Source organism: Balaenoptera physalus, assembly GCF_965194825.1.
Source record: "Balaenoptera physalus genome assembly, chromosome: 21".
NCBI lineage: Eukaryota > Metazoa > Chordata > Mammalia > Artiodactyla > Balaenopteridae > Balaenoptera > Balaenoptera physalus.
Genome location: NC_138902.1, coordinates 32,090,661 through 32,363,132, shown reverse-complemented (window position 1 = coordinate 32,363,132; position 272,472 = coordinate 32,090,661). Strand labels below are relative to the sequence as shown.

The 272,472-nt window shown below is 42.2% G+C and overlaps 1 protein-coding gene and 2 long non-coding RNA genes across 12 annotated transcripts; 1 reads left to right on the top strand and 2 right to left on the bottom strand.

The window, feature by feature from the left end:
• Positions 1-3,654: 3,654 nt before the first annotated feature.
• On the bottom strand, positions 3,655-12,901 carry LOC309651808. Its single transcript, XR_014258414.1, has 4 exons — positions 8,903-12,901; positions 7,307-8,287; positions 5,720-6,635; positions 3,655-4,197 (listed from the first exon to the last, which is right to left on the bottom strand). It is a non-coding gene; the product is annotated as an uncharacterized lncRNA (long non-coding RNA).
• Positions 12,902-43,263: 30,362 nt separating this feature from the next.
• STOX2 (storkhead box 2) lies at positions 43,264-252,832 on the top strand (the record flags this gene model as incomplete). 10 transcript variants are annotated; one of them, XM_082444786.1, is made up of 5 exons in its annotated part: positions 43,264-45,021; positions 45,214-45,652; positions 230,341-230,493; positions 239,061-241,326; positions 246,368-252,832. In XM_082444786.1, the coding sequence occupies exons 2-5, from the start codon at positions 45,289-45,291 to the stop codon at positions 246,561-246,563; spliced, it is 2,979 nt and encodes a 992-aa protein (XP_082300912.1). In that variant the 5' UTR covers positions 43,264-45,021; positions 45,214-45,288. The 10 variants fall into 10 exon arrangements, with proteins under 10 accessions (XP_082300912.1, XP_082300914.1, XP_082300913.1 ...); XM_082444788.1 differs by adding an exon at positions 241,490-241,538 and having other exon boundaries at positions 43,264-45,652; positions 246,368-246,506; XM_082444793.1 differs by lacking the exons at positions 43,264-45,021; positions 45,214-45,652 and adding exons at positions 46,024-46,087; positions 46,271-46,416.
• On the bottom strand, positions 54,606-83,167 carry LOC309651814. The gene is made up of 2 exons (XR_014258420.1): positions 81,505-83,167; positions 54,606-81,408 (listed from the first exon to the last, which is right to left on the bottom strand). It is a non-coding gene; the product is annotated as an uncharacterized lncRNA (long non-coding RNA).
• Positions 252,833-272,472: the final 19,640 nt, after the last annotated feature.

Sequence of the window (272,472 nt, the reverse complement as noted above, 5' to 3'; positions counted from 1 at the left end):
AAATTTTTATATAAAGCGTTTAAAATTTGGAATTTGGGGGAGCTATGGATTAAAGTTTGACTCCTGATTCTTGATGGTAAGAGCTGGTGGATAATCAATGTTGCATGTTACCAAGAGGATGAGGATGGTATTGTCTTTGGCATAAAAATAATTTCCAATTTGCTTAATTTTATATATCTATGATCCTAAAAGTGCAACTTCAACTCAGTTTTCCTCAGAAAGCCTTAGATTCTTTATCCTTGAATTCTTCTTTTTATTAAGAGGCTTTCCAGAGCATGGCTCTTACATTGAATTTTTAAAAATGTCTTCACATTACTTGAAAAAAAAAGATTCTTTTTTTTTTTTAATTAATTAATTAATTTATTTATTTTTGGCTGTATTGGGTCTTCGTTTCCGTGCGAGGGCTTTCTCTAGTTGCGGCAAGCGGGGGCCACTCTTCATCGCGGTGCGCGGGCCTCTCACTATCGCGGCCTCTCTTGTTGCGGAGCACAGGCTCCAGACGCGCAGGCTCAGTAGTTGTGCCTCACGGACCCAGTTGCTCCGCGGCATGTGGGATCTTCCCAGACCAGGGCTCGAACCCGTGTCCCCTTCATTGGCAGGCAGATTCTCAACCACTGCGCCACCAGGGAAGCCCAAAAAAAAAAAAGATTCTTTACGTTCATTTTCATTCAGTCATTTCTTTCATGGTCCATTAATAACTCCACCCAGAATATTAAAAGCCTCTCTCTTGATACTGTTCTTAAGAATAGGTGTTAAGAAATCTGAGCTGTAGGGCTTCCCTGGTGGCACAGTGGTTAAGAATCCACCTGGCAGTCGGAGCCTTTGGTGTGGGACCAAGCTTTGCTCCTTTCCAGTTGCCAGGGCCATGGGAGGGACGTCATGGCCTGTTACCCCTGCTCTCTCCTTTGTGCCGGCACAAATGCCATGCCACGGCCTTGGCACCGGGGCTGCAAGGGATTGGGTTTGGTGCCCTAACGGGGCCCATGGCTTCAGGACGGGGGTCCCCACCCTCAGAAGAGGGAGTGAGACAGGTGGGCTATAAAATGTCAGCAGAGGCAGTAACACGCGGTGGTTAACGCTGATTGTCCAGACCCCAGACTTTCTGGTTTTTCATCTTGCCTCTCATTCACTCCGTGAACACGGACTGTTTATTTAACCTTCCCCCTGTAAAGCAAGGATGCAGATATCCACAGCACTGTGTTAGTTATCTATTGCTGAAGAGCGATGCTACTACACGCACAGTGGCTTGAAACAACACATATTTATTGTCTGCAGTTTCCCTGGGTCAGGAATCCAGGCACAGCTCAGCCAGGTCCTCAGCAAGACTGAAGTCAAAGGGTCTGGCTGGGCTGAGGTCTCATCTGAGACTTGACTGGGGGAGGATCCACTCCCAAGCTCACCGAAGGTGTTGGCAAAATGTGTGACCTTGTGGTCGTAGGACCAAGGGACTCATTTTCTTGTTGGCTGGTGACCAAAGGCCACTTGCTTTCTCAAAACCAGCCAGGGGGAGAGAGGCTCCAGCAAGCCAGGCACTATAATCACACACATGTTCTCATGTCCCCTCTGCTGTATTCTAGTGAGTAAAAGCAAGTCCCAGGTCCCACCCACCACTCACTCAAAGGTATGGGTGGGGTGATTACACAAAGGTATGAACACAGAAGATGGGGATTGTGGGGTCACCTTTAGAGTCTGTCCACCACAGTGCCTCATAGGGTTATCGTGAGGAGGCAGTGAGTCAATACACATCAGGCTCTTAGGAGAGGACCCTTTCTCAGGAAGCGCAGTGAGTTGGTTGTGGTGGAGGTGGTGGTGTTACCACCATCAGAAGAAGATGCCTCTGACGTGTACTTGCTCTTGGAAAGTCTGAACAGTCTTCAGGGAATCTGGGACGCCAGGATTCAGTTTAAACAAACACCTGCAATAGTTAATAAGTGAAATAATTCCAATAACCACTCCCATTTAATTTCATTTTCTTAGTTGGAGATTGCATGGCGAGTGGGAAATATGCAAGGTTTGGAGTTTGAAAATCAGTGAATTCATAGGCAGCTTTCTCTGGACTACACAAATGTTGGCTGTCATCTTCACTTCTTAAACTAGATTTTACAAATTATTGTTTTTTTTTGTAATTACGAGGTTTAAATATTAAAGAAGTATGTAAGGTAGTATAATTGCCACTGTTTTGTTTTATTTATTTTTTTATTGAGGAGGTATAATTGGCATACAACATTATATTAGTTTTCAGGTGTACAGCATAATGATACAATATTTGTATGTATTGCAAAATGATCACCACAATAAATCTAGTTAACATCCATCACTAAAAAAAAAAAGAAAAAAAAAAAGAATCCGCCTGCCAATGCAGGGGACACGGGTTCGAGCCCTGGTCCGGGAAGATCCCACATGCCGTGGAGGAACTTACCCGTGCACCACAACTACTGACCCTGCGCTCTAGAGCTTGTGAGCCACAACTACTGAAGCCCGTGTGCCTAGAGCCCGTGCTCCACAGCAAGAGAAGCCACCGCAATAAGAAGCCCACGCACCACAACAAAGAGTAGACCCCGTTCACAACTAGAGAAAGCCCACACATAGCAACAAAGACACAACGCAGCCAAAAAAAAAAAAAAAAAAAAAAATTCTGAGCTGTGATTTCCACATTGGCATTGCAGTGAAAGAGGGGGTGCTTTCAAGGACAAAACAAGTGGAAAAGTTAAGCTTACTCTTGTAATGGGGAGGGTCTATGTAGTCCCAGCACACACCTTTCCTCTTGATCTAAAATCCCAGAACAGTCACAAAGTGTCTCAACTCCTAGTGTAAAAAAATACTTGAGATGGGTTGTGTTATTTAATGGTTGAGTGAATAAATAGTAATGACTATAATTGTCAAGAAGCAGTTAGGTGCAGCATTAGTGATTAGAGATTGTTGAATGAACACATGATACCGAATAGAAATGTGCATTTTCTCTTGCTTGTGGATTTGTTCTGAAACATTTCTACCAAGGGCTCCTCAAGCCGTCCTGTGGTGAGCCCCATCACCCTCTTCCTTTTATTTTAGCCAACGATGCCATTCTCAGACACAGCTACTAAAGAACTGCATACAATTCACCAAATGAGTATGAAATCCCATGTTTTCATGCATGAGAAAAGAAATTTGTAGTTTAAGTATATTCAGGTTCTCTTCAAAGGTCAAATTTATGAGAAAATTTCCCTTCCACTCAATTGACTTGTGCCTGAGAACAAAAGAGAAAGTGATCACCGGGCCTTTTGTGTCTGCTTTCTGAAGCGTGTTTTACCAGAGGGGAACATGTAACCAAAGTCAACCCTGCCAGGCACACCTGCATTTCAGGTGACATATACCATGCAAGTGACAGGTCGAGCCATGTTTTAAATTCTATTTTCTCCCCAGTCGTTGAGAGAATGCAAAACTCACAGCCATCTTGAAGTAGTTTTTCATTTATAGAATACACCTTTACCCAGAATGTATCAGCCTGCCTGGCATATGAGAACTGGCAAATAATATCTTTATTAGGTTGATCAGGATTTCTAAACCATGTATATTTCCCAAATGATAATTACTGATATTATTGAGGGCGACAGTGTGCCGGGCAACTTTGTTCTTACCTCATTTAATACTCATAAAAGCCCACCGTGGTGTAGGTACTGTTATCCCCATTTTAAAGATGTGGAAACTGAGGCACAGAGAAGTTAAGTAACTTGCCCAGTGTTCTGGTTATCACTGCAAAACAAATCATCCCAGTACTTGATGGCTTAACACAACACTTATTTTTTACGGTTTCAGTGGGTCAGGAATTCAGGAAGGGCTTGGCCAGGTAGTTCTGGTTTGCCGTCACTCAGGCAGTTGCTCATCTGACAGTAGCTGGAGTTAGGATAGTGGGGATTGTGAGAACGAGGGAGCTGGAGCAGCATGGGGCTAGCCAGGCATCTCTCCATTTAGTCTCAGGACCCTCCCATGTGTTCTTTGGGCTTCCTCACAGCATGGCGGTCTCAGGGTAGTTGGATGCTTACATGGCAGCACAGAGCTCCAGTGTGGGTGGTCTAGCCAGCAAGGTGAAAGATGCATTGCCTTCTATGACCTGGCCTTGTATATCACATAACATCGCTTCAACTATGGTCACAGGCCCATTCACATTTAAGAGGAGGGAATATAAACCCTACCTCCTGACGGGGAAATGGCCACATCCTAGAAGAACAGGGGGGGGACAGGAGAGATCACTGCAGCCTTCTTTGGAAAATACAGTCTGTCCTACCCAATGACACGGCAACTGGTGGAAGAGCTGGGATTCAATTCAAGGCACTCTGCCTGCAGAGCCCACGTGCTTAACCACTATGCTACACAGCCACCACTCTAATGCTGCCAGTGTTTGCTCCTAAATAAATGAGTTTGGGCTAAATATGGATTTGATGACTGAGGCATTATGCATTCTGTGAATTAAGACCTGTTCTTGGGACTTCCCTGGTGGTCCAGTGGTTAAGACTTCATATTTCCAGTGCAGGGGACGTGGGTTTGATCCCTGGTCAGGGAACTAAGATCCCGCAAGCTGCGCGGCGCGGCAAAAATAAAAAAGAGGAAAAAAAGACCTTAAGTCTATGGCAATAAAGCTGTTGACCTTAATTACACGTTGAATTCCAAGTGTTTATCGAGCGCCTGCCATGGGCCAGTTTCTGTGCTGGTTGCTAAAGCATAAAGGAATCCTCTTCCTGAAGATCTGTGGTCCAGCAGGAGACACTGGCATGCAAGCACATTCTACTGCCATGCGATTACTGCAATAGAAGTGGGTACAAGACTGGTGAACTGATGGGATGTGTGGGAATTGCTTTAAAATGCTCCAGAAGACAAAAAACCAGGTTGGGGAGAAGTGGATGAAACCAGATTCTTTTTTTTTTTTAAGATTTATTTATTGATTGACTGATCGATTGCTATGTTGGGTCTTCGTTTCTGTGCGAGGGCTTTCTCTAGCTGCGGCAAGTGGGGGCCACTCTTCATCGCGGTGCGCGGGCCTCTCACTATCGCGGCCTCTCTTGTTGCGGAGCACAGGCTCCAGACGCGCAGGCTCAGTAGTTGTGGCTCACGGGCCCAGTCGCTCCGCGGCATGTGGGATCTTCCCAGACCAGGGCTCGAACCCGTGTCCCCTGCATTGGCAGGCAGATTCTCAACCACTGCACCACCAGGGAAGCCCCCAAAACCAGATTTTTAAAATGTTAATAATTGTTAAAAGTGGGTAAAGGGTGCCTGGGGGCTCTACTTTTGGATATGTCTGTAACTTTCCATGATAAAAATAAATAAAAGATACAAGGTAGAAAGGAACCCCAGTGGAGGTGATTTTTAGGGATCGAGTGATGAAGCAGCAGACAGGCATGGCTTCCTCCAGAAGTGACCCTGGAGTTGTTTTCATGATCCTCACGAAATTACCCTGTGTTTTTCTTGTATGGGAATGTGTTTCCATCATCCTTGAACAGATCCTGTTATGCGAGCTGGGTTTTGAGGGCACATAAAAGTTCGTAAAGTAAACATATCAGGGAAGAGCTTTGCAGGTGATGAAGCGGTGCTGGCTGGCGTCCACAGCAGACGGCCCCCAGGCTCACCAAGCGTTCATAGTGTAGACAGACCTGTCCGGCGCTGAGTAAAGCTGGCTTTGCTTTTCCTACCCGATAGGTTCCTATTCAGTGATAAGAGAATTAGGGGAGGCCTGAAACTCACTTACAACCGAAACAATGCTTGCTGCTGTCAGCACCGCTGCTTCTGGAGGACAGGGCTTTTTCTGTTGGAATTCGAGGATTTTTGAACGAAGCGTGTCTTCTTGTTAGTTGTATAATGCTCATTAGAGTATTGAAGAATTGTAGCTTGAGGAATCTTTGACCCTGGGTGATAATCAAAAACCACTGTCTCAGCAAAGGACTGAATCCCAAATGCCAAATTTAACAGGAAACAATAAGAAGCCCTGCGTTCAAGACGTGTTTAAATATTGAATCGTTTAAACACAGGGTGGGAGGAGCTCTGTGGTAGTTCACGCGTTTATCAGAGGTGTTAGTGCTTACCAGTTGCTCAGACTACATTTGCAATATTTTCTCTACTTCTAATCGCGACCCTTTATTTTATTTCATTTTTATAGTGAAAATTTTCAAACATACACAAAAGTAGAGACAATAACACACTTCCATGCTTGTACTCAGCTCTGTAGCCATTCATACTTTGCCATCTACCATCTACATGATATTGCACCCACATCTATTCCCCTCTTACGTAATTTCACCCATAAATAAAAGGACTTTTTAAAAACATAACCACAATACCTTATTACATCTCATAATTACCAGTAATTCCTTAAAGGTTGCCTGATACCCAATATATGTTCAATTTTCCCTGATTGACGAAGCAGTCTTTTTACAGTTGGTTGGTTTGAATCAGCATCCAAACAAGGTCCATCATTATATTTAATTATGTCTCAAGTCTGTTTTGAGTTTCATTTAATGTAGAACAGTCCCTTCCTCCTTTCTATCCCTTATCATTGACCTGTTGAAGACATGCAGTCAACGTCTTGTAAAATATTCCACATCCTGGTGTTGGCTGACTGCTTCCCCAGGGTGTCATTTGGCTTGTTTCTCTGTCCCCTGGATTTCCTGTGGATGGGGAGTTAGACTTCAAAGCTTGTCTGAGTCCCTTTCTGCCTGCCTCCCCCCTGCTTTTTTTCTGTAATAATATCTCATAGATGACATGCTACACATCCTATTGCCACACAGGTCTGATTGCCTCACTTTTAGTCATGCGAAGGTGGATCAATGGGTTTAGAGAATGACAGCCTAATCCCTTTATTATAAGGTTCAGCTGAACATCCATCACTGGCAATTGTCTGAATCAGTTACTTAATTAGAAGTTGCAAAATGTAATTTTAATATACTGTCCTGCATTTATTGGCTGGAATTATGCTATATAGAAGCTTTTTTCCCCCTCATCTACTAGGTCCATTTAATTACCCTAAAATATAGTTCCTATAGGAAAGAGAGAATTTTTAATAACTTGATTCTTTCTCTTTATAATTTTCAGGATAATGAGTGGTAACTTCACTAACTCTCGTGTTATTCAAGAGCTTTGGTTTTCGTTTTGGTTTGTTGGTCCTCTCCTTTTCTCCCCTCTTCTTATGAAATAATCATGTAAATGAAAGGCTGCAGAACAGGGAGGTTGGTGTGATGGCCTTCTGACATCTTGGTGGCAGCTGTCACCTTCTCTAAAGGACACCCAGCGCCCTCCATCTGGCTTCTTCCGAACGGAGGGATCCTATGCCTGTACTCACCTGCTTAGAGCTTCTGCTTTGAAAAGTAAAGTTGACAAGGAATCTTCAGCTGTAAGGATAAGACCAACAAGAAAACTTCTACAAACTGGTGTCAGACATCCACTCCTGCAGACCTCTGCCAACCACACACTTCAAATCAATACTATAGATGTTCCAAGTGATTCCCTTGGGGAATTAGTGCAAGAGCCTGACATGAAGGAGTGATTAAATGATGTTTAATAAATGGATTTTATACGAATTCTTTGAAAACCGGTGATCCCTGCATGATGGATCTTTCAACACAGACACAGATACTGTTAAAAAAATTATTCAGGACACCTGTTAAAGACAGTTAACCAGACTTATTCAAGAGGGGCCATTGCAATGCGGTTTTGCAGGGGAGAGAGATTGATTCAACTCCAACTCCGACAGGGACAAATGTGGATTTGTAGGCAAGGAGCAGGCGGGGGTCAGCGGATGGGAAATTACTGAGATGGGAATGGGATGGGGAAACCTAAGGGGTAAGGGGGCTCTTGCTAGACCAGCTCAACAGAATTCTGGCTGAAGGCAGCCCAGGGTGGTCGGGTACCAAGGTGGGGATTTCCATGAAACTGATTTAGCAGGATTCTTGCCCAAACAGGATTCTCCAAGGACTGGGAGAGAAGCCCAGTTCGGGCCTGGTCGAGCAGAGGTGCTCAGAGGAGCCTGATTAAAGTCTGGTCAAAGGAGAGAGCATGTGTCCTTACCCACCCACAACCATTAACCGCAATGTTTTATTTTGCAGGTTAATCATTCCTCCTCCTCTATCAGGTAGTAGAATGTTTACTGTTCTCAAAGTCAAGTGTGTCTGAGCGCGCTGGGCAAGCTGAACCTTTCAAGTGTTGCTTCCCCCTCCCTCACAGAAAACGAAAACCAGGGCTGCTCCTTCCGAGGCTCGAGGCTCGGTGCATGAATAACTCCGGCTCACTACCCAGGACGACGTCGGATGATTGACTCCGGGTTCTGCGAAGCAGAAAGAAATTTCCAAAGTGGTTAGACAGGCTGGGTGACTTCAGGACAAGGAGCCTTTATGTTTTAAAATCGGAACCCAGCTGTGACGAGCGAGCAAGCGAAAAGGTTTTCTTGCACCTGCTGGAATGACCTGCAGAAACCCTGGCTGGGCGGGTGAGCACGGGCTCTGCACGCACGCTCCCTGCCACGCATCCCCGCATCCCGGCATCCCCGCATCCCCGCATCCCCGCATCCCGGCATCCCCGCATCCCCGCATCCCCGCATCCCCGCATCCCCGCATCCCGGCATCCCCGCATCCCCGCATCCCCGCATCCCCGCATCACTGCATCCCCCCCAGGCTCGCGCTGCATTCATGCGGGGACCCGGCTCCCGGCTGGAGCTGCAGTGGGCTGAGCCTGAAGGAGTTCACAGGCCCCCGGCGCCTCTGAGATGGGCGTTCACCCCGCTGCGATCACCCCTGGCTTAAACGTGGTGCAGCCACTTCCAGAAAGCGGGCAGGATGCCACGCTCAGAGAGGCCTGCACAGCGAGTTTCTAAAGCTAATGCAAAACGCCTTCTAAGGATTTTGCAAAGCCCACCTAGGAGGTGAAGCGGTATCAGTTCTACCTTTTCTTTGCAGGAGGAATGATAGTCCAGATAGACAGAGGATGTGTCTAGCTCAGAACCTCCAGGCCACTTGCAGGTGTCTGGGGTCTGCGGGGGCCGTTCCACCCGGGGTCCTAACACCCTGGCATCCCCAAGCCCCCCTCACCCCCACCCTCCTCGGATGCCGAAGAGAAGAGTGGAGAAGCTCCGTGTCCAAAAGAAGGTGGCTGGTATCTGAAGGGGAGGCCGGGGGATGAGAGCATCGGACTCAGGTGCCTCTGGAATGTCCTCGCCCGGAAGGGAGAGTGGCCCGCACTGCAGATGCCGGCGCTGCCAGACCCAGGTCCCTCCTTCATTCTTTCTTTTCTGTTTGGTTTGCCAGAGCTCAGAGCTCTCAAGTGGGGCCCGAACCCCAACAGACAAATCTTTCTTTGTAAGAAGGGCCCTCCTCCCTGGTGAAATCACCTTTAAAAATGGTCGCTCTGTATTGTTGCAGAAAAAAGCAAGTTACAAAACAGTGTGTGTGATACGATCTTGCTTTGTAAGACAAAACAAAACAAACACTACAAAAACACAAATACATACTCAAAAAAGACCAGAAGTATATGCACCAAATTCTATTTTTGGATTATTGGATTATAGATGATTTTAATTTTCTTCATTTTACTTATCTGTTCTAAAGTGTTTTCAACAGTAAATGGGTTTTTTTCTAACAAGAAAAAAATGACCAAAAAAAGTTATTAAAAAAAAAAAGAAAACACAGTATCACAGCACCAGTGGGAAGAGAGTCCATGGATGGGCACACCTGGTGATACGATACCAATATACCCACCGGCAGCACCCGTGTGGATTCCTGGAGAGATTCTGAAGATAAAGATGTGCTCCTGTTTTGCGGCCACTCAAGGAAGAAGCAGATGAGCCCCCACTGTAGTTATAGCCAGGATGCTTTTCTCTTACCCAGAAGGTTCCTCAGGATGTTGGTGACTCTGATCTGTTGCTTGACGACATGTTCATTGAGCTGGTTCTCTTCCAATTGCCAGTCCTCTGGGGCTGGGGGAATTCTCTGCCGTGTCTCAGCTTTTGGATTGTAGGAAGCAGATCTCGATTTAGATCTCTGACTAGGGGATGATGTCAAAGGGACCCGAAGAGCTTCAAAGTCTTAACTAAACAAGACCTAATAGCTTCCTTCTTGCCACAGAATCCTAAATGGGCCTTCCAGTGGAACCACGAGATTGTAAGTGCTCCAAAGACATGTTTTCTTCGCTGATCTGTCTCTAGCTCCTAGAACCATTCCTGACACATTAGAAGGGACTGGTAAATATTTATGGCATATATTGATAAACTACAGACTTACGCTTTGGAAATCTCCCAGTTTTTGAGATTTCTCTTTCCTGTTCTTTCTTACTTCTTGCCCTCTCTCCCTCTTCTTCTTCTTTTTTGTTTTTTTTTTTTTTCTCACTTTTACATCTAAACAGGAGAATGCCTTCCTCACCCACCCCATGCCCATTTGTCATTTGCCCACTACGGATCCAGTCATTCACTAAAAAAATGGGCCCATCTGAATGACAACGAAACCCACAGGCCACAGCCATGCGTGATCCCTAGAAGCTACCAAGTCCCATCCCAACAAAGTCTTGAGGCATGGAAGAGCCGAAACCAAAACCCAGATGAGTCCAACTGTGCCCATTATTCTCATTTCCAGCTCCCTGTAAATGTGAGAGTGACTGAAACATCGGTAACCCACACTAAGGATGCCAACGATCCTTGTCAAAAAGGCCAAGGGACCAAGGTAATTTGTGTAATTCAGACACCAGAGGCACCGGCCTCTGCTTCCCTTTGCAAAATCCTCTTGTCTTTCCGCAAGCTCTGTTTCTGTGTCCCGTGCCCCAGTGAAAGCTCTAGACAGTAGAAAATGCTATCTTTGGGGAAGGGGGGACTCTTCTAGAAAGGTAAAATATGATGCAGATTGTAATGCTATTTTGTTTTTTGGATGTTTCTTCCAAAACTCTGTATGGCATTTTCATCATCACAAAATTAAGAATGGAGTCGCCAGCCCAAGGCCTCAGTAAAGCAGGACAGTCCTAGGAGGAGCTGGACAGAAGCCCTTGCAGACGTCACTCTCCCTCCCGCTTCCTGTTTTTCTTTTTCTTGTGTCTTCGGGACCCCAATTTGTAAGAAAATTGTACTTCCTGAATTTGGAGTCCCGGTCGCCTCCCTATGGATATAAGGAAGGGGAAGAGGCGTTGTCGGACTGCCATGTTGCCCAGCTCCATCCACATTGAAATTTGTGACTGGTGGTCCCTAGAGCCGTGTGCTGCGAATGCCCTAGAAGGAGAGATGCTGGGACCAGTGAATCTGAGCATTATCCTGAGACATCCAGCTGGGCAGTGTCATTTCCGTATCTCAGTGAAAGTTCCCTGCAAGATTTTGCTATCTTGTTTTCTCTGCAGTAAAAAAGAGGGTGATTTAAAATTTTTTCTCATCAAAATCAAGGCATCAGGATGTGAGTCACGGATACATAGAACCTAGAACTTTTCCCTCTCTGATGTTTCCCCCTTGAAGGCCCAAAGAGGTACCGTTGTGGACAGCCTCTTCTGGGTGCCCTGCGTGAGGCACTGGCCTGTGTTCTCTGACCCCTAACCAGCCTGCCTTCCCAGACAGGAAGCTCCATCTTTTCTGGAGGCAGCTTGTCTAGCTCTGCCACCATCTCGTGCTGACAGCAATGGCAAGTGGGCGTCTACCTGCTCACTGGGCCAGGGCGCCATGGTGATGCTCTGGGGGGTCCTGTTGCTCCCCGGCCTCCTGCCGCAGAGCCGGGGGACCCCTGGGAACCTCATGGAGCCCGCACTCACTGTCCCCCTGAACAGGCCCCTGAGGCTGATGGCTGCAGATGGCGGGGGAGGGGCTTGGTGGGAAGAGTCCGCCACCGCTGTCTTGGGGTCTGCTTTCCCACTGGCTGCTTGGAGATACCGCCCCCCGCTCCCCCAGGAGATGAGGAGTTAACATCCTGCAGGGTACACTTTGGCAGGTGAGAGATGGCAGTTGATGAATAAATTCTTCTCTCTTCCTCCCCCCATGGACTGTTTCAAGACATCTGTTAGTTTATTGAGCCCCTCTGAAGACCTCCCGTAAGATGGAGAATCAGCTGTGCTTCTGAACAGCTCAGTACTGTTCTTATAATATTTGTTCTCTCTCCTTCCCGGGATCGCTCTCCCCGATGCAATGTTAGCACAAATGCATTGTCCTTCATTCGGATTTCTAGACAACCTGGGCTAAGATAGGTTTATACCAGAATATCATTATTTTTTTAATTAAAAAATTTGTAAAATTTTTACCTAGACTACTCATTTTCTTATTTTTACTACATTATTTTTAAGAGTAATATACATGCAGAGCAGAAAACTTGAAAAATGCAGAAAAACAAAAAAAACTCATAATCTCATTACCTAATGATAAAGACTTTGCACATCTTGGAGAATTTACTTCCAGTGTTTATTCTTTACATCAGGGGAGTTTGTTTCCTAAATAGTCTTTCCCCGAAGCAGCCAGACCTATTATTTTCAAACTATTTCTCATGCCTGACAGCGGATCCATTCACATATTTTTATGTGGGCAGCTTAAATTGGAATAAGATAAATTCAGAAGGTGATTCCTAAGTGTATTCTCAGAAATTAGTGGAAATTACTAAAGTATCTAACATGCTTTAAAAAAATGCTCTAGGGGCTTCCCTGGTGGCGCAGTGGTTGAGAATCTGCCTGCCAATGCAGGGCACATGGGTTTGAGCCCTGGTCTGGGAAGATCCCACATGCCGCGGAGCGACTAGGCCCGTGAGCCACAACTACTGAGCCTGCGCGTCTGGAGCCTGTGCTCCGCAACAAGAGAGGCTGTGATAGTGAGAGGCCCGCGCACCACGATGAAGAGTGGCCCCCACTTGCCGCAACTAGAGAAAGCCCCCGCACAGAAACGAAGACCCAACACAGCCAAAAATAAATAAATAAATAAATAAATAAAAATTAAAAAAAAAAATGCTCTAGTCATTGGTAGATTTTCTGAACACGCGTAAACTAGTCTCCTTTTCCCTTCACACGCAGTGGCACTAATTATAATGTCTCACAAGGATGCTCAGAGAACAAGGAGACGGGGGGACGGCTGAGGATGCATCACTGTAAATAAGAATAGTCATGAGATTCAGCAGAGAGATGCCAGGCAGTTAAAGTGGTGATACCAAAATGAAGAGCATTCATGTTGGTTTATTGAAGTTACACTAGCGTTTTGCGAGACTGACGTCGTTATTAATATCGGACTTTGTGATCAGCCGATCCTAACTTTTCTCTCTATAAGTTGTGTGACATTTGGGTATTACTTAACCTTTTTAAGTCCCAGCTTTCTTATCTGAAGCATGAGAATAATAATAGGTATCTTGCAGAATTGTTCGTTTATTCAACCAGTATTTGCTCAATACCAGCTATTCAACAAATATTTATTCAATACTGTGCTAGTCTTTGGGGTGCAGTGGCGACTAAGAGGAAGCCTCGGTTCTCTTGGAACCTGCAGTGACAGCTCAGTAAATGGGAATTAGTATCATAATCACCACTATCACCATGACTACCATCAACCTCGTCATCGAAATTTCCTCTATGTTGACTGATTTTGAAACATTGGTTAGCTCAGAGCAGTGCACTTTTTAAATTAAACTTTTTATTTTGAGATCATTATAGATTCACATGCATTTGTAAGAAATAATACAGAAAGATCTTGTGTATCCTTTACCAGTGTCCCCAAAGGTAACATCTTATAAAGCTAGAGTACAATGTCACACCAGGATTTTGACATTGGTTCAATCTACCAATCTCATTCAGATTTCCCCAGTTTTAACTGTGTTTTGCATATATATATGTGTGTGTGTATTCAGTTCTATGCAATTTTCTCGTATCTTCACCGCCACACTCAAGACACATCTCCACAAGGATTCCTCATGTTGACTTTTTATAACCTTGTCTACCTCCTACCCACCATGTGGTTCCTAAACTCTGGCAACAACCAATCTGTTCTCCATTTCTATAATTTCATCATTTCAAGAATGTTATATGAATGAAGCCATAGATTTTGTAACCACTGGGGACTGGCATTTCTCACTCACAATAATTCTCCGGAAATTCTCTGGAAACTCATCCAAGCTATTGCCTGTATCAATAGTTCATATCTTTTTATCCTTGAGTAGATTTCCATGGTACAGATGTACCAGGTTGTTTAACCACTCACTGTTGAAGGGCATTTAGTTGTTTCCAGTTTTGACTACTGTGAATGAAATCTTTATGAACATTCTTGTGCAGGTTTTTGTATGAACAGAGTTTCATTTCAAATTTGTCCTTTTTTCCATCAAAAAATTGATATTTGGTGGTGGTGGGTTGTGTCTGGAGACCGAAACGAATTTATCTTTCAATTCCAGTAGTTTAATTAGAATGTGTCTCACTGTGGATGATGCTGGTTGAGTTTCCCAGGTACATACTGACCCCATTCAATATATAGACTCAAGTGTCTTTTTATCTCATCACAGATTTCTTAAGTTAGTATTTACTCTGATCTATTGATTTGGTTTCCTTCTTCAGGAACTCCAGTTGTACGCTGTTGGATTTTTCTTTGCCTATTTTCTACATCTACCTTTATAAACAATCTTTTTCTTTATTTCTGTTTAATTTCCTCCTTTATAACCTCACTCTCCCTTGTTATGCTTTCTGTGACATCTGATTTTTCTTGTGTAACTTCTAGCTTAGGCTTAGTTCATAAAATATTATTTTTTAAATTTTTCCTGAGCTTGCTCGACTCTTTTTTTTTTTTTTAATTTTTAATTTATTTATTTATTTTTATTTTTGGCTGTGTTGGGTCTTCGTTTCTGTGCGAGGGCTTTCTCTAGTTGTGGCAAGCGGGGGCCACTCTTCATCGCGGTGCGCGGGCCTCTCACCGTCGCGGCCTCTCTTGTTGCGGAGCACAGGCTCCAGACGCGCAGGCTCAGTAGTTGTGGCTCACGGGCCCAGTTGCTCCGCGGCATGTGGGATCTTCCCAGACCAGGGTTCGAACCTGTGTGCCCTGCATTGGCAGGCAGATTCACAACCACTGCGCCACCAGGGAAGCCCTGCTTTGTGTATTTTGAAGCTCTGTTGTTAGATGCATATTCATTTATTGTTGTGTGTGAGCTATGACTTGAAATATAAGATGCGATTTAAAATATGCCAGGGCTTCCCTGGTGGCGCAGTGGTTGAGAATCTGCTTGCCAATGCAGGGGACACGGGTTCGAGCCCTGGTCTGGGATGATCCCACATGCTGCGGAGCAACTGGGCCCGTGAGCCACAACTACTGAGCCTGCGCGTCTGGAGCCTGTGCTCCGCAGCAAGAGAGGCCGCGATAGTGAGAGGCCCGCGCACCGCGATGAAGAGTGGCCCCCGCTTGCCGCAACTAGAGGAAGCCCTCGCACAGAAACGAAGACCCAACACAGCCATAAATAAATAAATTAAATTAAATTAAAAAAAATACTCTTCATTTTAAAATAAATAAATAAATAAAATATGCCAAAGCCAGGAAGAACATTCCAGGAAATAGGACTAACTATTGCAAAGGCACCAGTGCATAGCATGGCATGGTCAGTGAATAAATGACAAGCACCATATTGATAGAGTAGAAGATGGGTGGCAGATATCACCAGTGAGCCAGAAAATTCACTGTATTTTATTTTGCCAACTTTTGACCTGAATTGACCACAGTGAAGCTAAGTGAATTATCTGGATCATTTACTCTATGAAAACAATTGATTTGGATGGTTTAGCCTCCAAAGTGTGTCATATGGGCGGTAGAGCATGATTTTGGAGCCAGTCTGCCTGAGTGCAATTTCTTATTTCAACATTCACTAGCTGAGTGGACTTGAGCAAGTCCTCTGATGTTTCTTCTACCTCATTTTCTCATCTGTAACAACAGAGCTTCAAAATACACACAATTTTCTTATCTTATAATAACAGTATCCACTTTAGAGGTTTATTGTAAAGATCAAGTGCAAGATGCTTAGAATGGTGTCTGGAAAATGGTAATCACTCAAAAAAATGACATTTATGTATTTCAAAAGCAACTGTCTCAATTAATGGAATGAACCAGGGAGAATAAGATCCTGTTTTAGTTTCCTGGGGCTGCCAAAACTAAGTGCCACAAACTGGGTGGCTTTAAACAACAGAAATTTATTCTCCCACGGCTCTGGAAGCTACAGCTGTGTGATCAAGTTGTTGGCAGGGTCATGCCCTCTCTGAAGGCTCTAAGGGAGAATCCTGCCTTGCCGCCCGAGCTTCCGCTGGTTGCTGGCAATTCTTGGGGCTCCTTGGCTTGTGATAGCATAACTCCAATCTCAGCCTTTGTCTTCATGTGGTCTTCTCTCCTCCATGCCTTTGTTTCCAAATGCCCCCCCTTCTTATAAGGATGGCAGTCATTGAGCCACCCTAATCCAGCAGGATCTCATCTTAACCTGGGTACATCTGTGAATACCCTATTTCAAAATAAGGTCATGTTTACAGATTCTGGGTGATACACATTTCAGGGAGACATTATTTAACCCAGTGTAGATCTCAACTTGTCCACATCTCTTGACAACTTGCTCTAGGTAGCCAAGTTTCTGTTTTTCTATAACCCCTTTGGACAAAATATTGCCAAACTTCCTTGCTTACTTTTCGACATTTAAAAATCAAATATACTAATTCCAATTGTACTGTTTTGGTAGACTTAGGCCGTTAACCGTCTGTCACAAAGATGTGTGATGGGGTTTGAAGTGTTGTGGCACTCTCTGATACTTGGGTTGGCAGTTTAGAGTTTATCTGTTTTCTTTCTCTTTATTGTTATTACCTGTCACTTCTCGCTGATGTTAGCGTTTATGTTTGTGTAAACCCTCTTTCACTTCTATTTCTGTGACTTGGAAAGCCCGAACTCCAAGTTTGCTATAAGTGTAAAATTTAGACTTACAGTCTTAAGAACAGACCAAGGGGCTTCTCTTGAAATTATGTTGCATACAAGGCACATAGAAGTAAGCCAATATTCTAAAAGTTTACTGACTTTGAACTTGTTGAGAAAGCTTGAACATAATGAGACAACATCATACCTTATTTGGATAGGGATATAAACAATTCTGGGTATTGATATTGGTTTCCTATTCCTTGTAATTAGGGATCAGCTAATAGCACTTCAGCCCTAGCTCAGGGCATGGTCCATGTCCCAGCCATCCAGAGCGCCTGACATTTTTGCGCTGTCCCTGTGTTGCTGGCTCTTCTTTTCTGCAGCAAATTCTTCCTTTTTCTTTAAGGCTTGTATCACTAATCACAGCTCTGTGTACTTGTTCAAATCAAGGCCTTGAAGCATACAAGTTTTATTAATTGATTTCTTTAGAGGACTTTGCTTCCCTCCAATATACTCTACAAAATGTGGGCTGCCTGCTTTGTGGGTTAACAGGAATGGCTACACAATGCTCTGTCTGTCTGTCTTTCTCTCTGTCCTTCTCTCTTTAACCCAAGCACTGTCTTTCCAATGCCTGAAATCTCCACCCCATCACAAAGCCCCTCTTCTGCTTTCCTGATTCCCACTTATGCATTTGCCATAGAGTTGGATGGTAGATGAGTGAGGTTTTGCTGCTTTTATTTAGTCTGATAATGTGTAGGAGCTTAAGTGACAATGGAATGTACAGTTCTTATATTACTGAGCCTTGGATTCTCAAGTCCATTAACCTCCGGCCCCTTTTTTGCCAGGATTCAACAAAGGAGAAGTCAAAAGTTTCACTCCGGAGTAGGAGGAAATTGACTGTGTAAATGCAGATTCTTCTAGGCATTAAAACGAAGGCTCATCATCAAAAAATCTACAAACAATAAATGCTGGAGAGGGTGTGGTGAAAAGGGAACCCTCTTGCACTGTTGGTGGGAATGTAAATTGATACAGTCACTATGGAGAGCAGTATGGCGGTTCCTTAAAAAACTAAAAATAGAACTACCATATGACCCAGCAATCCCACTACTGGGCATATACCCAGAGAAAACCATAATTCAAAAAGAGTCATGTACCCCAATGTTCACTGCAGTTCTATTTACAATAGCCAGGACATGGAAGCAACCTAAGTGTCCATTGACAGATGAATGAATAAAGAAGATGTGGCACATATATACAATGGAATATTACTCAGCCATAAACAGAAGCGAAATTGAGTTATTTGTAGTGAGGTGGATAGACTTAGAGTCTGTCATACAGAGTGAAGTAAGTCAGAAAGAGAAAAACAAATACCGTATGCTAACACATATGTATGGAATCTAAAAAAAAAAAAAAGGTTCTGAAAAACCTAGGGGCAGGACAGGAATAAAGACGCAGATGTAGAGAATGGACTTGAGGACACAGGGAGGGGGAAGGGTAAGCTGGGACGAAGTGAGAGAGTGGCATGGACATATATACACTACCAAATGTAAAATAGATGGCTAGTGGGAAGCAGCCGCATAGCGCAGGGAGATCAGCTCGTGCTTTGTGACCACCTAGAGGGGTGGGATAGGGAGGGTGGGAGGGAGACGCAAGAGGAAGGAGATATGGGGATATATGTTTATGTATAGCTGATTCACTTTGTTGTAAAGCAGAAACTAACACACCATTGTAAAGCAATTATACTCCAATAAAGATGTTAAAAAAAACCAAAACAAACAAAGGCTCAGATGCTGACTGACCCCATTGTGTCCTGCAGTCATTTCTTCTGAGAAGGTCAGTAGACTGTTTTCACTGAGCGTATTTTTAGGCACTTTGCCATTAAATCCAGTTTTGCAGGTGTAGGTGTAGCTCTGGGTAAAACTATGATCATGGCCAAGTTTTACTTCGCTGCCAGCACAGCTCGCATCTGACTCCTCCACCTATTTGACGGTCTCTTCTCTGCCCTGGGACCCCCACTGGCTCTCGCTCCCTCCGCCAGCACCTCCTGCTCCATATCCCCCCATTTCTCAAAGCATAGGGCTGGCCTGGGTTCTGTTCCCTCAGGTCTGAGCTAGACGCTGACACAACACAGAATCCAGGAAATTTCAAGCTGAAAGAACTCTAGAGATAAATTAGATGGATTAATTTTAGTTAAGCGTAGGATAGGGGATAGACAAGTGTATCTCATTTTATTGTGTTTCACTTTATTGTGCTTTGCAGATACTGGTTTTTTTCCTTTTTTTACAATTGAAGGTTTGTGGCAACCCCTCACTAAGCAAGTCTATCGGCACCATTTTCCCAGCAGCATTTGCTCACGTCATGTCCCTGTGTCACGTTTTGGTAATTCTCGAAATATTTCAAATGTTTCATTATTAATATTTGTTATTGTAATCTGTGATCAGTGATCTTTGATGTTGCTACTGCAAAAACATTATGCCTTGCTAAAGGCTCAGATGATGGTTAGCACTTTTTAGCTATACAGTATTCTTTAGTTAAGGGAGTGCATTGTTTTTTTTAGACATAATGCTATTGCACAATGAATAGACTGGAACGTAGTGTAAACATAACTTTTATATGTACTTGGAAACCAAAAGAATTTGTGTGACTTGCTGTATTGCAATATTCACTTTACTGCAGTGGTCTGGAATCGAACCCACAATATCTCTGAAGTATGCCTGTGTGTGTGTGTATAATACACACACACTCACACACACACACACAGATACAATATAGGTATAAAGTAGTACAGGGGTGCTATGGGACAAGTCCTCCCAATTACTCCTTATCAAAGGTTTACTCCCTCAAAAGACCTGTCCAGTAAATGATGCACAGCTGAAATTATCTCTTTGGTTCAATGAGCCAAACCCAAGATATTATACCAGCCAGGAGGGATTAGTGAACCATTATCTTCCTAAGGAATTTTTGCTGTGAGGGTTCACTCATTGTTTACAAGGCCACAGTTTCTATAAAATCTTGGAATTCAGAATTTTTTTGTAATTAGAATTTTTATTCTGAAATAATGAGATAATCCCATGTATTTGAAAGAAATGCATTTAGTACTTTAAATTCAGGTAATCATTTCATAGTGCCTTACACACTGTGGGGTATGTTCAATGTATAGTACTTGATGGATAGATTGATAAAATAACTATCATTCGTGCCTTACAAATGGTCTCTTGAGGGAAGTAGGTTTGAAAATTACTAGGCCCAGGGATAGGATGTCAATTTCCTGGGTTATTCAGTGGCTTTGTGAGTGTTTGTTTCTTATGCATTTCTCATTTTTAGGGTATTCTTATTTAGTTTTTACGCATACAATATGCACTTGGTCGCATTATGTCTTGCTGTTGTTAATTAGTGAACATGAGGACATCTGATTTGGGAAATGCTAGTACTTTCCTCACTGACCTGGTCAGGAGTGAGGGGTGAGCAGAGGGGCGCAGGGGCTGCGTGGAGCTGAGGGCTGGGCGGAGCTGAGGGCTGGGCGGCTGCACTTTCTTGAGGTTTTGAGGCGTCTCTGGTCCTGGATGCCCCGTGGCTCCCAGATACCGTTCCCACAGCACGGAAGGAACGGCACTTCTTTAGACCAAACTCACCCACAGTGAATTCTGTATCATTCTTTTGTCTCCCTCTAGAATCCTGGCAGGGAAAAATGCTGCCTCAGGTTTGCAGTGCTGCAAAGTACAGTGGCCCACTCTCAGGGAACCATAAATATTTGGAATTTGAAGTGGATTGGGAAATTAAAAAAAAAAAAACTTAAAAAACGAACTAAAGTTTGGGAACAAGTTAGCCAAGCCCTAGATTCCTTGAAATGGAGCTGATATGCATTGCCTTAAAGCTGACTTTTTGTAAGAGTTTCTCTAGAACCGAGAAATCGGATGTGAAATCAAGATCTTCTGACTGGTACAGCAAAATTGTTTTTGTTTCTTTAAATCACATCCTCTACCTGAGGACCACTGTCACAGACAAGGCTAGCCCAAACTTTAGGTCATGGGTGAACCCCACTGTGTGATTTCTAACATTTCATAGAGGGAAAATCTGGTGACAACCAACATCATCAAGAGGAGATCTCAAGGGAAAGAGAAAAGCCCCGGGGGGGTGTGGAATGCAGACATCCAGCTCTGACCACCCCCGCCTTGTATTTGTGTGTTCTGTGTATTTCAGGTTATTTCAGGTCCTTTTTACTACCAACTGGGGCACCAGCTCCTTCTCCATCCTTTACCTCTGACTCCAGGCAACTTCTCCACTAACTGCCCCAATCCTGTTGCCTTGAGGGTAGTTCTGATCCCAGGTCTCCAAATGCAGAAGGACAAATTCTGAGAGTACATACAAAGGAATTTGAAAGAATATCTCCAGGGACCAGTTCGGATCTGAGTCTGGTAGTAAAGGACAGTTGTTGGCCTTACACCAGGCAAAGTGGTTTTATTTTATGTTGCCGTATGATTAGCGTTGCCCGATTTAGCAAACAAAAACACATTCACTGATACACACAACGTGGATAAACCTTGAAACCATGCTAAGTGAAAGAAACCAGTCACAAAAGACCACATATTATATGAATCCTTACATGTGAAATGTCCAAAATGGGCAAATCTATAAAGACAGAAAGTAAATCAGTGGTTGCCTAGGTCTGTGGAGTAAGGGGGTAGGGAGGGGAGTGACTGAAAATGGCTACAGCATTTCTTTTTAGGTGATAAAATGTTTTAAAAGTAGATTATGATTGTGGTTGTACAACTCTGTGAAAAACTAAAAACCATTGAATTGTACACAAAGTAGTGGAATTTTATGATACATGAATATCTTAATAAAGTTGCTTGAAAAAATATAGGATGCCAAGTTAAATTTGAATTTCCGATAAACCGTGAAAAAATTTAGTATATCCTACACAATATTTGGGAAGTATAATAAAAATATTTTCACTGTTTAAAATTTAACTGTAGGTCTTATATTTTATTTGGCAACCCTACTTACATTTTAATTCAATGTCTCAGAAACCACTAATCCACAGCAAAAGTAAGAAGAAATAGTTCATGAGATGTCATTTAAATGAGATTTAAGGGGACCCCTACATACTTTGGGCATCAAAATGTTTAGCAATTAACTAAGATCAAGAACTTCTTGATTTAATGATAATCTTTTTTTTTTTTTTAAATCTAACTGTAGCTGCCAAAGCAGAGAGATCCAGGAAGAGAAGAAATAACTTTAAATTGTGTTAGTAAAAATTTCCCCATATTATAGAAAATGTTTAGAAGAGAGAAGAATTGGATATTTTATAAGAGCCTTCTAATCTTTACATTTTATAAATCTTGCCATTTGAGTTAGAAACATTCTGGGGGAAGTTCATGAGTGCGGAGCTTAAAAATTTTGACTTGTTCAAGTAGATGAGAAATTATTATAAAATATTTACTACATAACGATTGTTACACAATGAGATTTACCATAAAGCAAAGATTGTAAGATTGTTATACAATTGTCATGCTTTATGGAAGAAAATGAAGGCTGCTTCAAGTAAAGGTCTTGTATTTGTTTTTTGTTTTGTTTTGTTTTGTTAAAGGTTTCACTTTATTTACTTATTTATTTATGGCTGTGTTGGGTCTTCGTTTCTGTGCGAGGGCTTTCTCTAGTTGCTGCGAGCGGGGGCCACTCTTCATCGCGGTGCGCGGGCCTCTCATCATCACGGCCTCTCTTGTTGCAGAGCACAGGCTCCAGACGCGCAGGCTCAGTAGTTGTGGCTCACGGGCCTAGTTGCTCCGTGGCATGTGGGATCTTCCCAGACCAGGGCTCGAACCCGTGTCCCCTGCATTAGCAGGCAGATTCTCAACCGCTGCGCCACCAGGGAAGCCCCTCGTATTTGTTTTAAGGCGATGTCTCAGTTTGCAAATTCTGTTGAGCAGAATTTTTTTTTTTTCACACACACACACTGTATTTTATTTTTACAAGAGATAAATAGACTGACACCAAGCATTGTACATGGATGACCACAACAAAAGCAACAATGATTGCAATTACCAAACACAAAACACACTCATACTATGTCATAATATTGACATTCAGTCCAGTAATCCTCCACGAGCAGAATTCTTTATGTTTGCTCTTGCATAATGCTCATCTTTACAGAGCGACCACACCCCTGTTTTGATACTGGAAAATCCAGCATGAAACTGCTACAGTGGCATAAATCAGTGCAGGATTATTAAGCAATTTTTAGCAAGTGGTGCCTGCAAAGCTCTGTTCATGCTCTCTTAGTACAGTGTTAATAGCAGTCAATATTTTTCTTATCTTACAATTGGGAAAACATAAAACTGCAATAAATTGTTCTGAATTTAATAATTTGATAAATTGGAATTAGAATATGTTAGGGGTTACATGGCACAGCACTTAACCAAACCATAGATTTTTTTTTTAACTAACTATTTCTAATAAATAATAGATGTTGAATTAATCTCTCACACTGTGATGGCTCAACTTTTCATTATGATATTGGTATGATAAAGGATAAAATTTCCTAAATAAAAATAAAAATAATAGATGAAAAGAAGTTAAAATGAAATTAAATCAGCAAGTTCCATATAAGTTCGGAGAAAGAGACCAAATATTGCCCCTTGAATAATTTCAAGGAACATAAGTGAGGTTAACGTAAGTGATAGATGCTATGCATGATTTCAACAATGGGCAATGAGTTTCAGAACACTTTCTTCTTTCTGTTTACTCCAGAGTTTTTTTAAAAGAAATATTCACCTAGGTCACACATTAAGATTTCTATTCTTAAGAGGCCATTGCAAAATTGCCCTCCATTTAAAAAGACTTTTTTTTAAGGGCTAAGTAAGATCTTTATAGAAGAAAGAGTTGTCAAAACCATGAAGTATGTACCTTTTTTCAAACTAAGAAACAGAATTTAAGTGTACAAAGAGCATTTGGGAACTGAATCTGCTTAAAAGACAAATTCAGGCAGCTAACTTTATTCCTTAGACCCATGAGGGCTTTTTCTGCTGAAATTCATGAGGACTGGAGTGTTTCTGGGGACAGGAGCCGGGAGAGTGCTGAAACCCCCAGAGCTGGCACTGAATTCAGGCTCCTCTATTTTCCTCCTTGGTTAGAGATGGCTCATACGGTCTGTTGGATTCTGACCCAGACATATTAATTAAAGCCAACAAAGACATGAAGAAGCTCACATTTCCCTAACACACAGTGAGGAAATTTGGGGTCATAACTGAAAGTCACAAAACTGGTGGAATCCGTAGCTCTTAGGGCTGGGAGAATGCTTACTGGACTCAACAAAAGGACTAATTCCATGGGAGAAAGAACAACAGAAAAGAGAGGAAGGGTTTTGTGCTTGAATGGCTAAATGGTTTAATTAGAACCTCTCATTAAAATTAACCACATCTCCCAGACTTTAGCTTGCAAGAATATTTGCAAATTGCAAATGGTACACCAGGCTGGGCAAAAATGACCCATGATGTTCAGACTTGGAATTAGTGTAAAAAGCAGAGACTAACTTCACAAGGGTTGAATCTCTTAGACATGGTGAAGATGATACCCGTTTCTTTTCATTCATTCTTAACGACTAAATGTGTCTGAAACTGGTATTACTTTTTCCCCTCTTCCATTCATTCTGTACCAGAAGCTTCTGTTTGCTATTTCTTTAAAGTCTTAGTGTCATTACCTTTGGGTCCAGGCATTAGTCAATCAGATAAGGGAACTGTCAGGGTCACTCCCAGCCACTTGAGCTAACACATTGAATCAAGAACACTTGGATCTCTGTTTTAATTTATCTAACATAACACACATTTTAATGTATTGTTATTAAAAAATTCCATCCAGTTCAATATTGTACTCCTTCCGCTATGATCCAACACCGTTATTGGATTCCCACACATGTCCCCCAAATTTTTATTGCTATAAATTGGTAAAATCTTGCAGTCTGTCTGGTGTGCATTGCAACCTCATAGGTCATATTTTGTATCTGTTGGGACTTGCTGGAATTTGAGTCTGGTCTAGAATCAATGAGTTCACCCTGCAGAGGGTCACCAGTCTTTTGTAAGGCCTTGGAAGAGACCATTGCATGATCTTCTGGCATAAGGACAATCACTTCCTTAGACATGGGAGAAAGAATTTCTTCTACTGGCATGGAAGACTTGACAGAATCTGGGAACTCGAGGTCCCCAGCCATACTGACTATGCCTATATGTCTCCTTCTCAAATTTTAGGGTCCCACTCCTTTCCAATCATTGCCTTAACTTTAGCAAAAGAGATAAGATTGGGAATTCAATTGAATCGGACTTTGGGTTTGGTTTCCAGAAATCTTGGCCTTGTAACTACAGAAAAAAGTTGTTTGTTTTTAGGGCAATCACAGAATATTTCTCATCCTTTACCCAGACCTTCAGCTGGGGATTTAAAGCCCTGAGCTCATCATTTTCTTTCCCCAACTTCTTCATTGTCTATAAAGTGTTTTTTTATTGAAGAAACTACTTAGTCACCCAAAGTCTTGCTTTCTATGGACATTTGATTGCAGGTAATAATTAAAGTAATTTTTGCCACTGCATCTCATGGACTACCATTATTTGTTATTATTAATAATTCTGGACCATTAATACCTTTAAATTGAATCAGATCAGAGGGCTAATTTCAGATAGCCTAGAACTGGATCCGAGAACACATTCTCTGGAACCATTTCTGGTATTAATTTCCATATAATCTGGGTTCGGTTAGAGAAGCAGGATCACTTTAAGTGATGCAGAATAATGGATTTGTTTTAGGAATTAGAGCTTCCCCAAGCTGCTGGAGAGTCCATGCAAGGCTGTTGCCTCTGCATCTAGTGATGAGCCTGAAGTCTGTACAGGTTACCTAGGTAACCTAGGTTACCAACAGGGGGTCAGGAAAGCTAGACAGGAAATGGGATCAGCACAGGCGGATTGTGACCCACGAGAACAAACCAGAATCTGTGTATCTCTACCGCCCCCAACCCTGCTAGCACAGGTAACCTGCTGGAGAAGCGGGTGGTCTTCACCACGGAGCCGCGCACATGCCTGGCCCGGGACTCAGAGAAGCTGAGCAGAGAGGTCTGTGGGGAAATGGACAAGCACGAGGCTGGCTACTGCCCCCGGCACCAGGCGTGCCAGTGACAACACGTGCGAGCTGACTTGATGCCTGGGCCCTGCACCTGACCTTCAGAGCCTGATAATATGGCAGAGGATTCATTTTTGACTTCCAAATATCATGCAAATTTCTCTTGTAGTCAAACCCACCCCAGAAACATGCGGAGAAGAGAATGCTGGGAAAGCCATTCCAGCTTAGCTAAGCTGACATGGTACAGTCACCCAAGCAACAAATGATCAGTACTCCCTGTTGTCATGGAGCTTACATTCTAGTAAGAAAACAGATTTAAAAATAAATATATATACAGGGCTTCCCTGGTGGCGCAGTGGTTGAGAATCTGCCTGCCAATGCAGGAGACACGGGTTCGAGCCCTGGTCTGGGAAGATCCCACATGCCACGGAGCAACTAGGCCCGTGAGCCACAACTACTGAGCCTGCGTGTCTGGAGCCTGTGCTCCGCAACAAGAGAGGCCGCGATAGTGAGAGGCCCGCGCACCGCGATGAAGAGTGGCCCCCGCTTGCCACAACTAGAGAAAGCCCTCGCACAGAAACAAACACCCAACACAGCCATAAATAAATAAATAAATAAAATTAAAAAAAATATATATATATACACATAGATAGTATAAATATGTGTGTGCATTATTTATTACAACCTTCTGAGAAAAGTACTTTATTATCTCCATTTTACAGATGAAGAAACTAAGGTAGAAAGAGGTGAAGTATTTTTCCCTGGGTCTCACAGCTAGTAAGTACCAAACCCAAGCTCCTGAGAAGCCCACAGCATTAACTGCTCCTCTGCTTCGTTTATTTTGCATAAAGCCTTCCCCAAACACTCACCTCAAACCGAACGCCCCTTTTGGGTGATATCACAGATTTTAGCAGTTCATGGCATTCACACTCTTTTAACTGTGTCATTCTTATTGATAATTATCTCCTCCCGTTGAATATAAAACTCTCTGATAGCTGATACGCATTTTCTCTTGGCAGGCTTGCCTCCACTGTTAATAGTGCCCACTCAGCTGGCCCCTTGGAACCTCTCGTTGTACTGACTTAACGCCTCTGTCAGAGCAAGGTGTGTGGACCCGGGGCCCAAGTTGCACTCAGTCGGAAAGAAAGCTTCTCTAAATTGCTTGTGTCCTTTCTTGGAAATGTGCTGAAGCAAAGAGAAAGCAGTCAGGGTGCCTTCAAAGATTCCCCGGGGGGCTGGTCTCATGATAATCACATAATCCAGACAAGTCAGGGCAGGGGAACAGTCAGGGAAGAAAGAGGGGTCAGAGCTGGAGCTGATCGAATGGTGCCCGGCATTTACATCTGCTCTGAAGAAGGATCATTGCAAAGGATTATTACACGGATTCCTGTAGTTCATTCAGCCGATGGAAGAGACAAAAACTCCAGGTCTAAATCCTGCGTTTTCCTTTGTCCCCAGAATGAAAAGGACCTTTGTTGTTTCTCATTTAGATTTATTTAACATTCAGCCCAAAGAAAACCGAAGGGGGGGGGTTTGACCTGGAGGGGAAAGAGGCTGCCACCCATCTCCCATCATTTTGGCTTTAACTGTTATAGGCTCCCATGAAAATGCTGGAAAGGGATTTGTTTTGTGGTTGGGTTTCCTTTTTTTAAAAAAAAAAACAAAACAAAACATCATGACTAGATCTGCAGTATTTCCTCAAATATGTGAGGGGAAGGGAGCGGTGACTTCCTAAAGGAAAGTATTTATATTTTTAGACTGAAATGTGCTTTGACAAAGCTTTTCTCAAAAAATACATAAAAAAGAGAGTTCTGAACAAAGGAAAATACCTCTTAAACCACAGTTAAGGCAGTTTGGCTTATAAAGTATATTTTAATGTCATGAGAGAGAGAGATGAGCAATTTTGTTTTATTTTCAAGGATGACCAAAAAAAAAAAAAAAATGCTTCTGGATTTTAGACCCTCTGCCTTGATTCCACTTTTCTTCTGAACTTCCTTGCTTTAGGCTCACACATCAGCGGGGTCCAGGAGAGCCATCCCTTTGGGATGATAGGATCAGGATTGCGTCCACACTGTGAATAATGAACTGGGGATGAGGGAGTGGGGTGGGGGGAGAAGGGGGAGCAGGCCTGGGAAAGATGCTCCTACGAGGACACAACCCACTCTGCTTTGTCAGGAACTTACGGTGTATCACGGGTCAAGGGAGTGCTGGAGGTCACCCAGTCCGGTGTTTCTGACCTCGCAGACCATGTGCACCAGGGCGTGGGGCGCAGGAATCCACATGCTTAATATGCAGCCCCGGAGGGTGAGCCCCGTCCGCAGCTGGTGTAATGGCCTTACTTCCCAAAGGAGCGGTGGGTGGTGCAGAGAGGTGACGGGGCTCAGAACAGCAGCCAGTTTAAAGCAGAACCCACTTTGAGACACGTGGCTGAAGCAGGGACGCTGCTGTGCCAACCTGGGTGTAGACAGGTGGACCTGGCCTCTGTGATATGCTTTCCGGGCTCCGGGAAGACACCCCCTTTCCTCTCTCACGTGCTCATCCTGAAATCCATGAAGGAAGTCACAAAACCTTTCCGTCACAGTGGGAGATAAAACATGAATGCTCTTTGAAAAGGTAAGAAGGTAGCATAAACATGTCGACAGTGAAGGCAACATGGAAATGGGCAGATGGTCACATGGGAGGAAGAGGTGGTGTGAAAATACACAGGACCCGAAAGGGAGGCTTGAACAAAGGGAAGGCCACAGATCAGAGATTAAAGGCCGGCTAGAAGATTAAATGTTTTCAAATTTTGCATTATCAAAGTTTGCAAACATTCAGGACAATTAAAAGGATAGTATACTGATTACCTAGACAATGACCATTTATATTTTAAAAGTTTTTTAACATACCTCCACATTTGCATCGGCTATCTGTATATATATCTGTGTGTGTGTGTGTGTGTGTGTGTGTGTGTGTGTGTGTGTGTAGTCAGGGATGAACGTTTCCTTAAGAATACAGAGTGCGAGACAGGGAAAAATGACAGGGTGCACTGCAGAGAGGTTGTCGAATTTACTTCAGGTCACAGAAGTCAGAGAAGAGGGGCTACACCCAAGATTTTACACTCTGCTCCTTCCACTGGGCAACGTAGCCTATTATTAATTGTGACTATTCATCCTTCACCCTTGGGTCATACCTCTGAGTGTTCAAGTTGCTTTCACATAATGCATATTATTTTCAGTGTCGTTCTACCCAGTGTGAAGGAAAGAAGAAAATCACAGGGAAAGGGAGAAGACATCCGGTATCAGTGTCCTGAAAGCAGAGTATCTTCCAGGAGTTAAGCTCAAAAGATGAGGTGTGGTCTTTCTCATGCTGATATTTAAGGTTCTTTTGAAATTTTGAACAGGGAAAGCTGGAAAAATTAATTTGGGGCTGTCATCTCCTAAGGAAGGGCCATACCACTTCATAGGGAAGCCAAAGAAGCAGTTCTATCCAGAAGCTGCATTTCCTATTCTGCACACCGACTCTAGAATCTTGAGGAATACTTACCTGCTGACACCCCCTGTTTTAGCCGCCTCCTGCTGCTCTAGGCTACTCACGTGCTGTTCCCTCTTTCCAAAATACCTTTCTTCCCATCTTTTCAGCTGGGTTGTGTGCCCCTCACCCCACCCAGTGCTTACCCCTCTGGTTGCATTTTTACTCTGGTTGTAATTTCCTGTTCATTTATTTGTTTCCTCCGCTGGACCACAGACTTCACAAGGACTGAAATCGTGTCTTAATTGCTTTTACAGTCTCAGTGCTAAACTCAATCCCTGCCACTAGCAGACATGCAGTAAGATTTGTTGAATGAAACCATGAACTCACAAAGATTTGAACTTTAACTTGGTGTAGTAAGGTTTCAACGCAAGTGGAATAAAGTGTAGCAGGGTTTGTTTTTATTTTATTTTGTGGTTTGTTTTCAAGGGCGAGAGGCAAGTGAGGGATTTGCCAAGTGTCTGAGGAAAGGAGGAAACAGACTTCAATACAATTAAGACAGAGGCTTAAGCAGGTTGGACGGTAGGTGCAAGAGAATACTTGCAGAGCTAATGACCCAGTCTTGGGGGCAGAAAATATGGAGGTTTTCAAACAAAGAGTTTCTTGAGCTCTGTGCTATAGTCAGCTTGGGTGGAGGGTATAAGAGAGTAGGTGGATGAAAGCACCAGGGGCAAGAGGAGAATCTGGGCATGGCCACAGCACTTCCCGGGGAGCCACTGCCTTGCTGGGTTTTAACAAAGGGCAAATGGGATTCGTTCAAAATAAGCTGAAACTCTATGGATAGCCTGAGCAGGACCTTTCCAGTTTCCAAAGGAAGAGACTTAAGTTTCCAAAAATTTTTTTAAATGTATATTTTAATTAAAAATGTACATAACATAAAATTCACCATTTTAAGCAATTTAAAAGTACATAGCCTAGTGGCTTTAGTACATTCACATTGTTGTGCAACCACCATTGCCATCTGTCTTCAGAACTTTTTCATCTTCCCAAACTCTGTACATATTGAACAATCACCACCATTCTGTTTTCTGTCTCTGTGAATAAGTTCTATATTAGGTTAGCAGTATTATAATGGTCACATTAAAGGAATTGATGTATAACTATATTGTGGTCAACAAGGTCAGCACCAAAATGATTAGAAAAATGTAGGTATGTTTGTAATAAATAAGGATTTTTTTAAAGTCAAAATAATCAGTTCTTTTCTCCAAAAGAAGATTCATATTAGGTGAATGTTCTGGTAACTCTGAACATAGGCAGCTACTCACTTCTGCTCAGTCCAGCAGGAGAATATTGATCTGAGGATTTTACAACACTAACGTGCAAGTGTGTGACAATTTTTGTTTTGGCTCTTCTGGCCACTGTCTAGACTGGACTTCTTGCTCCTTCCTTTATATGATCCAAGGAAGGTCTTTCCAGAACCAGTTTCTTTTGTAATGACACGTACTTGAGACTCTCCTGGTCCCTTGTCGGTCTTGTGGTTGCGTGTTATGGACTGACTTTCCCCAAAGAGCATTTTGTAGTTACAGAACACCATCCGTCCCCAGTTAAGACATTTATTTAGTCATTTCCTTTAGAATCAGGTCCAAATTCCACTACCTGGTTTTCAAGAAGGTCTGTAGTATAGCACCCAATGCAATTCCCGGTCTTGAGTTACATTTTGGAAAACATTAGCCAAGACCTGTAAACTGCCAGGTGCTGGTGGATGGTGGGTGGATGGATATATAGGTCGTAGAGATGCAGAGAAGATGCACTACTCTCCAAGATCAACTGGGCTCACCTCCTCACCGATCCAGCTGCAAGCTGTGGTCTTATCACGTTTCTTTCACCAGAAATATCTTGCCCTGTCCACGCAAGGCTAGCCATGTTCCTTAGGACCTAGCAAATGTTCCTTTTCTTCACAAAACTTTCTCTGACCATTTTTATCCTCACTGATCTCTTGTTCTGAAATTTCAAAGCAACCATACTCTCTTCCATACAATTAGGCAAGGTAATATCATCATCTTTAATGTTTGCTTTTTTCAGATATATTGGTCTTCTATCTCCAATATAGTGTAAAGCTCTTTTTCCAACAGTGCTGCAACCTCATTAAATATTTGTTTGGTGAGTGATAATGAAAGACTCCTCCTTAAAATGAACAAATAAACAAACAAGAACAATGCTTTCTCCCCTGTGTAAAAAGAGTATTGATTCTTCTTCTTTACCGAAGTTTAGTGGGATTTGGGGAAGATGTGTTCAGTCAGCTATCTTTGTCCCTAAGTCCAGGTAACTTTTCCAACATCACCAGCTCTTAAGTGGTGGAGCCAGGACCCAACCTTAGATATTCTGACTCCAAGTTCAGTGTTCTTTCCAACACAGCAGAGCCCTTTGGCAAGAGAACAGAAATCCAGTTGCCCACAGCCAGTGGTAGTTACTGAGGACATAAATGGGAATCCAGAAAGGATGACATTATTTTTTCCGGAGGGTAGGAGTTTGCCAACTGTCCAGTATTCTTCTCAAAGGGATGGAGACATTCAAATATCTATCCTAGAAGATCTGTGACTGGACAAAGGAGGAGAGTAACCAACGGCTTGTCTAGAGATAGAGACAGAGCTGTGAGCTAAGCAGGGCAGCATCTGTTTCAGCATTTCCTAATCCTGGGGCCAACATCTGGCTTCTTCAGAGTCACAGGAGGCTGTGATGTTAGGAGCAGAGACTATGGCGTCTAACCACCTTGATTTGGATCCCAGTGTCTTCTACAAGCTTTGTGACCTTGTGCAAGTAACTCAACCTCTCTGGGCCTCAATTTCCTCATTTGTAGGAAATCTGTAATATTAGAGCCTCCCTGGTGGGGCTGCTCTGAAAAACAAATGAGTAAATATTTGTCAAGTGCTTAACATAGTGCCTGGCTCACAATAAATAATAAATAGGTGTTTTCTGAAAAACAAAACAAAGTACACAGTGTTGTTTGTGGATTTTGTTTTTCAGAAATGGCACAATAAGCCATTATGGAATTTGCTTTCTTCATTCAACATGTGTTTTGAGATGCGTTCACTATGATACACATAGATCTAGTTTTCTATTTATTATGAGTGAGAAAGAACATTAACTGGGAAAGTATTGCTATATCACTTTCAAAATATAGACATATTTTATAGCACAGGGAGTTCAGCTCAGGGCTTTGTGACCATCTAGAGGGGGTGGGATAGGGAGGGTGGGAGGGAGACGCAAGAGGAAGGAGATATGGGGATATATGTATATGTATAGCTGATTCACTTTGTTATAAAGCAGAAACTAACACACCATTGTAAAGCAATTATACTCCAATAAATATGTTAAAAAAAATCGTTTTGGGGAGAATATCTCATTTAGCTGCACCTGAATATCAATGCTTCACTAATACCCTAGCAAATGCATCTTTCTGGATTTTTTTCAATTTTTCAAGGTAAATTTTTTAAGAGTAAATAGTATGATATTACATCATTTAAATGCAATGTTGTGATTCTTTGTTCCTCAACAGCTATTTTAAAGTTTTCCCTTTGCTCATGAGTCCATACTTGGTGATGAATTCCATTTTTTAGAGACTTAAAAAAACAGATTTTTATCGATATAACACAACGACACACACGTATAGGCAAATCTTGACATCATTTAGAACAAACCTACTGTATATATCTTTGAACTTCTTCCCATAGTGACAAGAAATAGGTACAAATCCTATGTGTTTTCTGTTATGAATAATATTATTTATTTAATTTTAGCTTAGTTTTCCCTTTTTTTTTGAGAGTGTGTGTTTAATTATCAAAGTAACACCTACTCATTTTTTTGCACCCCTTTCCCATCAGTCCCCTCATTTTTAAATACAAAAAACAAATACAGAGCAGGATAAAATAAAATGTTAAACCCTTTATCACTTCTTCCCAGTTCCACTCACCAATGGTAACTCCTTGGATCTTGGAAAGAAATGGATGGCATTCTCAAAAGGGGTAAGTGAAGAAAGTTTTATGCAGGAGTATTTGCAAAGGAGGGGGCAGGGTTAAGAGAATCTAACAAGGCGTAGTGAAGCATCCCGGGGGTAGCAGCTGCAGAGAGTCCTGTACTACCCTCTGAAGCATCAAGGAGCAAGGGAAGGGAGTGGTCACCAACCCAGCAAGACCTGCCATTGTAGAAAAGGGCCCTGGAGGGGGGCCCGTGGCCTTGGGGAGAGGAACACACTACTGCCCACCCCGAAGCCTGACTGGGAATCGTTGGGGGAATAAATACCCCATTCTCTCTCTCCTCCTGGCCTCCCCTGTCTTGCCAATTTCTGGCCCAGATCTAACTGGAAGCAAGAGGGCAAGTCAGCTGTTGGTGCAGCCCATGGCAGTCAGGCTCCTGGGTGGAGAGCAGGATAGAGGAGGATGGAGAAGGAGTTTGGGGGAGAAATGGAGACAATCCATCAGGTCGCCTACCCACAGCCTCAGTGACCCCCAGTCTCTGAGAATCTCTCCGTGGCCTGTGCATTTGCAGGTTTCCCTGCGTGTCCTTTTAGGGCAGAGGCAACCTCTGTGAAGGATAATCCCTTAAAGAGGAGGGCTGACAGGGTGGATAGGAGCCTGGGGATCTGAGTCTCCCAAATGGTTCAACTCTCTAGCCACAGAAGGGCAGATCTGAGAAACAGATGTTGCCTGCGGGGACATTTTTAATATTTAGAGTCTGACTCATCAAATCCAGGTGGTAATCACTTAGATCCCTGGGCCACCAAGCAAAACTCTGAAAGAGCACTTAGCTTTTAATTAATGCATGATAAAGCATAGAAGCATTTTCCCTTTCTGAGACTACAATGCTTGGACTGGTCTGACCATATTCAGAACCACAGCATTGTTTTGTTTAGCTGCAATACTTTCCCCAACTTGAACCATGTAGTAATATTAGTATAGGTATTAGGTGATTTGTAAAGATGCTGAATTACACCAAAATCACGACCAAGTAAGTTTATTTTTATTTTCAATATACTGTTCTTTAATTTTACCCATGGAATTGATTAGGACAGACTTAAAGGGGTTAGTGATTTAGAGAATGGACGATAAATCTCTGTTGTTGAGTTCTCCGAGTTAGGAGGAAAACAGAGCACCAACAGAGAAATCGGATTTTCGTAGAAAGCATTAATTCTAGCTATGGCTGGAGTAACACTTGTCTGTGATCTTCACTGAAAAAGTAAGTCAAAGCCTGGGGTATGAGAGGATTAGGGATAGTGATGGGAATATTCTGGAGGAAATGTGGAAGTAGATTAATTGTAATATGTTCTGAGCTTGGAGTCTATACGCTCAGCTGTGCAGAACTCCTAAGGAAAAGGCAACCCTAAGCCCTTCGTGATAGTAGGTGTAACACAGTGTCAATCAGTATGATTAGAACTTTCCAAACCCTGTGTATTTTCCTCTCTTTCCTTGTCACGGTTCTCAAGCCAATCACCCACTTCTCGGTGCTTGGTTCCTAATGTGAACCTAGTAATCTGTGTGTGGTCCCACCAGTGACAATGACAGACACGCTGTCCCTAATACAAATGGAGATCCACATACCACATGTTTACATATTCCACAGTTGTAAATCACACGAACAAACTATTAAAATATACTCTGAGAACATACTTTACTGGATTATTTGATCATTTTTATTTGGTTTTAACTTTTTTAACTGCATTATTGAGATATAATTTATACAGCATAACATTCACCTCTGTTAAGTATACAATTCAAAGAATTTTAGTGTGTCTACAGAGTTGTGCAACAGAATTTTAGTGTGTCTACAGAGTTGTGCAATCATAACCACAATCTAATTTTAGAAAATTTCCTTCATTCTGAAAAGAAACCTCTTCTCTGTTAGCAATCACCCCCATTTCCACCCCAGCCCTCGGCAACCACTAATCCTCCTTTTTGTCTCTATAAATTTGCCTTTTCTGGACATTTCATACAATCAAAAACATTTTTGATCTGTGGTTGGTTGAATCCACAAATGTGGAATCGGCAAATACGGAGGATCCACTATACTACAGAATCTGGAACCCATCCCCCGTGGGTATTGAGGGTTGACTTCATTCCATGGCATGGATGTTCAACATTTTGTGTTCCACTCATCAGTTCATGAACATTTTGGTTGTTTCCACTTTTTGGCTATTGTGAATAATGCTGCTATGACCATTTTGGACAAGTGTTTGTGGGGATATACATTTTCATTTCATTTCTGTCTGGTAGATTACTAGAAGTGGAATTGCTGGGTTTTATGTGGGTCTGTTTCGTTTTCTGAGAACTGCTAAACTGTGTTCCAAAGTGGCCACGCCATTTGAGAGTCCCACCAGCACTGTATGAGGGCTCCAGTTTTTCCATCCTCAACAACCCTTGTTATCTTTTTTATTATAACCACGCTAGTAGGTAAAAAATGGTATATTGTCTGGGCATAGGCTCACGTACTGAGTTCTAATTTTAAAGATTTTACTTTCCGTTTTTAAAAAATATTTCCGTTCTCTGCTAAAATTCTCTATTGTTTTTCTGCATCTTTTCCTCTATTTTCTTTAAACATATTATAATTATGTTGAAATTCTTGTCTGCTATGGGTTTGTTTATAGTATATTTTTTCCTCCAGGACTCAACAGACTCAAAATAGTCCTTTTCCTTGGCATGCCTTGGAATTTTTTAACTGAATGCTGGACATTGTATATAAAATATTGTAGAGGCTCCAGGTAATACTATCTTCTCCAGAGAAAGTTCACTCTTTTCCTTGTTAAGCAGATAGAGTGGGAGCTGATCATTTTCGTTCAATAGGGGACTGAGCAGACTCTATTTTGGATTGCAGTGTACCTTCGTCTCATCCATCTTCATGCTGATGCTTTCAACTGAGAGCCTGGTGTACATCCTGGAACTCCACCCGGCATATCGTGAGCTCCAATCCTTGTCTCATCATTACTGAAGCCGACAAAAGCTTTGTTCTAGTTTTCTGAGGGTTTCAGCTCGGCTTTTTATCCTCCCGTCCTCTGCAGCTATTTTCAACAGAAAACTGCCATGTTTGAGGCCTTGCAATTATATCACTCCAACTGCATAAAACTGCCAGAAAGTCTACTGGTTTCTCTGTCTATAGGAAGCAGCTCTCTACTACTCAGAAGTCTACTCAGGGAAAGAGGGGATTGGGGGGACTTCTCTGCTGGTCCAGTGGTTAAGGCTCTGCGCTTCCACTGCGGCAAGCACGGGTTCGATTCCTGGTAGGGGGACTAAAATAAATAAATAAAAGACTGGATTTCTGGCCTCTTGTTCATAGCCAGGAATTGGATTAACCCATTTCCTTAGGGAAAATTGTCTGCAGAAGGTCAGATCACCGCTTCACGGGCCTCCCTCAGAAATTTTTTTTTTTTTTTTAACTTTTGGGTTTATTTATTTATTTATTTTTGGCTGTGTTGGGTCTTCGTTTCTGTGCGAGGGCTTTCTCTAGTTGTGGCAAGTGGGGGCCACTCTTCATTGCGGTGCGCGGGCCTCTCACTGTCTCGGCCTCTCTTGTTGCGGAGCACAGGCTCCAGACGCGCAGGCTCAGTAGTTGTGGCTCACGGGCCTAGTTGCTCCGCGGCATGTGGGATCTTCCCAGACCAGGGCTCGAACCCGTGTCCCCTGCATTGGCAGGCAGATTCTCAATCACTGCACCACCAGGGAAGCCCCTTCAGAAATTTTATTACTGTTTTTTTCCTTGCTGCTTCAGCAACCATGTGATGCCTTTAAGCGGACAATGTTTATATGTTATCCAGCTTTTCTAGCTGTTCCCGGCAGAATCACTGGTCTGACATAAGCGACTCCATCCTACCTGAAAGCATAAGGTGAGTGCAAGAGGTGTTATTATATATATGTATCATTTTTAAGGGCTTGTACTGAGAAATTTTTAGGCTATCTAGTGGGCTCTATTGCCAGAAATGGAAGACCTAAATGTACTTTTTTCTTGATAATATGTTTTCTAATAAAATATGTTGTCTTTACTGTATGTATATATTTAATTCTAATACGAAATATAATTTTTAGACATGGAGTGCTTATCTAATTACTTGTTCAATTTACATTTACACCCTTTAAAATATTTAAGTAGGATAAAAAGAACAAAGTAAAAGTGGTGTGCTGAAAAGATACTAAGATTCACAATAACTGTCACAGATGGTAGACAAGTCTTGTTGATTTGCCACTTATTTTGCATTTCTAAATTATCAGGACAATCCCCATTAATAGTATAAAGGAAATATGAACAAATTACAAATAAAACTACTTCAACTTTTTTTTGGAAACAGAGTACATTTATTCATCTAGAATAAATGGGATAAATCCTTAGAAGGTAATGACTTTATCTTGAATCACCAAGAATGACTAACTATGTATAATATGTTTTCTAAACTCTGGTGAGTCATATTGCTGAAGTAACTAAGTGGAAAACACCATAGGAATCGAATTCCATTTATAACTGAATGCCCAATACAGATGATTTTGAAGTTCCACTTTAACAAATACAACATGAATAAGATCATTAAGCTTTCTCTTGTGAATGACTGTGTTTCTGTCTTTTAAAATGCTTTGGTATCTGCTTGTTTCAGATAGCAGTTATCTGATTAACCAGAGCATTTTCCTAAAACTGTCTATTTTTAGTTGGCCCTTCTCTTGCCTTTGGAGATCTGCCATCTGCAGTGATCTCAGAGAAGGGAGGGTCTGTTTACTGGAGAATGCGTACTTTGGGCAAGATGGCAGGGTCCTGGCAGGTTATAATTTCCACTGTTGGAGATCTCAGACTCTGAGCATTCACTTCCTTATTTGGAGGAGACAAAATCAGGGGTAGAACTTGGCAATTAGATTTTTTAAAAAAAATCAACAGATAATGAACTGATTCTATTCCAGTTAGTAGGAGAAAATATATAAAAATTGTGTGTATCATGTTTCTTTGTTATTAATATCGGCGATTGTTATTTCACATGAAATAGTAACAAGGTGTTATATATGCTCATCCACATACTTAGGAAATTAATGACAGTACAGTACGCATTACGGCAGCAGTTTGCCATGTCTTCTTTCCCCACCACAGCCTACACGGAAGATGCCATTTACATGAGGGACCCAACCTCATGGGAACACTAGTGAAATGCACAAACCCAGGCAGGGTAGTTGTAACTCCAGCCCTTTTCTTTCGTATCTAAGAAAGCTCAGCAGTATGCAAAGGATTGAGTAAACTTACTTCTAGAGGAAATTTGAATCTACCTTAATTTAAAAATAAATCAAAAGGAATCAATCCCAAACGGGTACTCTATTGCTAATAACCGTTTTCTTGGACACACTGCCCAGTGACAGAGACTCGCCAGTGGCTCACGTCCCTTAGGTTGGAAAGAGCTGCATGTAAGACGTCAACCTCGTATAATAAGTACTTATCTTTCAAGTCTTAGTTCAATATTACCCAGCGTATGAAGTCTTATCTCATTCTCAATGTCACCTATTTAAGGAACCTCTCCTTCCTTTTATCTCCCTCCCCCTTTTGTACTCCCATATAGTATGTACATGCTTCTACTACTGCACTAAGAAGGCCTAATTCCATTTTGGGGGGATTATTTGTCTGTCTCCTCTTGCAAACTGTAAGCTCCCCCCCAAAATAAGGATTATGTCTTATTTATTTCTCTATGTGTCATACTCAGAACACTGCCTAGAGTACAACAGTTGTTTGATATATGATTCTTAATGAACAGCAGCAAGATTTAGTAACTTCCAGTCATTCAGAATTAAAGCCTGAGGCATGCATTCTAAGGACATGGACATCCAATATTTAAAACATTTCATTAAAAAATGCACGATAACTTGATGTGGCCAATGAAATTTTTGTTCAAATAAAACGGAATTTTGGCATAAAATTTGGGGTATGTGGAGTTGGGTTTACCATTACAGGCAGGAAAATTGTAAACTATTTTCATAGGGAAAAGTAGACTGGTTTCTCCCCTTAACTGCTCCCATGCACAGCTATAGGAATCCCACAAGAACAAACCATGAATAGAAACAGAAGACAAAGAAAAATATACTTTGCACACTGGGATAGGCTCCTGCCTTTGTAATGAGATGCCAGGGCTGGTGCCATATGAAGGCCAGCGTTCAGAAGGGTCCTGGCTGTGTTATTGTCAACAGAAGCATTATGCAGAAGTATCCAAGAACCAGCCAGAGTTCATTTTTAGGCTACGTGAAGCTCTCAATTATGGTGGCAATATTAAATTTTGTCTTAGAAGAGATTCATTCTTTGGGGGGAAAACGAGTGAGGAATCAGGGTAGCATTTAGGAGCACTTTGAGCTATTTTGAGAAAGTGTCTCAGGCCATCAAAAAGTCTTCCCTGTAAGGAAGATCGATATAGGTCTTGACTAAGGTAAGTGTCTTTGGTATGCTGTGGGGAGAAGTGAGGCATGTGATGTACTTTTGCAGTCTTTTCAGTATCAAATTCATTCTCAACCACTGCATCGAGCCAATATCCTCAAGTAAGTGATTCATACATGTGTGGCTGTGTTAACAAGACCATCACAAACTCTTTGAAGAAGAGTGGAGGGGGCCTTCAGTGTGGTTGGAACCAGACTGCCTGGATTAGAATCCTGGCTTGAGGACTTTATACCAAGTCACCAAGACCCTGAGCATGTGGCTTAAGGTCTCTGTGGATCAGTTTCTCATCTATAAAGTCAGGATGGCAATAGTAACTACCCCATAGGGTTTCCGCGTGGATCAAATGAATGAGTATACATCAAGTGCTTACCATGGTACATGACACGTAGGAAGCACCATATAAATGTTAGCTATTTTTATTATTAACCTGGTATAAACAGTGATAGACATTTAATTGAGAGCATCTTTCCAGCTAGTAGGTGAGCACGTAGTCATAAGCAGCAAACAAAATCAATAATACTGCGTAAATTGTGTGCTACAATGAAGGGTGTTGGTGGATTACCCTTGAAGGAATCCTTTAGGGGGCTTTTAATTAGAACAAGCGGTAACCCCATGGTTATAGGAGCTCTGTGGAAACTCTGGACTTCTACTGCAGTGAGGCTTTATCGAGTGGTTTGTGCAGATGTCATTCTTTCTGACAGATTAATCAATTGGTGCCTTGAATTATGGACTTAGGAGTCTAAATCCACCTATCACACTTGTGAGATAAAAATAACGTAGGAGGACTTCCTTTTTGCTTTAGAAAAGTTGACTTTCCAGAGATGCCACAATCAGGACGTCACTGAAATCTCGTTTCCTGCAGGGATTCTTATCCATTAGACGTCCCCAAGATGCATGCAAACAATACGAGAGCAACAGCGGTCCAATTATCTATTGTTTTGTAACCAAGCACCTCAAAACTCGGTGATGAAAAACGGCTGCCACTTTATTACGCTCATAGCTGTGTGGGTCAAGAATTGAGACGAGACACAGTGGGGATGGCTCACCTCGGTTATACAAAGTTGGAAGCTTTAGTTGGGTTGACTTGAATGCCCAGAGGTGCCTGGGACAGCTCGATTGGGGGTTACTAGTACGGGGTCTCGGGTCTTCCACACTTGGTGTCTGCTGGGGCTAGAATGTCTCCTTCACTCACATGTCGGTGCCTGAGCTGGGCTGGTGAGAACGGCTGGGAGTTGGCCAGCACTGCTCTCTCTCCACACCCTCTCCTTGTGGCTAGCTTGGGCTTCCTCACAACATGACGATCTCAGCGTAGCTGTACTTGTTACATAGTGGCTGCTTCCAAGAAGCAGAAGTGAGAACGAAGAAGCTAATCAGTCTTTTCCCAGAACTGGCACAGCATCAATTCAGCTCTACTCTATTGGTCAAAGCAACCACGGGGCCTGACCAGAGTCAAGGGGGTGGAGAGAGAGACGCTACCTCCTGATGGGGGAGTCACACTACTGAAATGGGCCACATTACGGAAATACACAAACGTGGGAAGTGTTGTGGCAGCCATCTTTCAAAAACACAATCTGCCACAAACAGAAATTCCAAACTGACGGCCCTTAGGCTGGAATGCGCCTCCCTGAGTGATGACTGTCTGAGAGTCTGTTATATCCTGGTGGACAACCAGTAACTGATAAGCTTGGACCAGAGTAGGTTTAGCAAAGCCCTCTTTCCCTGCAGGGATGGCAGGCAGCTGACGGCAGGCAGTGGGGAGAAGGGCTGATAAAGCATTTCATTCACAGTGCTCTTTCATTCTGCACAACATCCCACTTGATCTTGAACTTCACTATGGGGAAAACTGAGGCAAGCGTTCTCCCCAGGGGGTTTGAGGGTTTCTTATTTGATGAGCTACCCAAGCAGTTCTTCCTGGACATTTTCAAGTAAATTGGTGCAATAATTCCTTCTGAATGAAGTAATACTAGTTTATCTTGCAGGTTCTTAGTTCCTTTGGAGGCTGTAGTGTAGGCTGAGGAAACTTGGGTTCTGGAGTCATAAGTCTGGTTCAAATTTTCGGTTTATCAACTAGTAGTTGTGTGACCTTGGCCAAATTCCTTAACATCTGTGAACTTTGTTTTCTCATTGGAAAAATTAGAATAATAATTGTTCCTCCACATTGAGTTTTGCAAAAATAAGGCATTTGATAAATGTTAAATACTTTTCCTTGGAAAATAACCAGGAAATCTTACCACTACTTGGGTCAATATAAAGGTCTTGGATACTGAACGTAGGGAAGGAAGTAGTTCCTTGCCAAGAAACATTTGCACCTTCTTTCTTGATGATACACGCAAGTGCCTCTCTGAAGGGGATAAAAGACAGGGTACAACTTTTCCAGTGACATCAGCAGTGTGGCCTATGCAGCCTTGGCAAGTTAGGCTACTTCTCATCCTTTGGGCAGGAGTAAATGCCCATCTCCTCCTAGAGACCTCAGTATCCTATCTAATGTAGGTCCTCCTGTTTCTTTCTGGCACTTCTCTGTTTGACACTTTCAAGGCATGCATCTCATGCTATAATTATACTTATGGTTGTTTCCTTGGTTATTGCTCCCGCTGTATCTTTTTATTTTTCCTTGACTGGTTTTTATTATTTAGCATTTGAAGGAATGCCCAATGCATCCCTGTCCTAGCTTCCTGCTGCTGTAGCCGCTGGAGACTGGGGGCTGCAAGAAGAGAGACTGTGGACGGGTGGGGAAGCAAAGAGAGGAAAAGATTGAGGAAGAAAAGAAAGCTATATTTACAGGCAAATTTTGGTGAAACTGACATGGAGTAGAAACGTGCGTGACCCTGAGTCCATGCATGGAGGGTACTGTGGGCCAACTGGGAACTGAGGGTTATTGAAAATGAAAATATGTTGGGTTATGTATCTCAAAAATATTATTGCCATCATATCTATCTTGTGAAAAAAATCATAATGATTTCACCATATGTGAAAAGTTCTTAACACACTGCCTGGCATTTCGCAAACAATCATTAAGGGGCAATGATGATGATAGTGAGGTTGATAAGACAGGTGATGACAGTGGTAAGAATCGATAAAGTAGCTCCTCATCTTCATTCCACTGAGTTCTGATGGTATATACTCTAAATGGCCCTTCCGGTTCAGAGGATCAAATAGTTTTTCTGACATCTTGTGTGTGTGTGTGTGTGTGTCTGTGAAGAGCTTGCTATCTCTATGTGAGAGAGAGCTCTTATATTAGAAGTTGCTCTTTTAATTTGTCGCTTTATTGCAAACATCTAAAAATGGGACCTTTTCATGGTTCATTATAAAAACTGTAGTAGGTAGCCTGTAAGATGACCCCTAAAGATCCCTACTTCCTGATCCTCATACCTTTGAGGATAACAGGATACTTTCATAGTCTCAGAGTATCTCTCAAAAAGAGATTTATTAATTACAAAGGATAAAATAGTAACTTTATAGTGGAGAGAGTTAAATAGTTTAGAAATGTGTAAATATCATGTATACTTCTATATACACTTTATGGGGGGGGTATGTAGAAAGAGATAAAGGAACAAACCAAGTGTAGTAAAATGCTAACACTTGGGGAATCTGGGTGAAGATATTCAATACATGGGTATTCTTTGCACTATTCTTGCAACTCTTCACAAAGTCTGAAATTATGTCATAATACAAAAATTTTAAAAATTGCAAAGTAAAAAAAAAAAAAATGTCACAAGTATAATATCTTTCCTTCTTCCATTTTTCCAGCCACTACCACTTCCTCTCTTCCTGAGGCCCAGGCACTGAGAAGGGAGGGTGAAGAATGTTGCATCACTGGTGCCAAATTGAGGCTTAGTGCCAAAGCACTAAAAGCCCAGCAAGAAATGATCAGGTCTCACCACTCCGTGCGTGCCTGGGAAATTCCAAGGGCAGGATGCATTCATACGACCACGGCTGCCTCCCTCATGTCAAACCCAGTCCTTGGCTCTCTAAGGCCTGAGGAGCCCCTGCCTTCTGTGACTAGTGGCAACACGCATTCTCATGCTGACTGCAAATTTTATCATCTGAGGCGACTTCTCAAACATTTCCTTCCTTGATGCTCTCTCCGGTCCAGAGACGTGGGCTGAGTGGGGCTTTATCAACTCCCATTTTGCAAATGCGAGGAACTGGGGTTCAGTGACTTGTCCACGGTCACCTTCAGTAAGATTAAAACCCAGGTCTTCGGACTTGGGTTTAGTAACTTTTTCATGGTAATAGAATCCCAGGATGCCAGCAGCAAACACTTCAGCGATCCCTCCCCCCACGTAACATTTTTTCTAGTTCAAGGGTTTTCAAAGTATGGTCCAGCACCAGCAGCAGCTGCAGCAGAGAATTTGTTCGAAAGAAAAAATATTAGGTTCCACAGCAGGCCTACGGAATCAGAGACCCACATCCAGATACCTGTGTTTTGACAAAAGCTGCAGGTGACTCTGTGAAACACCGAAGTCTGAGAAACGCTCTTCTAGGGAAATGTAGCATGAAGCCTTGGCGTTAATTAATTAGGGCTCTAAATATACAACTAACCTTTCTCAATGAAAAATAAGCCAAACAGAGTTTGTACAGAAAGAAGCTTAACGAAATGGGTTTTTTTGGTTGGTTTGTTTCTTGTTTTCTTTTTTTAAAAAGCATAATCATTACCTTTCCAGGTAAATTTCCGTATCCTCTTCCTAAACGGAGGGTTGGGTAGGTAACGCTGGGAATGACTAGGTTTCTTCTATCTCAGGCCCACAGTACGTGATGGAGATACGGGAGGAGAGTTCCACGAGAGCGTGGGAGGAGGGACGGACGACAATTTTCCGTGGTTGACTAAGTTTTTTAAAAAGCCACTTCCAAGGGCACATCAACCAGTCAGCGAAGCCACTTGTTCCAGCAGGAGGTGGGAGGTGAGGGCGGAGTGGAGCGTGGGGAGGAGCAACACTCACCGCTCCGGACTCGGTGTCTTCCATGTGTCGCCGTGCGTCCCTGGCCCCGCCACCTAAACGCCCCCCCCCCCCCCGCCCCGGCCATCCGCAGCCCGTCGACCACCTCCCGCAGCGGACTCTCGGGGATTCCTCTGGCCGAGTCCAGCCAGGAGGGTTCCCCGGACTCGGCGCGAACTGCCCGCCCCCTCCGGCGTCTCCGCCCCGCGCCGGGGCCGCCGGGCGCCGAGGGAGGCGAGGGTGCAGCGGCTGGAAAATGAGCGGTGCAGGGAGGGTGGCGCGGAGCTGCAGGTAACGCGCGCCAGCCCTCGGCCCGAGCGGGCTCCGCACCCCCTCCCCTTCCCCGCGTGGTGACCCGCTGCGCCTGCCGGCAGGCAGCGCGCAGGGGCTGCGCGGGGCGTCCCCGGCATCGGGGCGCGGGATGTCGGGGGAAGCGGCCGGCCCGGGTGGGGGGGGCACTAACGCTCTTCGTTTGTCGCGCAGCGCCCTTCGCGCTGCTGTTCCCGGGAGCGGCGGGAGGTGGCGGCTGCGGTGAGCGGGGTCGCGCGCGGACGCCGGATGCCTCCGAAGATGGAGAAGTTTCTGCAGATCGCGCCTCACTCTCTGGCCATCGTCCTGGGCCCCGCCGAGGGGCCGGCGGGTGAGAGGTCCGAGGCCGCCCGACCCGCGTCCCCGGCCCAGCCCCGGCAGCTCGCCCGGCACCACATCGGCTACGAGATCTTCGCCGACTTCAAAGCCGAGAACATGCAGCACTTCTGGAACAAGAAGGTCACGGCCGCGGTGGCCGAGACGTTCTTCCTGGGCTGGATCGACGAGCAGGTCCTGCTGATCCAGGGCAAGGAGGAGCATCTGGAGGCGCTGCGCGAGGGCTGGTCGCGCCGGGCGCTGCGGCCGCCCTCGGGCTTCCACATCCGCTGCCTGGGTGAGTCCGGCCGCCCCCCGCCGTGTCCCGTCTTGTCGCGCCGCGGGAACCCCCCCACCCCCACCCCCACCCCCATCCCCCGCTGCCCCGCCCGAGCCGGCGCGCCGGCCCCGCTCCCCCCGGGCGCCCGCGCCTCTCTCCACCCCCGCGCCGCGCCCGGGGAGGGGCCGGCAGCCTGGGTGAGTGCGGGACTGGGGAGCTTCCTGGCACCTAAACCGCGGATCCGCACCTTGGCGAGCACGCCGCCCCCGGCCAGCCGGCGGGAGCCTCCCTGGCGGCCCCGGCGGGGCGGTGCCTGGGGCCTGCCGGGTGGGCGGCGGCGCGGGAGGCTCGGCGGGGCCGCGGCCGCTCCGGTCTGCGGGTCTCACCTTCTGCGCTCGGCTGGGGCCGGGGGCGCGTGTGAAGACGCGGGAGAAGTGGAGAGACAGCGCTCAGGTAGCTTCGGGTGGCGGCGGGCTCGGCCGCGGGGGGCGGCGGCGAGCGGGCCAGGTGCGCGGGCGCCCCCGGCGCGTCCTTTCCGGGGACGGCGACCCGGCCCGGCCGCGTTTGCCTCGGGCGACGCGTCCCTCCGCCCCCTCCGTGTGGGTTGACTTTTAAGCGCCGGTGTGTCCTTGCAAGACTGAGCTGTTGGTGTCGTTGCCTCCGGTACATGTTTCTTCAAGTCATTTTGTGAGTTTGAAGGAAGGAAGGGACACGAGGAGGACAGAGGAAAGCCTGATCCTCAACAAAAGAGAAAACCGTGTCCGCGGAAGAGAGCCCGAAAGGTGATATTCGCTGCCGCACTTCAGTGCTGTCTCGACCTGTTGTTGTTGTTGTTTTTTTTAATTGCATTACTTCATATGTATTTTTCTTAGTCCAGTTTGCATCTCTTTTAGACTTTACTTTTTAGTTTTGTACTTTGGGCCCGGTGGGCTCAAGGCGTATATAGTAAATAGTAATGTTTTGTGAAACGATTCGAGGAAAGAAAGCGTTCTTTCTAGTCCCACGGTTTAGAAATTCTTTCGTGACATTTTGGGAAGAGGTCAAAAGTTCAAACGCTAAAAGACTGTAGAGCCGCCTTTTTCGTTCGCCAGGGTTGCTACTCTACCTTCCGCCGCCGAAGGAATAGCTTTTACCTGCTAAAGTGCCCTCCTCTATGCATATGGCAAATTTATAGCATCTTTTTTGTTTTGTGGTGTTTTGTCTATTTTCACATAGCAGAAATCCTTATAAAGCTTCCTTTAAATCGAGTAGATAAAAAACTAGTAAAGCTTGCATCTTGTATGTTTTATACCCTGTGCTGAATCTCAGGTGTCTTAACTTTCTTTTTTGACGTTAGCAAAACCCTCAGTGGAGTCTCTGTAATTAAGCTGCCTTAGTAAAGGGCGAAAATCTGATCTCCTACTGTAGAACTGCAACACACTAGGAAGTAAGAATGTATGTCATCACTTGTATGCACGGTAGAGATTGCATTTTAATAGTTTTAAACTTGACTTCATGCTTATTTTTTACTTTTTATTTTGGAAAATTTCAAGCAATTTGCAAAACTCGTACGGGGGTTCCCCTCCCCACCCTTGTGTGCGAGGTTAAGAGGTTAGGATTCCAAGACCCGGAGTGGATGCCTGAAACCCCGGATGAACCCTTGTCTATACTATGTTTTTTTCCTATACCTCCACACTTATGATGAAATTTAATGTTAAAATTAGGCACAGTAAGAGAATATCTGAATTGCTAGCGTCATTTCTCTTGCGCTTTGGAGCCATTGTTAAGTAAAGTAATGGTTACTTGAACACAAACACTGCGATACCACCCCTGTTGAAGTGATGCTGGCGGGAGTGGCTGCAAAGTGACTAATGGGCAGGCAGGTAACCTACACGGCATGGATTCGCTCGAGAAAGGGACGATTCACACCCCAGGACGGGGTAGAGAGGATGGGGAGAGAGTTCATGAAGCTACTCAGAATGGCACCCAATTTAAAATGTATGAATTGTTTATTTCTGGAATTTTCCATTTAATATTTTGGGACCTCAGTGGACTGCGGGTAGCTGAAACTGCAACTGCGGAAGCAAAACCACAGATAAGTGGGGTGTCCTGTATAATCAAAAATACTATATTGAATCCCCACGAATCCATCATCTAACTTCAAAATTTATCAGCACGTGGACAGTCTTATTCCATCTATAAATCTCCCCCACCATTTGAAATCCCAGACATTGTATCAATAGCATTTGATTTGTAAATATTTCAGTTGTTCATATATTGTTTTCATTTTAGCAGAATGTGTGAACTTATAGGAATTGGTGATCTGTCATATTAAGCAAAGAGAACTGTTTTGGCAATTTTAAAGGTTCGAGATTGCTGTAGTTGATTGACTATTGCCTGTTCCCTTGGCAGCTTGAACTGTCTCAAGCTGACTGGCAGCTGGTGGGTTTAGCAGCTGCACTGGCTCAGCCCTTAACTCAGTACCGTGATGACAAGCAAGGGGGCTACCTCCCGAAACCAGCATCAGATAAAGGGGCATGGGTGATGCCTTCTGGGATCCAAGTGGTTAACTTTTCTGAACTGTCTTGGGGGTTCAGAATTCCTCAGAATTCCGGTTTTGCTTCAGTAATGATGGTAAAATGCTGAATTGTGTGCGACAGTTTATCTCCTATAAAAATTCTCTTACGGAACCTCAGTGTCTGCTGCAAAGCTTCCTAAGTTTTTGTTGCAAGATCTTTTATGGAGCTTTGAAACTCTGAAGTCTGGGAGCCCCTGATGACTGGCTCACAACCTTTTATTCCAAGTCACAATATATGTGTGGACAAGTTCGTGCGCTCAAAAATACAAGAAACAAAATCCAAACCACGAAGGTGTACTTAGAGGGAGCCTAGCTGTAAATCTGTAAAGACTGAGTGCCATTATCATAGGAATCCCTTGACTGCATCTAATTTATACACAAAAGCAGGAGCTGGTCACTATCTGTGGGACTTTATCATTAGTAATGCATTTCTTGCAGGGTAACTTTCAACTGATCCCTCAGACTGTGGTACCTATATTATCAGTTACTTTCATGTGGTTTTGTGATTTTCCCTAATTATTTCACGGGTGTAAAACAGCCACAAAACCAGACACATAGATGAGCATTACAGAAGGCATTATAGTTCCTCTTGTTGAACCTGAATTAAATTCATCAATCACAAGTAGTCCTCTTAAATAACTGGTAGGCAAATGCTAGTTTACATTTTATTATATTTATGGTAAATAATTATTCATGAAATTTGCTTGTTTTCCAGGGGGTCTCTGAGAGCCCATCTTAGAGCGTGGTAATAAAATTGTTCTGTTAGATCCTCCCAGTGAGGAAAAGGGAGGAATGGCTTTGCTCCATCTTGAGTTCGCATTCTCCTGTGTGTGCGTGTGCGTGTGTGTGTGTGTGTGTGTGTACTAACCCACCCCGGAGTGGAGAGAGAGGGATGGACAAGAGGTTTGCCCAGACCCCCTTTTCTGGCTGTGCCCCAGCGCAGTTGAGGCAAGCCTACACTTTCACAGCAGGATTGAAAACAAGTTAGTGTTTTGCTTTGTAACTTGAAACATGCGTCTTGAAGTTGCCAGCAATCCGGATTACTTTTGCCCGTAATTCCAAAAGTATGTGGTTCTAACCACACACATTTCAGGTGGGGATTGGACAAGGAGGAGATGACTGTGGATCCAACAAGAATCAGGGAATTAAGCAACTCAAAGGAAAAATGGTTTTGACTTGGGATATTCAAATCCACTGCTTAGAAATGACCTGCTAGCATATTTAAATCCACTACTTAGAAATAACCTACTCTGGGCATGTAGAAAAAAAAGTTCAGGCATTTTCTTTCCAGGACCCTCAAAAGGGATGTGTGTGTGCAGGAAACTAGGAATGTTTTAAAATTATGCTGCGTATTCTGATCAAACACTAAATTAAATCCCATACGTGTTCATTGAGTGCCCGCTAGTGCCAGGCTCTGTGCCCCTCCCGAGATTATAAGGATTGATGAGGCACGCAGTCTTTTCGGAGATGCTGACGCAAGAGCTGAGAGTGTGGGGAGGGCTCTGAGGACAGGGAGTAAGGAGCAGTTACTTCTGCCTGGTGGGCTGGGAGAGGGGTTCCCAGCAGAGAGGATTGTGCTAAGCCTTGTGCAGATGCCGGCCGCCAGGGCCTCCTCCAGAACAGGAGTGCTTTCCCACCTGGGCAGGAGCACGAGCATTCACGGCGTTGGGGAGGTCCTGACACGTTTGGGAACTGGCTGGCTGGGGCTGGGGGCGGGCAGTGGTGTGATAAGACAGTAGGAAGGGAAGCTTGGGCCACAGGTGATGACTGGGAAGCCCCTGGTAGCTTTTGAGCAGGGGGAGGGGTGACACGGTTTGATCTTAGGTAGAATGAGAATTCTAGGGCCGGTGAGGGCGTTGGATGGGACTGGGAGGGGGTTGGACACAGGTGTACCAGCTAAAGGTCTATTGAAAGCGTTGTGGGGAGAGACGGTGGGTGCTGTGTGAGTGCATTTGTTCTCTTATGGTACCTTCCCATGGTCAAGGCTCTACGTGCTACGGAAGGTATCGCGTTAGCCTGCTTGAGTCTAGAGGGCCTTCAAGTCCCAGCCCCAGACCCAGAGGCCCTTGAGCAGAGGCTAGATGCTCCTCCCTCCTGGGCCTTCTGGGGTTTCCCCACCCGCCAGCCTTATTCGGATCCGTCAATCTCCATAGATTCTCCTAATTTCAGACCTCAGGGAGCGTGGCTCAGTGTCTCTGTCTGCTCCAGTGACTCTTTATACTTTCCCCATTTATCCTTAGATATTAACATAGCACCAAACATGCTTTTTAGGCTTCAAATCAGGACTTAAATTAAAAATATTAAAAATTAAATTATAAAAATTTGTAGCTGGAGTATCCCTGAAACTCACATAATATTATATGTCAGCTATATGTCAATAAAAAGAAAATTGTTTAGAACATATGGGCATCAAGCCTTTATTCTATTCCAACATCTTTATTGGTTTTCTCAAAAAGTTGCTCTCTTAAAGTGGTTTCTCCAAGTAGTAAATTTTTAAGACAATTGTTTTAAAAATGTATACTCCAAAAGAATTTGTATATATCCCAACCAAAAGTTGACTTATTTAAAATGTCAACTTAAAATTGAATAAGTGTCCTAAGCTCATGGCTAGGATTGCCTAATGAGTGTTGTAAAGATTTTGGAATTGGAGATACTGAGTCATTCAACAATTGGAGAACCTTCTGTCTTCTAGGATTTGTTCTGGGAACTGAAGTGGAGAACAAGTGAGACACAGCCCTTGTACTTTTGCAGATTCCGTTCTAGGAGGTGCAACAGACATCTCAGAAATTAAACAAAGAAATTAGAATTTCAGAGAGTTTTAAGTGCTTATAAATTGAGCAGGTGATAGAGAGTGACGAGAAGACATGAGATGATAGCTAACACTTATTGATCGTTTACTATTTCCTAAGTGCTATCTTTTTGTTAACCAACCTTTAAAACTATTTAGGTATCATTATTTTACCCATTTTGCAAATGAAGACATTGAGAAACAGAGTGACAAGTACTTCTTCAAAGGTACCTAGTTAGTAAGCAAGAGAGAGGGGTCTGGACCCAGGCAGCGTTATTTTTGTTTGCTTGTTTCTTTTTTGTCATACAGATAGGATTCAAGTTCAGGTTGTCCTGGCCAAAATTTCCTTCCCAGCCCCCAGTACATACAACCTCCCAACAGTTTAGTGTGCCAGGTAGCCCAATGGCAGCCGGTTTGCTTGGAGGTGGCTAGGTTCTTCTTTTCCATTAGATAACACAAGGGAAAAGGGAAACCAGTGCTGGGTCCAGGATCAGCACGCCTGAGACCATCGTGCTTGAGCTTCCTTTAGGCCAAACAGGTCAGTCCATTGCTTTGTGTGGCTTAATAATCTTTCTGCAGGGCTTACTCACAGGAGGGCGGGTTCTTCATTTTCTGCCCCAAAGCCACATTCCCTGCCAGTGCTTTGAGTGGCAGCTCTATAATGCCCCTTGTTTCGCGTAGCACCTGACTGATGGTGAGCTGTCGGCCAACAGTGGAGGAGCAGATGGAAATCAGCTTGAACGCTGGAGGAACAGAAAGGAAAGCCCATGAGGCTGGGGCTTGTTAAGCCTGCCAGAGAATGGAAGGTGTGACAGGATGTGAGGTCAGAGGGGCTGGCCAACTCCAGGCCATGTGGAGCCTCCTGGAGTTTTATTCTGTGCTGACAAGGCATTAAGCATCCAATAAACATAGAGCATTGGGTTGGGGTCTGTAGAATATCCAGAAAAGTGTCAGACGTGGGCCTCCCTCTTAGAGAAGCTTACCTCTCATATTAAAATATCAGGGTTAAGTTTAAACAGTGAACAGCGATGCATTTCAAGTTTTATTAATTTCTAGCTAGTCATAAAGATTTTTTTTTTAAACAACTGTTAGGTGATAGATGTGTTAATTAGCTTTATTGTGGTAATCTTTTCACAATGTATGCATATATCAAACCATCACATGTACATCTTTAATATATACAATTTTAAATTTATTAATTAATTAATTTATTTTTGGCTGTGTTGGGTCTTCGTTTCTGTGCGAGGGCTTTCTCCAGTTGCGGCAAGCGGGGGCCACTCTTCATCGCGGTGCGCGGGCCTCTCACTATCGTGGCCTCTCTTGTTGCGGAGCACAGGCTCCAGACGCGCAGGCTCAGTAGTTGTGGCTCACGGGCCTAGTCGCTCCGCGGCATGTGGTATCTTCCCAGATCAGGGCTCGAACCCGTGTCCCCTGCGTTGGCAGGCAGATTCTCAACCACTGCGCCACCAGGGAAGCCCCATAAAGATATTTTTATGAATTACCTCACTCTGGCTCAAAGAAATTTTCAGTAAAAGTGTGTCAGTTTCATCGTAATAAAGCATTTAGAATGAACTTCTGAGACTCAAGGCCTTGTTGTGATAACTGAGAGGCTTTTCAAAAATTTATCCATTTCACCTCTTACTGCTGAATGCTGGTCTTGAGCATATATATTTCCCTCTTGCGTTAAGAGGTGAATTTACAGGTTATCCCAAGTTCTTTCCAAAGGGGCATGAAACTGAAAGGCACACCTGTGTTTCTTGTGCTGGAGTGAAGGCACTCGGGTGCTTTTCGTTCCTGAGGTCACCACAGATTTGGGGGTAAAAAACCCAGAAAGGTTTGTTGTATCCAAAGTACTTGCTACAAATAATTTCAAACGTTTCATTCTGCTTAAAATATCCCACACAAAGATGTGTGCTCACCTTAAAAATAGAATTTTCAGTGTATGGGGTGGGTTTTAACATAGTCACTTGGATTGTACTTGTATCATTATTCTACTCATTATACATGGGTAAGAACACGTTTTGAACTCCTCCATTCTGTATTACAGCTGTAGACTTAATATAGTCACAGGTATTACTTAATTGGTGGGAACTAATTATCTGATGTATAGTTTATCTCAATGAGGAGGTTAAATAGATGTATTGATAAAGTACAAGCTATCAATACAAGAATATAGTCTATTAGTATATGTTATATATGCACACACATTTATCCTTGAGAAGGTCCAATGCCAAGAGCTTTGTATTAAACTTAAGTCACACTGGCATTGGAGGACGCAGCTCTTGATATTTTGATATCAGTCTCTCTTGATAGAGAAAAGTAAACTTGGACACTGTCAAGGGTCAGGTATCTCTTTAAAGAATTTGACAAATGACTTGGATAAAGAGGTAAAGAGGATTCATCAGAGTCTTCGGGGGTGAAGGTCTCCTAGGGGGGCAGACCCAAGTAATGTGAAAGTCCACAGGATGGTGGTGGACACCACGTGGAACGGCCCCCAGGGCTTGAGATGTTCTTGTGCTGTTAACGCCATGAAAGCATACCTCCGTGCTGGCGATTCTACTCTTGAGGCTCAAACACACACAGTAAAATTCCTCCATTTTCTCAATTTCTTGTGAAGACCCTATAATAGAATTTTCTATAACGAGAGCCCATCTGTCGATGTAAAATGACGTGTCTCTGAAACCGGGATGTCACCTCCTCCTTCCCAATACCAAACACGTGGGGAGCCTCTAAAGCCCCCCGGTCTGCATGGATGCTGGCTGATTAATAGTACATCCAAAATAACCTTCTTATGAATCTGTGGGTCCCCGGCGGTCCCCAAAGGCATCCCAGCGTCTCTAAGCGGTGGGCTCAGTCTGGCGGGGTTGCACCTTATTACCACCTGAGATCGCTGCGGACTCTGTCTTTAAGATGAGCCCGCCGGTGCTCAGAGGATGCAGCTGGAAGATGGCCGTGGCTGCATCCTCTCTTAGCATTTCCTTCCATCGCTGCCACCCTTCCCCCAGTGCTGTGTCAGACACCCTCCTCCCCATGTCGTCTACTTTCCCTCTCGGGTTTGGGCAATTTTTCCTTTTAAATCTTGCAACAAAAGATGATGATTTCATCTCTGCCCTTCTGCTTCTAAGTAAAGTCTTCCCCGCCCTGAATTTTTTAGAAACTGAAGTTCTCCTTATGTGTCCAATTCCAGGACACTGGAGCTCAGCACCTGCTCTTCTAAGGAACATTATCTTCGGAGATTCCAGGCTCCGCACACCTTTGGAAGTGACCTTCATGAGTCCAAGATAGTGTCCAATGACACTTTCATTCTGAAAAAGAGGGGAGAACCTTCTACATGTTTAATGCCTTAGAGGGGATTGATTTTTAAAACAAAATTTTATTTATTTACAGATATTCCCAAACCTGTGGCTCTTGCCCCTTTAGGCTGCTTTCTGCTCCTGGGAAGGTCCTGCAGCTCCCAGCCACCTGTCAGCCGAGGCTGCCCGCAGCCTGGCCTGAAGCTGGAAGTGTTTGCAGCCTCTCCTGCGTGAGTCCCATTTCCTCCCCTCTTTGAATTCTCTCTTTCTCTCTTTATTTTAATAGAATAGCTGGGCAAGTGCCCATATCTTTATTATTATTATTATTTTTAGTATTTATTTTTATTTTTAGGCTGCACCAGGTCTTACTTGCGGCATGCGGGCTTCTTAATTGTGGCATGTGGACTCTTAGTTGTACCATGCATATGGGATCTAGTTCCCTGACCACGGATCGAACCTGGGCCCCCTGCATTGGGAGCGCAGTCTTACCTACTGGACCACCAGGGAGGTGGTCTCTTTGAATTCCCTCTTTGAATTCTTATAATGACTTAAAATGACACCTTCTCAAGGCGGCAGTTGTGCTTTATCCACACGGTCACAGACCCACCAACCCTCCAGCTCAATTTCTTAATACTTCTGCTTGTCTGGCCGGGGCCCCTGTGGGTGGGTTGAGCCGGGAGGCTATGCCTGGGCGAGTTGGGATGGACCCTGTGGGAAACGGAAGGGGAAACGACAGGAGGGTGGGCAGGATACAAGTCCATGACTGCACGTGACAAATGGCAACTGGATACAGAAGAAGAGAAATAAAGGGTGCAGGGACCACATGGAAACCGCCTGCTTTATGTGAGGTGCAGGACGATTTCAAGTTGGAAAGAGTCTTGCCAGGAATCAGGTCCTCTTCTCGGCAGTTTGATGTACCTGTCAGGGCTGGGGGTCGGGGCTGAGCGCTCTGCATTTTTTCTGCCCGTCCTGCCAAGGCTAGGAGGAGCGTTACAGGCTCTGATCTGTGGTCCTGCAGGAGAGGGGTTTCTCCCTGCTGTGTGGAAAGATCTGTCCAGTCTGGACAGTTCACGTTAGCTTCTTTATCTCTGCTTCTGGCCAAAAACCAGACACTTCTGGACTCCTCCAGAGGAGAGGAAAGGATGACACAGTTCAGTGAACACTGCCATCCTTCTGGAAAGAAATTCCAACTCTTTTTCTCATTGATTATAGTCATGTTAATGCCATAATCTCATTCTGTTGTCACCGTTTACCCAGATCCTCAAACCATCTTCTTCCAAGACCACCTCTTGCCCTCTAGGTTCTTATGGCTAGGCCTTCCCCCCTTGGTTCATTCTGTTTGGGTCTTGATAATATCAGCTTGGGAAGACTTGGAAAGCCTGCTGACTTTGCAGTTAATACAGAATCGCAGGAGCCATGAATGCTTCTTTTTGTTGTTGTTGTTATGGGGGACTTTCTAACCAGCATAATTTGTCTAGGTTGATCGCTTTCCTTTCATCAGAGTCTGGTTATTAATTTGTAAAAAAAAAAAAAAAAAAAAGGCTTTAAGTTAGTAGACTGAAGCCCTAACGTAGAAAAATGAAAGCAGTACTTTAGAACCCACATCTCTGAATGCGCCAGATGATGGTGGTTACTCTAGCATCTTTCTTCTACTCTTCCCTGTATTTTTAACATTTCCCCTTATAGTAAAGAAGGAACATTCTAGAGGGCAATCTTTATGCCATTTGCTCCTTCATTTTATTAAATGTTTACTGACTCTATTTCAGATTTGGGGGAAGGGGTGAGTGGGGTAGGGAGAGGAGGAAGAAGAAGAATGAACTTTTATTAATGTTCACTGTGGGTCAGGAATTGTTCTAAGCACTTTCATATATTGTCTCAGTTAATCCTTACAGAGGTCATGCTAACATTCTATAGAAGAGGAAACTGAGGTTCAGAGAGTAACCTTACACGAGTAAGAGATCTCATATTTCAGTCCAGCAATCTGACTCCAGAGTCGGAGCTGTTAGCCCTTTTAAAACTGCTTGTCATTTCCGCTGGACGAAGATTTTGGCTTTGATCACGATCACTGATAATTTTTTCTTCTTGTACTGTAATTTCTTCTGAATGTTAAACACAGTAGACTGATTTATATTATGATTTATGAAACTTGCTTAAAACACACAGCTTTATGTCACCAAATAAATGAAGCAGAGTTTTAAAGACAGTACTGTGGTCTTGATATTTAAAATGCAGAATCAGCAGGTGGTTGCAGGATAGTGGCTGTGCCGGATGTTTATTCAAATGTTGCCAAACAGGAGCCTTAGAAAGTAATTAATGATACAATTTTTGCTACCAACTGAAGTATTCCTTTTTATATAAATAAAGGGGCAGTGTAAAGTATACTGAGAAAATTGTTTTAATGAGAAAATGGGATATGGTGCTATAAGGCAAATTCATCACATTGTGCTTCACTGTTTAATTTTTCTTTTTTGAGGTTTCAGGATTAAATGTCATTTATGTTTTTACATTCTATGAGTAAGCAAATGATCAGCTCTATTTTACTGAATCTAATTTAAAGTCTTTGCTGCTCTTAGTAAGGTGTTCCTATTTTCCTAGCCAGGTATTTTTATTTTCTGCATTAAAAGTTACATTAAGAATGTTAATGTAACTCTTGAATTGTCCTCACTTAAAAAAAATTAATTTGGTGTGATTAAGTGTATTTCAATTACTTTTGGTTATGATGCTAGAAGAAGTTTTTCTTTTTTTTAAAAATTAACAAAGATGTAGATTTGGGGGATGAAGTATTGGGTAATATGATTTACAGAGTCCCCGTGTGATTGTTAAAATATAAAGTCATGAAGGCTATAAAATTGCTTTTGAATACAGCTTTGGCTATATCCCATAAGTTTAATATATAATATTCTCATTGCTGTGATCATTTCAACAGTCTATAATTAGTATTTTGATTTCTCTTTGGCCTAGTAACTATTTTCGAGAAGTTTCTTTCTCTCGTTTTCCCCATAGAAATTGTGAATTTTTAAAAAAAAGTTGTCATTGATTTCTTAAGCTATTTTGCAACTGTCAGAGTGTCAACTCTGTAATACGTATTTTTTTCAAATTTACTGATATTTTTTTACCTAATATAGAACAAGATCTATTTTTCATAGAAATTTGAAACAAGGAATTTTAAAAAATAACTTCTGTTATTAAATTTATATTATATTGTTTAACTCTTCTATGTTCTCATTTTTTGGTATGCTTTATTTGTCAAAGACTGTGATAAGTGTGCTAATGTCATCTTTCCAAAATTATGTGATTTCTTTCACTGTATTACAATAGCTTTAACTTTATGTATTTTGATATTTTGATATCCAACACTTATCTTTACTATTGATTTTTGTCTTTTATATACATATAAATATACATAGTTGTATATCTGTGTAAATTATACATATTCATATAAATGTATGTACATTTATATAACATATAAGTACACACTAAACACAATCCTCTCTCATCCCTTTTACCTTGAAATCTTCTTCCAAAATTAATATTGCCATCTCTGCTCTTTGCTTGGTATATCACTGCCACCTTTTTCTTTTTAATCTTTTGTATCTTTTTGTTTCAGTATGTGTTTTATAAGCAGGATATAGAGTTTGCATTTTAACCCAATATGAAGAGTATTTGTCTTTTTAGGACTGTTGAACCACTAAGTGTATTATAATAACTGATATGTTTGCTCTTGTTTGAAACGTTTATATTTCACATGGAAGGCCCTACAATATCAGCTTTTTACAAATAATTTACGTTGAACTGAAGTAGCGTACTATTTTTACAAAGGAGTTAAGTACCTTCTTTGGTGCTTTGCTTTTGACCTTGTAACTAGAGCAATAGTTTGCAACCTGGTTATTCTATAGATAAGTGAACCCCAAATTGTCTACCACCGATCCTAAGGAAGTGAAGCAGAGAGAGAGACAACCACAGCTGCTAACTTGCAGTTCCAGGAAGGAGCCAGCGTAGACCTAAGTTAGTAAAACATCCACTTCCTGGCCTAGAAACCCCCTTTGGACAGTGTTGGGCTAGAGGCTTGGAGGGTGCTTCTGCTTGACCAGGCCTCCAAGGACAGGGAGGGTGCATGGGCATGGCACCCAGTTAGCACTTGGTCCTGTCCAAAACGTCCATAAGACATTTGGTCCATGCCCAAAGGTCCTTGATATTTGGTCCTGTCCAAAACCATTTGTCATGGACCAAATATGCTCATGAAAGTTTTGGACAGGACCAAATGTCCTGCAAGGGTGGAGGCTACATCAATGTCATTTGGAAACTGGATTTATTCTAAGGAGGCTACATCAATGTCATTTGGAAACTGGATTTTTTGTTTTGTTTTATTTTTGCCTGTCAGTGTATACTGTGCAAGAGTCTTAGATCCAGGATCAAAAGCAGAAAGGTGAGGGATGTTGGCATTGCTGCTGAGTTAAGCTGGCTCACAAAGCAAGCAGCATTCTCAGGCAGTTCTAGAAAGAAGTTTTCAGATAGTACAAGCACCAGACTGTCCCTTTGGGTGACAGTTTTGGAAATTGTCACTCTCCCCTTGTGTTAAATCTTCCATCTCTTCCATGTGGAGGAGATTCATTTATGTTGGAAACTACTTATACCAAATCAAGGAATAAATAAAGACAAGAAAGAGAATAGAAGCTTCTTGTAACAGGGGCACGTCTTCAGTTTGAGGAAGTCCGTGAAGACAGAATCAGATGGAAATTGCTGATGGCAATAACTCAGCAACATGTGACTAATTACTGTAGGAAAAAGGTTTAATTTGATGAATTTTTTCCCCTCCTCTTTCTTGTTTTAAAAATGAACACTTTATGGGAATTCCCTGGCAGTCCAGTGGTTAGGACTTGGCACTTTCACTGCCAGGGCCCGGGTTCAATCCCTGGTCGGAGAACTAGGATCCTGCAAGCCATGTGGTGCAGCCAAAAAAAAAAAAAGACCAAAAAATGAACAAATAAAAAACAGCAACAAAAAAACACTTTATATGTCTCTTTGGCACTATGGAAGAAACAAGGCTCAGAAAACTCCGAAGTTTCTTTGTTTTCTTTTCTTTTCATTGTTTTTAATTGAAGTATAGCTGATTTACAATGTAGTGTGTTTTCTTAAAATAGTATCAGTTTCTTTTGTTCTCAAGTATGTGACTACTCCTTATAACATGACCAAAAGTAAGAAGCCTGGATTCCATAAAATCCAGCAGTATGTAGGTATATTTGTAGTGAAAATGTAAAAGCAAATTTAGTCAGCAAATTTTACATGTAATTTACATGTAACTAAATGGGATTTTGAATTTATATGTACTCAAACTGTTGATTAGTTGGTAAAGTCTTATTGTGCATAATACCTTTTAATGTGCCTAAACTATTTAAGTGACCTTAGATTTGTTTAAAAAAAAATAAAGTGCTGTGCTGAAATAAGTATTACTTAAAAAAATTTTTTTTTCTCTCCTCCTCTCCTATTAAAAATTCTGGAACTTTATTAGTAGGAGAGGGAAGGATCGGTTAAATCCTAACAGAATGTAAGTTATTTCTGAAGGGCATGTGAATTGGTGAGTTCACATCATTTCAGTGACCGTTTGTAAGATCGGCTGTAAGAATGTAAATCTGGACTGGCCAATCTGAGGGTCAAGAGTGTAATCTATTCAACAAATGCTTTTACTTTCAAGGAGAGGGATTTCGAGTATGCACAACTGTGCAAAGAGAGGGAATGTGGGTAATTTTCTCTGAGCCCTGACCCTGTGTACTCAGAACTTCCGAGGACTTAAGCATGTGGACTTGAATGAGTGAATGTAGTCCTTTGTAATATTGCCAACATGTTTAATTTTCCAAGTAGGTAGGTCATTGTGTCGACTTTGTCCTCATGCCAAAGCGATTATCCAGGCATTTCAGTTAAGCTATTGCCTTCTCAAGTCACAGAAGTTGAAAACGATTACCAGTTATATGCTCACCTATTTTAAAATAACTGGCATTTATATTCTACTTGCTTATATTAGCAGTTCACATTGAATGTGTCTTTCCCATTAGACTGTAAGTTTTTTGAGGATGGAGACTGTAAACTCCAGTTTATATGTCCTAGTCCAATTCTCTATGTGGTGTGGATTTATAAGTATAGCATAAGTATACTTGCAAGTATAGTTAATGCTAACTGGCTGCTGGTGGTAATTTCTAAACTACCTTTTGTTAAAGTAGTTAGACAAGGAGGCCATTAGACTAGGGTAGCCCTAGCGTCTTTGGTAGCTTATGTAAGCAAATTGAATCCAGAGTCAACTAGATTTTTCTCGAATCTGAGAATATGAAACTGAAGCACAGCTATTCATAAATATTATAGTTGTCTAGATTTTCTTGAAGCTGAGAAAATGAAACTCAAGAACAACTACTCATAACAGCTGAATGACCAAAGTTTCTCACATAAGGCAAACATTAGGTTATAGCCAAATAAATAATTGCTTTGCTTCCCTCTCTTCTCCTTAAACACCTCTGCCCTAGCCCCCCACCAGGGAGCCTCCTAAACACCTTTTGGTTTTGGCAGTGCCTGGTTGGAATCGTTGTTTGCTCAAATAAACAATTAACGTGCCACAGTTTACCATTTTACACATTTTAACATGGGGGCAGGAAAACTACTCAGTGCTGGTGGTGTTGTGGTAAATCTGGTGATTTACTTATTTATTTGGTTTTGCTGAGTCTTAGTTGCAGCAGGCGTGCTCCTTCGTTGCGGCTTGCCAGCTCTTTAGTTGTGGCATGCGAACTCTTAGTTGTGGCATGCATGTGGGATCTAGTTCCCTGACCAGGGATCGAACCCTGGCCCCCTGCATTGGGAGCGTGGAGTCTTAACCACTGCACCACCAGGGAAGTCCCAAATCTGATATCTTCATACATTGCCAGTGGTATTGTAAATTGAAAAAAAATTTTTTTGGAAAGCATCTTGGCAATATTTATCAAAAAGCCATCTAAATACTCACGTAGTTTCATGTAGTAATTCTAGCTTTAGGACTATAGCTAGGATAGTAATCCACAATTACAGAGCACTATATATAGGAAGCTACTCATTACACAGTTGTTAAGAAAGACTGCAAGTAACCTAAAAAGCATGAGTAGAAAATAATTAGGTAAATATGGTTTTATATACTAGATGGAATGCTATACAGCCATTAAGATGTCTATAAAGGGTAGGAAGCAACATGGAAAAATGCTTATGATATATAATGTTACTTGAAAGCATATGTAGTATTTCACAGCAATCCAAATCAGAAGAAAATCTCACACCAGGTGCATAGAGAAAAATGGGAAAGAATAACTTATCATTATTCTTGGTACATGGTAATTATTTTATGTAAAATAATTTTATGTAAAATAATTACAATGTACTGAATAACTACTATATTTTGGGCACTGTGCCAAGTACATTTTTTCAGTTAATTTTTTTTTTTTATACCATTTTTAAAGTCTTTGTTGAATTTGTTACAGTATTGCTTCTGTTTTACATTTTGGCTTTTTGGCCATGAGGCATGTGGGATCTTAGCTCCCTGACCATGGATCGAACCTGCACCCCACTGGACCGCCAGGGAAGCCCCTCTCGCTTAATTTTTATAAATGGCTCTCGGTGTGCCCATTTTGTGGATGAAGAAACTGAGCTCATAGAGGTTGGATAACCTTGTTCAACCATATTAAGTGATAGGACCAGGTCTGGACCCAGGTCTGTGGGATTCAAAATCTGTGCTTGAAACTGGTGATTCACAAAGTTGACTGTGCATCAGAATAACCTGTGGAACTTTCAATAAATTAATTAATTAATAAGTGAATAAATACTATATGGCTTACCCCAGATCTCCTGAGTCAGAATCGCTAGTGAGACAGTCAGGAGCCTGGGTTTTTAACACATAAGGCAGGTTCTGTGGTGAGTCTGTGACTAGTATTTAGGACCCTCTGCAAATTCCATTTGTTGTATTAAAAAAACACTAAATATTAATATTGTGAATATTAATAGTGGTTGTATTTGGGTAATAAGATTATGGGTGATTTTATTTTTTTCCTTCCAAAAATGTTTCAGATTTTCTTCAGTGAGAAGTGATGTTACTTTGAGTGTAAAAATTTAATGAAGAGAAAAGTTGAATAAAATATTCTATTTAAAGAGTCTCCCTTTTGGGGAGGGAGTTATTATGTGCTACTTCTTTTAAAAAGTCCATTCTGAAGGGCATAAGTGGGAGAGATGTAATTATATCCAAAAGAGGCATAATTTTAGCAAAATTCACAAAATATGTCAGTCTAATGGTGATTACAGTTAACAGCCTATATTAAATTTGTTTGAGTTACAACACTGCTTTAGGAAATAAGACTTGGGATATAGATTTTACAAAATAGGTTAGATGGCATGTTAATTATATTTCAGTTAAAAAGAAAATAAATAAATTGGATAATTGAGAAAAACCACAGAGAAACTGGTCTCTTCAGCTCTTTGAAAAGCAAGAGGGGAAACCACAATCACCGAATATTTTTGTTTTCAAGGAAGGGGAAAAGAGTTCTTTTTCTCATAGTTTGAGAGGAAAGGGTGTGAAATGAGATCATAATTGGAAATAATGGACTTTATTGTTAATGTGCAGCCATGTGACCCCCGTGTGGGGAGGTAAACACAGGAACTTTCAAATCAGGTCACTGCAAGTTACCATGTTGGGTCACCCAGCAGGAGCAACAGTTCAGAACCTGAAATAAATTAAAAGCTTTTGCACAGCAAAGGAAACCATAAACAAGGTGAAAAGACAACCCTCAGAATGGGAGAAAATATTTGCAAACGAAGCAACTGAAAAAGGATTAATCTCCAAAATATACAAGCAGCTCAATATCAAAAAAACAAAAACCCAATCCAAAAATGGGCAGAAGACCTAAATAGACATTTCTCCAAAGAAGACATACAGATGGCCAAGAGGCACATGAAAGGATGCTCAACATCACTAATCATTAGAGAAATGCAAATCAAAACTACAATGAGGTATCACCTCACACCAGTCAGAATGGCCATCATCCAAAAAATCTACAAACAATAAATGCTGGAGAGGGTGTGGAGAAACGGGAACCCTCTTGCACTGTTGGTGGGAATGTAAATTGATACAGCCACTATGGAGAACAGTACGGAGGTTCCTTAAAAAGCTAAAAATAGAACTACCATATGACCCAGCAACTCCACTACTGGGCATATACCCTGAGAAAACCATAATTCAAAAAGAGTCATGTACCAAAATGTTCATTGCAGCTCTATTTACAATAGCCAGGACATGGAAGCAACCTAAGTGTCCATCGACAGATGAATGGATAAAGAAGATGTGGCATATATATACAATGGAATATTACTCAGCCATAAAAAGAAACGAAATTGAGTTATTTGCAGTGAGGTGGATGGACCTAGAGACTGTCATACAGAGTGAAGTAAGTCGGAAAGAGAAAAACAAATACCATATGCTAACACATATATATGGAATCTAAAAACAAAAATGGTTCTGAAGAACCTAGGGGCAGGACAGGAATAAAGATGCAGGTGTAGGGAATGGACTTGAGGACACAGGGAGGGGGAAGGGTAAGCTGGGACGAAGTGAGAGAGTGGCATGGACATATATACACTACCAAATGTAAAATAGATAGCTAGTGGGAAGCAGCCGCGTAGCACAGGGAGATCAGCTCGGTGCTTTGTGACCACCTAGAGGGGTGGGATAGGGAGGGTGGGAGGGAGAAGCAAGAGGGAGGGGATATGGGGATATAAGTATATGTATAGCTGATTCACTTTGTTATACAGCAGAAACTAACACACCATTGTAAAGCAATTATACTCCAATAAGGATGTTAAAAAAAGAAAGAGTGTTGCGAAGTTCCTGTTTTTTAGGAGGACAGAGGAAATTGTCCAATTTAAACCAGTTGTATGTGCATAAAAATGTTGAAAAAGTTGTATTTATATTTTTGTACATAATAGGCTGCACGAAATTATCAAAAAGTTTGCTTCCATGATCGGATGCCTGGGCAGCCTTAGCCTCCAGTGTTCAACTTCAACATCTTTTTCACTTTGTAGGCCTGACCGAACAATCTTCCCAATTCCTGGGTGAATTCGGAAGATAATAAATAATTTCATGAGGCGTTAGTCACGTATGGATTCACGAGTGTATGTTTTAAAGAATAGAACACGTATTGTATAGCTTTTAAAAGCTGAGTAATGATGTCATTTAGCCTTAGTTATGAAAACCTTATTTAGAAAATGGTGAAGTTTTTTTTTCCCTCCAGAAAACTCACTTTTCTCCAACACACGAGTCGGATGAAACTGGAACATGTTATCAGGAATCCAATAAAGCTGTGAAAGGTTTAAATTAGGTAATCTCTTAGTTGAAAAGAAAAAAGTTTTCATGAAAGATATTCTCTTGAAAACTGGGTTTTTACAGCCGTCAAGATTTCTTTGGAGAGGAAGTGGAGAAGAATTCCAGATGGTGTCTTTGTCCAACTCTAAGACAAGTCTGACTTGCAGTTGAAGCTACTGAATTTCCAGTGTAGCCCTAGATCACTTTTGCTGTCTGCTGTGATCATTGAAATTGGGTTCCTGGTCTGGGTGCCATATATACCTGAAGTCATGACAGAAGGAAAAAAGGACTGCTATCTTCTTAAGGGAGGAGACCACCGACCACTACAGCTTCGAAATGGTGTCAACATCCTTGGAAGCCTGTGAGCTGAGTCAAAACAAAGAAAACCCTCTGGCTATTTTGGGTCCGACTTAGAAAACACTGGCTTCCAAAACTGCTCAGTAATCTAAGAGAAGACCTCAGTCCTTACTAACTTGGTCGTTAATCGTGTCCAGAAGAGTGTGCTAAACACCAGTGATGTACCTGGCTTGGTAAACCTTTGAATGCTGATTATAGGGTCCATCCTTTGATGGGTTGTCACAGGGAAATATACTTGCCAGGTTCGTGAGTAAAAAGACACAATACCTCTATTTTGGGAACTCCAGGGAAAAGACCAACTTCTTTGCGCCTATGAACAGTTTTCATCTGGAGCATTGTGTATTTTGTAGAAAAAAATTGAAACTCTGAACACACAGAAACTGATGCTTCAAGGGGTAAAGACCAACATTATACTTCACAGATTTATAGCTAATTTAAAAAATTAAAACCACCTCTTTATTTTTTAAATTTGGTAACACTCTGAAGGCTTCCTGTAAGTAATTTTTAGGAAGTTACATCTTATACACATACACACACACATATGTATTTTTTCAGATTATTTTCCATTATAAGTTATTATAAGATATTGCATATAGTTCCCTGTGCTATACAGTAAATCATTGTTGCTTATCTATTTTATATATAGTAGTGTGTATATGTTAATCCCATACTCCTAATTTATCTCTCCCGCCCCCTTTCCCCTTTGGTAACCATATGTTTGCTTTCTGTCTGTGAGTCTGTTTCTGTTTTGTAGATGAATTCATTTGTATTATTTTTTAGATTCCACATATAAGTGATATCATATAATAATTTGTCTTTCTCTGTCTGGCTTACTTCACTTAGTATGATATTCTCTAGGTCCATCCATGTTGCTGCAAATGGCAATATTTCATTCTTTTTTTATGGCTGAGTAATATTCCATTATATATATATATATATATATATATACACATATATATACATACATATATATATATGTATATATATATATGTATATACCACATCTTCTTAAACCAATTGTCCACTGATGGACACTTGGGTTGTTTCATGTCTTGGCTATTGTAAACAGTGCTACTATGAACGTTGGGGTACATGTATCTTTTTGAATTAAAGTTTTTGTCTTTTCCGGATATATGCCCAGGAGTGAGATTGCTGGATCATATGGTAGCTCTATTTTTAGTTTTTTAAGGAACCTCCAAACTGTTCTCCACAGTGGCTGTATCAATTTACATTCCCACCAACAGTGTAGGAGGGTTCTCTTTTCTCCATCCCCTCTCCAACATTCAGGCAATCTACTCTTGACACTGGTGGAAAGTTGCATTTGTGAGCTTACTGGGGAGAGATTTTTTTCTCCCTGATGTTCCTGAAAAGAGAACTCCAAGAGGAGATTTGGAGAAGGGATTTGATTCAGGAGTCAGACATACTTTTCAGATGACTGTGGTGATCTTCTTATTTGCATTTTAAAAACAAGCAAACATGCTTTTCCTGGTATCACCTTATTTCTTTCATTCACATGCATCAGCTAGCCTGTTTTTTTCCCTTTGCCTCTGACAATGAAAAGAAGCAGCAGTACACTTGATGAAGAAATGACTCATCCTTTTGGCGAGCACACAGCCTCAGTATTCTTTAAAAATAGTATGTGATGAAGGAAAAAGATTTATATTTCAAGGTTACTGTAAATATTTTTCTTTGAAAATATCATCCCTCTGATATTTTTCATGGATATATTTCATTGATATATTTAATTTTGAAACTTAAAGTAAAACTAAAGGAAAGCAAGTAATTTTTATGTTTACCAAAACGAGGCATGGTTGAGGAAGCCTGAAAAATACTGCCACAGTAAATCACGAGTGGGAAGATACATTTCTTCCTCCATTTGACTTGCTAGCTTTAGGACTGCAGATTTTCCCCTGCGAACGGCTCCTGGAAGAGAAGCCAGGGTGATGCTCTTAAAAAGGATGAACGAATGTTCTAGAAAATACTTTTATAACACGGTTGAGTTTGGGAGGGCTTAGGGAATACGACTTACGGCATGATCGGTATCAGAATTAAAGTAAAACCCTAATGGATATTAGTGGTTATAAAATGATTTTGCATAGTTCCCTCATTATTCTGTTCTTGAGGTGTGTTCTAGTTGCACAGTGAGGAAAATCTGAAAACTCCAGATTATTTTCATTTCCATAATAAAATGTTCTGTGTCCATGATAACCTGCTTGTGTTTATGCCTCTCACTTTCTGTTTCTCTCTTTTTTTTTTCCCACTGTTTGTCCTCATCATGAGGGTCTTACCCATAAGGAGGTCCATTACTTAGCACCCTTTCTGCCCTCTGTGGAAGGCTTCGGGATACCTGAGCGGTAGCTCGCTGGGCTGGTGGACATAAGCCTTTGTCAGACGATTAGCCGGGTTGTGGTGTCAGGAGCTCTGGATGGATTAGCGTTCTCATTTCTGCTCTGAATTTAACAGCTGCGGGACTCAGACCAGTCCCTGTTCTATTGGACCAAAAAAATACATGAAGTAAAAAAAAAAAAATACAAATATAGCCACTTAGCCTGTTTTATGTATTTTTTTTTTTTTTGGTCTGTCTGCTTACTTATACATAACAATATATTATTAGTTTATATTGTATCTTGTATCTTGCAAAGGACTGAATTTTTCATACTTGGTCTCCAAGTAGGCTGATTGAATACCAAGCTGTTGCGCGAGTGAAATTTGGCTGATTCCAGTTGTGGTTTTTGAGATGTTCAGAGTAACCTTGAAACGAGACGTGAAAACAAGCCGAAGAGTTTTTCCTGCTCACAGCTCTGTTGCCCCGGCCCTCCTTCCCTGATGCTAATCCAATACGCTAATCCAATGTAGCGTAACGACATTATTTTGCTTTTGAACTGTACACAGAGTCTTGGATAGAGCCCTGCCTTGGCCGGGTGCCGTCGTGTAGCCATATGGTGCTTCACGGAATGCAGATAATGGCCTCATTTTCCTCTGAATAGGTGGGAACCTGTGCTAGCAGGTAGGAGAGCATTTATGTAAAGCACAAGTGAAAGCATGACACCGGGGTTACTCATGCCAGAGCATCGAGGACTGTTCATCTGTTTAGAGGACTGTAATTCTCTCCCCGCTACTTTCTGGGTGTTTTCAGCTGTGACTCTGAAGAGAATTGAGGGTGATCCAGACCCTGGCTTTAAAGCTTCACGCGTTTCTGTGTTCTCTGCTTTGATGTCACAGGTGTCGGCCAGGGGCCTCTCGGGGAGGCTGGTAGGCAGGCGGGTCACCAGGGTGAGGCTGGCAGTGCCGCCCCGTCGGAGCTGCCAGGCCCTGGGCTCCTCTCAGGCCCTGCCTGGCGGGAAGGGAGGGCCCAGCTCTCTCAGGCAGCCTGCCCCCAGCACCCCCGTCCTGTCCCTGTCAAGTTGGACCCCAACTCTAGCCTCAGGGGTCTGTTAGTGAGTAGCGGGGGGGCCTGGGTCTCAGAGTTGGAGGTTAGGAAATTGGACCCTAGGACTCCGTGTGCGTCCTGCAGTGGCCCTTCACTCAGCGGGAACTGAAGCGGAGAGAGGTGATGGGATTTGTGTCAAGTCTCACAACCAGGGCGTCCCAGAACCAAGGCCAGTGCCCAGGGCCACCCCGGCTTCTGCTTTGCTCTCCTCACACCCCCTGCCTTCCGAGTCCTGTCAGCCTTTCAGGCTCTGGCCTGGAGTGTCTGTCACCTGCACCCCACACACCTGCGTGCTGGTAGTGAAATGGCCCGGCAGGGTCAACGCATCACTGTGAGCCTGGACGGGACTCCTGTGCCCTTCCAGAGGTGGCAGGCCCCTTTGCTGTTTAGGCGTGACCTTGAAAAAAGCTATTATTTACTGGACCCTAGCTATATGGTAGATTCTGAGGTGGCCCATGTGTATCCATTAACACATTTAATCTTCACAGAAACTCAGTGAGTTTCTTCTTATCTCCATTTTACAAGAGGCTGAAGTTCAGAGAGGGTACATGTCTCACCTGATGTCAGATAGGTAGAGGGGGCAGTGCTGAGGCTTCTGCCCAGACGTGCCAGCCTCCACAGGGCCTCCCCGGGGCCTCCTGCTTCCCACACACTCCCCTGCCTCTGCCCAGCCCACTGTGGTTCCCCTGGAAATTTAATTACGATAATCCAATAGGGGTCCCCTTTCTTGTTAAAATGATCGTCAGGAAGCCACGGCTGTCCAGAAGGAGACTGTCAAAGGCAGACTGTGCAATGAAAGGCTTTCCTTCCCACCAGCCTCTGCTATTCCTCTTTCCTGCCCAATCATGTTGTCACATGTTTGGCCCACAAGAGCTTACAGCAAAGCATATGGTCATAGTTCTCAACCCAATGCCCACAGGTATCTTATGCTCCCGAGTCCATCTGGTGGATGGTTTCAGCAGGTCTGAAAACTTGCCTGATGAGCAGGACTTCAATGCCTGTGATTACTAGGGCTTTCCTACAGTTTTACTGGGCTCTTTCCATCTGTGCCCCTAGACTGTAAATGACCCCCAGGCGACGGTTTTGTTCTTTGGCACATTTGAAATATTGTAAAGGGTGGTGTACACCGTACATTAAAAAAGGTATAACAACAATACAACTTTGTCCTTCACATGCAGCCTCGGGCCTCCATCTTTTCCCCAGATCTGCAGACGTGTATAGCCCTGTATTTTGTAAACCCGGCTGCCACGCTTTCCAGGAGAAGTGGGTTTTAGCTGTGAGGAGACATAAAGCGTTCAAGTAATTTGACGGTTTTAAGTTACAGTTTCATTGAGCTTCATCCCATAAACTGTCACCTACTTGAAAATTATTTGGGGTTAAAATAATCCTATAATAAATTCAGACTGGCCAGAATGGGAGAATTTAAGCAGGGATACCCCCCTATTAAGCTTTACTTTTTTTTTCTGGGTCATAAAGCTAATAAAATATTCTCACCACCTCCCGATGTTCCCCACGTTTTAATATAAATTATTTCTCACCTACATTCTACTTTCCTTTAAGCCAATTTTATTTTCCTAGGCCACGGGCCTTGGGTAATTTCCTTAGATAAATGTCATTACCTCTGATATGAAAAAGCGTACTAGAGAGAGTTAAACAGAGCAGCCAGCCATCTCAGTAAACTTGCACAGCTCTCAAATAAACAACCACAAAAATATTATTGTGCGATCGTTTAAAAAAAAAAAAGACAACCCAAAAAACAAAAAAAAACTTACTTCTTGACAAACTGGTTAAGAAAAGCTCTATTTATTTGACTTGTGGGATAAACTCCAGAGGGAAGCAAAGAGAAAAATGTACATTTCATGAAAATAACAGTATGTTAACTGATGGAGCATTTCGTGCTTATTATGTGATGCATGGATACCAGGCACCGTAGGAGAAACAAAGACATCATGCGTTTGACCCCAGCTCCCCTGGGGTTTCTGGCTTCACTGGGAACATGTGGAAGAGTAGACTGCCGGGTGGTGAAGGGTTAAAGCTTATGCAAGCTCCCTGGGTTCCTCGACAGGGATAGGTCCGTGCAGCCAGTCTGTGTTCCTACCCTGGACCAAGTGTGGAGCCCCGAGTTGGCTTTCTTCCTGGCCTGCGCGAGCGGAGTGCCCTCCATCTCCCCTCCCTCCCACATGGCCTTGAGCCTGGGGACGGGGGAGAAACATGGTGGATAATCCTTGGCTCTTAGAGACCAAGCAGGCTGCCCATCTAAGACACTTGCTAAAAAGGGGCCAACTTAGAACTGAGAGTCCGGGCTCACTCCCCTGTGTCGGGAGGTCAGTGGTGGATATCTGTCTGATGTAGCTGAGACACTCTTTGCCACCTGCTGATGCTTTGAAGATCTTGAGCTAATTTTTCATGGAGGAGATGGAATGGGTCCTGCAGGGTTTGGTGAGATAATTCACAGGAAGGGACTTAGCTTAGTGCTTAGTACATAGAACGTGTTTATTCCAAAGTTCTCTCTCCTTCTTTTTCTTATGAGTCACGAATCCCCAGCTGGACCGAAAAACCCTCAAGAGATAAAGAATGTGCTTTACGTTCCCCTCTATTCTCAGCATCGAGCTTAGTTGGCTCGATAGGTAATAATAATACAAAAAGTCGTCATAGTAGCAGTGATAGTGATGGTAACAGTAATAGCAAATATATAAAGTATTTGTAATATGCCAGACATTACATATAGCATTACTCATTTCATCTTCTCAACAAAGCTTTGAGGTAGGTGCTGTTGTTGACACAAGATGAGGAAACTGAAGCACAGAGTGATTAAGTGACTTGCCAAAGGTCACCCAGATGCTATGTAGCAGAGCCAGAATTTGAACTCGGAAAGTCTGGCTACAGCCTCTGTACTCTTATAGCACTTGAATAAGAAAAAAGCCCATTTTATTAATGTGAAAAATGTTGATCATATGCAGAAATAGAGGGAACCATATAATGAATTCCTATTTAGGCATCTTCAATGATTATCAGTACATTTCTTGTCCTGTCTCATCTGTATCCCCACCTCCTCCTCCATCTCCACTTTGGATTATTTTGAAGAAAATCCCAGACATATAACCTCCATGTAAATACTTATGTATATATCTCTGAATGATGGATTTTCAGTATAATCACAATGCCATTATCACACTTAAAAATGCTACCGGTTTTTCGTAATCTCAACTATCCAGTTTGTCTTTAAATTTCTTTGATGGTTGCATTAACATTTTTTTTTACAGTTCATTGGTTCAAATCAGGACCCAAACAAAAGATAGCCTATTTTTCATAATGGTTTTTAAAGCAGAATACCTGAAAATATCTACTTATTGAACTTAATTCAGCAAATATTTATCACGTGTCTGCATTTTGCAAGGCACAGTGTGAGGATGATGAAAGGTATGTCCCAGGAGCTGTCAACTGGCTGTGGTGACTGACTGGATTCAGAAAATGGCAGAGGGCATTGGCTTGTTTTGCCTCCAAGGTTACAAGCTTGGGGTGAATGATGCAGGAGTAGAGGACTTGATGGAGAAAGGGAAGGTGGAAGGAAGAAACAGCCCCTGGAAAGTGTGATGGGTGTGGCTTGTGGTTTGTATTTAGAATCTGGAATCATATTCTGTCCTACATGTATATTTTCTGCATTCCATTCTTCATCTCTGCCTTTCCACTTGATTCTTCTTTCAGTGGCAACTGGGAAGTCATGATGTTGGCTTTTTTTTCCTTGAAAAAATCTTGATAGAAATTTGGGAGTAAGCTTAATGATGATCCTGTCTTTGAGTAAAGGAAATAAATGTGTTTGGGGGGAGGAGGGTAAATCCGTGGCATAATGCCAGTGGTGACAGATTTAAGTTTTTAGGTATATGCTTTTATTGTTCAGTCTGGCTCTAATGGACTGGAAAATGTCTTCATCTAACGAGAAAGCATTCAAAGAATGGGAAAAATGAAATTCTGTGAAATATTTCTGTTTGCTTTGAAATTACTCATCCCTTTGTTTTGAGGGCCTTCCTAACTTCAAAGTAAAGTATTGTGATTTACCTTGAGTTTGATGGAATTGGACTTTAAAACTAGACTGAGAATCATGTGTATGCTATAAAATCTACTGCTGAAACTTGCTGCTGCAGACATATGAGTTTCATCAAGTAGGTTTAAGTTGGAACAGGCATAAGAAAGAAAACAATTTGGTTTGGGTGCCAACCGGGAGATTAGAACAGCAATTTGCTTATTTCAGCTGTTTTATTCAGTAGCATTTATAAAGTTGACTAATTTCCTCCACAGATATTTTGCCAACTAGCATTAAGAAACAAGAGATTTTAGGAATAAACTTTTACTCTTTTCCTATCCAAAGAGGTGGTTTTCAGTGTTTTTAAGAATCTATCATTTTTTTCTTTGGTTAGAGAAATTGTATTTGTTTTATGTCCCAATCATTTTTCATACTCATTAAAAGTTATTCTTAAAACTGAATCATGAAACTACTGGATTTTTGGTGAGACATTTAATCTGCTGTGGTTTTTTTTGAATATAAGTATAGCTGATTTGCAGTTTGCATTAGTTTCAGGTGTACAGCAAAATGATTCAGTTACATATATGTTTATATATATATATATATTTCAGATTATTTTCCATTATAGGTTATTACAAGATATTGAATATAGTTCCCTGTGTTATACAGTAAGTCGTTATTGATTATCAATTTTATGTATGGTAGTTTGTATCTGATACTCCCAATTTATGCACCCCCTGCTTCTCCTTTGGTAACCATAAGTTTGTTTTCTATGTCTGTGAGTCTGTTTCTGTTTTGTACATAGATTCATTTGTATTATTATTTAGATTCCACATGTAAGAGATATCATATAATATTTGTCTTTCTTTGCCTGACTTACCTAGTATGATATTCTCTAGGTCCACCCATGTTGCAGCAAATGGTAATATTTCATTCTTTTTTATGGCTGAGCAATATTCCACATTCCCACACCACGTCTTCTTAAACCAATCGCCTGTTGATGGACACTTGGGTTGTTTCCATGTCTTGGCTATTGTAAATAGTGCTGCTGTGAACATTGGGGTACATGCATCTTTTTAAGTTAGAATTTTGGTCTTTTCTGGATATATGCCCAGGAATGGAATTGCTGGATCATATGGTAGTTCTGTTTTTAGTCTTTTAAGGACCCTCCATACTGTTTTCCATAGTGACTGCGCCAATTTACCTTCCCACCAATACTGTAGGAGGGTTCCCTTTCTCCACACCCTCTCCTAATCTGCTGTGAGTTGAACTTAACTTCAGGTCCACAAGTTCTTATTTTTGAAATATTAAAAATATTAATGTCTATATTCAGTATTCTCTAAGACTGCTGTGGGATTGAGTTATAGAAGTATCAGAGAGGAAAAAGAGAAAACATGGAAAAAGCCTGTTTCTGTACCCTTTCTATTAAAACTCTTAGTCTGTTGTCATTTTGTTGCCTATCTTTCTCTTTGTTGTAGCTCTTTCCAACCTCAAGAACCCACCAGTACTTATACAACTAGAAAATTATACATAATTAGAAAATTTCTGTAATCAGGAAGACTATTTATTGTTCCTTATTTTCTTGTGTTTTTTTAAAAACTGCAAGTCACTAGGATAAGTAGTAACACAACACCTTCTAAATTTCGTATGGAAATCGGTCTCTGGTCCTTGTCTGAGCCCCTGGGCCATGCCCTTCCTGATTCCAGCCCTTTCTCTGGAGTTTGCAGTCATGTGAGCCAATATATATCCTCTGCAATTTTTAGCCAGCTTGACTTGGGGTTTCTGTTACTTACAGCCCAAAGCACCTAACTAACCCTAATTTCATGCACTTTATAAACAGATCTGTTTCCTGTCGGAAGTGAAACCGAGTAATTCTCTTCTCTGGGTCAATGAATTTATGCTCCCAAAGAGACATGAAGAAAAGGGAACAATTATTGAACACCTGCTATGTGTCAGGCCCAAATGTGAGGTGTCTTCACAGATATTTTCTAAGTTCGTCCTGAAGATGGGCATTATTGTGCCTCTGTAGCTGTTCATGCAGTGATGAGGCATGTGGGTGCTATTAGTGAGCCCTGTGGACCACTTCTCCGCGGCTGCTGGAGTTAGGCTGATTGGCCTGTTTCCAGGCTGTCCCTGGGTTTTTACCCGGCTCTGGGCACAGTGCCTCAGGGGGCGGTGCTGTTTCCAGTGTCTGTTTGACAAGAACTGATCTCACTTCTGCCCCTAATAAAGCCGTGTCAGATCACCCGGTGCCCTCTCATTTGCTTTATGCTAACTTGTTGTCTTTGCACGTGGTAGAAAATTGGGCCACGTGTAACTTAATGTTCTGACTATAATTAAAAGATTTCCCTCCCAGTGGCCAAATGCAAGCAGAAGTGGTTTATTAAATTCTCAACTGGCTGGAGGACGTTCCAGATGCACTGAGAGATGACATTATGGGTCATGATATTGTTTTCTAAATTCCGCAGAGCAATGAAATGAAGCTGCGGTTGAATACATCTTCCTCTGGGAGAAAAGAAGATGTCGAATGAAGGCCTAAGTGCTGGGTCGGGAGAGGTGGTTGTGACCGTCTTTGTACCCTGACCTGGGAACGGGCTTCACCTTTGACCCTGCCGTCTCAGTGTGCGCCGGGCTGCTCTGGCCTGGCTGCTTGTCGTGGCTCATGTGGAGGTTAGATGAAGTATTTGAGGGTGATAGGGGGCATATCTGTTGGTTGAAATTAGCCGCGGTGGGAAAACGTTATCTTTTCATCATAGGCCAGTGGCTCATTGACAAGAAATGAGTCATGTGCTTCGCTCACAACTGAAGGGCAATAGTTAAGGACCCTCTTCCAAGAATAGGAAATTCGTTATGGCTTCAGTGTCACCTTCCACCATCAACACATTTGGGAAAGTCACGGTAATAGAGGACTGTTGAATGAGAGTGCTATGTGCGATGTTTAAAAGGTCCTTGTAACAGGCAGGTCTGCATTCTTAGAAAATAAATATTTTTTTGTTAGCTGCCTGTAATTAAATCATTAATGAAGTAAAGTTGTTCTCAGTTCAAACGTACCCTCTCAGGTTTAGATCATTCCTGGACGGGCCTTAGGAGGTATGGGATTCTGGGTCAGCCCCTCTCAGTGGAGAGGCCCCCGAAACTAGGCTGATCTTCAGGCCTGAGTAGCCTGAGGTTGCTGGAGGGCATGGGGTTCTTTCTCCTGGTGGGGCTGAGGGGTGGCAGATTTCAGTGGAAGTTGCTAGAGGCCTACAGGAGAGGAGGAGCTACGAGAGGCAGGGTACACACAGTAAGAAGGTTGCCCGTGAAAACACACGCACAGAAAACTGGACACATGTAGGGAAAAGCTGGGCGGGAAGGAAGCTCGGCTCTTTGGCCTGTCCTCGGTTCTGCCCCCGGCTCTGCCTTGAACTTGGACTCTCTTTTTACTGGTGCTGCCACGCTGCAGCTCCTGTCAGGAAACAGGGTTAGAGCGTCCCTGAAAGCGCCAATAATTATGTCATAGTGAAAATTAGTTTTGGATGACCCTGATGGAAAACTGAGAAATGTGTAAATGTTTGGTGACTATCAGACCTCAATTATGGGGGAAAGGATGGTCTAGAAATATTTTGTTAGATGTTGGAATTTTGTGGTGAAGCGTTGATTGACCGTCACATAAAAACTCTACTGTGCTGTAAAAAAACAAAACTTTTAATCAATTTTGTTAATCCAGTTTTTGTCGCTTTCTCTCTCTGTGGCCCCAAGCACACTGTTCCCACTTCTGAGTCTTTGCCTGATTTTTTTTCACTACTCTCCCCCAATCCTCCCGATTCCCCAAGTTTAACCACCTTCTCATTACCTCCCTGAGGTCAACTCTAGCAATTCTAGAGCCTATTACTAGTTTCTTACCTTACCGTCATTATAGTTTTTGTCTGAATCTTTCCTTGATTAAAATGAAGAGGAGGTAAACTTCAGACATAGTACCCTTATATATATTTAAGGGGTAATACTGAGTGTCTTTTTAACTTCACCTCTGCAGACCAAACACTGCAGTTTCAGTTACTTTAAAACTCCCTGCTACGCCATGCTGCCTTCTTCCAATCTTACATGACTTTGGAAGACTAGTCCATTATTAAGAATATTTTGCAAAAAAAAAAGAATATTTTGCTGCTTTGTTACCAGATTTAGATGATCCAGGGTGATGGTGTACCTAAACTTCCTTCCCTGAGATAGATATGGTTCAGTAAGTTTTAACATGGATAAGTTTAATTCTTAATAATATTTCTAATTTAACTTATTTTTGGTGCATCTAATAACTGCCTGCAAAAAGTCAGGTCCAGACTAAAGGGCCAAAATCTCCTTCTGCTTTTATGGGAGCTTTTGGTGTTTTGCAACGGATCCGTGTTTATAATGTGACGTAGCAGAACTCTCTTCGTGGTTCCTCGTCAGAGGACTCAGGACTGGAATCATCAAAAATTGTCAAACTCATCAGTTTCGGTGATGAAGCTGCTGGGGTTAGTTGAGATGCTCCTTAAAAAGTTGTTTCCGCAGCTAAGTTCACAGCATGGGTATTTCTTCCACAGAATAAGACTATTCGTCAAATGTTCCTTTAGCTCTGTAATCCACCCTGCAAGACCTTCAGGTTACGTAGGGAATATCCTGAAGAAATCTAACTTGAGGCCATGGTACATGAGAAACAATTGTTACAGGTTGCCACAGCAGAGAAGTAGCCAGTGGACAAAGAACCAATGAAAACATTGTAGGCAGAAGAGAACCTTGGAATGTCTTTCTTTCTTTCTTTCTTTTTTTTTAAATTGGGGTATGGTTGTTTTACAATGTTGTGTTAGTTTCTGCTGTACAGCAAAGTGAAGTAGAGCTCCCTGTGCTATACAGCAGGGAGAACCTTGGAATTTCTACAGTATTTTTTTCATTCCAGGCTGACAGCAGTTTGGCCGAAGCAGATAGAAAGAACGTGAGAGTGTGTTGTTGTCACAAGGTCCAGGCATGAATGTACTTCCTCTGCTTATAACCAGCTGAGCCTCCTGGGGCAAACCATGTGATGGCTTCAGGTCTCAGTGTTCCCATCTGTAGAATGGCTTCAATAGCGTTATTTATTTCATAGGAGAGTAGCATTTCGTAAGCAGTAAAGCATTCACTAGCCTGTGTTTTATTTCCCTGTCACAGCCTAGTATGATACCAAAATATTGTCGTCCTCAATGGGTATGGAACCAATGCGTTTCTGAATACTTTGCATGTTTCCCGTGAACCGTTTTGAGCTCCGAAGTTTAATACAGGGAAAGCTGTTGGGTGGCTGATCAGCTTGTGACTACCTTGTCTGTGGTTTATTCCCTCTGAGCTGGGAGCAGGCTGGGTGTACTGGTGATCTCTGGGGTGAGAGGTTGGCTTCCTACAGTCTGCAGGGTGGAGCCGGGAGCATGGCTGGGCTGCTGTCTCGGCCCGTGTGAATTAGCTGCATGGGACGTCCAGGTCCTGTGCACTCACACAAGTGAACGAAGCCAGCGGCTGTAGAATTCCTTACATTCCCCATCGTCTCTCAAATCATAGTGAAGATCCTGCCTGTATCCCACGTTCTTTTCATCTTCCGATGATATTCGTATAAGGCAAGGAGATACAAAGTCTCTCCTTGAGCATTAGCTGCTTGCTTTGAATTTCTCTTCATTATTATTATTATTATTATTATTATTATTTTAATTTTTGGCTGCGTGGGTCTTAGTTGAGGTACGTGGGATCTTTAGTTGCAGCATGAGGGATCTAGTTCCCCGACCAAGGATGGAACTCCGGCCCCCTGCATTGGGAGCGTGGAGTCTTATCCGCTGGACCACCAGGGAAGTCCCTGCTTGCTTTGAATTTCAGTTTGAGACATTCATTCAACAAACCATAGTTCGCTCTAGGGGTGAGGGCCCTGCCTCAAGGAGCTTTGGGTATGTGGTGGAAGAGACAAGCGGTCTTTACGATCCAGGGCTCCAGGGGCGGTGGAGAGCCCAGGGATGAACCGGTGCTGGGCCTGGGGTGGGCAGGCAGCACACACAGAGCAAGCGACCTTTAGAGTCTGGTGCCCACGGTGGCGTGGAGGGAAACGTGCATCTTGAAGTAGAGAATCTCGGAGCTTGAATTCCAGTTTCTCCTCTTAACTGTGTGACATTCAGGCAAGTTAGTTTGTTTTGAACCTTAGCCTTTTCATCTGGAAATGGGCAAAGAAGGTAATAATGTCCAAAGACCTTAACGCAGGGTTGGCGACCAATAGGTTTTAATATATTAAAAATTATTAATCAGCATCTATTTGCTCTCACTCCTTTCCTCTTACTGCCCTTTGTGTCATTCGTTACTGGAGGAAAATTACTGTAGTAAAAACAGCACTGGCATTGGTAGATTTGGTAGTCCTGGCTCTGCTACCAAACTACTGTGTGACCCGAGGGGTATAGAGCTGGTCTGCAGACCTCTGTGGTTCCTGTGAGGGAAAGGAGCTGCTTTGTTTCCTCTTTTTCACTATAATGAGTAACGCCGTTATGAACATTTACGTGAGCTTGTGTGGACATACGTTTTCATGTCTCTGGGCTGTATCCCTAGGAGTGGAACTGCTGGGTCCTATAGTAAGTATGTTTACTATGGTTCCATCTTGAGGAACTGCCAGACTGTTTGCCAGCGTGGTTGCCCCATTTTACAATCTCATCAGTAGTATTTAAGGGTTCTGATCTCTCCACATACTCACCAACGCTTATTATTGTCCGTCCTTTTAATTTTAGCCATCTTAGCAGGTGTGAAGTGCTACCTCTTTGTGGTTTTGATTTGCGTTTCCCTGATACCTGATGATACTGAGCATCTTTTCATGTGCCTGTTGGCCATGTGTGTGTCATCCTTGGAGAAATGTCTGTTCAGATCCTTGGCCCATTTTGAGAGTCAGTGACTTTTCATATTTGTTGTCTGGACTGCTCTTAGCTTGTTGGGATTGGCTTGTATCCTCTGAAGAGGCACAGCAGATCCTGCTCTGCTGGTTGGTTGGATCTGGTAGCTGAACAGGGCATCCCAGGAGCAGCAATACCCGAGGACCACCAGAAATCAGAGTCTCTGTGCCGGTCAATAGGCTATTTTATGCTGAAGTGACAAGCAATCCCAACATCTCAGTGGCTGAACACCTTTAGCATTATTTCATCCTCATACAAAGTCTGTGACCCAGGCTGCTTCAATCTTATGGTGCAACTCTGGGAACAACCAGAAAGTTGATCAGGGACTGTTCATTCCCTCATCCCGGAAGTGATCTACATCTGTTCTGTTCACAAGCCCTTGGCGAGACCTCCCCACACGGCTCCATCCCGTGGAGAGGGCCCTTGGAGGTGTGGTCCTCGTGTCCTGGGGAGGGGAGACCTGACATCAGTGAGCACCAGTGATGTCTATCCCAGTCACTAACTCTTTCTATGCAGGAGTCTGTGACCTCTTGTGACAGCCTCATGAAGTTGGAAAAGGGGGAATGATTTTATATTCTAAAGCTTTCTGAAGCTATTCTAGTTGGCTCCATGAAAGTGTGAAGCTTTACTTGGGGACATTACAGTTGATCTGGAATGTGTGCTTCTAATTTGATTAATGGTAAGGAGGTTCAGTAAATCGTTTGAATGGGCTGTCTTTTCTGTCTTTCATATAATCATTTCTGGCAAATGTTTCTTCGTGCACCTACTACGTGCCAGTTACCCTGCTGTGTGCAGGAGGTACAGGGATTAACTGGAGTCCATCCCTGTCTGTTAGGACTCATAGTGAAAAAGTGGAGACAACTATATAGATAAGTAATTACGCCGTTGGGTGAAGGTATATGTACTTCAGTAGCAGGAGTAAAGGACTCTGAGAGCAGAGAAGAAGGAATCCCTGGAGTTGCCTCAGGGAGCAGGAAAAAGCATCCCAGGGCATTCCCTTTTTGTTTATTGTGGTAAAATATACCTAATATAATATTCATCGTTTAATACATTCACAATGTCGTGTAACCGTCACCACAATGTCTACCTAAAACTTGTTACCATTCCCTGCAAAAAACTGTACCTGTTAGACACTAACTTCCCAGCCCAGCCCAGCCCAGCCCCTGTAATCCTTATTCTACTTTCTATTAATTTGCCTCTTCTTGGTACCTCACATACGTGGAATCATAGGTATTTATCCTTCTGTGTCTGTCTGATTTCACTAAGCATACTGTTGTCAAGGTTCATCCATGTTGTAGCAAGTATTAGAATTTCATTCCTTTATGAGGCTGAATAGTGTTCCATTATATGAATAAATACCACGGTTTGTTCATCCATTCATCTGTTGATGAACACCTGGGTTGCTTCCACCTTTTGGCTACTGTGAATAATGCTGCTATGAGCATGGGTGTACAAATATCTGTTCAAGCACCATTCACTGTATAAAAACATTTTATTTTAAATTATTAGATAACACATTCACTGTGGATCATTTAGAAAATACAGGAAATTAAAATCACATATAATGCCACTACTCAGAAATATATTTAGTGACATTTAGTGATATTTTTTACATTAAAAAACTAATTATTAAATTTCATACCCTGCTTTTTTTCTCTGAACACAATTTTGTGATCATTAGAATTATATAAAATATTTTTAATGACTGAAAGATAATTTTGTGGGTGTGTCATAGTTCATTTTTCTTACAGATCATTTTGAGATTTAATGTGACTTACATTGAGATGAACATATCTGTACAAATCTTGACTAACTCTGTTATTTACTGAGACATGAAATGACTGCATCAAAAGATACCAAGACTTCAAGGAGCTTCTCATAAATGGCCAGATTGCTTTGTCCGAAGTTTTCCATGGCGACAGCAGTGTGTGAAGAGACCCTGTCTCTTCAAGGCCAGCACAGGGATACTCTTACTTAAAATTGTGCTACGGTTTTCAGAGAGTTTGGTCTCTTTCTGTGCTGCCCTCACTTGGGGCAGCTCATTGTTCACGGTGTTGGATGATGGGACCTGCTTGCTTGTAGACAGAGTAGCTCTCACCACTTTGCCCCACCCCCTCACATGAGTCACAGACTCTCACCACCACCACGTCTCAACTTGCAGAAATTTTCACTTTGGAGACAGAAGTACACGCGCATTTTCTGGGAAGTGCCTAAGGATCACTGATAGTATCAGTCACGGTTCTCCAGAGAATCCACCAATAGGGTGTGTGGGTATGTCTCTGTGTATATACGTGTTTATAAATATATGGCGAGTGGTTGATTGAGATTTAATTTTAGAAATTGGCTCGCACTGTGAGGGGCTGGCGAGTTGGGATTTTGCAGGGTGGGCTGGCAGGCTGGAGACCCAGAGAAGAGTGGATGTTGCAGTCTTGAGTCCAAAGGCAGTCTGGAAATTCCTCCTTCCTTGGGCGGCCTCAGTCATTTTCTCTTGAGGCTTCTAGTGATTGGATGAGGCCCACCCACATTATGGAGGGACATCTTCTTAAAATCTATGGACAAAATGTTAATCACATCTAAAAAGTGCCATCACAACATTTAGACTGGCGTTTGACCACATATCTGGGTACCATGGCGTAGCCAAGCTGACATATAAAATTAACCGTCACACCTATCCAAAAAAGTTGGTGCACCGCGGGATTTAGCACTCTCCTATATATATGCAAAAAATAGTTTTAAAATGATGTAATTTTTCCTGATAGCCACTAGAGGGCACTCTGATCAAGGGAAATGGAAGATGTGGCTCATCTGCTGTTTCCTTCCAGAACAACCAACGTCAACACTGCAGAGACCCTAGGGGACTTCTCCACTCAAGGCCCTAATTTTACAGTTGAGAAACTTACTTTCACTGCCCGGAAGTTTACACTGTAAGATGACAGAGTAAATTAATGATAGAGGCTAGAGTTAGAACTGTGGCTTTTTGACTTTACGTTTCATATTTTTTCCATTTTAGGGCATTCTAGTAATTTATATTAATTGTCTGATAATTAATATAAATTAATAGGTAATGATCATTAATAATTTAAGGGAAGTAAGTTGAATATGAGTTATTTTGGTTCTTATAAGTTACCTGTGGTGATGAAATGGCACACATATATTTTGTGTATTGCTGAACTAAGAATACATATAACTTGTAAGTATGAATTATGAAGTTATTAACTTTCAAAATACCCAAATTAGTTGATACTGGGTCCATAGCTAGTTTTGGTGAACATTCTAAGGGTTTTGTTTGTTTTTCTTTTTATAAAATACTCCCTTTGAAGGACACAGAGGAGGCTTGTGGCCCATGAAGACTCAGCCTGCAAAGCTTCCTTTCTTTTTCCTGTGTGTGTGTGTGTGTGTGTGTGTGTGTGTGTGTGTGTGTGTGTTGGGAGTGGAGTGATTAGGGGAGAGGGGATGCAAGTCATGACTTTACTTTTTGGAATCAAGTTTTTTGGACCTAGATTGGAATGTTTGAATACCTTATTGTTAGCAGTAGGCAGTGGGCATGAAAGGCTGAGTTTTTGGAGGATGGATGGGTGACAGAAAATAATGATTCCTAGCTTATTTGGAAAATTCTGTGTTTGTTTCAAGTGTCTTTTCTTTGTCCTTGTACTTTTACAGCCGAACTCTTGTTATCTGAAGGATGAATTCTTTTGACTCTTTTTGCCTCCTTTTCATTCGAGTGGATTACAGTTATCTCCCCACCAGGGGGCAAGCGAAGAAAAGCAAAATCAGTCTGACATTGACTTTGTCGCTGCAAATCCACTGCAGTGATGCTTTCTTATAGCATATATATATATAGCAAGAGGGATTTTACATGTGTGGGGGCCGTGTGTGTGTGTGTGTGTGTATTTGCTATATTTGACTGTATAGAATTGCCACAATTCAACTTTGCCTCTTAGAAATCCTTTCTAAATGATTGTAGCACAAGTAACAGCTTCACTGGGAGTTCTAATACTTTGGGGCTTGTCCCACATGCATATTTCAGACTTGCCAGATCCCCTCTTCCATGCCTGAGATTTGGTCTTAGTCTATTTATTTGGCTACAGAAGTGCTCAGGAATGTGGTTACAATATGTTCTTAGAGACACTGCAGGCTGTAGGTCTGAGGGAGAGCATTTTCAACCTACTGTTATTAAAGAATCAGAACCCTCCTTAGCATGCGGGTAGGTCCCGTCCCTGCCTCTTACTGCCCAGACCGCTTCTTATTTTAAAGTGAGGTTCATTTGGAAGTTGTCTCACTTGCTATTTTAGAATATTTAGAACAACTTAAAATATATATTTTTTCAGTTTTATTGAGATGTAATTGACATACAGCACTGTACAAGTTTGGGGTATACGGTGTGATGACTGGATACCCATGTAGCGCAAAATATAGGACAACTTTTTAGGATAGGTAAGAAGTTCAGAAAACAGAGGCAGGAAAAATAAGCAACTCATTAAGGATTTGCTATTGGACGAACAATGAAAACAAATACAGAATTGACCTTGCCTGAATCAAGATATTGAAAAATAGCAGGTAAGAGAAATATTTACGTTGGGAGTTTGATTTTCCAATGGATGCACACGATTTTGGGGAGTCATTTGTATGGAAAAAGATTTGACTTTGGGATGATGAGTCCTGGCCTGGCTTTCAGCAAGTGCTCTGTTCTTGCCGGTGAGTGGCTTATGTAATTAATTTCCTCGTTTAATCCCTGTAAAAAAAATTTGGTGGATAATGAAGGCACTTGATCTTTTTATGCTCATTACAACACATATTTATTAAAATATAACACACAGATGATTCCTCATTTCCCTAGTAGTTCTTACTGCCTTTCTTGATTTGAGTATTTAAGAAGTATTGACTGCCCCAGGCGTTCTGCAAGACTCAGTCTTAATATATATGTACCAGGGATTTCCCTGCTGGTTCAGTGGTTAAGACTCCACGCTCCCAAAGCAGGGGGCCCGGGTTCGATCCCTGGTTGGGGAACTAAACCCCGCATGCATGCCGCAACTGAAAGGAGCCCGCATGCGGCAAAGAAGATCCTGCGTGCTGCCGCTAAGACTCGGCACAGCCAAATAAATAAATATTTTTTTAAAAATAAACAAATAAATTAATATGTACCAGAGCTGCTTTTTTATTTTTATTTTTTAAATTTATTTTTTAAAATTAATTAATTTGTTTATTTTTGTGGTGCAGTGTCTGCTGTATTTCGAGTGTGAGACTATTAGGACACAAGTGTTCCCATATTATCATACACAACCACAGTCACATACACGTGGCCAGTTACATATTTACACCAAGCTGTGGTCATTGCAGACCCACACATTCAAGTTCAGACAGTCACACACACGATCACATACAGTCCCATAAGCATATCAAGTTACGAAGTCAGTTACCTCTCCCTCATTCACCCAGGCACCTGGACAGATCCAGCTAATAAATACAGTGCCACCCTCAGCAGCACTCATGTGCTGGGGCATGTGGCTGACTTACCATGTTGGACCTCCTAGGCCCAAAACCACCCTTTCGCCAAGGTTAGGAAGGAGAATCCACGCCAACGTTCACACTGGAAACCTTGCTAGGTTCGAGTTCGGGAGATCTGGAATACTCCCTTCAGCCAGAAACACTATCAAATCATAAGCTCTCAGGCCTGAAAGTCTCCTGGGAACATCCTATCCCACCCTCAAGGCAGGAAGCCTCTTGCAATCTCCCCAACAGATCATTCAGCTCCTGCTTGCACATCTAGTGACACGGCACAGCTGCGTTTTCAGACGGAGCCTAGCGTGTATCAGTTTACTAGTTCCATACTACACGACTAAACTAATTTTTCAGACTTTAAATGGCATAAAGAAGACCATGGCTTTACTAACAAAGCAAACAGGAAAACTCCAAGCCTTACAGTCTGCTGCTATTAGTTTTCCTTTAATTACCTCCCGAAGTACCTGTTAATGACTCATTACTTATAAAAATAAGTTATAGGTGCTCTGCAACACTGTTTGTAGTTTCTTTAAGGTTTTTGATTGGGCTGCCACGAGGAAAATGGGCGTGTGACCCTCATACAGGCTTGTGAATCAAATTGCTTTGTGATTTTATATACTTAATGAAGGATGCTCCAGGGCTGTGTGCGGAGTGGGTTAAGCCGAGGTGGAAGGAAGTGCCTTATGACAAAGATCATGTCTTCTTAGAACCTACCACGTTGGCTGCCTACGTTCTGTTCTTAGCAAATTGAGCCGGTTGCGTTTTAGTCCTGGTTTGTGTGGTTTTCCATGCATAATGGTCCCTTTTCATTCACTGCCTTTGAAGCGTGCTTGAGTTTGCAATCATCTCTCCTAGATAAAATAAGTCACAGCGAGTTTCAAACTTCTTTATTTGTTTTGGAAAGAAAACCCTTTTTTCAAATAAAATTACACATGGCATCCCAATATATAAGGATGAAAGCAGGAGGACTCTTTTGGGGAGGAGGGATGCACTGCTCAGAACCTTGCCCAGATTTCTCCCAGGGGGACCTCGCCCCGGCTTCTAGAACTCCTCAGAACTCAGTGACGTAGAAGATGAAATTGCTTTTGTACCCTATGTTTTCCACTTACTTTTTATACTTGCTCGGCCATGTCTGTGTACAGAAGCTTTTGTCTACCTTCATGGGAACTGAACTTTAGATCAGGGATTGGCAGACTTCTTTAAAGGGCAAGGTAGTAAATATCTTCAGCTTTATGGGCCATATGGTCTCTGTCATAACTAGCCAGCTCTGCCTTTGTCACACAGAAGCAGCCTAGACATATGTGAAAGGATGAGCATGGCTGGGTCCCAATAAAACTCTATTTACAGACACTGAAATTTGAATTTCCTGTAATTTTCACATGCGATGAAGTACTATCTTTTTTTCAACCATTTAAAAATGGACAAACAGTTCTTAGCTCACGGGCCATAGAACTGCAAGCTGGATTTGGTGTGTGGGTCCTAGTTCGCTGATTCCCGCTTTCGTTATTCTATGGGGATTACTTAAAAGAGATTGTGTGTGTTTAGCTGAAGTTCACATTGAGGCATCCGTAGCTTAGTTCAGCTTCTCTGACAACCTCTTTTCTCCTTCTGAGGCTGCCACCACATATGCCCGCTTTGTGCCGCGCAGGCTGCTATTTCCTGACGCAAAGGTTCTCTCGAATACTCTGTGCTCAGATGCAGTGAAATACCTTCACACCGGGGGTCAGGGCACCAACTTGTGCACTTTGAGGGTGACGGGAGGGACACAAACGTTCAGTCCCTCTCACTCTCCAGTTTCCTTATTTCCCTTTTCATCAGAAGAGCAAAATGGAAATGAATGCTCTCAGAGGGCTAGTGAGTTCCCGTATTTGCTATTGCCAAGACCACACATCCTCGGCACCAAAAAGTCACATCCCAATTTGTGACTGAGCTGAGCAGCAGGTTTTAAAGACTGGAAGGGAGTAGGGGTTGAAAAGAAGAAGACACAGAAACCAGGAGAAAAGCTCAGTTGATTGACATGCAGGCTGAAATGTACTTCTTCCAGTAAATACCCATGCGGAACTTTGCATCTTATGACTTGTCCTATATTCCTCCTACCCGGCCACCGTGCTAGATTCCCGTAATGGTGCAGTTGTGTAATGTGTGTGTGTGTGTGTGTGTGTGTGTGTGTGTGTGTTATAATTGCTATGTTATTTGCTATTCATAACAACCCTGTCAAGTCAATTGGCCAGTGTTGTTATGGTGTGACCCCGCTGGCTGTAGAGATCAAGACCAGAAGTGTGGGGAGTTGGACAGACTTGCCCAAGAGCACATCACAAGTTAGTGACAGAGCTGAGATTGAAACTAGGCCTGAAACTCATGTCCTGTGTAACTGTCACATCATGCTACTTCCTACAACCTCCTGGTGGTTGAAAAATGCTTGTCTAAACCTTATCTTTGAGGCTGGATACAGGGTTTCCTGTTTCAGCTTCAGGTGTCCTGCCAGCTCTGTCATCTTTGATTGTCTTGCTATTTTGTGTCTCAAATTAAGTGTTGGAGAAATTAAGGGGGTGGTAAAGCCTTTTTCCTACTAGGATATAGTCACCATTCTGTTGCAGTCATTTAAGGCTCAGTCCCCTAGGACATTACAGATAAGCACAAATTGGTTAGGAAATTAAAACTGATTCTTTATTGCACTGGCCAGATTTGTCTAAAATAAAGCATTTTAAAATTTAAATTTTGCTTTTTTGAAATGCTGTTTGAAGCAGAAACTTATGTTCAAGAGAAAAAAAAAACAAAACAAAACACAACATGGCTGATAGAAACACAATTTTTAAAAAAGCAAGACATGAAGAAGTCATTTTCTGATGATAGCAAATATTCAGGATGAGTATCCAGTTCTCTCAGGACTCGTATCTCAAGGATATCTTCCCATTTAGGAACCAGAATGATTTTACTAGGCTAGGACTTCTTACAGTGTTTGGAGTTTGGGAATTGCATCTGTAGAACTGCTTCCTTCGGGTTGAGTGTGTTTATCTCATCAAGGCTTGGAATGGAGGTGTCTGAACCTTGGGATGGCCAGCTGGTTCCTGAAGCTCGCGTCGTTGTGGGGAAAGACAGAGGGACATGCTGGTCTCCTTGATTTTCATGAGCTGTGCAGCAGGGCTGTGTGCAGCCTTCCATTCTCCTAGATGTTCTGGGTCCGTAAAAAGGGTTGACAGGGGTCCCCGAGAGTTGCTTGAACATCTGGAAGGAGAAACTCTTGGGGCAGCCCCAGTCCTGGTCCCCAGACCTGGATTTCAGTCTCAGCCTTGTCACTCATAGCTATTTATCGTCTGTCACCTTCACTTTCCTTATACATGAAATGAGGATGACAGAATCAGACAAAAGTCTGAGGGTTTGTGGGAAGAATTGACACATTGTTTAGTGCGATAACTGGCACAGAGTCGGTGTTCAGTGAAAGGTAATTCACTTTCCCCCTCCTTCGCATCCTCCTGTTTCAGGGGGCACCAGGAGAAAGGGACCGTTAAGGACAAAGGAGGCCCAAAAGCCCCAGAACTGGCTGGTGAGCCAGGAGTGAGGGACCAAGGGACCCTGGGCAGCTGAGTCCATCCTTGCCCTTCTGAAGGGGTGCTGCTTTTTTGCTGGATCCAGATGGAGTCACCAGGTGGGCAGGGAACTGAGTGACTGCCTGTACCTGAATCTGGGCTTCTCCATTTACATTGTGAAAACTTGCATTTAAATGTCTACACATCATATTTGATGCTGGCATGACTGTACAGGTTTAGTGCATGTTTATCCTTCTTGACTACAATTGCTTATTTAATTGTTTATCCTCCTCACATGACTTTAAACTCTGTGAGGGTAAAGACCATGTTATCTCATAGTGTACAGTCACAGGTGAATGAATGTGGAACGCAGTACCTTGCCCAGAGCCAGGAATATAATAGGGACTCAATTCATGCTTGTTGAGCAAATGCATTTTTTCTTACTTTTTAATTGTGTGTATTTATTTAAAAATTGAGGGCTAACCTAATACCGTAAAGCACATAAAAAGTGCACTAACTTTAAGTGTACAGTTCAATGATATTGTATATATAAAATATATATATATATACACATAGATACATATCCCTATAACAACCAACCACACTGAGATATAGAAATTCCTGGTACCCCATAAAGTTCATCTCTAGAGGAGGGGTGTCTGTATGATATATTCTAATTTTAACGTTAAAATTCATTTACTCAGCTATATTTTCTAGAACACTTACCATGTTACATAGCATTATACTACATACCAAGGGTGATACCTACAAAAAATAAGATACATTCTGCCCTTCAAAAGCCTCTTGATTTGGTTTGCAAGATAGGGCTAAACCTTAAATAATCCAGTAACCAATTGTTTACCAAAATTAGCACTGCAAATCAATGGTTTCTGGATTTTATTTTTATTTTATTTTCTTAGTGACAGAATTCTTTATTCAACTAATACTTACCTGGAGCCTTATATGTAAAACAAACAAGCAAGGGAATGTTTTGGTTGAAGCTGAAATAAGCACTCACCACTCCCACCCAGGGGCATTTTGCTGCCACTGTTAAGGAAGCTCAGAGAGGGAAAAGATTAGGGTGTCTGGAGCAGCTAGGGTCAAGCCTAGACCTGATATTGGATGTGAATGGTGTATATACCCCAGGGTGGGAAGGTGAGGGTAGTTAGAGGGCCTTCCAGCCTGGGAGAGATGCTTGAGGAAAAGGAGCCTGCGGTCTGAATGGTCATGGGGGCACGTGCACGGGCAGGGGGTTAGTGAGGACCAAGGGGGACACGCCTGGAACAGCCAGTGCGAAAGGGTAAAGGGTCTCCAGGAAGAGAGTTCTTCCTCTCCCAACATGACATTAGATTTCCTCATGCCTTTTGTTTAAATTTTACTCCAAACAAAGAGACATCATCTATTTCCCTTTAGATAGCCAGATCACCCCTAGAAAATACCTAAGGAAGGGGAGTTATATTTGTGGACCACTGGGGTCATGGGTGGAGAATCTACAATGCCAGGTGATACCATTTCTGTGAGCCATTTGAAGACATAGGACTCTGAACAGACATCTTAGGACTGTTCGATATGGAAGTTGCATAGGAAGAGTGCAGAGACCAAAAAGAAAGAAGCACTAGAGATGCATTTATATTTATAGAATCTAATGACACAAGTGACGGCGTGAGTACTGAGAGTACTCCTAATTATAAATAGGGAGGCTGTTAAAAGGCTCAAATGTACTGAGTCTATTTCTTCCAAGGCAAAGAGAGCTATTTGTTCACCTCTCGGAGAGGCAGCTGCTCCCACAGGTGAATAGGTTGTCGCTAAGTGTAGTTAAATGACAGCTTACTAAATGGATCCTACTACCTAAAGCAGTTCTGCTTTGCAACGACCCTGTGTGTCAGCAAGGTGAGCTGTCCCACACTGATTAAATGATGCTCTATCTGGTTCTATAAAAGAACCTCAGAGTTCAAGAGATTGAACTTTAAAAAGTAATCATGAAAAATAACTTTGTTGTTTTTGACAGCAAAACTGTTCATCGCAAAGAATATTTGCAATTCTTTGACTACTGAATTCAATTTTTTTGTGATTTAGTTCTACAAATTCAACAAATGTGGGACAAACATTTATTGAGAGCCAACTGTGTACCAGGTACTATATGGTGATGAAGAGAAACAGTCAGTGAACAGAACTGTGGAAGTTCTTGCCCTCATGGAGCTTATATTCTCATGTAGTAATTCCAAACTGCTTCCACATTCTCACTGACAAGATGAAATAACTACTAAAAAAGTGTAAGCAATTCATTTGGCTGAAGTATCAGTGGATTTTCAAGTACATAAAATTGGGGGAAGGTAAAGATTTTAAGAAAGAAGTGTATATAAAAGTGAATTCTAGCTCATCATATTCATACACATGTCCACTATTAAATAGCATTATAGAACTTTTTCTCTGCCTTAATATTTCAGGAGAATTCTTTCAGAATTATTAACAGATAGTTTTAAATATCTCATTTCATCTGGAGACTAAATAGAATTTGACAGCCAATAGCCAAAGTCAAGTTAAATGGACAAAGTGTATAAATATCAATGATGTAAAAGTGTGTAATCCATAGACTAAGAAGGTCTTGGGTAGCTTTCAGATTAAAAAAAAAAATGTATCTGTAAACACTTTAGCCATTTCTTTTATGTTTAGCTATTAGAGTAAAGAGGTATCTGAAACCACTGAACATTAAGTGACACAAAGAAATATTGCAGGGTAATAATGCTGTGGTCCAGTGGCTAAAATATTCTTACTTTTTCTGATTTCTTGTGGATTGTAAGGGAGCGGAAGCCGAGAAGCAAATGAGAAGGAAGAGATTAGGGAGTGTTTTGTGAGGATTGCCTACCTGAAAATCAAACAAAGCAAACGTGTTAAAAATAATCAGCACACATGCTCCTCTCTTATTTATAAGAAGTAAATGCTGCTTAGAGAGGGTTTTTTTTAAATTATAATATTTTCCTTAAATAGAAAAGCACCAATATTAAAAAAAGAGAAAAGATTAATTACCCAGCGTTTTGTTTGGAGTTTTACTTTCAAACCCACGAATTCTTGCTTGTTTCCAAACTTGGTGCTAAGGAATTTTTCTGTTCCAAATTCAAAAATACAGAACATGATTTGTCAGTTATTTTCACATTTCTTAAATTTAAAATTTAAAGACAATTTAGCGAATAACGGTGCAAAGAAACTGGATACTGTTCTTACAGTATATAAGAAACAGGGATGACTCTCTGACAATCTAAAAGGGACAGTAAGAAATGTCCACCACAGCTAAATACAAAATAGAAAGTAACACTTACAGAGAAGTACAGCAAAAGTGATACAGGAGTCCAGAAGAGGGAGAGACGGCTTCCGGGAGGGAGAATGGACAAAGGAATATTACTGGAATTTGGCTGGATGGACTTTACACCTACAAAGCTGGGGAAGGTCATTCCATCCAGTCCTGGAAAAGCTTCAGTAAAGCTTAAACCGGGTAGGGAATGGGTTTAGGGAGATTGGAAATAGGAAGAGTCAACAGTTCAATTTTTCTGGATTGTTGAATGTGCCACACAGAATTCTTAGAAATGAGGCCAAAAAGATGGGAAAGAGACACATTCCAGGTCTTTGATGCGAGACCAAGTAGATTGAATTTTATTTGCTAGGAAATCAACAACCGTTTGGGGTTTCTAAGCAGAAGCATGATTAATCGGGAAGCATTTTTAAACAGAGGAGTTGCAAAGTCAAATGCCTGTAAAGATCAAGCAGGTAACTAGCAAAGTGGAGAGGATGTGGCAGGGAGGCTGTCTTTTCTAGGGGGTTGTGGCTGTTCAGTGCTTTAGGAGTGCAGCCTCTCACTGTTTACTGTTCTCTTGTGCATATGTGCTTTGTTGTCCCAAATTACATTTTGATACCATGTGTGCCCATTGACATAGATTTGTAATTATTGTTTTATATAGTTGCCTTTTAAATCACATAAAAAAGGAAATAAGTAAATATACGTGGATATTGACTTTTATATTTACCTATGTAGTTACCTTTGCTAGTGTTTTAATTTCTTCTTGTGGATCAAGCTATTGCTGGTGTTCTTTCATTTCCGCATGAAGAGCTCCTTGTAGCATTTCTTGTAGGGCAGTGCCTGCCCTACTAGGGACAGACTCTCCCAGTTTTTTAAATAGGGGAGTGTCTTAATTTCTCTTTCATTTTTGAAGGATAGTTTTGCTGAATATAGAATTCTTAGTTGATAGTTGTTTTTAAGCATTTAGAATGTCATCACATTGCCTGCCCTCCATGATTCCTGACAAGAAATCAACTGTTAAGCTTATGGTGACTCCCTTGTATGTGACAAGTCTCTTATTTCTTGCTATTTTTGGGATTCTCTCTTCATTTTTCAATACTTTGATTACAGTGTGTCTCAATGTGGATCTCTTTGAATTTATCGTACTTGGAGTTTGTTGAGGTTCTTGGATATACAGATTAAATGTTTTGGTCACTATTTCTTCATGTGTTCTTTCTGCCTTTTTCCTCTCCTCTCTTTTGGGGACTCCCGTTATGTGTATGTTGGTATTCTTGATGATATCCCATAGATCTCTTAGGTTATGTTCATTTTTTTTTTTTTGTATTCTTATTTTTAGTCTGCTAAGACTGGGTAATCTCAATTAATTTATCTTCAAGTTCCCTGATTCTTCTCTCTGCTCAAATCTGATGTTGAACTCTTCAGTTCAATTATTGTACTTCTCAACTCCAGAATTTCTATTTGGTTTCATTTTACAAAGTATCTGTTTATTGATATTCTCTGTTTGATGAGACATTATTTTTATGGTTTCCTTTGGTTCTGTGTATATGGTTTCCTTTAGCTTTTTGAGCATATTTAAAATGATAGATTTAAAGTCTGTCTAGTTTAATATTGGGCTTAATATTAAGTTTAATGTTTGCGCTTCTTCAGAAACCATTTCTATTATTTTCTTTTTTCCCCCGTATATGGCCATACTTTCTTGTGTCTTTACACGCCTTGTAATTTTGTTTTGGTTGAAGACTGGATGTTTTGAATACTGTAATGTGGCTACACTGGAAATCAGATTCCCCCTCCTTCTCAGGCCTTGTTACTCTTGATTTTTGTGGTTGCTGATCTTTGTTTAGTGATTTTTCTGAAACAATTTTGTGAAGCCTATATTCTTTGTCATATAAAGCCATTGATGTCTTTGGTTAGTGTAGTGTTCAGTTAGCAATTTTGACAGAGATTTCCTTAAACTTCTCAAACCAAAAAGAAAAAAAAGAAAGAAAGGAAAAGAAAAGAAAAGAAAAAAGGAGGGGGAGGAGGAGGAGGAAGAAGAGGGGAGAGAGAGAAAAAAGAAAAAATTAAATAGCTAATAGCTAGTAGGCTGTGTGTGTTTGGAGCATGCCTTCAATACTCAGCCATGCCGTTTACAACTCTGCCCTAGTCTTCACTTCCTGCTTGCACAGAGCCTGAAAGTCAGTTTGAAATGCAACATTAGGACCTTCTCTGATCTTTTCTGCAGGTATACCATGCATATGAACTTTTAGATTCCCAGGAACATGTAGGAGCTTTCAAAATTTTTATTTCCCAAAGTATCTCACTCTTACCAGGCTTTTTGGTACGTCTGTTGTTTGTCCCAAACAGTATCCTTTGCCCCAAGTGACAGCAGATAATTCATTTGCCTTTAAACATTTTTGACAAATGCCTCTTGGGTACTCACCTCTTCACTCAGGGGGAGTTCTGAATTAGATGAAATAAACGTAAGACCTTTGCATCTGTCCTTCAGGGAGTCACCAGGCAGGTCAAACATAACCATAATTATTTGAAAACAACGTCTGCTCTGATCCTTCCAGCACCAGTAACCCACACCAGGGAAGTGGGTTGTGTCTTCAAAACCACCATTGAGCTGGGTAAGGGGGCATGGGGCTAGGGAAGTTAAAATGCCACAAATCCCTCTTACTGATATTTAGCCACTTTTTTCTTGATTATGTGTTCCCCTGGTTGCTGTAAAGCTTTAGAGCAGATAAAGTTGATTCTGACAGTTTTTATTAGCTGTTTTGTGGAGGAACTGGCCCATGGAATTCCCTCCTCCACTGTTTTCACTGTTGTCACTCATGTACTTTAAAAATATTATATATATAAAACAAAACATGTGTGTGAGCTAAGTGCCAATACCTTTGGTATAGAGCAAATTGGAGAGGAGAAAGATTGAATGAGAAGAAGGGAAAAGGAAACTGGGGGGATATTGACCAACCCAACCTCAGGCACCAAACACAGCACAGTCTTCCTAGAAAGTTATGCAGTCCATGTGTCTGTTCTATTAGAGGAACAGAGTTTGGTTGCCTGTAATAGAAACTTGGCTAATACTGGGTCAAACAGATAGGAATTTATTTGAATCACATAACGAGAAACCTGGGATGGATAGGCAAGGGCTAGGGAAGTAACCCAGTGATGCTGTCAAGAACACAGGCCCTCTTGGTCTTTCTCTTCACTGTCATTAGAATATTGGCTTGCACATCCTCTGTTGTTGCCTTTTGATCTCAAGATGGCTGCTGCAGCTCCAGATATCTCCTGTGCATTCAAGGCAGAGAATTGGCACGAGCCCTTTTCCTGGTGTTTTTGTTTGTTTGTTTGGTTGGTTGGTTTTAAGTTGGGACAGAAAGCTGTCCTCAGAAGACGTCTTATGTTTAATTAGCCATGAATAGGTCACATGCATATTCCTTTCAGTCACTGGCCAAATTGCCATGACAAGGTATGATTCTTTCCTTAGGGCTGAGGAAAGGCCTGTGCTTCAAGAGATCAAAGGATCAGGGTTCTGTAAGCCAGCAAGAAAGAGGGAGGGTAGCTGTCAGGTAGGCAATGGACAGTGGTGGCCATGGGCAGAAACTAGGAGGGGTGGCAGATAATGGTGGGAGGTGGCTGCTTGGAAGGTCCATACTGGAGCAAGCTGTCATCTTTACTGGGGGAGCAAGGGGGCTAGAAATGAAGATCAGGAAAACAAAATGTCCAAATAGTTATTTAATGGGGGTAAAACCAGAAGGGTCGACTCAGCCGAAGAAAGCCGAAGCCCGTGGCATTTCCAAAGCTGGAACAGGGGCCCGGAGCCCGCGTCAGGGCCCAGATGGAGCAAATAGAATTCTGTTGAGTGCCTTGTTTCTGGCTCTGGTTTTCGCCTGGTGGGAGTTTACGTTACATTTAGAGCTGGCAAGCAGTTTCTGGCAGGTGTGGCAATCTCCGGGCCCTTAGACAACCAGTCAACTCTGGGTATAAACACAGTGTGCCGGGGCTAGCAGATTCCAGCATTGAACTGGAGATTGGGGAAGGGTTTTTCGGGGCCAACTTGGGAAACTGGCAAGAGTCCCAAACTCAGGAGGAGCCAGACTTACTGGGCACTTACCAGGACGAGAGCTTGGGAGCAAAGCTTAGGGGTGAAGCCCTGTTATTTGAGGGAGTGGAGGCAGGCTGCGGTTAGGGAACTAGGAGCCCTTTGATTAAAGCTGGGACTTTAGGGAGGGACTGGCAACTAGCGCTACCTGATGTAAGACCCCAGGGTGGAGCTGGCTCGGGTTAAATGCAAGGTCTCACATCTCAGGGTGCGATTGGGGTGGGAATTGAAGATTTGGCTGAGGCTACTGCAGACAGGGATCAAGTGGTCCCACTTGGGGAGGGAGAAGAAAAGATGTAGCTTCATAGAGGATAGATACAAGAATATTTTGGAGATAGCACTTATGGGACTTGGCAAGAGGAAGACACGTTGGCGTTTGAGCCTTGGTGGCTGGCTTTATCAAAAATATGGAATGTCAAAGCAGCAATCATTTTTGATGCTAAAACCCCTTGAGGTGGGGACATTAGAAATTGATTATGTGAGACTGGGCTTGGGAGAGAGAGTACATCTGAAATAAAGGCTGGAGTCATCCACATCAAGGTAGTGATGGAATTGAGACAGGATAGGAGAGGGCATGGAGAAGGAGTTCAGCTTCTATGACATGAGAAGAAATCATTTCCTCAAATGGTTGTCTTTGTTTCCTATTTATTTGATTTCCCCATGAATTCTTTTTCCAGATCTCTCGTATTTCCGGTTGATTCTTCTTTCTTAATTTTTTCAGTTATACCCAATTTTCCCAGATATCTACATTTTCTTATGCCTAAAAGGCTTATTTAAATTCTTCAAGGATTAAAAAAAAAAATCAGATATCAACTTTCCCATCCCTCAGACAAGGATTTGTGTTTATTCTTTATGATTTCCCTTAATAGTAATTGTTATTTATGGATAACTCCCAAGATTCTTTAATGATAGTTCTTTAAAAAATGGCCAAAGAAGAATGTGTTGCTGCTTTCTCCTTCATTCTGTAATCATGCAGCAAATGGGAGGAAGGGAGATGCAGTCTTATCACACCCATATCAAAATACTTCTATAGCTTCAACCTTCTGACCACACCCTCTAGCTTGGAAGGAGTGTTCCTTTAAGCCATGAAGGATTCTTTTTTCTGTACTAAGTTAGAGGTGGGATTTTCAAGATTTATATTAATAAGGAAAAAGAAAAATAATTAAAATCAATATCATAAAATAGATGGTTTCATAAGTTGGTGTAAGAGTGCCTAAGTACAAGCAATACATAGGAGAAAGGTGTATGGTCTCAACAGTCAGAATGGCTAAATCTTTATTTGAACCTGTGATTTTGGGGGTAGAGGTGTCCACTGGTTTTTTCAAACACACACGGCAAATGTAAAGAACTTTCCAGAACTGAAGTCAAAGCTATGGGTAAGGTAACCAAGTGTTGATGAGATCAGGACACTTTTGAGAGCAAAAGTCAGTGTTGGGAATAATTACACACCGGAACTGTTCGGCACAAAAAATAGGACTTATGGTCACCTGAGTTCTAGACCTCAATAGTTTGTTCACAGGTCACATAATTTAAGGTGCAATGAAATGAAAGTCAGGCATTTCCTCCTGTTCTGGCCTCTAAGTTGAAGTGCTGTTTCGTTATGTAAAATACAGGTGGTTCAAGGGCCTGGAAATGCCAAAATGAGATTGTCGTAGTCGTTAGGCTTTTCCTGTTGCTTTTCAAGTCAAGGTGACGGTGTTTGGAGACCATGCTGAGTGGATTCAGGGCCCAGCCCTGTAGGTACTTAATGACTTCAGTGTGGGCTTTTAATCTCCTGCGCAAGTGTTATCTTACTTGCCCAGACAAGCCTTCCCCATTCTAGGAGAGTGTGGGAAAATTAACACTGCCAGAGTGACCGGGGAAAGAAAGAAATGTCTGAAGCTAGTTATGAATTGCATTAGTATTTATTTTAATGCGGTCTGGAAACGTACAGCTTGAAATCTCTGTGCTGCTTAAGGAGAGACCAGCACCCTTCCATGGAGGTAAAAAAAGAAAAAGAGGACTGAAAAATATACAGAGCATGGCAATCTTTACTGCTGGAGCTAGCTCTCAGGAAACCTGAAGTGCTGAATGTAATAAAATGTTGACAGCAGTTTCACTTAACATGCGGGAACTCTGGACCAGAACGACATCTTTGGCACCAAAGGAAATCAGGAGAATAAAAGCAGTCGTCAGGATTTGAAGTAAAGCCACAGATTATTACCATCTGTACATTTTCCAGACCCCGTGCAAAACCAGAAAGCCAGGACCCAGACCGGAGAGTAAGTATATTGAACTCTGGGGTATGTTGTTACAGGGAAGGAACTCAGAAATTGGTCTGAATTTTAAGTACAATGCTTCATAAAACCTGACAAATTTTTTTTTGTCTGGTGACCGTGTCCTAATAATTCATTTGTGGAAAATCTGGAACATCAGGAGGAGTTATTTGTGTGTTTCTTGTGGGAGCTACCATTGTTATAAACCTTTATTATACCAGGCCTTCGTACTTTCATGGTTTCTCTGTAAATGTAGCGTTATTTGTAAATTGCTCTCCAATTTCAGATTGTTCTTATACAGTGTGTTTTCGTGTTCTTTCCAGAAACTTGTGGAAAGATCATCATGGGACACATTTCAGTGTTTGGATAAATGATTGGTTCATCACTGTCACATATCACTTAGCTAGTATTTTTCTGTTTTTTATCCAAAAGAAGGTACTTTCAGATGAGCCTGCATTAAACGTCTTTAGATTAATTTTCTGCCTCATGTTGACTGACATTATAACTTGAGCCAACAGCTACCTTCCCTACAGTTGAGACTTGTATAGAGACTAAGCATAAAACACAGAACTTTTAGACTGTGTGTGCTTTAATCAGGGCTGATGTTTGTTCAGAGATCTTAGACCTCAACTTGTAAACGCTAGCCCTTGAAAAGCTAGATTCACTGAGCGGGGCTGGGGATGGGAGTGGGAAGAGGGGAGATGAGCTTATTCTTTTTCTATAAAAAGAGAATGTATATTTTAAAATAACAAGTAGTGAATAAGACAGGCCAGTGTATCTAAAATGTTTACATAAAAGAGTTAAATCCTATGGCAATGGGACCATTAGGTAAACTATTTGACATCTCATTGAGAAATAGAAACTTTCTTATAAATGGGTTTGATATAAAGCTCTGAGAATAAAATTTAATGGGATGGTTTTAACTTGGAAATAGCAATTAATGACAGATTGCAGAAGTCAGCCAATTAATTGTCACTTAGTGCTTTTCTATCCAACACATATGAAAGATTGTTTATAAACAGGGAATATTTTTTTTAATGTGCATACGAATTTCGTATAATACTTGGCAGCTCTTGGCTAGTTTGGCAGCATTAAAATCTTAGCTCTTAGACTAGTCTTCTGGATATGAAATGTTCCATGGATAGATTTGTTCTTTCCTTGCAAGCCTGTAAATCTTAATGTTTAGCAAGACATTCTTCTCTGCAATGTTTTTCTTCAGTCAACTTAAATTCTCAGCATAATTTAATATGAAGTGTTTGGCCAAATTAAAATGAGGGAAGGGTCCCACACCTGTTGAACCCTAGGTTAGCAACTACGTTGAATCACACACATTGTGCTTAATTCTGAAAACTACTCTTCCCAATGTTCATTTTGCAATTAAGGTGTGTATATGAGTCTCTCTTACCGCAGGGTGTGCTTTCGTGTTAGGACAGCCCAATCCATTTCTTTAATTAATGATGCAGATTCTTAGTTCATAGACCAGTCTCAGGGGAGTAATTTAACATATGTGAAAGGGCTCATGAAGCTTTCTGGACTCTTGGGTCCTATTTGATAGATTATTGCTTCAATATATTAAATGGACCCCAGTGTTCTAAAAACAGTCATATAATTTCCACATGTTCATTTTTTCTTGCTGGAAGGTGTAACTTACAGCAAGAGTAGCTTAGAAATCCAAGCTTATTCTTGAAGAAAAAGTAATAGGCATGTTTAGCAAACTTTTTAAGATATCTCAGTGTGCGAAAATCTTCAGTGAAGTTTATGAATATGTTTCTAACATGTTTTTAAATGTCTGTGTAAGCATCTTAAAGCTTAAGAGAAGAAGTGCTAAATTGGCATAGTTGATTTCCCCTCTTGCAAAATACTTGTGAGCAGCAAGGTCATATTCAGCAGAAGATATAGTTGGAATGACGGGTTGAGGAATGTTAATGATTTGTCTGGAGGTGTGCGAGTGTGTGCGAGCCCTTCTCGTCCATCCTGGCTTCTTCTTTTTTCTTTTAATATTTATTTATTTATTTGGCTGCGTCAGGAATTAGTTGCGGCATGCGGGCTCTTCCATGTGGCGTGCGGGCTTAGTTGCCCGGTGGCATGTGGGATCTTAGTTCCCCGACCAGGCATCGAACCTGCGTTCCCTGCATTGGAAGGTGTATTCTTAACCACTGGACCACCAGGGAAGTCCCCATCCTGCCTTCTTTTTGAAGTGACAGTTGGCATTTTAGCTGCTTAGTGATGCCAGCTCGATAGGAATCTTGAGTTCATCACGCAAATTCTGGGACCGCTCGGGTCCCAGCTGCTCCAATGTGGGTCAGGAGCAGGGCAAGCCTCGCCGAAGCTGGCAGCTGCCTTGGCAGGTCTGTTCTGAGTCAGCTTCCCGTCTAGAGTTTCATTCCTGGCCTGGCTGGGGGCTCCCTGATTGGTTTGCGTGGAGTCTTGCTGCAGGGTTGTACCTCTCACGGAAACGTGCTAGGTGTGCACCCTGGGACCCAAGCAGGCCAGCCCTAGGAGATCCGTCTCCAACCAAACCAAGGGGCCACCCAGGGATCTGCCTCCCTGGAAGCCGCCGCGGCTCTCAGCCACTTGTCCCCGGCTGACTCGCAGCGAATGGCAGGGTGGTCCAGAATCATAAAAATGTCATCTTGCGAGTAGCTGGCAAGGACCCTGGGGCATGGTAACGCCCTTGCCTAAGATAATGGGGGTGTTTTGCTCTTAGGGAAAAAGGGGATGAAGGTGTCACGTTGCTACTTTAAAAATAGTTTTTTTTTGCAGTGGTGTCTGTTGAAAAGTTACCGCATATGTATTCATGTCGGTAGCTCTCTTCTCTTTGGCACTTATCCTATGGGATTTAAGCCGTCGACTACCAACTCTCATCGAGAATTTGCTATGGAAAGTCCTGAAGGTTTGGTCCGTGCCATCTAAATGAGGAGAGAAGGCACATGAACAGCAGCGAATAATATGAGTGTATAATCAGAGCCAAGTTGTGTGGTGCCGGCCCGAGTGCTGCAGGGGCTCAGAGGACAGAGATGCAGCCAGCCTTCCTCGTCCGTCTCAGCGGTAATCCTCCTGCCTCCTGCGAGGTCGTCCCAGCCCAGCCACCTCCCGCTGCAGCCTAGACCCTTTGCTTCCCGCGTACTAACATGTCAGGATCCGGCCTCTGTGAGTTTGAAGTCCTGCCCTGACTCAGCTGCTCCTCGAGCTCTGTTCTTTTACCTCTGCACCACGCTACCTAAAAGACTGTGGTGCTTTCGTTCATTCTTTTGTCTTTGTGAAATTATCCTCCCCCGAATCACCAGTAACCTTGGGATGGATGAACTTTTTTCCAGCCCTGCTCCTCTAGCTCTCAGCCACGGCGGTTGTTGTTGGTCTCCTTTTCTCTTTTGCTCGTCTTGCTTTCTGGAAAGTCGCTTTGTTTCTGTTTGGCATCCATTCTGCATCTGTTTGATTGGCAGAACTGCTCCCGCCCACACTTAGGTGAGAATTTCCCAAGTTTCAGGCCCACCTGTCTCCCTGTTTTCGCCGTCGGATTTGTCCACTCACCTCCTTGAGCTGTCACCGTAGAGGACTCGCTCATCCACTTCTCCAACATGTATTAAGTGCCTCGGCACCAGGCGTGCATCTAGGCATTGAGGGCGGCACGGTGACACGACAGGTGGGAGCCCGCCTCCTGGAGCCTGTGGTCCAGGGAGGAGGAGAGACAGGTACCTAGCTCACGTCAGTACAGTCGGGAAGCCAGCCCGTGGGGAGGCATACTGGTCCTATGAGAACCCCTGGGGGCACCTGACCTGACCCGGAGCCCTAACCTCTCTCTTGAACTGCAGGCTCTCCTGGGTGACCTGTCGCCACCTCAAGCACACCGTGTCTAAGAGGAAAGGATCTTTTCCTCCAAGTTATGTACCCCCCATACTGTTCTGTTTCTGGCAAGGGAACCAGCTCGTCCCTCACCTACTTAGGCTGGAAACCTGGGCGTCACACAGATTTCTGATTGCCCTTCAGTTCCTCACCCAGTCTCTCACCCGCTTCTGTCAGCAACTCCTCCGTAATTGCTCTCAATTCTGCTCCCTGCTTTCTATTCCCATTGCCACTGCCAGCGGCCAAATCCTCACCACTGCCTTTCTGCCCTCTTTAATATTTATAAATGGGCCATTTACTGATTCAGAGGAGGTTTACCAAAATTACCCAAGTAGTTCATGTTCATGGTGGAAACATTTTAGAAAATACAGAAAAACAAAGAGAACGAAGGAAAGAAAGAAGGAAAAGTCACGTTTCACCACTCAGATAACATTCCTATTAAAGCTCTGATATTTAACCTCCTAAACTTTTCTCCACGGTATCCACATATCAAAATATTCTCATATGTAAAACTGTGAAAAATATCTTACAAACTGTGATTCTATTCTCTGTATTGTTTTGGAGCCTACGTTTTTTTTGGTATTTATATATGTTCGTTTTCCGACGTCTGTAAATATAATTATTTGTAATAATTTTTCATGGCTGAAATAATTTGTACTTTAATCTGTACACCATTTCAATCATTGGTACACCACTGCTAGGTCATCTTCTTAAAACATTTTTCAGTCTTGCTATTCTTCCGTGCAGAAAACCATCAGTGGCTTCCTATTGCCTGCACACACACACACAAACACACACACACACACACCTTCCTCTTTATATAGGGCGGTTTTTCTGACTTTCTTCGTCTTCAGTATTCCTTCCCTCATCCGGAATAAGATTAAACCACATTTTGGTGGTTATCATACAAGAACCCCTTATATGGTACATCTTGCAGGATGGAGGGACCTCCAGAATGACGGAGGGACGGTCATTGGCATGTCCCCAGCACTCGCTCAGCACCTTGCTTCTCCCCCCGTCCATTCTCTCTTTTCCTTCACTGCTGTCCAGTGTCCTGGGGCTACCGATGTGACCAAGGCCCCTCCGAGCCCCGGCTCCTGTGCAGTGAGAGTGGGAGACAGCTGTGTCAACACACGGATGCAATAGGGCAGGACCATGGTGCCACGGCGGCAAAGGGCTCTGATGGGGTGACTTCGGAGCTAGTCTTGAAGTGCGCCAGGAACTTACCAAGTTAAGCTGGTGATCAAAGAGGATGGGGCAGAGAAGTCTGCAAAATGGGGCGCCATGGGCAGTCCTTGGAAGGAAGGTGGGGAGCCGGAGTACGGGTGTGGGTATGGCCCTGGTGAAAAAGAGATGGCAGGTCCGGGCGGGGAAGGGCCTCTGCAGGGAGCTCTCAATCCACCCAGACAGTCTTCATCAGGCCAATTAAATGGTGAAGCACAGAGAAGCAGCCTGGCCCTTGCTCCCCAGGAAGTCATGATAGAAACCAAGATCAAGTTCTGTGTTTTTATGATTTTGATATTATAAGTCAAATCTGGAAACCCAGATGTTACTGGGCAATCCAGCTTATTTTATTGAACTGACTGGATTTGTTTTTTTCTGGGCTAGCAAGAGACTAGAAAGCCTTTATGATGTCTTAGACTTCCTTTTCTTCGTCTCAATATTTCTTTTATTAGGATTAGTTCATGTCAGTTTTATTCACTCATATAAAGGCAGTTTAGAGTGTGTGTGTGTGTGTGTGTGTGTGTGTGTTTACACATTTGTCAACACATTAAAGCTAGGCAAAACTATAACTATACCTCTTTGGGGAAGAAGCGAAAACCCTTTTTGCTGTTCAAAGGTAACACATAATTCTACAATTAGATATCTGTGTTTTTAAAATCACATCCCTTTTTGCTGATGTCTGTACCCATTTTGTATTTAGTTCACTGTGAATTTTTAACTCAAAGAAAATAACTCACTCCAGCTTTTGAATAAGGAGACAAGGAGTTATTCAAGCTTCACAAATAGAATCACAGTGTTTTAAATTGTGAGGGATTTTCCATTTGGTCCAACCTCTTCATTTTACAGAAAAGGAAATTGAGGCTGTCATAGGTGAAGCAATTTGCCCAATGTGATGCAGCTAATCAGCAGCTCAGCCAAAATCAGAATCCAGGATTTCTGACTTCCAAGTCCTATGACCTTTCCTTTGCCCAATGCCTCCATCCTACTTAAAAAAACAAAAGGAAAGGAAAAAAAAAAAAAAAAAGAAGTGGAGAATTGAGCTGACACATTGCTTTAATTCTCCTGCCTCTTTACAGAGTGTGAAAAATCCTGATGTACTTTAAAAGAAACATTTAAAAATGTATCCGGACTTGTAAAGAAGATCAGGAATATTTGTGATATGCTAATTAGAACGTATCTCATTATGCAGGAAACAGGAAACTTGGCAGAGGGGGATGCTTTTCAGAGTAACTTAAGAAAACTTCAAAGGTAGGACAAAAGAGTGTTCTTTTTATTTATTTGATAATGTGTGGCTGCCATCAAATTTCTGATAGGGTCTGACACCTTTATAATAAGCCCCATAGAAACTGGGGGATCTGTCAGACACATGGAAGGAAAAGTAAACAATTTCATTTCCATGTGAGTTTCCTCAGATGTAAGTGAGGGCCTTTCCCGCAGGGCTCACCTGCCAGGCTTCTTCCTGTAGAGACTTGTCTGTGCTACCATTAGTCATTTGCCGAGGGATTATATTTTGGCAGCCACGCTAATCACTCCAAGGTGACCCACTAGTTGGAGAAACAGATCCTTCTCCGTTGTTACGGAACACAAATCCAATGATGCGAGTCGTTATTTGGGGGAAAAAACGACCAAAGCGTATTTTCTCCCCAGGCTGCCAGTTTCCCCAGATCTCTCCTAACTAGAAGCACCGTTTCTTCCAAAGAAGTTCTAAGTGCCATGAGGAGAAACACCAGAACTTGGTCAGATTTCAAGTTCAGGAGTAGACCTGAGCTCCCGGATGAGAGAAGAAGCTGCCCCCTGCCCCTGGGGAGTCCAGAGAACCACCCCGCCCCCATAGGAGTGGGTCATCCTGTCACCTTGGCAGGGCCTCACCCTGCTGCTCTGGGGCAAACAGTGCCCCTCCTGCCCACTGTCTGCCGCTGCACCCGACTAGACCATTTCTGGTGTGTTTGATGCAAAGGTGAAGTTGGCCTGGCTGTGAAGTTCATAGGTACCCGAGAAGGTGAGGGGGAAGGCACCTGCACCACCCACGAGGAGCTATGCAATGTTTGCATTGGTAATGTCATAATGGCTCAGAATCTTCCTGCCTAAGAATCCAGTTAACTCCTGCAGGGGCGAGGTGCTCTCATGTCTCCCAAAAGGTTATCTGTGGAACATCAATCACAGACAGTGCTCATGAAAGAAGGGGTCCCTGTCGAGTAAATGTGGGCATGGGGCACAGTGCCCCCTCCCCCGGAGAGTCCCAATGTAAAATGTTGTAAAGGCTCTGAGAGGTTCTGCAGTAATGAAATACTTTAACCCAGCCATTTCCCACCCGTGGCCACAGAACCGCTTTTTATACGCAGCATCCATTGACATCTGGGTCAGTTCTCGGAATGCCTTTTGGAAAATACCAGCCCGAAGAGTTGCTATTTAGTGTTTACTAAATGGTCTCTTGAAAGAGTTCAATTATTTCGTGAGCCTAAAACTCCTCTCTATGTGAAAGGATTAGAAACCACATTCGTAAAGCACTTCCATATGCTTAGCACGAAGAACCTGGACAAACGGAGATCCAAAGTGTTGAAAACCATAAATCCACTCCTGTTTTGAACACTCCTGTTAATTACTTTGTCCTTTGAACTCACAGCATTTCCATTACTATGGTGCCGTGATGGGCTTGTACTTCTGGATACTAGAATGTCAAAGCCGGAACCAGTCTTATCTGGTTTAAGAGAGAAATATTCTGAACCACGCATGGCTTTGATTTTGGATTATTATCTACGAGGATGTATACGTACATAGAAAAGAGTCCATTTATAGATCCCTTGCAATCTTCTGTACCTGTTGCCATACAGATTCCTCTTTTAATTTTTTTCTTGCTCTTACCTAGGGATTTACACAACTATAGCTGAAGTTGCAGGAAATGTTTTTGATAGATGTTCACAGAAACCTTCCTGAATTCTGGCAGAGTTTGTGGGAAAGTGCCTGATTTCACTTCTAGCTTCAACTTTATAATTCCTCACAGATTTTCATGTCTGCTAACACTTGTGTTTCTCCCCGTTTCCTAGCTCGAGCTCCATCTGTGTTGTCTTCTTCATTTTCTTAACTCTGTGGTCCACACTTTTTAAAAATGTTACTTTATTTTAATACCCTGCCTGGAGTTCAGCACTTCTTAAATTAGGTTCTCAAAACAAAAAACTTTGAAATATGAAGAAACACAGAGGTAAATGGGGCTTTTTACTGCAGGACTTCTCAGTGCCTTTAATATTCTAATACACATTGTTAATCTCCAGAAGGGAGATAGAACAGTATTTAACTAACTTATTTAACTACTGAACCTCTACCTCAACCCCTTTAATAGCATCTTGTAAGAATGTTATTCTGCAAATCCCTCTTTGCACCAAATCCAAACCTCTCGACCTGTATTTTCCTTAACCATTTCTCCAGCATTATGTCCCATTACCCCTTTGATTATCTGTCCCAGTAAAACCAATTGTTTTATAATCCTCCTGGAAAACGTTGCATTTCCCTGGGTTTAATCTCTTCTCATGATATTCTCTCTGTCTTCCCCATGGATCCAATGATCTTTCCTAGCAAATCTGGAATGCTTTATTTTCTTTCTTCTGCACCTATATCAAAGATCACAGTTCTTCAAATCCCAGCTCCTCTGGGAAGACTTTACTGACCAAACAATCCACTAAGAATCTCTCTTGGAGCTATTATGATCTGTACCACACCTTTAGCCAGTACAGGCTTTCCTCGGAGATATTGCGAGTTCGGTTCCAAATACTGCAATAAGGCGAGTCACAGGAATTTTTTGGTTTCCCAGTGCATGTGAAAGTCATGTTTACACTATACTGTAGTGTATTAAGTGTGCAATAGCATTGTGTCTAAAAAACAATGTCCATACCTTCATTGAAAAATACTTTATTGTTAAAAAATGCTGACCATCATCTGAGCCTTCAGCGAGTAATAATCATTTTGCAATAGTAGCATCAAAGATCACCATCACAAATATTAATAATGAAAGAGTTGGAAATATTGCGAGAATTACCAAAATGTGACACAGAGACGAGGTGAGCAAATCCTGTTGGAAAAATGGCACTGATAGACTTGCTCGACACAGGGTTGCCGCAAACCTTCAATTTGTAAAACACGCAGTATCTGTGAAGGACAAGAAAACGAGGCCTGCCTGTATTATGAATGTTTACTGACTTGTGGTTTATCACATATATGCTCTCTCTGCTCCTTGGGGCTAAAACCTGTGTGTGTGTGTGTGTGTGTGTGTGTGTGTAAAATCTCTCGCTGAGCTTTGCACACAGTGGAAACTCCATATCCAAAAGGATAGTTTGTATTTTGTTTAGAAGACTGGTTATTCATCTCTCTTCCTGGATACTAGGAGTAGGATGGGGCAGGATTGTTGGGTTACCTACCTCTTGGTCAATGAGGTGGGCAGAGGCTTTAGAAAAGGAACGAACAACTGCTGTAGAAATCACAACAAGCAAACATATTAAGCACATAGAAGGGTGAATACAAAGCACTGTTATTTTCCCTAAATGAGCTTGCAGTCTGTTGGGGAGATATACACAATTTAATAAAAAGGCCATGCTAGTTGTACCCAAAATCATGATAGGAATATGGAATTGAGGATGGTTAATGTAGGGTGGCACGGGGGGCTATAGGAAGGCAGATACAAGGCACGTAAGGGATGCGAAGAACAAGAGTCACCAAAGAAGAAATAGTGATTTAGGCTAAGAAGAAAGGCGAATTACGAGTTCGGAAGGCAGAGAGGAGGGAAAGGAAATTCCAAGCAGAGGGAAAAAATCCTGTGACTGATGCCTAGAAACAAGAAACCTTGACGTGTAGGCTGCATGGGGAGACATTGTGGAGACCAAGCTGGGGTTTGGGGGAGTCCTGTTGTGAAGGCTTTGAACCACATGGGCACGGAACGGCCATTGAAACAAAGTTTAAACTGGGGAGCGATGCGATCACTTTGGTAAAAATGGAGGTCGAAGCTGACTGCAGATGAGAAAAATGAGATTGCCACGGGTCCAGCTTTCTTTGTTATTCCCAGCAGACCTGGGTGCTGTATCAGGAGCCGAGAAAACTTGCAGCCTAGTTGTGGGGAGAGAAAGATGTGCGTGCAGGGGACCATTTCAGCTCCTCGTGGGTGGTGCAGGTGCCTTCAGCTCCCCACCCACCTTCCAGGGGCCACACCTCGGCTCGCTCTTTGATAACAAGAGCTCAGCCCCTTCAAGAAGATGAACTGGCCCTGAACTTGAACACCTGATTGCCGATTCCCCTCGCGGTCTCTCTCTCCAGTGTCTCTAACTGGCAGCCTCCAAGATATCATATTACACCGAGTGAGGAAAGAATGTTCTCCACGGTGAACCTGCCCTGACACTCTTAAGATCCTGTTCCCCCTGGTGTTCTGAGTGGGATGGTTCAGACTTCAGAGCTTCCAGGCATGGTTTAAGAGCCATCTGTTTTAATCAGGCATGTTGTATGATTTATGGAGAGAAAGATTATGTCGGGGGAGGGGGCTGGTATATATGATACCTTCCTAATTAGACCCGAGTTATTGTCTAAGTGCAGGGGCCCAGGCAATGATGTGTTTGTATTTTTTTAAAAATATTTATTTATTTATTTGTTTATTTATTTTGGCTGCACCGGGTCTTAGTTGCGGCATGCATGTGGGATCTAGTTCCCCGACCGGGGATCGAACCCAGGCCCCCTGCATTGGGAGCGCAGAGTCTTACCCACTGGACCACCATTGTTGCTTTTCGTTCAACTGCTCTTTCGCTTAAAGTTTCAAAGCCCCTTGCTAGTGTTTCTAAAACAGCAACAATTTGTATTCTGGGAACTCTCAGGCTTTTGCTTTTTTTACATAAAAACTACTGGGTCGTCCTTACAATATTTATTTTATGCCTATACCACCTCCCTTCAAGATAAAAATAGTTAACAGTTTCATAACACTTACTAATGCTCTATATGCCAGACATATATCAATACAAACTCATCTAATTCTCCTAGTAAAGCCCTGAAGTAGACCCTGGTGTTCTTATCCCCAGAGCGTAGATGAGGGAATTGAAAGAGAGAGAGGTCATGGTGATAGGAATGGTACAGCTGAGATTTGAACCCAGGCACCCAAGATCTGCAGTCTGTGCATGTAGACACTCCATCATATTACCTTTCCTCAGATAATTTTCACATTACTACAGTGTAGAAAGATGCTGCTAGTGCCATCTTTTTCTAAAAGAAAGATATATATGTATTTTAACTAATATTCCAGATAGGAATGATGCATTTCCCACTAAGTTTATCTCTTTCCTTCCCAAAAATCCTTGTGGAAAATACACATGACATCAAAGGTTGCCAGGTGGACTTGTTTGTAGGATGTGGTACAGGAAGTGGAGTGACTTGGAAACTGGGGGAAGTGAGTTTCAGTTTTGGCATCGACTCAGATGAGCTCTGGGACCTTGTACATGTTACTGGACTTTTTTGACCCTGTTTCTTACGAGTACAAGGATTTCAGCCTTAAATTTCCAGGAAGCCATCACACAGGACAGTAAGAGAAAGGGTTTTGGCTGCAGGATCAAACTCTTGAGAGAGATGCAGGACCAGGGCTGGTTCCTCTCAGGATGACCCGACCTCACAGAACTTTGCTGGAAGTTGTGGAGTCACAAAGAGCAGGGACAGGCCGATCTCCCAAAGAAATGTTACCTTTAGATTAGATTCACCTTTGTATTTTTTCTGGTGTGCTATTTGTCATTTTCATAGAATGATGGGTTTTTTCCAGATTATAAGCTGCTACCGTTTGGAACTTTGTCACTGTTTCCTGTTAGCACAAGCATATGCATCGCTAACAGAGGAACAAAGGGTAAAGGAGCTTACATTTCTTCCCCCTGTTGTTAGTTTTGTCTATGAATCAGATTTAACCTGAGCCCAACATCTTGACAACACTTCAGGTGTGACTAGCGGCCTTTGTGCTCAATGGTGATAACGTTAGAGCAACTGCGAGTTTTGAATCAGATTGTTATTCTCATTCTGAATTTAATATCTGATTTGTAAGATTTCTCTTTGGTTTCTCATAGTGTTTTTTTTAATAGATCTTTATTGGAGTATAATTGCTTCACAATACTGTGTTAGTCTCTGTTGTACAACAAAGTGAGTCAGCTATACGTATACTTACATCCCCATATCCCCTCCCTCTTGAGCCTCCCTCCCACCCTCCCTATCCCACCCCTCTAGGTCATCGCAAAGCACCAAGCTGATCTCCCTGTGCTATGCGGCTGCTTCCCACTAGCTAACTATTTTACATTCCGTAGTGTATATATGTCGATGCTACTCTCACTTCGCCCCAGCTTCCCCCTCCCACCCCATGTCCTCAAGTCCATTCTCTATGTCTACGTCTTTATTCCTGCCCTGCCACTAGGTTAATCAGTACCTTTTTTTTTTTTTTTTTTTAGATTCCATATATATGTGTTAGCATACGGTATTTGTTTTTCTCTTTTTGTATTGTTGAATGAAACATTTTCCTGTTCAAAAGGGGGTTGAGAATCTAACAGATTATTTGCACCAAGAAAGACATTATTTCATTCTATGGCATTTTGCACCTTTGGGATCCCCTTCTTATTGCTCTTTCTAAGTTTTACATTTAACTTTTCTTTAATATTATTGTACTTAAGAAATCTAGGAATAGAGCAAAATTTAGGCACATGTAAACATTTAATCACCTGGGCCTTCTGGTTGTCAGTAGTAGAAATCTTTGAAGTTTGTTTTCTTATAACTCGTATATTTGGACTGCTGATTTGGTTGTAAATTAGACTTTATTGCAGTCTTGATCTACTGAGACTCTGCACTCACTTTAAAGGGTATAAAATATTAGCTCATGGACAGTTAGGGGCAGGTAATATAAGTCTACGTAAAGTATATGAAGTGATCAGTGTATTTTATTTTGTAAATCATGATGTCTAGAGTTGAAGCAATTCGTCCTCACGTTTGCTGTCTGTGGTACAAACTAGAGGAGAGAACGAAAAGCTATCTTTTGCTTCTAGCTCTTTTTTTCCATGAGCAGGGGCTATTTTATGTGTCAAGGAATCAGTGGCTAAACCTTCTGTCACTGTGTTTCAGTTCTACAGCTGCCTGTAAACAACTTTATCAATCTTAGAGTAAATCAAGGTAGGAATGTGTTCACTCCATACATATTCCAAAGGTGGGTCCCTCAAGTGTTTAGAAAACAGTTTTTCTCTAAACCTCCCGTTTTAATTTCCAGATAGCACTTTTTTAGGAAATTCCACCAAAACTCTGATTGATTTTGAAACTCCCAGATTGCCTTTAAAACTTACCGAGACTGTTTACCGAGGGTTTAAAGAGTGATTTCAAAAATATGACATAGGAAGAGAGGGTGAAAGAATAGAACTTATTAAGCCCAAGAGCCCAAGGAGCAAAGGGCAGCATGGTGAAGGGTGGACATGCCTCTTCCTGGGCTGGGGGACTGAGGGCAGTGGTGCCAAGTGAGCTTTCAGAGAATAAGTCTAATTCCTTCTTGATCAGATCACCATTAGAAGCATAGAAAAAGGTCATAGTCTCTCAGAACAGTGGCCCATCCAACCATGAGCCTGCATTACAGTGGGACTGGCCATTACCTGTCCTTTGTCATCCTGAGAACAGATTTCCCTTTAGGAACTTGGGGTATGTTTCCCATCCAGGCTCTTGTCCCATATAGTTAATGCTTGGCCTGTGCCATTACTTTTGGTCCATTGATGTTCACTGAGCCCCTTTGCTGGTCCAGGTTCTGTGCTGAGCTCAGGAGATACAAAGGGAAATAGCTTCTCCTCTGGATATCTCACAGCCCCACAGAGGGTAATAGATGGGGATTTATCTATTACCCTCTGTGGGGTAAATAAGCAATTTATCACAAAGTGCCACGTGTCACTAGAGCGCCCACGGAGAGGTAGGGATGCAGAAGGAGAAGTCAGAGCTCCTTCAGCTTTTCATTCGTGTCGTTTGAAATTTGTAGGGAATGAAATTAATATGCCTCTCAAACACTGGAGTATATCCAATGTCTGGGATGTAGGTACTTGCTCGGCAAGTCTGTATTTACCCTAAATGTGTCTCTTTAGCATTATCTCCGTGACTGCAGCCTCTCAGTGGCATCTGGGGGGAAATGTTAAGAAAACATTTGGACATCAGGCCAATAAATCACAGAGACTATTTTGCTAGTCAAGTGTAGTGACATTTTTAGGGAAGACACTAGAATCCCAGATAGCCATGGACGATCACTTCTTTAAGTCCTTCCTATACACACGGGTTGGTTAACAAAGGACAGATCTGAATCTTACTAGGGCGTCCGGGTGTGCTGGTGAGGTGGCAGAACCTTCTCCAAAGACGAATGTCCTCCCTGAGGTGAAGGGGGCCCAGGTGCACATGAAAAGCTTAGGGAAATAAGGAACTGATAATTAAACTAGAGGGAGGCGTGTCACAGCCGTGCTGTGGTCCTGATGGCTGAGAAGCACTCAGATACTCAGTTTCTCTCCTGGATGCAGCAATGCTAGTTCTTTCCTCCAATTCAAGACCTTATGGAATGTAGCAAAACCTCAAAAGAGCAGAAATAAGGTGCCTGGCTTAACTGAATTTTCTGGTTTATTAAGAGTAAACCCTTTTGTTAAAGTAAACCCATTTATTAAAAGTAAGCCATTTTTCCCCCTTCTCTGCTCTTGGCCATGAAAATGTCTTTAATACAATACAGTGAATACCCTTGAATCTTCTGGGGTTTATTTGGGGTTTGAGGGATTTCCCCAGGTTCATTTGACTTTGGTATTATTCCTCATGGTAACAGATGAAATTCAGATGATTTTCTATAACTTTAAACAACTAAATAAACACTGATTATGTATTTATTTGCTATGTGAAGGTTCTGGTTAGTGAAATTAAAGTTTACCAGTACAGTGTGATGCAGGCTGTTTTTAATATCGATGACAAATACAAGAAAGCAAGCTCTTCTGCTGTCTTTCAACAGTTTTGCCACCAAAAAGAAAGAAAATAAACAATAAAAAAGACAGAATCCACTACTTAAAAATACTGTCAAAGTTATTAAAAGTGGCTAGAAACTGACTGTTATTGAAAGCTATTCCTAATCCATGTCTGTTATCCGTGGTGCATATAGACTGATGGGTAGAAACAGATGTTCCTAAGGTAGGTATTTCTAAGCTCTTTTTTACTGTAGCCATAGGAATCCCATGAAAGGTTAAAAACTATAATGTATCGCCTTTTCAACTTGCTAAGTTATATTTTCATCGCTGGAGGTAATTTGTATTACTGTATCTATATACCACCTGATTCTACAGTTTGAAAATAGGAAATGTTTTCATTCCTTAGATTAAATCAGTAGAGGTGAAATTCGGCATGAATAAATCTGAATACTTAGAACAGTAATTTATCATGCTGTTAATCTGCTAACTCAGAATCAATCTTTATTAATTTTGGCTTTACTAATTTTAAATTTTGTGATTAGTTGGATAAAAGTTGGACTAGGGTTATTTTTTCGGATTTGTGAACAGGCTTATTAGATTATATAATTGTATAAATAGGAACAATCAGTGACTATTTAAAGCTACTTAAGAGACCATTCTTTGGAAGTTTTCCTGCACTTGAAAAACATTGATAAGCCATTTAAAAATCATTCCTCTCCGTCTAAAGGAATCCTGGAGATGGTTTGCTTTTCCTTGCTTCTTTTATTTGTGATGTATTAATTCCAGGCGTTATTATGTCAGGACCAAGGAATGGGTTTCTAATTAACAGAGGACAACTTTAAACAGACAATCCAGAATGTGACACGGGAATCTTTACCAACATTTGTTTATGAGTTGATTTGGGGCAGCTCAGAACTCATATTTCCAAAGGAAAAAATCATTTAAAATAGTGAATACATTTTTAGATGAAACTACCCACACCTATTTCATTCTTCAAGCAGCTGTGATATTATAGTACTAGTATCTTCAAACCATAATGGTATTATATAACTTACTAGAACTCAAGTGCTAGAGCCATAGTATGATTAAAATGCCTATGGTGGGCTGGCTCACCAAAGTAGTACATTAATACTCTCATCATATTAGTAATTTCTTCACCTATATGAGGGGTAACGTTGGCTTTTTGTACTCTCGACTTGACGTGCATCACCGTTTACAACCTTGTTTCTTAGGACAGTGCATTCTACAGCAGATTGTGGTTTATAAATTTGAAGTCAAAGAACACCTGTGTGCATATTTGATTTATAAGAATGAGAGTAAACTGTTTAATAATAAGAATCTTTAGAGATTGAAGACTCTTTCTTTGAATAGTCGTGTATCCCACGATTATGATCCCCATGGCATTTCCATCGTGCTAAGACTTTCAACATAATAATTATGAATTTCAGTTGTTTCACTGAGCAGGGAGGGTTTCAGTTATTACCACATGAAGAGTGGAATTGCTGATTAATAGGACCTTGTTTGTTGATAGAACTTTACTCTTAAAAATATAAAAGTGTACTTCCTAAGAGGTTTCTTTTTAAAAAAATTTTAATAGCACCATACTTGTTTCTCTTCTTTTTTTTCAACTGAGGTGTAGTTGATTTACAGTCTTATATAAGAGTATCCTTTATTTCACAGTTTTTATTAATTCCAGCTAGTCTTCCCCTGGCAAGCCCACATTCATGGAGTTTGTTGAATGTAAAAATGTTCTTGCTTGAAAGCTTACATGATTCTATCCTGAAAGTTAAACTTCAGACCTAGAAACAAGGCAGATACTGGTTTTACCTGGCATGTTTAATGCTTGCCTAAGGTTATTTATGAGCTTTGTATTTGATTCCTTATGTGTTTTATCTAATATGAGGCCGCAGTGATTCTCATTCTGGTGAGTGGGCACCATTCCTGCCCGGGTTTAAGAGGAGGTGCCACCCTTACACAGGAACCATGGTCTCTAGTCCTCGGGGTCAGATCTGGTGCTCCAAGTGTGCCCACGGTTTGTTGGGTTTTGTTTTTATTTTCTTTTTCAACTCTCTTTTTCCCTTTAAGGACTGTGAAATCCCTTCAGGGCATAAGAATTGTTTGCCCTCTTCTTGGCTGCCCTTCAGAGGGCATGTCTTTTTTTCAGTACTTCTGATAGGCGTTTCCTGCTCTTTTTTCAAATTGCTAAACTGGAAAAAGGTTTTGAACCTTGAAAACTGTGTATCCTGATCTACTTTCAGGACCCATGCCAGGGAGTTAAATTACGCTAATTGCTTTTAATCTCCTAGTCACTTCAGTTTTGGTGTGAGAACATTGTGGTATGTGTGAACAGGTTTTTGTGCCAGAAGAATAATCGAAAACCCTTGCTCGGAAAAATAGTGCCATTAGGAGCCAGCAGCAGCACATAATGGTGGCAATTAATGACAATCAGGGGCCAACTTACTGCCTGCCGTAGCTGACATTTTTTTAAAGGAGTGAAACATATGAAGTTTATTTTATTATTATTATTTTTTTACTTTGTGCAAGTATTTTTACATCTGCTTGTGATTATTCTGCCTTGTAACTACCACCTCAGGCCCAGTTCTTTTTAGGGGGAAAAAAAATGAATTCCTTATGTAATAAGTTATCATTTGGAAAATTTCTCTGACAGACCGTGAGCTCTTCTTATGAAACATTCGATACAAAAAAAGAAAAAAGAAAAAAAGTGCAGCTGTAATTCACTACAGGAATAGGGGTTTATAATAGAAAGATAGTGGATCTTATGTATCCAAGTTAGTTACTTTTGTGAGGATGAAAATTTGTGCCTCGTATCTGAATGCAATAATGTAATACGAAGGGTTGCAGCTTAAAAAACCCTATCATATGGATAAACTAGAACTTATACCAAGACAGCAAGGCATCAAGGGGAGCCATTTGGATCTTGCTCAAGATCACTTATTTACTAGAAATATCTTCAGTTTAAGCTCATACTGAAGCATACACCCTAAAGGCAGAGTAATCGTCAGATTCCAGAATATGTATAAACATTATATGTACTTAAAAAAAAAAAACACAAGTGCATTTAAAAAATTTAAATATAAGGAAGAAATACAAAAGCTATGCATCAGAGACCTGAAAGGCATATTTAACATCAATAACAAAAGGGGCCTCTTGCAGATTCTGAAGTGGTGGTTTTTAAAATTAGAAGCTGGGTATGCTGTAACCTAAGAAGCATATGATGTAGCTGTTGCTAGGGTACGGGGACTGCTTTTGCCAAAAGCTGAGTAAACAAACAAGATAAACCCACGTAAATTGATGGCTCTGGTCCTGACAACTCAGTGATCATCTGCTTATTTTTTTCTAATTCTATGTTTTCTCCCCCTCCAATATCTATGTATCTGACACTTTGGAATTCAGATCTGCTGTCATGAGATTAGTCCGTCATCTTTGTGGTTCTGCTGTTGGCTTTTTCAGTGAAAGTTTGAAGAATGCTGAAAACCCTGGAATCAACCCTAAGACCTAAAAATTTCAGAACAGCTCGTTCCGAGACTTGTGCGTAAGCTGTGAATGTTGCTGCTCAGATTTTTAAAGTGTTACTTATTTTTCAGACGCTGTCTCTTTATTTTGAATATGAAGGGCGTCTTAAGTCTTCTCCCTACATGTCACATCTTGTTGGCGCATTTAGATCTGTCCGTAAGTGTTTTTGTATTGCGCCCATATAAAACTGGGGAGGTCTGGTTTGTTTCTTGGAGTGTTCTTGATTTTAAGAGGGTGTTGAAGACTGCCTTGTCAACTATGAAAGGGTTGTGCTAGCAGCACACGACATGTAACCTTGCTTCTGAAACACAGTGATTTGGGATTGTTTTCTTAGATACTGTGGGTATAATAATACCACCCTTTACCGTCTCGCAGGTACGTTGAAAGGCTAAGTGGGGCGATGTATGCGCACAGGCTTTGAGCTCTTTGGAAGAGAGCTATTTCAATCAGGCGTATAATTAGATTCATCCCATTATTATTGTGCTTCTAAAAATCGCGCAGGGAAGCTCCATGGCAATGCGGTGTTGTGGTTGTATCAGCTCGAAGCTTCCAAGGCTGCCCTCCTTGGAATGGCTTGTGGCTTGTGTAAGTATGTGGTGAGTGGACCATCATTCCATCTTCCTTCGAGAAGGGGTGCTCTGACTCAGATGCGGTTCTACCAGCATCCTAGCAGATGGCAAGAAACAGATTGCAGAGACTTGGAGAAAAAAAAAATAATGGCCTGGGTGCATGCCACCCACGCTTGGAGCTGCAACTTCAGTTGGGATATTGTCTTGTCGATGACATTGTGGGAAAGTCTTCATCCCCTGGGAAAAGTGAGCCTTTTGGAAGTCATTTTTCTTTAGGGGTGCCTGCTTTTCTCTGCAACCTCAGCCCTCCCTGCAGTCAGAACTGAAGAAGAAAGTCTTTTGTATGAGAACCATGTGGCCAGAGCTTGGATTTACAGAATTCTCCTGAAGCAGCGGTAGTCTCAGATTGACTCCTGGAAAGCTCAGAGTCTCAGGAGGACTGAGATGATTAATAAGCTTGTATCACTTTTTTGAGTGTTTTAACTTATCATTTTAAGTAATTGTACAGAACTCTTTTTACCAGTATTTTCTCTCGATTTATAGAACTGTGCACAAATACACACAGAGACTCTACAAATACCGTATAGATTTCCACTAGAATTAAATTTGCGTGTTGTGGGAAACTTTTGGTTTCTGTGCACACTTAGGAATAGAGCCACATACGTGTCAAAAGCTCCCATTCCTCGGGCGCCAAGTGGTTCTCTGCTGCCTCGTTCACTGGTCAACATTCTTCCCCAAGTGGTCTTCAGCAAAGCCTGTCATTAGGGGCCTGAGGCGATGGGGATTGTGGAGAAACTAAACTCCAATTCTTTTCGTTATTACTCTTTTTAAAACGGAGGTTCTTCCCTTCTTTCTCTTTCTCTCCTCTTCCTACAGGCTTTGATCTTAGACAGGTGATGGTGGATGCCACGGTCAGGGCCTTAGAAGATGGGGCAGAAGGAAGAGGCATTGGGTTCTGTTTTCTCCTCCTTGTTGATAGCGCTTCCCGAGGCCGAATTGCTTTTCTAGGGAGTCTGCGCGTGTGCCCCAGACCAGGTCTTCTTTTGAGGAGAAGAGCCGGGGACCGGGTACCACGGGGCTGTGTGACCCGGCGTGTCCTCCCTCACATGCCCTGGGAGCCTGGCTTCCAACCTCCGCATCCGTTGGCTCGTCCCTTGCCTTTCACGCAGCGGCAGTTGGTGCCTCTTTGCAAAGCCCTCTGAGAAACTTGAGTGACAGTATGTGTCTTGTCAAAAGAGGGATGAAGAGGAGGGTCAACTTTAAAACCTGACTCTTGAGAGGGATGTTGTTGTGCTTATTTTAATCTTGCGTCAGTACCTTGGATGCTCTTGCCCCGTAGACCCCCAGTTAGCCAGCACGTTTACAGGACCATTTTGCTGGCGCTCGAACCCCCATGTGCTCCTCCAGAGGACCACATCTCCTGCTGACCCAAGTTCTGTTTCTTGGGGACACCTGAACCCTGTCCCTGACACACAGGCTTTTTTGACAGCGACCATGTCTATCATCTGAACTTGAGGGGGAGACTCCAAGCAGTCTGAGCCGTTACCCCGACTTGGCCAGGCTCCAGGCTCTTGGCAGCCTCCCAAACGGGCCAGCCTTCCAGGGCGTGGGCGGCGGGTCCAGGAGCCCGGGCTTCGTTTCCTCTGGGGGCAGTGCCAGCCCTGGCTCAGCTACTTACCTGTTTGGCTCTGATCAGTGAGGGCATGACCACTAGGCTTCTTGGTGTTCCTTGTTTATAACCAGAAAGGGAGCTCCACCAGAGAGGAGTTTTTTACAAATGAGAGTAGCCAGTCAAGTTAAGCGGGGCCAGGAGGAGAGGCTGCCACCTGAAATGATTTGAGAGGTGCTAAAGGGCCCCCGCTGTGCAGAGGCCACCCCTCGGGCCGCCTGCCCAGGGGAGGACCTGGGCCCTGCCCTTCTCTCCTACGCCTGGCTACGGCCTGAGCCACGTTGCTTGGCTGCCGGGTCCTCCCTCTCCTGTCTGCAGAGTGAGCAGGGCCGACCAGGGGTTGGCAGGTAGGTGATGTAAACGGGTGAAGCGGGCCGAGGGCACATTCTCGTCCATTGTGGCTTGACACACGTGGCCCTCTGAGTACCACTGTGACTTGGGAATTGAGAATTAGATCTCGGTGTGAGAAAAGTTTCCAACAGCGCATGCACCGTGATACACAGCCACTGATATTTTTGCCCTTCGTGTGGGGGAAGGACCCTGGAGCCGTGGAGTCCTGGAGGGCATGTGGTCCGTACATAGGGTCACGACTCAGCTCCATTCAGGAGTAAAGGCCCTGGGCTATGCCAGTGTCAGCCTGAAACAAACAGATGGCCAGATGTTTCTCCAGCAAAGGTGGGTTTATTTGGGATCAGCAGAGAATTGCAATTCAGGGTCTGCAGCCACGGGGAGCCACGGGCAAATCCCCACACAGCAAGGGGAGGAGAAAACTTTTATAGAGGGGAAAAGGAAGTTTGAAGGGCCACGGGAAACAGAGTCCCTGGCTTTCCATTGGCTGAATCCTGGCCAGGAAAGAAGGGGAGTCTTACTTCTTCCTGTTGGGCTCATCACAGGCTGTGAGAGCTCCCCCTTCTGGTCTCCCAACTCTATTTAATTGAGGTTTCTGTTTATTAATTTTTTACAGTATCTCCAGATTTTTTTTTGGATGCTGTAAATATGTGAAAATTCCCCCAATTTGTTTCTTTTTTTTTTTTTTTTTAGATTTATTTATTTTTGGCTGCGTCGGGTCTTTGTTTCTGCTTGCCGGCTTTCTCTAGTTGGGGCGAGCGGGGGCTACTCTTCGTTGCGGTGAGTGGGCTTCTTGTTGCGTTGGCTTCTCTTGTTGCGGAGCACGGGCTCTAGAGCACAGGCTCAGTAGTTGTGGCACACGGACTTAGTTGCTCCACAGCATGTGGGATCTTCCTGGACCAGGGCTCCAACCCGTGTCCGCCTGCATCTGCAGGCGGATTCTTAACCATTGCGCCACCAGGGAAGTCCCTCCCCCAATTTCTAAAAACACTATACGGATTAAAAATGAAAAAAATAAATGTGTGAGTTGAATTTGACCAATTTTCCATCTTTGGGATAAAAATCAGTCCCTAAGTTCTCTTTTAGCTCAGAATTTTATGGGTCTTGGCTTCCTGTTCTCCCTGAACGAGGACCCTGCTGTTCCAAGTGTGTTCTGTGGTCCAACACATCAGCCTCTCCTGGGAGCTCGAGAGAAATGGAGAATCTCAGACCCCATCCCAGACCTACGGGATCTGCATTTTAATACAATCCCAAAGATTACAGTTTGAGAAGCACTGGACTAGAATATCATTTCAGGAAAAGTTCTGCTAAATTATTTTGGAATGGGGGGAAAACATGAACAGTATGTGAGAACGAATCCAGCCTTTAGATTAATTCACTGATGGAAAGAATGAATGGGTCCAAATATATGAAGATTAGCGTGGATGAAAGAAGGAAACAGACCTGTAACTTTGGTTGGAATATTGTTTTGCATCCTATGGGCACCGGGGTAGGATTCATGGAAGCTTTGAGCTTCTGGTTGAGGATAAAGGTTTTTTTTGTTTTTTTGTTTTTAAACTCTGTTAAGAATTCTAAACACCTACCTGATGCCACACTGTGCTTAACTCTTTCACATAATTTATCCCATTAAATCCTGACAACAGTATTTTGCGGTAAGAATGATCACTGGAATATTTTAGACTAGGAAACTGAGCTCCAGGCAGCTTAGGAAGTCATCCAAGGCCACCTGCTAGCCGCAGAAAGAGCTGTGATTTGCACCCAGGAGAGCTGGATCCCCACGCAGAGAGCTGTCCAGCTCAAGCTCCTTTTCTATAACTTTGCCAAGGCCGGGCCTTGCTGGAGATAGTAAACAGTTTTTGATTGCTTTTGGGAAAGGTTTTCTCTTAGGTCTTCAATGGAGGGTTTGCCCCATAAAAAGTGAGAGCAGTTCCAAAGTAAGAAATATTTGTCACTCCGTAAGGACCGACTATTCTGTTTTAACAATTGTTTCCTGCTCTTAATCCTGGAAGTTGGTTCCTGATTTTGATTCTGAATTCCAATTGCAGACAATAGCAAATCGGGAACATGCATGCAGTTTTGGTGTTGAAAGAAAAGTGAATGAGTGTGAATTTAAAAAGGATGTTCATTGTGCACCTTTTATGAAAAATCTTCCTCTATAACGACTTCTTCAATTTAGTATTTAACATTTCAAAGGATTTTGAAGGACTCTGCCTTCTCAAAAGTTGCCAAAGATTTCAGCTATTGTCATCATTAGACTTCAAAGCGGGGACTGCAGGCGATTTTAATGCCACTGCTTTTAATCCTAACCTTTGTATTGAGATTAGGAACACAAAGCATAGCCTGTAAGGGGTAAACCTAATTTTTTTGGGAGGGGGTTTGCTTTGTTTTTCTTTTACCCAAAGAATTACAATGAAAGCCCCACTCTCTGGAATTGTTCTTTACTCATTGATAGTTTTTTTTTGAAGTTGTAAGCTGTGATGAAATCTGCACAATGGTATCTGTCATGTAAAAAATAGCTGGAGTAATGAAAGGACTTGGCACTTAACAACAGTCAACTTCAAGTGCTCACAGCCTGTTTCCACAAAAGATAAAGAGCCACAAATCTCTCTCAGATTAACTTGTACGTGTCATTAGTTTCGTGTTTGAAGGGTATATGTGTGTGTGGGGAAGTTGGTATAAATTAGCTGCAGTGACCTCAGACAGCCTCATCCCAGCCTCCGCTGACCCATTGCCCATGGGACCCTGCCCGCCTATTATAGCTGCTCTCCCCACTCCCTCTCCTCGTCCCGTCCTTCCCCTCCTCCCTGGACCCTGCATGTACCATTCACACACCTTCCTACTCTTAGCCGATGCATCAGATGCAGGTATAGGTACAGTGTTCCCAGAGAATAAAAATTCCCAGAAGCGTGCTATGGAGGCAGCCACAGAGCTCCCTCAGTGGGTGGTTTCACCAGCAACTGAACATCTTACATGGGTTGAGAATGCGACAGGCCAGTGGGATACGGTTAGTAACTTCTCTTCCGATGGTGGTTCTGTCGGTAAGGCTTGTGTAGCCGTAAGTTAAAGTAAGGTACATCTCAACGACGTCATTTATCATTAGCAATGTTGGATCCCTAGCATTTGTGTTGCACATTTCCCCATTTTGCAATGGACAGCTGTGTATATTAGCTTCTTGGAGAAATCTGGAGCCGAGTTTTATTTTTTTATTCTATTTTATTGAAGTATAGATGATTTACAATGTTGTGTTAGTTTCAGGTGTACAGCAAAGTGATTCAGTTACACATATATATATATATTTTTTCTTTTTCAGATTCTTTTCTATTATAGGTTATTACAAGATACTGAATACAGTTCCCTGTGCTATACAGTAGGTCCTTGTTGTTTATCTCTTTTATATATAGTAGTGTTATCTGTTAATCCCAAACTCCTAATGGAGCACAGTTTTAGGAGTTGCAAGTGGCATAGTTGGTTTGCTGCTGCTGAGTCGAGGGAGAGGTGAGCGGGAACTGTTTTAGGTGTGTGGCTGGCTTCACAGGAGGCTTAGGGAGTGAGATAATAAATAGATGGTAAATAGAAGAGTTATACTTGGGAAGAATGGAAATGAGGAATATGAAAAGGTGAGAGCGTGTTATGGTACAAAGAGTACTGAGTCAGAGTCAGAGACCTGGGGCTTCCTCCACTTTGGGCTGCCAGCTTGCTGCATGGCCTTGGTAAACTCACTCCGTGCCTCATTTTCTTGACCATACAATGCAGGTGTAGGAGCAGATGGCCTTAAAAGTCTTCTTTGCCAGCTGTCAGACCATTTGATTCCAACCTAACATATCCAGGCATAAACCAGTCAACCAGCCAACCAACCAAACAAGCCAAAAGACATGATGGGGAGGACAAAGCATTGTGCTAATTTTGCAGAGGAATTGAAAGATACTGTTAGAATTTTAAAAAGACAATGTCATGGCCAGATCAGAGACACAGGTAATTTTTGTCATCTACACGAACTATACCAGAAAAAGTGTGTTTGGATGCCAGGAAGATGGAAAAGATAAGACTGAAATGTTTAGGTTGGGATCAACGTGGGATTTGTGCCCGTAAAGATAAGAGATGGAGAGAGATAGACCCAGAAAAGGTAGTGAAAGAGACAGCAGAAAGATTAGACATTATTTTATTATTTTCCTCTCATTTTAAAATTTGAACCAAAAGTGTGAAATTTTAGCATCTTACCTCTGACACATAAAGAACATTGTAGGGTAGTAGATTTGACTGTTTGGTAATTTATTTCTGAATAGGATTTAGTGATTTTTTTTCCCATCTGTGTACACTCTCAGGAGGAAATTTTTCCAAGGAATACATATTACTGTTGGATGTTTAAAATTTAGACCACTGTATAGATAGCAGTTAGTTTTGTCTCATTGGTTGGGTTTTCTTGTTTCAGGTACCAAGTGAAAGAATGAGGGTGAAAATTTCTTTAAATATGACAAACAGTACAGTAGGGTGGTGCCAACCTCTTAAAGATCCTTTTCACCTTCAATGAGATTGAAGTAAAATTATCTTATCTGAGCTCCAAGGGCTGCTGAAGTTACCTATAAGCTCAGAGATTGTCCAGGCAAGAAGTACAACCTCAGGCACCAGGAGGGAGAGGAAATCTTAAGCCAAATCATGGAGAACAAGAAAAGGCTTGTTCAGTGAATTGAAAGGACATCACTGTGGCACATTTTAGGCTCTTAAGTATTTGTTAAATGACTAAATCAAAGTGTTGTTTTTTGAAAACCAGAATTCAACATGGGTGTATATAGAAAAGCCTAATAAAAATATTGCAATCTCTATGTAGGATGCTGTTTAGTCAGAAATGCACAGAGTAATTTTTCTATGTTTAATTGTGTTATTCTCATCCTCACTCAAGCCTATTTCATACCACGATTTAAATTTTCCATCTGATTTTATTCTCTCTCTGGCATGTGAGCCATCACCCATGTAGCTTCATAATACCAGCAGATAATGACCAAAATTATTATAGATAGATATATCTTTAGGCATCTCCGTTTGGGAGGTGGAAACTAATTTGAACCAACAACTTTAAAATAACTGATTTCGACTGGTTTGAGCTTGAACTGACCTAGAACTGAATTAATTACATGTAATGAGGGCCCCAGCTAAAGTACCATTCTGCAATATGCTTTATGAGAAGTATGGGTAAGTGACAGATATTAGGGCTTCAGATCTAATGTACATAAATACCCAACTCATTGTTCTGAAAAATTACAGTGGAATTGTTTGTTCTAAAACAGATTCCAGTCTATTCTCTCTTTGTGAGGACTTCCAAATGGAATTTGGGAAACTGAATCCCTGAGATGAAACGCCATTCCCTTGATCCACGTCAGACCTGGCTTTGTGTTTCTGTATATGGAGTTTTCTGCTCTTTGACCCTTTACTCTCCATTTATATCGATCTTTATGGGTTCTTGAGTTCTGGGTTTCCACTTTTTTTTTAGCAATTACAAAAGCGAAAACAGGGCATTTCCCAGACATAAAACTCTTTCCCATTACCCAGTAGGTCAGTTAATCCTGGGCCATTGCAAGAGTTCAGCGAAACTTAATTCAGTTAAATTCTATCACTTCATTCCATCCCAGTTCTGGAGTTTACCTCTGGCTGCATAAAGAGGAAACAAAGCCAAGACTTTGGCCAACGTCAGAAAAATATCTTTCTCCCAACATTTAGGTTGAATGCTTAGTTCTTGTAGTTGGACAAATGTGTTGTAGAGTTTTAGCAGCTGTTAGGATTTACTATGCCTGAGTTGCCCTTTAAACTGCTTGTCTGGATATTTTGCTGCTTATTTTTAAGTGGGCTTCATATTTCATAGTATCTTATAGCTGGAAGAGACCTTGGGAAACTTCTGGTCTGACCCATTTGCTTTAGAAATGAAGCAACGAAGCCCACAGAAGTCAAAGGACTTGTTTTAAGGTCACAAAGCCCGAAAGTGGCAAAACCCAGGCTAGAACCCCAGTTGCCTAACTCCTGTTCCAGTGTCTTGGTCACTGATTTCAGAATAGGATGTAGTGATAGTTTTCACCTCTCGTCAGACTCAGGAGGAAAATTTTCCAAGGAATGTATGTTATTGTTGGAGATTTTAAAAACTTAGACCACTTTATATAGCTGTTACTTTTTTTCCTTTTATTTTGCACAGTTTGTAATGTGCAGAAAAGTAGAGAGAGTAGAAACACAAGCCCAATAGCCAGCTTCGACAATGTTCAATTCATGATTCATCTTGTTTCATCTATATCCCTACCTACTCTCCCACCCCAGATTATTTTGAAGCAATCCAGACGTCGTATTATGTCACCCATAAATATATCAGTATGCACCTCCAAAAGATCAGCACTTAAAAAGCATAACCACAATACTATTATTAACTGAAATAAATTAGCAGTAATTCCATAATGTTATCAAATATCCTATAGTTTGTTTAAAAAAATCTGTTATAAATATTGTATGACCATTTTATTTCAAATATATTTTTCCTTTCAAAGGCGAAACACATGCAGTTAAGAATGGTGGGCATTTTAGGTCAATGAAAAGAGAGAGGGGCTATAAAGGACTGTCAAAATCACTGATAAAAACATGCCACGAGTTTACAATCACCAAGGAATTTACTAGATATTCACTTGATTTTGCAGTATTTTAATTCTCCTTTCTACCTAAACTAGTAAATTTTAATGTGATGTTTTCCAAAGACATTGCAGCTGTTGTCTTTGTATCCCTTCAAGTCAAGTATCAGTGTATGAAAGAAACTTGTTACCACGGAAAAGGAGAAAGTCGTGGCTATTTTTGGTGGCAGGTTCGTGACAGATTTTTCCTTTGTGTCAGCATATGTGAATACCTTCAGCTCCTAGAGCTCTAGTTTCCTAGCATGGGATATAAAATATTTTATGGTTGGGGACACATTCTCTTCACTACAAGTTAGGGGAGACATGTTGATTCTTTTGGGAGACACGGTTGATAGTGCATTTCTTATTACTTCAACTCCTTCTGTTAAATGTCTTCAGTGATGGAAGCCAAGAGCCGGTTTTGAATGACGACCCCATCTCATTAACACATTCAGATGGGCGTGGAATTTGAGTTGCAGGATACAAAGTCCAAAACAAAAAATCTCCTCAATGCTTGTCTGCAGTAATGAGAAAGTTAGGAATTTTGGCAAGCTGGCTAACGCCAGAAATGTTTACAGGAGGCTTTTTCTTCCTTAGAGAAAAATTAGGAAAAGTTGGATCCTGGGGATGAGAAGCAGGAAGCAAGATTTTCCTGCAGGCAGCGTCATGAAAGTGAACACCCCAGTGTATAAACCAGCCGGTAGAAAAGAAAAAACTTAGCCGTGGAAGTACAGCTGCGTGCTTGGTACTGTGTTCCTGTCATCACACACCCGAAACTTAACAGTGGAGAGAAGTGTGATCTGAAACGCGCCGGAGACTCGCTCTATCTAGGTCAGAGTCACTTCCGGGACATAATACACCTGTCATGTGGTTACTGGGGCCACAGCCAGCCTGGAGATTTGCTGAAAGTTTTTCCTCCCACCTCCATCACAGTCATCAGTTGGCCCCGCACCACCTTTCCAAATCTGAACGAAGGCCTCCCTCCTCATCTTTTGCAGTGTTTGTTGTTGTTGTATGTTTGTTTTACCTCTTCTCTCTGCCATTGCATTTGGCTGGTCTAAGAAGGACACGTGTTTCAGAAAAAAAAGAGAGAGAGGGATTACATCACTGAAAAATCCTGTAGTTGGAGCAGCTGTTTTGTGACCACCAGGGTCTCCGAAGGCCTGCCTTGTGCCATCCTCCCCTCCTGTGTGCGGCCTCCTCGCCAGGCTTGAGCTACGGTGATTCTCCTGCAGCTGTGGGACTGCGCCGGGGCTGGCTGCCTCTTCTTTGCTGTGTTAGTGGTGCCCAGGAGGGAAGAGGAGATGCCCCAGCTTCTGGAAGCTAAAGACGTGCACGTCCAGCCCGGTGGCTGAATAGCATCTCTGTGTCTCCCTCACTGATAGGCCATCTTCCCGAGGTCCTCCTCTTTCATCCTTTTGCTGTGTAACTCTCTGATGGTGGGATTTGTAGGAAACCCTCCTTTAAAAATGCAAATGTCTTGGGCTTCCCTGGTGGCGCAGTGGTTGAGAATCTGCCTGCCAATGCAGGGGACACGGGTTCGAGCCCTGGTCTGGGAGGATCCCACGTGCCAGGGAGCAACTAGGCCCGTGAGCCACAACTACTGAGCCTGCACGTCTGGAGCCTGTGCTCCGCAACAAGAGAAGCCGCGACAGTGAGAGGCCCGTGCACCGCAACGAAGAGTGGCCCCCACTTGCCGCAACTAGAGAAAGCCCTCGCACAGAAACGCAGACCCAACACAGCCAAAAATAAATAAATTAATTAATTAATTAATTTTTTAAAAAATGCATATGTCTTTAAAGTTCATTTATTACATTTGGCCAATAGCTCAAGGCCCCAGCCAATAGAAAGTCCCCTACACAGGGGCACTGTAGCCCCCTCTATGCCAGTGTTTGCATGGAAAAGGACTTTGAGTCCAGTGTCCTCTGAGGCTGCTGGCCAGAGGGAGTGAACTTCTCTGGCCCCAGAGATTAGGGCCCAAGTGACAGGGTGGACACAGAGGATTGTGGAAGGGAAAAAAGAGCAGGGGGCAGAAGGAGGGGGCCCTGCAGGGTATGAAAGCCAGAGGCTGTGGCAGGGTTTCAGATGGTTGCCAGAAGGTGTAGACAGATGCAAGATAAGGGTCGTTCAGGTTGGTTCTTGCAAAGCAGAAAGGATGGGCATTGGGAAGGCGTCCTTGGAGATGGGTCTTGTACCCAAGAGATGCTTTGTAAATGGGATGTTTCTAACTGTGGGACTCCCTGGATGTTTCAACAACACACACGTTGAGAATAAATCCTGCCTGCGTGTCTGTGAGCCCATTGGGGATACTTGGGGACACAAAAGAAGTGGGGAAAGAGCTGGCGCTTGGGCAGCTGCTCTGTGTCTGCAGCTCTTGGCACGCTGTCACAGGGCTTCCCAGGTGTGAATGAAGAGAGAACCAGGCTGGAATTAGGCAGGTATTAGTAGGGCAAGATACATAGCAAAGGAGGGGCAACAACTAAGTCTTTTTCCTCTAACCATCTTTCTCTCAACTATCTGTTTACCCTCTGAAAAGCACTGCCCTAAACACTGACATCCCTCTGCTTGAACATAGAACAAACAATCCTTGATGACAACTCCCATCATCACCTCCTTTCTTCTCCGCCTCCCTCCCTCCTACAAATACTCGTTAAAAGCCTTCTACGCATGAAGAATCATGCGAGGTCCTTGAACAACACGTTCCTCTCCATGTTGTGAGCCTTTTCTATGGCACATCAGCTCAGGACCATTATGCGATGGTCCTGATGCAGGGCTGTGCAGCCCTGCCTTGCACAAGGATGTCTTAGCTGGAGAACATCATTCACATCAGGGTTTTTTGTTTTTTTAAAAAATTTATTTATTTATTTTTGGCTGTGTTGGGTCTTCGTTTCTGTGCGAGGGCTTTCTCTAGTTGCGGCAAGCAGGGGCCACTCTTCATCGCGGTGCGTGGGCCTCTCACTGTCCCAGCCTCTCTTGTTGTGGAGCACAGGCTCCAGACGCGCAGGCTCAGTAATTGTGGCTCACGGGCCCAGTTGCTCCGCGGCATGTGGGATCTTCCCAGACCAGGGCTCGAACCCGTGTCCCCTGCACTGGCAGGCAGATTCTCAACCACTGCGCCACCAGGGAAGCCCCACATCAGGGGTTTATACAGTGAGAGAGATAAAGTAATATGTCCTTAGAAAGGAAACTCCCCCCCTACCACCACAGTTGTCACTAAGGCAGTGTAAAGGCTTCTAGAGGCCCAGAATCGACCTTCCTTTCCCCGTTTATAATCAGACGTGTTGCCGCTCACGACCAAACCCTTCACCAGTCATTAGCAGTTACTCTGCTGAGCGCACTACATACATTTTCATATTTATTCTTCACACACATTAAGAGAAAGCCACTTTTCCCATTTTACCTTGGAGGAAACGAAGGCCTAGGAGAGATTTTTGGACTTTGCTCAAGGTTATGCATCTGATAAGTGTTAGATCCAGGATCTTTTTAATACCTGAGGATGGAGGCAAGTATCTTAGACGCATCTGTATCCTCTTTCACCGTGGGAGAAAAATAGGGTGTTGGAGATCTCCATTTTCTTTTTATTTATGAGACAAGTTCATTTTTCAAAGGATGGGGATTCAAGGCTCCAAGCAAGAACCGCCCCCCCCCAAGCCTATGCCTCCCAAGCAGTACAAACAGTGGCTAACATTTGCAGTGCCTTCTCTGTACCAGGCATTGTCTAAGCAGTTCATGTGGATTAATTGATTTGAATCTTACAGCAGCCCTGAGTTCTATTATTATCCCCATTTTCCAGTTGAGGAAATTGAGACTCGGGGTGATCATACGGGGATGGTCAGTGGCCCAGTGCATTTACCTGGGCAGGCGGCCTCTAGACCCTGTACGCCCCGCCTCTCTGTTGTGCCCTCCAGATGTGTGCTCCTGCCTGCTCTTTGCCAATCCTGTGGTTACTTCTTATTCTGACTTGCTTATTTATGGGCCCTGGAGCTTGGCAAGGAAGAAGCTAGAGGTTCACACAGTCTGCACAGGAACGAGACAGATTCTTGCTCCTGTTAATGAGAGTTAAACATCTCAAGTGTTGCTTTTCCCCCACCCCTTTCTCCCACTTCATTCTTTTGGAAAGTGTTCAAACCCCGCAATTATGCAGGTGGCCATAGGGCAGAGCTGATTTACCCCTTATTTCTTGGGCTAATTTGGCTTTGGACGAGGGAAAGGGGCAAATGCTCCCTTTCTCTCAAGCACAGAAAACCAGTTGGCTTCTTTCCTGTGTAAGTGATATGCACAAGTTTTCTCAAAAGGGAAGTTTTGCTTTTATAAGCTGCCGAAAAAGTTCTTGAAGCATTATTGGGCCATCTCGCTTGGTTTACTTATTTATTTTTCTGAATGAATCCAGCTTTGGTTTAGGAGTTTGAAGGAGTCCAAGGATTGTCATCAATGACACTGTTACAGGTTGAATTGTGTGCCCCCCAGATTCCTATGTTGAAGTCCTAACCCCCGGGACCTCAGAATCTGACCTTATTTGGAAATAGGGTTGTTACTGATGCAGTTAGTTAAGATGAGGTCATAATCGAGTAGCGTGGCCCCTAATCCAATGTGATCGGTGTCCTTATAAAACAGTGAAATTTGGACACAGATATGCATCGAAGCGCCAGAAGCTAGGAGTGAGGCCTGGAGCAGATCCTACCTCCCAGCTCTCAGAAGGAACCCACCCTGCGCACACCTTGATCTTGGATTTCTCCAGAACTGTGGGACGGTTTCTGTTGTTGAAGCTACCCAGTTTGTGGTATTTTGTTCTGGCAGCCCTAGCAAACGAATGCACACGAATTCTCACCTTAAACAAACAAACAATAAAAATGAAAACATTAAGTTAGTAAAGTTTGATGGGCCTGAGCCTTTGAGCAAAGTGAACTTTCTTTTTTCCAGCATTGCAGCAACTTAGAATCAGAGGACCTTGGCACTGGAGGGCCCTGGCTGGGGACGGGCACGAGGTCTGCAGGGGCACCTGCCAGGCACAGCCTGAGTCCAGGGTCACTGGCTCACTTCTGCTTCTCTCCACCGACACTTCCTCTCCGTTCATTCTTGACTTCCGGTCCCCTGCACAAGCTCCATGTCCCAGGATGGTCTCCTCTCAGCATGTTAATTTCTCTCTCCCTTCCTACCTCTTCCTTTAAGTCTTCCTAGTTTGATAAAGATATGCCAACTGCTTCCTTTCAGCTCTCTCGATCCGGAAGTGAAATCCCCAATGCCCTCTTGCAGAAGAAAGACCCCCCTAATTTTCGATTCATACCTATCCTCCACCCCTCCGGTGCCCTTACCCTTTGCCTGTATATTTGGATGCCATATTTTATGCCTCCCTGGCTTGTGTCTGCCCCACTTCCGCCATCCGTTAGGTCAGGTCGGAGCTGAGGTGGGACCAGCGTGGGTGGGGAAGCCAGCGACAGGTAGGCCGAAGTTGAAGGTGGTACCTTCATTTGGTGGGAGGAGAGCCTGGGTGGCATGCCCACACTGTGAAGGGGAGATAGACCACAGTTAGAAACACAGGTCAACACACAGAAGACTTCAAAACGGGGAGATCTGACCAAGAATCAGAGATTGACGAGGAGATAGAAAACCAGGCAGACTGATCACATGGGCCCGGGAGCCAGGGTGAACTCAGGGCAGTGTGTATGGTCTCTGGCAGCGCCCGATGTGTGCGTGCATGCCATTGGGGGACTGAGTAGGATCAGAAAGGGTGGAGGCTTTACCTCTTAGGAGGTGCAGAGGCCGTGAGACCATGCCATTGTGTCATCTGAGGTTAAAATCCCTGGGATTTAAGGCCCCAGTCTATGGAGGGCTTTGAGTGTTGTGCTTTCTACAATATAATGCTTCATCGATGGTACCAATTTTTACTAAAATTTTACTCATCTTCTCTTTGGAACTTTAATGGTTTCCAAATCTGCTCTGTGTTGGAGGATGGCCACGAGCTGTGCCAAAGGGGATGGGAGAGGTGCCCTGCATGGCGGGCCGGCCCCCTGGAGGGTCCGAGGTGCTGGCTTAGGCAGTGTTGTTGAACAGACACAGCTGCTGGTGATCTGTACACGGGTGGAGGGTCCCAGATCAGTGGGGAAGATGAGGGAGTACCTGGGCATCTCATTTGGTGGGTGTTTTCTGCCCAGACCGCAATCCTTTGTTTTTTGCCCAGCAAACACCAAGTAGAGCTGCGTTGCTACTTCTATTTTTCTTTAGTATTTGGGAAACAAAACAAGCTTTTCTCCCCCAAATAAGACTAAGTCTTAATCAGGTAAATACTTAGTGAAAATCCTTGACTTTACTAAGTTTTAGCCCACTTGCTCATCTTTGATGGCAGGGACTTCCTGGATACAAGACTGAGCCAAGAGCTCTACATATATTATCTTATTTAAATTGACCACTATATATTTTTACCGTTCTTACTTTGAAGATGAGAAGACCCAGGCTTATAGAGGGTAAATAATTTGTTCAGGGACACAGAGGAGGTAAGAAGCTGAGCCAGGACTTAAACTGGGACCTGACTTCAAATTCTGTGTTTAGCATTGAACTGACATAACCAATAGTGTCAAATTCTGAGTTCCTAAGAATTTCTTTTTACTCTTCCTGTTGTTCCAAAGTAAAATTTTACCATGACTTGCTTTATTATCATCTCAAAGTCACAAAGAAATAGAACAGTGACTTACCATGTATTTATTATTACTCTGGCCCTCATCAACTCTTCTAAGTGTCAATAGAAGTGAGATGTAGTGCTTTGCATAGCCTTCAGAATGTCTGCATATTTCTCATCGCTTTATAACAGCACGTCATGGTGTTTGAACCAGGAAAGGGACACGGCAGCTGTTGAGTGCAGTTCCCACCTTTTCTAAATGAAGATATTGAGAGTCATAGAGGTTTGGTGAGTTGACTACTGGGAATTATTAAAGGCTGGCATAGAACTTGCGTGCTGGTGTTCTTCCTCCTTACTTAAGTGTTCTTCACAGAGCTCTTATCTTCTCCAGTACCTCGTTGAGGTTGGTGGGTAAAACAACACAGGAGCAGAGAAGTTACGTGACACTTGCTCAAGATGCCAGAGGAAGTTCGTAGTGGAAGGAAGACATGAGCTTAAGAACCCTGGGACCAGCCTGGTGCGCTTTCCATCACCCCCACCCCGTCTCCCTGAGCTTTGCTGTGCTGTGCTGCCTCTTAGGGGTTGCCCTCTCAGCGGGTCTCTGAATGGCCACATGGCCACGTTGCCTTAAGCCCACTGATGAGGGAGGAAGGGAGGGAGGGGAGGGAGGGAGGGGGAGAGAAAGAGAGAGAGGGGACCATCACCATATCATGAATGACTGATTGTGAAAATGGTAAAGGATGTCTGGGAACTTCTGTTTCATGAGTGTGTGTGTGTTTCTTTTAATGTTCTCTATTTTTCTTTCTTTTTTTGGTGAAAAACTCACATTTTATAATTATTAAGAAATTCTTCCTGTCAGAGACAAAAGAAAAAGTGAGCTGCTTGATTCCATTTCCAGCAATATAGCAGACCGTATATCCTCAAAAGCCCCCGGATAAAAAAAAAAAACCACTATAAATTTCCAGGTGAAATATTTCATAGCATTTCTTGGCTCTTCAATCTCGTAAAACGCAAATCTAGCTCCATCCACATTTCTGTACCATTAAGCTAGCAACTCAGCCCCAAGGGAACTGGCCTGTTCATGCTGAGCAAAGAAACTGGTAAACAGGGTAAACTGCAACAAGGTTTGACTATTTAAAACAGTAAAAGAAAGGGCGGGGGACAGAGAGGAGAGGGGGAGAGGGAGGGTGGAGGGGGGCAGGAAGGGAGGAGGGGGGAGGGAGGGAGGAGAGGGAGGGAAAAGAAGCAGGAGATGGAGGAAGAAAGAAAGGAAGAAGGAAGGAAGGAAATGAAACAATAACCTGGGAGCCAATATATGTTTGTACAGAGTTGAATCATTGTCAGGTATTTGTGTTGTTTGGGAGAATATGGAGATGGTGATTTATTTTAGATTTTTTTCAAGTTCAAGGATGCCTGTTGAAATATCGGGGTAATCACTGAAAGAATAGAAGAAGAGAAGACATTAAGAGAGAAAGAGACTACTTAAATGATTTAGCAGGGCACAATAAAGAACTTTCTGAGCTTCCCAGGGGGCGCACCACCTGACTTGGCAGCCAGGGTGTGTTCAGTGCTGGACCCGGTCGAGGGTGTCAACTAAAATGAATTAAATTAACATTTACTGAGCACTAAGTGATTGCCAGGCACATATTTCATTTAATCCTCAGAACAACCCCGTTAAATTGGCACTTTTGGCTTCCCCATGTTACAGAGGAAAAACTGAGGGATTGAGCTGTTTGTAGGACATGTCTGAGGTTGCCCGGCTGGGAAGTAGAGATGCTGGGATTCAGGCACTGAGAGATGTACTCCAGAGTAATCACTTTTAACTCCTAAACTCTTCCGCCTTAGCAAAATCCTTGCAGGGAAATCCTTGCCTGAGCAAGATTCTGGGCGGGGGATGGAGAGAACTGTGCCCCTCCAAGATGGCTCAGGGCCTCTCCCCTCTGTTCTCCTGTTCTACGGCCTGTGAGCCACCTCCCGGAAACCTGCAGGTGCACACGGCTGGAGGAACATTTTGCCTTGATTTCATGGGTACAGTGCAGTGCTGCAGCTCTTGAACTTGGTCATTTGTGAACTCTGACAAGTGCATAAAATCACTTCCTTTTAAGCTTTTCTGTTTTAGTTGCTGAGGTTATGGTGTTGATTATAATGGTCTGTCATGACACGTGAAAGCAAATTGGATGTTCTCATAATTGATGCATACTTAAGACGTGTTTAGCCTCTCATCTAAGCAAGTTATATTTCAATTGTTACAGGATCTAAATTTCAAATATCCCATTTGCCATGCCACCCATTCAGTAGCATATAGGTGCTGGCTCTATGAATACATTTATCTGTCAACACCAAACATGGATGGATTTCTTTAGGTCTGAAACTGAAATAATTTAGGTCTAAAAATGTGTCCTGGCTCTGGAAAACTCTGTAGGAGGCTCACCTCCAAGAACTTGGAGATGTTTAAACACGCAGTGTCTGGAGCCAGGAAGCCAGATCAGATATTCTCTGGAAATCAGCTTCCCTCTAAGATTTTGGAAGAAAACTGTGTCGCAAAACAGTGTCTCCATCCTATCTCTGGATTCAACTTTCTCTTTCCTTTATTGCCTTCTGTCTCTTTCTCGTAGCTTCTTATTTGGGTTTGGCCTTTTCCCATTTCTAGGATATCTTACTCCTTTCTTCTGAGAAGCCACGAAGACAGAGAGGTAGCAGTTTCCTGACTGGCACAAAGGTGTGTCCACACGAAACCCACCTGTAGGCTGAAACGAGGGCGGGCGCTCACCTCTAGTCTAGTCTGTGTTACAAAGCGCAGCCCACATGCAAAATGTTAGGACTTGGCACTTGTCCCTTCCCCCTGCTGCCAGCACTCAGCTTGGTGGCCTGGAGGGAGCCCCCGCTGGTCTCTTAAGAAGGTAGTCCCTCGTTCTTTGTGGGAACTGGGAAAACAAGGCGGGGGAAAGGCTGGGGACTGCAGGTTATGCTGTATTGTGTATTCTCCTTACAGGAAGCGTTTGCCATCAGATGGAATTATCTCAGCCAATTTTTGGTTTGGGTAAATGGGATCATAGCAGAACCAATGCAATATATGTCTTGCCAAAAATTAAACTTTGGCCACAGGTCTTTGCGCCTCCACCCCCATTAGTCAGGGGACAAAGAAGAGTATATGGTGACACCCCCAAATGCTACTACTTTACATTTTAAAATATCTGATCATACTGGCAGTTTTTCTTGTCTCCCCACTTACATTTATTTTTTCCTCTTATAAAGCCAAAATTATACTTTTTGACCAGCCTTCTTTCACTAAAAGTAGAGTGATCATATGTCCCTGTTGGACCAGGAGGGTTCTGGTCAAGCGTTTTGTCCTAGTGTAATTAATAGCATCCTTTTTACTTGAAAAAAAATGTCCTAGTTGAATAATAAATAACATGGTAACTAATGAAAGCTACTGCAAATGATTATTAGGTTATAGTTAACCCTCTCTGTTTGAAATAGAAGTCTCATAGCACCTTTAAAGTATCAAATGAATAATAATAGGAATACTAAAGATTATTAACCAGAAGACTAATTACTTAAATTTTGAAATATTGAAGGAAAGTTGGAAAAAAATCTCTCCAATGGACTTAGTAGAAATTATTAATCTCATCTATGTATTTTTTATTCTATATTAAAGTTAAAATGTTATTAGTAATTATTAAATGATATCACATAAAAGTCCTATAATTTGCTGGGAGTTAAAGTAGTTGTTCTTAAATAGAGTCAGGAATTTAAATATCTTTTAAAAAATTATTGTAATTTGATAGAACAGGAAACTATTGGAGCTTTGCTTATTTTTTCATATATGATTTTAATTGTTCACGTATAACATTTCTTTGAATCACAGGAAGCGACGTGTTGAAAAAAAGATTCCTCCTTTAAAATCCATCTGTGTTGTCGTGTGGTTTTTCACTGGCTTGGGAAGCAGCTCTGTGGTGACCTGCAAACAGAATTGAGAAAAGAAAACTTTCAAGATTGATTAGTCTGAAGGAGGTGTGTGGATTTAAGTCTAAATCTCATGCACCATCTGTATAAACCAACCGAGGGAGTCATTTAAGTCATCCAGAGAAATTTGTCTTCTCTTTCACACGCACATATATTCATCAAAACTTATAATAACTTAGAAATTGGGGGACTATTCTAGCAATATAAAGATTTCTGTGAACTTCATTCAGACTACCCAAAAGCAGTTAACATATAACCCTAAATCTAGTAACTACCCCCATCCGTCATTATGGGGGCAGCAGGGTAGGGCAGGAAAAATCCTAGACTGGGAATCTCAAGAGAGGAATTCTGGTTTTTCAACCTCTGTATGACTTGGGGCAAGTCACTTACTGCCTTTGAGCCTTCGTTTTTTCATCTTTAATTATGATAACAAATGTTACCTTGCTGACCTCAGACCTTACGAGACTCAATAAACTGTAAGGTCCTATACAAACATAAGGCATTATTTATTATTCCTTAGCTACTAGTGGATCCGAGGGAAAACAAAGTAGGTATAATATTCCTTTACGACCCTGAAACCACTTTATAAATCCATGGGCATTTGTTGGGCTTCTGCGGGGAATACAACACTGCAGAGGGCCAAAAATCAACATATCCTGGCACCTGCTTATAGAGGACCCACTTTTAAAAGGCACGAGGCTTCAAAAGATGAACGAAGTGAAGTCTTCCCTGGCCTCTCCATCTTAAGTCGAAAACCTTCATCTTAGCCTTCCTCCCCGGCGTTATTTTCCTCCGCTCCACTCATTGCTATTTCGTATTCTGTATAATTTACTCACTTGTTTACCGTTATCTCCCCCCATGAGCATGGAGACTCCTTAATGACAGTTTTGCTCTTATTGCTGCTATTTTGTTTTTAAACTTTGAATCCCAGAATTTGTAGCCATCTTTAGCACATAGCAAGTGCTCAATGAACGTTTGTTCAATGAACAAAACAGTCATTGGTCTCAAGGAACCGGAAAGCCAGGGAGGCAGGGGATATCTCTGTACGGTACCGCATTCTGTGACAGCATTGTAAGCACCATCGTGGAAGCCCACAGATTGCTGTATAGATGGGACAGGGCTTCCAACTCTGCAGGAGACGGGGTGGGAGGCAAAGAGAGGGAGAAGAGGGAAAGTTTGTCAGAGCACTGACTGCAATTTGAATCTTGAAGGATGAATGAGAGTTTTCCAGGAGGGCAAGGAGGTGATAGTCATCTTAGGCAAACAGGGCAGCCTCCGAGAAGGTCTGGAGACGGAAATTGACATTGCTGAGGAACAGTGAGAACTCGTATTTATATCGATCTTTTAAGGAAAAAGTACAAAAGAAACAAAGGCTTACAGATTGATGCCACGTGTCACTCGGGGACGTGTGAGGGTCTACGAGGTGGGGGCCATTTCTGTGTGGCCCTGTGTGTGCTGTGTTTTACTTTTAGGATGTTACTCCTGATAATTGTTTGTCTGTGCTCAGTGAGTGGATTTACAGATCACATGATCTTCATGATTTTGTCATGAGATGAGGAGGAATCATGAAATGTCTTCTACCTCACAAAAGTCTACTGGTTCTCTCATGGCAAAATACTTCAAGGAATTGTTCAATGTGTAGATAAGGTATTTTTCTTCATAAAATGATGAGAGTTACAATTTTGCTGACCTTTTCTGACCACACCAAGACTGAGACCAGTCACTACAATCAGAGGAACCCACTTATACTGTGATTTTCGCTGGTCTTTTGTGGTTAGTCAATTATGAGCTGAACAAAGTTCACGGAGACACCACGTTCAGTTGTGCTGAAGTCTCTGGTGGTCCAGGAGGACCTGTGTTGCCTCTGAAGGTTGGCAGTAGAAGCAAAGTCACTCACTGTTGTCTACGCAGGGCAAGTCTGAGATGCATTCGGAAAATGGAAAGATTTACTTAATGAATTGTCACAACTGTCAATCATGTCAGTCAGGCAACTAAATTTCTCCTTTTTTCCCCTCAACTTGTGAAGAGGTGTGGTGACTCCAATGGACCATTGTTTCATTCTGAAGCGTGTTGGCTTTCAGTGAGAAGGTCCACTATTCATCTCTTAGGGTTTGAGGAAAATATTAGGTCTTTCTAGAGGAAGCTTGCTCTCTGTGAGAGCGTGCCTAGTGGCTCCTGGCTTTGTAAATGCTGGCATTTCGGGGCTCGCTTTAATTCCCTGAAGCTTATGAGTATAACTGCAGGTCCTTCAAATTAACAAATATAGCTGCAACACGTGCTAATTTGCCAAGACAGGTTTCTAGTATGAGGTAGATTGAAAGAGGCCACTGGATGTAGAGGCTGCACAGGGAGAACGTGGTGAAATGGGCTCCTTTAGTTGACTGAACAACTTGTTTAAAACTCTTATCCTTTTACTGAGAATATTTTAACCATTCTGAAGAGAGACGCGAAACCCTGACAAAAGAGCCTCATGGGTATTTTCTCAAAGAAGAGGGCAGTGGATATTACTATATACGTGGCATGTGCAGAAAGAAACAGATCCCGAGGTTTATCTCAGGTAACAAAGTTTGTTGAACAGGAGTCAGGTGCTTCACCATCAGTGTCAAAATCTTGTATCAGAGAAGATGGTTAAATATTTTTATGATTTCCAGCTGCATTCACATGTGAACTGAGGCTTCTCCGTGCAAGTTAACATAAGACTGAAACACATAATTGTCTTATTATTGTGCAGTCTGATTTTTGCCTTAAACTATTTAATATTGATTACTGATTACAAATTGCTTATTATCAAGTTTCAGTTTTGAATGGATAAACAAATAAATTAGATATTTGATTACATATATTTAATTTTAATTTTTAATATTTAATATTTAATATTAAATATTTAATATTTTTAATTTTTAATATTCAAATTTTATAACAGTCTTACTTCACTGAATTTTTTAGGGTACCCTTTCTGTATCTTAGGCACATGACACTGGCTTTCTGTGTCTGGCCTCCCTCTCCTTCCCCAGTGCCTTGACTCAGGCCTTCAGGATATAGGAAGGCAGTAGAAACACAAGAATTTGGTGACGGATTGAGTGTAGTGACAGGCATGGGATGGATGGGAGGAGAGCAGTGAGAGACAGGAAGCAGTTGATGCATCCCAGGTCCTCGCTTTGGGAGATCGAATGGCTGGGAGTGCCGTTCGCCATGTCCAGAAATGTATTCCAAGAAGCCAGAGGTTGGGAGAATGCGGATGAAAATGGTTAATTGTGTGTAATGAGCAGCTTCAGTTTGATTGTCCACGGAGTATCCGGGCAAGATACTCACTTGGCAGTAGGAAATAAGGATTTGGAGATCAGGAGAGAGGTCTGATGGAGAGTTTTTGGAAATCAGTCACTTCTAGGGGTTAAGACAGAGCAGTGTCTGTCTCGGTCTACCTGATATCAGCTTTTGTTTTCAAACATTAAAAAAGGCGAGGCTGTGTGCCCCCCGTGTGTGCGGGTGAAAGGACCAGCTCACAGCAGCCTGTCTTCCAGCCCGTCCACACAAAGCCACTTCCTGACTGTGCCTTTGCTTCTCGGACTCTATTCTTTTTTATCTTTTAAATTGCATAAAATATACGTAACATTTACTCCTTTAATTCTTTCTGTACAGTTCAGTGGCCTTAAGTACATTCACGTTGTTGTGCAACTATCACCACCATCCATCTCCAGAACTTCATCACCGTCCCAAACTGAAACGCGATACCCATTAAACCCTAACTCCCCCTCCCCTTCCCCCGGGCCCTGACAAGGGTGATTGTACTGTCTCTGAATTTGACTGCTCTAAGGACCTCATCTAAGAGGCATCATGCAGTATTTGTTCTTTTGTGTCTAGCCGATTTAGCATAAGACCTTCAAGGTTCATCCATGTTGTAGCCTGTGTCAGAATTTCCTCACATCTGCTCTTCCCATTTGTTGACGGACACAGGTTGTTTCTACCTTCTCTGGACTCCGTTCGTGACCCTGGGTAACTGCTCCAGTTTGAGCAGGGTGTGCTGGGCACCACTGAATGCTGCAGCTCTTGAATACACGCTAGCTGTGGCTGGGTGTTGTCTTCTTTCTTTTTTCCTAAACCCAGTTTGTGGAGGCTCTGTATTTCAGCTGTTTAACTCAGTAGCACCCACGGTATGGTATCAGTGTTCCTTGCTGGCCCCCACTGGAATTCAGCTTGTTTTGTTATTTGATGCAAAGCAGGATGCATAGGTGAACAAAAGGATCTAGACAGGATTCAGGTTTTTTAAGTGCCCCCCCACCCCCGTTAGTGATCAAGCGTAATAATAAAATTGGCTATTTTTTTCTTGATGCCTTCCGCTTGCCAGCAGTGAAATGGAACATTTATATATTTACCTCAGATCTTCACTTTGAGAGCTTATCACCGTGACAATTGAAACAGTGGAACTCAAAGATGAACTTTTCCCAGGCCCCCAGCAAAGCCGTGAATGCCTGCTCGCCTTGGCATCCCCACCCGCACCGCCCTCTATTACTCTGACTTCGCTTAGTCTGGCCTGGAGGCGGATGCCATCACCCTGCCAGCCTACTCCAGCCTCTCCGTCCTCCCAAACCCTCAGGCCCCCCTTGAGTTACTTCTCCTCGGTGAGTTCCTCCATCCCCAAATAATTGCTTTCTTTGGGAGTAGAATTCATTGACCACCATTATTCATTATAGCCCCGTCGGCAGTGGGTTACAGGTGACGATGTACCTGAATGGAGAGACTAAGGGAAATTCAGCTTAGATTTTGATAGGGGTGCAAAGACCAATATATACTCAGTCTCATCATTCTTAGGACTTCTCCAAAACATGTTTTACGCCATGGATTTATCACCTCCCACCACCTGTCTAGATCTGTTTGCCAAAATGTGCTCCAGCAACAGGTGGTCCTATGATTAGAGCTTGATGAGCAGTTGGTTTTTTTGTTTGTTTTTTTTTTTTGGTAGATTTATAAGGTGCGTTCGCACATGAAAGGCTCTGAGAAGTCCAGCAGGCCTGTTGTAACGTTAACACATCTTCTGAATTTATAATGGAACCCTCTTTCCAAGTCACATTTGTTAATGTATCTCAGGACAAGGGTTCCCCAGAGCACATTGTTTATTGGGAGCTGCAGACCTGCATGCCAGCAGCGTGACCACCGCCCTGGCAACCACACTGGTGGTCCACATAAGAAGAGAGCGTCTTCTCAGAAAGACAGTAAATGCTCAAGCTTTCTGATAAAATTATAACTAGCAGTTTGGAGCCTGGGCAAAGGAGGACAAAGATGTATCTACCAAGTACATGGTCAGCTACCTTATTAGCTGCTTTTGGAGGCCCAGGTCATATGAATGTGCATACGTACATACATGCAAATATATGAGTGTATATATGCGTCACATAAGAAATACTCCCAATCTTCCAGCTCGAAAGCCTCTGAAAAAGCCCTCGTCCTTTTGGGACACATTCATTTCCAGATTCCATTTAGCTTCTTAACCTGGGCCACACAACCGCCCAATTTTAAGGTGTGTATATGTATTTTTTTTGACTAAAAGCACATTTGTCAAATGAAACTGTTAATATCTTTTTCAAATTATGTTTCAGGACGCAGCAGCAAGATAAATGACTATCAGACTCAGAATTTTGATTTTTATTTAACAAATATTTTAATCACAAACTTCGATGCATATATCACAGACATATGTAAATACATAAACACCTATTTCCTTTCTGCGGACTTAGCTCTCTTACCATACCAAAGTGGGGCTTTCTGTGCACAGCAAAGATCACTTACATTTAGGCCTTTAATGAATGTTCAGTATACCAGAGATACAAATTCAAAATATCAAATTTTCCTTGATTAGAGATACAAATGGGAAAATCAAATTTCCTTCAGTTTTTAGATTCAATGTATTCAGTTTATAAATTTGGTATTTTAAAAATAATAAAATTAAAACTGTAACTCTCAGGGGGCCTTTGAAAAACATTTGATCAACTCAGATTGAAGACTAAAGTCGTTTTACTCAATAATTAGCCCCATTTAGAAACACGGTTATGGAAAATTTCAAACCAGATTCTTCAGAGTACTTAATCAGGCTTCATTAGTCATCACATCTGGGCCAGTTACTGTGAGCCACTGGACACAGCTATGAACAAAGCAGAACAATGAACTGCAACGAATAAAACAGAAAACATCCCTTGCCTTCATGGAGTTTACATACTGGTAACTACTAAATTCATTCAACTCTTGTAAATCTAATAAACCAAAGTTTTAAATGAGGAGCACGTCAAAGTCAAAATTCTTCTACCTTTCAACTTAAAATTACAAGTCTAAAATCAGTTACAGTTGACCTTTGAACGACACAGGTTTGAACTACCCATTTCCACTTATACGTGGGTATTTTTCAATAGTAAATACCACATGGTCCATCCGTGGTTGATTGAATCAGAGGAACCGTGGATGGGATGGCTGCTATAAATTATACTTGAATTAACCTGGTTGTTCAAGGGCCAACTGTATACATTTGAATTAGAATCACAAAGCAAATGTGTGTCTAATTAGTATCTCTATCTGATGTGTAAATACCGAATGTACAAATTATTCTTAAGCCTGATTAAAAAATTACAAGTACTGTGAAAGTGATTTGCTGTATCATTTTGCTGTTTAATTCTAAACTTTCCTACTAGGAAAAACTGGGATTACACAACTGAGCTTGCTTGATGGACAGTTCAAGATCCAGATACTTGATTGTCTCAAGTAGGTTGAGAGATTTGAAACTAGGACTAGGGACCTAGGGGTTGAGTATGACCAGAGTGAATCTTTCCATAGGACAGATGGACACACTGAGTCTGATTTTAACAGTGGCTGTAATAACAGGATTCCACTTTCTTTACATAGGGTTGGTTTCACAGTATGTTGTTTGCTAGATTCAAGTCTTACCTTCATAACTTCTTTTGATGTTGCCACTTAATTTGGATGGATAAATTACTTAACTGTCTCTACCTCTCCTACTTTACTATCTGATTCGATTCAGCTAACCCAGCCTATTTACCGCCTGATTCTTCTGTGTCTGGCTATTTGGCTTTGGCTCCAAGAGCATTCTGTTGCGTATAGACACTGGGTGATATCGCTGCTCTGCAAAGGCCAGCATTCAGAGGCAGCTGAGTGGAGCTGTAGCTCTCCTCCCAAAATATCCATCAACCCACCCCCATCCCTTCAGATGCACAATGAATATTTTCTCAGTTTTAAGTCAAGTGCGATTCAAATTTACAGTCTGGAAAAGTCCTGGCTGACCCCTCCCCTAAACAGAATCCCTCTTCTAAGCCCCTTTTATATAGAAATTCTAAAACTATCATTGCTTCTTTGCTTAAAACCCTTCAGTGGCTCCCATAATACAATAGAATACAAAACCCTTAACATGGCCTGCAAGTCCTTGCATGATCCGGCTCTTGGCTTCATCCATGATCTCATCACACGCCTTCCTCTTATGCTCCAATTCCAGCCACACTGGCCGCCTTTCACTTCTTCCAACAGAAGCCAAGATTCTTTCCCACCTCAGGGCCTTTGCATGCACTGTTCCCACTTTCTGAAACATCACTCTCCCCACTCTTTGCTTGGATGACTGCACATTCTGTAGGTCTCAGATTAACTGTCGTTTTTTCATAGAGGTGATTCTTCTTTGTAGACCTTAACACAATCCGTGCATTTATTTGCTTACTACCTAGACCATAAGTTACGTGGGGCCATGTGTGATGTCCTGTTTGCCCAGCACCCATCACAGCATATACTAGGCAGTCAAAAATCATTTGCTAAATGAATAAGTATCACAGTTGTCACAGCAATCACCATTAGCCTTCAGTCGTAACCATTATAATCATTCATATAACCACTTTTGGCTCATGGGATGTAGGGTAATTGTTGAATTGGATTGAGATATGTAAATGTCACTATCTCATGCATTCATTAATACAATTATTTTTTATTACCTTGATGGTTCTTTACACATTTAGTCTTCTTTAGCTTCTAAAGCTGGAGGCTTTCTGTTCTTAGCAGTCCTCTTACAGTAAGAAGACATTTTAGCAAAATGTGCCTTTTGGGAGACTGTCCTTTTCTAACTTTTAAAAAATGTCACTGAATATTAGCTAACTGGTTTACGGTTAGTAATAAATTTTGATTAGTGTAAATACAAGGTGCTTAGTGATTTTTGTTTGTTTACCCCCGGTTTCCCGGGAGATAGATCAGTTACACTGGCCCCAGGTTACAGAGGGCAGCCCTGAGATATTGAATGGAAGTTCTAGATTCTATAATGTTTGTTGCTGAAACCTCGCCCCCTTCTGTGTCGTTCTTCGAGAACCTTGCTCACCCTCCCCGCAAAGAATTAAAGCCTTGGAAAAGCACCAAATTTTGCTAAAACTCCTGAATCCTAACCATTTAGAACCCAGTGTGGGTTTTTTTGGGGGGGGTGTTGTTTTTTGCAGTATCAGCCTGAAAAGATCATAGCTTCATAAAGATTTCATATCCCTGTCTCAGTACCTTGGCACTTGCGAATATGTAGAACAGCATAAAACATGATTTTGAACGTTGCATCGTCACAAATGGAAAAAAGCGCAAAGACGTAAGAAGAATCGGGTTTATTTTTGTTCACAACACCTAAGCGTTGTTGGAAACCCAAACGAGAAGCCAAGCTGAGAAAACGGCCGCAGCGCAGCGCGGTCGGGGTTCTCCGCAATGTGGCCGCGCGCCTTTAACTCGCGGTGACCTCCGCGTCCCGGCCCGGCATCCCGGGCCCGGCGCCTCGGCCGGGGCGGCGCATCGCCCCCTCCTCCCCTCCCGCGCCGCGCGCATTGTTGTCCTTTAGCGATTGGTTGTTGGACCAGAAACAGCTGTGCAGAGGCGAGCCGAGCCGGGTAGTGGGGCTGTGGACCTGAATGCAGGTTAGCGGGCTGGTAGTGACTGACACCGGGGGCTCGGGGGACAGCGAGGAAGAGCCGGAGCCGCCCTCGCTGCGTTCTCCAGGCGGCGTGGACCAGGTGCCCGGGCGTTTGCGGCTGTCGGCGGAGCTGCGGGTGGCGCCCCCTCCCCCGGATCTAGCTGCCTCCGGGATTGGCGCAGGCGGGCAAGGCAGGGCACCGCAGACTGCCCTGTTCCCACCGAGCGGTTTCTCTCCCTTTCTGCAAGCGGGAGGCGCCATCCTAAAAATATGTAAATATCCGAGCGCGGACTCCTGGCTGGGGTACCAGCCAAGTCCCAGAGCCGCCGCAGGGTGTTTTACATGAAAATGAGAAGCCTGACAGGATCCGTGCTCTAACTTAAGGCAGCTCGGTGATTAGCATGAAGCTGAGCGGCTTCCCGGCTTCCTGTCCTTCAATAGCCATTCTGCGCGCTCGCGACTGAGCAGCGGTGCCGCCGTGCGGGGGGCGATCGGCGGGCTCCGCATCCTTGGCAGCCATGGCTCCCGCCGCCGCCGCGGCCAGTAAGTAGGAGCATGCCCGTGTAGGGGGGCACATGCGTGTCGGCGCGCGCGCGCACACGCACACACGCACGCACACCACCCTGAGCCTTGGAAGGAGGAAGATCGACGAGGCGCTGCAGTCGCGAGGACTCTTCCTGGATTCGGCAGGAGCCCGCCGCCGCAGCTGCTGACCGCAGAGCCTGCTCGGATCCTGTGCACACGCGCCCCCCGTCCGAGCCTCTGTAATGAAGACTGCCTCCCGAGGACTGCAGGGGAGGCAGAGCCCGCCCGCGCCCGGGACTGCGGGCCGCGCGGCTGAAAGGCCCAGGGGGACACGACTTGGACGCTGTCATCCCCACGCCTCGCTCTGAGCCGCCCGGTGCGGAGAGGGTCTGCCGCCGCCCCTCCGGCTTCCCGGGCGCCCGATCCCGGGTCACCCCCGGAGGCCTGGGCTTCCTCATTTGTTTGGGTCTTTTGTGCCGTGGCTCACAGTTGGCTAAGCACTCCTGCGCTGAATCGGGCCATTGTCTGCGCTCCCATTGCTTTCACGCTGCAAGTCTCGGCGCCCTCACCCCGCCCGCCCCCTCCCCGCCTCCTTCTGGCCGGAGAGCCTCCTAACGTGCCTTTCCCCCCAGGAATCTGGAAGCTATAAGCCGGCCGGATTGCAAATGAAGTGTAATGCATTGTGGGACGTGTGTAAAATCGGAGCCTTCGCCGTGGGGGGGTGTGGGGGCGTGGGGAGGGCCGGACCCGCCGCTGGCGGTGTAGACGCCGACGAGGAGGGGCTGGGAAAATGCGCGCAGAGTCCGCCCGGGTCGTGCCCGCCGTAGACGGATGAAGCCGCGCGCTGCGCCCCGGCGCTGAGGCCCCGAGGATCGGGGCAGCGGGTCGCCCTCCCCACCATGAAGAAGACCCGGAGCACAACCTTGCGGCGAGCCTGGCCTAGCTCGGATTTCTCGGACCGGGCCTCGGACCGCATGAGGTCCCGCAGCGAGAAGGACTACCGCCTGCACAAGCGCTTCCCCACGGCCTTCGCGCCCCAGGCTTCGCGGGGCTACATGACATCAGGTTGGTAACCGCGTTCCTGCCCCCAGGCCGGGGCCGCGGGGCGTGCTGCGGGCGCCGCGGCCGGGGTGCTTCCCCGGGAGGACGGGCGGTGATGGATGCGATAAGTTATGGGGAAAGCAGGAAAAAAATTAGCTCACATCCACCATTTTGTACCTCCGCAAGATCCACAGCAGGCCCTCTCAATATGGGGTTGGAGAGCTATTAGTTAGGTGAAATCTGGGAGGGGGACGTGCCGGGCGTTTTGGCTGCACAGATAAATGACCGCCAGCTCGGGCGCCCAGCCTCCCTGAGCTTGTGGAAGAGCCTGCGTCCGCCGTTGCCCGCAGTATCGGGCTTGCTCGCTCCCGCATTGTGGCCAGTTATTATCCTAGTGGGTATTTAAACAGCCTTTCTTTCTTAAAAGGGAACAGGTTCCATGCACAGTTCTGGATGGTTTGAGTCAGGGAAGAGGTCTCAGGCTGGTCTGCTTGCACGCAGGGAACTGTGTTGCAGCTCATTGAATGCATTCGGTGGGGTAATGGTGTGTATGCGGATTGAAGGCTCACATGATTTTGTGTGGATTTAACATATGTTGCTTTGAATCAGGTTGTATGGAAAGAATGGAGGCTGTGTCATGTATTTGCATGTCAGACAGGAAGGACAAACAAAACGGTAAACGGGAATGAAGGATTTCATCTTAAAAGGCATAGAAGAATTTCTGAAGGCGCCAGTTAGTTCCCTTTGGAAATACAGCGGATGGCTTTGCTGTGTGACTTGGAAACCCAGGGATAAAATACTTGAAACGCTGAAGGAGGAAAATCCTGAAACTCCTCTCGTTTTCTCCTTACTTACTGTTGACCACTTGTATATAATGATGTGTAAGACACCAATTTTGGTTTGTTTGTTTTTCATTCTGAATGAATTCATTTTCTTCTAAACAAAATTTCATGGGAAAACCGAGATGATATTTGAAAACACATCCTATACCAAATCACTCTAAATCCTGGGAAGATTGCTTTAAGCTTGCAGTTGGTACTCAAAGTCTAGCTCTACTATCTTTCTCCTAAAACAGCAAGGTTTTTTTTAAAAAAAAAAAAAAAAACTGGGACCAGTATCTCATGCTTTAAAAATGTCTTGTGAGCGCATTTCCGTGAGTATAAAACCTAAATAAAATAACCGTCTTTTTTACAGCAAAATCTGGTGACATAAGGATGTACTGTTTTGGCAATAAGCCTCCCTTGATTTTCCCTGTCATGAAAAGCCAGATTTGTAAAGGAAGTGACAACTACAGTTTATACTTCAGTAATTGAAGTCAGTCACTGCTGTGGTCGCTTTATTCTTCAGGCTGGTGGCAGTAAATTTTGAAATACACCTAAATCCAAGTGTAACCTCAAAACACGTATGTCCATAAACCCATGTCTACACTGAGTGTTCAGATAATCTCAGGTTTCATATCCTTGGGGTTTGAATGTCTTCATTCCACACTGAATAGTTTTGCCTCTGTTTTGCCCCTCTTCAGGAATCAGTACTGATACCAAGAGTGAGGCTGTAGGAGGGCAGGTGGCCATAATGTCTTCAACAGACCTGCAAGACTCTGTAATGATTTCAGGCACGTTCCCATGGAGCCTGTTTTCACCTATCTTGTCATAGCATCATTATGATCACATTTTTATTCGTTGCTAAAGAACTTCTCTGCTATTGCCAGTTTTTCAAGGCATTTTTGAGGGCTTGAGGTAGTAGCTTTTCATTTTCTTTGATTCTCTTATTTCTTGACTTGTAAATAGTAAGCTGGTCCTATGGGGATAGTGAAGGATCAGCTGTTTCAGGTTGGTGGTTGTCTGTGCAGATTTCATGTTAGGTTACTACTGAGAAAAGAAAACCAGAAGGTGGGGGAAGAAGAGCTGTGTTATTCATTCAGCATTTTATGGAGTCTCCCCCCACCTCAAGCAAAGTGCCTTGCGAGATTCTCATGGGGCTGCAGGGTTGGATATAATATGGTTTTGTCCAAGGATGGAAGCTGTTATTTATTCTTTATTTTAATTATTAGCCAATATGTATAATAAAAAGGGTTGGGGCTCATGGAAGGATAAAATAAATATTAAGACAACACCTACAATGAACACTGGGAGAGTAGGTGGAATCTTTCTCATACACATCTTTTTGGGGGAGATTGAGAGTAGCTTGTCAATTTCCTTTTCAAATATGGTTCCTTTCCAAATACCAGTGTTGATAGTAATAGATGGTATATTGAGGCACTTTGAGATCATTTGGGAGAAGTTGTCTTGCCCTTAACAAATGTAAGAAAGCCCACTTATATCAAGTTAGTGACTCTGGATACAAACAGAGCCTTTGTCACATAAAATGAAATAGAAAATGAAGCAGCTTAGAAACACATGAAGCTTTTCATACTTCTTCTTTCTGTTTGTCCAGTCGTTTTGCCATAATAGCTACTAGTATTTGTCATACTTATTCTCAGTAAAAAGAGTTTTTTTTTGTTGGGTTCAAAGGACAAGATAAGCTTCTTCAGAGAAATACTAAATGACTTAAAATAACTTCAGTTGAGACTGTTTTTAGAAATCCCCTCCAACAAATATTCCTTAAAAATATGGTGAAAGAGAAATCCCCTCCAACAAATATTCCTTAAAAATATGGTGAAAATCACTTTTTTTTTAAACTTTAGGAAAGGAGAGGTCCTTGGAAATTTGAATAGCTGTCCTTTTGATCTGGCCTACTATCGCACAGTAGGTATTTCAAGTTTAACTCTGTTTATTTAAGCCAAAATTATAGGCATTCCATAATCGCGTTCTAATGAGACAGAACCTTTTCAAACAGTGTTTTTTCTCTAATAAGTAACTACCAGTTTGAAATGTGATTTATAGCAACAGGCTTGACATTTAGCCTTGGCTTTTTCACGTACCTTTGGGATAAACTACACTTAAGCTCAAGAGGTTAGAATAGACACATATCAAACTTAAAGAGATCCTACAAACGGACAGTTAGATAGAGAATTCTGAAACTTCAAATTTTGAAGACCATGCCTTATATGACTATTTAAGCCCCTGATTCATGCTACCAAATCGAAAATAATCCTAAGAATTCACAGGCCTCCTGGCAACCAGCAAGTTCACAGGCCATGAGATGAGTTCATTGTTCATCTTGAATATTAATTTCCCAAAGGTAGTTTCTGAGCAGAAGGGGGGAAGATCTTGCCTTTTGTTCAAATCAAGATGAATAATAAAATGTGCATCCATGAGCTGAATAAGAAAGGGGGTTAGGCCAAATGCACGTGCGATTATTCTTCCACAGTTTCTAAAACTAGAAATTATGATATTAATTAACTAGAGAGAAAAGAAAACTCCCCACAAAGAGGGAAATAGCTGTATAATCCTTAGGGCTTTATATATGAAAATGTGCTCACCTACCTTCATGAAATGATTTTCAAGGCACCAAACCTTTGTTAATGAAGGTGTTAGAACCTTCTCTGTCAGGACCTTGTGAACTGTGACCTCTTTATACAAATGATGCTCCTTCACTTTCCTCTCCCCAAGCCCTGGGGATGGCCGCTTCTTTATATTTCACATGGCATGCCACCAAGTTTGGGGACATTTCATTGATCAAGATTGGAAAGTGATTTTTTTTCCACTATGAAGGTCCTACGGAGCATGTGCATAAAAGGTGTCCCCTGTGAACGAGACACCCCCAAAGTCATGGTACTTTTAGATGGATGTTTGTCATTTTAAGGAACAATAAGGCAGACAGTTTTAAAGGATTTGAAAAGAAAGAAAACGCAAGCCGCAAACTGACATCTTAAGAAAATATAAACCAGTTTTGTCTGCCGATCTAACTAATATCAATCAGCGGGGAGGAATGGCCAGGACGCCACCTTGATGAGTTATTAGTTTTCATTTTATAGAAACTAATTCTGGGGCACAGTGGATGGTGTGTCCCAGTTCCTTACGTTCTGTTATTTTGAGAGTTTTCTGGGAGCGGTGGATGGGCACCTGAGGTTCTAATCTGGGCCTGCCCCAAACCAGCTGTGTCCCTGGCGGGTAACATGACCTCTCCCCGTCTGGAACGGGCCCTCCTGGCCCGCATTTCCATTACAGAATTGGGCTCCGCAGCGCCTCTGTAATGGGCAAGCCCAGGATTTCTCAGCACTTGCACAGAAATCGTTAGAAATAACCTTTGCCCTTTCTGCTTATTGGAGTCATGTGCTTCCGTATGTGGGGTGTGTGGGAATAGCGCTCATTTTGCAATGGAGTCTTATTTCCTGTCATCCCCAGATGTTACATTAAGTGGCTGCATTAGGGCTTGTCCCGGTGACCAAACTATTGGGGGGGGGGCAGGGATGAAGCCCTGGCAGGTTCTGATCACATGCAAGTTTTCATAAACAGCATCCTGTTGCCTCCTTATACCTCCTTGCAGAGATACATTTCCAGCCTCGCTGCTCCAACTGTGCTTTAATTTGAAACTACCTGTGTTGACTCCTTTCATCAGGCCTGTGGAAGTGAGGAATATTACACTTGGTGGTGAATGACTTTATTCTTTATTTCCCAGGAGAACGTGAATGTGCTTACAAAAGGTCACCTCTCTTGGTATTTCAACATCTTTTACACTCTTGCGAACGTTTTTATTTGAAAAAAGGAATATGAGTATATTGTATAAAAACCTTAGCATTTTTACACCTCCAGAGCAATTGTGGCTTAAATTCTCTATAGCCCCAGAGAGTTAGGGCAATTCAGACAATTGTATGTTCTCTGGTACAAGATTGCTTATGCTGAGTGCAGATATAACCAAGGAGCAGAGTCTGGTTGGATCCTTGCCGGTGGGATCAGATGCCGACTTTTGCAACTAGGACAGGCTTTGTAGATCAGTCACAGAAACTGCGTGATGCCTGGTCTGTCAGGTTTAGAGTAGAGGTTCTTGTCGTTCGTAAGACTATAGACTATAGTCAGTGCTAACTTAACCTTCACCACAGTAACATGGGAGAGAAATGACATGGGTAATTTTTTTTTAAGTAGATAGTAAACTTTTCCTTAAGTAGTTAATCCCCAGACTATTTTTATTTGACATCGGAATGCACAACCAGTTGGCCAGAAAATCCCATTGATTTCTACCACCTAAATATTCCTAAAATCTACCCCTCCCTTTTCATCTCTGTTGTTGAAATCCTTCTGTTCTATTACAGTGTCTTCCCATGTCCAATTCTTGCTCTACGTGTCCCCAGAGGGGTTTTGTTTTTTATTTTTTTAATGCCTCCTAAAACAAAACTGGTCATGTTACTTTCCAACTCTTTTCAATGTTTCTCATGCCTATGGATGAAGTCTGAGACCAAGGCTCTTCACGGCGTGACCTCCCCTGCTTTTCCCACCCTCCTTCCATTCCTCCCCCACCACCCTACACTGCAGGCTCTGGAAACTCTTTACCTTCTGCAATATCTTGTTGCCATTGTGTGCCTTTTGTGATTTATGTGACACCTCTGAGAGTGTGCTCCCCATCTTTAAAGGTCTGATATTTAGCTAATATATAAGGCTCATCCTGTTTAGCCTTCCAGAACAAGCTCATACACCCCTTCTCTTTCTAGAGCGAATCACTCGTATGACAGTTGCTTTGTACTGGTGTTGCAACAACATGGTGACATTGTGTTGTACCTCGGGTTTACTAGCCAGTGAGTTCCTCAGTTACAGTATGTGTTTTATTCACATCTCTATTTTGCCAGCAACCACAGAGCTTGACACCTATGAGGGACTCAGGAAATGTTTATTGGATAAATGAATAAAACATGGCTTCTCTTAAAAAACTTGGTTGAAGAAATGTCTTGAACTCCTAATGTGAGTCATCCTTTTGTAACAGAAGATTCTACTCTTCAGGGACTTCCTATTGTGGTTGGTAGGACCAGCTCTCAATGAGTCGACCATTAGAAAGCAGGAAATACTGGAATATAATCAAGAGTTAAGTGGGGCTAGTTGATAGGGTTGGTGTACGTGGAATAGGAGTTTAGAGGAGAGATGTCAATAAAAAAGGCTGCCTGGAGGGAGGGCTTACTTGCTTCTCGAAGGACTGGGTAGGATTTGAAGAGCAGAGAAGGAGGAGGACTGGGGGAAGGCTGTAGAAGCAGTATGAACCAAGGCATTCAGCTGGCAAGGAAAGCATCAATGTGAAATTTGCCATACTGTAACTTTGGGATGTAACTAGAAATAACGTGTAGCTAGAGCGGGTGGGCTCTTGAAATGTAGGTGGAGTTTATGGGGGTAGGAATCAGATTTGTGAGTTTGGGAGAGAAATAATGAAAGGAGCATCTTAGGAAGAGGTATCTGGCCGTGGCTTACAGGATAGATGGAAGAGATGGGAGTTGGGAGGCTAGGAGACCAGCTGGGAGGTGGTTGAGGGAACAGAGGTGATCAAGCAGTAAGGTGATGAGGGACCACCCCAGAGCAGTGTTTCGCAACACTGCTAGGCATTAGCACACCACCCTTAAGAACTTGTAAACCATGTCCATATACTATCTGTGCTATTATTTACTTAATATTTTTCTTTAACTCTACCCACTTCTATATATAAATGGATGAAAGAGAAAAATGTTTCATTTTATATGAAATTATGGGTTTCATTAGACAATTATTTTTCTAACCCCCATTACAGTTCATATATTACTATTTCAGTAAAAAATGATTCAACCAGGTGCCACCTGAAATGCCCTCACATACCTGAGTGGTACTCATGCCTCATAGTGAAAACCCGTATCCAAGGAAGGAGGGATGGGCATGAAGGGCAAAGGGAGCATCTATGAGGACCAAGGGCCTGGCTGTCCCTCTAAGTGACTGGGTTGAAGAGGGGAGAGAAAATCAAAGGTGAATCAGAGATTTTTGTTGGAAGAATGCAGTAAGTGACCAGGAGGCTGGGGGAAATGGAGCAGATGATGAGTTCCATGTTGGACGTAATGGTTTGGTTGTCCAAGCAGAGAGATAGGCACTCACGTGACCGGTAGAGGCTCCAGGTATAGTTTGGGGGTCAACCACTTAGCAGTGTTAGTGAGAACACGGGAATAGTTTAGCTTTTGTACTTTATGTTCTGCTTCTTAGAGGGGAACAGGTGACTTGCTTATTTTTATTTCCAGCAGATGGAGGCTCAGTTGGATTCCATTAACATTGGGTCCTACTTAGGTTTCTGAAAACCTGGAGACTCAAGGTTAGGATTGCTTGGAGATCATCTGCTCTCTTTTCCTAAAAGTAAAGAGCTTTTTAATGCTTGGATGTTTTTGATTAGTGTTTGCATTTATCCAGAAGCTATTGTAGTGTTGATAAAAGGGATGTGCTTTTGGTATCTCTAGTTCTGGTTTGAAAAGAGTTCAGAGCTATGCAAGCAGCAGCACAGAAGACTAGACCAGCTATGTAAATAATGTATATTTCAAACATCTGTCATATACCGATCTAGTTGAAAATTTATGGCTTAGGTAACTCATATACACAGTTAAAATCTCCATTTATCTTCCTGCTTAAATCCATGATGGCCCCTCCAGGCCAAGTTTTCTCTTTTTGAAGATAAAAGAGAAATATCTGGCAGGTGCCTGTGGGCATTAGAGGTAGCAGGGCTTAAGCCTGGCCGTCTCCTTCTGATGGCCACAGTTTCAGAGGGAGGAACCTTCTAGCTTTGTAATTAACACCCTCACCTCACCCCTACTGCAAGTTCCTGTCTAGTTGATTCCCCTAAGAGAGCTCATAGACCAATTTATTGCTTTCGACACATCCAACTTTTGCTTTGAAGTCATTTATTTCGTTATTAGATGAAATGAAGGCCCCCGCAGCAATTGAGGTTCCGTGGATACTTGTCATTTTTTTTGGCTGTCCAGCATCTGAACCCCCTTCCCCTGTCTGTGTATTTCCCCACTGTTGTGGGTTGAACGTGTCCCCCCGAAAACCCCTGGTAACCCTGAATATGACCTTATTTGGAAATAGGGACTTTGTAGATGGAATTAATACGTGGTCGTACTGGAGTCGGGTGGGTCCTGAATGCAATGTGACTGATGCCCTTATAAGAAGAAGAAAAGAGACACAGACACAGGGGAGACGTCCATGTGAGGATGGGGGTAGAGATTTGAGTGAGAGGTCTACAAGCCAAGGCAGTACAGGGATTGTTGGCAACTGCCAGAAGCCAGTGGAAAGGCATGGAAGGGATTCTCCCCCAGAACCTCCAGATGGAAACAATCCTGCTTCTGACTCTTGGCCTCCAGAGCTGTGAGAGAATAAATTTCTCTTGTTTTAAGCCACCCAGTGTGTGGTACTTTGTTTCAGCGTCTTAGGAAACCAATACACTCACCTTATGGACCTTGCGGGGAGGCAGAACCTCATTTCTCTATGTGGATGCCGAACTTGGCCATGGAATTGCTGTCCTGGCCCGCCTGCCTCACGGTCATGGTTTCACCAATTACACACTGCTTTCCAGACTCTGCATCTGGTGCTTGTGGGGCAGGGTAGGGGGGCTCTGGGGCACGTTCCTTGGCTGGCAGTGGTGTGGCAGCAAGATGGCGTTCTGCAGGCAGCGTCTCGTGTGTGGCAGTGTAGGTGGGTGCCAGCTGCAGGGTTTGTGCTTGGCGTGGCCGCTGAGTTCCAAGCCTGGATCTCCAGGCCTCCCCGCAATCCTGAGTTACTCAATACTTTTCAGTAAATTCCTTTTTGGAGAGGCCGTGTAACAGAGTGATTTAGAGCAGACATGTAGTCCAGATGGCTTCATAATCCAGCCTTTCCAGTACTGAGTGGGTAAATTTGGATAAATTACCTATTTATTCAGGGCCTCAGTTTCCTTACCTGCAAAATGGGAATAATAATTGTATGTATCTATGAGGTTTGGGGTGAATTATGTGAATTAATATACGTTAAGCACTGCATTGGTTTCCGTGCATAAGAATGGAAGAACCCCAAAGGAAGCAAACAGACTCTCAACAGGATCTCAAAGTTGTCACTGCAAAGTATGCTGTCAAGAATAAATTGCATATAAGCTACCCAAGGAAGTATAGTTGAGTTTTACTTTGCAACCACGTTGGCTTCATTTTGTAAAAGCTTCCGGGGTCCTTGTTCCCATCTCTCCAATAACACCCAGTTTCCCTCTTCCTTGCATCTAGCTACTTAGTGTTTAAAACTCAGTTCCAGGGAATTCCCTAGTGGTCCAGTGGTTAGGACTCGGCGCTTTCACTGCCGAGGGCCGGGGTTCGATCCCTGGTTGGGGAACTAAGATCCCGCAAGCTGTACAGCGTGGCCAAAAATAAAATAAAATAAAATAATAAAATAAAACTCATCTCCAGTCTTAGCTCTCGAGGAAGCCTCTTTGGCCTGGCTTGTAATTATAGTGGGGCTTCCTGTGAACCTAATGAACTCGTTTGAATTTTCATTTTGATTGGTTTTAAAATAATTGAAAGGAGTGTTTGGACCATCTTTCCCCCCCACACTTGCTAAGTGGTTATTTATAATGAAGGCAATGGACAGCTGTTGATCATCTTAAAAAAAATAAAAAGTTTTGAAAAGTCCACTTAGCCGAGGACTTGAACATGCCCGGAAGAGCCGAACAATGAAGATGGTTGTAGTGTCAGGTGGATTTTTCCACATTTGTAATAGTGGCTTCTTAGGTTCATAAAGTGCCTTTATGTAGTCGCAGAGCTTTTTGATTTAGGGCTTTGAAGTCAGACAGGACATCGGTGTCCTGGCACCCACCTGCTGCCTGTGTAATCTTGGCAATGTACCCTCTTTCTCATTTATAAAATGAGGATACAGTAGTATCTAATTTATAGTTGCTATGTGGATTAAATGAGCAAATGCATGTAAAATAATTAGCAGAGTGCCTGACGCATAGTAAGAACTTAGTACATTTTTGCTACTGTATTATTATTTCTTTGGGGACATGACTCTACGAGAGTGACCCGCTCCTAAATATTTTACACCTGAGGCTGTAGAAGAAGGGAGATGACAGGCGACTTGTCCAGGGTCGGTTAGAGTTAAAAAAATCAGAGTTCAATCTGATTCTTATACTTTGGTCCTCATTTAATCACAAATCAAATATTCCATTACCTATTGATTTGGGTATGTGGTCTTCTAAGAAATCCACAGAATTAATTCATTTACCTAAGTGGGCTCACTTGTCCTGGAGTTTCCATCTTAGGAAGCGTGGTGGAGAATCATTGTATATTCAGTATTCCTGTGAGTTAGAAATCTAAGAGAACTTGGCTTCACATAAAATCAGGGAAATGGTGCCCCGTCTAATCAGAGATATTGATTTGGACTTTTCCAAATAAGGTAAAGAGAAAAAGCCTCTTCCAAGGTGATGGTTGAGCGGTGTGTATGCGTTTGCGTTTGCAATAAAAGGAGTATCACAGAAACGCAACATGAGGAAGGAAAGCTGGGAGGCTAAGGTACATCTTTCAAGGGCAGCCCAGTGCCTCCTCTCTTCCAAATCAAGTGCATGTTCCTCCCTTGGTGAGTTTTAGATAGTAGTGATGGTCCCCCGGAATCTCAGGTCAGCACGCCCCCCTGGGTTGCGGAAAGGGAGAGCCGCACTTCGGGATCCGCTTTTCACGTGTTAAGGTTTCAGCAGCTTTCCTTCTAGCAGATGGTTTGGCAGCAGGGCTCGGGGCTCTGGGATGACAGCCTGAGCTGGAGGAGGAGAGAGGGTTTTCCCTCCTCCGAAGCTTTCAAAGCTGCCACCACCTCCGCTTCACCTCACTGTAGAGACAGACGCGCCGACCCTGGCCGGCCGGGATTTGGGAATCCAAAGCTTCCCATCTTCAACACGTTGCCCCTCCCCAGTTCTCCCTGCCCGCAAGTCCGGGGAAAATAGCTCAAGAAGAACCTCAAGTATTGATATATTAAGTAGCTTGCCTTATATGGTTGCGGCCGACTAATTGAACTTCAAAAGCCTCCCCTAATTGTAGAGCCACGGTATGACAAAAGCCTTGGCTTTTGCTAGTAAAAGCATGGTTTTGGGAGATTGCAGATCTTGTTTTCCCGTATGTTGCACCCTGCTTGGCGTGGGTGGTTTCAACATGTGGAGAATTTCAAAGGACATTTGTTCAGGATGCCAAAGGCAGAGTACGTGATGGTGTACCGTCCTGAGCTAAAGGGCCAGAAATGGAGGTTTGCACTGTCAAGTGCCGCCAGAGGTGGGAAAGCACGTTCTCTCCAGTGAAGCCGTGCAGAGTGTCACTGGGCTGGGGCTGTGCTGAGGGCCGAGGAGAGGTGTGGTTAATCCTTACACAGTGTTGTGTAGACAGGCCCTGGAAGGTTTCTGTTGAGCCTGGTGGTGGGAAGCCGGAGGTCAAAGGTCCTGGGCCATGAGCACAGCCTTCCTCTGTTGGTCTGAGGACATGCTTCCTATCAAGATAACAGAGTTCCCGTGTGCTCCTGAAATGTAGACATGAAGAGGGAGCCTTTTTACCCCCAGTTCACTTCCCCCACAAGGAAGGGAACCAGTGTCTCTTGAGCATGTACTTGGTACCAGCCAGCGCGTGAGAATGACCTCATGTAGTCTCAGAACAACCATTAGTGGAGGCAGCCACTAATGAACATTTGAAGCATCACAGACGACAGCACTGAGATTTTATACGTGCATACACACTCACACACACATACGCTTTAAATCTTGTATGTACTCGACTCTTGGTCTATATGCCACCTGTTAGTAAAATTAACTTCTTATTTTTATGTAAACATTAAATATTTTCTTTCACTACCCCAGTGGTTCATCTTGCACTTGCCCTAAGGAGCTCGCTTGAGAGGCCTGGCTTGTACTGAGAGGAAAGATTTCAGAGTTCCCTGCCTATTCTAACGAGTCTCACCTCAAATATTTGCGTATGTTATCGGAAAAGAATCTCTACTCTGCCAGCTGATGTTCTGAGAGTTACCTTGCTTTGCCCAAAGAGCAGTAGAGGCTCCTAAAACCTGACAGGGCGCTGGGGGGCGCGGGGGGCTATTGCTGGAGTAGTTCTGTGCTGCTGTTTCTTACCTTTCCTCTTCTTGTCACGCTGGAGGGGGGTGTCTCATCCGTCCGCTGTGAGTTCCTCGCTGTCTTAATTGGCCCGGTGTTATCGGGCACTGTCCGTCCTGCAGTGAACACCCCTGATTCTTGGAGGAGATGAAATCGTTGGGATTGCACAATTCCTAGGCACAAAAGGCACCGGACAAGAACGTTTGAAACTTCAAATGGAAACAAGTCCCCCCACGTAAACATAATTTCATTCATTTGTAAACCATTTTCTTCTGCTGACTCATTCTCTTCTGTACTTTTTCTGTTAGGAAAAACTGAAGAAACATGAGATTTCGTGCCGTCTAACTTTTGCCATCTGTTGTAAGAGTTTACACTGAACAGTCATTCTGCGCATCCCAATAGGCCAGGGTCCAAATAATGGAATAATTTGACAGTACCCAGCACAATAATTTAAAATAATGCTATCGGGGGTCAAAAAAGGAGGAGTTATATGGGTCTGAATGGTATAAGATAGGATTAAGTCCAAGGTAGTCAAGACAATAATAAACTAGGAATTTTGGTGGATATGACTTAAAAAAAGTATCGATGGTTAAAACTGAGTAAATGAACTATATCTTTGATAAGAGTCAGTTAACTGGTTTAGAACACATCAGATGTGTTTTATAAAATCTTCGATTTGGGGGAAAAGAAAAAAACTGTCCTTGTGATTTCCCCATAGGAGCGTCACTGAGAAAGTCCTTTACAGTTTCTCCTAGTTTTTCAGTGGTCAAGGAGGGTGAGTTCAGTAACCCATGGCAACGGAATGAATGTGAATAATATGAATGCATAATCTCCATTTAGTACTTCTGCTAGTAGGAGGACTTGCAGAATTTAGCACCTGCATAATCCTTGGAGTATGTAATATTTAAAGTAATACAAATACAGGAGCAAACTCCCATTCTTTAGACTATTTAAGAACAGTCCCAAAGCTTTATGATATACTGTGTATTTTCAAAAAAACAAAAATTGCTTTTAGACACTACGTAATAGTTAAAAATTATATCTCTTCTTAACCCACCCCCCATTTTATGGCTAGTTAACTAGTGAACGCTTAAAATTCTCTATATACTAGACTTTAAAATACCAAACAAATATAACACAAAGTTGTCAGCTCTTAAATTAAAAGATGTAATTTATGGTTTCTCTGTGTTTTTAACTTTAGACTCAAGGCACCAAAATAAACTCACAGAATGAAAAAGGTCAAATTTACTTGTATTCAATTTCCTAGGATTAGAATTTCTTAATATTTACGTAACTATTGTTTTAACTTCTTATTGCCAAGAAGGCAATCTGGGAGAGATTTGATTAGTAAACCGCTTCCTTAAAGAAAAGGGTTTTAACACTATGCAGTAAATTAAATGTATGGAAATTACATTCATCTGAGCTAGAACTTTCACAAATTCACTGTGCTCTGCTGCTGCGGGGAGATGACCCCTCAGGTACAAGAATATTTAACTCTATAGGCTCATTCTTAGTCATGTATTTTTTTAATCTTGTTTTTTCACTGTGGTAAGATGCACATAACACAAAATTTACCATCTTAATCATTTTTCAGTGTGTAGTTCAGTGGCATTAACTACATTCATGTTGTTGGGCAACCAGCATCACCGCCATGTATCTCCAGAGCTCTTTTCATCTTGCAGAAGTGAAACTCTGCGCCCATCGAACAATAACTCCCCGTTCCCTCCTTCCCCAGCCCCCAGCGACCACCATTCTACTTTTTGTCTCTGTGCGTTTGACTATTCTAGGTACCTCACATAAGCAGAATCATACTGTATTTGTCCTTTCGTGACTGGATTATTTCACTTAGCATCATGTCCTTAAGATTCATCCACGTTGTAGCATGTGTCAGAATTTCCTGCCTTTTAAAAGCTGACTAATATTTCATTGCACTGGTGGACTGCATTTTGTTTATCCATCAGTTCATGGACACTTGAGTTTGTGAATTGTGAATAATGCTGCTATGGATATTGGTGTATACAAATATCTGTTCAGTTCCTTTGGATGTATACCCAGAAGTGGAATTGCTGGATCACGTGATAATTTTATGTTTAATTTTTTGAGGACTTGTCACGCTGTTTTCCACAGCAGTTGCATCATTTTACATTCTCACCAACAGTGCATAAGAGTTCTGATTTCTCCACATCCTTGCCAACACTTGTTCTTCTCTGTTTTTCCTTTGCTCTTCTCTTCTTTTCCCTCCCTCCCTTCCTTTCTTCCTTCCTTCCGGCCATCCTAATGGATGTGAGATAGTCTTAGTCATGGAGTTTAGGAGGTGTAGATATTCATAGCTTCACTGGGCTCCAGACGATCTTTCTTTTTGGGAAAGTGAAAGGAAATTGGAGTGATCTCTGTGTAGTTGTCTCTCACACAGAGAAACAGGATGAGTGTTGGAGGCTTTCTTTATAGGAAGGTCTCAATCCCCTGGTTAATAAGCACAGTGGAAGGTAAAGGGTGAGCTAATACAACAAAAGGGTTCCTGTTTTTTATGTTTTTTATTTGAATACAGTGTTCTTATTTTTTCCCCCAAATGAGAGACAGCCTTCAGTATGGGTGAAGTTAACCACTAATTCAAATGCTATTCCTGTTTGCAGCATGTGACAGGAGACCCTGCTGTGAGATGTAAAGATGTGAGCCCTTCCCCTCGGGTTGCTTAAAACCTAGTTGAGAGCCTGGCATCTCCTTGGTGGGAAGCTGCAGAAAGCAAATGTGGGACTTGCGAAAAGTCACAAGTTCCCACCAGGAGCTAATGAGGGGGCAGCATGAAGTTGTGGTGCATTTGGCAGTATCGGCCCTGAGTTGCTACTGTCCTTGCCTTCTAGATATCCTCGCCTGATGCAGCCACAGCAGGAACAGTCTGTGTAGACTGAGGCTCCCAGACACCGCCTGTGGACCAGCGTTGAGCTGGTTCCTTCTGCAGAATCATCCAGGGAGCTTGTTAAGCGGATACACGTCTTGGCCTCATTCCTCCAGTATTCAGATTTGTAGGTGTGAGATGAGGTCCAGAGTTCTGTGTTTTTAAAAGCCTCCCTAGGCAGTTCTGATGGACAGTTAGGTGTCGTAGCCACTGATGTTGCATTCCTCGCCCAGGACAGTGGGCCTTTCTGCTCATTCATTGACTTATTCACGTACTTCCTCTCACGTATAACAAACACTACCTAGTGCTTGTGTGAGGGCCTGAACACATGGACTTGGCTTTAGAGAATGACCATCAGTTCTTGCCTTCGCAAAGCCCACAGTCTCCAAGTGGAGACACCTGGGAAGCAGTGGCAGGATGCTGTAACACAAGGTGGTGGAGCTGAGTCAGGGGTGCTGGGGCCCCGCAAAGCAGGAGCACCTAATGGAAACCTAGGGCCCAGGAAAGGACTTCAGGAGAGCTGCACTCAGCCCTGTGTCCCCTTAAAGCTTTGGTGGGAGTCAGCCACTCGGGGAGTGCAGCTGGGAGGAGAGAGGCTGAAGAGAGGAGGCTTCACGCAGGCAAACCTCTCCCTTCGGAGGCTAGTTGGGGGTGGTAGGAGATGACGGCAAATGGGAGTAGAGGCCACGATCTAGACGGATCTTAAATTTCAAACTGAGGAGCTGTAGTTTCATTCTGAAGATAATGAGTCACAGAATTATTTTGGGGACGCTGGGATTTGCATTAGAGAGAGATCATCCCGGCTCAGGGGGGAGGATGGACTGAGGGACCTAGAGAAAGAAGTTGATCGGAGGAGAGTGGATACAGGTATGCTCATAAGGGTAACAGGGTTAAAATACTGAGGACCCTCAGGCTGATGGCGTCTGTCTCCTTCTGGAAGCGGGAAGTCGGCCATTGGTTATGAGAGGTGGAAGAAGTGATGGGCAAAATGGTGAAGAGTTATAATAGCTGTGTTGATACTGGAAGAGGGTTGTGTTGGGTGGACTGATGAGCAGCTTGAAGAGGCCACCTGAGGCCGAAGACCATGAATTTGTGATGGCATTTAGTTTTAAAGTTAATTTAATTTGATTGAGTGTATTTTCATGACTAGTGTTCTTTAATCTGAGTGCAGAAGTGGAAAAACCAGATATTCGGATTTTTCTAGGCTTGGCACTTTGCCAAGGAGAAGGATCAAGAGTGATAAGGAAGTTGATCCTTCTCTCCCTTTGAGTGAAGCTGGAGCCAACATGTCATTTGGAGGTGTGGCCTTGATGGTGTTCAGGAAGGTGATCTGTGGATTCTGCTTTATCTTCTGGATAGTTGTCTGACGATGGTATTCTAAATACTCAAAAGGTGAACTCAAATTAGGCAGAAATACGATAGGCAAAAATTTGAATCTTGTTCTCAAGCTAAGTTGTCCAAAACTCACTTTTAAAGTTGTTTCAAGAATAACTGAAATCTGAGTATGGTATCACTAGGAATTTTTTCTTAAGAACCGTTGGTGTTCTTTTCTAGCTCTAGTCAAGAAAAATTGATCGTCTAATTAGGCCTTTGTCAGATGGAACTTGCCATGTATATAATGTTCCACACTAGACAATGTAATAAATATAACTAGGACTAGAATTGCACTAATTTGGGATAATTAGGAGGAAAACTTGTCTAAATAAGTGAAAGACTTAAATTTTATAGAATGTTTAATGAAATGGAGTCATTACTTTCATGTCCTTAGGCTATCTAACGAATGGATAAATTATTTATAATTAGCATATCAATTGTTGCCATATAAGAGATTGCTCCTTTAGTATTTGAAAGCAGGTTATTTTTCCCTTCTTCAGAAATTATATGGTCCCTTGAAACCTTATTTATGCCACTTATTTGTACAAACTAAAGATGACCTTCAGCCTAACTCTATTCCATAATCCCCAAATTCCAAATTTGTAGATTTCAAATTAAAATGAAATTTTGTCTTATGGGAGGATGAGATAATTGTGCATCCTTAAAGACATCTTTGGTCTTTTGCTTTCTTTTTAAAAAGAAATATTTCTTTTTTTTTTTTTTAGAATCTTTATTAGAGTATAATTGCTTTACAATGGTGTGTTAGTTTCTGCTGTATAACAAAGTGAATCAGCTATACATAAACATATATCCCCATATCTCCTCCCTTTTATGTCTCCCTCACAGAAGTTCTAAAAACTCATAAATAATACATCAAAATACATAATACATACATATGACATAAATAGATGTTCAAGATTAATTATTCAAGATAAATTTTAAAAAATAAAATTAAAAAAATGATATCCAAATAAAAATAAATAATAAAAGTTAAAAATAAGTAAAACATTCAAAATGATACATAAATAAATATCCCGGAAGAAATAAATAATAAACATATTGTTTTCCCTAAAGAATACTTTAGAATTCATGATGATAATGTCCTTCATTTATTGAGGGCCTCTTAGATGCCAATTATATTCTTTCATTTAATACGACGACCCATCCTATGAGGTTGGTACTATTATTATATCAATTTACTGATGAGGAATCTGGGGTTGAACATTTCACAGCTGATAAGCGTCCAAGCTAAGTTTCGAATCCAGATCTAAGTTTTCTTAGTAAAAACCTTTCCTATGTTATCCTCCACCTTACAGTTAGAATAAAGCAAATGATGTTTTTAACCAGATCTGTAAGAGAATTAGGAGACGGAAACTGGGCAGTGAGTAAAATGTCAGCGTACTATGAACAGAAAGGGGAAAAGTGGTGTTAGTGCAAAAATGGCCGCGTGGCATGAGGACCAGAACAGTACATCATGAGGAGTATTATTCACTTGACCTTGATCTTTTTTTTTTCTGGCCAGTTATCGCTTCTTTGCACACTGGACTTTTCAGTTTTTCTGAATGTAGAGTCGACATCAGGTACTGACTCCGGGCCCAGGTTTGGGGGAAGGCTGCCCGGCTTTGGATACAGGCTCTGCACGTAGCCAGCTGTGCAGCCTGGCCTCTCGGTGCCCCATGTGTAACATGGGGTCGTAATAGCACCTACTCATTGAATTGTTCTGAGGATTAAATGCCTTAATACATGTAAAACCTTGAGAGTAGCGCCTGGCATGTAATTTGTGCTCAGTCATAGTTAATAGTTATTATTATTAATAATAAATATATGGTCTGCGTATAGCAATAAGGAGCTTTGGGTCTCTAAAAAGGGGTCATCTATTTCTTAGAACTATACCCTTTTTCTTAGAGGTAGGAAAGGCTTCACTGCCTAACTAGAATCCTGCTGACCCATGGGGAGCAGTGTAACATAGTGGGTCTAGAATAGATGGGCTTTGCAGGATAGATGTGGTGCTTTTTCCAGTACGTGTGTTACTGATCTGGAAGCAGCAACTAGGACTTAATAGTCATGAGGTTGCCAGCTGACATTTTTGACAAGAGGCAGGAGGGTGCGTGTGCACTGGTGCCACATCCTAATTCATTGCCTTGTTTTGCCCTTTCCGGGACTTACCCAAGACGGTGAGGAGCTGCCATCAGTCTGTTCTCTCTGCTCCCTTTGGAGAGACCCTCCCTCCTCTCTGCAGGTGAGTGAGCAGACCCCCCAGCAGGCCACGGGCTTCCCTCCACGTCGCTTAGAATCTCACTGGCCTCTGTGCCGCTCCCTGCTGTTGACGACGGTCGCGCAGAGGCTGTGATGGGGCCGGCGTGGCGGTCACGGTCCCCCACAGAGAAGACTCAATTGCAGGTGTACTCCCAGTCGGCTAGAGGCCCGAAGGCGCCGCGGTGCATTATTTCAGTGCTTCTGTTCTGCATTGTTTGCTGACCGGCTCTGTGGCAGCTTCTTTCTCCTAGATTCGTTTTCAGTTCAGGACATCTGTCTTAAGTGCATGTGTTTCTTTTACCTCGGTTAGGAAGGGGAGCAGCTCTGACCATGGGACACTTTTGTGTCTGGTGTTGCCTCCTGTTCATCGCTGCGTCTTCCCAGAGGCGGCCACTAAATGCTCGTAGCCCCAGTTGCTGCTTTTATTTGCAGAAGAGAAGCTTCTTGGGGTGAAAAACAACAGTACTAAAACACATTCACATAAGGTTACTTCAGTGCCTAAAGGAGTTTGTATTTTGCCCTCTTAAGACCCTTGAGAAGTTTGTATTTCAGGTGGCGAATACTATGGGGAGGAAAGCCTCGTGTTCAGAGACTTAGTAGAGATTTCAGTTATTAATGGGTGATCGGGAAGGAGGTCTAGATTAAACTTGTAATTTTGCTCAGCACAAACTTTACTCATGTGTCCTGTCGATGTGGATGTGGGCCACTAACACCATGATGACCACTAAGCCTGTCACCAGCATCCAGCCCCCTGGGGCTCTTTGGTTCTATTCTCAAAGTTTCTGAGACAAGAGGGAATTAAAAACTTGGCTTCCTTTTGGAAATGGTCCTGAAAAGAACCCCAGCCACTACTTTTGGTGATAGGAATTAGGAGGAAATGAAGATGTCTGAGAAAGCCATAGTTCTTACCCAGAGAAAAACAAGCTTTGGATAAAGTGTAGAATACAAAATTTGGTGATGGTTTGGATCTGTGATGTAACTTAAGGCCAGAAAAAATAACTCCTATAACCATCTCGAGAGTGTACTCAGATGAATATATTTTAATTGCTGTCTTCAGTTTCATACACACAATCTTTGAAGACATAAAGAAGTAACTTAACATTTTTAGTTACTGGAAAAATTACATGGAGTATAGTCATATTCAAAAATGTAGAGATTTGCTGAAGTCTTCGGACCTATTCATTACTAACGATTAGTTTCTTTTGTACAGCATATAGGGTGAGACCAAAAGACTATAGAACTGTACCCTGTATATCAAGTAACTAGCTATAATTAAATTCAATACTCTGTGCTATTTTTTGATTCTGTGGTGACATTTGCCTTCCCTCGAAAAACCCAGTACATATTTAGATACAAATGTTTTAGGAATTCAAGGAAAAGAATGGCCCTTGGTCTGGTGGGTTTAGAAGAAGTACGTATTCTCTCCTTATACAACATTAAGTGCAAATATGTTGGGTCATTACCTATCGGAGCGTAACTTTGAGGTGGAATTTCTATCGATAACCGATTGTTGCATATATTTCAAGTATACTAAGTGAGACTGAGAAAGTGATAGAATCTCTGTTCATAGTCACACCTGGTTCTTCTGAGTCTTTTGGAAGCATTAAAACCAAATGAACAAAGAGGCTCTTTCTAAGGATTCATAACTCTCACTTCACCCCCCTCATGTACTCCAGAAAAGGCCATTTAGCAGCGCTGGATGGTGGAGGGCCGAGGCATTGATGAGCTTGTAGAGAAATGCATTTCTGAGACAACAACACCTGTCTTGTTTGCATTATGGCCACTGATTATTTTTGTACATCTATTACAACTAATTATCCTAGCTACATAACTTTTGTTTTTAAGAAGGAAATTGGTTTTCAGTATTCACTTTTAAAGCTTAATAGAATAATAGAAGCTATATTTCTTTCTTTTTTCTCTTTTTGGAGGAAGAAGCTACATTTTTTATGCCATCCATCAGTATTTCTGAAAACCTGGTTCAAATATTGACCCAGATCTACAATGTTTTCTTTCTTTCTTGCATAATAATCCAAGAAACATTTGTGGCTTCTGTGGACGCCTTCAAATCAGAGAGCCTGAGCTAAAGCCACAATAGAATTTTCTATTGGGGGATAACGAAAATGTCTTTATTAGGATCAAAATAGCCTTTAAAATATTCAATCTAGAAACTAGAGTTTGTTGTTGAAGTGACTGTATTAAAACCAAACCCTAGCTTGTTGAATAACTTTTTCTTTTAATTTCCTAAAAGATCTTCATTTATCATCTACTACAATATATTCCTTAGGAAGCTACCTTATTCCTGGTACTCTTCTCTTGATTTACTCAATGATCTAGTGTCTATATACAAGCAATATTTTAGGTGCCAGGAGTCTAAGGATGGTAAAAGACACAGGCTCCTGTTCTCATAGAGTCCGCAGACTATTGGGAAAGAAAGGAACTGAAAGAAATTCACTATTCCTTGGAAGGTAGTGTCCAAGGTAAGGAGAAGCAGGTACTGAGTCTGAACAGTCAGACAAATCAGAAGGGCATTGTACGATACAATTTATCATCCAAACTGGAATGCTTGGGCCAGAGAAAGGGGCACTATTAATAAATACACCAGAATAGCAGGCAGAAGCTGCAACTCTCCCATGAGACACATGGTTACCCTACTTATAGAGTTAAGGAATTTGCATGTTATTCAAGAGGCAGTCAACAAAGAGCCACGGAAGGCTTTGAATCTAGAAAGTGATGTAGTAAAACTTTGATTTGTGGAAGGCCAGAGGGGAGGTGTGGAGACCAAGTAAGGGCTGTTCCGGGGACCCAGGCCTGAGAAGGTGACCACTGGGAGCTTATGGTGACAGCAGAGAGGCAGAGTGGTGGCCAGACCTCAGATGTACTTTGGAGACCCAACCGACAGATCTTGGTGATGGATCGGATGCGGCAGCTGAGCAGGGAGGGGGGGAGTCGAGGGTGGTCCCCAGGTTTCTGGGGAAGAGAGTGACGTCATTTGCTGAGATGGCAGTGGTGAGGAGCAGGGTTGGGGTAGGGGCGTTGGTGAGTTCCATTTTGGATGTGTTGTGTTTGAGGCGCTTATGCAGATGGACAAGTAGAGATGTTTGATAGACATTTTTTTCTCTTATACATTAACCTGAAGATCAGCCTGCCTAACATACTAATATTGTTACGTATGGTTTTGATTCCCCATCAAGACCTTAAGCCCATAGATCTGCCTTGTTTTACTCAAGGAATCATGTCAATCTGCAGTCATCTATTTCCCATTTTGAGCCTTGGGAGAAGTAGTATGGCTAGTATGGCTGGTCTTGTGGAAGCAACTTAAAGTTGACTATGCAAAGAGGAGCCCCGCTTCCTACAGCAGCGGTGTTTCTCAATTGCCTGTCACAACTGTGGAAGATGTGGGTGTTTCTGCAGCTTTAGACTTAAAGAAACGTCCCACATGAGAGCTCCTCATTTGAACAATGTTTATAGCCTTTTGCAGAATACTACTTCAAAAATACCTAGTATTTACAAAGCATTCATTCTAAACAGCTTGCCTATATTTTTCTATATATCCTTAGAACATACATGTGAGTTTGGCAAGAGGCAGATACACACTCTAAGTGGCAATGAAAAATATAAACATGACAATGCTTTCTGAATGTTTTTCTTGGTTAATGTTTATATTATCCTAATATGTACATTTTTAATGGGCGTCAATATAAAGGTTTCTCCTTAAGCTCGTGGAAGATCTCAGAAGCAGAATATCTGTTCTGCATGCAACATGTATTTGAATTTGTGGACAGAACTATCATACCTTTCGCCAATGTATTTTATTTTATTTATTTATTATTTATTTATTTATTTATTTTTAAATTTTATTTATTTTTGGCTGCATTGGGTCTTCGTTGCTGCGCGGGCTTTCTCTAGTTGTGGCGAGTGGGGGCTACTCTTCGTTGCGGTGCGCGGGCTTCTCATTGCGGTGGCTTCTCTTGTTGCGGAGCACGGGCTCTAGGCACGCAGGCTTCAGTAGTTGTGGCTCGTGGGCTCTAGAGCGCAGGCTCACTAGTTGTGGCGCATGTGGGATCTTCCCGGACCAGGGCTTGAACCCGTGTCCCCTGCATTGGCAGGTGGATTCTTAACCACTGCGCCACCAGGGAAGCCCTCCCCAATGTATTTTAAATGATAGTGATTAATTTTAAATTTGATACTGTACATTTAACAAGAGACATAATTGGGGATGGTGTCTTAAGCATGTTTAATCTTACTGAAATTAAAGTGATTACATAAAAATCTATTTTAAAAAAGGGGGAGTCTTATGTCATTGTACCCAACTTGGGTATTCCTAATGATTTCAGTTTTGAACATGGTAATTAAAAATGTAGTATCTCCTCTTTGGAAAAGCATTTATTATTTATTTACACCCCAACTCATTCTCCCTCCCCCAAAAGGATTTGAAATGTCTTAGGGAGATATTTAATGTAATATGATTTTTAAAATTTAATAAATGGAAAAATTGACAAAGGGAGAAAGAATAAAAGTAGAAAAGTAAACTGAAGGTAGGGTGTCTTAATTCCCAAAAAGAGAATATAGTTGCTGGAAGCGACAAGAAAGTCAAACCTAATTCCATCCTATTTAAAGATTAAATATAAATACCAAATGTAAAACAGATAGCTAGGGGGAAGTAGCCGCAAGGCACAGGGAGATCAGCTCGGTGCTTTGTGTCCACCTAGAGGGGCGGGATAGGGAGGGTGGGAGGGAGACGCAAGAGGGAGGAGAGATGGGAATATATGTATATGTACAGCTGATTCACTTTGTTATACAGCAGAAACTAACACACACACCATTGTAAAGCAATTATACTCCAATAAAGATTTAAAAAAAAAAATAATAAATATGATATTTAACTGAACAATCACTGCCCCTCCCTCCTGAATGTCCTGCCCCATCCCCATTCTCTTAAATCAGGATCAGACTTATTTGGCATTTTGATCTAAGTGTATAATCATCTTTTATTTTCCTATAGTCTATCTTTTATTTCTGTCTCCTTTCCTGACTTATCTAGTTATACAGCAGTTAGTGACAGAATTAATTAAAACAACTATCCAGATTCTTTTATTCAACAGTTCCTTAATTTAGAGCAGTAGTTTTCAACTCTCTTAGCCTCCACAGACCTCCTTTTTTTTGTACAATAAATACTTTGGTGATGCTTCTTTTCCTACCCAGAAATACCATCTTACCTACATACATAACTTCAAAAGAATAGATTTGTTACCTAATTGTAAAATAAGTGGGGATGAGAAGAAGGTAATTTATAATACAATAATGTTTTGTTAATTACAAAAAACAAACAATTTTTTTTAATATGTAAATGCTTGGAGAGGGCCACACTGGAAACTCTGATGAAGTCGTCAGATGCCTGGCTCTGTCCGGGGAGTCACCACAAGTGCAAAAGGCAGCTGATCCAGCTGTGCTGCACACGTGGCTGAAACTATAATCGCCATGGCCGTTGTGGACACAGTGTTCTGAAATGAGGACTAACTCAAGGCTACGTTTCCAACAAAGCAGGGTTTGTTCCACGTCCACTTATAATCCTAGAAAATTCAGCGTTTATTAAAACTGCGTGAAACAGTTTTGTGTTAACGCGTAGAATGGAGTTCTAAGTGCAAGTAATTACAAATAAATGTTTCACACAGTGGATGTCCCGCAGGACACTGGGAGGTACACGCAGGAACACGTGTTCTGAGGGTCTGCCCTGTGCACGGCAGAACGTCCAGCATCCCGGGAAGCTCGAACACCGAAACACAGTGACGCTCTCTCAAGCCTGGTGGCAAACAAAATGCCCTCGCAAATGTCCCAGACTTCTCTCATGGGTCTCACCCTGCTGAAGGAGAAGCAGAGGAAGATGAAGAAAGGCAGTTACAAGTTCGTGTTTAGGGCTGTCTTTCCCTTAGGCCTGGAATGTAGCATTTGGGGATCAACTCCCTAGAGAACTGTAGGAGTGAATACATCTGTCTACCTGTTCCAGAAAAAATAGAAGGGATATTGAGGTGAGAGGCACAAAAGGTGGGGTGAGCAGTCAGAGGCAGGGCATAGGAAGGGCAGAACAGTTTGGTAGGTCAGGGAAGTCAAACCAAACCGAATCCCCAGCACTTGGTAGCTGCGCGATCTGGAAAAATCCTTTCAAACTCTCTTAGCCTCTTTCTTCACCTGCACAAGCACTTATGCCTCATTTATAGGATTGATATGGGAATTAATGGGATGATAATATATTACAGTAATTGACATTGTGCCTGGGACCCAGCTTGTCCTTAAGATCTGCTGGCTTCCTCTGCTCCCTTCTCCTCCAGAGATTTATAATAATGCTGTTTGCCTTTCCGGGCGGGGGGGCAGGGGGATGTATGAGTAATCTTTCGCTGCAGTTTTTTCTAGGTGCTTAATTTTTAAGTTCTTAATTTTTAAGATAGAAAACCTGATAGATGGTACATGATATATACCCTGAAGCATCCTGAATTTTGGTTGAAATGGACCCTCTGCATTTTAGATGTGGATTTTACACTTCAAAACATATCTTGGAGAAAAAAAAAGTTATTTTTAAATCACAAAGGAAATACTTTGCTGTAGGAACTTCAAACATTACCCTTGTAAATAAACTGAAACCTGAAATCTTCATCACCCCAATGCGACTTCCTAAGGGTGGCCAACTACTATAATAGAATTTAAACTTAAGGTACTCCTTCAGTATTCCTCCTGGTTTTGGCAAAGCCTGCTCTTCCTTCTGGAGTCTTTCTGTGCCGTGTTTGTGAAACTTTCTTACCTGTCCTGTTGAAGCCATGCTGGTATAAAATGTCACTCTGATCGCTTCAGCCCAGCTCTTCTGTGTCTATAGGGCTGTAATTGATGTATTTCTCTTTGTATTTCTCCTGTAAGGGTTTTGCATACTTTTTTTCTTTCACAGTGGATCATGAGTTTATTGAGTGAACAGTTTTATTCTAGTATACTAAGTTATTTCACTTTATTGTAAGCCCTTATGGTGGTGGTGGTGTTTTTGTATAAGAAGGTTGTTCAAAAATGGAAAATACGGACCAAAACGTTGAAATTGTGATTACTCAGGAATATTCTGTAGGCAGAACTGTGTCAGAAGACCATAAGTGAAAAAACTAGATTGTGAGAAACCAAGAACTTTTTTTGAGTACATTTAATCATAAATAAGTTTATTTAAAGGAGAAATGCCAGGTGCATGGAGCTCTTTGATATCTAGAATTTCCAGCCTGCTTGTATTCCTAGAGGTACCATATAAACGATTGGTGCTACATGACCTTCAGTCTTATTTCAAACTTCATGCAGTATTATCTGTTGTAAACACTTATATGTGTCCTGTAAATGCTGTGTCACCTTATTTCCATTATAACTAATGATTGAAAAGAGTTTTATAAGAATGAACAATCCTTAAATGTAATTTTGTGACTGGAGGATTGATGCTTTTAGGTATGATGAGTTGTCTTTACAAAGGCATCATCTTATTAATTTTAACCAACTCTGAAATAGGCATCATAAGTAAGGAGGGAAATAATCGTGACATTATCTTGAATTTACACGTGCATATATTTTTATGGACTCCAAGTAGTGCATGGGTGTCTGATGCACAGTTAAAGCATCCCTTGATGGGGACTGTGGTGATTTCCATTCCATTTAACGGACATTCACTGGGCTTTTCTTTCCCTGGGTCATGCCCTGCCGAAGAGAAATCTTAGTAACATACAAAGAAAATCCCAAGTGCATTGAAACTGGTTAATGTGCATGATGGTTCAGTTGAGATAAAAACCTGTCATTTAAAAAAAAATTATTAACCCAGAATTCTCCTAGTTAATTTCAGTTCCCCATTTAGACATAGCTTTCTTGAAAGGCTGTAATAAATTCTTCATCTGACTTGAAGGAGAGAATTTACAGTGGAGAGAAAACTGTGTCTTCTTGCCTTACTTCAGTGCACGGGGAAGCCAGAAGCCCCTTCCTTTATTTGCTTGGGGATGTCAGCATTGGTTTGAGAGCTACTCAGAGTGGGGTTGGCGGATAGGTCCAGGAGGACTTACATTCACAAACTGAGAGTAGGCATGTCAGTTATACCTCAATAAAGCTAAATTTTTTTATTTTAAAAAGAAATGCTCTTCTTTTGAAGGCAGAGCTAGAAATTTTGTTAATCAAGGTAATCTGAAACATAATCTTGCCTTTTGCCATATACGTAAGTTTTTATACCTTAGTTTGTGAGATACACGCCTGGAAGACTATGTGATAAAAATATAAAAATATCCATTACCTCCAAAAGTTTCCTCCTGCCCTTTTTATTTACTGTCATTGTGTGTGTGTGTGTGTGTGTGTGTGTGATAAGAACACAACATAGGATCTACCCTGTTGGCAAATTTTAAGTATACAGTACAGTGTAGTTAATACTATGGGTAGTATTCTGTTCCACGGGTGTACACTTATCTCCAAAGTTATCAAGTTGTGTACATTAAACATGTACAGCCTTTTGTATGTCAATCATACCTCAGTAAAGTGGTTTAAAATATATTTTAAAAAATCGAGAGCAGCATCTAAAAGCTGATAGCAGTTTGATGTTTCGGCAACATCCAAGCACGTTATCAGCAGCCTGTCTCATGAGTCAGGCATGGTGTGAATTGCAGATGGTGTGTCCTCACTGGGACACCTCATTTTAAGATTAGCTTCTCTAACCCAAAAGGCTATAAAATCTGGAAACCATTTATTTCATTGGTAGATGATTTAAACCCAGCTCTAACTTTACTGGATAAATTGTTGGCATCGACTACTGATGGAGGATTAAAGATGAGTTTTGAAAATACAGCATCTCTGGCTTTGAGTAAAAGTTAAAAAAAAAATCCCAAGCTTGCTGAATTGTTTTAAAATTTCCATTCCCACTAACGTACCTTTTGTGAGACTGGTTTCTCTACTATGACTGTTATTAAAACAAAAAGTTTCAATAACATTTTAGAGAAGCGTTTTAGAGACGCATTATCTCCCGCAAGTAACACTGCCATCCATCCAGTTTAGATTAGAAAATTAACAAGCAAGCAGCAAGCTCATTTGTCACATTAAAAACTTTATAGATACACTTACTTTGTTCAGGGGGTGTGTGTAGACATTTAATAGGGGGAATACTATTTCTTCCATAAATTTTGTTTCATCACAATTACAGAAAGACAGAGAATTACAAGTATGGTAGCATTTCTCTAAATTAATTGTCTATGAACACACTTTCAGCAATGTGCAATATTTGTAAGTCTTTTTTTTCCTGTGATTTATTTGTTCTGACTATACTTATTGAAATGTAATTTTATGTCTGCGTATAATGATAAAAATTTGGGATTGCTTTTTTTGTCTTTCATTACATTTTTCCCCAGAAATTCATTTTTATTATATTTTGCAAAAATATCCTTTGCCACAGATAGTTTGAGAAGTGCTGGTATAATGAATCCACCTGAAGTTGAAGAAACAAGCAGACATTTGGTTTGTAAGCACATCTTAGAAACACTCCTTTATCCGCCAATCTTAGAAACACTCCCTTATCTAGGCGCTTCTGGCGAATGCTTGTACATTGTGATTTTCCTGTGACATGCAGGGTCCTCATCATCTTTTCTGTTCTTTTAAAAGGAAGAGTGTTTTCTTTCCATTTAATTTCCCATCACTTTGTTTACAGTAGAATTTGTTTTATTACCAAAGTTTGCTCTTTCAACTGCTGTGGCTTCTGTGTGATAACTTTGGTCTCTAAAACTCATTATGACCTTGGAGACCACACTCTGCCTAATTTTAGGATGATTGTTTTGAAATGTATTTTAGATTTTTTTCTAGCCTTGAACAGTAACACCAGTTGTTACATTATATTAGCTCTGATTTAAAATGCTCTTTTAATAGGCTACTCATAAATTTTTCAAAGGAGAGCCATGTGATAAAATTGGTCAGAGTCAGCTCCTTGGTACATACAGGGTAGAAGACTGCTTTTGGATTTTAGGCCCAAGGTACCAAACTTAATCATTTGGTACCTTGGGCCTAAGGATGGTGTATTGGTTTCCTAGGGTTGCTATAGCAACGTACCATAAACTGGGTGGCTCATGACCACAGAAATGTATTCTCTCACAGTTCTGGAGGCCAGAAGTCTGAAACCAAGGTGTTGTCAGGGTGTGACACTCTGTGACATTCACCACTCTAAGGGGTGAATCTTTCTTTGCCTCTTCCAGCTTCTGGTGGCTTCAGGCTGTCCTTGTCTTGTGACTCCAATCTCTGCCTCTGTCTTCACACAGCCTTTCCTCTTCTCTGTATCTTCTCTTCTGTCTCTTGTAAGGACACTTGTCATTGGATTTAGGGCCCACCCAGCTAATCCAGGATGATCTGCTCAAGATCCTTAATCATATCTACAAAGACCTTTTTCTAAATAAGGACACAGTCACTTATTCTGGGGGTTGAGATTGAGATATATCCTTTTGGGGGCCACCACTCAATCCACTACAGATGATAACAGCTTTTTTAATAATTACTGAGCATCTCTTGAGTGTCATATCTAATGTGCCATAGTATTTGCTAGAGGGATGTGAGCTGTGGTAGAATGAAGGGGGCCGATTTTGGGGTAGACAGTTCTGGATTGGGGTTCGGGTTCTAGTGTTCTAGCTCTGTGACCTGGGGACATGTTTCTTAGGTTTTTTGCACCTCACCTTCCTCATCTGCAAAATGACATGATGAGATGCGATATTCCTGAAAATTCTGAACAGTGTGATAGATATGTCAGAGGTGATCATAATGAACAGTGTTCCCTTATTTGAAGATGCACATTTTTATCATTTCAAAATCAAGGTGCCCCTTGAAATCAACCACCGGTTCCCTGACTTTGTGGATTCATGGTGCCTTTCGTGCCTCAGTAATGTTTTTATGGCACTCCTGTGGCCAAAGAAATACCTCGTTGTTGTGTTTAGTAATTAGTTAGGTCCAAACGACTAAAGAAGTGTTTAAACGATGTCCTAACAACAACTCCAGTAACTTCCTAAGGAGACGTGCGCACACGCCGGGCACTGCACGACTTCTCAAACCTGGGAATGAGATTGGTCATTGTCACCCTTATTCAAACTCCTACCGATTTGTGCACAATACTGTACTGCTTTTATCAGAGCCACCACCCAAAAGCCAGCTCCTTGGAGATGTTGCCTTCAGCGGGACTGTAGCACAACCTAATCTGAAACTCTAAGATAACCCCAGCTGGTTGTTGGCATGATGTCCGACAGAGGTCAAGTCACGTTTTCTAATTTGGTGATACTAAATTTACTCCCTAATCAGCAGTGTAAAAGCCTGACTTTAAGAATGTCCTAGTCCTCATTATCCTAAGTAATTGACATACTATATTTTATTCTAAACGTAAATTGCCTTTTCTAAATGTCCGACCCCATTTATTTTAATGCTTCAAAATTTTGTTTTCTATTTCCTGCATAAAATAATTGTTCAGTAAATGCGTGTTGATAAATACCACGTCAAAGAAACGAGTTTTCATTCAGGCTAACACCAAGATGAAGCATTCAGGAGACACAGAGCTTGGTATTTTGGTTTGTCTTATTTTTGATCCACTATGGCTAACCAGCAATTTTTTAGGAAGCAAACTCTGATCTAGCTTATTTTACTTAGCCCAGAGATAAAGATGGTGAGTTAGTAAAAAAGCATTGGTCACCTTTAGTTTATCTTTTCATGAACCAAACCCGTTACTCTAGGAGATGACCGTCCTGAACTCTGGGTTCAGTGTACAGATGGAGTCTTTGAGTAATATGCATTTGTTCATAATACTCATTCTCACCCATTCTTCTGGTTCTCCTCCTACTCCTCAATTCTTTCATTCATTCAAAAAATATTTCTTGAGCACCCCAGTATTTGTGTACTGGGGATCTGTACGGAATAAGCCTACTGAGCATGTGGTGATAAGCAAGATGGATATCACGCGATACACTTAAAGTACTTAGCACAGCGCCTGGCACATAGGAAGTCATCAGCAAATGGTAGATGGAATTCATATTAATACTATTAAGTTTATGTCTTATGCATTAAAAAGCTCTACCAGAGGGAACACAGGGATGACATATAAATCAATAGATTGTGAATTTTTTATTGTAAACTGTGGCTGCAGAGAGAGTGGGAGACTACTCTGTGAGAAGAGCCGTGATGGTCCCCCTGTTGACATTTGTCACATCATCATGCCTGGCAACTGACTGTTGCTCGTCAGTTATTAGATTGCACATGTGTTGAAGGATCTGTCCTCAACCCATTAAAAAATATGTATGGTCCTCAGGGGTATTTAGTACATCAGAAGTGTTTAAAACCCTCAAGGATTAGTAAGTAATTAGCCTTCATCCCTAATGTGTAAACAGCAGAGGAATCTTTGATTTTGGCTCAATCAATGTAATTTTGATGTTAACAGATCAGCAGCCAACAGTTAAATAAACTTTGACATTGAGGGTAGACAAGCACAGTCCAATTTATTGTTGGTCGATCAACCAGCTAATTTCCTTTTAGTTTAGACATTTGTAAAGCACTTTTCTCATGCATTTATGATACACATATATGCAAAGCTTCTTGCTTAAAAAAACAAAACATAAACAAAAAAACCCTTAGATAATTATAGAGCACTCACGACTCACCCCATTGCACCAGACTTCAAGTCTTAGATCTGGTCTCAAGCGTTCACTGAAGGATCACTAAGAGGCTTCTGATTCTTCTGAGCTCATACCTATGTGATACTTACGCTTCCTTCTTTCATTTTTATAACCTATATACAAAAACCTCTAGTTCTCCAGCTCCCCTTCAATTATATTTTTCCTTTTTTAAAAAATAAATTTATTTATTTTATTTTATAAAATAAATAAAGACCCAGGCTGCGTTGGGTCTTTGTTGCTGCGCGTGGGCTTTCTCTAGTTGCGGCGAGCATGGGCTACTCTTCGTTGTGGTGCACAGGCTTCTCATTGCAGTGGCTTCTCTTATTGTGGAGCACGGGCTCTAGGTGCACGGGCTTCAGTAGTTGTGGCTCGCGGGCTCTAGAGTGCAGGCTCAGTAGTTGTGGCGCATGGGCTTAGTTGCTCCACGGCGTGTGGGATCTTCCCGGACCAGGACTCGAACCTGTGTCCCCTGCATTGGCAGGCGGATTCTTAACCACTGCGCCACCAGTGAAGCCCCTCTTCCTTTTCTTAAAAAAGTAATTCCATATTGCATAATATATATTGGTAAGATGACTTTTCAGGACCTCTGAAAAGAGAAGAAATAAAGTTCTTTGTTTGTAAAACATGGGCCAACTACTGTTTCAACTTGAGAAAACAGATGACAGTCAAAACCTTTGTAGAACTGCAAGGCTAGTACAGGTTCAAATGGAAAGATAGGTGACAGTTATAACGATTTTCTCTATCATGTGGGTTTTAAAAAACATCTTTTTTTTTTTAAGAATTTAATTTTGAAAGCATTTCTTATTGACCTGAAGTTAGTTATTAACACTATCCTAGTCATCAAGAAATAGGCCTCTGTCTTTGTATTGCTGTTTAGTATTACAGGTCAGTTCATCTAATTGCTGGGGCTTTGAATTCCAATTCTGGCAGTAGTGGGTTAAAACTTTTCTAGAAAAACATGTGAATCTGGGATGCAGTCAGCTTTCAGAGTGGCATACAAAAGAAACCGAGAGATTCCGAATTTAATAAGGTTCACTATTCCAGATGGAAGTCTAGGCTGGAAGAGAACACTGATCCTTCATTACTAAACACATTTAATCATTTAACTACATTAATTGTTGGTATAGGATGTTATGGGGCAATGACCTTGTGTTTGCAAAGTTGACAAGCCAGGAACACTGTCTTGAAGAGCTGGACCAGTAACTAAGTTATTCAGTTGATAAACTTAGCTAAAGCAGGGAGTCATTTTTTTAAAATCTGAAATATTTTATTTTAACTGAAAATACCTTTTTTGATGTAGGGCCAAGGACTCTCCTTTTCATATAAGTTTGCACAGTTTTTCTTGAATAAATCAGCCCCATAATACACCATCTATGATTTCCAGTTTGGGTTTCTGTAAGGAAGGATGAAAATGAGTTAATTAGCGAAACTGGGTGATAGAGTGTTCAGCATAATCATCTGTCAACTTTTGAGTGTTTGGAATTTTCTGTGTTAAAAATGTTTTTAGAATAAAAATATAAAGAAATAAAGTGATCAAGAATTTAAAACATGTGAGGAGAAATGGAAATGCAGAAATCATTCTTGAGTTTTATGATAGTTTAAAAATCTACCCAGGAGATCCACTGTACTGCAGCTACTACTGAGCATTGACCTAAGTGCTCTGGATTCAAAGATGTCTACAAATCGGTGCCCCTCTTGAGAACCCGTGGTTTGGTGTACAGAAGACAGACATGTAAACCCCTACAAATTATCAATACATTACAGTGTCATAAATGCTCTAACAGAGTACATATATACAGAGAGGAGAGAACTAAACCTTCCTGGGAAGCTGGGACATGCATCACCAAATAGGTGACAGTAATAAACCAGAAAAAAATAGTAGTTATTTATGAGTTCACTCCTATTGCAATGTGAGCGTCTTGGCCAGATTGTGCCTAATGCAGATGGGAGCTCCCCTACCTCTCTTATCCTGGAAAATATGAGCATCAGTGCTGAACTGGAATAGTTCATGTGGTACTGATACGTGAGTCTTCCAGTCTCTAGCGAAGACTCAAATACTGTGTTAAGGTGATCTCATGCATGCTCATTATACAGCATGCATTTATTATTTAAAAATTTATTTATTATCGAGGTGTAATTGGCATAAAACATTATATTAGTTTCAGGTGCACAACATAATAATTTGATATTTATATCTATTGGGAAATGATCCCCAGAAGCCTAGTTAACATTGGTCACCACACAGTTACAATTTGTTTTTCTTGTGATGAGGACTTTTAAGATCTACTCTCTTAGCAACTTTCAAATATGCAATATTATTAACTCTAGTCACCATGCTGTACATTATATCCCATGACTTATTTATTGTATAGCTGTAGCTTTTGTACCTTTTGACCCCTTTCAGCCATTTTGCACCCACCCCACCCCCCCCAAGCTTTGGCAACCACCAGTCTGTTCTCTGCATCTATGAGGTTGGGGTTTTTTGGGTTTTTTTTAGATTCCGTATATAAGTGAGATTATATGGTGTTTGTCTCTCTCTATTTGACTTACTTCACTCAGCGTCTTAGTGACCTCAAGATCCATCCATGTTGTCAAAAATGGCAAGATTTCATTCTTTTTTATAGCTGAGCAATATTCTATTGTGTACATATACCACAACTTCTTTATCCATTTGTCTGTCATTAGGCACTTAGGTTGTTTCTATATCTTGGCTATTGTAAATAATGCTGCAATGAACATAGGGGTGCATATATCTTTTTGAATTAATGTTTTTATATTCTTTGGATAAATTCCCAGGAGTGGAATTGCTTGATCCTATGGTAGTTCAATTTTTAATTTTTTGAAGAACCTCTGTACGAATTTCTATAGCGGCTGCACCAATTTACATTCCCACCAACTGTGCATCAGGGTCCCCTTTTCTCCACACCCTCACCAACACTTCTTGTTTCTTGTCTTTTTGATGCTGGCCATTCTGACAGGTGTGAAGTGATATCTCCCTGTGGTTTTCATTTGCATCTCCCTCATGATGAGTGAGGTTGAGCATCTCACGCATTTAAAATATGAGTGAAAAAGTCATTTAAGTATAAATTCTCTATTGGCATTTGAGCACCAGGATGTCTACTAGTAAAGAATTGTTTAGAAGAACTTATTTATTGACAAATTATGGAACTGCTCTATTATAAACCTATCTTTCATTCAGTCAGCAGATACTTATCTAATATCTACCTTGTCCGGACCTTGTACTAGATACTGGACACATCAACAAAGAAGATAGACATAGTTACAGGACAACATACAATATGATACCATTTAACTAGCCTCTTATTATGCTCCCAAAAGTACCAGATATCGTTTGTGCATACATTTACCTATGGAAAAGTGTTTTAAATGTACTGGGAGGATTGACATCAAGTTCATGAGAGTGATTGCCTCTGGGTATGGAGACAATGAATGAATCATCATTACCTGAAAGATTTCATTTCTTCTATAGAAAAAATTGACAAAAATGGGAAAAAATGACAAAATTTCAACAATTGCCAATTTGAGGTCGTGGCTCTGCAGGTGTTTATTACTTTAAAAATTTCTTTGTATTTTAAAAATTTCTCCAACAAGGGAAAACACAGGAGAATCCCAGTTGCAGAATTTGGGGGATGGAGATGGGAGAGACAGAGCTCCTTTTAGCAGAGGACAGAGCTGTGATAGGACAGCCATTCGTTGGTGAGAAAGCAAGGTGACTTATTATTTATTGATTGTAGCATGATTTCTTTCTTTCTTTCGACCAAAAAGTAATTTTGTCCTTTAGATTTTAGAGGTCATTTCCAGGTTGCATGTGCATTTTGAACAAAAGTTAGTAGCGCTCACCTTGGTTCTGATGGGGGCAAGGTGCTCTTGAGTGCCTGTAGAAGTGCACCTAGAAATGGGACCCCTGGCATTTCTCGGGAGAAAAAGTTTTGTGAAGACAAAAAGGTTTGATTTTCTTGGAAGATTATAAACGATGCAGAGGGTTGAGGGAAACCATGTACAGTGAAGTTGTTTTACATCCCTGAAGCCAGAGCACGCCGTTTTAGTGGCGAATCAGGGGCTCTGTAGTTTAGGGTCTAAGACTTTTGGAAATGATCCCTTGTCCTTGTTCAGTACATTCTTTCATCTTTGGTTTGTTTTGCTAGGACGCATCATCTCTCTCCTTGCTAAGAACCGTAGTCCTCTTATCCTTCTTTTAGAATGTATTTCTTTATGCTCTTTAAAAGGCTTCACTCATGAAATGCGTAATGTTCTAAATCTGAATAATACATTTTGAATGTAGCTACATAGCTCCCTTAGGACTCCAGTTTTTTAAATGGAACAATTTAAAATATTTTCTATGCAAATGGGCACTCAGGGTGAAAGTGATTTTGGTAAGAATACAGTCATATTTTCTAGGTATAACTGGTCTGGTTCTAAAACAAATGCGAGGTATTTGCTGAATTCGAGGTCACAAATGCTTTTTAATTGTTTCAAATGACCTCTCAGTGTTTAATAAAAGAGCAGGATAGCCTAGAGGTTGAAATCATAGGCTTGGTGTCAGACTGACTTGATTTCAAGTTCTGAGTCCAGCATTTATTTGCTGTGTGACGTCAGGCAAATTACCCTTCCTTGCCCTGAATTACTCATTTGTAAAATGGCTGTCGTAAGAATAACTACTTCAGAGATTATTGTGGTGAGGCTTAAGTGGGATTATGTATATGAAAAGTGCCAAGCACAGAGCAAGAACGTAATAGTGAATCATACTTAACTGTTGGTCTCAGCATTTCCTGGTGTGTTAATTGTGTAGTTTGTGGGGCGGGTCTCTCTTTTGCTTCTCATATGATGCACATCCCCAGATGTGCTGTATTGTTTCAGCCCTTTGGTTATGGTACACAGAATTCCACTCTTCCACCAGCTGTATACGTTATTTACTCTCTTTGTGCTTCCGTTTCCCTATCTGTAAAAAGTGACAATAATGGGACCACCTGACTGGGTTGTCATGAGGATGAAATAAAGTAATAGTTGCCTTACTGTTTAGCACTCAATACGTTTGCTGTTTTGGGCGTTATACTCTTTTCTTTCCTTGAAATGCCTTTTCCCCTTAGTCCTTCCTGAAGCCTCCTTGGTGGTCACCGTCTCTGTTGCATGTTTCAGGGTTCTCCCAAGCAGAGCATAATGTTCCCTCTTGTGTGTCCCAACACCATTTTGTACATACGAATATTATAGCACTTGGTGCATCGAATTATAATCAGTTGGCTTTTTACTTGATTCTGTGCTCTCCTAAGTTGTTATAACAAGACTCTGTTGTAACGAGCTTCTATTTAAGAGTAAAATAGATGGCGATGCTTGTCAAGTATAAGGAGCCTTATTTTCTTTCAAAAGTAAAAGCTAGTAGATAGACGACTTTTACATTGCGCATTTATTATTTGTCCTTAAACTGATGTGTAGCATTTCAAAATGGGCAGGTGGAGTGTTTTCCAATTTAGATTCACATCACTGTTAGCTTAACACATAATTTGGGGAATAATCACTAGGCAGGGACTCAGGGGTTGGTTCCCAGGGCTGTTGCTCTAGGGACCGTGTAGCCTTTGGATAAGCTATTAACTTATTAAAGCTTTATTTTTAAAATCGAGATAATGAGACCTAACTTACTGGGTTGCTGTTAGGATTAAATGAGAGCTGATGTACAATCCTGCTCCTGGGTCTTAGGCGGTACTCAGCACATCTTAGATCCTTTCTTCTCCTTGCTCCCAGTTTATCCACTGCTGCAATAAGATACCCATCCTTAAAAATGAAGAGAAAAATAATATAAGTGATATCTGCTACCTCAGGTTCCGCGCAGTAGTAGCGTTCTTGTTTTGGTAATATTTTGAGTGTCCTAATGGGGAAATTGAAGTTACTGGTGTCGGAGCTGCGGAAGCAGTGTCATGTCCTCAGTCCCCACCAGACGTGAAGGTCAGGCACCAAAGGAAAAAGGAGAGACGTAACATACAGGCAGAGAAGGGGAGCTCAGAAATGACCCCAAGTCATAAAAACTCAGGAGCCAAATGACTAAACAAATACTCAAATAAGCAAGTTTTAAAAGAATTACAGTATTAATTCTCTAAGCGTGGGAATTGAGAGTTATCACTTGCCTTCTGTTCTCCCGTGTCTTTTTTTTTTTTTATTTATTTTTGGCTGTGTTGGGTCTTCGTTTCTGTGCAAGGGCTTTCTCTAGTTGCGGCAAGTGGGGGCCACTCTTCATCGCGGTGCGCGGGCCTCTCACTATTGCGGCCTCTCTTGTTGCGGAGCACAGGCCCCAGACGCGCAGGCTCAGTAGTTGTGGCTCACGGGCCCAGTTGCTCCGCGGCATGTGGGATCTTCCCAGACCAGGGCTCGAACCCGTGTCCCCTGCATTGGCAGGCAGATTCTCAACCACTGCTCCACCAGGGAAGCCCTCTCCCGTGTCTTTAATTTCAAGAAGCTGCCATTACAGTCCTAACATTTCGGATTTGAGACTTGCTCTACTTTCTTTGTTTTAATATCAGTTCATTTCAGATTTTCACCAAATATTTTTATAACTTTAAATCATATTTCTTTATTGAGTTCTTGTTGTTGTTTCAGGCTGGGAGGGTCTTATAAATCTAGAAATGTATCCAGATTATACTCTATGTTTTGTGCTTTCACATGTGCTTCATTTTATTCAGCATTTACGCTCTACCTCTGGCCATGTCACCTTTCCCCACTTCTCTCCCGTTGTGTACCTACCTCCAGCGGGTTTAAGGTCTCCCAGAGATAGTTAATAACTTAAAAATCATAAAATTTTCATTGCAGGCCTGCTCTTCTCACCATTGTCCAGGATTTTTATTCTATTTGATCAACGTGCTAACTGCACGACACGTATTAAATTACGTCGTTATTTCCTAGAAAGGGTAGCCGAAGCTGAAATTCTTTTAGTTTTGATTTCTCCAGGTAGACTAAAACACTTAAAAATTAATTCATTCCTATACTCAGCTCACATTTATTGTGGGCCTGGCAGAGGTCTAGATGCTGGGCATTTATCTGAGGTGAGCAGAGGCCTCATGGACCTACAGTTTAGCAGGACAGACGGACAGAATGGAGCATGAAGGACACTCAGCAGGCTGATAGGAGATGGAGAAGCAGGAACGCTGGCCCAGGCAGGGTGCTGGGATGGAGAGTGTCCGGTGGGGAGGCCAGTGTGGCTGGAGCTCCTGACGGGATGCTTGGTGGCTGGGTGGGGAGAAGACTCTGAGGGCGACGGGACATCGCGGGCCGCCCTCATCGGGCCGGTGGCCTCGTGAGGCCGACTTGGTAGACGATCCCGCTGCTCGAGGAGATGGAAGGCAGCCAGCTAGATGGGTGGGAGTGCGACCTGGTATACAAGACCCCCAGGGAGCTTACAGAGAGCTGGGGACTCCAGATAAGTAAAGGGACAGCCGTGGAGAGCCTAGAAGGGACTGGTTTCAGGAGCTCGGAGCTCTGCAGGAGCACAGGCTCGGAGGAGAGCGTGGCCGCCACGAGATGTTGGCTGGCATCCTGGCACGCCGCACCCGACACCCCGCGTTGAAGGAGTTTTGAATTTTAGTAGGAAGAGCGAAGGGGAGCAGTTGAAAGGCATGTCAGGGGAGTGACGTGACCACACTGAGACACGTTAGAAAGTCCGGTGTGGAGAAAGGGTCTGGGGCGACAGCCCAGGGAAGAGGGGCGAGACCCAGAAGGCAAAATCCCATCACTGCCTCTTCGCTGAGATTCCCATCAGTGACTTACAGGAGGACAGTCTCTCATCCAATTTTTTAAAAAGTAGGTGATGGGCCATTTTCACTGTCCAGTGCTTTTCCTCTAATCCTTTTTAGTTATTATATGTGAAAGCAGTTTTGTTTTCTGTGAGATGAACAACGCTGGATTTCCAGCCTCTTTCTCAGAAAACTTCAGCACTGAGAATGTATTTATGAGTTTTCTCAAAAGACAAGAGAGGGAGTGAATGTAAAATAATCCAAGTCATGCATATTTCAAAACAGGAAAACTGCTGCAGAACCCACATGGACCTTTTTTTCTGTTTCATACCTCACCTTTAACAATACCTGTGTTCCAGAGACTTTCCAAGTTTCTTTCCCCTCTCCAGCTATTAATTTATTTTTTTGCAACATGAAAGTTACAAATAAGTGACGTGAAGACCAGTATACTCTTCACCTAGATTTACCAATTGTTAACATTTTGCCACATTTGTTCTATCTATCTATCCATCCATCCAGCTATTATGTAGCTACCTTATATACCATTAGAGAGTAGTTATGACACTTATCCATAAATGCTTTCATTTCCCAAGAACCAAGATGTTCTTTTTCATAACGAAACTAGAATTACCAAATTCAGAAAGTGGATCATTGCTATAATACTATTATCTAGTGTACAGTTCATATTTAAATGTTTCCTATTATCCCAATAATGTTCTCTCTAGCTGTTTCTTATCTTATTTTTAAATTCCAAGCTCTAATCAATCATCGCATGTGATATTTAGTTGTATGTCTCCAGTCTTTTAATCTAGATGAGCTTTCTAGTTTCCTCTTGGCTTTTATGACGTTAACCTTTTTGAACGTTACAGGCTGATGGTGTTCCTGAGTATTCCTCAATTTGAAGTTTGTCTGATTATTTCTTTATGATTAGATTTAAACACCTTTTGGGGGCAAGAATACTTCATAGGTTGTGCTGTGTTTTTCAGTGTGTGGCATTAGGAGGCATGGTGGCTCTTTGTGTCATTGGTGATGCCAAATTTGATCATTTGGTTGCAGTGGTTTCCCCATTGTTGGGGAAAGCGTGGCCTCCCCATTGTTTTTTTCCCTTTGTAATTAAAAAGTAATTTATTCCCTCAGAATGGGAGAAAATATTTGCAAATGAAGCAACTGACAAAGGATTAATCTCCAAAATTTACAAGCCGCTCATGCAGCTCAATATCAAAAAAACAAACAACCCAATCCAAAAATGGGCAGAAGACCTAAATAGACATTTCTCCAAAGAAGATATACAGATTGCCAACAAACACATGAAAGAATGCTCAACATCATTAATCATTAGAGAAATGCAAATCAAAACTACAATGAGATATCATCTCACACCGGTCAGAATGGCCATCATCAAAAAATCTACAAACAATAAATGCTGGAGAGGGTGTGGAGAAAAGGGAACCCTCTTGCACTGTTGCTGGGAATGTAAATTGATACAGCTGCTATGGAGAACAGTATGGAGGTTCCTTAAAAAACTAAAGATAGAACTACCATATGACCCAGCAATCCCACTACTGGGCATATACCCTGAGAAAACCATAATTCAAAAAGAGTCATGTACCAAAATGTTCATTGCAGCTCTGTTTACAATAGCCAGGACATGGAAGCAACCAAAGTGTCCATCGACAGATGAATGAATAAAGAAGATGTGGCACATATATACAATGGAATATTACTCAGCCATAAAAAGAAACGAAATTGAGTTATTTGTAGTGAGGTGGATGGACCTAGAGTCTGTCATACAGAGTGAAGTAAGTCGGAAAGAGAAAAACAAATACCGTATGCTAACACATATACATGGAATCTTAAAAAAAAAAAAAATGGTCTTGAAGAACCTAGGGGCAAGATGGGAATAAAGACGCAGACCTACTAGAGAATGGACTTGAGGATACGGGGAGGGAGAAGGGTAAGCTGGGAGAAAGTGAGAGAGTGACATGGACATATATACACTACCAAACGTAAAATAGATAGCTAGTGGGAAGCAGCCACATAGCACAGGGAGATCAGCTCGGGGCTTTGTGACCACCAAGAGGGGTGGGATAGGGAGGGTGGGAGGGAGGGAGACACAAGAGGGAAGAGATATGGGGACATATGTTTATGTATAGCTGATTCACTTTGTTATAAAGCAGAAACTAACACACCATTGTAAAGCAATTATACTCCAATAAAGATGTCAAAAAAAATAATTTATTTGTTGATATTCTGAGACTATGTGAATCTCCAACAATGTTTTACCCTATGGTTTTGCCATGCATCGATAATTCTTCCTTGTATTACTTTTATTACAGTGGTGGTGACAGATGCGAATTCTGGTTCTATAATTTCTTCTAAAGCTATGAATTGGCATTCACTTGTTTCAAAAAAAGCACTCTCCTTTTCTGCACACTCTGTAATTTTTTGCTTGTTTTTTATCACAATGAACTCATGGATTTTTTTTTTTTTATTCAATGTGTTGTAGTCTTTTGCATACATGCTATTTGATGCTTAATTTGTTCCCGATTTAGCTGTGGAAACCCTTTCAGTCTCGTCACTGAGTCACTTGAGGTGTCTCCATCAGTTTTGGGGCCTTTTTGTTACTTTCTGGCACAAAAAGATGTTCCTGGTGCACTTAAGCATTTCCTGCCTCAGACCCAGAGTCAGTCGTTTCTCTAAGGAAACCTTTTTTCTTTTAGTGGGGAACAGTATTTAGAACCCAAGATCATGAAGACTAAATGTGCTCATTGCTACTGGGGTAACATTGCTCCTAGGGATTTTCAGTGGACAGAGCTGGGGGAAAGCTACACACATACATATTACACACATGCATACATCACAGAGCTCTTTCTCTCCTTTCCCCAGTGTATATTTGTGTACTCCTTCTCCCACAGTGTATTTACAAATTTTCTCAGTCTCACCGTACACACAAAGTTGTTTCAGAATCACGACACCCACACCACCATCCGTGGTTCGCTTTTCCTCTTATATTATATTTAAATTTTCTTCACTCTCTTAACTCAGCTACCTCTCATCCATCTGCTTGTCCAACTTCCAGAATTATTTGAGGGTTTCATCTGCTTTCATCTTCTCTCTCATTCTCTTCTTTTATATTCCTCTTACTGTCATTTCAGAGGGAATTGGGAGCTACTGTTGACAGTCTACCGTGTTTAACCCAGAGCCTCATCATAGATATTTCCATCTGTTGGTTACCTGGAGTCAGAAGACAGAGAGAAAGGAAACAATATTTACCTTTGATACCCGAAATGGCCATGCCAATCACCTCTCCTTCAATTTCACAGCTGGTATTCTTCTCATAGCCCTCCCAGACAAATTAGAATTCTCTGGGGCTTCCTTGATGTTTCCATTTCTAACCATCTCAGTGGGTGGGACTTCTTTTCCGTGGTAATTGCTGGTAGACCTGAAAATTCAGAGATGTGGGTAATACTGGAGAGGAGATGCCCTGCCTGTCTGATTCTGTATTTTCATTGTGCTTGTGGGCTGAATGTTACCAGTCGGGCAGCCCTGGATGACTTCAGACAGAGAAATGAGTAGACCTACCTGACAGGAAGCAAAAAACCAAGCTGCCTACCCAGGTCTGATTTTGATATCTTGATTTTCCCATTGAATTGAAATGAGGGCCGACTTTTCCTATAAACTATAACACTGGGGTTTTCAAAACCACTTTCATGTTCGTTATCTCTGCTTCTTGACAGTGAACGTAGGTTCACATTTTAATGTTCTTTCTACTATGTTAAGTGGAGCACTGAAATAGCAAGAGAAATTTTGACCTTAGAATTCTAAGAATGCCTTTGGTATCAACTCCAGTCATGAGGTGTAACTAGAAATAGAAGGGGAGTTTTTAAAAGGCCATCTCAGTGAGGCAGCCATCATCTCTGAAAGAGTTTGGAAGGCTTGATTTATTTCTCTGAGCTGTGGTAAACAAAAGCTGGCATTTTTCTTTCCATGGGTTTTCAACTGCAGAGCTGCTGTTTTTATCCTGCTCCAGCAGTGGTGCAGTTTGGTGGTCAAATATAAAACATATGGCAGGTTCATAGGCATGCTTTATGCTGAGAACCTCTTCTGGCACTTACCATATTGGCAGTTTTTACAGGATCTTTTCCTCTGTGCTTTATTTATTTATTTACTCTGCTTGCATTGTGGAATTATGGGTAAAAGGCTGCTTTAAATCGGAATCAAAATTTTAAAAAAATATCTAAAGAACATTTTTGACCAAGAACAGCGCGAACATTTCAACATGAATCATCTTTGCCGAATTGGCTTGTCTATTTCAAAACAGGAAGACCATCCTTCGCAGCGTTCACGGTGTGGTTTTGCTTTGCTGCAGACTAGGTTTAGCGACAAATTCCATCTGGCTGAAGCTACATGCAGTCTGTCTATTGATTGGTTATATTGGGACTTCATGGGAGTGTCCTTCAAATCGCTTTTCCCAGCATTTTTAAAAGCTCCGTTGGGGGCAGAGGAAAAAAAAGAGAGAGAGAAAAGAAAAAAGGACCCTGCATTGTTTCAGTTTGCACCCAACATGCAAAAACATAGCCCTAAATTTTTAATTAGCTAAGTGAGTGGTGAAAAGGGAAAGTAATATAACAAGCCTCGGTGAGCAGCTGGGATGTGTTGCCATGACGACAAGTTCAGCAGGCAGCCAGCGAGCATGTCAATGGGTAATATTGGGAGAGGGCTTTGAAACAGTGCCTGCTAGCCACAATGTGATTGGTCACGCCTCTGTTGTCTTTGTGTGAACCAGGGGATGCTGGGTAAGACCTACAGTGAATGCTCAGCTTGTCTCAAGGCTGCAATGAGGTAATGCTTCTGAATCTTTGGGGATTATGAGCTCCTGCCTCCAAAAGACTGCAGTCTCGAGTGTTTTCATTCCTATTTGCATTAATTACTGACTATAACATGTTAAGAAGTTTTACGGCTGCTTTTATTCATTCTTTTATATGTGCATGTGTGTATTATAGATAACACGTGTGTATGTTGCATATAGAATCTCAAGCGTATTCTAAAAAAAGAGATCACCTACCATATTAGTCATTCTTAGAGTCAACATTTCTTTTGATTGCTGGCATCAGTGGCAGTATCTGTTGATGGATAAATGATGTGTTAAAGTGCATTTATGTTGGGTAAGCAAACTTGTTCATTTCTACAGAATATTTTGGCGTTGATTACTTTCGGAAGTCTTTTATTTATAAGTCTTTTAATAGATATAAAGGGGGTTGTAAAGAGTGTTGGTTTTGCTTGGTCAGGAGGTGTAGTTCATTTTAGATTCCTTGAAATTGGCCGATTTATATCCTAATATTGATCTTATATAGTCTTTTGGTTTTTGTTTTTTTTTTACTAATTAAACATAGTATCTGACTGTTCCACAGTTACATGCTGAATAATGGTTTGACAGTTGAAACTTAAAGCTCTAAAGGGGAACTGTATTTACAGATGCAGAGATCTCGAAGTGTTTATGGCTGGCTTGTGAAGCAAATACATTAAAGTGCTGATGTGACAGAGACACATGAGCTAAAATTCTAAGCCCTAACTCTGGTCCTCAATAATACCGTGACTTGGATTCTCTCCAGGGTTTTTTTTCAGGTGGCTAGAGACTGTTTTATCCCATTCGTAAACAGTAACCTAGTGCCCTGGAAAGGTTAGGGCAGCATCTCCAAATGCTGTAGGTATAATCAGGGGGAAGCTGAGTGGATGACCTGGCCCATCTTGTCACAGATGCAAAGGAGGGGAACTGGTTTCTGGACAGAGCTCATCGAGCTGTGCGTATTGCGACCCTGTTGTATTTACCGCACAAAGAGTTCATAAAAATTTATAAGCTTTTAAATGGATTTTTAAAAAGAGTAAAAACCTTAACGGTAACAAATGGTCTCTGCTGCTCCTGCATAACGCAGTGAACTCTGCCAGCTACCTTGCTTTATTTGAGGTCAGGCCACGGGCATGTGGTTGAAACCGGATGAGTCTCTAGCACACCATCACAATTCACGGAATCCGAGGCCAGGCAGCAGGAGTCAGGATCTGGTCTTGTTGCAAACCACGCTTTCTTTATTCTTTGAAAGAATTTAAAGCCTGCTTTCACTTTACTCCTCTGGATGTTTTCTGTTTATAAGTAAAGTAAACAAAGACTTATAAACAGAGCCAAGGATAAATAAATGTGATAGTATATCTAGGTTTTAAATAATTGGGTTCAAAATACTTGTGGCACCAATAGGATCTTGGGTTGTGACTTTTCACCAACATGTTGATACTGTCTAGTGGCTCAAATGCCCGAGCCAAACAGCCTGCATTTACTCCATAAATAGGGAGGCCTTGGAAGGAGGCCAGAGTCCTTTGTCTAAAACAAAGCAGGATGCAGTGATCCTGTGAAGCATGCGAGAAAAATCCACCTGTTGATAAGACAGGCACTTTTTCTCTAAGAGAAATTTGATGTTCTGTTACCTTCATTTCTTTGGTGATAAGTTACTAAGGTAGCTTCAAATCTCAGGCATGCCTTCCTAACTGAAACAGTTTTCAGATTCATTAATGAGTCAGAGTTTTCATAGAATTGGATACCCTGTAATACAGTCCAGTTGTTACTGGCAAGATTTGTTACCTTTGCTGTCTTGCAGGCTGTAAGAGAGTCTTAATTTAAAACTTGGAAATCATATTTATTCATCCTTATGAGAAGGCATCTTTCTTTTGTGTGATTCCATGCTAACTTGTTTCCCTTCACCAAGTAGTAAAATTCGAATCTCTTTTATTTCGGGGATTTAGTGTGTCTCTGTGGGTCAGATTATGATATTGCAAAATCTTCATTATTAAGTCACTTTAGAGCATTTTACATGCAAAATTAACACCTTAAAGATGAAATGAAAAGTCAAGAAAGTTGCCGTTTAATTTACTACTTCACAAGCTTTTTACGAGTTTGGAAGCCCTCTTGAAGAGGAGGAATGGCAAGTTCCAACTAGCGTGAGTCATTATATCCTGTGACAGGCTCCACAGTAAATGACTTCTGATGGATGCGAAGCCTGATGCTTAGAGATTAATGGCAGATACAGTATTGCAGGGCCTCCCTTGCATCACTAACATTATCAAATGAAGCTAGTTGCTTAGCAAAGGGCTTTGCTCAAAAGTGACATGTGATTGATACTACTGATGGTTTGTAAAGTTTTCAAAAATATGACCCTTTGGGCAAATCTAGAGGGGAAAATATGCTTTTAGATAATTTGAGGGATTTAAGAGATTAAAAAATACTTTTCTTTAAAAATTCACCCTTTATCACAAGCCCACCATATTTAGAAAATGGGGTCTATTGAGCAGTGGAAACAAAAGTTTTTGCAGGACAAGCAAAACTTTAAAAGATGGAGAATAAAATTAGGGGCTCTGGAAGGTAGACTATCAGAAGTCTTAAGGCTTTGGAATTAGACAAAATCCTAATTGTTCTACATTCCTTTAGTGTGACTTTTGGTCACTTATCCTTTCTAAGTTGATCCTTCTCCCTTGACCCCCAGTCACAAAAGTCACTGCCTCCCAGGGGTGGGAGTGAGGGGGACCCATGTACACTCCCAGATCTTTATTCTAAAGGAAGTTCTTTCAGATGGAAACATGAGGAGGGTAATAACTCTTATCCCCAACTGAAAAAAAATGTTGTCTCTGTTCTCATGGACTTTATTATGACATCAAAAAGTTTCATTTGTATAACCCTTAACTTCATTAATCAAGTGCTATTAAAGTAATTGTTATAAGCGGCACAACTTCTTGTAATAGGGAACTTAGTGTTACATGTTGATTTCCTTTAGAAATGTTGTATTCTTTCTAATATGATAAAAATAAAACCTTAGCAATTCACAGCATGCTAATTCAGCATGTTAATAATTGAAACAGCGACTAGTATGAAATGTACTTCTCCATTCAAGAAGAGAGGGTTTTCTAGTTGAGTTAACAGCACTGGAAATTACACAAGGGAGAGTATCTGCTTTAGGAAATAAACTTTTCAAGTCACATCAGTTCTTCAGATGGATTATTAATATTCAAATGTCATGCTTAGCAAGGACTACTTTTCAGGTCTTTATGATGTAGAATCTCCTTTATTATGGTGTAATTTACCCATTTGTGTGGTTTTAATATGTCAAATCCTTTTATATTTGGAACTATTATTGTTTAGATTGACTACATGGTAAAGTTGTATGTAATATATAATGTCATGTACTGGAATAGCAGTTGCTGACTTTACAAATTACTACATGTTTATCTTGGCATCCCTGAGTTGATCATTTACTTGGAGGTGGACAGTACCATGTCTTTATTTTCCTTTTGTTCCTCATGGTACCTCACCTAGTGCTAAGTATAAAATAGGTGCTGATACATATATCTTATCAGGCTGCTAAAAAAAAATGGTGGGTTTTAATGTGGAAAAGTGACTCTTGACCTCAGACACAGGAAATGGAAGGGATCTCTGAAATCTTACCTATGCTGCCAGTTGAATTTCCTTATCATCAAATAGTTTCTCATCTCTACCTAGTTCCTCCTTCAGTCTACATACAAATCTTATGTTCTTGAAACTTGAAATTTCAGCAAGAAAGGAAGTATTGTGGTTGAATTAAATGTAAACAATTATACCGTGTATGTGAATCTTTTAGCCATTCATTGCTCTTGTAAGCTTCAGCACTTTCTTGGTAAGAGGGGATGTGGGGTGGTGACGAGTGTAGAGGTTTGGAATACTGATCAGAACCCCATTTGAATCCTGGATGTACCACTTACTTACTAGGAGACATAGAACAGATTACTTAGTCTTAGCTCTTTAAATGAGGATTATCCCTACATCACAGGGTTGTATTGATTACGGTTACCTGCATAAAGCACCTGATATATAGTACCTGCCATGTAGTAGCTGCTCAATAAACACCAGTGCTCTTTATCTCCTGTTGGCATTTAATTGCTCCCGTGACCAAATTCTTCTAGCCCTCCTGAGATATTTTTCCTGCTGGGATAGGAGAAAAACGATTTGTTCTTCAACTCTGATATGTTATTCTAGAGGGATATCTATCTGATACGATAAGAAAATTTTAATCAGTTGTCTTTATGTAACATCTTTGGTTTTATCTACTTGAAATTAGGGATGTCATTGATATCAACGTATTTAGAGTATTTGATATTGATTACCTCCCTATGTTCAAGTGGATGAAAGCAGGCATATTAGATAAATACAGGAGTATCAGACAGGAAGAGTATTCTGGTAGTCATGCTTAGAGTGGGTGGAAGAAACCAGCAGGAGGGTTTTCTGGTGGTCCAACAAGGCAGAAATCTGGCTAACAGCAAAGCAGAAGAGAAGGAACAGATTTAGAGACATCCAGATGGTGAGTAGACTGGCTTTATTGACTCTTTATACGATGGAGTAGGGCAGACGGTCAATGAAGAGAAAACAGGAATCTTCCATTCACGGTGTGTCTACCTCGATGATAGTGCTATAATCCAGACTAGGAGATACCAGAGGTAGCAGGATTTATGGGAAAGATCACAAATTCTGTTTTGGACATGTTGAGTTTGAGGCACTGGGGACATGCAGATGGAGTTGTCTGTTAAGGACAGAGGAGAGAGAGATGAGTCGGGAGGTCAGGGAGAGTTTCAGGACCAGAGAGGGAGAGTTGGCCCCCATCACGTCTATAGAGCTGAGAGTTACAACCGGGATGGTGGATGGGAGCACCTCTGATGGGGATTTAGCAGGGCAGAGAGGAGGGTGAAGGTTGGAGCCCTGGCAAGAACTCCTTTCTAGAAGGAGCCAAAGGAAACTCAGACCCAAGATGTGAATTTAGAATCCAGATTTCCTTTTAATGATTTACACATGACTGGCTTCCCCAAAGAAATTGATAAGTCAGCTGTTTGGAACTGAAAAGCCAAAGCTGGAACGAACCACAGTCATCTAAGTCAGCTCTTCTGCATTTGACTGACAGACTGATGGGTCTCCCGAGTCCATCGGAGACCCTGCCGTTTCATCACGCTGCACCCTTCCAGGAACTCACTTTCTCCAGAAGCTGTGCTCAGCGGTGGTTATGTACTCAGGCCAAACCACACAATTCAGTTCATGAAATAAAAAGACTACAGATGGCTGTGGAGAATAGAAGACACTAAACACTAAAACCGAAACATAGAATTAAAAATAGTTGTTAGGCATCTTCAAAGTGAATGCATAAATAAGTTTATAATTCGAGGGACTGATCTAGGACACGTGTGGAAATTGCAGCTTAATCTAAGTACTTTTGAGAGCTGTTAAAAGAAGCATATTGTTCCTTTGTCAAATTTTACTTAAAACCTTTTCCCTTTCCCTTGATATAACTCTATCAATATCATAGTTATTATGATCATCTGTTATTAAACCTGTTTATTGACTGGGACCCTAGGAGTTACCTAACTCTCCTGGATTTCATGTATAACATGGAGATAATAGTATTTATTTCATAAGGTTCTTGTGACAAATAAATGAAATGGCATATTACAGCCCCCTTGATAATGCTTGGCACATACAGGCACTCAATAAAGTGTAGATACTGTTATTAATAGGAGGAGGGAAGGGAGAAAAATTCTGAAGTAGTAGGTGGGCATTAGAAGTGAGAGGAAAGTGGTTAAAGATGATTGGGGTGTATGCACACAAGTGAAAAAGCTTATAGTGGGTGCCATTATCAGAAAAGTGTAAACGGTGCAAGAGGAGGAAAGGGGAACTGATAGTATTTGGTTGTCCTTAAGGATGAATGAAGGACGGTGGGAAAGACACTGGAACATACACTGGCCACCCAGGGTGTTGACCATAGCTTGACAGTTGGATATTTGGGGCCCAAGGTGTACCTCACTTAGATAATTTGTTGATTGCCCTGTGCTCCAATTGTCTTGCTGGTTTTGTTTTAGTTTTCTGAAGTCAGACATAGTTGGCTTCTAGGATGTAGTGAAAATGGTGATACTAAGACGGAAAGTAGTGAGAATCCTGTATTGGATTCAAAAGATCATCAGCTCTGGATTATGAAATATAGAGTGCTAAAAAAGTAGAGAACATTAAAACTTACACACCGGTGACTTAGAAATGTTAATCTTGGAAACTGAAAGATGAAAGTCCAGTTTTTTAAAAGCAGAGAAAGACTAACATGAAGAAGTCAAAGCTTAAGGGAAAACAATGAGGCAATCTAGTAAGAAAAAAGTGATTAGTACATGCTGATTAAGTAGCTGAAAATCATGCCTTTTATGAATCAAGAAGATATCAGCGTCAGTAACACTTTGCTTTCAAAATGCCGGGCCTCACAAATGGGGTGTGGGGTGGCTGCAGGCTGTGTGTTAGGACTGTCAATTTAGGATTGTCAACACCTATATCCTTCCTCCCGTCAATCTGAAATCTAATCTGATGGTTCTCACAGAGACCAAAAGCATTTCAGTAAGATTTGCGTAGACCAACTTGAGACAACCGACTTTTAGTTCTGGCAAGAAACTACTTTTTAGAAAAAAATACCGTCTATTATCATCATAAAAGAGAGGACATTTAACATGAAAAGCGAGGACATCTCACACGTACATATACACACGAACACACACACGCAAACAAGAGGAAAGAACAGCATGGTAAAAGGCAGCTTTCAATCAAGTAAAGTTATCTGTATGAACAATTTTCCATGGCGTCCTAATTTTTGCTTCTTTTTATTGTGAACTGGTGACATCATCGTCCAGTCAAGCACAGAAGTAGGGCCAGAATTTGGAAAGTACTGGTCCAGCCGTCTGGACCACCCACCTCCCAGGTGACCAGCCCAGGACAGCTCGGGAGACAGAAATCCTGCCACTTCCACTGCTGCAAGCCCAGTGCTGAAAAGACTAACAGTTTTTCCGGACCACTTTGTGCCCCAAAGCTGATTTATCAAAAGGAGCTTTGTTGCCAGGGAATTTTTCTTTCTTTCTTTCTTGAGACTAGGTTGGGTTGGTGGGGGGAGGAAGGGAGTAGAAAGGATAAAAGGTAAATAGTATAATACAAGAAGGTGAAATTTTAAATACTTGCAAAAGTACATACATCTTTACGCTATAGCAGCAAGAATATGTTAGATTCTAACATAAAGTAATAGTATATAGTATCACAATGGGAATGGTGTCGTCATCAGTTGTTTGGTCTTAAAACAAGCATTTTCTGGGGTGTGGAACTTTAAGTAGAGGACAGTTTTGCTATTCCTATGAGAATTGACTCCCTTATTTCAAAATATGAATGTGGTAGACATGCTGATTTTTAAAAATTAACAAACATTTACTAATCTGAACAGATTATTAAGAGAACAGTCTCTTTCATCAGTGTTTGTGGTACTTGAAAAAGACATTAGCAGAAAAACAAAAGGACGATAAAAATTTGAAAACTTGATATGGCAGTGATTGTATCAGCAAGGAAAAGAACAAAAGTTAAAATGTGGAAGAAAACAATGTACCGTGATTCTTCTTTGTAAAGGAGCATACAGATAACTTTTGCTGATAAATTTTATAAATTTAGAATTATGTTATATCAACAGTTCAGAAACACTTAACTTTTAAAAAGGAGTTTGATTTGTACTTATTCCTGGTGTATTGACTCTGGTGTTATAATGTGCAGGCTTTGCAGTTTTTAGATGGTAAATGTACATTCCTGGTGTTATGGAAACTATTGATCTAGGGCTACAGATTTAAATAAACCTTATGAAAGAGCTCATCAGTCACCCATTCCCGTCTCTATATAGACTGTGCACGCTGCTCTTTGCCCAGATATGAGAAAATACTTTATACATCCTTCCCAGCTCTCTCGTTCTCTCTCTATAACTCTGTGTGTGTGTGTGTGTGTGTGTGTGTGTGTGTGTGTGTGTGTGTGTGTGTGTGGTTTCAGCTGAATTTTCTATCCTGAGTTTGACTTAGAAATCAGATTCTACTCACTTTATAATTTCTCATTGTTTCAGTAAACGATGGTGTTGAATGTCGCATTTCAGACGTTGCCAGTGGCCTTCGTGCTCTGAATACCTCTCAGAGGTGTCCCCACCGATAACTCGGTTTCGACGATTCCCCAGGCCCAGGGCGGGCAGTGGGAGCTGTGCTTTCTCAGGTGGCTGGGGGAGCTCCTCTGGGCGCCGCACTGCTCGGGGCCCCATTCCCCACCCCAGGTCACATCATGTCCCCCACCTCACCTGAGTCTGCCCTGCAAGGGTCACGGGGCGATCACGCAGAAGGAAGGGCAGTCACCACATTCGCTTAAGGAAGATGTCGTGGTGACCCCCACTTGCAACGTGGGGGCCTCCACGTGAAGCAGTTTGAGCTGAGTGGCCTTCATCCCTTCCGCATTTTCCCCACCCACGCACTGCTGCCAGTAGCCAGAATTAAAATCCTCATTGGGCTGAGCAGGAAAGTCTATCCACTCTACATAAACCTCGTCCAACAAATGTACTCATGCTGCAGATGGGACTTCGAGCTTCCACTCAGGAACAGAGTAGATTGTATATATACCTTGCCCGCTCATCATGCGATCCACTAACAATTCCTGTTCAATGGTGCCTTTGGCGGCCCCGTTATGACGAAACTGCTGTAGCCACGTCATACTGTGTGATAGGCACAATCTGACATGTGATGTGAACACTGCCTTCATAGAGCTCTTTTTAATGGAACCATCGGGTGGCATCCCCCGGTGAGGAGGCCATTAGACTTTAGGGGTCAACTTATTTATGGCTGGGGGTATAATTGTTGGGAGGTAACGTTGGAGAGTTTTGCTTTTGGTGCAGTTTTGTGAGTGGATAGAGGACAGAAGCTACTCAGGCTCAGATATGAACCAATTTGAGGGACGCGCCTCTGGGGACCACAAGTGCCAACAGTGTGAAGTAGAAGTAGGAGGACAGGACACACTTGAGTAAAAATCTCAGTGTGTCTCGGCTGTAATGGCCTCAGCCAAGGCTGCGGGGAGAGTCTTTGAAGCATCCATCGCTTCTCTCTGTGAGGCGTAGATGAAAGAGGGAGGGTCAGAGAGGCAAGCAGGGCACGCAGTAATTACATCTGTTGCTAATGATCTGGTCTGTGGGTTGCGTGCATGCCTCATTTCTCCTGGTCCCTCTGACACTGATAACAAAGCTCATTAGTCCTCGTGCCAGAGCATGGACTTGGCGAACGAGAGACCAGCACCACGTCAGTCACTTTAGCTTCTCATTAGTGAGTCTAAAGCAAATGTTATGCCAAAGAGGCCAGGACCAAAAAAAGGAGGTAAATTCTAGTTAACATGTCTGTCTACTATTTTCACAGAGGTGGGCAGGGGGAGTTGTTTGGTATGTTGGCAAATAGATGAACTGAAATGATACCTTTTTGAGGCTGAACGTTTTAAAAAGAACTCAATTAAATACATCCTAAAATAAAAGTAAGTCTCTATAAAAGGAAAACAAAGACCCAACGTTAACGTATTTGCTTCTATTATTAACTGCGTGTATTTATCATTTATTTATTATTACGGTTATTTAAACAATGAAAAGTAATTACAGCACAAAGAAGAGTCCAATTCTGAGCAGGATGGGATGAGTACCCTCCACCCTGGCTTTCCCACTGACTGTAGCAGGAGCCCTGGACAGAAGACGTGGAGCAGCCCTGAGGACTGTGAAAAGTACGTGGTAGCAGGCCGCTTGGGGAAGGAGATGAGAATTGGAAGTACCACCAAACTGGATGTGAGTTTCCTGTGTCCCCCTCTCTAGTATCACGTGGCATAGACAGAGGTAGCCCAAAGCCCAGTAGGACACACTGATATGGACAAAAGATCTTCAGGATCAAAGTCCTCACTTTCTGGCCTGACGACCAGGAGAAGAGACTCCTATGTTCAGAGTGAGTTCTTCCTCTTTTTTCGTTCTCTCCTATCCAACCTGCAGTCAGTCCTGCAGAGGCAGCAGCAGGAGGTGCTGGGCAGTCATCTAAGACTGTGCAGGTAGGGGAATCCCTCTCTCTGATGAGAGGAACTGTAGTCCCAGGAGTGTGGGGTGAATTCCCATTGCTTTCTTCCTCTCTCTGTCCTCCCACCACTTGGCACCAGACTGAGACACAGTTGCTGAAAGTACGCAGCTGAGCAAGGAAACTACAGCCCCAGGCTCTGGCAGAAGGGCCATGAAAGGGGGCCCCAGGCAACTGGAAAGTGTTGGGACGATCACACAGAGGAGGGAGCTCGGAGAGCTATCACGTAAAATGAGGTATGAACTCCGGCTCGCTTCGGATCTGTGCGTGTGTGGATCTTACCCTAAGTAGCATTCCAAACGCTTTGAGAGCTGAAATGTGAACTAGACCACCACAGGGGTCTCAGATTGACCACTGGATGGCACATGGGACAGATCCAAATAACATTGCACAAGCTTTGAGTGCACTGACATTCACATCACACCTGACAGAAGGTGATTTGGAAATGGCAGTTGGAACTTAACCAAGTGAATCACCTTCTTAAAATGAAAAAAAAAAAATCAACATCTTCCTTAGGACTTAAAGACTCAGTTTCATAACACAATAATTAATATTACTCAAAATTCCTCAATGTATGAAGGAGGAGGATAACCTCAGTTTGTATGGGGACAGATAGTCAACAGTTGCCGATGCTGAGGTGTCACATGCTGGATTTATTAGACAGGCTTTAAATCAACGATTATAATTATGGTCCAAGAACTGTGGATAAACACTCTTGAAAAGAATGGGAAGGTAGAGTGGAAAGGAATAGAGGGTATAAAGTAGAACCAAGGTAGGGTTTTTGAACTGAAATATGTAATAACCCAAATTAAACATTTACAGATGGGCTCAATAACTGAATGGAGATAATAGAAAAGTCAGTGGAGTTGGAGATAGATCAATAGAAATTATCCAATCTCAACAACAGAGAATAAAAGATTGAAAAAAAACAAAACCAAAAACCCAGAGCCTCACGGTGTGTGGGTCAATACCAAAGATGTCTAACATTTGTGTCATTAAAGGTCTAGTGTGATTTGAAAAAATGTTTAAGGAAATAATGACCAGAAAGTTCCTAAATTTGGTAAAAGACATAAACTTTCAGATTCAAGAAGCCCAGCAAATCCTAATCAAGATAAACGGAAAGAAATCTATGCTCAGATACATTGTAAACTGTTGAAAACTAAAAAGAGAAAAATCTTAAAAGCATTTAGAGAAAAACAACGTATAATAGAACAAGTGGAAAAGACTGCAGATTTGTCATTAGAAACCACAAAGCCCAGAATGAAGTATTTTTAAAATATCCAGTGAATATATCCTTCAGATAAGAAGGTGAAATAATGACATTTTCAGATAAAAGAAAACAAAAAGGGCTTCCCTGGTGGCGCAGTGGTTGAGAATCTGCCTGCCAATGCAGGGGACACGGGTTCGAGCCCTGGTCCGGGAAGATCCCACATGCCGTGGAGCGACTAGGCCCGTGAGCCACAATTGCTGAGCCTGCACGTCTGGAGCCTGTGCTCCGCAACAAGAGAGGCCGTGAAGTGAGAGGCCCACGCACCACGATGAAGAGTGGCCCCCACTTGCCGCAACTAGAGAAAGCCCTCACACAGAAACGAAGACCCAACACAGCCATAAATAAATAAATAAATAAATAAATAAATAAATAAATAAATAAATAAATAAAATAAAGCAAATAATTTTTTTAAAAAAAGAAAGTCCTTGAGGCGATTGGTTCAAGATGGCAGAGTAGAAGGACATGAGCTCACTCCCTCTTGCAAGAGCACCGGAATCACAACTAACTGCTGAACAGTCATCAATAGGAAGGCACTGGAACTCACCAAAAATGATACCCCACATCCAAAGACAAAGGAGAAGCCACAATGAGACGGTAGGAGGGGCGCAATCACAGTAAAAATCAAATCCCATAACTGCTGGGTGGGTGACTCACACACTGGAGAACACTTATACCACAGAAGTCCCCCACTGGAGTGAAGGCTCTGAGCCTCACGTCAGGCTTTCCAACCTGGGGGCCTGGCAGTGGGAGGAGGAATTCCTAGAGAATCAGACTTTGAAGGCTAGTGGGATTTGATTGCAGGACTTTGACAGGAAAACAGAGATTCCACTCTTGGAGGGCACACACAAAGCAGTATGCACATCGGGACCGAGGGGAAGGAGCAGTGACCCCATAGGAGGCTGAACCAGACCTACCTGCTAGTGTTGGAGAGTCTCCTGCAGAGGCGGGGGGTGGCTGTGGCTCACCGTGAGGACAAGGACACTGGCAGCAGAAGTTCTGGGAAGTACTCCTTGGCGTGAGCCATCCCAGAGTCTGTCATTAGCCCCACCAAAGAGCCCAGGTAGGCTCCAGTGTTGGGTCGCCTCAGGCCAAACAACCAACAGGGAGGGAACCCAGCCCCACCCATCAACAGTCAAGTGGATTAAAGTTTTACTGAGCTCTGCCCACCAGAGCAGCACACAGCTCTACCCACCACCAGTCCCTCCCATCAAGAACTTGCACAAGCCTCTTAGATAGCCTCACCCACCAGAGGGCAGACAGCAGAAGCAAGAAGAACTACAATCCTGCAGTGTGTGGAACAAAAACCACATTCACAGAAAGATAGACAAGATGAAAAGGCACAGGGCTATGTACCAGATGAAGGAACAAGATAAAACCCTAGAAAAACAACTAAATGAAGTGGAGATAGGCAACCTTCCAGAAAAAGAATTCAGAATAATGATAGTGAAGATGATCCAGGACCTTGGAATAAGAATGGAGGCAAAGATCGAGAAGATGCAAGAAATGTTTAACAAAGACCTAGAAGAATTAAAGAACAAAGACCTAGAAGAATTAAAGAACAAACAAACAGAGATGAACAATACAATAACTGAAATGAAAACTACACTAGAAGGAATCAATAGCAGAATAACTGAGGCAGAAGAACGGATAAGTGACCTGGAAGACAGAATGGTGGAATTCACTGCTGCGGAACAGAATAAAGAAAAAAGAATGAAAAAAAATGAAGACAGCCTAAGAAACCTCTGGGACAACATTAAATGCAGCAACATTCGCATTATAAAGGTCACAGAAGGAGAAGAGAGAGAGAAAGGACCCAAGAAAATATCTGAAGAGATTATAGTCGAAAACGTCTCTAACATGGGAAAGGAAATAGCCACCCAAGTCTGGGAAGTGCAGAGAGTCCCAGGCAGGATAAACCCAAGGAGAAACATGCCAAGACACATAGTAATCAAACTGACAAAAATTAAAGACAAAGAAAAATTATTGAAAACAACAAGGGAAAAACGGCAAATAACATACAAGGGAACTCCCATAAGGTTAACAGCTGATTTCTCAGCAGAAACTCTACAAGCCAGAAGGGAGTGGCATGATATATTTAAAGTGATGAAAGGGAAGAACCTACAACCAAGATTACTCTACCTGGCAAGGATCTCATTCAGATTCAATGGAGAAATCAAAGGCTTTACAGACAAGCAAAAGCTAAGAGAATTCAGCACCACCAAACCAGCTCTACAACAAATGCTAAAGGAACTTCTCTAAGTGGGAAACACAAGAGAGGAAAAAGACCTACAAAAACAAACACATAACAATTAAGAAAATGGTCACAGGAACGTACATATCGATAATTGCCTTAAATGTGAATGGATTAAATGCTCCAACCAAAAGAAACAGGCTCGCTGAATGGATACAAAAACAAGACCCATGTATATGCTGTCTACAAGAGACCCACTTCAGACCTAGGGACACATACAGACTGAAAGTGAGGGGATGGAAAAAGATATTCCATGCAAATGGAAATCAAAAGAAAGCTGGAGTAGCAATACTCATATCAGATAAAATAGACTTTAAAATAAAGGATGTTACAAGAGACAAGGAAGGACACTACATAATGATCAAGGGATCAATCCAAGAAGAAGATATAACAGTTATAAATTTATATGCACCCAACATAGGAACACCTCAATATATAAGGCAACTGCTAACAGCTATAAAAGAGGAAATCGAGAACAACACAATAATAGTGGGGGGTTTTAACACCTCACTTACACCAATGGACAGATCATCCAAACAGAAAATTAATAAGGAAATACAGCTTTAAATGACACAATAGACCAGATAGATTTAATTCATATTTATAGGACATTCCATCCAAAAACAGCAGATTACACTTTCTTCTCAAGTGCACACAGAACATTCTCCAGGATAGATCACATCTTGGGTCACAAATAAAGCCTCAGTAAATTTAAGAAAATTGAAATCATATCAAACATCTTTTCTGACCAAAACGCTATGAGATTAGAAATAAATTACCGGGAAAAAAACGTAAAAAACACAAACACATGGAGGCTGAACAATACGCTACTAAATAACCAAGAGATCACTGAAGATATCAAAGAGGAAATCAAAAAATACCTAGAGACAAATTACAAAGAAAACATGACGATCCAAAACCTATGGGATGCAGCAAAAGGAGTTCTAAGAGGGAAGTTTATAGCAATACAAGCCTACCTCAAGAAACAAGAAAAATCTCAAATAAACAATCTAACCTTACACCTAAAGGAACTAGAGAAAGAAGAACAAACAAAACCCAGAGTTAGTAGAAGGAAAGAAATCATAAAGATCAGAGCAGAAAGAAATGAAATAGAAACAAAGAAAACAGTAGCAAAGGTCAATAAAACTAAAAGCTGGTTCTTTGAGAAGATAAACAAAATTGATAAAGCTTTAGCCAGACTCATCAAGATGAGAGGGAGAGGACTCAAATCAATAAAATTAGAAATGAAAAAGGAGAAGTTACAACAGACACCGCAGAAATACAAAGCATCCTAAGAGACTACTACAAGCGACTCTATGCCAATAAAATGGACAGCCTGGAAGAAATGGACAAATTCTTAGAAAGGTATAACCTTCCAAGACTGAACCAGGAAGAAATAGAAAATATGAACAGACCAATCACAAGTAATGAAATTGAAACTGTGATTAAAAATCTTCCAACAAACAAAAGTCCAGGACCAGATGGCTTCACAGGTGAATTCTATCAAACATTTAGAGAAGAGCTAACCCCCATCCTTCTCAAACTCTTCCAAAAAATTGCAGAGGAAGGAACACTCCCAAACTCATTCTATGAGGCCACCATCACCCTGATACCAAAACCAGACAAAGATACTACAAAAAAAGAAAATTACAGACCAATATCACTGATGAATATAGATGCAAAAATCCTCAACAAAATACTAGCAAACAGAATCCAACAACACATTAAAAGGGTCATGCACCATGATCAAGTGGGATTTATCCCAGGGATGCAAGGATTCTTCAATATACACAAATCAATGTGATACACCATATTAACAAACTGAATAATAAAAACGATATGACCATCTCAATAGATGCAGAAAAAGTTTTTGACAAAATTCAACACCCATTTATGATAAAAACTCTCCAGAAAGTGGGCATAGAGGGAACCTACCTCAACATAATAAAGGCCATATATGACAAACCCACAGCAAACATCATTCTCAATGGTGAAAAACTGAAAGCATTTCCTCTAAGATCAGGAACAAGACAAGGATGTCCACTCCTGCCACTATTATTCAACATAGTTTTGGAAGTCCTAGCCATGGCAATCAGAGAAGAAAAAGAAATAAAAGGAATACAAATTGGAAAAGAAGAAGTAAAACTGTCACTGTTTGCAGATGACATGATACTATACATAGAGAATCCTAAAGATGCCACCAGAAAACTACTAGAGCAAATCAATGAATTTGGTAAAGTTGCAGGATGCAAAATTAATGCACGGAAATCTCTTGCATTCCTATACACTAACAAGGAAAGATCAGAAAGAGAAATTAAGGAAACAATCCCATTCACCATTGCAACATAAAGAATAAAATGCCTAGGAATAAACCTACCTAGGGAGACAAAAGACCTGTATGCAGAAAACTATAAGACAGTGATGAAAGAAATTAAAGATGATACACAGATATACCATGTCCTTGGATTGGAAGAATCAATATTGTGAAAATGACTATGCTACCCAAAGCAATCTACAGATTCAATGCAATCCCTATCAAATTACCAATGGCATTTTTTATGGAACTAAAACAAAAAATCTTAAAATTTGTATGGAGACACAAAAGACCCCAAATAGCCAAAGCAGTCTTGAGGGAAAAAAACAGAGCTGGAGGAATCAGACTCCCTGACTTCAAACTATACTACAAAGCTACAGTCATCAAGACAATATGGTACTGGCACAAATACAGAAATATAGATCAATGGAACACGATAGGAAGCCCAGAGGTAAAACCACAGACCTATGGTCAACTAATCTATGACAAAGGAGGCAAGAATATACAATGGAGAAAAGACAGTCTCTTCAATAAGTGGTGCTGGGAAAACTGGACAGCTACACGTAAAAGAATGAATTTAGAACACTCCCTAACACCATACACAAAAATAAACTCAAAATGGATTAGAGACCTAAATGTAAGACTGGATACTATAAAACTCTTAGAGGAAAACATAGGAAGAACACTCTTTGACATAAATCACAGCAAGATCTTTTTTGATCCACCTCCTAGAGTAATGGAAATAAAAACAAAAATAAACAAATGGGACCTAATGAAACTTCAAAGCTTTTGCACAGCAAAGGAAACCATAAACAAGACGAAAAGACAACCCTCAGAATGGGAGAAAATATTTGCAAACGAATCAACGGACAAAGGATCAATCTCCAAAATATATAAACAGCTCATGCAACTCAATATTAAAAAAGCAAACAACCCAATCAAAAAATGGGCAGAAGACCTAAATAGACATTTCTCCAAAGAAGACATACAGATGGCCAAGAAGCACATGAAAAGCTGCTCAACATCACTAATTATTAGAGAAATGCAAATCAAAACTACAATGAGGTATCACCTCACACCAGTTAGAATGGGCATCATCAGAAAATCTACAAACAACAAATGCTGGAGAGGGTATGGAGAAAATGGAACCCTCTTGCACTGTTGGTGGGAATGTAAATTGATACAGCCACTATGGAGAACAGTATGGAGGTTCCTTAAAAAAGTAAAACTAGAATTACCATATGACCCAGCAATCCCGCTACTGGGCATATACCCAGAGAAAACCATAATTCAAAAAGAAACATGCACCCCGATGTTCATTGTAGCACTATTTACAATAGCCAGGTCATGGAAGCAACCTAAATGCCCATTGACAGATGAATGGATAAAGAAGTGGTACATATATACAATGGAATATTACTCAGCCATAAAAAGGAACAAAATTGGGTCATTTGTGTGGACGTGGATGGATCTAGAAACTGTCATACAGAGTGAATGAAGTAAGTCAGAAAGAGAAAAACAGATATCGTATATTAACATATATATGTGGAACCTAGAAAGATGGTACAGATGAACTGGTTTGCAGGGCAGAAATAGAGACACAGATGTAAAGAACAGACGTATGGACACCAAGGGGGGAAAGTGGCAAGGGGGTGGTGGTGGTGGGATGAATTGGGAGATTGGGATGACATGTATACACTGATGTGTATAAAATTGATGACTAATAAGAACCTGTTGTATAAAAAATAAATAACATAAAATTCAAAAAAAAAAAATAGGGGTTCCCTGGATGGTGTGTGTTACCAATCAGCCTTCTGAAAGACAACAAAGAGAAAATCGCAGTTATCCAGAGGGTGAAGCATTTTACCTGGAGCCTTCTTGGGAGAAAGAAGTGGATTGACCCCATAAAAATTAGTGAAGAATTCTCTGAGCAGTAGTTCTGGTATTCCAAACATCCTTCTATCGATATCACCTACCTGGAGGAGGAGTACAAAATTCTAGGCAAGCATGCAGTCCCCACTGCAGCAAGAAAAGGACTGGAAAGGACCTCAGAATGTCTGATTTAAGGGGCAAATATTTTAAATGACATTAAAAAATTTTTTCTAATTAAAGAAGTAACACATATTCAGTACAGAAATGTTAGGAAATTTGGAAAAAATCTCAAATCTGGTCAGCTCTAATCTCACCAACCAAAAGATAAACGCTTTTTGTGTTTGCAAATTTCCAACCAGTATTTTTCCTGATTATGTTTAAAACTAAGATGTGTGAGGGCTTCCCTGGTGGCACAGTGATTAAGAATCCGCCTGCCAATGCAGGGGACACGGGTTCGAGCCCTGATCTGGGAAGATCCCACATGCCACGGAGCAACTAAGCCCGTGCACTACAACTACTGAGCCTGCACTCTAGAGCCCGGGAGCCACAACTACTGAGCCCCTGTGCCACAGCTACTGAAGCCCACGTGCCTAGAGCCCGTGCTCCACAGCAAGAGAAGCCACCGCAATGAGAAGCCCGCGCACCGCAACAAAGAGTAACCCCCCTCTAGCCACAACTAGAGAAAGCCCGTGTGCAGCAACGGAGACCCAACACAGCCAAAAATAAAATAAATAAAAAATAAATTTTAAAAAAAAGTCCTTGATTTTGCTTATGTTAATTTTTAAAATTATATTTTAAAAATTATGGGTTTTCATGGTCAAAGTGAATGATACCTGATAGTCTTGTGATTGCTTCTCAGTGAACCAGATCGTACTGATCAGTAGAACTTTCTGAAATGATGGAAATGTTCTCTATGTGCTGTGTCCAATATGGTGACTACTAGTGCCATGTAGCTAATGAACACTTGAAATAGAGGAACTAAACTTTTAATTTCGTTTAAATTAAGTAACCACATGTGGCCAGTAGCTACTGTATTACACTGAGCAAATATATTGTATAATCACTGTGATCCCAGGCAACAAAGAAATTCTCTTATTTTCATCTATTCATTATAGAGAGATAAAAGCAAAATATGACTGGCTTGTAGTTTTTGACATCAGGATTTTATGATTTTTTTCCCTAGCTTTATAAACACTTTATTAATAAAGGTGTATGATCTAAATTCTATAAGACGATTTGTGGAGGTAACCCTGAGGATTGACGTCAGCAAAAGAAGTTAGTGGATACGGAGAAGTGTGTGATAATGAACCCAAATAATGTTTTGTTTTCAGTCAACAAATATTTGATCATTTTAGGGGCTGAAACCACTCTTTGGGGTACTGAAGATACAGTGAACCCTGTTCTCATTCTGGGAGTAGGGATAGAGTAGCCATTAGTTGCAGTCAGACCAGGGTGTATTGAAATGTCAGGAAAGCAGTCCATGGAAAGACTCAACTTCTCTGAAGCGTGTGTTGGTTTAGTGGCTCACGCCTTTTGACAGATTCTATGGGAGCCTGTAGGAAATATGAATATAACCCAGTACGCCGAGTTCAGCTTCATGATGGAAAGATTTGGCCGGTATTTCTTTACTTTCCACTCCATCTGGACTTAGTTTCAGTCATTTTTCCCCTCTTATTCATAGTTTTCTTGGGAAAGTATTGTGATACCTTCTTTTCATGTGTGTTTACTTTTCATTCCTTAGTTAATTGGAAGCACCTTGAGGTCAGAGGTTAGCTCTGGAGATATGTCTCCTTTGAAAATATATGGCAGCCTTTGCAACTTTCATATTTTTTTCCCCGATTCCATCTTACAGAGGAGGAATGCAACCCACAGAGAGGATAACTTGGTCATAATTAAATAAGCCAGTGATAAAGTAATTCAGTTTCTCAGCTCTTTGACCTTCTAACTAATTCCAGCTAAAAGAGCTCTAGGACCCAATAATGGTATATCTTTAAAGCAACTGAAATACTGATGATAACTTTGAAAGCTAATTGGGAAATACCTCTTTCAGGTGTATTTTCAGATGTAGTTGTTGCTTCTCAAATTGGGAGCATATTTGCCTCCAGGGACCGGGGCCCTATACTGCAGGTTTATACAACCTCAAGATCAACGTGGAGGTCTTCCCAGAGGGTCAGTTCACTTGTAAATTTTGGAAAGTAATGTTGAATGTTGTTCAATGGATACAATTTTTTAAAATTTTATTATTAAGACAAAAGCGATATGTTAGAGAGTATAATATAGAGCTTGTATGAATTTCAGGGAGACTTCCAAACAGAATCTTTTTTTTCTGTGTATTGCAAACTTCTCTGGGCATCCCTTCACTATCCTGTGCAATGGAAAATACTGAGTAGAAATGTCTGAGATACATTCAGGTGTGTTGGAAATGAATAGTCCACAAATCCAAATGCTGTTGTAATAAAATCATAATTGAGAAAGGTAACCTCTCATTTCCCCACACTTTTCCATAGTTTTCTTACCACTTAATATCAAAACATGACAATTTTTTTTTTAAACAAATTTATTTATTTATTTATTTATTTTATTTTTGGCTGCATTGAGTCTTCGTTGCTGTGCACGGGCTTTCTCTAGTTGCGGTGAGCGGGGGCTACTCTTTGTTGCGGTGCGCGGGCTTCTCATTGCGGTAGCTTCTCTTTGTTGTGGAGCATGGGCTCTAGGTGCGCGGGCTTCAGCAGTTGTGGTACACGGGCTCAGTAGTTGTGGCTTGCGGGCTCTAGAGTGCAGGCTCAGTAGTTGTGGCACAGGGGCTTATTTGCTCCACGGCATGTGAGATCTTCCCAGACCAGAGCTAGAACCCGTGTCCCCTGCATTGGCAGGTGGATTCTTAACCACTGTGTCACCAGGGAAGTCCCCATGCCTGTTGTGCTGAGGCATTGAGGCATTACATGAGCAAAACATGACAATTTAAACTCTGCCTTTTAAACTGAAAACTCACAGACTCTCCGTTTTTCTCACTTTCATCTTTTTCCTTCCTTGCCTTCTTTGGACATTGATTAGAAGAACTGAGGGCAGAGAAATAATCTATCCCACAGTGTAGTATGGAGAATTGCACATCTGCCTCCTTAATTTATTGTATTGTATCCAGAGTGCATCGGAGAAGCCTTAGAGTTTAATTTTCTTTGAATTAATTGTACAGGGTGTTGTGGAGTAGTGGTGAGATGTCTGCACTGAGAATCAGGAGGTCTGGATGCTAATTCTATCTTTGCTACTAACTCTGTGTTACCTTGGGCAAGTCATCTTCCCCACTTGGACCCTAGGATTATCTTCAGTCACATGATAATATACTAGATGACTTTCTGTCTCCTCCAGCTCGAAAATGCTATTCTGTGTTCCTAATCCTATGAGAATTGACCGATCCAAAGGTGTTTGAAAATTTTATTAAGTTACGTAGAATAGCCATGCTCTTCAGTTTGTGTTCACACTGATGCTCTGTAACACTTGGGATACCAAGTGTATTTGTTCTTTAAATATTTAGTTTCTTTGCCTATACCGTGCTGCATCAAATCCAACTTAATTGAAATTGTTTCTTCCACCGTAATAAAAATGCACATAACTCAGTAAACCCTGGGCTATAAAGGCCTTGAAATCTTTGGAGCTTTCTGTTTCTGAAACCACTTTCACTGAAGTTTTAATTTGTGCTTTTTCCCCAGCTTTTGTGCAACCAGGAAAGTCTGGTCTGTTATGGGTGCCCAAGGATTTTTGTTTAGAGGGTTTCGTCTCTTCCCTTTATTTGTCAATTTGAACTAATGTTCTACCCTGGGCACTTCTCCAAATGTCAGGCTATCACCCTAGCACAGACAGTTGGATAGATTCTGGGCAAGTTGTGTTAGGTGTACATGGTACTTCTAGAAATGCATTTCTGATAGTATTGTAATTTTCATGCTGGGAATTTTGGACAGTCCCTTCGTGAAACAGGAAAGTACCTCATATCTCTGGGCCTCTCTCTGTTCCTTGTTTAAGCCCTCTTTGCATCTCATTTGGTCTCTCACAATAATTGGCTCTTCCCTTGTCTCAGTAATTAATTATCTTCTCTCTTTGGATGCATCCCATACCCCATTGCCAGAGTAACCTAAACTTCCAGCGTCAGTAGCACCACTCCCCTGTAAAAGCTTTTAATGCCTTTCTCCTAGAAGTTCGTGTTCTTCAAAATCTTATCTCGCCTGACTTACTCTTTGGCTTCATCTCTACCCATCTCCTTCGTGACTCCACACTAGCCATGCCAGATAGACCCTCAGCCATGCTCCAAAACCTCCTGGACTCTCTACTCCACATCAGCACTGCTCCACTGCCTGGAAAGACGTCTCCAAGTTTTCTCTTCCTCCCCCTTTCCTTACCCATCTTTGGGGTCCCTTAACTGCTGCCTTGTTCCTGAAACGCTGCCCAGTTCTCGCCATGCTTCCTTGCCATCTTTCTCTTGTATGAGAAATAACCATCTTTCGCTGTTCTCATGGCACTCTGTCCCTCTTTGCCTTGAATGACTCAGATGTTGATGCAAAACTGTGAGGACAGGAGCTGTAACTTCTTCATCCTTGTACTGACCTCAGCGACAAGCAGAGAGTCTTCCACGTTGTGTTTAATAAACGTTGGTCGAGTTGAACTACATTGAATTAGGGTAGGTTTAATATAATATTGCTACAGACTAGGATTTTTTTTTCTTCCCTATTGGTACAGTTTTGCAAAAGGAAGAGAGTCCTGGCATCACAGACTTCTTTCTCCGTGGTGATGGGAGGTGGAGAAGACCCCGGGGGGTGAGCAACGTCTGACCATGCCGTCAACATAGCTTCCCTCTAATGAGCCGCCGTCAGCTTATAAATACTTGTTTTTAGAGATTGTGGGGTTCACATAGGGGTAATGCTTCTTAGGGGGGAGATTGATTAAGGCTATAACAAATAAGTGAAATTTATTGCAAATATCAGGTGGGTCATTTTCTTATTCGTTCAAAGACTCTTCTTAATCGGATCTTAGGACACCTCTTCTTGCCTCCTCTCCTCTACTCCCCACTATGAACCCTCTTCTCCTGCCTCATGCGCCTCCCATCTGTACTTCCATACCTTGGTTCATACTTCCTCTCTCCAGGTCATTCATTCATTCAGCACAAATTTGTTTATTGCCTGCCTTGTGCTTGCCAAGGGGGAGTGGGGGTGAGGGAGAGATGGATGGGGAGTTTAGGATTAGCAGATGTACACTATTATGTATAGGATGGATAAACAACAAAGTCCTACTATATAGCACAGGGAACTATATTCAGTATCCTGTGATAAACCATGATGGAAAAGAATATAAAAAAGAATGTCTATATGTGTATAACTGAGTCACTTTGCTGCACAGCAGAGATTGGTACAACATTGTAAATCAACTCTACTTCAGTTTAAAAAAAGAATGCATCTGTAAACAATAGAGCGTGCAAAAATCCTTCTCTTCATGGAGCTCACGCTCTAACTGATGGAACGCCCTTTCCCTGTTGTCCAGATGCTAGGACGAGCTTGTCCTGCCTGGAAGCCATTCCTGACTGCTTCAGCCCAGGTTCTTTCTCCTGCATTTTTAGAGGCACCTGTTACCTCTTCCTCCCTTTTGACAGACATTGTCTTGTATTCTTGGTGCTTTTTATGTGTGAATATCTTATCTCCTCGAGTTCATTAGAAGCTTCTTGAGAGTGGAGACCATGTCATTTGTTCATGAAAAAGTTTGTGTACCCATGTATATACCCTGCCTTATGTACACTATCTTAAGTATTTGCAGTTAGGCCCCTAATAGATATCTTTCATTGATTTGAGGACATTTCGTGGCTCTCTGTTTTATCAAGTACAGTCGCCCTAAGACCATGCTATACCATTAGTCATCAAAGTGTTTTTTAAAGATCCTGTGTGACTGTGTCACTACTGGTGCTGCCACTTAATCCTCTGCCAAGGAAGCAGTCCCATGCCAAGCGCAGCCTCTGCCTACACCTCACCAGCCGAGGAGATCACCTCTGCGATGTTCTACGTGAGGTTCATAAGTCTTGACTGTACCACTGACGCTATTATTCAGAGGAGCAAAAGGTACCAGGCGGAGGAGGAGGACTGCTAATTATGTCTGTAGTTGATTCTTGTGTTCATCTCTCCATCAGAGACTGGCATCTGAGACATCAGAGTGCCTTGATTTCTTGCCTTGATTTCTGAGTTGAGGCTAATGAGTGTCCGTCATAAAACTCATCTCCTTATTAGTAGGACTGCAAAAGGAGGTTATGGCTTTGGCGGGTCAGTTGCACCCGCCTTTGCATGGCCATTCGATGACAGTCTGTGGCTGAGGCTGGAACACGCTCAGTTAGGGGCTAGAGAACTGAGCAAAGGCACCTGCTTCCAGCCTGGGAGCCTCACCTTACTGGCCTCATGTGCTGACAGAGGGAATTGGCTTCCATTTACAGGTAAAAGTTGAGGGATGGAGTTCTGTTTTTTTAAAAATTTTATTTCCAGTGGCTATAGTCGACAGGTAGACCTCTGAGGCCTCCTGCCCCAGGTTCAAATCTTGCCTCTGCCACTTAACCAGTTGTGGAGGCTTGAGGAGGGCAATTAATTTCTTTTTAAAATGGTGCTAATAACAGTACTTACCTTAGTGGGTCCTTGTAAAGCTTGGATGAGTTTTTATAGGCGGGCATAGTAGGCCCACATAGAGATGGAAACATACACGCTTGGATATTAGAAAATATTTATCCACTTACTTAACCTTTTCTATGTCATAGAGGAAACTTGAGTTTTTAGCTGTCGAGAGGTGGTCCAGTGACCTAGAGCTGCTTCCCTAGATGCTCTTAGATTGCCAGAGGTCAAGATATCTCGATTTAGATCTTAACTTTTATATAGTACATCATTTCCTTCTTAAGGTGCAGGGTTTATTTATTGGGCATGCCTTCGGACCTTAGAGCGATCAGACTATGCCTAAGAGGAATGGGCTGAGTTAGGTGGATTTCGGTGGATTTATAATGACTACCAATGTAAACAAGCTCAGAGAGTGTTGAGTAAAGGTGAGCTGTCTGGGGAGGAGGCCCTGGAGCTGGGCCGCAGACTGAGTCATTGTCACGGCTGGGAGCTCAGGTGGCGTATCCAAGGAGAGGAATTAATACATTGGAAGGCAACATCACAACCAGACCGTTTCTGATAAGACGAATACGGCATAATTGATGACGTTTTCTTTCTTTTTTTTTAATTGCATAAATGAGACCTGATTTAATCGCAGATAATGTGAAAAAGTTCTCTAGGGGTTGAAAGTGTGACAACAGCCAAAAGCCTACCACTGTCTTAGACCAGGTGAATATAGAGTCTAGAGCGGGGGAGGCGATGGTGCCATGGGGAGACACAGTTAGAGTCTATCTCGTTCTTCATATGACATTTTTAGAGGGAGTTTGATACGCCCGAGCGGGAGCAAAGGCGAGGAACCAGGAGGGCAGAGGATTTGGAAAGTGTCAGGTGGTAGAAGGAGCTGAAGAAGCTTTATTTAATCATGTTGAGATGGAACGTACCAGCGGATCCATAAATGCACATAGACTTACCCACGGTGTCCCAGAAGGTGGGCAGCTAGAGAAGAGACGGCTTAGAATGCAGGCACGGGATTATTATTTGTAGCCATCAGATGAGTTATCAGACAGAAGAAGGTTCTACGTTGTTCAGCTTTCTGAGGGCAGAATGGGAACCACCGTGTGGGGTTCCAGGACTCAGCTGGCGGGGGAAGCCTTCACCGGAGGATGTGCCTGGCTTGGACGAGGCCCGAGCTCTGAGGGAAGAGGTCCTCGAAGATGGGCTAAATCACAGGTGCGAAGACACCCTGTGCTTCTGGTGGAGCTTTAGCCTGGCAACCCTTCTAACTCAGAGATTCGGGATAGTCTTGCTGAGCGATGCATTACATTTTTGTACTTCCCAGCTGCAGTCTCATCCTAGACTTCATCTTTATTGTTGGTTAGCTACTGTATTCACGAGAATGTGGGAGAATTTGCTCTGCAGACATCCTCAGCTACCCAAATCTACTTCATTTCTGAGTAGGGGATAATTTATCGGTATCTCTTTGGTTCCTGAGTGGAGCTAGTGAGAGGTGCCTGCTTGGGTATTATTTTGTTTGGGGGAGTTTGGGCAGAATTATTACCAACACAACACCATTCACGTCCTTCTTAATTATGCTTTTCCTCTCAGACTCCATTTTTTTGTGGTCTTAACGGGATGGTTAATATTCCTCTTCTCCTCTCCTCTCTCCCAACTCCCACCCCTTTTCCGTCTCGAGCCATTTCTGTGTCGTTTCTTGTACTGTAAACAGAGATGAATCATTTTCTCTACGGTTCTGTCGAAATAAGTTCCTCTGTGTGTCCGTGTGTCCGTGGGTGTGGAAATACAATGTGTACACGTGCTATGCATGAGTGATTCAGCGTGGGGCTCATCAAGCGTGTGGTGCAGTACGAACAGTGCAGTGAAAAGGATGCTTTTGCACAGATCTGGAATGGCTTTTTTGTGCCTTACCGATCTGAGGCACAGAAATTCTAAAAGAGAAAAAGCAGAGGAAGCAGCAACGTAAAAGAAACCCTATGCACCATCCCACCCCCCTCCCCGCCGTGGTTTCCGTGGTGTTGGGAGCGCAGGGGCACCTCACGGGGAGAACGAGCTCTTGACATAGTGACCTCATTCCCCATGCCGCCCTTCTCCTGGCAGAAGCTGTGCTGGCTCCCGGGCTGTCTCTGCTGCAAGGCGGCCGGCACCGCGTCGGGAATGATGCGACCCAGGCTTGCAAGGACTTGCCCGGCAACTGGAATTTATGACAAATAGCTCGCTGCAGCTAAACTTTGATCCAGGGTACAGTCGAACCGCCTTTTGCACACAGGAGGGAGACACTTCCTTCTCTGCAATGAAAAGCCAGCCTTAAAAAAAAAAAGAAAGAAAAAACAAAAGAGCACATGTGTCAGGTTTATAATTATGAACTGCTGAGTATATGATGCCGGATCATTGTTAATGTGTGTGTGTGTTTTCTCCAAGCATCTGGAGGTATTTGCCCTTTTCCCTGTTTTCATGATGAAAAGATCTGAGTTGGTGCTCAATGCATGGGAGGGGGCCTGGGCTCCTTGGAGAGGAGGATGTGCCCCTGGTAGCCCGGGCCCTGGGGTGCATTCCCAGCCCAGAGCCTCCGCATTGCACGGACAAAGGAGCCCGTACCGACAACCAGAGGCTGTAGCTTTTCTTGGAGTGATGACTCATTTCAGCTCACAAAGGATTCTGGGCAGGGTAATGAGAAGTCAGGTTGGCTGATCCGTCCCTATGACTTCACTTTGCAGAGAACAAGGCAGAAGAGGAGTGACACTGCAGATTCCCAAGGCACTGCAGTGGGATATTGGCTCAGGACCAGTGGCCATGATAGATGGGACTAGGCATGGGACGGGATGCCAGCTGTTCCAGGCAAATAGGAGGAAAGAATGGGAAAGAGGATTTTTTCCCTCTAAAGTCATTACCAGCAAAGTCCATTCATAAAGCTTTTTAAAGGTGCTTTTTGCCAGCTTTTGAGCTGAACTTGTATCAGTATCTCCAGCCCTGAATTGTCAGAAGAGCTGAGAGTTCTGGGACTCATTTTTTTTTTCCAAGTAGACATACCAAGGTAAAGTACCAGATTCCTGTTGGGTGCGACGTGCCCTCAGTAGCCAATCTGAAATGCTCATTTAGGATATTATGACTTGAAAGTTTACTCTTTTTCTTATTCCAGATTCTAGGACATCTGTTTCTGTTACTGGCTCTTTCTTGTGCCTGAATACTACCCCCTAGCATGCACCAGGCTTTAGCGCCAAAACTACCTGGGGGATGGAGCCAGTCCAGAAAGGGTCAGGTAGGTCTCCCCTGCTTTTCTTTCAAGAGTTGTTGTGTGCAAAGAAATATGGTAAAATGTATCCATATTTTGTATGGATATGGATACAAATGTATGGTAATCAACCCCCTCAATAAGGGTGCCCTGTCCTCTGAAACATGGTCTTGCTGTGATAATCCCTCAATCTTAGGCTGTAGAAGTGCTTCATGGAGGTGCCCACCAGATGCAACCTCGCCAGCATGATTCATGTCACAGCCTCACATCAGAAACTAGAGTCAGCTGTAGGAGGTGCAAATAGGAAATAATTAAACTGCTCCAGATTTCCATCAGCTGTAATATCTCTTTCACTCCTCTGATGGAGGCATTCAGTAAATATTATTTGAAATTTTTTCTTCTCAATATAGTCCCTAAATTTGTGTGTTATTTGGCCTGTTAACCTACATGCAATGCACTAAAATCCAAGAAAGCCTGCTTTATATGCTCAGGGACTGCTTCCAACATCGGACAGAGGTTGCTATTAACTGCTGAGGAAGTAAGCATATTTCATCATAGTCCGTTGTAGGATCCAGATGATTACAGAGCTGTTTTCTTACAACATCCATGGGCTTTTCACACAAAAGCTTTTTTTTTCTTTTTAAATAGTGAAGTGGTAAAATTTGGTTCTCAAATGTACATTACATGCTACGTTTCCAAAGTGAAACTTGGCAAGTCTGAAAGCATGGTTTTACGACTTCATCAAATTTATGGTTTTAGTGCTTTCCGTTAAAAAAATATTTCTGAGAATGTTAAATGCATTTGTAATAATAATTAGAACATTTTAGAATAATGCAAACCGTACGTTGGACAGGCCCTCAAACATCTCTTTTCTAATTGCTCTCATATCCACCCCCATAGCTCACCCTTTCACCGAAGGAAAGAATGCTTGTTTCCTTTCTTTGTGCCTAGTACTTGACATTTTCAAAGCAAAGTTGAGGATGTTGAGTCAGTTTCAAAGGATGTTTGATCACATCATACCATGTTGAGAATATAATGTCCCCACACCCATCAGTTCTACTCATCCTTAAATACCTTATTCAAAATCTCCCTCCCACAGAAGGGCTTTCTCTGATACTCCAGCAGGAGGTCATTTCTTAGTCCTGTTATAGAATTAACTCCTCTAGATAGACAGACAGATAGATATAATTAGACCAAATTCCTATTACAGGAATTATAGGAGTTAATTTGTTAGCCATTCAAGTATTTTCTTCTTACATCTCTTCTAAGGACATTTTAAACAGTAATTTGAACATATTATAATTGCTTATATTTCTACACATTTATGTCATGTTTCCCCACCTAAATTATAAGCTCACTGAAGGCAAGGTTCAAGATTTGTGCCTTTCTCTACAATTCCCATCTCCTAGCAGTTCTCTACACATGGAAAGCACTCAACAAATAGTTGATTAGGAAGAAAGGCAGTGCAAAAAGCATTAATTTGTCACAGAGGGTGCGAATGATCTATTTGTTCATTTAAATAGTCTTCCCCGGGTAGACTAATGTTGGGGTAGACCTCAAGAGTTAAGTATGTAACTCTAGAAATGATGCTTGTTCTTACCTTGAGATATGATTACAGATAGTGCCTTACACTGCTTGTAAAGGATTGTTGTTGTTAAGAACAGATGTGAAGGTGAGTCCCTTAAATATGGACACTGATTATGGTTTATTTGAATAGGAAGAATAATATTATTGGACAGGCCATCCTTAAGTAAAGAGTATGCTAAACTCTAAAGTTTTGTGTGGAAGTCACTCTTTTGAATCCTACAGGACGTTTTCCTTAGAAGAGATAACCATAATGACTTTTTGCCTCCCAGGTTCCATCAGAAATTATTTAGCTCCTAGCATCACTGATCTTTAGCACTAAGAGCATTATACTTAGGTGCTGAGTTTCCTTTCCCTTTCCCAGGTAAAGGATTGGCCCAGACAAAATCTTAAAATAGGCCAACTTTATATACTTGCGACTCTCTATCCATACAATTTCCCACCTTCTGTTGTTCTTCTCTCTCCAAAGTCCCTACATAATGCATGTTTCCCATTCCCTTCCAGCCCAATAATACATCCCAAATGCTGTATGTTTATAAATATATCTTAACTTTTCTGCCTCTCAGGCAAAATATTCCATTCACTCAGTGCCCATGCTCACAGATAAGAATCAAGAGGTGAGCAATCTGATTAAACTAATTCATACTAGTGTGAGATAGACCACTACCCTCCTAGCCTTTCCATGCCTTAGATGATTTTTTAAAGGCTTTTTTTTTAAAGATCAAATGATTTTCCTCTTAGTAGAAATTCAAACACCGTAAAAGAGTAAGTTGAATAAATTTAGATAGGCTTGGGGACAATAATTTTAATACTAACTACTTATTAAATATCTATTAGGTGTCAGGGACCATGTCAGCACTTAATCCCCTCAATAACTCTACAAGGTGAACATCACTGTGTACACCTTACAAAAGAAGACAATGAGACTCAAAAAATGAATTAATTTGCTCCAAATCACACAGCTAATGCGGAGCAGAACTGGGCTCTGAACTTAAAGTTTTGGCTTACAAAGTCCATGGCCTCTACCACTGTCTTGTAATGCCAGACATTGGAGAGAAAAGTTACTTCCGGTACAGTGAGTTGGGAGTTTTTTCTGTGTGTGTGTCTGTCTGGCCTTTTGTACTCTTTCATCCTTGTGTACTTGTCTGTAGTTCTGTCAATGACAGCTTGAACGGGTGGTAGGTGTTCCTTCATTGGGGAGTTGGTGGCAGTCATTCTGTACGATTTGGTTGTAATTTGGGAACTATCAACGTATATATTTGAACTGTATTTAATTAGGCCTTCTGGTTCTATTACAACTGTATTTTACAGAAATTGGTTACAGTGTAGTTGGGACCTAAACAGATGAAGCAAAGAAAACAAAGGTTAAGAATCAGCTGTGGTGATTCTAACTTAAAAAGAGTGGAAGAGAGTGACCCTGGATATTTTACACTGATTTATTGAACTATAGTTGAGAAATATCATCAGCAGAATTTGGAGCATCTGATATGTCTCTGGTGTTAGGCTAGGTTCTGATACAGAATGGAGAAGGAAGAGAAGTATGTGATAGCTTAAAATAGGGCTTTAGATTCTGTCCTACATGATGTGCTTATAATGAAGAAAAAGAAGACGCTCTGTTGCACAGGACTCTTGTTAGCCAGGTGCCTTACAGAATTGCATGACATCTGAGAGCTCTTATTACCTGTTGTCATCTAGGACTGGTATTTCATCATGATTTTATCGCTGGTGGTAAATGGCCTTCACTTAGCCCTGGATGAGGGACTAGGGAGCAAGGAGGCTGCTGTTGATGGGAAACAGCTCGGCGGTTAGCAGGGTCTTACCTTGCCTCGTCTATTTGTGTAGTACCTATTTACTCAACAACATTTGAGTGCCCGATGTGTGAATGTTTTATTCCATAGTGCCTAACATACACCCCACTCGGGTTATAACGTGGAGACTTCTTAGCAAAGGTTTGAATTATGGAAACGAATAATTGGCCTGATGGCTCGTATTTTCATTGTGACTTTTCAGCTACAAATCTATTGCAGTAGCGGAACGGTCCAGAAGTGTTCAATGTCTATGATTAGAGAGATGTCTGTTATCATCCTTGGTGATGGTGAAGACAGCTCCCCAACTACAGAGTTCTCACTTCTCCCTGTCCATTGACTGCCTTCTCTATCTGATTCTCCACCCTTTGTGACTTGCATCTCTGCTTATCCTATGACAGTGTTTCATCAGTAGTCAAATCTCAGTAGCAAGAGTAGTAGCTAATATGACTAATGAAAGCTTGTAGCCTGGGGAAGATAATGGGTTTCTTCTGTAAACCAATGAACCAGTTGATTTGTCATTACACCTAGTGCATCTCTGCATTAGACGGGCTGCTAAGCAGATTCACGTGATACGGTGGACGTTAACCCGTGTGTGTGTGTGTGTGTGTATCTGCCATCTGCCACCATGACCACTCTTATTTAACTCTCATTAGAAGTTTCTTAGTAAGTCATAGCTAATAGACACCATTAACTGTAGTATTATTAACGAGAGCCTCTTATTTACATTTTCTTTTGAATTAAAACAATTTATCTAAATAATAAGCTTAGGACTTAGACCTTCTTTAAGAGAACTCCATCAAGTGTTGAAATAAAGCACCAGGGAGCTTTAGAAAAGCTGTTAGAGAGTGTCTAAATTTTCCAAAAAATTTTTTTATTGTCAACTTTACTGCCATCGACGATTGCAATGAAGACTCAGCCTTAAATTTCTGAGATCAGTGGCATTTAAGCCAGACATACAGTAAACTGGTAAAAATGCCTTTTTCAATGCCGGGTGCCTTTTTAAATATAAGACACAAACATTTGAAAGTCAAGTATAATAATTTGGTTTCAAGGGAAAGCTGCTTAAAATGAAGCAGCCTGTGAGTTGATGGGGGTCATGTGTTCTGCCCTCCTGTAAGGGTATTTCGGTCTGCAAGAGGGTGTATAGGAAGGGGATGTGTGTTTTTTTAGAACAGCTTTTTAAAAAAGAACCGTCTGTTAAAAGAACCAAAAACAACACCTATACATAAAATCGGGGTTAATAAATTGAACTAAATTGTAAAACACAAGATTCGTCTGATGTTCTGCCTCCGAGAAACTGTTCACTTAACCTCAGAGAGCTTATGATTTCCCCAGGCCCAAGGGTATTGAAGATAAAACTTGGCACATTCGTCGTTCTATGAATACTTTGTTGAAAGGAATAGACCTGTATTATCACTGTGCCCACTGTACATTTTACAGGCATGTTTGACCATTTTTATGAGTCACGGTATATACTGCATGTGGTAGTTTTACTGGCATCTATAATTTTAACTTTAGTGTTAATTTTGGCAGTCCAGAGAGAACAAAAACAAGCACACTTTGGTCCTGAGTTACTTTGAGTTAGAAAAGAGTAAATTATGAAGCCTTTATTACAAGGGAAAAAATTAATAGCCAATCTATTTTGCTATCCTTTTTAAAATTACAGCCTACTTTTTCTGGTTGGATGAGCATTAAACTAGTTTTCTCCAGCAAGACGGAAATAGAGGTAGACAGCAGTACTATATTATGCTTTTATGCCAGAATTCTGCTGCATTGATATAGAATCAAAGAATTTGAGAGTCTGAAGCAATCTTTGAAATTATGTCATCCAAACCCTCATCTACAGACACAGAGTGGTAATTATATTTTGTTATAAGAGACTGGGCACTTATCAAACGATCTCTTGAATGCCTTTTTACATTGGCAGTTTCCCAATGATAAATTAGTACAGTTTCAGAACTACATTTGTAAGTAGGTTGCTTTGGTTCATGAACTTTGTTAGGGTCAAAGGTAACTCTTCAATCCAGAATACAGAGTGAATTGACATTTACGATGGAAAACAGTATGTAAAAATAAAGAGCAAAACAGGATGATTCAAACAGAATGCTGGTACTTGGGGAAAAAAAGATTATTTAAAGAAGGCTAAGATAGAAGATGAACTTTGGGGAACTTTCAAGGTTGTATTATAGTTTATTGTGATGTGATCCACCTGGAAAAATTACAGCTTTCCTTTTCGTATTTGATGGGTATGAAGATGGATACTTTAAGATGAAAGGAAATAGATTTATGTTTGTCTTTCTGGTAGGTATCTTTTGGAAAGCTATGGGTATCATCTGGGAAGGGGTGAACGTAGGTTGTCATGGAAGTCACATCTTCTTAGTTGTGTCCCTCCCCTGCCCCGCCCTCCATGCATATGCAAAGGTTGGGGAGCACAGAGAATCTAAATTAGTGACTGGGGAAAATGGCATTCATAGAGGACTGAGCTTTATTATAGTTCTTACTTTTTTTTTTCCTACAGAAAGAACCAAGATAGGAACAATTTTGGAACTCGAGTGCCCAGAGGTTTGGGGTATCTAAGAGGCACTCAAATAAATTTCTTGAAAGGATGAATTGTGTGAGAGAGAATTTTTTGAAAGAATTCCAACTAAAGTAACTGGCCAGAAGTTGGAAGGGAGAGTAGATAGAGGGGGTTAAATAGTAAAAATGCATGGGCATGATAAAGATATTTCTGAGGTGGAAGTCACCATCTGTAGAAGATAAAAGACAGAGGAAGTCGGCAAATGCATGATATCTGCTTCTTGTCCCAGACCCTCCTTCTCAGTTGCCTGGCGGTGGTAATAGTCACCAGTTTGTTCCCCACAGTTGCACAAGAGTGATTTTCTAACACAAACGTGTCATGTAATTCCCCTGTATAAACATACACGGGGTTCCCATCAGCATAAAGGGTAAGAGCTCAGCCTTCTGGTCTACCAGGAGACTACATTTCTCTCCATCTTACCCCCAGCCTGCTCCAGATGTGCCAGAATAGGCCCTCAGCATCCCCAGCTCAGCACGCTGCGCCGTGCCCTGCACACGCTCACTCCCGCCTCTGGTACAGCGGCTGCATCCTTCACTTGTTGGTTCCTTAAGTAGGTCTGATACGAGATCCAAAGAAAATCATTGTAAACTTGAATAAGATGTTGTGTTGTGTTGATCGATACCTATAATTCCTTTTATATAGATCTTAAATGCATGTCTTAACCCTCACTCAATGTATAATTATTTTTCTGTGGTAACTGCTATGTTTTGGGCAAAATTAATAGGGAGAGTCTTAGAAATTTCATGGTTAAATATATTTGGTCTCATTAAATTCTGTGTTTGTTTTGCAATTATTTAGCAACATATATGAATAAAATCACAACTCTTTGAATACCCTGAGCAATTCCTTGGATTCTGATGTTGTAAATGGATATTCATTCATTCAGCAAACAAGTACTGGGTGTCTGGTATGAGCTCTGCATTATTCTCGGCACTGAGAATGTAGGAATGTGGGGTTCACGTTTCCTTCTGTCATGGAGCTTCTATTCTAGTGGGTGAGACAGACGGTGTACCAGTACACACATTCAGAGAGTGAAGACAGTGACTTGAAAGGACCCTGGTACCAATTCCAGTCGGGGGGGCTCCCCACTCCACCAGCAGCTCTCTGACGCCAGCTGAGTGTCCTACAATTCATCCCAATTCCAACACCATCTACCTGGAAAGCATCAGATCCCATGGGTTAAGGGCTCAGTCCACAGGAGTGCCCTCACCCCACCCTGCCCCTGACCACAGATGCCACTCGCAAGCCCAGATTGTCACCTGTGTTCTGAAAGACTGGTGATAGATTGGAGGCTCGCACCACCCCCTCCTTGGGTTCAGTTACTTTGCTAGAGCGGCTTACGGGGAGAAACACTTTACTTACTAGTGTGCCAGTGTAGTATAAAAGAACACAAGTCAGGAAGAGCCAGGTGGAAGAGATGCATAGGGCAAGGAATAGGGAGAGGGCGCGGAACTTCCATGCCCTCCCAAGGTGCACCGCCCTCCCCAATCTCCACGTATTCAGCAACCTTGGAAGCCCTCTGAACCCCATCCTTTGGCTTTTTATGGAGGCTTCATTACATAAGCATGCTTGGTTAAATCATTGGCCGTTGAGGAGTGATTCAACCTCCAGCCACTCTCCTCTCCCCGGCAGAGGTCAGGGGGCGGGGCTGAAGGTTCCAACCCTGTAACCACGTGGTTGGTTCTCCTGGCTATGAGTCCCCATCCTTAGGTGCGGGTCCAAAAGTCACCTCACTGATGTAACAAAGATACCTTGACCTCTCTCACCACTTAGGAAATTCCAAGGGTTTTAGGAGCTCTGTGCCAGACATGGGGATGAAGACCAAACATGTATTTCTTATTATAAACCATGGTATCCAGTAACATGAGAGAGAGTGCGCTGTGGTTTTAGGACAGCATTAGATCGGGTGCCTGGGCAGGGCTTCCCAACGAGGCCTTGTTTAAATGGAGGCCCAGAGGAGGAGAAGCAGCCCGTCCTGCAGAGATCTGCGTGAGGAACATCCCAGGCAGGGGCTCAACACAGGCAAAGGCTCTGAGTGGGGAAAAAGCTTGGTGAGTGCAAAGAACAGAGGAGGTTGTGAGCATGTTGTAGGGAGGAGCGGGAGAGGGGTCGGGGGATGGTCCCGGAGGTGGGCGGACAAGCTCAGGCCAGCGCAGACCTGGCAAGGAGTTCCGATCTCCTAGGCGCAGTCGGCAGTCACTGTAGGATTTCATGCAGGGAAGCGGCGTGTTTTACGCTTTTCTAAGAAGACTGCTCTGTGGAGAAGGGAGTGTTGGGTAGCAGAGAGGGCTGGGAGGCATCGAGCCATTGTCATGGGCCAGGTGAGGGGGGACAGTGGCCTGGGGTAGGGGTCGCGTGGCAGATGGAGTGGAGGCAAGAGACCCAGGAAGCATGAGGGTGTAGAGGAGACAGGATGGCCGGTGGGGTGGAATGGGAGCGAGAAGTGATTTATCTTAGTGCAGTATAAAAACGAGAGGACGTGGAGATGGTCACTTAGAGCATCCGAATTCCGTTTGGTTCTCTCTCCTGAGTTAAATGTTATTCCACATATTCAGTATTATAGTGAAACTGAGCTTTTTCAATACCAATGAAAGCGTTTCAGAGACACTTAAAGCTTACTTGCCTCTTACAGTTGGCTGCAATGACTGAAAACAAATTAACTTAGAAGATCACTAAACGTTTGATATTTGTTAGTTAAACTAAACAAAGAATTTCAGCTAAAAGCAAAAGGACAAGCATGCCCTCGACTCGTTAATTTTGCTAATAGTCTTTCCTTTTTTACAGAAAGCTCAAGTTCCCTATAACCTATACAAAATTAGAAAATAGACCTGCATTATTTTTAAAAATTCCTATTTAGTATTTTTGTATCTTTAGTCTTCTGAGAAGTCCATAAGTATGATAGGCAAATTCTAGAAGATGTTACCCTCCCAAATGATGCACAGGTCCAAAGGTACTAGAATGTGCTTTGGTCTCCCCCTGCCACCGCCCTTGTTAGCTGACCCCATTGTCTTTTTCATCTGACTTATAAAATTATTCCAGGGACTTCCCTGGAGGTCCAGTGGTTAAGATGCCGTGCTTCCCAGCCGCATAGCACAGGGAGATCAGCTTGTTGCTTTGTGACCACCTAGAGGGGTGGGATAGGGAGGGTGGGAGGGAGGGAGACGCAAGAGGGAGGAGATATGGGAATATATGTATATGTATAGCTGATTCACTTTGTTATACAGCAGAAACTAACACACCATTGTAAAGCAATTATATTCCAATAAAGATGTTTTAAAAAAAAAAAAAGATGCCCTGCTTCCACTGCAGGGGGCATGGGTTCCATCCCTGGTTGGGGAACTAAGGTCCCACATGCCGCGTGGCGTGGCCAAAAAATTCCGGGTGACTTTGAAGTCCACGTAACCAACCTAGCAACTCTTAAGAAACCTGCCTCACTGCGGCTCATCCTCTCCTGCAGAAGGTGGAGGGACAGAGAAGGATCCACAGGAGAGATCTTTAGAGCGGCTATGGCTGAGCCACGCGGCCACCATGGGGAGGGGAGATTTGAACATGAGTAGCTCCAAACACACCCCTCTACTGCATCTCACCACCACCGTTAGTTCATCCTTTACACAGAAGCCTTTAGAATACGGTTGTGTTTGAATGAAGGGTACAACAGTTTTTCAAAGATTTAAATACACTCTTCTAGACAGTAGCAAGCTTGCCTACTGAGATGGTCACAATCCACATAATTCTGTCATTTTTGAGTCACCAACATGAACTGAGCTTCACCAGCCAGTGAGTGAAACTCACATCCTCAGCAGCAGCCCAAACTTCCGTGTTGCAGCTTCTGCCCTCTGCTACCCCAACAAATATTTGCAAGCATCTCTCAGAGGTCTATCTCTTTATGAGACTTACATCCCACAGGCCCCGGCAGTCCGTGGATTCTAAGTTAGGTCAGTTCCTGGTTTCTGCTGTTCAGGATTTGTGTATTTCCCCCCTCTCTTTGGCTGTTGAGGAAGTGTCTCCCTCTTGTCATACCCATCGTACAGAGAAGGGAGCCACAGCAGAGCTGATTGGAGCCCCGAGAGATGCAGGAAAGAGGGGCACGTTGGACTGAGCTGGGCTTGGGGCTGAGGGGGGTCAGGCTTCAACCTTTGACACTGGGGTCCTGCGGCCCCGTCTGGTGCACCTGTTAGACTTCCCCCCTCACCTGTCGGTTTTCATTCCCAGGTGCTGTTGCCTGGTTTTATCCATCAAGCCATTTCCCATCCATTCCATCAAAGCAGGGTTCACGTTCTTTCCCAAAGGGCCTCAGGATTCCCCCATCAGACTAGGAGTTGTGGCTGGAGGCAGCAGGCTGGTCCGCCCCAGGGCACCCAGACACCTGCCTGGAGGGTGTTGCTTAATGCCACAGGTCGGCCCAAGTCTGGTTCTGGTTAGTCACGGTGATTTATAACAAGAGTGAAATCACACTTGGAAACAAGAGGAGAGATTATGTAAATCCATGTGGGAAAGAAGCTTAGAAGCTCACAGATTTTCTACTCTGCTGATGGTTTCACCCCCTTCCTGAATGGCCTTTCTCAAGTGAAACCTTACAGAACCCCAAGGAGGAAACAGGTAGCACCCAGATGTCAGGAGCAGATTTCCCTGCCCTCCCACCCCTCCCTCTGCTGGGGGCACCCCTCCCTGCCCCCAGAAGCCTCTCTGGGGAATGCTAGGGATCCTTCCTTGGAACATGACTTGAAAGTCACCACACCGTGACGCCAAGATCTCAGAAAGGAAGGCAGTTATGTGCATTGAATGTTGCCGTCCGTCTCCCCAAGAGCCATGTCTGCCCCTGGCTTCTGGGTCTGCAGCCTCCCCCCACCTGCATTGGCTCTTTCAGATGCAAACGTGTGCAGGATGCCAGAGCCCCTCCTGGGTGGTAAGATCGTCCTCCACGTGGCCACCGGAGTCCTCTTCTTGAAATTCATATCTGACCTTGTCATTCCTTAAATTCCTTCTCTGGCGCACCATCCTTCATAGAATGAAGGCCTTGGGCGCTCAGCTCTTTGCTGATAATAGTCGCTATATACCTGCCCCCCTTCTCTGCTGCTCCCCAGAAAAATACCCCTGTGCCCCACAGCCACCCGGCACACTCCCACTTCCGCACCGGATTCAGGCTGCACGACCTTGGTAAAACCTCCTCTCACTTCCTGGTTCTAAGCTCCATCCTCACCTCCAGGTGGTGTACATCACTCTACCCGCTCTGCCCCAGAGTTTATTTTTCAGCCTTCTCTGGTGCACCATGAACGTTAGTCTGTCTCCTCCGCTTAAATGGAAACTCCTTGAGGGCAGAGATGTTGGTGGGAGGGGGCTTATTCACTTTGCCAAGTGACTCCCAAGCCCCCAGCAGATGCCTGGGGCAAAGGGCACCCAGCGTTTGAATGAATGAATCCTCAAGTTCCCACAAGTGTATTTGTCGAGATATGAATGACAGTTATTAAACAAATCAGCTCCGAGTTAATAAAAGCAGAGATCATTTGAAGAGGCTCCGTTGTTGCAAGCCTTTCAGTAGCAAGTCTATTTAAACGAGATCTCAGGTTTGTTTTTTTTTTTTTTTTTTTTTTTTGGCTGTGTTGGGTCTTCGTTTCTGTGCGAGGGCTTTCTCCAGTTGCGGCAAGCGGGGGCCACTCTTCATCGCGGTGCGCGGGCCTCTCACTGTCGCGGCCTCTCTCGTTGCGGAGCACGGGCTCCAGACGCGCAGGCTCAGTAATCGTGGCTCACGGGCCTAGTTGCTCCGCGGCATGTGGGATCTTCCCAGACCGGGGCTCGAACCCGTGTCCCCTGCATTGGCAGGCAGATTCTCAACCACTGCGCCATCAAGGAAGCCCGAGATCTCAGGTTTTAAACGCAAGTCTTCTTTGTGGAAGCAATTGAAGCTTCCGCCGTTCTGTGCACGTCTTTCCACCTGAGTGGACGTGGCTGTAACGCACCTCAGTGTTGAGGGTTGATTGTATTCATTGCACAAGGAACAGGTGAGAGTCACGGGAGGGGCGCGTGTGTGTGGAGGTGTGTGTGTGACAAGTGGCTGGGTCTTAATGAACCACTTACTTGAAAATTGTCTTTCTACAGGTGATGTGTCACCAATCAGTATGTCTCCCATCAGTCAATCTCAGTTTATCCCACTCGGGGAAATCCTTTGCTTGGCCATCTCCGCAATGAACTCGGCAAGAAAACCTGTCACCCAAGAAGCACTGATGGAGCACCTGACCACCTGTTTCCCAGGTAACGGGAAAAGAATGAGGCACTTCCCAAATGGATGTGTGCTCTGGCTGCCCTGGGACTTCCTATGGACAGTTCATCCCATGTTTAAGTTCAATAGGAAAAGAAAAATCTTTGACAAAACTGACCAGTAACTTTTCTTAGTTCTGTAATTAAAAACCAAGGCACTAGGGTCACTTCAAAAATAATTTGCCTTCTTCAGCTGTAATAGTTTTTAATTGGCACTGAGGGAAAGAAATTAAATCAGAATCCTTGAAGAATTCTGTGAAAAACTACCACAATTCCATTTAACCTTTACAACACAGCCTTCTTAAAGTCCGTGAACATCTTCATTCATGGGACTGGGTCAGAAACAACTGAACATTTGAGTCCTAAGGGATTCAGCTACAAAGAGAGTAATGTCAGAAATAAACATTATCTTGCATGCTCATGTCACGGCCTGATGAGTTTTAAGAGTATGCTATTTGATAAATTAAACTGACCTTATTTTAAAAGAAAAAAATTAAATAAAATGGTTCTTTTTCCTTTAAAAATTTTTTTAATTTTTAAATTTTTTTATTGGAGTATAGTTAATTTACAATGTTGTGTTAGTTTCAAGTGTACAGCAAAGTGATTCTATATATATATATATATATATATATATGTATATATATATATATATATATATATATATTCTTTTTCAGATTATTTTCCATTATAGGTTATTATCCTATATTGAGTGTAGTTCCCTGTGCTATACAGCAGGTCACTGTTGTTTACCTATTTTTTATATTGTAGTGTGTACATGTTAATCCCAAACTCATAATTTATCTCTGCCACCACCCCCCCACCGCTGCTATCCCCTTCAGTAACCATAAGTTTGTTTTCTATGTCTTTGAGTCTGTTTCTGTTTTGTAAATAAGTTCATTTGTATCCTTTTTTTCGATTCCACATATAAGTAATATTGATATACATATATCTGTCTTTCTCTGTCTGACTTATTTCAGTTAGTATGATAAACTCTAGGTCCATCCATGTTGCTGCAAATGGCATTATTTCATTCTTTTTAACGGCTGAGTAATATTCTATTGGGGGGAGAAAATACACACACACACACACACACACACACACACACACACACACACACACCCCACATCTTATTTATCCATTCATCTGTTGATGGACACTTAGGTTTTTTTCACATCTTGGCTATTGTAAATAGTGCTGCTGTGGCCACTGGGGTGCATGTATCTTTTCAAGTTAGAATTTTCTCCAGATATATGCCCAGGAGTGGGATTGCAGGATCGTCTTTTTCTCTTAAGTATTATAAAAAGGAGATAATAGCCCAGCCGCTGTATGAATAGTGTCTGACGCCTCCAGCGCTAGAAGATGGTAGGAGTGGTGATAAGCCGAGGAATTCTCATGTCCTGTCTCAAGAGAAGCAGCCCACTACTCAGCTCCAGTGCACTGTATCCGCCCCCCCAAAAAATATAGAACCCTGCCAGAGTTGCCAAATCTTCTAATTTTTTAAGACAATCTGGAAATACAGTTTGTATTTAATACAATCTGGAAATACAGTGAAATCTATAAATTTCCTTAAATAATGGCAATTTGCATGTATGTGTGTATTTTAACATGTGTATGCTGACGACATACAAGTCGAATAAAACACATTATTGGGCCATCAGTTTACCAACTTGGCCTGATCTCAACCCATACCTAGCTTGAAACAGAGCTTACGTTAAAAATGAGAGACAAACACTTGACATATTTTTCATTCGACCTAGAAGAGACCTTAAACCTCAGTAAAATGAGCTGTTGGCTGTATTTGTTAGCTTTTGCTACACAAATGCTGGGTAACAGTTACAGAACATCAGTGACGTATGACAATGAACATTTATTTAGCTCATGGGTCTGTGGGTTCTCCACGAGTCAGCTGGTCCAGGCTGGACCTTGCCAGGTGACTGTTCCACCTGTACTCCGTCCTCTTTGGAGAAGGGAACCTATTCTGCTCGTTGGGGTGGCAGAGACCCAAGAGAGCAAGTCCAGGGGCTCTGGGGCTCTTCAGACCTCTGGTCATGCCACGCCCACTAACATTTCATTGACCAAAGCAAACCTGGCCAAACTCAAAGTCAAGGTGTAGGGAAATGCAGCCCACCCATGGGGAGGTGGCAGAGGGACTACTTTTAAATAGTCAACCACCGTGTTGAGTCTCCCCACTTTTCCTCTTGCCCCAAAGGAACTTTATATTTCTCTTCCAGTGATTTTTTTCCTCCTTTTGGGGTTTTCTAATTATGACTTTTGAACAACACGGGTTAGAACTGTGCAAGTCCATTTATCCATGAATTTTTTTCAGTAAATATAGTATCTGTATTTTCCTTTCATAGGTCTTTAAATTAACTAAGGGTAAGGGAATGTTTGTGTTCAATTAGAGATCACAATATGTGGAATCAAAACCAGACTATCTCAGCTTCCTGCCCTTGGGTGAGTCATTTATCAATTCCTCTGTTTTTGAGGCAGAGATAGCAGTACCCGGATTTTTGACCACGAAGGGGGGTCGGTGCCCCTAACCCCTGCATTGTTCAAGTGTCAACTGTAATATGTTTTGAAATTACATGTACTCTTTAAAAGCTCTGACATGAGTCCACCCCTTCAACCTACTGATTATCTTAAATTTTCTAACATTTTATTATCTCTGAATATTCTTCACTGTCTGTCTTTCTCTGTTAACTTCCAGGCAACTCCTTTTCCGTTCAATAGTAAGATAAGAGAATCCCAGGTGAGATTACTTAAGGGGACAAATGTGTTCATGAACTAATGCTCTTGTGAAGGAAGGCTGTTCTTTTTGGCCTTTTACCTGGGTAGCCTCTTCTGACATCAAACATCCCAGCTGCTTTTAAAACCCCTCTGTTTTTATGTAGGTTCATAAGAGATCCCATAGCTTTTCCAAACTTGGTTACATATCTCCCATTACGGGGCCATAAAATAGAGAACAGAGGGTTTCCCTGGTGGTGCAGTGGTTAAGAATCTGCCTGCCAATGCAGGGGACACGGGTTCGAGCCCTGGTCTGGGAAGATACCACATGCCGTGGAGCAACTAAGCCCATGCCCCATGACTACTGAGCCTGCACTCTAGAGCCCATGAGCCACAACTACTGAAGCCTGCAAGCCACAACTACTGAAGCCCACGTGCCTAGAGTCTGTGCTCCACAATGAGAGGCCCGTGCACCACAACGAAAAGCAGCCCCCGCTCGCTGCAACTAGAGAAAGCCTGCGCACAGCAACGAAGACCCAACGCAGCCAAAAATAAATAAAGTAAAATAAATTAATTTTAAAAAAATAGAGAACAGAAAGAACACAGAGCGAGTATGTAATAGGTAATTGTGGGTCACTGCCAGACAGCTGCTAACAGTATCACTAAGTTGGAATATTTTGTAGAGAAATCCATAGAACAACTCTTTGCTAGTTTTTATGGTAAGTGACCCTAAATCCCAAGGCCTTGCATTCAGATGGACCAAGAGGAGCTAACTTAACCTTTTTCATATGATGATTTATTGGTCAACCCTAGAAGTTTGCAAGGACACCATACAAACCTGAGTCTAGGGCAGGGCTTGGCAGACTATGGCCTGCAGGCTGTGTGTGGCCCTCCACTTGTTTTTGTAAATAAAGTTTTATTGGAACACAGCCACACCTGTTTGTTTATATATAGTTTTTGGCTCCTTAGGCTACAGTTACAGAGTTGAATAGTGGCAACTGGGAGCTCATATGGCTCATCAAGCCTGAAATAGTTATTACTGTCTGGCTCTTTACAGAAAAACTTTGCCAACCACCGGTTTAGGGCAAGGTGGTAATTATTTAAAACTTTGTTCAGCAGTAGCTCTGTATTTTAAACTACTATTTCCTGAAATGAAGTTTTGTTTCTTGCCTGCCTTCCTTCTTTTCTTCTTTTCTTATCTCTCTTCCTCCTTTTTTCTTTTTTTCCTTTGATTTTCTGCTTTTCTTTTGCTATCATTTAAGTTACTTCAGAACAGAACAATTCAGAAAACTTAATACTATTCAAATTCTGTTTGAAAAATGTATTTCAGTGCAATTCTAAAACTTTGGAGGGATTCAAATATTTTTGTTTTTTGTTTTTTAAAGGTAACACTATTTACTTTTTATTATTTTACTACTTAAAAATAAAGTTTTGAAGTCTAACTGAATATTATTAAAACATTCAAACTCTTATTTTTAATGCATATGTTATAAATAGAAAGAATAGTCTAGATTTTGACCTCTTCCTGTTTTGGACATCCATATTCTAAAGAAAGTTTTTATTAAAAAGTCTTCTGGTAAAAATGTCTGATATGCGGATACTTAAACCTTTTAATCATCTTTCTATATTGGTTAAATTTTTGAAAACAACTTTTATATACCAGTTCACATTATAGAAATAAGAATATTTTTAAAAGGTTTGAAAAGAATAATTACTGCTTCTCACCTTTCTAAATAGGTCCTCATACTATCATATATGGAATGGATAAACAACAAGGTTCTACTATACGGCACAAGGAACTGTACTCAGTATCCTGTGGTAAACCATAATGGAAAAGAATATAAAAAAGAATGTATATATGTATAACTGAATCACTTTACTGTACAGCAGAAAGCAGCACAGCATTGTAAATCAACTATACTTCAATTAAAAATAAATAAATTTTAAAAATAAATAAATAGGTCCTCATCCATCCAGAGTGATCATTTAAATTGGACTACTACTTGTTAAGTTATTACACCTGGATCTTTCCGGGAGGAAAGCTTACCCTCAGGGGAATAGAATTAGACCTATAAGTCTGCTTATGGGCTTGAAGTTGACTTTCGAGTTCGCTGGAGACTAACATTATCTATACTGTGTTCTGTCTCCAGTTCATCCCTTTACATCGCTTCCTACTGAATTCCTCTCAGCCAATGTCCTTCACAAACACGAAGAAATCATCTGAAGAAACCCATTAAGTTTTCAGTCTAAAATGCTTACCATACAGAAGATGTACATATGTGCTCTGTTCCAACGATTGTCAGATTTGCAAGATTAAAGTGGTATATAAGTCTAAATAACCTCCCATTGGCATGCAGTATATTGAAATATCTGTTTTTGCTTTGAGAGATGTAAAGGTGTAGGAAAGGAGAGAGGTCAGATTCCAGCCCTATTTGAGTGTAAAGCTTACCTTTGCTCTTTACGCTATCGAAATCCAAACTCATGTTGAACTTTGGGACTAGAATCTGGAAGTGATGGAATATGCAAACCTTGACAATCTCTATCACAGCCATCCCTTTTTCAGGTGAGCCCTACAGATTTCTAGTGGAATCCTTGGTTTCATAGACAATTGAAGATACCAGTCATTATACTGGGGCTTAATAATAAAATAATAATCATAAATATCAGTGACTTTCAGGTAAAGCTTTGAAAACTCACAGGTAGGGGTATGGAAAATGGATTGGACAGGGAATGTTTCTAGTTTGTTTTTTCAAATTAAACATTATTTGATTGGTACACTTGAAAATCCAAGACATCAAAACTTTAAATGTAAATTCTCTCTGGAAACTCTTTCTTATTCCTTCATTTGGGAACACTCAGAGAGCTTATTCTTACTGGTAAGTAAACATGATTGCTTTGTAGTCATGATTCCGTATAGTTTTGTGAGTTTTCTAAGATGAGCACTTGGTTGGCCTCCAATCAGCAAATTCTATAAAACAGTGAAATTTTTGTTTTATCGTAATAGCTATTTTTATGAATAACTCTTCAGCTTTCCTTTTTTATAGCAGCGTAGTAAACCAGTCAATCATGAATTCTTCTAAATGAGCCTTACCATTTTTTGAAAAATTTCTGTGTGACTAGTGCCCCCTGAGGTTGTTCAGCAGAAGCAGAACAGTTAGTAGGGTTACTAGCAGGGGCATAGAAGCTTCTTTTAAGTTGCTCCTCTTATGTGCAAGCATTTTCTTTATTATGTTGGTTCTCACGAATTGCAGATATATAGCTTGGGTTGTATCACTAATTCAATTGGAACTCATTTTTGTTTTGTACAGAAACAACCTTAAATTTTTTTAAAAAATTTGTTATTTTACCAGCCTTAAAAACCAACATACATTTGCATACATTGCTCAAGAGTAGAACCTTAGACAAAAAGGAAATCATGCAGCTCAAAAATTAAATAATTATATTAAACAATACATCATTCAGAAGCAGTGTTATCTTTTCTGCCTTGATCACAATGGGTGCCCTCTGAAGAGGGTAACAAAAATGGGTATGTAACTTACTCATACATGGACTCTCTCCCCTTGAGAACTGCAGGCCATTTCTAGTGTTTTTGTATTTCACTTTCATAGTTTTGGAAGGATTGGGGGAGCCTAAACTTCTCAGCTTACCCAGCTGTTCTAGGCTGTTACACAATGTTCTTTGAAGATAATAGGGGTTTCCATGGATCCTGACCCAAAGTTGAGACTACTGATAGCTAACATTTATGAGCGCTCACTGTGTCAGGCACTGTTCTTCATACACTAAACTCATTTAAACTCACAACAACCCTCTGAAGGTAGGTACTATTATTGTCCACATTTTGATGACAGCCAGTAGAGGCTCAGAGAGGTTAAGCAAGTTGCCTAAGGTGATACCAGCTGTAGTAGTTCTCTAAAACAGTCATAACAAAGTACAGGTGGCTTGTCTTACAGTTCTGGATGCTACAAGTCCCAAATCCAAGTATCAGCAGAGTTGGTTGGTTTCTTCTGAGGGCTGTGAGGGGAGAATCTGTCCCAGACTCTCCCCTTGGCGAGTAGTTAGCTGCCTTCTACCAGGGTCTCTTCACATTGTCTTTTCTCTGTGATGTCTCTATGTCCAAATTTCCCCTTGTCATAGTGGCTTAGGGCTCACTCTAATGACCTCATTTTAACTTGATTATCTCTATAAAGACCACATGTCTAAATAAGGTCACATTCTGGGGTACTGGGGTTTAGGACTTAAACATATGAATGGGGCAGGGCACGCTTTCAGTCTCCACTGAAATTGCCATTTTTGTGGGTCAGACACGGTTGAATATTGCCAGGATGATTCAACCTGACCTATTTCCAAATGACATCATTCAGGTCAGTCTTAGAAATTTTACCACCCTTGATTTGCCTGGCACTGAGGAAGGGAGAATACTAAAGAAATAAAGTAAATGCGCTACAGCCTAGAGAATTTATACTCTCTTAAGAATGTATGTTCTTAATTATCTCAAAGTAGACAATGCTTAAACGTGCACACAAAACCCTTTGAAAAAAATATGAGTCCCTGTACAAAGGAATATCTGTGATTTTTTTTCTGGAATTTCTATTCTAGCAAAGACAGCAGTTTGGGACTCCGTGACCAGATAGATGTAGAGCCTCTAAGCTTTCACTGGTGTATTTATTAGAGCTCTCTGGTTATGAATTTGAGAACCCACCTTCATCCTGCTGGTTTATGCCAACAAGGAGGAAGTTCTCCCCTGAATTTCACCAATCACTTTCAAATTTGAAGGTGGCGATTTCAAAATTGGAGAGTACATCCTAAACAATGGTCAAGTCTAGTTGCCCTTTGATATAATTTATAAAATTAAGTTTATTAAGTAAACTTAATCTTAAAATGAGTGTATGGAGTAACTCCAAGTGTATGTGGTAGCCTCTATGTATTTTAGATTTGTTTTTCAATACCAAGATGGCTATTTCAACCCTGTTTCCCTAGTTGCTTTTATTGAAAAAGTCTTTTTTGTAAATTTATATCATACCGAAAACGTTTTTTCTTCATTTAAAAATATTCTGTCTTTGGGAATTCCCTGGCAGTCCAGTGGTTAGGGCTCAGTGCTTCCACTGCAGGGGGCACGGGTTCGATCTCTGGTTGGGGAACTAAGATCCCACATGCCGGGAGGCCAAAAAAAAATTCTGTCTTCAACGATTCCGTTCAGTAAAGGTTTTTAACAACAGTAGCCACCTAACCCCATCTATCATCCATGTCTCTCTTCCCAGCCTTTATATTTTCCTGTTCTGTTGGTACCAATATTCCATAAGAGTTATCAGAGAAAACTAGGATTCACACGAAACTCAATGAACACCTGTGAATCCTGCTTATTTTCTGTATGATACTACTTAGAGGCTTGCAAAATTAGTAGGATTCTGTTTTAGTCCGTTCGGGCTGCTGTAACAAAATACCAGGGACTGGGTGTCTGAAACAACAGACTTTTATTTCTCACAATTCTGGGGGCGGGGAAGTCCAAGATCAAGGCACCTGCAGACTTGGTGTCCGGTGAGAGCCCCTTCCTGTTTCGCAGACAGCCATACCCTGGAGTCACAGAGAGAGAGAGAGAGGGCTTAGTCTCTTTCTCTTCTCATAACGCCATGTCACAGAGGCTGCACGCTCATGACCTCATCCAAACCTCATCTCCTCCCAAACACCCCACGTCCTATTACTGTCACATTGGGGTTCGAGGCTTGAACGTGGGGATCGGGTTGCTGGGGGGACCATTCAGTCCAGAGCATACTTGGAAAATTCCGGAATCAACAACACGTCCCCTCTTCATTCTCACGAGTGTGTCCTTTGGGTTTCAGGTGTTCCCACCCCAAGCCAAGAAATTCTCCGGCATACGCTGAACACGCTGGTCCGGGAGCGGAAGATCTACCCGACTCCAGATGGCTACTTCATCGTAACCCCACAGACTTATTTCATAACTCCTTCCCTCATAAGAACTAACAGTAAATGGTACCATTTGGATGAGAGGATACCTGACAGGTCTCAGTGTACCTCTCCCCAGCCCGGGACCATCACGCCCTCTGCCTCAGGCTGCGTCAGGGAAAGAACGTTGCCCAGGAACCACTGCGACTCTTGCCACTGCTGCAGGGAAGATGTGCACGGCGTGCACGCGGCCACCCTGCAGAGGAAGCCCGCCAAGGACTGCAAAGACCCGTACTGCCCTCCTTCCCTCTGCCAGGTGCCACCCACTGAAAAGAGCAAAAGTACTGTCAACTTTTCGTATAAGACGGAAACTCTCTCCAAACCTAAAGACGGTGAAAAGCAGTCCAAAAAATTCGGGCTCAAGTTATTCCGGCTCAGTTTTAAAAAAGACAAGACCAAACAGCTAGCCAATTTTTCTGCCCAGTTTCCTCCCGAAGAGTGGCCCCTGCGAGATGAGGACACGCCGACTACTATCCCTCGAGAGGTGGAGATGGAGATCATTAGGCGTATTAACCCGGACTTGACCGTGGAAAATGTCATGAGGCACACCGCACTAATGAAGAAACTTGAAGAAGAGAAAGCGCATAGGAGTAAAGCCGGGTCCTCCGCCCATCACAGCGGAAGAAGTAAAAAGAGTCGGACTCATCGCAAGTCCCACGGAAAGTCTCGGTCACACAGCAAGACACGAGTGTCCAAAGGAGACCCGTCAGATGGTTCCCATCTGGACATCCCGGCTGAAAGAGAGTATGACTTTTGCGATCCTCTTACCAGGGCTCCCCGGGAAGGCTGCTTCATCATCGAACACAAAGGTGATAACTTCATCATGCATAGCAATGCGAACGTGATTGAGTCTCATTTCCCCATGACTCCAGAATGGGACGTGTCTGGGGAACTGGCCAAAAGGAGAACTGAGATGCCTTTTCCTGAGCCTTCCAGGGGAAGCTCCCACTCAAAAGTGCACCGAAGCCACAGCCATACCCAGGACCGAAGGTCCAGGAATGAGAGATCCAACAAGGCCAAGGAGAGGTCCAGATCCATGGATAACTCCAAAGGTCCTCTGGGTGCTTCTTCTCTGGGGATGCCTGAAGACCTGGCTGAAGGCTGTAGCCAGGATGACCAGACCCCCAGCCAATCCTACATTGACGACAGTACTTTAAGGCCTGCACAGACGGTCAGTCATCAAAGGGCTCACATTTCGTCCACAAGCTACAAAGAGGTGTGTATTCCAGAAATAGTCAGTGGCAGCAAGGAACCTCCCAGTGCTTGCAGCCTCTTGGAGCCAGGCAAACCGCCCGAGGGTTTGCCATCCTTTGGTGAACTCAGCTCTTGTCCAACAAAAACAGCTGCAGATGACTATTTCCAGTGTAACACCTCCAGCGAGACGGTGCTCACGGCGCCGTCACCTCTGGGAAAGAACAAAGAGGACCATGACACTCTGACCCTGGCGGAAGGGGTGAAAAAGCTGCCTCTGTCGGACAGGCAGGCCCCACATCCCTCCAGGGAGCCTGTAGGACACAAGGAGGAGTCGCCAAAGGGGCCGGGCGGGGTCCCAGCGGCTTCGGGCGCTGTGGCCGAAGGGATTGCCAATGGACGCCTCATCCAGCATCACAGTGCCGAGCCCAGCAGCCTGGACAAGAGGAAAGAGATATTCAGCAAAGACACACTGTTCAAACCTCTTCACAGCACCTTGTCTGTAAACAGCTATCACAAATCAAGCCTGTCCGTCCTCAAATCTCACCCGAAGACACCTGCGGACACACTGCCAGGCCGATGTGAGAAACTGGAGCCGTCCCTAGGGACCTCGGCTGCACAAGCCTTGCCGGCTTCCCAGCGTCAGCAGGAGTCAGTGGGGAACCAGGAGGCCTCTTTTGACTATTACAACGTCTCTGATGACGATGAGTCTGAGGAAGGGGCAAACAAGAACACAGAGGAGGAGAAAAACAGAGACGACGTGGGCACCATGCAGTGGCTCCTGGAAAGGGAGAAGGAAAGAGACTTGCAGAGGAAATTTGAGAAGAACCTCACCCTGCTTGCCCCAAAGGAAACCGACAGCAGCAGCAGCCAGAGGGCCACCCATTCAGCGCGCCTGGACAGCATGGACAGCAGCAGTATCACGGTGGACAGTGGATTCAACTCCCCACGGTAGGAAGAGGCATCTCTCTGCACACACATACACCTACTGGGGCCTGGGGCTTTATATAGATAACGCGGAAGGTTTCTGATCTCACGGTCTCAGTTCTGTGAATGAGGGTTAAGAGTTGTGTGAGTTGTGTTGTTAACAGCCTGTTTCTGACTTCTTTTTCAGGAATTGAAACAAATGTTTCTGCAGCTGTAGAGATCACCAATCTGGACTGGTGGGTTGGCTCCTTCCCATCCAATCTAAGACCAACATGTCCCAGTATTTTTCCTTCGATGTTTATATCGCCACCATGCTGATAAAGGAAGGGTTTTTTTAAAGGTCCTTCAAACATAGTAACTTTTTGAGTAGAATGAGTAGTCAGTGTGGAGGTGGGAGGTAGGGATTGGGAATAACTTGATTGACTCAGGGATGGGGAGTCCTTCTAATGAGAATACAATAGCCAATTTCAAAACCTTTCCAGTGGATCTAGAAGCTTGTTACTATTTTAATCCAGACTTTTTATGCCGCCCTCACCCCTTGCTCTCATACACCTTTCTCTCACCACTCAAAAGTCTGCAGACACATGGAACCTGTTCCTGTTACATAAAGATTAGGGGCCTGTGCTCCATTAGTTCAAAGCATGTGCCAGCACTTTTCTTTCTCCTGCAGAACTAACACCATTTAGGCATGCTGATCGTGGTGCCTTCTTTTTAGTAGGTGCTGGTAATTCAGCAGAGGTTGACAGCTAAGAGCGTACAGTGCCCGATGGCCACGTCCAATGCAGTGAAGTGGTTCAGGGGTTTAGAAAACAAAAGGGAGTCTATGCAACTTTCCTTTTTTCTCCTTAATTCTTCCTTCTCTTCCAAGAGCAACTTGGGACCTGATTCTGCTTCTAAATTCTACTCCAGATTGGTGACTCTGAGATGCAGAAATAACATTGAGAGATTGACATCTCCCATTAGTTGTGATTCCCAACTTTTTACAATATTTATTATTTTAACAAGTCCGAGATATGATTATGTAGTTCATATATTTATTTTAATTATTAAGAATTAAAATTAGTTATGTTGTAATCATTTCACTCTATCTATGGATAATATGGGGACAGAGCATCCCAAAATCAGAATTGGGAACCGTTATTCTGTTTGTCCCTTATTAGGCCTTTGTTATTTCGTAAAGGGCTAGTTCTTTTTATTATTATTACTAATTTTTTTTTTTTTTTATTGTCGTGTAACCTTCTTTTCCAAGTTAACACATGTGTGGAAGTCTAATGTCTAAACAAACCACAGAGATGGCACTCTGGTTAAAGTGGAGACCAGGAGCCCCAGATCTCCTCTGCCCATCCCTCAAGGACCCTAAGAGACTTCAGGGGGCCATGGCACTCAGTCTGAAAACTACTGCCCTATTAAGTGACTTTTCTAAGATGTAATTTTTGCTAAATATTTTTTAATCCCAAATCGAATCTAAACCAATTATTTTATATATTCTTTTCTCTCTACTTCCCTCTTCTACTCTTGTTTTTCCTCTTGATTTCCTAGTAGGGATACCAGATAAGCATAACTGAAAGTCTGCCATTGATGGTAGAAGTTCAGTACCATCGCTTATGGAAGGTGTGGGTCATTTGCCTGGACGTTATGCTCTACTGTTTCTTATTATATAGCCTCTCCCTGCCTGATGCTTCTCCGCACCAGTTTCCAGCAATTCATTTGGCCCTCTTGGCCCCTGGACCTCCACGGAGGGAAAACCGCAATACTCCAGAGATAGCTGCTAAGGAGACCTTGAGAGTAGTTTAGTGGGTTCTAACTCAAAACCTTACCACTGCATAATATTGAAAGTTTTTTGTTTGGGAACAAGTAAAAAGAAATGTTGTTCATGTAATCATTGAACCAATCTCTCCACAGAATATATTTTATTATCTCTAAATTTGGAATACAGAATATGGAATTTATGAATGGGATTATTTCTTGAACTAAGCTTATTTGCATTGCTTTAATAATGTACTCAAGGTCAAATGTGTTGCCCTGGTAGAAGAAAAAGGTCTTCCTAAGGAGACAGTCTTCACCCAGGAGCTATGTACCTGCCCACTGTTATTAGGTGGAATTTTCTCTACAGAAATAGGTAGATCACCCATAAATTTCATGCAGTTAGAGAATCTACAGAACAATTCCTAATTTTACCCCTTTCATAATTAATATCCTTTGGTTAGAAGCTGGGTGACAAACTTATTTTCTATATCTATTTTTAAACTACTTTAAAATTGTATTTTATCTTATTTGAAGTATTTCCCTATACTTCAATAAATTCACTAATTTACCTTTCTGATGTATGAGGATGGTCTGCGAAGGAGAATATTTGAGTTACAGGGAGTTTAATTCTCCAGCATGAGGAGTATTTTAGCCATATAGTATTATCACGCTGACACCTCTCCACCACTGCAAGATACAGGAATCTTAAGTGGGCCGTTCATTCAGATTTTTCAGTAAATAATTGACAAAGCAACTAAGATCTAACCTCCTCCCCACCGCCGAAAAATCAAAATCAAAAAAGATGATATTCACGCTCTCAGTCTTCAGTGTTGGCTCAGAGGTCATGTTCAGCCACGTTTCCAAAATTCTTTAGTCCGTCTTGTTGGGAACCAAAGGGCACTGAGAGAAGGAAACAAGGCAGAAACTTAAACTATGCTGTGAGGTCTAATATTGCAAATGAAAAATCCTAACATGCAAAGCCTGCTAATTCCAAATCTGAGGCCAAAAACCGGTTGATAAACACAACATGAAAACCAGAGGGATTCAGGCTGCCAGGGATGTGTCTGCATAGTGTACTGTGCCGTCCAAGTGTGGGTCCAAGGGCAACGTGTGCAGGAAGAGGAGCAGCAGGGCCTCTTGGTTCAGTTTTTCTGCCTATAAATTCCTGAGATTTTATTTTTAATGTTGTACGCCATTAGTTCTCTTTTAAAAAGTAAGAAATTTTAAATTTGAGGTCTGTCGTTACTGCTAACCTTCCATCTCCATTAACTGTTTCACCATCATATCCACAGCCTTCCATATGACTGTCACACATTGTACTCAGTGTCACAGCAATAATGAGATATATCCTTTGGAGACACTGGCATGCTGTATGTATTTATCACTATTAATATGTTGGCCGTGGTCAAGGGTTGTCTGAGTACAGATAGCTCCTACCTTAGACCATCTGTTGCGATGATGTGTGTTGATGGTGCCTGGCACAGTGCCTGGCATACAGTAGGGTCTTGATAAATTAAACTCCCGCCTCAAAAGCTGGTTTAAAAGTGGATCCCTGAGACCTCAAAGTGCATTTTCCCATAGAAAAAAAACGGCATTAGTCGTGTATAGATTCCCAAGCCTACCCACAGTGGCTACTTAATTCATCAGATGCCAGATGTGCCACAGAAATAGCTTATGTTTGTCTAGCTTTTTGGTGTACAGATTCTTCATTATTGCTTATTTCTTCTTCTGAGTCACTCAGTGAGTAGGTATGACACATAACTCGCCCTACTTTAAAGATGAGGAAGTCAAATGCCATAAAAAGTTATTATTGTGATTAAGAATGAAACTGAAGGAACGTGCCATGACCTCTTTGAGGTTCTACATGTTTATTGCCCTTCTTCCTTCCTCCACCTGACCCTCAGTTGTAGTCCTGGAAAACCTCTGATGAATTTTCTTAGAGGAGGTGTAAAGCAGGTAAGTAGGTAAGTCTAGCACTTTCCATTGCTTTAGTGATCATGTTTTGGAGTATTCTTTAGGCATGCCCGGATTTACGATAAGCCTCATGAGAGAACTTAACTTCTATGAATGTATTAACCTTCCAGAGGTGCCCTCTGCAGTCAGGAAGGGTCCAGTTGTCTTTTTTGGTAGTCAGTGAACAAAATTCCTTTTAAACAATTAACTCTTGGCTTTTTGATGAGAAGCAAACTTAAGGCCACAAGGGGGTTAGGATGAAATAACCTGTCAGGAATGGCTGCCAAGGTATAATGTTCAGACAAAATTGCTATCAGTTTAGGATGGGAATGAAAGTGAGCTGGTGAGGACGTCCACTATGTAGTTTGACCTTAAATCAGTGATAGGGACCAACATGTAGAATATTTTGTACATCTTGAATCTATCCGGTAGAGTGGATGTTTTGAGCATAATTATGGTTGCTTCCACCTGTTTGTAAGCTGATGTTTCTTTTGACCATTTTGAGGACCTTGAACATGAAACCCATTCAGTTCTGATCAATCAGGCCAAGTAATCTTATTTCTGCTATTGCCCTACACATTTGACATGTTAAATGTTATAAACCTCTTGGAACAATAAAATAGCTTCAAGTATTTCTAAATTAGAAAAACTAAAAGAGAGATCGAAATACTAAAGCCTTTAAATCACCTCTGTTCTATAAGAATCCTTTAAAAAATAAAACATTTCTACCAAATCAGTGTAAGCAGGGAAAATCTAAGATTCCTTATCTGAAAATAGAATGTATTTTTTTACTATAACATTATATGTTTGAAACAGAGGTGTGAAGTGTTTAAAAAGAATTTTCTTCCCATCAGTGTGGCATACTGGCTAGTGGCCTGCTTGAAGTTCACCGCCAAAGTCAAGAATCTGCTAATCAAGAATGAAAACAAAATCATTAGGGTAAAATTATGGAGTTTATTCAGGAGCAGTTCTATCAATGAGTTTCAAGCCTGAAATGAAATCATTACCTATGTATATTTACGAAGACTATTCTTTTTTAAAAATGAACGCAATAGCCATCTATCACATCAAATCTTGAAGGTGTTTCCTTGAGTGTGAAAGGCAAGGGAAGACATTTATTTAGCTGTATAAAAACCCTTTATTCAGTATGCTGCTGATTATAACCTGTCTTGTGAAAGCCGCCGAAGTCCAAGTTGGAGGAGCATATGTGAATAATCGGTATGAGATGGTATATACATGACACGATGAACCGTCAGAGGAAATCCATTAACTGCATCATTTGTTCTTCCTCTAGGGCTCAATATATAATTATTTATGTTCCAAACCAAACCAAACAAAACCAAACAAAACCTTTTTACTCTTTTAGCACTCGGGAGAGCCTGGCTTCCAACACATCAAGCATTGTTGAAAGTAACCGTCGTCAGAACCCTACCTGGAGCCCGGCCCATGGCGGAGCTGGCCCGGCCTTCAATTTCCGAGCAAGTACAGACAGCCCCACAAATGAAGCTGAGAAATTACAGAAACCTTCCAGCTGCTTGCAAGCTTCTGTTACTAGTGTGTGATAGTCATTCTGCCTCAGATCTCCTGTCTCATTCGATACAGCCAAGTTTACGACACTGGGACTGATGTTTACATCTTTGGAAAGACAAGCATCTCAACGGCAGTTTTTGTGTTGACTTAAACTGTGCTGCTAAGTAGGCTAGGGCAAAAAACAACAACAACAAAATCTTTATTTCAGAGTATTGCTTTTCACATTTATGGCTCTGTAGCAACAAGAATAGCAGTAGGGGTGATATGTATACTTTTGCTTCACTAATTGTAACTGAGCACACATAGGAAAGTCTAGACACTGTCAGTGTAATATGCATTTTCGATGTCATGCAGTTGCCAAGTCCATTCTAAAATGCCACAGATGCGTGTTGCTCCCAGTCTGTGACCAAATGGTGCCACAGAACTGATCCTTGACACTTCCAAAAACAAAAAACAAAACAAAAGAAACTAAGCCTCCACAAAATGTCAAATGCAAGGGTCTACCTTGAGGGAAATCAATGCCAAACTGACTAAAAGGGACCCCAGCCCTTTGTGTGTGAATCGTTTAGGCCCCAGTCATTTTGCACTGTGAGTTTTCGTGACAAGATTTTGCAGGAGCCCATGGAAGTGTGTCAGAAGGGGTCGTGATCCAAATACTGGGAGTGTTTGTTTTCAGGATTTTGTTTTTAAGTGTCACGGATGCTTGTCTGATTTTTTTAACCTTCCATAATCACAAACAGGAATATAGGCCTTTGAATCTGAAATGGACAAAGGAAGGGTCTCCCAGCCTGGCTGGGGCACAACACTAAGTGATGGGAGAGGTAATGGGGACTTGTAAAGGTGTTCATCAGATACTGAAGGAAGATCATTTCCTCCTTGTGATACTTAACGGTGATGCTATCTTACTATAATAGATATGATAATTTGTTTAAAATCAAAGTGTTCTTTGTGATACAAATGAAGACTACGGCCTGGGGACGTTATTCTTTCTAATGGAAGGACATAAATCTATTTTATGTAGTTTTAAATAGAATGCCTAAATTAGGCTGTGGGAGATAATTTTTAGTGGTTACAGGAGAGAGCAAATTTAGGGGGAGTTGAACTTCAGGCCTTTTATTCCTGGGAAGATATCTATAGAGAAAACTTTAAAATACTTTTTGATTAGAAATATACATGTGCCCATGTAATTAACAACAGAATGTGATCATTCTGCAAGTGTGGTGTAATCCTAACTTGTATGCCCCTAAAATTTATTAGAATAACAATTATGCATACATGAACTATGCCAGAGTAATGTTTACAGATACTTCGTAACCAATTTCAGGAGGCATTTTTAGGTAGATGTATAGCTTTTAGCCCAACTTATTTCAGAATGGTTTGTTAATATTTTGCTTTGGTTTACAATATGTCATGTTGAATACAAAGAAGGTTCTCAGCAGCAAAGGGATTACAAATAATCAAGATTCAGCCTTCTAGGAGAGAGGCACCTCAAAGTTCCCATGTCTCATTTTATGAGAACCATGGAATAAATCTGTAGATAATGGAAAATTATTCACAAAAGGGTTACATGTGACACAAGTAAACGGTCTGACAAAAAGTTTTATTTAGTTAAGTGGCATGTGATGTTTGGAGCCATATACCGTAAAATATATATCCAAATATTTTCACCTCAGATTTCAAGAATTGGCATAGAATCTGTGAAACACTTCTGCTTCGGTATTAGGTTGAATCACTAGCCATCTGTTTGAAGAGTGGAGTCATATACACAGTTGAACTGTTTCTTGAAACATTTGGATCCTTCCTCATGCTTTTTCAGATATCTGGAAGTTGCATTGGGTCAAACTGGACTCATCAAGTTTAGTATAGATTCCTTTTTTTGTGCTTATAGTGAAACGTGAGCACGTTTCTTGGCAAACTCCCACACCTTTAAGATGCTTAAGTCAATTGGTTTTCAGTCTCATGCCTTATTTCCTCCAAGGCATGCTTTGATTGCTCAGAAATGCACTCTTCTCTCACTGCTTAAATTTGTCTGGGAGGAATGATAACGTATCAAATAGACTATATACAGAGTCTGTTTCCTTGGGGAGTTGTATGCCACACAATTACCAAATTCGTCTTAAATTCTTTTTTTTCCCCAAAGCCCTGCCCTCCAGCGTCTGTCTTACTATCAGTTCATACATAAATAATAGAACCATTGAAACAATACATCAGCCTCTAGCTGATCCTCCTAAAGTAGCCATTATAATAATCAAATACTGTGTGAACAGGAAAGGAAAGCATTACCTTTAAGAGAAGCTTTAAAATATGAATTTATCAATATTTCACAAGAAATAGGTTTACAGAAGACATTGGAATAAAATGTGTACCACTCTTTGCCTGATGCTATGAGGTACATGATTTAAAAAAAAAAAAAAAATCCCTTAGACCAGCAGCCATTAGCATAGAAATGATGGATTTCAAAGAGGATATGATGTGAGCAGACGTTCCATGTAGAAATATGCCCGTCTGAATCGAATGGGGATTCTCGAACGGGGGAGAAGTGGTGGCGGGAAGCACATTACAAATATGACCCTAGATGGTCTGCAGTGATGTTCTCAGTGACCCACTCCAAGCTTTGCCAGCATCCTTTTCCTCCAGGAAACGATAGCTTTGTGGCCCATGGCTGCTTATCTAGACTTCACTTAGAGTTTATCAACTGAAAGGTTTACAAAACTGAATCTGGTTGAATCTCTGTGTAGTGTTCAACTTTAAAGGGTCAACCCATCTGTCGGCATTTTGCACACGTATGTATTATTATGATACAGCATATTACTTTATGGTAATTTTTATTTTTACATATAACTACCTCCATAAATTTGATGAAGCGGCAGCAGTGCGTTCAAGTGTATTGTTCGGAAAAGCAAAGTTGAAAACTTTCTTAACCATTAGGCCATGGCGTTCTGTGTGTGTGTCAGTGATTGCCTATGTGGACTTGTGACTGTTTCATTGCCATGGTTTTTCTCTGACGGCATTATTTCACTCTCAGCTGTAAACCTGTCTCTCTTCTTCCCCACAAAAGCACAGTTGAATTTGTTATGAATGAAAAGGAAGTTTAAATTTCTTGTCTCCCCTGCCCCGGCTCCTGCCCCCAGCCCAGGACCTCATTCCTGCTACGAGTTCTCTCCGGCGAAGAGCCAATTGATAAACATAATTTAGCAAGCTATTTACTCCTATAAAATCTGATTTGAATTCTAGGTTTTCGGTCACAAGACACACCAGAAATTTGGACTGCCAATTTTGAAGCACTTCGGGCCTCTCTGCCTTCACTACTTGCATGCTACCATATCGAGCTCAGACTTCATTTGAATTAAAAGAGCTGTGCTTTGTATCCACAACTTCTGTTCCATAATTCGTATTTCATTTTATATATTTTGCACATCTCAGGGGACCTTCGTAAGCATATGAAAAGGGGGAGGGGTCCATCAAAAAAAGGAAACAAATAAGAAGAGCAGAAAGAGGGCTAGCTGGAGAAAAGTAACAAATGACTGCTTCTCCAACGTTGTGAAGTTCAAGTTCAGGAAGCATCCATTGAAAGTTAATCTGGAGTCACAACAATCTGAACACCAGCTGTTCCCCAGTCTCCCTTTTTCATAACCCAACCAGCATTTCTGAAATATAAATTTAAATTATATTGCAGTCACCATGGGGAGAAAAAAAAAAAAAAACCTGTTCAGCGGTAACGAAAGCATTGTTTGTTTTTTAGGTTGGCACAGCTTTGTAAAATTCTACCCAGGATAAACCACTTATCACCACAAAGTGTACTTGAAAATAAAGTTTTCAACTTAAATGAAAGGCATATTGCTCACAGTACAATAGTGATCTTGCTTTGAAAAGTCTTACAATTTATAACATGGGCAGTATTTGGAGCTTGATTAAAAACCAACAACAACCTATGAGGACTTCACAAACTCATTCTGGGATCTCAAAGTGCTTCCAAAGCATTCGGATTCACAATTAACAAAGCAGGCCGTATTTGTCATACCCATACTTGAAATGAATAAACAGAAGGAGTGACATAAGATTACCCAGAAACACAGTGGCAGCTATCAGTGATCTATTTTCTATCTGTTTGATAGACCATCATGAGAAATCACGAAATACAATGCTATTTTTCTGATGTGTGCTAATAAAGTCAAAGAAAACGAATACAACTTGATACTTTTGTCCATTTTCATTTAAAAAGTTCAGGGTGTTGGGAATTTTACAGAAATCCACCCAAATGCTATTGTGGTCCAAGGTAGATCTGGACATACACCCTTGTTTACAGTTTCATATTGGGCTTCTCTAAATCCCGTGCTAAAATACTGTCTTTCAGGAACACGACTGCTCCTGGCAGTGGAAGGTGCTGAAACAGAAATATGCATTAAAAACGTTATCAAGCACTCTCCACAGTGCTTCTTAGCACAACTAAAATTCAGTACACTATATTGAGCCCTACTTTGAAGAATCTGGATCTCCCAGGGCAGCTGATCTAGTTCTAAGCGTTTTTTCTCAAATTATGAGATAAAAGATCCTGGTCGGGGACCTTCTCCGTTTATCACAGGCCAGTCACAGAACCATCTATCAGCGCGCTGTCAGGTGACAGTGGACCCCCGCAGAAGTGATCCCTTCCTTCCCCCTCCTCCCCAGTCCCCTCCCACGCATACTCTTCTGTTGAACAAATTTCTGCACACGTCGAGGGTTTGAGGAAGCTAGAACACAGGAAAAATGAATGCAAAAGCCACGGAAGACATTGCTTTGCTCTGGGTTAGTAAAATATGGGCAGGAAAGAGATTACTATCAGTCTGATCTTTGCCAAATAAGATAAAAGAATCAGCCATCGCTCTGTCAACTCTCTCGGAAGGTTTTACAGTATTAAGGACATCCAATATTTTGCCATAGATTTTTATTTGGGAGACATTTCATAAGTTACATCTATGAGAAAGTTCGTTATTAAATTGCCCGGTGTGTTGGAAATAGACATTGGCGTCTCCCTGATGGAGTTAATCTCTGCGTCTTTTACAGCAGCACCCCAGGGAGGGATTCCCCAGCCAATGCTCCTCTCACACAGAATCCTGTGTTCTTACACTTGTTCTAGGACTTAACAGTTGCTGATTTGCAAGGTTCAGAATTCTACAAGGCACAAGGGGAACTAAACCTTCTTCTGATGATTGTATATTTATGATCAGTTACAGGGCCTTGTCTGCTCGTTGCTGGCTTCAAATGTGAACACACACACACACACACACACACACACACGCCCTGCCAGCCAGGGAAAGGGGGTTTCCCAGGTGAGGCAGCAATGACTCTGGAAGCCAGTGTAAGGCTAAGAGCTTGGTTGGTCCACGTCCGGCTGCCTCCCTCCCTGTCCAGAGGCTGGTTTTGGCATGCCTATTCCCTTGCGCCCACCAAAAAGAGCTACCAAATCTGAGATCTGAGGTCTCCTCCAACACGAATCCTCTGCAGTTACAGGAAATTCATCTTGATGTACACACTCACAGCTCCTTGCTTCCGAGGTCCACCCTCCCTGCCTCCTTCCCATCCCCCCACTTACATACTGATACACCGCCATTGTTTCCACATTGGAAGGGCAAAGCAGTGTGTGGTATTGTGCACACAAGGATGGGTTAGGACTAAAGCTGCCCTAGGGTCACCTTCATGTAAGTATTGACAGCTACAAATTAAGGTCCTTAGCGTAGTTGACATAGATACAACTTTCTAGAAGAGAATTAAATTTCAACGTTAAGATTAAAGGGATCATAATTCTGCAGGTATCTTTCTCTGAGTGACTGAATGTGACTATTGCATTAGGGTAAATGAATTAAGAAGTGCAAGTGGGATTTACTGTATGTTAGAAAGGAGTTTTGCAGCCAAGACTGCCTTGAATAAAATGTGTTTGCACTGAAAAAAAAATTTTTAAATTACTTGGTCTCTGGTTGCTGTAAAGGTCATCCAAGATGGATGTTCTGTTTATATTGTATAGTATTTCATATGAAATAATTACAGTTCATGAAATGTCTTCCCTAATGTTACTGATTTATAACAGCACATTTGTAACATGGTTTTTATCGTGTCAGTGTACCATATTGTAAATGATGATTACTTGTCATGCTTAGTATAATAACTTAAAAGAAAAAAAAGCACAGGGATTTTTGTAAGTCTATATTTGAAAGTCCCTCCATATGGTAATATTGTGTTCATGTTTATGTAGTGTTGTGTGAAATATCCATTTTGGATTGTGTTACTTTTTAAGATATTAAATAACATTTGGTTATATGTCTAAGTGGATTTTTTTTTTTTTTTAGTACTTGAGAGAAAATACCTTACATGAGACCACTTTATTTCTCTCCTCAATGAATATGATGTCATAACAAATTTTTATTGCACAATCTTGGTTATTAGAGCTTTTGAATTAAAACAACTGAAAATGGAAATTTCTGATCAAAATTTTTCGAGGAATGTTGAAAAATCCCATTTTTAGCTAGTTATTCAAATTTGAGACTGAGTGAGGCTTATGGATGCATATAGTTTTCTAAATGAAATTATAACGTGGTTGGTTTTTTTGTTTTGTTTTATCACTCATATCACAACTACTACCCCCAAATAAATGTGATCCCCTCTCCAGAACATACTCAGAGGCTATTCTCATCTTCCAGTGAGGCCCTTGCACAAGTTTGGAGTGCTTCCGTGTTTAATTGCCCTCAGAGTCTATTCTGCACTGCTTTGACTCTCCCCAGTGGTGGCGAGAGTCACCACTGTCCTGGGGGAATGGACCTGATTTTTTCAAACCAAAAGTAATCTGCTGTCAAGCAAATGATTAAGCTAGGAAACAACATTATTAGTCAAAAACAGTATGGAGCTGTAAAGTTGAGCCTAATTATCTTGTAAAGGCAATACCCAAAGCAGGCTTCCCAAAATGTTTTGAAGTGTCATGACAGTGTCATTTGGGTAAGTGTGGAAAACCCAAGGTGACTACTTTGAAGGACAAGCCTTATTTTAGTTATGTTAAGTTTGTATGTATTTTAAACTGTCTCAATACAGACACTTCACTTTTTTCAAGCATGGAGCTAGGAAAAACAAGAATACTGGAAGTACATTGTTTTATGCTAGGACCAAAAGCCTCTGTGCTGGAGGAAAGGTAATTGTCTGTTCCTTTGAGAACCTTCCAGTGAGCTGCACACATGAAGGAAATGTAGTGACTCACTAAGAAGCTGGAAGGCAGGATTCTGACTCCTTTGCAAGAATGGTCACAGTTCATAAAAATCTTTTCTTTCCAAAGGAAACGGTATGGTTTTAACTTATTTTTAAGTGTTTGGAGTGGTTGGGGTTTTTTTTCTCTGTAAAGAAAATCCAAGCAGAGTCCTTGGTATTTGCCATGTCTGTTGTTACAGCTGTGAAATCGAGAGCCACTGAATAATAAAGTTATTCACCTGACTTTAATAATTCATTTAACTGTGAAATCTTATCCCTACTACTGGAATACTTGGATTTAGTGATATTCCCCCTCTTTGGGTTCCGTGGCTCCAGATTTTTCCTGTAAAGCAAATAGCTAGTCATCTAACACATGGAATAAGTGTGTGTGATTAATGTTCACAGAGCCTACCTAACACACCGCGCAGGAATTTCAAGAAAAATTCAAGAAAAATCAAGAAAAATTCAAGGCACCTGCACGCAAGATAGGCTGGGTAGGGTTTGGGGTGGATCTTCTTAGAAGCGTTGCATTAGAAGTATGATGGTAAGAGGGGGAGGGAGGTGCAATGTGTTAGATAAGAGAAGTAAGGCCAGAGATGTTAGTTTGGAAATTCAAAGGGCAAAACTGAACTACTGATGCTCAGTGAAGAGCAGATTCTCTCTTCCTCAGTCAGATCTAGGACTAGTGTCTGTGGCTCAACTGGAGTGGACTTGCCAGCCTGGGCTTGTCTAGGTGACCGTGTACGTGGGTTACTTAGGCAGCCCCCAAAGTCCTCAAACACGTGCCTCCCAGGCCACTTCACGTCCCCCTTGTTTCTCTTCCTTCCTTGTTACAAAGTTCCGGACATCATTTTTCTTTTCTATTACCTTGGGTTTATTTCACTTTATTACTCTTTTCTCTATATAAAACTAAGAATTTTTGTTTGTTGTTATGCTTTCTTGTCTATTAATGTTTGAACTCATTCCTGATCTCAATTCTTTATATAATAATGTAGTATATAATAATATAGAATAGAATATATAGACTATAACACTAATTATATTAATAATAACTATTGTCTTAAGTTAATATAAGACATATGTTAATATAATTAATATAATATTGTATATTATTGTATATCTTTCACACAATTGTATATAAATTGTATATATTATATTAGATATAATAATGTAAAAGTTATATACATAGTAATTTTGTATATAACTACAACTGATTACTAGCACTTTAAATTTCACATTTATAGTGTCTTACACTCCTTGTATACAAAGACTACTATCTTTCCTCAAACTCATTTCCACTCACCTTTGCACCAAGAGTCTTTTGTTCTCCAGCACTTAGATATAAATCTACTACCAGCTGATTCATCAAAGGCATGAGAAATCACCAGAAACTTTCAGAGATATAAATAGATAAATGATAGATAGATAGATGCTATAGATAGATGATAGATGATTGGATGGATGGATGGATAGATAGATGATCAGTAGATAGACGATTAGATGGATGGGTAGATAGACGATTAGGCAGATGAATGGATGAATAGATAGATGATAGATAGATGATTAAATAGATACATACATAGATATTGCATTAGACCAAAGATCTCTGTATTTTTTATAGTCTGTAAATGGCAACAAAACAAAAGGAGATGTCATGCAGAAAGATAGAGTGTGACTCCGTTTTAATGATGTATTGAGAACTTGTTACCTTGGGAAATTATTTTTATTTATATTTATTTTTGGCTGTGTTGGGTCTTCGTTTCTGTGTGAGGGCTTTCTCCAGTTGCGGCGAGCGGGGGCCACTCTTCATCGCGGTGCGCGGGCCTCTCACTATCGCGGCCTCTCTTGTTGCGCAGCACAGGCTCCAGACGCGCAGGCTCAGTAGTTGTGGCTCACGGGCCCAGTTGCTCCGCGGCATGTGGGATCTTCCCAGACCAGGGCTCAAACCCTTGTCCCCTGCAATGGCAGGCAGATTCTCAACCACTGCGCCACCAGGGAAGCCCGGGAAATTATTTTTGAACCCTCTTGTATCTGTGCTTCAAGCCAGCATCTGCCATTCTTTACTGTATCTTATATTGCGGGGGAAATTCCCCCTGAAAGGCGCCTCCTTTAACATCAATAACAGCTCAATGGTTCTAACATTAAAATGTCATTCTTGAATATCTTCCACAATCACGACATTTCCCCTTTTGCTCTCCCATCAGATTGCAAAGGTAGCAATTGGTGTGACCTACACAGTCCAGCTTCACATTGCTTGTCATTGTTGACAAGACGTGTGACAGATTAACAGATCTTAAATGGACTGGAAAAGACAAGGGTTTTTTTCTCTTTCGTCCCTTCTTATGTTTTTGATGGCAGTTCATGGGACATCTGTGTTGAATGTCAAAGGATCGATATTCAGACTGGGAAGGTTTCAAGATTCTCAGGGATAGAGAGATGACCTTGGAAACAGAAGATGCCATTTCCAGTTGTTTCCCTTCCGTGTCTCCTGTCTTTAAAAGGGATCTAATTAGATGGATGGGGGCGGGGGGGCTCCATCTGGCCGCATAAGAAGTCAGCCAAACGGGCACAATAGAGCTTATCTTTTACAATTGACTTTTGCTCTAGCTAATTGATAGAACTACCAATACTTTGAGAGAATTCCCTAAAGACTTCAGCAGTCAGAATATTTTGTAGATAGTTTATTGAGAGCAAAGCACTTCCACTGCATTTTTTAAATATTTAAAAACATTCCTTACTTATTTATTATTATTTTTGGCCGCACCGTGGAGCATGCAGGATCTTAGTCACCTGACCAGGGATTGAACCCGTGCCCCCTGCAGTGGAAGCACAGAGTCTTAACCACTGGACCACTGGGGAGGTCCCTCCATTGCATTTTTAAACAAACATTGTATTACAGTTTTAGAATTACAGAATTATTGTGACCACAGTACAGAGAATTCCTGTATACGCCGTTACCAGTTTCCCCTATTATTAATATCTTGCTTCAGGATGGTACAATGGTCATAATTAATGAACCAACACTGATACATTATTAGGTAAAGCAATACTTTATTCAGATTTCCTCAGTTTGTCCCTACTGTCACTTTTCTGTTCCAGGAGGCTGTCTAGGACACCACATTATATTCGGTCATTATGTTGCCTTAGTCTCCTGTGGTCTGAGGGAGTTTCTTAGACTTTGTTTTTGGTGACCTTGATGGTTTTGAGGAGTACTGGTCAGGAATTTTGTACAATGGCTCTCAATTTGGGTACGTCTTTTCTTAAGATTAGGCTGGGGTTATATGTTATGGGGAGGGGGATCACAGAGGTAAAGTGTCGCTGTCATCATATATCAAGAATGCATATTATCAATATGACTCAGCACTGTTGATGCGAATGTTGATCACCTGGCTTCAGGTAATGTGAGGTCTCTTCACTGCAGTTACTCTTTTTCTTCGTTTTCATACTGGCCTCTCTAGAAGAAAGTCACTAAGCACAGCTCACACTTAAGGAGCTCCATCTCTTGAAGGGCAAGTATCTAAATAGATTATGTGAAATTCTGTGCAGGAGATTTGTCTCTTCCCCATTTATTTATACAATAATTTATTCACATCACTGTACGCTCACAGATACTTATTTTGTGTTTTGAATTATAGCCCATTACTACTTTATTTATGTTATGCCTCAATTTTTCCAGCTTTTGCTATTGTTTGCTCCTTTGGTGGGCTTCTGTATCCCTTTGGCGTACCCCCATCATTGTGGTTGTCTGTTCGTTTGTTGAGCATGTCCTAACTTCCTGGCACTATAAGATGCTCTAGGCTCATTTTGTACATCCCACTCCAGTCTCAGAATCAGTCACTTCTCCAAGGAACCCTAGTTTCTTTTATTGAAAGATGATATTAGAAACCAAGATCTAGGTGGTCGGTGTGCCCACCAGTACTGGAGAGCCATAATTTCTAAGCCCTCTCAACTGATAGAACAAGGAGACACCTGCGTGCATACTAACCTGTGTACATGTACCTGTCTATAAATATTTCCAGATGGAACATCTGTATCTCTAGTAAGCTGAATGTGAGTTCATACTGTTGTATCCAGCTCGAATCCATTACTGCATAGACCGTTCTGCCTCCCCCCACCCCGCTAATCTATAACCTCCACTCCAGCAGTGAGAATCCTGGCTCCCACCATCGCCATCCATTCTCTTAATTGTTCAGTTGCAGTGTATGTGTATAATAGTTCATCCATTGCATTTTATAAAACTGATTAGATAAATATGGATAAACATGAAAGTGGAAAAAATGGAAAGTTTCCTCAACTTATCCTTACTTAATATGACAGTACTGTGAAGATCATAAACTTATTAATGGGCTTAGTAGGTCCTAATGGGATTGCGCTAAAGAATTTTAAGGGTGAGAGGGGAAAGGGTCATGATTAATATTATTTAATATGCCTCTTTCCTTATGTCACACTGTCAGTACTTGGAAAGAAAGTGGTATGTTGACTTAATAGCAATATCCATATGCTTGTTGATAAGACACTACTTTCTTCTCCCTACTTCCAGTCTCGCATATCTGAATTGTAACCATATTTCAAGGTCCAGATCAAATGCCTTCTCTATCACAAGGCCTCTCTGAACATCCCTTCCCACTTCCATGTCCTGACAAGAGTATGGCCTCTTTCCCACTCTTGCAGTAAATTTATCATTTCCAACCCTGTGTTCCCAATTTTTGTCTTCAAGTCAAAGCTTCGGACTCCCGCCCAAAACCATGACCTCAGCTAAACAATTTATGGCACTTTCATACTACTTATTGGATTTCCTGGGGTTGGGGGAGGACCTTCTCCTGTGATTGTTTCTTGGTGGCCCTTATGAGCTTGGAAATCTTCGGTAGGCTGGGCTGTGCAAGAAATGGGCTTGGTGAGATGGCTTCAAGCAGGATTTCAACAACCTTGGGGGCTTTGCTCGTGTCTGCTTCTGACCTAAGTTGCCTTCCGGAGATGGGCTTACTAGCTGTCGCTGCTGCTTTGCCTCGGTGCGTCTTCCCTTTCACGAAATAACACCAGTAACGAGGGCATGGCTTTTGAAGTGTCAGAAAGTTGTTCAAAGATTTAAAGCTAACGGGAAGCTTTAGTCCCTTCTTCCAAGGGCATCCCCATCCGTTGCTCTTGGGCTGTGACTCGGGAGCCATTGAATAAACCACTGGCATGTGAAAGGGGCAAAGCTCACTCAGTGGAATGTGGGGAGTCCTTTTGCGGGGGAATAAGAGGCTGCTGGTGAGGGGTGGGTCTTCCCCAAAGTGGTGGGGTTGTTTGTGGCCACGGACGCAGTATGTTTCCTTTTAACCGTATCTCAAATCTAAAGACAGCTGACTATTGTTTATGCAAACAATCCACAGAAGTATAACAGAAAATTTGCGTTCTCGATTTCAGGGGTTTTCTCTCCTATCTTAGCCACATGTTTTTCTTTCTGTTTCTTGTCATTTCTTCCCCGAACCTCCTGCTCCTTCTCTTTTTGCATCTGTGAGATCTTGACTACAGCTAATTTTTCATTTTAATATGCTCATTTCTCTCCCCACCACCCCATCACACACTTTTAAAACAAGTCCTTGATTTTCATTTCTTGATGATCTTTGTCGTATCTGCCTACAAGAGTGTCCCCAGATGTGACTAACTCATTTTGTAGCGGTGACTATTTTAAAAGCCTGACCAGGGAGTTCTAACAAAGCCCTTGCTATTACTCCCAAATAATCAAATTAGCTAAGAAAAAATTTTAAGCCTTGCTCTGAGTTGACTTTATACCAAATTCCCCTCAAGCTCTAGTTCAGCCGTGGTGCTGGGGATTGGCATATTCGGCAGGCATGCTGGAGCCGTGTTATTCTCTGTGGCACCAGGGTTCAGAAATGGGGATGTGGGTCCTGCCCTGGGGTATGGTTGTGGGTCAAGGTGACTTCAACGATGACACAGTCTAGTTCCCTCAGGGAGATTTTGCAGGTAACTTGAATAGAGTCTTCTAATTCCACTCTTCTTAAAAGTCTTGCCTCTATGAAATCCACCTCTTAATTTTAGTTTTCCGTATATTCCAATTTTTCTACAGTAAGCGTATGTTACTTTAAAGTCAGAATACTGTTTATGAAAACATAAAATGTTTAAGAATACAGTTAACCGAAGAAACGTCATAAATTGTGAGTGAGGCGTGTCCTGTGTTTTAATCCTCCCTGGGCAACTAAGTCTTTGCTTTCCCCAGAGCACTTTCTGGACATTTCACCTCTGATGGGGCTGAATTCTGAAGCTTGCAGATTTCTCTTGAGTATAAAAAGACTTCTTAATTTTTCAAGTTGCAGATCTATGTGCTTCCTGCTTCCCAGAGCAGAAACAATCTCCTGGTCCCAATAAAATGCAATCCAGAATTTCTTCAGAGGAGGTAGGATTAAGAGGGGGAAAATCCAGGATTAAAGGTAAGGACTGTTTCTTCTTTTAAGGGCGGAGTAAGAGCCATCATGTAGGGAAGACAAATGAATCATGTGGACCCAGTATAAGCTGGTGCTTGATTCTTTTTCCTTAGTCATTACTTTCGTAATTGAATATTCTTCCCAAATGATCTGTCACAACTAACTCATTTGCCCTCAGAATCTAAGTGAGAATCTTCAGATACTTCCTACTGTACCTGGAAATCTAGTGCTTGTCAATTCATGTTGCACTTAATCAATTCTTATCATTATTTGTAATAAATATATCTCAACTATAGACTTTAAAAAATATCACCCCAAAAAGGTAGTCCATGAAAGCAGATGCATTTTTAAAATTTAGGGCCCTATAGTTGTAGACTAGGTTTTGCAAAGCTAGATAAATACATGAGGTTTAAATTGTTTTCTTTCAGTTTTATTGAGATACAGTTGACATACAGCACTATGTAAGTTTAAGGTGTACTTAAATAATAAGGATTTGACTTACCTACATCATGTAGTAATTCCCACAAAAAGATTAGTGAACATCCATTATCTCATATAGATATAAGATTAAAGAAATAGAAAAAAATTTTTTTCCTTGTGTTGAGAACTCAGGATTTGCTCTCTTTGCAACTTTCATATATAGCTGACAGCAGTGTTAATTCTATTTATCACGCTGTACATGACATCCCTAGTACTTATTCATCTTATAACTGGCAGTTTGTACCTTTTAATATGCTCATTTCTCTCCCCTCCACCCCATCACACACTTTTAAAACAAGTCCTTGATTTTGATTTCTTGATGATCTTTGTCGTCTCTGCCTACAAGAGTGTCCCCAGATGTGACTAACTCATTTTGTAGCGGTGACTATTTTAGAAGCCTAACCAGGGAGTTCTAACAAAATCCTTGCCTATTACTCCCAAATACTAAAAATCAGCTAAGAAAAAATTTCAAGCCTTGCTCTGGGTTGACTTTATACCAAATTCCCCTCAAGCTCTATCTAGTTCAGCTGCGGTGTTGGGGATTGGCATATTTGGCAGGCATGCTGGAGCCGTGTTATTCTCTGTGGCACCAGGATTCAGAAATGGTAGCTTTTGACAGGGACAAACTGCCTTCATCCACTGAGGTTTAAATTTGATCATACCCTGTGTACTGCTTGTCTAAGTTCAGAAGTTAATAATACACTGTTTGCAAAAGGAACCTAAGTCAAAAGAAAGATTTACACAAGTATATATGCATATATTATAATATCATTTGAATATTCATTTTGATTCAATGGCTATTTTAAGTAGCAAACGTTCAGTGCTTTCCTTCTGACTGCTAGGTTCTAGGGACACAAAGTAAAAAGACTTGGTTATTGTCTTCTAGGGGATTCAGAGGAGAGGTCAGCCCCTCACCTGGAAAAGCAGCAATGCAACCAAGGTGCAAAATGCAAGTGGTAGCAGGGAAAGCACACCTGCCTGGAGCAGCTCCAGCTTCCAGAAACATCCCACCTGCTCACCAACTGTGGGGCTCCGCAGCCAGTCTCGCGCATCTGCCCCCTAAGGCTCCGTGTTACGGTCTGTTACAAAAACAGGGAGGGACTCTGCCTTCCCCGGCTCACAGTGACATCTTTGAGGACTTCATGAGACCCATGAGAACACATTGGGTAAGATACCAAAAACCCAGTACTGGGCGGGTTTTGGGGGAGACAGTGTACTGTTGTGGCAGAGGTATTCTTACAGGGATTTAAGCTGGACCTTTAAAGGAGGCAAGAACAGAGGGGTCTGAAGAGTATTCCAGGCCTGGATAACAAAGGCTTAAAAGCAGGAGCGGCAAAGATACCTTTGCAAGACAGTATCTTTAGACTTCATGTTTGTCATCATAAATGTTGCGAGTGTATATGGGGTGGGAGAGAGGAGAGTTAACATTACGTAGAGATTTCCTAACACCATCTTGCTACAGAACATTAAAAGTGACCATGGGAAGATGCCACGCCGGAAGTTTGTCACACGCTAGTGCTGGATGCCTGCGCCTGCAGGTGGATCCGCCCCCCGCCCCTCATTTTCAATGATCGTCTTAAATCTAACTTCCTCCGGGAAGGCCTTTGTCTTAGTCCATGCCCTGTAGTCATGTCAACACTCTCATGTTCTTTGCTTTTCTTCCTCTTTCCCTGGACGCGTTGTGTGCCCCCAGGTGGATTATAGAGCCCTTGAAGTTGGGAAGGTTTTCTAACCATGTCACCTCACAGAGCTTGGCAGAGCGCTGGGCTCCAGGTTGGTGCCAACGTGTGATGCTAATAAGATGTCTGCGTATGTTAACATGGTCACTGATTCTGACCCACTCGCAGTTCTATTGGTAGGTTTCAAAGTGTCATTCACAAAGGAGTACACTTGCACTTGGGTAGAGAAAAAGCCAAATGTATTTATAAGACTTCTACTAAAATACCTGTAATTTTGTGCTGTGTTACCATACCATAGTCATTAATGTAAAGAGGCCATGGTCTTACTGTATTTGATGCTTGATTTGAAGTGGTTCAATACCAAGTTTGATTCTGAACCCAAAATACATGTCTAATTATGTTACTCCCCTGCTTAAATCCTCTCGGTGATCAAAATCAGGTTAATCAGATCCAACTCTGTACTAGGGCTTGTGAGGTCCCTCCTGACCTGGTCCCCACCCTTATGTCTCTACCCTCGCCTCCCATCATTGGGTGCTCCAGCCAGAACCTTCCCCCAGGCTTCTTGCTGCCTCCTGATCATTTCAAAGCCTAGGATATAGAACTGGAACAGTCTTTCCTGCTCTCACCGCCCCATCAGAGCAGGCATTCACGACTCCATCTTTAGCTTTCACTGACCGGGACAGCTAGAAGTTTGTGCCCGCTTGCAGAGCCCGGAGAATGGGTTCTTCTGTGGGTTCCCTTGGCCCTGGCACTTACGCTCAGAGTTGGGGATTACTTCTCGTCACAGCCTAGGTTCCCCGGGATGTGGGCTCTGAGATGAAGATTTTGCCAGGAGGAGATGCTCTTAGGATGGGTCCCCATGGGGAAGGAGAAGAGGAGAGAAACAAGCCTGACCAAGGAGAAGTTGGTCTGTGTCAGCGCTTGTCAGCTGAAGACTACCAGGCACACACCTGGAGTCCCACAAGGTGAGTCTGTGCCTCGTGGCAGGGACGGAGGACACACACCGCAGAGAACCATGGGCCTCTCAGTAAAAGAGTGTTAGAGAGAACCAAGTATAGGATCTGGGCTTCAGTGGGCTGATGTGGGAGAAGGTGGGAGGTCCACTCCGGACTGGCTGCAGCCAGTCCAATCCACACAGAGAAGCAGGAACACTCCTCCTATGATGGGGTGTTTCAGTAAATCTTCTCTCTTGGGATAAATCTGTAATTGGTGAACAAGTAGCAGTCACTCATTCTAGCCGAGAAGGGGTTGGGGGAGAATTTGTTATTTTTATTTTAAGTGGGACCGTGGCCTTGCCTTTGTGCTTAAACGAAATCATGACGAGGCCTTGCTTTTCCTACTTCATCATAGTCTCAGAGTATCTCCTTTGAGGTGGTAGCCGGTGAGCTTGCTGACGTCCAAAAGAAGAATAAGGTGTCCTAGCTGTGGGCGCCGGGCCAGCTCCTGATTATCGGGCGCTGGTGTTTTTCTTCTGTCGCAGTTGTGAGGCCAGCTCATCAGAGCCCTCCGCTGACCCCTGGAGGAGGCTCCGACCCCGGGAAGACCCCACAGAGTGGACTCCTGATGGGGCGAGGGAGTCACGCCTTCCGTTCCCCCAGTTGTCGGTCAGTGGATACAGGCTGCTCCCGGGAAAGAAGGGCCTCCCGGGCAAGGCGGTCTTTTTGGCCCAGACAATTCTGGAAGGGAGGTCCAGCTGAAGCCTGACTGATGGCAACACTCCCAGCGGCTCAGACCTTCGTTCCGGAAGTGGGTGGGGTGACGCATCCCAGCGGCCACTCAGTCTTTTCTCCATTTGACAGTAAGTTCCATGACGACCAGGGCTGAGACCCTCTTGACCTTCATTGCCTAATGCAAAGGCTTTGCTACTTGCAAAGCCTAACACAGTGCCTGGCCCAGGCTAGGTCCTCCATAAATATCTTCAATTATGCACGTCATAGGGTCTTGAGTTTCTGCCTAAGTGTTTTACTCCTGGTCTTCGAGTGAAACCTCTTCTTTCCAATGGACGGCTCATTTCCTGTGGACTGTTCGTGCAGCCTCCAGAATGTCTAGAGCGATGGTTCTCAGTGAATGGGTTGGGAGGGCATGGCGTGAATTAGTTGCTGGAGAAACTTTTTCAAAGTACATATGCTTGACCCCCAAGAAGACTCAGGATGCTGATTCAGCAAGTTTGGAGTGGTACCCAGGCAGGAGTATTTTGGAAAAAACTTCCTAAGATTGAATTTGTTTCCTTCATCACCTGCCCCTTCCCCCTAAAGAAGAAGTAGCTTTAAGTTTGGCTGTGATTTCTTAAAATGACCTTCAAGAATCAGGGAACTTTTTTTCACCTTTTTTTTCTGCTTCCTTAGACATAATTCTTTTTTTTTTTAATTATTGAAGTATAGTTGATTTATAATATTATGTTAGTTTCCGGTGTACAGCAGAGTGATTCAGTATTTTTGCAGATTATACTCCATTATAGGTTATTAGAAGATAATGGCTATAGTTCCCTGTGCTGTACAGTGTATCCTGTTGCTTATCTGTTTTATATATAGTAGTTTGTATCTGTTAATCTCATACCCCCAACTTGTCCCTCCCTCTTTCCCTCTCCCCTTTGGTAACCACAAAATAATACAAACGAATGTATATGCAAATAGTTCTAAAAAGCCAAACACGAAATTATGTCACTGCCAAGCTGAAGAGCGTTCTACGGAGACATTTTATACGACCACTAACATTTTCCAAGGACAGGAAATCCTTTAAAAAATTCCTTCCTACAAGTAAAAGAATCCTATTTAAACTGAAAGCCTCATCTTCACGTATCCTAATGACCATCTGGAGATGTTAAGGTTTCTACTACATGTGAAGAACATGCCTGCTGTTGGCATATCCTCTTCACCAACACAGACCCCTGGAGCCATCGCTTCTGGATTCAATGTCACATTCACCCTTTTAAATATGCATCTATAGAAGAGAGTGCCACACCCAAGGCTGCCCCTTGGCCGACATGAGAAGCAGGTGAATTTGTCTTGAGTTCCTATTCCCTGCTCATCACTTCTTTTCTACAGCCCTATCTCTCAGATACAGGAGGAAAGCCAGTAACTATCTAGAAAAGTTCTCTTTTCCAAAGGTATTCGTGTTATAAAAGAATCTACCATAGGAGGATGCTGGCGGGCACAGCCCGCTGCCTAATTTCACAAGAGTCTGTTTGTGTGTCTTTCTGCCCCGTTGGTCTGTAATGAGCTTCTGGAGGGGAAGGCCTGTGCCTTAGTCATCATTGTTTTTTCTGTGCTGACACAGACATAGATGTTTATGAATGAATGAATACACGAGTGAATGAAGGAATGCATGCATGAGAGTGGCAGAGGGAATGTAGGCACTTAGGGTAAGGTGACCTGGGACAGAACCTCAGATCCATAATGGTCACCTGGAACTCATTTTATTCTGTTTTGTTTCAAAGAGTGGCTAGCTAAATGAAGAGCCTATGAAATAAAGGTCCATTCTTTCAAGAAGTTTCTAAGCAAAAACTTGTGGCTCTGTTCCTGACATATTCTTGGGGCAGGGGTGGGGGGGCATTCTTATCAGTATTCCTAGGGAAGCATTATTATCAGTAATTTTTTAAACAATAACACTGATATTTGAAAAATATTTGAGATGATAGAACATATTTATATATTTGAAAAATAACGAGTAAAATTAGAATTAAGTTTATAATACAAATCTCTCCTGAACCATCACTAGCCTTGTCCTTGAACCACTGACCCCCTTGTACCACATGACCACTGCATTGTACTTGGCCGGAAAGATTCCAGCACACAGGTATGTATTCACACATACAAACAATAGTGGTGCCGTATCACACAAAGAGTGTGAGGAATGGGAGAGCCATTCATAGGTGGGGAACAGATAAACATTTGGAATATCTGGTCTGTTATGCCTCACTGATGTTAATTTTTTAAAATTAAAAATGAATATATGTTTATTATAGGAAATCTGAAAATTACAAGAAAGCAGAAAAGAAGCAAACGAGAATTACGCATTGTCATATCACCCAAAGATGATCACAAGTATTATACAGTATGTATTTCTTTTTAACATTTTTACAATATCTTTAAACAAAATTGGGACCACATAGTCCAAACTATTTTTGTTAACCTGCTTTTTTCCCCATAGTTATCATGAACATTTCTCATGACTTTAAATATTCTTCTGCCATATTCCTCTAAATGGCTGCATAATGGGTCTTTCCTTGAATCGTTTTCCTTCTGTTTCTCATTGTCAGACTTTTCTTTAAACATTTTCCTGATGTTGCAATTTTTAGGCTGCAATATACATCCTTGAAGAAATCTGAATGTTTCCTGAAATTAGAATTCCTAGGTCAAAAGCTATATGCATGTTTAAGGCTTTTAAAATATATTGTCAAATTACCATCCCCAATTTGTTGAGTCCAATTACACTCCCTCCAGAAGTTATAATAAAATTTATTTTCTAACATATTTAAAGGTCAGTTTCATTTTGGTATTTTTTGCAACTGTATCCATTCCTTTACCATCTGTATTCAAGGGTTAGGTTCTGGTGTATAATCTGGGGAATTATTCTGCCTATTGACTGAGTCTTTAGCAGGCAAGGGTAGCACACATCTCCTAATTAAGTTTTAATGAAATAGTATTAGGATAACGGATTTCTTGACTTTTTCACCTTTAGAAGTACACCATGGGAAACTGAGTTAGTCATTTCTTATAAATATCTTGAGAAAAAGGAACTCTTTTGCTTATATATCTTTTCCATCTAGATGGCCAGCAACAGCATATTCCAATTCAGAATCGTTCCCCCTTCATCATTCTCAAGTACGAAGCACAGTGCAAGTATGATTAGGTCTCCAGCTTGGTAGGAAAACATTTCCAATACAACCCAGATATTTTCAGCCTGTTTGTACAGGCTGAATGAAAGCATTTCTAATTCCCGTGAGGATGCCACCTCTCATTATGTTTTTCATTTGAGTCCAGAGTGAAAGCTGCATGGAAACTACTTGACAGTATTCTTCTCTATCCGGAACATTAGACTCCCAAGATACAACATGTTTTCAGAATTATTATTCCCTTATAATGAAGGAACTCAAGGATACTTCAACCTGGAGGAGCTTTTTATTTGACATCTTTCTTTCAAGGTAACAGCTCTGCTGCGGTTTGTTTAGCATGCACCCGCTTATTAGTGGTAGCTTTTTGTGAAAACACGCTTATCAAGAAAAGGATGATATATAGCGAAGAGCAGCTGCTCCAAATCACAAACTATTCATAAATAGCTTCCCACCCCCGCCCTGAGTGAGGCCCTCTGTTCTCAAGTTATAACAGTCAGCAGAAAATGAAAACCCTGTAGGATGATAAAGAGGTGAAAAAATATTTCTCCCTAGTGTTTCAAATGTTGTCTTGTAATGCCGTGCACTTTCACTGAACCAGAAATTGTCTGTAATAAAAGAATATTGGGGGAAAATGTTTAGATTCTCATTGAATGCTAGAACTTAGAAGGAATGCTCTGCTTTTACTGTTAAAGATTAATAGCTGAGCATATGTCATAAGCATCAATAAAATGAGAGTTTCTGGTCTCGAGCCCCCGAGAAACAGTTACAATATTTAACACATAAAAGCTGGAGACCTTTTTTCCCTAATTTAAAATAACAGTCAAATTGGCAATAAGCAAATGATTGCTTTTAAAAAATTCTATAACTCCTATAAATATTTCATTTTTTAAGTCATCAAAAAGAAAAGAGCACTTCTTTCAGCTGTCTTTTGACTTAAAACCATCTTATCTATATATCCAGGGAACAAATACTACTGTTTCTGGCAAGTATGCTGATATCTTTCCTGGTTATTAGTCATCTGTTTATATGTTATATCAACCATACTCCTACATGTACTCTGAACTTGGAGCTTCCTTCCTTATGAAAGGAAATCAAGGCATCGCAGAAATCATTTCAGAATTGTCCCAAGATCTGTTGAGGTTGAAGGGAATTCTAAATGGTCAGCCGTGACGGCAAATTCATTGTCATCTCTGGACTCTGATTTTCTACTTGAACCAGCTTGTTTCCACTAGAGGTGAATTGAATGTCAGCTTTCCTGTAGGTTACTCTTTTCAAGCTATTAGTAATCATCAATATCTACAGAAGAGAATCGCAGTTGTAAACGACTTGACTGAGTCTAGAAAACGCCACTTTGTTCTTACCCTAGCTGACTAAAGTCTCAAAAGTCCTTGAACTTTTATTGTTTCTTTCGAGTGTATGCATAAAACCAAGAATGTGAGCTGGTTTTCCTCAGTCTGAGTCTTCCCTAGAACAGGTGCGGCTTGTGCTTATCTGGATAGGGAGAGTCCTGAGGACTCCCACATTGACATTGCAATGAAAACTTTCCCTCAAATCTCTAAATTCTCTCATCTGGCACAATAAATTAGAAAAGCCTGCTGTTCCCTTTGGTAGGCTTATGGAGTGCCCCCATGTTAGATTAACATCCAGAAATCATCTCTTCTCTGGTGGAGCAGAGGCAGATGATGAGTCCCAGATGTTTCTGCAAGACTGTCATTCCCAGACATAATAGACGACATCAGGGAAAGAGCTGTGCGCTTTCTTTTTCTCTCTTCCTCTCTTTTTTCCTTCTTTCATCTCCTCCTCCCTTCTTCTTCACTCCCTCCCTCTCTCTCTTACACACACACACACACACACACACACACACACACACGTCTTTTTCTTTCTTTTCTAAAGGATTCAGAGGGTTTGAGGCTTAATAACCTCACTTGATGGATAACTTGCCCCACATTTCAGTAATCACAGGTGGCACTAAGGGCGAAAGGACTTCGGGTTGTCTGGAGATAGTTCAGATGCAGCAAACTTGGACCTCACATAGGAATGCGGAGGGGACTGTGGGATGAACAGCGTCGCAGGGCAGTGGCTTGCTGGCCATTTCTAGCCTTCCTCATGGCTGTGCCTCCTGCATTTCTACTTCCTCAGAGCTCTGGTTGAGTCCTTCCTACTTTCTTTATCCCTTGTTGCCTTAAAATCCTAGGGAAAACTGCCAGGTCCCTAGAAAATTTCAGTAAGTCTCCAGCTGCCTTAAGGAAAGTGAACTAGGTAATAATTGAACCTCCCTTATTTCCCCAGTATTATGCCGGCCCTTCTCCTAGATTAGAGATGATGCCTTATCAAGATGCATTCAGCAACCTGATTTCACAGATGAGGAGGTCTAGGATTCATGAAAGCACGGTGGTCCTGACTTACGGCCCAAAGCTAATAAGATTGTGAACCCAGGCTACAAATCCAAACCTGTCTGACTTTAAAGCATGTGTGCAGGGGCCTGTGGCTATTAAGTGCTCCCAGCTCGGCGGATTGCAGGCTGTCATCAGCATGATGTCACCCAACCCCGCGGAGTCGGCAGAAGCGCTCATTCTGCCCTTGGGGGCCGCGGCTGGAGCTCAGCGCTCGCTGCCGGTGCCGCTGCAGCACCGGATTCCTCCTCCTGATGTGGGGGAAGATCGTGGACGGGACCGAGGTGAAGCGTGGGGCTTTCTTGTGGCCACGGAGTTTATCAAATGCTTCTCTAAGTGCCGAGCGCTTTTATTGCTCTCAAGCTTCATCCACCCGGGATGAGTGGAGTTTATCTTTCTCAAATTAACGGCGTTTCCCAGAGTAGAGCAGAACAGAGAGGAAAGCCAGTGCCACGCTAGAGCGCTTCCTGCAATGCTTTCACGAGAGTAGACTTGCTTCATAACCTTAAAAATGTGTCAACACCGTTTTCCTAGCCTGTGGTTTCCGATCTAACCGGACGAGTATTCGAGGTGCCTGGAGGTTTATGCGCGCCTGTACTTGGATGGAACCTCCCGAGGACTCGGGCTCCGAGGCGGGAGGAGGAGTTAGAAAGATTCTCCTTTCCCCTCTTTCCTGCGCTCCATGATTTAGTCAATCAGAGTCTGTTGGGTAGAAGGTAAATTGAGACTTTGACTCCCTTTGTTGCTGATGAAAGCAAGGAGCATTTCAGAGCTTGGAAAGACTGAGCCAAGCCCTTGTTCCATCCACGACCCGCATCCATTCTCCCTTACCGCGTGTGCCTGCATCCGAGGTCCTCAGAGCCAGCCCTGGAGGCATCCACTCTCCCTTACCGCGTGTGCCTGCATCCGATGTCCTCAGAGCCAGCCCTGGAAGCATCTATTCTCCCTTACCGCGTGTGCCTGCATCCGATGTCCTCAGAGCCAGCCCTGGAAGCATCCACTCTCCCTTACCGCGTGTGCCTGCATCCGATGTCCTCAGAGCCAGCCCTGGAAGCATCTATTCTCCCTTACCGCGTGTGCCTGCATCCGATGTCCTCAGAGCCAGCCCTGGAAGCTAGATATCTTACCTAACTCAGCACTGCTAATTATTTTGGTCACACTCTCAGGATAGTGTAAGATGGCTGGCATCCTCTCCTTTCCAAGAAGAGGCGATTTGGACTCGGAGGTCGAGTGCTTTGTGCACAATAACACACGGCGGAGTCCGGAATCAAATCCCTGCCAGTCTCACCCCAAAGCCTAGGTTTCTCAGTGGTACCAAGCTGCCGCCTGTACTTCCGGGTCAGCGGAAAGTATCATTGTGCCTTCTGTTTATGTGACTCAGTCAGTTACGAAGATCATGATTCCACTGTCTTTGGTGTGTAGCAGGCCAAAGCAGGCTCGCAAAGGGTCGCAGCAGAACCCGTCCACAGGCTAACCACAGTGTTGCTTACAGAAGACAGACTTCAGAGCAAGATAAATTCCACAAAGCGCCTTGTTTCTGTGAAGCCAAGCCATGAGGAAGTTCCTTTTTAAAACTTTTTTCCTGTTTATAACATTACACAATCAGTGAAAGAAATCTAGGAAAGTACAAGGGAAAAGATAAAAACCACTTATAATAACATTATGGTATACCCGGTTTTAATATTACTATTTGTACATATATATGTATATATGCATATTCATATATATCTTTTAATAAATATATAATGTATTAATATAGCTTATATATTTAATAGATGCATAATATATAATATATTGTATATATAAAATATATATCTTTTAATAAAATTAGATTAGTGTTTTATATATATACATGGCTGGGGTTTCTTTTTTTTTTTTTAATTTATTTATTTATTTATCTTGGGGTGTGTTGGGTCTTCGTTTCTGTGTGAGGGCTTTCTCCAGTTCCGGCGAGCGGGGGCCACTCTTCATCGCGGTGCGCGGGCCTCTCACTGTCACGGCCTCTCTTGTTGCGGAGCACAGGCTCCAGACGCGCAGGCTCAGTAGTTGTGGCTCACGGGCCTAGTTGCTCTGCGGCATGTGGGATCTTCCCAGACCAGGGCTCGAACCCGTGTCCCCTGCATTAGCAGGCAGATTCTCAGCCACTGCGCCACCAGGGAAGCCCTGGGGTTTCTTTTAACCATGACATTGCCTCTGACCATATGGCCAGCCATTAGCCACTCTATGGATCAATTCAGGGTCTTACTCTAGGCCATCTCCCCTTACAGGCAAAGTACTGCCCATGGGAGGATTTCCTTTCCCCCATGTCCAGGGCTGCCCCTAAGTGGGGCTACAATGACTGATAGCCCACTTTGGGCTGGTGCTGGCATCTGGTCCAGGGCCATCTAAGTCTGGCTTGAATTGCTGTCTTTCTTCATCAGTTGGTCATTGGGAATTTGCCATGAGGCCATGGGTACCGGCCGAGGCTTGCCAGTGTGGCCAGGGCAAGCGTGCTGGGTTGCGACTGGCTTGCTCCTGGGCCTAATTTCTGCCTTCAGGAGCAGTTAGGCATCAACCTGTATATATCACCTTTCTGGAATGCTTGAGCACTTCTTGAAATTTCCAGTTTTATGGCCAGGTGGACCAGATAACACCAGTTCATGAATGGCAAGTATCAGGTGTCTGGTCACCTGGTGGATCATAGTGAGTTGTCCCCCCAGCACCAGGGTCTAATGACAAGCCAGCAGCTGTTACCTCCCAAAAGGAGACAAGTTATTTGTTGGAGCCTAGCTTTAATCATAAATCTTAAGGTCCTTTATTTTTGATCTCCACTGAAGCTTGAGATAGGCTCCAAACATGTCCTGTCCATCAGCTGGTGAATGGATATGGTGTATTCATACAATGGAATGTTATTCAGCCATAAAAAGAACGAAGTACCAATA